The sequence below is a fragment of the Gobio gobio genome (genome assembly GCF_949357685.1).
Source record: "Gobio gobio genome assembly, chromosome: 5".
NCBI classification, from domain to species: Eukaryota; Metazoa; Chordata; class Actinopteri; order Cypriniformes; family Gobionidae; genus Gobio; species Gobio gobio.
This window is the reverse complement of record NC_137101.1, coordinates 8546127-8834484: the sequence shown is the minus strand read 5'-3', so window position 1 is coordinate 8834484 and position 288358 is coordinate 8546127. Positions and strand designations below refer to the sequence as shown.

Genomic DNA, 288358 nt, shown 5'->3' with positions numbered 1-288358 from the left:
ATGATAGAGTCTTAAGCAGAGTTACAGGAAAAGAAAGAAACGAGGGAACGGCTGGTAAGGGTGAATGAATAGCAGAAGAGGGAGTTCGGCGGAAGGAGAGACGGGGCATAAAACATCTGAGAAGCAGGTGTAGGATAAGGAAATAAATGCAAAATGGCAGAAGAGAAGCAAAACAAGCTGCGGGAGAGACTATACGCTGAGTAAAGGAAGCGGAAGGCGAGAGGTGAAGGGCAGAAAGGAGACAGAAAGATTGTGGAACAGGCTAAAGGACAAAGAAGAGGGAAAATGATGGAATTTCAAGAGTGCGCAGTGGGAACGTCAGGAAAATGTCTCGGAGTGAAAGAAAGCAACATGGGGTGGGAGTGACGGAGTTGACAGTAAAAGAGAGCATGAGAGCGGTGAGAGGCATTGTGTGTTTGTGTTTGTGTGTGTGTGTGTGTGTGTTTGTGTGTGTGTGCAGCCCACATGTCTTTGATTTGGGAGTCTGCCTGCTATCTGGGTTAGTCACAGACAGCATTATGGAGAGACGCTGCAGTTTTAATGATATACAGCAGGCTGCTCGCTCAGACACCTCAGCACACAGATCTGTCAGGCTTGCCTCACCATTGATCTCCCAGCGGCTGCCGCAAAGCACCCTGGGAAACACAGCTGGACCAGTTAACCCCACCCCCAGCACGTGTAGAGCCCCTCCCCTTCATTTTCGCCGTACCCTGAACCACATGGCGTTCTGTGTGTGGAAAAGGGGGGCATTTACAGTACGTGTGACTCAACGGGGAAGCAAGGAGTTTTACAGACTTGTGAACACTTTGGTTATTATAAGTGCTGTGAATTCACAGCCAGCAAAGCTGCTTCACATATGACTGTTTGATGCCGTGATTAAGAGCTTTTGCTTTTTGTTCCACGCATTCGTTTTTCTCCGCATGCGGAAACCGAGGCCTTGGGCAGATTGTTTTGATTAGTGGCTGTTTTTATGCTGGATCTTTGGTATGGGTGGCATCTTTTCTCTTTCAGTCGCTCTGTCTCACTCTCTCTCTGGCGCCGGAGCTCTTTGTGCGCCGTTGTGTAACTGGAGGATCATCACAGAGTTCAAGAGCTCTCCTGAGCTTTAGCCAGGTTGTCTTCATCTTCGCTCGCTCACACATTCACACACACACAGGCACAGGCACACACACCGTCTGCTCGGCTCCAGTGTTTTTCTTGTCTTCTCTCACCTCTGTTTCTTTCCTGTTCTGTGTCAGACTCTGAGATGTGGAAGCTGTTTACATAAACACTCAAAGTCAGATCCAAACCATAAAGCAATAGTTTACCCCAAAAATGAAATTTTTTGTCAGCATTTACTCAATCTCATGCCGTTCAAAACCCATATGGTTTTATTTATTCTCTGGAATACACAAAGAGGTGTTGGGCAGAATGCTCACGCTGCTCTTTCTATAAAAGCAAATGGTGCTGTCATGCAGGGGTGCCGCTAGCAATTTTGGGCCCTCTGAAAGAATATGTTGGGCCCCTACCGCACCAACCTAGCTATCCAAAATCTTTGTCTGCAATTTAATAATACTGACCAATTAAGCTCGGCTCACTCAACCCAGAATGCCCCAATTGGCTGATGAAACATTGATTAGAAAATAAGATACAATTTATACAAAACGAAATTTACTTTAAAGAAAGAATTTCTACAAAACAGAACTTAAAGGGTTAGTTCACCCAAAAATGAAAATTCTGTCATTAATTACTTACCCTCATGTCGTTCGACACCTGTAAGACCTCCGTTCGTCTTCAGAACACAAATGAAGATATTTTGGTTGAAATCTGATGGCTCTGAAAGGCCTCCATTGGCACAATGCACGGTTCACTCTCAAGACCCTTAAAAGCTACTAAAGACGTTGTTACAAAGTCCATCTCACTACAGTGGTTCTACAATAACTTTATGGAGTGACGAGAATAGTTTTTGTGCGCAAAAAAAACCCTAAATAACGACTTATATAGTGATGACGATTTCAAAACACAGCATCATGAAGCTTCGAAGCGTTATGAATCAGTGAGTCGAATCATGATTCGGATCGCGTGTCAAACCGCCAAACGCTTTGGCGATCCAAACTGCTGAATCAACTCACTGATTCAAAACGCTTCGAAGCTTCATGATGCCGTGTTTTGAAATCGTCATCACTATATAAGCCGTTATTTAGGGTTTTTTGCGCACAAAAACTATTCTCATCACTCCATAAAGTTATTGTAGAACCACTGTAGTGAGATGGACTTTTTAACGACGTCTTTAGTACCTTTTAAGGGTCTTGAGAGTGAACCGTGCATTGTGCCAATGGAGGCCTTTCAGAGCCATCAGATTTCAACTAAAATATCTTCATTTGTGTTCTGAAGATGAACGGAGGTCTTACGGGTGTCGAACGACATGAGGGTAAGTAATTAATGACAGAATTTTCATTTTTGGGTGAACTAACCCTTTAAAGACGCGGTCACAATCATGTCTGACCCACTCCATGTCTCCTTTCTCACTCATGCTGTTCACTTTTCATAATCAACATTGATTGACAACATAGATAGACATAAAAAAAAAAGATTATAATATTTATATATAAAACTAAATACCTTTTCTAAATGGCTACAACAAGTATAGTAGCCTACAATACAGAGAAATGTCATGTCGGAGTGGGATTTCAGCAAATGTCATTTTACCCGTGAGCGTGAGTGGAGCGTTTTGCTGTATTTTGCAGGAAATGCAGAAATAAGCCATCATTTTGTTATATTTGTAACTCTTTGGTAGATTATACATTTATAAGTTCTATTACATTACCACTAGTACTGTTAAAAAAACCAATCTCTGGGGGCCCTAAAAGTGCGTGGGCCCTTACAATCGTCTTAACTCCCCCCTATAGCACTCAAGTCATGGGTCAAATTTAACAAATCATGTAAAAATGTATCATCTTTTATTGAAAAATTACACAACATTTGATCAAACTTTGATCATGAATCTTTTAAACAACTGAGAAGATAGTGATCAAACTGCATTTTATAAAAATCACCTGTCAAGTCCTCGAATCTTACATCAGCATATGAAAGTAAAATTGAACGACTACAGGGACTCATCTAAAGATCACTCATGTCAGAATCAGAATGCGTAGTTTGTGCATAAAAAAATGAGTGACGTCATTTATTTAAGCCACAAAATAAACTTTATTCCGTGACATAAGCCTAATGAACTACGCAAAAAGCTTTTCAACCGTCTCCAGCACGTTTTATAATTAGACAAAAATCAAACTGACCCCTCATGCACGTTATCACGTTGGAATATTGGAACTAACACACTCATGGGCATCAATCACTTCTGTTTCTTTCCTATTCTGTGTCAGACGCTGAGATGTGGAAGCTGTTTACATAAACACTCAAAATCAGATCCAAACCTTAAAGCAATAGTTTACCCCAAAAATGAACATTTCTGTCAGCATTTACTCAATCTCATGCTGTTCAAAACCCATATGGTTTTATTTCTTCTCTGGAACACACAAGGGGGTGTTAGAATGCTCACGCTGCTCTTTCTATAAAAGTGAATGGTGCTGTCATGCACCAGAAATGACTAAAAAGACACTTTAACTGTAGCAGATGCAATCACGATAGCTTTGGGTGAGGAACTAAAACAAAATGAGCTCTCAAGCAAACATTTTGTCAATATTGGCTTAAAATTTGGTCTTCTCATATGAAGCTATATCTTGGAAAATAGCATTCATGGAAAAATGTATCAGCTTTTATAGAATTTTTTTACATTTTATCAAACTTTGATATTTAATCTTTTAAACAACTGAGAAGATAGTGATCAAACTGCATTTTATAAAATTCACTTGTCAAGTCCCCGAATCTTACATCAGCATATGAAAGTCAAACTGAACGACTACAGGGACTCAGCTCAAGATCCCTCATGTCAGAATCAGAATGCATCGTTCGTGCATAAAAAATGTCCGTCAAAATATAACGTACAACGTGTTGACCGATGTTCACTAACCCGGATTAGTTTTTCAGTTAGATTGCCGTTTATTCTCTTCAGCATGGAGTGTGAAGTATTTCACTGATCATTCCGATTCAGTTTCAGCAAGTGAAGAACAAATTTATACTCACGTGCGTTATGTATTTATGTTATGGTCTCTGACAGACAGCATGTTGAAGCCGTTCCGGCCGGCCTTTTCTGTCTCTCCTCAGAAAGCGATGAGACAGTCAAAACACCCGGTAGTGTGTGGGTTTTGAAATGCGTGAATGCTGGACCTCTGCTTGTTAATACTACAGTGTATTGTGCATGTTATATTTTGACAGACATCAATGTTGTGATATTCAAATAATGTGGATTTGAAAACAGATTAACTGTAAGGTAATAATTATTTATTCAGTGAAGTGATTGATGTCCATGAGTGTGTTATGTCCGTGATTTTAATTCTAATATTCCAACCGACAGCCAGCCTAAGTTTTTGACGGACATGATAATGTGCATGAGGTGTCAGCTATGTTTGATTTTTGTGTAATTATAAAACATGCTGGAGACGTTTGAAATGGTTCTTGCGTAGTTCATTCTACTTAAAGGGATAGTTCACCCAAAAATGAAAATCAGCCCATAATTTACTCACCCTCAAGTCATCCTAGGTGTATATGACATTCTTTTTTCAGACGAAATCAATCTGAGTTATATTACAAAAGTCCAGGCTAATCCAAGCATTAGAATTTGATTAATAGTTGCTCTGTTTTTGAAGTCCATAAAAAGTGCATCTGTCCGTCAAATAACGTGCTCCACGCGGCTCTGGGGTGTTAATAAAGGCCTTCTGAAGTGAATCGACGCGTTTGTGTAAGAAAAATATCCATATTTAAAACTTTATAAAGTAAACTTTCAGCCGACCTCCTTCCCTGTTCAATATATGGAAAAATTGTTGAAAGTTCCCCTGCCGATCGAAAGACTAACGCGACCAGGTCCGCTCATCATGACGTCACGTACGCATCTTGAGTTTCACTTTCAACATTCAACACTTTTCCACAGAAGGCGGAAAAGAAGGCTGAAATTTGAATTGATACATTTTTAAATATGGATATTTAAATGCGTCGATCCACTTCAGAAGGCCTTTATTAACACCCCGGAGCCGCGTGGAGCACGTTATTTGACGGACAGATGCACTTTTTATGGATTTCAAAAACAGAGCAACTATTAATCAAATTCTAATGCTTGGATTAGCCTGGACTTTTGTAATATAATTCCGATTTTATTCGTCTGAAAGAAGAATGTCATATACACCTAGGATGACTTGAGGGTGAGTAAATGATGGGCTAATTTTCATTTTTGGGTGAACTATCCCTTTAAGTTTATTTTGTGGCTTAAATAAAGTACATGTTGCTCAGAGACTGACATGTTTGGCTTGTCACTAATGTGTTGACCTTTGAAAATCAAGTTAAAGGAGTGGTTTTGATGCACAAAGTTGTTTTCATGGTCTCTTATAGCAAAATTATTGTATTTAAACCCAAATGCAGATCCCGTTGTTGCCCGGAATGCATGGTTTTCTACAGCAATTTACTGTTTTAATGGAAAACGGTATGTACTGCCGTTTTTTACAGCTTTTGTTTTACAGTGTAATAGTGAAAAATCTATTTATATAAAAATGTTGTTCCATTATTACCCCTAGCATTTTAACTCACATATAAACTGCTGTTCTGATGCTTTCATGGTCATTTTTGTCATTATTGGAGCTTGAGTCCTTGGTCACCATTCACTTTTATTGTATGAAAAAGAGGAGCATCATCATTCTGCTAAACATCTTGTTTTGTTTTCCATGCAAGCAAAGAAATAAGACGGGTTTGGAGTGACATTAGGGCGAGTAAATACTGACAGAATTATCATTATTTAACAGATCTGCCAGCACCGGCAAACGCTCTGCTAATATAAGTCTGTACAAATCTGCAAAGCCCAAATGAAGGCAGACTCCAGATTCTGAAAACCAGCAGAAGCTGGATGCTCAGATTCTATTCATGCATGCCATTGATGTCATCATTTACCAACCATAGCTGGCAGCGGCACAGATGGCATAGAATAGACCGACAGAGAGAGAGAATGTGTCCATTTAAGGTCACGCTGGAATGTGTATTATTAGAACCGATTTCAGGCAGAATGAATAATGTATAAGCGATGCATATGTGATATATGCGAGCACACTTGACACAACTTCTTGTATAAGTTTTATTGCTCACAGTCAGAGGTGATCTGCTGGAGAGCATCTGTCAGGTCGAAATGACTCTTACCTCGAAAGACCTCAAAGGAGTCAAATAAAATTAGAGGGAGTTGTGTTAACTTAATACACATGAGCTTTGGCAACGCAAAAGACATATTTGAATCTTTTTCTTGTATGCATATTTTTCGTAGCACCTGCAAAGAGCTTAATGCATACTGATCAGCACGAGGCTTCAGTCGTGTGTTACACTCGCATTGCGCTGGGTTGCGCTGCGATTGCATATTCCTCGTGAGAAAATGTGAGAAAAAGTCTCTATTCATTTCTTGCTAAAGTGCGCCACCATGTGATAAGATGCAGTAACACCGTAAGGACATTCAAATGTGAAATGGTCAGTTTTTGCATTTAAAGTTATAGAAGACAAGAGGGTACAGAATATAGAAAATTATTCATGATTGTATTATTTTAATTAATTATTTACATAACAATAATAATAGTTGTTGTTTTGATATCATTATGTACTTTATGAACGACTTGAGAAATGCATTTATTCTAGGCTACTTTATATTGTTAATTAATTGCCATTTAATTTCTTTATTTTTATTTTCAGTTTTTTCTTATTAACAATTAGGGTGGTATAACTTACACAATACATTGTGCATTAGTTTCATAAGAAATGTCTATTGATAATTATACATTTTAGTTTGTAAACGATTAAATTCGATTTTATTCTGCTCTATATTATTTAAGATTCTAATTGTGCTGCAATAACTTAATCAGTACACCAGGTGGAGCACACGCTACTGACTATACTAATAAATGTGAACTCAAATGAACCACTAACATCATGCTTGAAAATTAGAGGTTTATGTGCATTATCAGAGTAGCCCGAAGTCAATCCATTAGACATTCTTTGATTTTTATTTTATTTTATACAAGTTCCCTCTCAGCCAGTGTCCAAAAAAGGCCTGTGTTGCCAAATAACTCCAATGACATTATTAGACATGCCTATTTTGACACTGCATTTACAAACACAGAATAAATCACAAGAGTACGGTAATTATAAGCGCCACACCGTGCATAGCGTAAAGTAAAATAAATCGAGTTTATTGCTCACTGTGCGTAAGTGAGGGAGGGGCATGGAGACGAGCCCAGGTCTGCGATGGGAGGCGTAAAGGTGATGGCTGGGCGTGTGGATTAGAGGAGATGAAAGGGTCCGGAGAGGCGCTTTATCATGCACAGACTGCTCGGAAATTGAGTGGCGTCTCTCACACCAATTCTGACATGTCTGTAGGACGGCACTCAAAAGAGAGGTGTGGGGGTGATGCTGGAATGGCACAGGGCTCTCTATATAACTCCCAAACCTCTCCGAGAGTCTGGAGCTGTAAAACACTCATTGTATTTGCATTCCTTACACCGCACTTCTGAAGGATAGGGTGCAATGTGGCTGTTTATGTCTGCAATGTTGGTTATCAGCTGTAAATTCGTCTGAAACGGGTGCGCTGATAAAATTTCCCCCCACATCATAGCACGGTTTAGTCTTGGTTGCTCACAAGTGTGAGTGGATATCTCATGCCCAAGTGCGTTTAATGCAACTGCGTCTTTTATGTGCGAAGTGATTTAGAGGGTAGCAGGAGTTGAACTGTCAAAGATCACATGCGTGGCTTTTATTCCTCATGTCAAAGTGGGATTTTTTTGTTTCCCCCTTGTTCGGATTTATCGCGGCAAACTATAGAGCTAAAAAGAATGGAGTTTACACGGATTTGAACTTTGATGGAAGAATGATATTTTCCGAGCCGTTAACTCTTTTATCTAGCTATCTCTCTTTCTCTCTCTCTGTGTGAACTTTGCCATTATTACCTTTGTCCGAGGCAGATGTTCATATAAATGGCTTGAGGTGCGCAAGCATATCCTTCTAATAAAGGCATTGTGGCTTAATTTACCATGAGCCCAAAACGCGCTCTTACGCACCGGAGAATCAGAGCTCCTCTGGTGATGAACCGGATTCTCATCTGCTGCCCTCTTGTGTTGTTTGGCCTCCCCAAATTCCTCACCGCGCAGCGGCTCCCCTCGCGCTCCTCCTCCTCTCCATTGTATCCGCGTCAAAACGAAGGGTGTGCGGAGAAGTGCGAGCAGAAGGAGGGAGGGTTAAGTTGTGCCATCGGAGCGCAGAGGTGTTAGTTCATATCGACAGAACCGGCAGGGACGGAGGGGGAGAGGGTTTGGACTATCCCCACCACATTGCACTTATGTCTTTTCTTCGTTCGTTTTAACTTTCATCCATGTTGCTTATATCCATTACACACCGACATCCACTTTCGTTGCGTTTTATGAAGCGGAGTTTAAAAAGAACATTCTCAACAGATGTCAGACTCCGTTAGTGCCTCGGGTCATCTAGGTGTTTTACGCACAGCTGGTGTTTAAAACTGAGCTGGGGCGAGATTCAGGGAATTCAGAGGCACTGCACTTCAAGAGACTTTCTTTTTTTAGTCAAGTTACTAAAGGAAGCAGCTCCTCCGAGTGGAATACTATCATTTCCTAAATGTTTCCCCAGAGGAGGCTCTTCGCATTTCCATTTCTTGGACGAGGAAGGATGGATGTGAGAATGAACCAAGGACACCTACTTCTGGCAGTGACCCTCATCGTCTGCAACTCACAGCTGCTGGTGGTCGCCAACTCATGGTGGTAAGATTGTAATTGCAAACTATTTTAAGTTACATATGTATATTTCTAAAGAACGTCATCTTTAAGTCACGTGTGAAGGATGAAACAATGCATAAGAAAACTATTCACTGGGAACAAATGTGAAGGCTTTGTCACAATATTTACCTTGGGCAACAAATGGTCAAACTGTTTGTAAATAAGGGCATTCAAGGCAGCATGTCCTGAGGACAACAGGTTTTTCCAACAGTTTTCAACTTGATAATAAGTTCCCAAGACACCATTTAAGCTGTGCAATCCTTAACTCACTATCACAAAAAACGAATTTGCTACGAATAAATTCATAATTATTGAAATGAATCACAGATTTTGATTTGGTACAGTAAAAAAAAAAAAAGAAGTTTATTGCCGCATGCACAAGAACTTGCTGCTATCAGTCCAGACTCCAGTATAGTATGCATCAAATTTGACACTATAGATAATAATTTTGTGCCATGCATGCTGCAGGTTAGTTGTACATATTTGATTCTAGGCTGATGGAAGGCGCTTTGGTCTTACTTTCTCAGGTCATTAGCCATGAACCCCATCCAGAGACCGGAGATGTACATCATTGGAGCACAGCCTCTGTGCAGCCAGCTGACAGGCCTGTCTCAGGGTCAGAGGAAGCTCTGCCAGCTATATCAGGACCATATGGTTTATATTGGAGAGGGGGCGAAGACGGGCATCAAGGAGTGTCAGTATCAGTTCAGGCAAAGGCGATGGAACTGTAGCACGGTGGACAACACATCAGTGTTCGGCCGCGTCATGCAGATAGGTGAGTCACTGTGATGATGCCTAAAATGTACATGCAATTTAAAATGAAAATCCCTCTGAACCCACAATGCTCTTGAGTTAGAAAGGTCTGCAAGGAGTTCATTTATTTGGCTAAGAGTCGTCAGCTATAAATAAAAGTCTAGACTTCTTGATTTCATGTGGCTGATGTAAATATCACATGACCAGCTGTTTAATTTCAGTTTTCCCCTTTGAAAGATGATTAAAAAGAATACTAAAAACATGCAGAAATACATTGGTATATTATTTAAAGGGATTATTGTTTCATGTTTTTTTTTTAAAGTCTTATAAATCATAATCACAATGCATGTAAACATATAAGTGGTTACATTTATTATTATAGACTAATTTTACAAGTATTGTTATTTTAAATGAAACACATTTATATAGAAATATGTGTATAGGCTATTATTTGATTATCATAAACAAATATTAATGTATGGTACTTTATTGTTTGCAACTTTTTATTGAACAATTGTGTCCCATTGGTTATATTTGTGAAAAGAGTGAAATTGTGGTTATAAAATGCATTTGTAAAATATAAATATCAAATATAAAAATTGTTACACGTTTTTGATAAATGTATAGTTTTGAATATCTGTTATAAAGTAACGTGTTATTAATGTGCGCGCTCAGCATGCGTCGAATCGCTCCGCGTGATCGTTACGCGTTGGTCTCTTGACATCAGTTTGTTGGTTTTCATATTACGTCGCCTTTTATAAATGTATTATTTTATGCCTGCAAGTTTGCATGCGTGGAGATCTTTTATACAGCATATTTAAATGAAGAAAGTTGCTCTACATACAATCTTCCATGTATGAAGCAGGCTGTAGCCTACTTGTCTTGAATGCATGCTCGTAGGCTATGCGTGTCGTTCAATTGAGTGTTAGTTCCGCTCATCAGTGAAACAAGGTGTAAGACGCGACATGCCCCCCTCTCTTGCCCCACTCAAATAGCACGGGACTTATTTGCAGTCAATCGCGAGGTTTATATTGAGGTGTTAGTCGGGCCATTGTCCAGAGTCGCTTTTGAAATGCAATGACACGATGACACAGAGTCGGGATATCCGGGACTCTATTTGAAGTCCGGGCACCAAAGGCCAATAAAAGTGGCCCTCCAAATTCAATAGGGTCATCGCTGGAATGCAGGTACACACCCGTTTACACGCGACGCTTTGTGTGTTTGATGCCGTGGTGAAACTGGAACCGAGTTTTCATATTATTTTTTAAATTTTGCAATTATTTGTCTTAGTGTAGGCTATAGTGCAAAGTTTTCTGATGCTATCTATCTATCTATCTATCTATCTATCTATCTATCTATCTATCTATCTATCTATCTATCTATCTATCTATCTATCTATCTATCTATCTATCTATCTATCTATCTATCTATCTGTATCACTGTAAAATATTTAAGTACCCTAAAGTTTAGCCCTTAAATGTCTTAATTTATGCATAAAAATATACTTAAATCAGAGTTGGAACTCTAAACCCCCCCCCCACAAAATCAACTATTGTAAAAAACGATAAAATATTGACATGTCATGTGTGTGGTAAATCCCCTAATAATATGAGCTATATGCTCCTGTGCTAAATGTTTTGTTTCTTTTTTTTTTAAATGCACAAAATGGTTACTTGGGGTCCGTCTAGTCAGGGGCGAGTTCACTTTCATTAAGGCATTGAGGAAGGCCGGATCATTGAAAAGGAATTCTCAGGGCCTGCAGTTTAAAAAACGTTTTGTTTGACAAATTTCCTCTCATAATTATGGTGTCGCTGAGCATTGATACAAGCTGCTTATCTCTAAATTTGGTTGTACCAGCACTTTTTAACATGTTTAAACAGCTTTTAAACGTTAAACGCTATTAACTGTATTGCCTGTGCTGTTGAGGTATGTGAAATCTGCATTCCAGATGGCTTATTAGATGGGGGGAAAAAATCAGGTAACACATGCACAACAGATGCGAAAAAGAGCACAAATTTTTATAAACCTAGCGCCTCTTTGGCAGGAAAGCTTTGCGGGTTATCATATGCCTCAAATGAAGTGTACCAAAACTGGAAAATCTGTCAGTTCTCTTTTCGCTCGCGTTTTAATATATTTCCTTTGAGATATAGATACAACAATGGGACAATGAATCAGCGCTGTCTATGTACATGCACACGTTTCTGATAATCTTATCTCTTACTGCAGGGCTTACCAAAAAGATTGTTACCATCTGTGGGGTTCTGGAAATGAGTTGTTTTACTCTCTGCCTTACTTCCTAAGTGAATAATCAAGAAAAATAGTATTCTGAAGAGTTGTGGATGATTTAACAAAGCGATTTGCAGCCGATGGAATGTCGTCCATGTCCTAATGGTGTGTTTTTCTGTGTGTGTGTGTGTGTCTTCCGCAGGCAGCAGAGAAACCGCTTTTACTTACGCCATCAGCGCAGCGGGCGTCGTGAACGCGGTGAGTCGGGCGTGCCGTGAGGGCGAGCTCTCCACCTGTGGCTGCAGCCGAGCGGCACGTCCCAGAGACCTCCCGAGAGACTGGCTATGGGGCGGCTGCGGAGACAACGTCAACTACGGCTACCGTTTCTCCCGGGAGTTTGTGGACGCCCGTGAGCGCGAGAAGAACTACCCCCGTGGATCGGTCGAGCATGCACGCACGCTTATGAATCTACAGAACAATGAAGCCGGGAGAATGGTGAGGAAATGAACACACACAGACGACTGATCGATTGATAGATGGAAATGATTGGATAGTGATTGGAAGTGTCCCGTACCGTGGGCGTTAAATCCCCCATGATCCACCTAATTTCGTTTTGTGCAAGAGTCTACAGTGCATTGGTTTGGTTAAGGTGTGTTTCTTTAATGCGTAGCGAATGAATCACGGCTGTTGCAACCTCTATTGTGATCTTGAGAAATAAGAGGCCAGATGTACACTCGAATGGATAAACACGGCTTTTGATATGTTTGTGCGTGAATAAACCAAAGCCAGCCCTTACGTCTCCTTCAGATCACCACAAACACAATAACAAACAGTTGCTTCACCTCTGTTGTTCAGTCAATGTGTTTACTTAGCTATACTCTGCGACCACAATTGTCTTTAGAAGTTAGCTAAATCTGACAAAAATCTTCCTTTGGAGATGTCCTCAAAGGTTAAAAAAAAAAATCTTTTTTAAGGATTGGGGTCAGTGTGTGGTCTATAGTAATTATATTTCACTTTTGGGGATGTGCAATATCATATTTTCAAAAATTGACTAGCCGGTGAGTCACCAGAACGACTAATAAGTTCATTTGTCTTAAGAAAGCCCTGTATAGTTAAGATTTACCATTGCAAGGAATCCAAGAAATCGGGAATCATGCAGATTTCGGCAGCGTTCAAGTTAGTCACTCATTCACCGCATTGTCCAACAGACAGCTGCTTGGTTTGAAAGTGATTGAGCTGTGCTTCATACATCACTACACTATTGAAATTTCGCTAATGTGACCACTAATTTAGGCTGGTTTAGAGTCACCTGTCCCGGATTGGACATGTTGCCCAGGGGGCATTTACATAAGATAAAATCAGCTACACTGAATGGAAACAAATGCAGGGGTCTGAATGCATGTTTTTATTTGACTCTTGAAATGGGTTGTAAAAATGTTATCTCGCGGTAGGACACATGAGCAACAATGCAAAGACATTCATCTGAACGTGCTTTCAATCTGATATATTTAAAGACAACTTTTCTGAGAGAGTTCTTGTAGTTAGAGCATGGCGTTTACCTGAATGGTTGGTTGTTAGGTGACTAATCAGTCATTGAGACTAGCTTTAAATATAAATAGCAGTGGTCTTCTCATTTAGATTACAGACTAGTTAATGAAAGTGAACAAATGTGCCTGTGCTAGACCAGCGTCCCTTACAGGTCTGCTGGGGGTCAGGAGGTCAAAGCTCCACTGGGGATGTTTCTCATTCGCTCTTACCACATTCAGCATGTATCTCAGATTCCCATCCAATCTCCCTTTTATTCATTTTAATAGAGTACGGAGAACGAATAGTTGTTGCGTTTTTATAAGGTGATGTGTGGCAAATATGTTTAGTCAGGAACGCTCTGACACTGCACATTTTCTTGTTGAATGGCTTCTTGCTGTTTTATAGAACAGCTATATGGTGGAATGATTATTGGAACGTTTCCAACTATGTGAGTGTGTGTGTGTGTGTGTGTCTGGCTCCAGGAAACTGTGGCCCCCCTGCCACGTTCAGGTGGGCATAAAACCTGAGCGGGCCGCCCTCTCTGAGAACGCACTGCAGAATGTCACCACATCCTGCCAAAACACACCATCAAAACTGGAATGCGTTCCCCCGTCCCCTTGCGAGTCCCACGCTTTGTCATACCACACCCCGATCCCATCCTCTTTCCACTTAGTTATTTGAGTGCTTTTAAAACGAAGCAGCCCCATAAAAAGTCCATTTGCCTGCCGATGTGGATGCTTGCCGTGTGCAGAGCTCCGCCACGTATGTTTGTCTTAGGGAAGATGAGTGTATTTAAGGTGTTTACAGAAGAGAGGGCCTCTTTCTGGAGTTATGGCACATCTGAGATCCCTGGCTCTTCTCCTGGAGGTTCCCTGAGGTGAGGAGGTCAAGGTCTGGACGGGTTCTGCACGGGCATGCGGGGGAGATCATATCTTGCGGTGACGCCAAGCAACTCGACCACCCTCAACTTGGTCCTTTTTGTTCTTTTTTGAGTTAATGGCACCTGCTTTTTTTTTTGGTGGAGGTGGATTTGAAGGTGTGGTGTGACCCCCGATACTCCCGACTTCCTGGCGTTCCCTTTTTGCCGGGCCTGTTTGCTGGAGATTTGTCTTGCTTGGAAAGGCTTGGTCTTGGTGGGCTTTTGTGGAGGCGACAGAAGCGTGTCGGATGCCCCTCGGTGTGGAGTCGGGGCGGGGGGATAAGACGGGTGTAGTGAAAGATGGTGCGTGTGGTTCCGGTGCTGTGGGTCACAAAGGCTCGTGACCCAGACTGTACAGAGAGAGGAGGCCTCCACCCTCTATAAAGATCACCTGCTTCTGTGTGTCTTTCATTAGAAATCAACTGCAGCGGAGACAAACACACACACACCTTAATCTAAAGCACTTTATTACTCACTCACACACACTCACACGCAGGCGTAACGTATTTTAATACATTGCTGAGGCTTTCTGTCTCACTCAATTTATCTGCATTACTAATGTTTGAATGCTTTTGTATTCGCAGACACGCATGTTTACTTAGCCATCTAAATGAGGACGTACCGTATACTTCTCTCGTTTTTATCTACGCTACCAGTCAAAAGTGACTGAATCATGTTTTTTTTTACGATCTTATTAAACTTTTGATCTGAAGACAGCTTTGAAACTTAGATTTGTTAACAAATAGAAATGGAATTTCTTTACAAAACGAGTTGGACACTATGGTGAAGGGAAAGCCATAAATGGGAGCTCCTTCAAGACTGTTTTCAAAAGCTGTAATCTAAGAAAATTAAGTAAGATAAAATGTTAAATAATAAACTAGCAACAGCAAACAAACAGCAAACAATCTATGTTTGCATGCAGCATAAGGTTTTGCTTAATGAATGTGAACTAAAGACTATAAAAAAGTAACGAATAAACAGTAAAAAGTTAATTTAAAATAGAAAATAAGAAATTAAAAAGTCAATTGACACATTTAAATAAAATTTGTTTTCATTAATATTTTAATAGTTTTGATATGTATATATATATATATATATATATACACACACACACACACACACACACACACACACACACACACACACACACACATATATATATATATATAAATATGAATTATGCTTTACTATTATTCTAAAGTGTAAAACAGTAATAATAAAGCATAAAAAGTTGTTTCAACTTGTTATTTTTACATGTAATACATTTACATTTTACTTTAAAAAAACAAAAAAAATGATTATTTTTTTTACTGTGAATGGCCCAAACTAAGGTTTTGCCAGATTTAGTCCCCAACGTGTAGCTGAGTAACCTCATGTAAAAAAACTTAAAAAACACTCTAAAAAAAAAAGGCTCGTAATCATAGGGGAACCTTTTTTAGTGCTATATAGCACCAATTTTGGTGCTTCAGTGGTTCTTCAGCGGTTCTTCAGAGGTGCTATATAGCACCTTAGTCAAAGAACCGGTGAAGAACCGCTGAAGAACCTCTGAAGAACCGCTGAAGAACCACTGAAGCACCAAAATTGGTGCTATATAGCACTAAAAAAGGTTCCCCTATGATTACGAGCCAAGAACCATTTTTGGTGCAATATAGAACCTTTTTTTTTTAGAGTGTAGATGTGTTTTATAAAGTCTCGTTACCACAGATGCATGTGCTACATACTTGTGGCCTTGAAAACTGCTACACTTTTCTTAGCATAGCTCAGAGCTACCAGTCAAAAGTGACTGAATCATGTTTTTTTTATGATCTTATTAAACTTTTAATCTGAAGACAGCTTTGAAACTTAGATTTGTTAACAAATAGAAATTGAATTTCTTCATTAAACGAGTTGGACATTATAGTGAAGGGAAAGCCATAAATGGGAGCTCCTTCAAGACTGTTTTCAAAAGCTGTAATCTAACAAGATTAAGTAAGATAAAAAGTTAAATAATAAACTAGCAACAGCAAACAAACTATGTTTGCATGCAGCATAAGGTTTTGCTTAATGAATGTGAACTAAAGACAGGAGAAAAAGTAATAAAATAGAAATTTTAAAAATAGAAAATAAGAAATTAAAAGACAATTGACACATTTAAATAAAATTTGTTTTCTTTAATATGTTAATAGTTTTGATATATATATATACTTTACTATTATTCTAAAGTGTAAAACAGTAATAATAAAGCATAAAAAGTTGTTTCTACTTGTTATTTTTTACATGTAATACATTTACATTTTACTTTAAAAAACAAAAAAACAGATACATTCTTTTTACTGTGAATGGCCCAAACTAAGGTTTTGCCTGATTTAGTCCCCAACGTGTAGCTGGGTAACCTCATGTAAAAAAAAAAGCTTATATATATGTGTTTTTTTTAAAAAGTCTCATTACCACAGATGCATGTGCTACATACTTGTGGCCTTGAAGACTGCTTCACTTTTCTTAGCATAGCTCAGAGAGATCTGTATTTGTTTACTCAGTTTTTCTTTTTCCCGTCCCGCGTCTCTTATCTCTACACCTCCAGGGATAGTAGTTTGCCGTCTCCGCGCTCCGCCCCGACCCCGCCCAGCAGCCGACCCTGACCCCGTCTGAGCGTGCTCCATTGTGCACAGCACCGCATGCGTGTCCTTTCCACGCACCGATGAGCCTGTCTATCCATCACACCTTGGTCACTTGGTCCAAAAAGAGAAAAAAGCGAGACAGAGAGTCAAAAGGAGGGGCGCGAAAAGGAGATAGATGAAAGTGAGGACGAATAAAAGAGCGAAATGGCAGCCTTTATGTGAACACAGTTTCAGTTGGGCGCACATGTTGCATAGAAATGCTCAAAAACCCTTTTGTGTGAGATCATTTAGATGAGGTAGCGGAACTGCAGCTTGACACGCAAGATAGTAATAGCCGAGAATGGCTTGCGTGGTGTGGCCCGCTGCTGTGTGGGAAAGTGTGTGTGTGTGTTGTTTCTGGATTGCAGACAGGTATGCAGGTTGGGCCGGTGATGACAGAGACTTGAAAGGTGTTGGAACACCCCTTAATGTCTGTGTGCGAGCAGGTAAAAGGAAGGGGGCTTAAACAGCTGCCACCGGAGGGGGGTTGAAGAGTCGTGGCAGCACATCCTCAAAGACGACCGTTAAATGTTCTCACGTGAGGTGTTAAAGGGAGGAGCACTGCCGGGTCTTAAATGACAGAGAAACAGAGAGAGAAATGTCTTTAATGTTCCCTCGTTCAGGACACTAAACAGACACAAAAGACACGGCAAACAAGACACGTCACATACTTGCGCTGACCACCCAACCTGGATTGAGCCCAGACACGGTGGAAAACAGATTGTGCTCATTAGCTTGTTTTTGTGTTTGTCGGCGAAACGTATTTGGCCGGTTAATGAAAAGTAATAGTCTGTTAATGTTACATGTTAAATAATTCAAAAGGAAAGGGAAGAACAGCCGTTAGTTTAGTCGGACAATATGTCGAACGTTTCTTTATTGATTCAGCTGGGGGTTTCATTGAATTTAATCAGCAGGAAGTCTGCTGTCAGTGGACGCGGGGCTCTCTGTGTGTTCTAGAACAGAATTACTATTCATCCCATTGTTCTCCAAATGCTCTCACTGCGGCTCTCTGTTTGTAAAGGGACCGTAAACTCAAAGGCCTCTGGAGGCCCCACCAGCTTCAAACAGGCTGGTGCACTGAACTCGTTTGGCCTCTAGAGGGAGCTGTTGTTCCATCGAGGTTCCATTGTTGCAGCTGTTTGTAGTACTAGGCTGTGTTCCCTAATGAAAATTAATTTAAAAAAAACAACTGCAAAAAAAAGGAAATTCTTGCTTTTTGCCAATAATAGGCAAGGCAAGGCAAGTTTATTAAGAATAGCAGTAAAGCTGTGTGTCTGCTAGGGTGTTTTGATTGCTTCCAGTCCCTCAAACACTAGCCATGGGCGTTTAGTAATAGCCAATAGTAATAGCCAATGCTGAGGCTGAGCACGAATTTTAGCAGCAGGACTCGACATCAAGTGCGAGATATGTAGCTAAACTAAACATTTCATGTTTGACAGCTGCTTCTTTAAGTCAGAAATGTTAAACAAATGATAAAATATTCAGGCAAATTAAGAAACTTTTGTCTAATTTCGCCATTTTGATTTGAAATAGGCCTGTGTAATGTCATTTATAATATAATTAACAAACAAGAAATATTAACAAAGCCGTTTTCTTCAGATTAGGCATAAGATTAATAGTAATGAATGTGTGCATATTGTAAATTAATAATTCCATTTGTAGCTCTCAGTAAATAAAAAAGCTTTTTTCAGTTTGTATTGGGCATAAGATTAGTAATGAATGTGTGCGTATTGTGAATTAATTTAATAAATTAAGTTACCTAGCTTACTTGTTAGCCTTCGAAAATTATTCAGTTAAACATGTTTACTTTCTTCACTGACAAAAATGGAAAAACTTTATCAGTCATATCTGCCCACTGACATGGTTTTCAAGCTATTGTTATCTATTTTTTTGCCGTTCAGAACATCTTAAAATGCACATATGTAGATCATAGAAATCCAAATTTTCTCGAGGGGGCCATGCCCCCGAAACAGAAAAATAAACAGCCAATATCCTAATATGCATACTAATAAGCTACTAGTTAATAGTGAGAATTGGACCCTAAACTAAAGTCTTACCAATTTTTTTTTTCATACCCTCACTGGGGACTGAGCCCCCCTAAAATGAAAATCCTAGGATCGCACCTGGTAATAGCACATCTCTATCATTCATGTTAGTAGCACTTACTTCTCTGTAGCACTTAGTTTCATTGGCCAATTTTATTTTTATTTAATATTTATTAATATATATTTTAAAATAATGTTTAAAATATTCATTCTAGGCTATTTTATTTTTCACATACCCACTAATTTTAAATATATAATATTACATGTATTGTTTATTACTTATTACTGTTTTTTTTTTTTTACAAAATAGTATTTATTATTATTACTACTATTATTATTATTCACACATTCTCACATTATTTCCCCCCATATTTTCATATACACTTTTTTTTTTTTTTTTTGTATAAAATAAAATAAAAAGTTGCAATAATAGCTGGAAATTATACCATTTTATACCATTCATTTGACAGGAAACTCCAAGACAGACATCAATTCGTCTTTGAAACACATTGTGGTGGTAAATCATGGCATACATGGCAAATTTTATTATTGATTAGTCTGTAATTTTCAACCCATCTTTCTTACAATTTCAACAAAGATCTATGTTTGATCTAAATTAGATCATTTTACCATGGATTTTATCTTGCAAACAAGTTATTCCTATTCATTTAGTGCTTGTTTGTATAACTAACAACAGTAGATGTCACCAGGTCTGGTGATATTTGACATAAAAATGATTTGTATAAGCATATCTTGACAGGGAAAGTTTTGGTGCTTGAGATGCGTTTGGTTAGATTTTTTTTCCTCCAAGTAATATTGTCGTGAAGTATTCTCACAACACCTCTAATTCGTTCTCCATGTCTCTTTCTCCACTCACAGTCAGTGTACAATCTGGCCAACGTCGCATGCAAGTGTCACGGAGTCTCCGGCTCATGCAGTCTGAAAACCTGTTGGCTCCAGCTGGCCGACTTCCGTCGTGTGGGCGAGTTCCTGAAGGAGAAGTACGACAGCGCGGCCGCCATGCGCATCAGCCGACGAGGCAAGCTGGAGCTGGTTAACAACCGCTTTAACCCGCCGACGAGCGAGGACCTTGTCTACATCGACCCCAGCCCGGACTACTGCCTGCGTAACGAGACCACCGGCTCTCTAGGCACCCAGGGTCGTCTGTGCAACAAGACCTCGGAGGGCATGGATGGCTGCGAGCTCATGTGCTGCGGCCGCGGTTACGACCAGTTCAAGACCTACAAACATGAGCGTTGCCACTGCAAGTTCCACTGGTGCTGCTACGTCAAGTGCAAGCGCTGCACGTCGCTCGTAGACCAGTTTGTGTGCAAGTAGCAGCCTAGGGACGGGACAGACGCCCTGGAGAGGCACTGAGCAATTAGCGGGAGAAGAGCGGGACCCTTAACGGACCCAGAGGGGGAACTTAGAGATAATTAAATGTAAAATGATATATTAAATAGCAACAAATTAAAGTATATAAGTAAGTGTACGTGTGCCGTTGATAGTAATTTAATGACCTTTTCTGACTCAAGAATCAAAAGTTGGACGTCATTGATGAAAAGGAGGCACCGGTGTGATGTATTCTGGCTCAAGCTGTTGTTCTTTGAATTCAGAGAGGCACGAACTCTTTGCTTGTTCTAAAAGGAAGAGCCTACAAACTCTTTAGAGACTCTAGAGGGATCAAGAAACGGTAGAGATGCAGAAAGAGGACGGAGAACAACAGGGCACATCACCCATTGCCTTTTCAAAGACCTGATTCTTGAGCGCACCTCCACAAACACACTCCACCTCGCCCATATTAGAGCTCTTAAGTACCTTGAGTCAGAGAAAGGCGGAGTTATTGGACATTGAGTGACCACATGGTGTCATAATGATCTTTGAGATATGACGAGAACAGAATGCTGCCTGTCACCCTTCGCACGAGCTTCTCCCCTAAGAAACCAGGAGAGGCGTGTGAAAGATGAAACCAGGAATGAGTAGGACTGAATGCTTTTGCCTGGATCAGAGGAGCATCAAGCAACACATGCACACACACAAAACTCCCCTTTATTCTTACAAAATCGCTGTTGTATCCTTCATACAGGCTTTCAAAAGTCTGTCTGATGCATTTCAGGGTCTTCCGTGCGCCATATCTGGGAGTTCCATCTAATCTAGAGCAGAGAATATTGTGTTTGTTCTGTCACTGTCTTTGTTGGTTGAAACGGTTCAAAGCCTCACGGTAATGAATGTGTGTCTGGTAACTGAAAATAGGAAAATAAAATCAAGGCTACATAAGGACTGCAAAAACTATTATTGTAACCAAATACTAGTGGTTCAGATTATATTTTATTAATTGCTTCTCATTTTATACATCATATGTATTGTTCTGATTATTATTTTTTGATAAAGAAGCTGTTTGGGGATTTATATGCTAGCAGGGAAGATATTACTGGCCACTGGATGGAACGGGCCGAACTCTCCCACTGTCAGGCCGTGGAACAAGACAATAAGATCTTTTGTTCATTCCAGAGTGTTTTGGAGGAAAACTACACTTGTAAATAACAATCAGTCATATATGCAAATAACACTTACAATCTCTTTGACATGTCACTCCACAGTTTTTTGCTGCCCTGTGATCATATTCTTGTTGTCTGTATTCCCCCTCATTCAAACCAGTAATATTAAAAATATGAATAGTGATTATTATTACCTACTAAGCTGCTTTATTTCTGATTTACTCTCTGTGTTTGTTCTGTTTGCTTTGAGTAATGACTTAATACATCACATTTATGACCAGAGTTATGTACTGCATGAAGCAGGGGTTCCCAATCCTCGCGCCTGTCTTCCATTCCATGGCTGCATCCGAAATCACATTCTCTCTTGGTACTTATTTTGAATATGAATGTAATCTGAATGTACTACATTTGCCATGTTGCGCTGCGTCACCACCATTCACAAACCCTCTCCCGTGGCCACATGGGATAGTAAAGTGTACATCGTATGCACACTTCAGAATCTCGCCAGAAGTAGTAGGTCGTCCGGGCACTTTTTGCATGAATACTGTGAATTTGGACATATTCTTTTGTCATGTACTGTTTTTCGCCTACTATATAGTAAGGAATTTTGCGAAATGCTGCCTTCGGAGGAAACATTTCAAGGCAGGAAGGCACCAAGGCACATCCGAATCTAATGTTAGCTTCACTTCCTGTCTCCTGAGATACCTTCATCTGATCGATTTTTGAAGGCAGCATTTATGTATCCTTCGCTGCCTTTGATATCCCACAATCCTGTGCTTTCCATTCTGTGAGCTGGGAAAAAAAGATGGCGTCCGAAAGTTGCGTTTGCTGGTCAGTTTCTGAGTAAATGTAAGTTTTTTTTACCAACATTTACTACTTCTGATGTCATTTCTAGCGAGAAATTACTAATGTAGTAGTTAAATATTTGTTTACTTCTCACCAAAGCTCTCTCTATTTAGCTGTAGATCACTAAACGGTTACACTGCCTAAGAAGTCTGTCTGAAATTAGTTTCGTGAGGTGCCTTCATGCACAAACTGCCTTACAAGTCATTGTCTGATAAGGCAGCAAGGCAACAAGTCAGCTGCCTAGGTTTTCGGATGCAGCCCATGTCTCTCTTATCTGACTCACCTGATTCAGATCTTCAGCTCGTTAGAAGAGGGCTCCATGAACTCGGGTCGGGTGCGTTCCAATTAACAGGGTCCGCAGTGTTCACTGCACCCTACTTCCTGACTATCTGTTGAAGTTCACTTCACTTGACAAAATGTGTTAATTCGCAGCTCCCTGCAATGACATCAGACACAGGCAAAACACAACAAATTTGCGCTTTTTAGAGGAGTTTATGGTTTGATGCCATTATATACACTATATTATCAAATGTATTGGAACACCCCTCCAAATCATTGAATTCGGGTGTTCCAATCACTTCCATGGCCACAGGTGTATAAAATCAAGCACCGAGGTATGCAGATGCTTCTACAAACATTTGTAAAAAGAATGGATCGCTCTCAGGAGCTCAGTGAATTCAAGCGTGGTACTGTGAAAGGTTGCCACCTGTGCAATAAGTCCATTCGTGAAATTTCCTCACTACTAAATATCCCACGGTCAACTGTTAGTGGTATTATAATAAAGTGGAAGTAATTGGGAACAACAGCCACGAAGTGTTAGGCCACGTAAAATCCCAGAGCGGGGTCAGCGCATGCTGAGGTGCACAGTGCACAGAAGTCGCCAACTTCTCTGCAGAGTCAATAGCTACAGACCTCCAATGTGTAGAGTAGGGTGAACAAACGTCCGGTTTTCCCAGGACATGTCCTGTTTTCAAGTCCTGTCCTGGCCCTAATATAACAATGTTCTATCCATACAGAGGGGGCATACTTTAAATGTATTGAAATTAATAAGGAATCTTTGAGTAAACTTCGAGTGTCATTTGAGTATCTCATTGCCAGGCCGAGTGTCCTGGTTTTTGGTAATCAAAATATGGTTACCCTAGCGTAGAGAGCTTCATGGAATGGGTTTTCATGGCCGAGCAGCTGCAAAGCACCGGATGCAGTGGTGTAAAACACGCCGTCACTGGACTCTAGAGCAGTGGAAATTGGGCTTCTAGAAGAATGGTCAAAAATTCCCATAAACACACTGCTAAACCTTGTGGGAAGCCTTCCCAGAAGAGTTGCTATGGGTGGGCCAACTCCATATTAAACCCGGATTAAGAATGGGGTGTTATTAAAGTTAATGTGCATGTAAAGGCAGGCGTCCCAAAACTTTTAGCAATATAATGTACTTCTGTAAATAAATATATAAATTACCTCACTTTCATTTAATGTGCATGTGTATAATACATCCATATAGAAATCAATGAATTATAAATTTCACTTAACTGTCAAATTTAAAAGCCCTACACTGAATGATGAATTTATTTTACAATCATTAATATGAAAATGAACATAATTTGGTTAATTTAAATGTCCAAATTGAATTTAAATATATACAAACACACCTGCTTTGGTTTGGAATCTCCCTTAAGAGGACTAAATACTCTTATAAAGCCACTTCGCAGCACACTTAGTGTATCGAATGGACCCCACCCATATAAGAGAGACGTACAAAATGTGCAGAGCGGAAATAAAAAAAAAAAATTATGCTCCTATTATCTATTCAACTGATACGGACTACATCAACAAGCATTTTTGTTATTTTATGTGTATCTATGTGTTGTAAGATAAACTATAATGTAACCTTTACACTCACTCCAATATTCTTCAGAAGGCAGCAACCACAAAATAATGGATGCCAAAGTTGCTCAACTGGTGCTTTTTGGAGAGTCGCTGGGTGGGGCAACACTTGGTTTCTTTAAACCTAACCAAAAACAAACATCTCAATTCAGATTCCAGTTCCTTGGCTCACACCCTCTTTTACACTGGTCTGGATTAGTTTCACTGCTGTTGATGAGTGTGCCCCCCCCCCCCCCCCCCAGGTTTTGTTATGCAATTAGTAGACACTGGCACAAACTACATGTGAATGGTATGCAGTTTGGGAGAGTTTCCAGTGACTTTGGCCCAATACCAGGAACAATAAGTATTGACAGGTGGGCATCTGTCTGCATGCCCTCATGTAACATCTGTTTTGCAGATAGGTGAGTTTTTTTTATATATATATATATATAGTTATTATTATTTGGATGGCTTTCAGCTTCATGTTGGGCTGGAGCACACAGGCGTATGTTCTACTTGTTTGGTATCTCATTGGGTTTGTATGGTATGACAAACCATGACCTGAGCTGGTTAACTTTAGACTGGAAGTTCTCCAGCAAGCTCATGTAGGTCAAAACACCACATGAAACATGTAACCACATACAGCCTGAGACTATTATGGAAATTAGAGCTTACAGTTTGCATTATAATACTATATATATATATATATATATATACTATTCAAAAGGTTTAGATTGTACACATTTCAAAACAATTTTAAAAGAAGTCTCTTCTGCTTACTAAGGCTTATTTGGTGCATCAATATTATACACGTTCAAAGGTTTGGGGTCAGTAAGATTTTTTTTGGGGGAAAGAAATTAAAGAAATGTATACTTTTATTCAGCAAGGACACATTCAATTGATCAAAGGTGACAGTAAGGACATTCATAATGTTATTTAAGCTTTCTATTTCAGATAAATGCTGTTCTCTTGAACTTTCATCAACTGTTTCGATGATAATAATAAATGTTTCTTGAGCAGTAAATCAGAATCATAATGATTTCTCAAGGATTTTGTGAAGACTGGTGCAAAGAAATCCAGCTTTGATGACATGAATAAATTGCGTTTTAAAATATATTCAAATAGAAAACAGTTATTTGAATTGTAAAAACATTTTATTTTAATATTAATATTACTGTTTTTGCTGTATTCTGGATAGAATGAATGCAGCCTTGTGAGTAGATGACAAAAGAGATTTCTTTTAAAAACATTTTAAAATCTTACAATCTAAAACTTTTGAACGGTAGTATATACTATAGCTATATATACAATATAATGGGGGGGAAATCACACTTGATAATCACAAATGGTAACCAACATACAGACATAAGTCTTGATTCACAAATATTTGTTGAAGCCCATAATTTCACAATATGGATCATAGTGCATTTGATTTATAAATTAACCTTTGTAATTGATTTCATCAATATATCAAGTAGGCCTAGCCAAGGCTATCTTCCAACATTGCACAACTGAAGCTGTTAGCACTGATATCATATCTGAATAACTGATAGGGTGGGATGTCACTGCATAGTCCAACTTTATTGCAAATATTTGAATCTGTGCAATTGATTATGAAAAAGGCATTGCCTTCAGTTAATCACAATCACAGGCCCAAGCCAGCAGGATTGTAACTATTATAGATGACATAGGGGGATATGTCTGCCGCGATATTCACATATTCACAATAGTAGTCGATCAACGTGTTTCTGTTTTTAAGGATATATCCGCAAATGACAATATCCAAATGGTTGCGAATTATTTTTAATCATTATTAAAACATAAGATAACATTTCATATAAAACAACAATGTGAGAGTGATCTTAACAAAAGAAACAAAAGACATCAAATAAAGCACGAATCCCCAAAAAAAACAAGTTACCTTCGGACTACAAATCCCATCATACTGAAACTCGTTCTAGAGACCGCATGGGCGCATTCTGATTGGCCTCTCCTCCTCACGCGAGGGACGTCACATTGAAACGCAACGGTACGATATCCAGAAAATCCAGCCAGCTCGAGTCAGTCAGTCAGTCTACTGGAACGGCAGCGCCACTCCGAGAAAAACACTCACTTGAAGGACAACCGCTCGTCGTTTACACAAACAGGTGAGTAAAAACCCGACACCCACATTTAGTCGTTAGAATATATTTTAAGGTGTTTTGACTGTATTTGTGCGTTAATTAAGTTGTTTGTGTCAGTATTGCTAGCTGACTAACGTTAGCTTCCAGTTGCTACGTTGCCTAAAACGGGTCGTCTGTTGTTTTCCAGCTTTTTCTAAACAGGAATTTGAATTTAAATTATTTAACAGCCCGGGATATGACCATATACGCGTCTTAAGCTTACAAAGAGCGTGACGAACGTGAAGAGAGCGAAGTACGTTGTCTAAATCCCGTGTATTGGTCACTTTCAGAGTTGTTTGTGTCAGTCTTTGAGAGGTGAGGTTGAGCACTAATGGGGCTTTTGTTGGGAGTTTTCACCTTTCTGACTTGTATTATCCTCAGTTTGTCTGGTCGTAAAGAGTTTTGGCCGAGTTTCACGTTCTTACTAGAGAGATGACAATACAAGATGTTGTTTTCGTTTGGGTTGTAAACAAAAGCGCTTCAATTTAAAGGGACCGTTCTCCGAAATTAGACATCCTGTCATTGTTGTTTCAAAAATATTTTATGCAGGATAACAATCCCAATCACCATATGTGTTTTTTCCAAAGAAAGTAAATGGTGACTGATACAGTCATACTGCCTAGATCTACGGTTGTGTTTTTGAGGAAGTCATAGGAGTTTGCAACAACATAAGGGTGAGTAATTGATGACAGATTTGTACTTTTTGGGTGAGCTTGCCTTTTAAATAAATATAGAACTGTTAGAGGTCAAATGATGACGATTGACATTAGTGGAGGCATTTACTGGACCAGATGATGTCTATGTTAAGCATCAACGTGTGAAAGTGTTTTGACAGCTCACTGCTGATCTTATCGACTTGTCATCACCACTGGCATTTCTGACCTAGTTTTCTCCTGCCTCCCATGAGAACACAAAGTTCTTCTCATTTTTTGACACGTTTTTTTTAATGAGGATAAATTCCCTCAGTCCACTTCACTATTTCAGATCCTCTTCAATGCTAGAGATATACATTAACAATTATAATAATAAATATTATTATTAATTTCGGGTGTACCGATGCCACTGTTTGGTGAGTCTCTGAACACCATCACACATCATTGTGGTATTGTTGGAATCATTTCTCAATTTTTTTAAATAACAGCGTGTTGTTTTCAAGTGATATAGCAATTGACCGTTCGCAAAGACCCGTCCCCTTTAGTTACTGTTGCTATGTCCGACAAGCCATGACGCTCTCACACCACACACACATGTTCTCATGTAGAGAAAATGCATCACGGAGCAAAGAGGACACTGACAACACGTCGACAGACAGGACAGAGCAAGTTACTTTTGATATGAAACAAAGTCTCAACTTTGAAATTGGAATAAAAAAAAGAAAGAAATTTAAACAATAAATACTGTTTTGTGGCTCTTTAATGTGTTGTGGTGATCGCTGTAGCGCCTCAGTTAAAGCTGCTCGTGAACCGATTATCTCTTCCATGTAGTACATTGATAAGCATGAAAGTAACATGAATGAACACTAAAAGAAATGTTGTTTCAACCGCGTAAAAACATTTGAACCACCAACGTTAATCTACTAACTCTCCTGACTGCTTTGTCAGACAAAACAGCAGATTCTGCGATGTGATTGGTCAGATCGCCCTGTCAAAAAAAAACTTGCGACGAAGGGTGAATTGGTTTACAATTTGACATAAAAGCAAATTAAAGATGACTTTCTCTCAATAAGTTCTTAATGCATATTTTTATTGCTGTAGTAGTCAACAATAGTATCTAGTACTAGTATCAAAAACAGATTAAAATATTTTTGCGGACGCTTAAACATAACATTTTTTATTTCTGTATTGTATTGGTAATAAAAAAGCCAATAATTTGATTTCCACTGTAACCAGTATGTTATTTTAATACATCTCCCTCACTATCAGTGTAGTAAGTTGAGGCCCTGTGTGTCTCACTTTGAATATGTGTTCCAGGACAGCTCGTCATCTTGAACTAAATTGGTTATCATGGGACTGAAGTCCTGCCCCAAGCCATTTGTACTCTCACATAACTGGCAGCTCCTCTCCCAAAGCAAATTTCATGCATGGGACGAATGCTAAATATAATAGTGTAGGGATCTCTACTACTACAAAGTGCATTAACTTTTTTTGGTTGTTAGCAAAGGTCCCCCAAATAGTGTCACATCGGCTATTAATAGAACCTGTGCTTGTCAAAGCTGCCTACTATAAGGTTAGCGTCTTAGACAAACACTTGCCATTTCAAATTGACTTTGCCTATCTGTGCATCAGGCACGTGAAAAGCACTCTTTACTGTCGTCTCATTGCCAATTAGGGATGGGCGATATCTTATCGTTTGCGATATACCGGTAAAAATTCTCCCCACGATAAGAATTTGTCTTCCCGCGATAATAACGATAAAGCCTAGTTGATAGCGCGACCCATCCGCACCGTGCCACCGCTGGCCGTCTCTTGATGCCCTAAGCGTTATTACTTTTGGATGGCCGCGGTGGCTGCGTTCGTCAATTTGTATAGCTGAACGGGGGTTGGAGAGAGAATTTTCTTGTGGTGCCCCCCGCAGCACTCAGTGCCCTAAGCGCCGCGCAATGGGAGCGGCGGCACAGAATCCGCATCTCACGTGCAGAGCGAAAACAACTAGAAGCTGCGGAAGAGTTTATAGCTAAACGAGGGGCACCTGCGGGTAATCTGAACCTGTACATACAGATGTATTTTCACTCGCTGAGCACTTGGACTGAGCGCTTAAGAGATTCGCTCTGTCTCAATCGATCGGTAAAGCATACTATTTCAGTTCATCTCAATGAATGCGCAGTGTATTTGACGCACAATCACATTAAACAGTGTGAGGCGCGCGACTGAGAGCGCTCAGTGTTTCACACACACTCAAAGAGAGAGCGAGAGAGTCTCATATACCACACAGAATTGACGTGCTACATGTAAACAATATCCTTTGTTGTAGTTTCCTGTAAAATAATGGCGTTTATTTGGAATTATTCAGCCTTTCATGAACAGGAAGAAACGAATGCACAGACGGGAATCTCATTGGCTGGCGTGCACCCATTACGGTGCCTGTTTTGATTTCAGTAAATCAGTTAGAATGAGCGCTGACAACGTGATTAATATTCATGAACCCAGAAGCTCATTATTCAGTTTATTTTTATTAGTAGAAGAATTTGTGGTATTATCTTATCAACTCAAATTACTGAAGTTCTATCATTAAATCATTATTAAATCATAACTTTTTTGTAATCTGAAGACATTTTTGGGATTATTACTTTTGCTGTTTCTGCTATTTTTACCACTGCACCATGAGTATGAATAAATACAGAATCAGTTTACATGTAAAACTTGTCATTGATTTGAATTATTATTGTTTGTATTGTGTGATGTTTTTCAGCACAGTTGCACTATTTAAACATTACCTGCACTTTTACAGAAGACAATTATATCTGCAACTTGTCCATTTCTGAAAAGGCTGGTGTGGAATTTTACATAATTTTTTTTTTAATTAATTAATTAATTAAATATATATATATATATATTTTTTTTTTATTTTTTTTTATGTATTATAGGAGCCTATTTGATGACACGTACGTTTTACTTTAGATCATTGTTTGTTTTTCTGAAACTCGCAAGAATGCATGCAGCTTTCACTTGTATCCAAAAACATGGGGAATGATACTACATTTATCGTCATTGATATCGTTATCGCAATAAATACAAGAAAATATCGGGATAAATTTTTAAGTCCATATCGCCCATCCCTATTGCCAATCACTGCATATTACGTCTGTGCACCTTAAAATGAGATATTAACAGAAGAGAACTATGGTTTTGCTCTATTTTCATCAGTGTTTATAAGCTGAACTATACACTTTCATCTCAGTATATTTATTTGATAATTTGAATTTATGTAACACAGAAATAATGATACTGTGTGGTTGAAAAGTCTGTTTGTGAAGCAGTTTCACATCTATACTGCTCTCAGCTGCTCTCTCTGGGTCAGAAAATGCTGATTTGAGTTTTCTGGTGTGTTTTTTTGTCAAAGATTTAATAGGCACAGGCGAATCGTTGTCATTTAAGTATAAGATTGTGATATTTCGAAACTAAAGGAACTCGCAGCCGTCTAGACAGATTATGTGAATATGCACATTTTCACATTTGAAATATTTTATATTTTACACCAGTTGGGATGCACCGATCATGATATTTCATGTCCGATTGACAATTATTTTTTTTACAAGCAAATGGACTGATACATGTTTTTTTTTTTCTTCTATTGTAAAAAGTTTGTTGTTTATTTTTCTGTATTACAGGCCAAACTGGCCTTAAAATAAATAAATATCTGTAGCCATTTGAAATTTAACCACTGAATTTTAATCTTTGAATTTGATCTAAACAAAGATGCTACATGCATGTGACGAGCAGTTGTTTTTTTATTTAAATTGCATTGTATAATTTCAAGATTTAAAGCAAAAACAGCACTGTCTGACTTTAGCTTTGTGAAATTATGCTACATAAAAGATCCCAGCACAAACAAAAAACAACAACAAAAAAACGAAACAAGACGGACTGAATATAAATTCACTCTTTGTAATATTTCCACACGCATGACATTTTTGGAAATTATTGAACTGCAATTTGTGTGCAACAGAGATCGCCAAAATCAAACAAACAAACAAACACATGCTGATCATGTTTGGAGAAAAAACCATCCAGTTCCGTGTACAGACTGACCTATTTATCATAATATTTTTTTTTTTACTTTATTGGTAATTAAAAATAATAATAACTGATGTACTAGTTTAACTTATTTTGTATTTGATTTTTTTCTTCTCTCACTAATAACAAAATAATCATTGTATAAACTGTTATTATTAGTATTATTATGCCATTGTTTTTACTTAATTTTTTGTAGTTTAAATGGTGAGCTATGCAAACAATACATATTTACTTTGCCCTTTAAAACTGTTGTTTATTTTCAGAGTGCAATTTATTGCTATACACCAATAACCTATTAAATAATAGCCTATTAAGGGGACTGTGTTCATGTTGTCGGGTCAAAGCGATTATCAGTCCATCTCTATTATAGTGTCAGCAGTAGTCGTGGTCCTCTGCCGTGTGGAAAGGCACCTTATCAGAGAGGTTGATTGTGTGCCATTGATCGACAAAGCAAACATCTTTTAAATGGCAGGGGAACTGCTCAACTCCTGAAAATCTTCATTGATTTGGATTGCCGTGCTGTAGGTATGAGGCCATAAACAGTGTTTAAAACCAAAATACGATGAGTTGTGCAGCACATCAGCATGTCATTCCTTACTTCCCATAATCTGAACAAGGTGGGATGAAGTTGCCAAGACGACAGTCTCCTCTGGCTCATCCTATTTGTGTAGATAATATACTGGAAAGCTGCTCAGTAATCCATGTCATTTTGCCTTAGTCTATTCATTTTGACACCATCAGTACTTTAGCTCATTATGGTGAATTGGAGGGTTAGGCAAAGTGCGCAGTTAGACCTGGGTCACACTGGTTTGCACATGAGCTGGGCCTGTGTCAAAGCAATGAAGCATTTGACAATATGATATGTCTCTGGCACATGGTGTGGTGCGAAGGACAGGTTAACCTCTTTCTGTGTCACGACTGGTTGTTGTTATTATTATTCAGTGTCGGAAACTGAAAATTCTTGGCTGAAACAAAATATTTTGGTCTGATTTAGCATTGGAGGGGTGGAGGGCTGATGTTTATGTTCTTTTAAACTCGGATGAATATCTTGTGTGTGTGTGTGTGTGTGTGTGCTCCTCTGAAACATGCACACGGCGCATCGCAGATAGCGTGCTGTGTTTTTAATGTAAATCAAACAACAAAGGACAAAGCAATCACTCACTGCTCTTGACTGAATAGCCTTTGTAACTTCAGTAATTATTTATTTAATTTATACAGTGAAGATTGTTATTTTATTGTAGTTATTAATCATTTTATTTGGTTCCTTTATAAAAAAAAATATGCCTAAAAACTACTGTTAGATACCTGAAAAGCACTGTTTATTTTATATGCTTCTTTGCTCTGTTGTATGTATTTGTGTTGTTGCTTGTAGTTTGATTATGTTCTTATTCTCTTTATCTTTATTTGACAGCTGAATATAGCTAATAACTAATTTCCCTCAACATAGCACATACCAAACCATACCGAAACATGACCGGTTGAACCGTAAATTGAACCGTTACACCCCTATAGTGTTTACGAGGATACACAGCATTGCGGGCATTTTTTTTTATTTCAAAATATCTGTCTTGATGAGGTATTCACATAAACACATAGTCAGTTTTGTGAATGTAAACAGTTGTGAAAAAAAATAACATTTATATTAGATTTGTGCATTAGGTCTTAATATAAGAAACCTACTACTGTCTGTGTCATTAATATTAATCAAACAACAAAAGTAAAGAGGGAGTCACTCGCTGTTCTTGACTAAAGAACTTTTGAAGCTTTAATAATAATCAGTTTATTTGTAGGCTTTTAATACACTAAATACTATGCAGTGATTATTAGGGGTGCACCGATCCACATTTTTTCATATTATATCTCTAATCTCTACTATATAATCTCTAATATTATCTCTGTAAATATATTCTCAAGCAATATTCTCATGTGTTCTATCAGCTATGACGCATTTAAATCTAGCATATTTTGTCGAAGAGCCCAAACAGTATCCCAGTGAAATAAAGCATATATTTTGAAATGATTTGACCGTTTATTTGATTAAATATCAAAAATCCAAAAGGTGTGCATCATACCTGACACCTAGATGAACACTTTACAGTCAGTTTTATGACTACAAGTCATTCTCTTCAAATGCTATTGAAGCTAGAAACGTGTATCGGCAATGTTTTATGTAACTTTAGAGACGGTCCCTAAATTCGCGAACATCAAGCCGACTTTATGCCAGTCATATCAGATGTGCTGTGGTTCTGCAGTGTTTGTTTGAAACAATTTTCGCTGCTGAAATGGAACAAAAACAGTCAACCGCGGTATGATGAATGAATCTCCTGCGTACATCGCACGCTCATCTCTGCTTTGAGTGCAGATTTCAGTGAGTAAGAGCGGCGCATGCTCTGAACAAAACACAGCTAATCTTCTGAACACCTCTGATTATTAAGACACTGCATTCATAAACTCAAGAGAAACGCGTGTAATTGGTTATAATGCGCAACACGAGTATAACAAGTGGCTTTTGAGAAGACTATAATAAGGTCAACCGCCAAAAGTGGCTAGTGTGAGTGATCGTGTTACACGCCACAGACGAAATACACCCGCAGATGGCGGTTGTTAATGTCAAGCCCTGATTATTATCTCTTGAATGTCACCCTAGTCTTGTCTGAACTTGTCTGCTTTTTTAAATGTTTGATTGCGTTCGTTGTGTTGTATGACGCGAGGGAGCTTCCACCTCTCATTGTCTTGCTCTGTTTCCAGTGTAAAGTATTTCCTCACAGCGGACATGGCTACTAACACAATGCTGCTCAATGCTATCCTGCTATCTGGCTGCAAACTGCGGAATGGATTTCCTGAACGGGGGCGTGTCTCATAACTCTGTCTCATTGAGCCGCGTCTCCGTTCAGGAAATCCATTCCATAGTTTGCAGCCAGCCTGCAGAGAAGCCGGCGGGAATCACTTTTGGAGTCATTTCAGCAGACAACGTTAAAGCGCAGACATGGCTCATGGATATCGGATATCTCCGCAGGTTGGATCTGGAAAATCCGATACGTGAATTACGCTGGTATCGGTCCCGATACTGGATTGGATCGGCCCCCATCCCTTGTGATTTATTTTTACATTTGATTATTCAATTTCTGTATTGTATTTGTCTACTGTTATTTATTTGCCATTTTGATCTTATTTTTAAGAACTACATTGAGCTTATTAATATAGTAATAATTATTAATAAACAAACTGCAGGAAAAGAGGCATTGTGCAAGAATTGTTTTACAATCAAATCGTATATATTTGAAGTTTTGGCTTTTCCTCTTGACTCCCTCTCAAAGGGCCTCTTCCTCTGACAGAAGTTCAGTGCTGCGCTGGTGGTCAGCTCTGGTCTCATGACCAACAGACGGCACACAAAGGCACCTCTAACCTCGCTCTTACTCGCTCACATGACACACACACACCCAACGACTGGCTCCAACAACTGCTCTTGTTTGGGCTTCTCCATACTCTCACTTGTTTTGGTTTAGACATATTTTTCCTTCGTCTGTAATCCTTAGGAAAATCAGATGTTGCAGCTGTGTTTTTATGCGTCGTGTAGCGACATGTTAGTTAGCTGGTCTGCTTTTTAAATATGTCTACAGAGTGTCATGGAACATAATGTACATTTCTGTTGTGTGGTATTAAAATAATAAAGATGTATGTTCTTTTTTTTATGTGATTTATGTGTTTCTGAAAGTCAGAATCGGGCTTCCGACAGTCATGGAATTATCAGAGAATTTTAAAATTGTGATTTTCAGCCCTGGATCTTTATTTTCGGTTATTATTTTTAAATATTTAGTCATATTTAATATTACCTTTTTATATATTAATCTTATTATTAATATTTACATATGAAACATTGTTTGTAATAAGAATAATAATAATGATGATAGTATATTTATTAATATTTAGTTTTGTATATTAGAAATATATCAAACAAAATATTAATAAATATACAATAATTAAAAATATACAAACATTAATTAGGTATAAATGTTTTTTTTACATAAAATAAAATTTCATATGTGTTTATTATATTAATTGTATTATTATTATATTATATAATATATAATAAAATTAATATATTACATTATTTTAATTTTATTATATAATATTATATTAATTATATTTATGTACGGTTATCAAACAAAATACAATTCTCAGAAGCGTTCACTACGCACAATTACATGCATGTCATCATATATGTGAGTCACATGTTTGGCAACGTTTTGTGGTGTTCCTGAGGTTCATCTGCTACCAAAACATAAAAGCTATGCTACAATTCCATGAAGTACCCCATCTATTTTGAATTTCTGTATGTGCGACCTTCTGTAAACCGAGAGGTGGATCCAGTATAGCTTTTCACAAGTCAAGCGTAATGCAAGCATTTCTCTGTCCAATTTAGTCAGTCATCTTAGTAGCACATGCGATTGGTACATCTAGAGTCAAGTGGACATGGGCACTGCGACACACAACTTACTATTGTAGACCTACAAACTCTGTTTACTTTACTTCTTTCTGCATTTTCCTATAGACCTTATGTAGCTCTGCCCCTTTTTAGTTCTGTGCTTTTTTTGTTATGAATTTATGAATGAACCACTCGTTTTAAACTCTTATGTCTACTGAAATTTATGACATCCACTTAAAAAATTACAATAACAGGATAATCTAATCAGGATAACACTTGTTAACTCTACAATAATTAAATTCTAGTTTCAAAATCATGATTGGATTATGATTATCATGTCTCCGATTCGATGTCACGATGTGTTGCATCCTCAATTTTCAACATTTTATAATAATAATTATTATATTACTATATGTTTATGATATAAGTACAAATATGTCAAAAAGTGCACAGAAAAATACTCTCTAATACAAATCGAAATGGCTTTCCTGAGGTAAATGTAACTTTGTGACATTGTTGTCCAGCTGTTTTATTGACCTCTTTCCGTGGATGAAAAACACTGATTGATCGATTTACGTATAGGAGACGTTTACATTTTGGTAAGTTGCACTGTATCTTTCAACAAATCTTCTAATGTTCAGTCGTGTTCGTTTACTATTAACTAGTAGTAAAGAAAGAGATGATCGGTTCACGGGCAGCTTGAACTGAGGCGCTACAGCGATCTGTCATATCCCATTTATGAGCACATTGTTTATATTTCGTAATAAACTTGACAGAGTTTGAGAGCTGAGAATTTGTTTCATATTAAAAGTAACCTGCTCTGTCTTGTCTATCTGTCTGGCAGGCGTGAGAGTGATGAAAAAGTGTCATTTCCGAGTCTCACGCTGAATGAGTTGGCAGCCCTGCTAGTAACGTTAAATACTAAAAGTAGTGCTAGGCGGTATGACCAAAAAAAATATCACTGTATTTTTCTAAATTATACCAGTTTCATGGTATATGACTGTTATGTTTTTATTTTTATTTTTTTTATGCATGACCGGTGTTAACCACATTTTCTACTGATTAAGAAGGGAAATCCTGCAGTAGATTGACTTAGTATGCCCTATTTTACTGTCATGAGTCATGACGAGTGAATGTTGTAGAAATATTCCACACTAGAGTTAATACAGGTTTGCAAAATGATGCTGTGGGGAGACAACCAATAAAACACAGACCTGCAACACACTCACTACAGACACATGAATATTAAAATATGACCACAAACGTAAGCATTTTAAAAATCTAACCCTATACCAACAAACTGCCAAAAAGACGGATAAACGCAGAAGAACATTTGAAAGTTCTAAGGATATTTTCGGTACATTTAAGAGCACAACAGTCTCTGAACAAACGACACACGTCAGTTTAACGCAGAAAGAATAAAGCAGTTTCTTGTTTTGCCCATTCTTCTTTGAATAGTCAGTCTATTAACTTGCATCAGTCAGTACGTTTACATGGACAACAATACTCCGATATTAATCTGATTAAGACCATACTCTGATTAAGAAACTACCATGTAAACAGCGATTTCTAATTACCTTAATCCGGTTAAAGCCATACTCGAATTAAACAAAAATCGAATTAAGACATGTGGAGTATGCCTGTTTTAGTCGCATTATCTAAGTGCATTGTAGACATGTACACACCTTAATCTAACTATTAACGTCGTGAAGGAGTTTCCGCCGCGTTTTGTGACAGGTCACACACACACACACACACACACACACACACACACCAGGCAAGTGCAGAGGGGAGGGCTTTGGGGGCTCGTATCAAAAGTATATAAAGTGCCCCTCTAAACAATCATCAATAATATTGTGACAAATAAAACAGAATTTGAATTATAATTAATATAACCGCACGTACAAAACAATGCGCTTAAATTCCCGTTTATCTTTTACGTACCTTTCAGTCTGAAATGTCGTTGCCATGACGTGTTGCTATGGTGCGTGACTGCGTGTCTTGCTCATAGACCGTAAAAACTCTGCTCACTCGGACACGGCCTCCTCTATATTTTTTTTCTTTGTGTTGCAATAATGCTCATTTTAAAAGTAAAATACGATCATTTTGTATCTGTAATCCCAGATTCATATTTGTCTGCTTACAACAGCGGTCGGGAACCTCTAGGCTTGCGAGCCATATGCCATTCAGTGAACGCTTTGTGGCTCGATAGCAGAAAAAAAACAATCCAAACAATCACGATTTTGAAACCTTTTCATCACATTTTCATCATTTATCAAAACTATTATTCGAAATGTAGGCTGTCAAGAAGGAGGCAAGATGGGCAGTGTCTCTTAAAAAAACCTGAAAGACAATATTTAATATTACAAAAAATAAAACTATATATATATATATATATATATAATATCATAATATCATAAAAAAAGTATAAAAATCACTCATTTTTATAAAGTCACACTGTCCAACAGCGACACCCGCAGGTAAAGTTACAGTGGGTTGCCTGAGCCCATTGATTTGAACACACCCACGAAAGTCGCGCTATGATTGGACCCCGGACAGCGTAGCGTGGCATGGGGACGTAATGACGTACCATTAATCAAACTATGTTCTGTAACATGTAAAACGGGAACATGAACGTAATATTCTAAAAGCAACTCATGTAAACACCTTAATCAGATTATTGCCTTATTCAGAGTAAGGTCAATAATTAGATTACTGCTGTCCATGTAAACGTAGTCAGTCAGTACGTTTACATGGACAACAATACTCCGATATTAATCTGATTAAGACCATACTCTGATTAAGAAACTTCCATGTAAGCAGCGATTTCTAATTACCTTAATCCGGTTAAAGCCATACTCGAATTAAACAAAAATCGAATTAAGACATGTGGAGTATGCCTATTTTAGTCGCATTATCCAAGTGCATTGTAGACATGTACACACCTTAATCTAACTATTAACGTCGTGTATGAGTTTTCGCCGCATTTTGTGACAGGACACACACACCAGGCAAGTGCAGAGGGGAGGGCTTTGGGGGCTCGTATCAAAAGTATATAAAGTGCCCCTCTAAACATCAATAATATTGTGACAAATGAAACAGAATTTGTATTATAATTAATATAACCTTGCGTACAAAACAGTAACAATGCGCTCAAATTCCCGTTTATCTTTTACGTATCTTTCAGTCTGAAATGTCGTTGACGTGTTGCTATGGTGCGTGACTGCGTCTTGCTTGACTGCTCACTCGGACACAGCCTCCTCTATATATTTTTTCTTTGTGTTGTAATAATTCTGCTCATTGTAAAAGTAAAATACAATACGTTTGTATCTGTAATCCCAGATTCATAATTGTCTGCTTACAACAGCGGTCGGGAACCTCTAGGCTCGCGAGCCATATGGCCATTCAGTGAGCGCTTGTGGCTCGATGGCAGAAAAAAACAATCCAAACAATCACGATTTTGAAACCTTAATTTTCATCATTAATCAAAGCTATTATTCGAAATGTTGGCTGTCAAGAAGGAGGCAAGATGGGCAGTGTCTCTTAAAAAAAACTGAAAGACACAATATATATTACAAAAAAAATAAAACTAATATATATATATATATAAAATTACATTAAAAAGTATAAAAGTCACTCGTTTTTATAAAGTCACTGTCCAACAGCGAAACCCGCAGGTAAAGTTACAGCGGGTTGCCTGAGCCCATTGATTTGAACAGACTTACGAAAGTCGCGCTATGATTGGACGCCGGACAGCGTAGCGTGGCATGGGTACGTAATGACGTACTATTAATCGAGCTATGTTCTGTAACATGTAAAACGGGAACATGAACGTAATATTCTAAAAGCAACTCATGTAAACGCCTTAATCAGATTATTGTCTTATTCAGAGTAAGGTCAATAATTAGATTACTGCTGTCCATGTAAACGTAGTCAATCAGTACGTTTACATGGACAACAATACTCCGATATTAATCTGATTAAGACCATACTCTGATTAAGAAACTACCATGTAAACAGCGATTTCTAATTACCTTAATCCGGTTAAAGCCATACTCGAATTAAACAAAAATCGAATTAAGACATGTGGAGTATGCCTGTTTTAGTCGCATTATCTAAGTGCATTGTAGACATGTACACACCTTAATCTAACTATTAACGTCGTGAAGGAGTTTCCGCCGCGTTTTGTGACAGGTCACACACACACACACACACACACACACACACACACACACACACACACACACACACACACACACCAGGCAAGTGCAGAGGGGAGGGCTTTGGGGGCTCGTATCAAAAGTATATAAAGTGCCCCTCTAAACAATCATCAATAATATTGTGACAAATAAAACAGAATTTGAATTATAATTAATATAACCGCACGTACAAAACAATGCGCTTAAATTCCCGTTTATCTTTTACGTACCTTTCAGTCTGAAATGTCGTTGCCATGACGTGTTGCTATGGTGCGTGACTGCGTGTCTTGCTCATAGACCGTAAAAACTCTGCTCACTCGGACACGGCCTCCTCTATATTTTTTTTCTTTGTGTTGCAATAATGCTCATTTTAAAAGTAAAATACGATCATTTTGTATCTGTAATCCCAGATTCATATTTGTCTGCTTACAACAGCGGTCGGGAACCTCTAGGCTTGCGAGCCATATGCCATTCAGTGAACGCTTTGTGGCTCGATAGCAGAAAAAAAAAAAAATCCAAACAATCACGATTTTGAAACCTTTTCATCACATTTTCATCATTTATCAAAACTATTATTCGAAATGTAGGCTGTCAAGAAGGAGGCAAGATGGGCAGTGTCTCTTAAAAAAACCTGAAAGACAATATTTAATATTACAAAAAATAAAACTATATATATATATATATATATATATATATATATAATATCATAAAAAAAAGTATAAAAATCACTCGTTTTTATAAAGTCACACTGTCCAACAGCGACACCCGCAGGTAAAGTTACAGTGGGTTGCCTGAGCCCATTGATTTGAACACACCCACAAAAGTCGCGCTATGATTGGACCCCGGACAGCGTAGCGTGGCATGGGGACGTAATGACGTACCATTAATCAAACTATGTTCTGTAACATGTAAAACGGGAACATGAACGTAATATTCTAAAAGCAACTCATGTAAACACCTTAATCAGATTATTGCCTTATTCAGAGTAAGGTCAATAATTAGATTACTGCTGTCCATGTAAACGTAGTCAATGTCTTCGGTGTAGCAGAATAATCCATCGTAGTCGTGATCAGATGTACGGCTGTAGTATGAGTGTCCTTGTTTGCTCATATTTCATTTGAAGAAGACGTGATTTAAATATGTGCGCATACACGGTGCTGGTTCATGTTTAGAGTATATGAAATATGTCCATAAAAACTTTACGCGCTCACTCCGGTCTGTATCTTGTATATATGATCCACGTGGTGAGCGTTGTTAAACTCATCGCAGCGCTCCGTGCAGAAACCGCTCTCTTGCTCGCGCCGCATGTTGTTTGAATTCTCCGCTATAATGCGATCACAGCTTTGACCTCACTACAGTGCAACAGGGAAACGGGACCCGTCTCAAACAGTGTTGCGTTGCTGCGCCAAGTTCCCAACGTTGTTTAAGCAATATACCAGTATTGCGGTGTAATCAAAATTCATATCGTAACAAAAAAATAAACACCGGTATTTGGTATGAACCGGTATACCGGCCAGAACTAAAAGTGTATGAAACTGTCAAGTAACTAGTAGGCTAGGCTATAACACTCACACACGCACACCTCCGCCATTTTACGCTAGCACGAGAAGCGTGTATGTGACGAATGATGTCCAAGAAATGTCAGTAGTCTATAATTGATTATGGTCTATTACTGCATTGCTATGCGAATTTCATTTCAACACCCTTTGTAAATTCACTTCACCACTCTTTGAGACCTTAGAAATATACAGAGCTACAGCAGAAACATAAGTTTAAACTCAAAATTATAAAGATGGCTGCGCGCTTGTTTCTCTGCCGCATAAGGTCTATTGACCTGTGCCCTTTTCTAAAGAGCTTTCCAAGAGTCGGTGGGATGGACGCGTGCCTTTTAGGTTCTGTGGAAGTTACACTGCATCTAAGAATTTTAGAAAAAGAGAGATGTAGTTTAAGTTCTGGTGTCATGAATCAGTGACGCTCTCTCAGGTGCATTTTGACAGTTCTTGCCGTGCCCCAGTGTGAAGACTGTCGCCCTTCGAGAATGAAACTTGTCTTTTGCGGATATGGAATTGCTGACATTCTCGAGCTGTGACAATTTAGAGCTGAAAACACAAAGTCAGATGGCAGGTGGTCAGCTGTTTGAGTGGCAAAAGAAAATCAATTTCAAATGTCATTTCCTTTTTTCCTGTTCTCCCTGGTAAGCACTTTTGCTGACTGGGGTCTCAATTGATTGATTTCTTTCTCTATTTTGTTTCTGCGGGAAAAGTCTTAACTACACAATGGAAATTGACTAGCTGCCTCTTTGGAAGTGCCTTTTGCTCATGAATAGTCACCGAATTCTGTGCAAACTTTGTTCCAGGAATACTTCGTTGACTGCATTGCACAAATCCTGTCGGCTTTTTTTATATCCTGTCTTTTAGGATTGAGTGGCTGTAATATGATTTTGCATGTGATGAAATTAGATCTATTTGTTCAGAACACAGACTGCTCTGTTTTTGGACCGTTTTTTCAAAACACTTTTCAAAGTCACTTCAATCTCATTTCAAACCCCTTGTATGCAGGTTTAAATATTAGATATCATGTTTTTGACAGATAACATGATAAATGTGCACTTTCAAGACTCGACAGCTGTAGGATGTCATGCGAATATGACACTCATGTGGGAGTTTAATGAGGCCACAGCCTTTGAACACATTTTTTTAAGTGAACATAATGAATGGGCTGATAATTAACCGATAATGACTTGTCGGCTCCTCTCCACCCTCTGGATGGGTGGATGAATGTATGGAGATATTCAAACTGTTTGTATCAGTTTTCTCCTCTTGGCACAAAACTCCTGCACAGTAGTCCAAGGGAGCAAGAGGGGTCCGTTTCACACTCCTACGGTGTCACATGATACTGGCGCAGTTGATGTGACACCAGAGAATGCTGAACTTGAGAAGGAAAAGTGCATCTTCATGTTTTAGCCAAACTGGACACAGACCACTGTGCAATTAGAGTTTCTAGCTGAATCTGATTTCCTGGCTTGTGAACAGTCAACTGTTGCCACACTTTTCATTTACAAAAGGAGTGAAACACTCTAAGCAGACGGATGCTGTCAGTTTCACAGCTGTGCCTGTGAAGCCTCTTGCTTCTGTGAGCTTGGCAGACTGCTCAAGGCTTGCAGCTGATATCAACTCAAATTAAACGCACTTCAGACTGGCACAGAGCGTTTGAAGGAGTGGGCTGATATCGCTCGTATTCTGTAGATGTGGTGTAATAACCAAGCTAATCTGTATTTCGTTAAAATGTGGATGCAGATTGCTTGGAGATCCTGATTGGCCTTGTTAAAACGTTCCCTTTTATCATATAATGCTTTGGGCACTAAATTTGCTTCCTGGCGTGACTTCGGATATGACACTGAACCTCAGGTGACTGGTTTAAACTTAAGTGCCCTTGTGTGGTGCCTGGCAGTGTGGCAGTCGGATGAAGTATCGCATTTTTTAGCTTGGATTAAGGGTTTATCGGTTCTTGCACAGATGTTTCGACAAACCCCATTATGTACTAATAGGAGAATCGTTGATTTCAAAACGTGTTGTGAAACCGGATTTATGAACTTATTTGTTGTTTCATTGAGTTCTTACTCCATCTATAGAAAGCCTATTGAGTCCTTATCCTTTTATGTAAGTAACCAGATGCATAACTTCTTAATCATTTTAGTTATGCGTCGCTGTTGCAGTCACATGTATTCTGCTGTCATCTGACCCATACTTTTAGCAAGCAGAAATAAATGGGGCTTTAATTGCAGCCATATGTTTATTTGTGGCTGTTTCAGTTTTCTTTTCTTTTTTTATGCTAAACTATAGTTCAAGTAGTGAGCCAATTGTGCCAATTACACAAGCATGATGATAAACATGGGCACACAGTATACAGTACTGTTTAATAGTTTGCGGTCAATGAGAATTTGTTGCCCTAATGTTTTTAAAAGAACTTCCTATATTAGTCCGCCAAACTTTTGAGTGGTCGTGTAAAAATCCCCTAAGCATATCATTTATATAATTAATGTTGTTTATTATGTCTTCACCAGGTCCAGCAGCGAGTCTCGTTTTCTGCTGTGAATCCACGGAGGACCGTTTTGGAGTCGAGCGTCCTCTCGGTCCAGTGGTATTAAGAAAGAGCAGAAGCAACAGGAAGCAAGCTGGACGGGGGGGAGGTGAGGGAGGACAAGGGCGCCGCCTTTGTCCTGAGACACAGAGTCTGCACCAGCAGCGATACCGACCCCACCCACACATCCAACTCCGATGACCGGGACACCATGAGTCCTAGTGCAGATCAGAGATCGGATGACCCCACACAGAACAGGGTAAGCACAGCACACAGAAGCCATTAGTATATATTAATGATAAACTGATATATAAGCCTTTATCAGACTTAATTAGATTTAGCCAACCACCCTGCTCCATAGATATTAACATTGATATAAAAACAAAGACTACTACTAAATATCCTGTTTTTAACGGTTGTATAATGAAACGAAAAACTATAAGCAGCAGTGCATTACTGTTATTTGTACGTCAGTCAGGGTGTGTTGTTGGGCACAATGCAAAGTGGAGTCCATAAAAGTCCCTTAACCTTGGTAAAATCACGAACACACAGATTTGTGTTTTCCAGAAGTATGATCGAATACAATAATGTTCCATAAATCATATATTAATAGTAATAAGCAAATCTTCTGTCAAATAGTGCAGTTCATAAGCCTAACTAATCATTTTAATGGTTTGTAGCAATATGGCGCATTAAGAATTAATTAGGTGTGCATTCACAGGTGTTTGTATGTAGGCTGATTTTAGACCCCAAACTTTCAGTTTTATAAAGGTGTTTAAACCGCAGACTGCACTCATCTATACCAAAGGACATGAAAACCAGAATTTCAGCCACAATAAAGTGCAAGTATAGGATCACAAGTAGCTTATACTGGGTGCTTTATAAATAATTTGCACTCAATAAGATAAGTGCACTCACTTGAGAACTCAATGGACTGTTTATAAAAGCTAATGAACTATTAATGAATGCTTTACAATGACTGCGCACACTCTAATTTGCATCTGCAGTCCATTATAGCCCCAGAGACCAGGGAATTCATCATTTTAAGGTGTGGTTTATAGTAGAACTGTGTTATTTGTTTCTGTGAGGTATAATTACTTATCCACAGTCCAATATAGACAGAGTCTATTACTCTCAGAGGAGTCCGTACGGGCTCAGAAGATTGTCAAGAAGAATATGCTTGGGGAGAAAAAGACGGTTGATCTTTTCCTGTTCATTTATGTGATGTTGCTTGTTTATATTACTTGCTCTGTTTTGAATAATTCTTATCCACATCTTTACATGTTACCCTGATAGTTGCAGATAACAGTGTTTGTAGGTTTAGAGAGGACTCTTTGTATTTGCATGAGCTGTCGCCCTCTGTTATTTGAATGCGTTCAACACACAATGGTTGTGTATTGTGTAATCTGACTCGGGCAACGTTTGTGTCAGTCATTGTGAGCCACGTGGTGGTTCGCTGCCAGGCTGTGGTGTGGTGTGGTCAGACAGGGCAGGTGTAAAACTATCCCATCCCCAGAAGGGAGCAGACGCCCCACTGGGTTTTTGGGTTAAGGTAGATCCACGAAAACAAGGCCAAGCTAATGACATTTTAAACGGGCCTCAGGACAACAGTAATAGACACTGTTCGGTCTTTATTTTGCATCATGTCTTTGGTAGACGAGGTTAAATTTGTGTCTGCGTAGGGCAAACACTATTTAGGATTCCCCTTTTTGTGCATTAAGAGAAATTGGTGTTAAATTTAAAGAGGCTTTGATTGAACTAAACATCCATCTATAGACAGGAGAGACTGTGGCGTGTGAGCATACTTGGAAAATGAGAATCGGCTATATTCCCCTTAGTGTGCCATAATTGTCCAGGTTCACACACTGTAAAAATGGTAAATAAAGCAGATTATTGGAGTTTGTTTTTAACTGGAAAATGTAATGTAAAAATGTGCTAGGCTAGAGGAACATCTTTGGCTTTTACTGGATCAATAAGATGAAACTTCAGCTTGGATAAGTTTATTCACAAATGGGATTGGGTTTAGTTTTAGAATTTTTATGAAAAATGGGACTTGAATATCGTACTTTTGACCTGGAAAACAGCCAGTGAAGCTGGCAGTGTGTTGAAACAAACTAACAATCAAAACAAACAGCAGGGATAGGAGTTCATGTAAATATTCATGCACATGTGTGTGCGGCCCATTACTTCTCTAAAGAAATATTTTGTTCCTTCTATGGTTTATATTTTGACTTCCTGCTGAAAAACATTGGTTCAACACTGAATGCCTTGGACCACACGTTGAGATCTCAATCTCTTTTGCTTACCAAAGCATGCACTGAAGCTCACTGCACTAGTACAAATACACCTGCTAACTTGGTTATAGGTCATAGAACAACTGCCAAACACACCTGCTTTCATGCAGATATATGATTTTCTCATTTAAGTTTGATGTAAAGCTACAGTGCATTATGCTAGAGTTGCATTGAAAATGTAATCTTCAGGTTGTACTGTTCTTAATGAGAGGGGGTTGATGTCTTCTGTTTGCATTAGGCTCTTTGGTTTTCCAAAGGTAACAGGTTGTTTTCCTCCAATCCGCAGCTCTTCATTGGTGCTATGGCAACAGTGTAGTTAGATGATTGGTTTTTGTATGGTAACAGCAGGAAGACTGGAGATCTTTCGGCTCGACAAGGTCAATTTTTAACCAGGAACTACTTAATTCTGTTGATTTGGAAGACTAAGTCAATTTATTTTTTCCATTAATGGAAGTAGGATAAAGTTGAACATTCATCACTGTAATCACTCGTTTGTGATGATGTCATATGTGACTTTGTGCCAGTTTACACTCCGCCATCTGGTGAACCTGAAAATGATTCACTCTTCAGATGACGGACCCTGATAACTCTGTCTCACCATACATTCAGAACTTCCCCTGGTGCTTTCCTGTTTGTGGAATTTCTGTGGTACAGCTTGTTCTTCTTTCTAATCAGAGACACGTAATTAATTTCATCATCAACGTGTAGCCTAATTGCGGTTGTTAATTTCTGACGAAACCAATGTGGAGGATTGCATTAGTATAATGATTCCAATTAAAACCTGAATGTCTGGTAATCCGATGGGCTTGGAAATTTGTAAACCTTCCCAAACTACTGAGTTCCTCAATTATAATTGTATTTGTTTTGGATGTTTTGGTAACCGAAGTAACCAGTGCTATTGTAATGAGTTCGATCATTCCCATGTTTCTCTTTCTGGTACTCAGGAAGGGAGATATTTTTGGATAAAGAGCTTGATTAATTCCAGCTTCCTGTCCCTAAGGATTCGCAAATGTTGAAAAATCTGTTTTTGTGTTCTGTCTTTTTGCATACGAAGCGAGAGTTTGAGTCAGCGTCACGTGCCTGCATCAACACTGGTGCTGGGGTTAGTCTGTATAAAGGTCAGTTCCTGATTGAGCAAGAACATTTGGTTCCACTGTTCCAAACATGTGATGTATAAGGCTGAAGAATGGATGGCCAGGGGTCTGCCGTCTCGAACGTGGTCCTAAGGGTTCGGTAAGGAGTGAAGGCTGGCAGAACAGCACAAACATTACAAAGCGAAGAAGACGGAGGAGGCAAAAAATTAGTCCTGTGGGACATTGTCTCCCTGGACGGGCGGCTGAAAGTTACAATCTTGCTCCCGTAGGGGATTCTTTCTAAGTGGTGGTGGTTACAGTGACCCATAGAGGGCACACAATTTGTTTGTATGCACGCTGACTAGGTGAATTGTTTGCTTGTGAGTATAGGCAGTGTATATCAGTTCAATCTTACTGTGACAGGTCATCCATGTCTAGCATTTAAGAAGGTAAAAGAGGAAAATGTGTTCAATTAATACATTTTAACATAAGCCAATGCTGCATTTAAGCACAAATGTCCTTCCCTGTATACCCAGTCATGTCATATATTTTTGTGCAAGCGTGAAATGATTTTTATCAGTTGCAAATAGTGCTGGCTTAACCGGTTTGACTGGATTGCATCCTGCTCTCAGTGAACCAAGGGCAAATATGTTGTTTTGCAGGACAAATCTGTGTGAGCAGAGGCAATGTGGTTCTGTACAAAGAGGGAAATGAACTAAAGCTGTGGTCTTCAGGAAATTCTCGGTCGGTTGTGCAATCACAAGTCCTTATCAGTAGATTTTGCTCAATGTTAGTTCTGTTGATCATGACTGACCTTCAAACCCTTGACGTGTTGTCAATGCTGAGATATGGGACAACTATATATCAGAAGAACGACTTTCACTTTGAAAAATCATACTAATGTTCAAATCAGGAGTTTAATACGAAATTAATACTTTTATTAAATAAGGACACGTTAAATTGATCTAACGTGACAGTGGAGATATTTTTAACGTTACAAAAGATTCAAATAAATGCTGTCGGTTACATTTTAATTACAATTTAAGATGTATTCAAATGCAATTAAAACGTTTACTTTTAAGTTGTAGTAAAAAATTTAAAAAGAAAAATCTACTGTATTGTTTGATCAATTAAAATTGGTCTTGGTGAGCATAGGAGACTTCCTTCTAAAACATTTTTTGAAAGGTATGTGTCCATGTGTTTAGCATCTGACTATTGCCTTACTTATCAAATATACAAATATATTGATATATCGAGCAAGGGGAAAATGAAATGGCTTACTCGTGTAATAAAATGTTCTGGTTCAGAGATATGTAGGTGTTGTTGCAGAACTGTTGTAGCCTCTGAACTGTACTAAATGAGACTCGTGGCCCTCCCGCTGAGGCTGTCTATTCCAGAGGCCAGCAAAAGGATGTTCCCAGCATTCCAGGAATTGAAATGTACAGGATCATACTGTACTGTGCCATACTTCTGCTGCTGTTATTGGTCACCGAACACGTGCCTCTGTCTCAAAATATCTCATGAGGTCTTTCAAAGTCACCTTTGAGTGCTGTGCATATGTGCTACATTATTTTTATATTCCCCGTGATGAGGTGCCAGCATGCTTGGCATAAATATTTTGACTGTCTTCACACTGCAATAGCCGGTCTATTGATGTTTGAACAGCATTCACCATCATGACTGCTTGCACTGTTGACTTAATGAGGGCATTTAATGATGGAACATATCTTTACATGAACTTTCACACCGTGTCCTCACCAGGCCAGACGTGATAAAGCACCAAAGCTATTAATCACATTCCTTCCATGAGTTTTTATACCAAGCAGCAACAACTATGACCCACAAGACATTTTGATAGGCGATTGGTTTCTGTTTTAGGCTGAGAAGTCCCGTTAATAGTATAGCCTCCATATTGCTAGATTAAACATCAAATGTCTAGATGTGATTTTTGGCAGCATTTTACTTTCAGTGAGGACAGAGTAATTAATAGATGCTGTAAACTTTTGTTGTTTTTAATGAATCTATAATGAAAGGGGTGTTAAAAATCCATCAATAGATTAATGCAAAGCAGTTGTTTTTTAGGCTTCTTTTTCTCGTGTGTTTTTAAGGATTGTTTGAGCTTGGCCTAGCCCTCCTCTGTAGCTCACATAATCGGGCTCTAAGCTGACTTCCAGACGTGGGCTGGAATACTATATGACCTGCCATCCTCTCGCTAATCTCACACGAGACCCAGAGCTGACGGAGAGCCCTGTTGGCCTCCTGCAGTGAGACCGAAAATACACAATCTTGCATTCATAACTGTTCTGTATTTTATATTTTGTCTTATTAAGATTAAGAGTGCTACACACATATACGCTGTCATGCAAAAGTTAATAAATGCAATAAACGCATCAAATGTGACGTATTTTGTATTATAAAATATCTTTACCATTTCAAATAAATGCTGTTCAGTTTAACTTTCTATTCATCACAGGATCCTGAAAAAATATTAAGTTGCACAACATTGATGATAATGATAATAACCAACTTATGATGATTAAGCACCAGATCAGCATATAATAATCATTTCTGAAGGATCATGTGTCTGAATACTGTCATAATATAATTTATCAAATAAATGCAGCATTGGCGAGCATAAGAGACTTCTTTCAAAAACATAACTGAACTTACTGACCACAAGCTTTGGAACTGTAGCGTACTGTGCCATAGTGTTTAAAGGGATAGTTCACCCAAAAATGAGATTTCTGTCATTTACTCACCCGCTCACAAGTTGTTCCAAACCTGTATGAGTGTCTTTGTTCTGCCAAACACAAAAGAAGATATTTAGAAGAATGTTTGTAACCAAGCAGAGTGAGCAACCATTGACTGCCATAGTAGGGAACAAAATACTATGGTAGTCAATGGTTGCTCTCTCTGCTTTGTTACAAACATTCTTCTAAATATCTTCTTTTGTGTTCAGCAGAACAAAGAAACTCATACAGGTTTGGAACAACTTGAGGGTGAGTAAATGATGACAGAATTTTAATTTTTTGGTGAACTATCCCTTTAATCATAACCATGACTGCATTAATATATACAGAGGTTATCATAACAGGTTTTATAAATATAGACATATATTAAAGCTACTGGAGCAATAACAGACTATTTAATTCTAAAGGTGTACTCGCACTAGGCATGGTTGCCTTGTTCACACTATATGCGTACCGTACGCGCCCAAGCCCAACCAAACCGTGCTCTGGCTCACCTCTTCCAAGTGGACCAGGGCCGGCTAAACGACCCGCGCCCAGGCAATGTACGGAGCACTCACACTAGTCAACCGAACCCGGTTTTAGGGGTCAAATGCGCCAGGGCACGGTTCAGATCGCCTAGTGCGAGTACACCCTGAGGGTAAGAGATACCTGGAAAAAGTTAATGTGAAACTAAATTATAATTGTTTTGTTCCAAGAAACCTTACTTAACCTTGACTAATACGGACACTTTTAGTTTGCTACATAAACTTCTCTGTTTGTTTACATTCAGCAAATGTAGTCACTGATTTTCACCATATGTGGTCTCTTGTTTTTGATCAGTGAAGGAAGAACATCACCTAAACAAAGCTTTTAAGATGTTGGCGTGTTGTTAGTAGCAGGTGGTGTGGGTATTACAGCTGAGTCATGCTAAACCCAGCAAATCAGACAGACTGCGTGCCATTTAAGCTTGGGCGAACATACTGAAGCGTTCCAAGTGGACTAGAGTATTTTTTTTAAAAATATTTTCCCATCATGCTCCATAATAAACCTACATGGTTATTTTATGAGGTGTTGAGCCAGTTCTGTTCTGTATTTACTCTACTTTTTCCTTTGCACAGACCCATACAAGTCCCAGCTGTGTCCCCAGCAAACAAGGAAACTGTTTTTCCCCCCTCTCTCTAGCAGGAAAGTGATTATGGTACTTGATGATCTCTAGAGAGGGTCATTACATCCAACCAATCAGTGCACGCAGTGAGCATAACACTGCAAATCTGAATTACTCTAGGATTAAGGCTGGGTGGGATGACCAAAATCTTATATTTTAAATCCCAGTAGCGTTTTATATGTATATATATATATATATATATATATATATATATATATATATCACAACAATATAGATATTTGTATTGAACATTCAGTAGAAAAGTAATTTAAATGTTAAATAGCCATGTGGAAATGCCTATGTTTGGACAATCCAGTGATGGATGGATGTAAACACACACATTGTATTTATTTGACTAAATATATAACAAAATATTATATAATTTAGTTATTCAGTTAAATATGATTCATTAATCTGGTTTTAAAGTGTATATTGTCATAGACCTATCTGGGAAAGTGTTGACTTTTTGTTGAAAGTTGGAAAAGTCACAAAACAACCTCTAAAATTGTGGTAGGATTTGTCATGATGACACATTTTATCTAATGTGAAGGTTTGCCATTTCCTTAATTCTGCTCAAGTCAGAAAGTGCGAGAGACTGGTTGTATCACTCTGTGTGTTCACGCATGCCTTTCTGAGGTGTGCACATCAACGTGCTTATTTGGGATTGTTTTTCTGGGTGTGTTGTAAGTATTCCTTTAATGACTTCACACCCTGCCCTCCCGAACATACTCAAATTGGAGAATCAGCTTCAGCATGTATTTACAACAGCAGCAGCTCACAAAGACGCTCGCACTCTTCCCTTAGCAGTGTGTACAAGACTCATTTGTCTCGTTGGTTTCTTTATAGGCCGTTTAAGCCCAGAGAGAGCTCTATCTCAGGCCTTTTAGGCATAAAGTACCCTAACAGGAACGCTTGCTCTCTGTTCCACACGTTTTCACAGGAAGCAAGAGTGGTATGTTTGTTAGCACAATGAATAGCACCCTTGAATTTGTTCTGGTTTAAAGCTTTAAGGTGAAAAACTGTGGCAGTTTAATATGCACACATACTCTTGTAATGAGCGCGAACCGATCGCTGTCACACTTACAGAACGCCGTCTTGCTGGCAGGCATCAGAAGTAGGTTATTCATGCATTATAGATCCAGTTCTGGTTCTGGTTGGCTCCTCTCATTGACGAAAGACACACTGTTAGCTCGTCTGCCTCTTAACCGTGACCTCTCTGTTCACAGGTTTACATGTCCATTGAAGTGTCCTAGATTTCCAGTGTTAGACGGATAGTTTGTCAAATATATTTAGGACTGTTAAAAGTCTGTTTTACTGTATTGCACCGTGGCCTTTGACCCTTAGATATGGCTAGGTATCTCTTTTATAGCGACTTGGCAGTGGATTTTTTTTTCTTTGGTTAAATTAGATGAAAGGAAATATTTTATCATGTTGATCGTTTAATGCTGATAATTTTGTATGAATTAATAAAACATTAAAAGTCATAATTATATTGTTAATAATGATGATAATAATAATAAAATATTGTATCCAAAATTAAATAAATATATAATTATTAATAATATAAACTATAAAAAAAATTCCATGGTTTTGTTGCAGTTTTTATACTTTTATTGTATAAAATAGTTTTTAAAATTATTTTAATTGGTAGATGTCACATTCAATCCATTCATCAAATCACAATTTCACTTCTTTTTTTTCCCACAAAAAAGTGAAATTGTGATTTGATGAATGGGTTCAATTAAAATATATATATTTTTTTTAAATTACAAATAATAAAAAAACACCATTTTATATTATTTTTGAACCTTGAAGACTTGTGCTGCTGAAATTCCTTGTTTGATGCAAAAATGCAGCTTGTCTTTCTGCTATTCTGGTGATGTTGAATAGCTAAACTCAAGGCTGAATAAGTTTAGAAACCATTGAAGTGTGTCTATTTATGGACCTGCCTTAAAGCACTGCTGGGCTAAAGTTGGTGCAAGAACACAAAGCGTCTGTTTCTGATTTTATTGACTGACTACACCTAATTACAGAGTGATGTGGTTCAGATGCGTTCGCTGTTGAATCTTGTCTTCTGTCATCTGTGTGCGTATACACTGTCAAAATGGCGTTGAACGCACTGCAGCAGGACCCCTGCTGGCTGTCCACTGTAAATGACGCTGACGCTCCAGCCCAGGGCCTTCAAGGTCATCTGTGTCTGTGCCTCTGCTCCAGTCAGACCTTATTCTGTTGAGGACACCCTCCAGCTGTGTGTGTGTTCCAGTATCAGCCGAAGGAAAGGGGATGGGACTGTTCACAAAGCTGCTAGGGAATTAGTACCACGCTAATGCCACGTCAGCGCTGATTACAGAGATGCTGATTGTCCCACTGCCCAAGTCTGATCTGCTTAAGAGAGGCTTGTTAACCTGTGCTACTAAACAACACCTCACACTTTCACCTTCTGCAACCCTTTCCCCTTCTATCTAATCTGTTTGTTCAGCAGTTTGGGACGCATCCTTTTGCTGCAGATTTGCTACAACGCAAAGCCGACTTGCTGTTTATTCAATGCAGGCTGCTTTGGGTTTTTCTGTATTAGTGAGGACATTGCATAGACTTCCATTGATTTTTCTATCAGGGTAATGACATTTTCTCTGGCCTGACCCAACACCTATGTACAAAACAGGTTTTGGCCAATTTATAAGCCTTTTTAACCAGTGTGGACCAGTATAACGTATACAATATATAAGTGAGGACATTTGGTCCTCACAAGTATAGCCAAACCTCTACACAGGTGTGCGTTTGTGTATATCTGAGCAATGGCAGTACCTGAGAGAATGTGTTCCCCCTGATATTGTTAATAGTTTGTGTTGATGTTTGCACACGCACCCTAGTGTGTTCAACATTGAATGTTTGATAGGTGAGCATATATATAACACTCTTGGGGCTTATATATGCGCTGATTGTTGGTATAAGCACACGCTGTGCACTGAACGATAAATTGGAGCGAGTCAGCAGGGCTTTGCTTTTAACACACAAAGCGCTGAGAACATGCCATAAGCAAGGTCGTACCAATCAATGCAGTATTAATTAAATTGAGTGTGTGTGGGTTAGAGAGAGTACTTAAATTACCTTTTTATTTTGGCTCTGAGTGTGATGTCGGGGTTGACTGGGTCTTTGGGTCAGGATAGTTGACTAGTCATCTAACAACCGAGGTTTGAGCAGTGAGTTGAGTATTTTAGTGTAATATGTATAGAGATGCATCTTTACCAAGAGGATTATATGCTAAAATGTAGGGCTGGGTATCGACACAAATTTCACAATTCGATTTCGATTCACAAGCTTTCGATTCGGTTTTCGATTCTTTTCAATTCAATATCAATTATTTTGGATATGTATCAGGTATAATACATGGAAAATTTTCTCAAGGAAAACTAATTTCTGAACTAATGTTGTAAACTATGGGAGTCAGTTGATACTACATTAGCCTACTAATATTGAAGGTAAAAATTAACTGATTTGTATACAAACACTTAAATGACACTAAATGTTTTTTTTTTATATATAATAAAGTTATAATATTAACTTTACAATTACATAATCATAATTCTACTAATATTGAAGGTAAAAATTAACTGATTTGTATACAAACACTTAAATGACACTAAATGTTTTTTTTATATAATAAAGTTATAATATTAACTTTACAATTACATAATCATAATTCTACTCCAATTAGTTTTTTTTAAATATAAACATTTAAAGGGTGGCTGTCATAAAAACTTGCCAGATTTATTAAATATTGAAGAACATTGACAATGAATATCCTATGTAATGTGGTGCATATAATTAGCAAAATGCTCCTCTCTAGAGTAAATTTTTCTAGCTGACTAACGAGTTTATGGACACTGGATATGGTTTTTCTGAGGTAACTGTGACGTTACGTGACATTGTTTACTTGTAAGCCGTTTTACTTACATCTTTCTGTGGTTGAAACACTGATTGAGCTATTCTATGTGACATGATACGGATTTCGGTAAGTTGTCCTGTATCTTTTAACACACTTTCAGAAGCTCATTCGTGTTTTTCACGCTGTTACTGGTATTAAGGCAGAAGATCCGTTCATGTTTGCTTCGCGCTGCTGGTTCTCTTGAGCTGAGTTGCGGCAGAGCGATCTCACGCCACAGCGCCCTATTTATGTTTTTGAATTTCGTAAAAAAAATAGACTAATTGATTCTTGGGATTTAAGAATCGATATTGTTTTGTAAAAGTGAAAATCGATTAAAATCGAGAAATCTATTTTTTTTTTTTACCCAGCCCTACTAAAATGTAACCTAAATGAATTCTCTGTATTATTGACCTCTGCTTAATATGAAAGATAGAAACAAAATAAACTCTGAAACCTGATTTCTTTGCGTTTTCAGTGCCTCTTTGCGAGGAGGGTGATACATGAAAAGGAGGAAACGACAGAAAGAGAAGAGGAAGATGAGGAAGAGGAGAAGAGCTCTGACGAAGGCCTTCTGCTGCAGGCACACCACGCCATGGAGAGGATGGAGGAGTTCGTGCACAAGGTCAGAATCTCTTACGTTCATCTCTCACACACGCACATTATTTCACAGCTGAGACACATCTCACACTCCATAAGCACAGATGTGTGAATTATCATTGAGTTTGTACGTCGAGGGTCATACGCTCTGATTAAACCAATGACATCAACGCACCTGACACGAGCTGAGTGCTCACAGCTGCTTTTGCACGAACATGCCACAGTCCACCAATACGGAAATCATCGCTGCCAAACCAGACGCCCATCTCCTGGCTCCAGCAGCCTCTCATCTCGATCTTTTATTCAGAGTCTGCCATATGCAGAGGAACAGGAACTGAAAGCCGTCCTTTGTAGCATGTGCTGCAATGCTGTGCCCTATAAACCAGTTCAAGTTTAGTTTGCTTTTTGAGCCCCTTCTGCTTTAATGGCTCTTTCCTTCCTGTCTCCCTCCGGGGAAGAAGCCAAAGCTCTCTGTGTCGAAGAGCAAACAGTGCAAGATCCAATCAGTGCCATTCACTATCAGCACTCAGGTACAGTCTTGAAAGGAGCACTTCTAGGAACGCAGACTTTGAGAACCCATCTTGACAGATGACCGAAAGGCTCGTCTTGGAGTGTCAATCAAACAAACTGACCTAGATTCATTTGTTTTGTTTTATTTATTTTAAAGCATCTTGATATGCACAGAGCTAAGAACACTTCTCAGCAGATGTAGACTTAGGCCTTTTTGTTCTCGACGGTAGTCACTGTATGTGCTGCACTTAGGTGTAATCCTGTGGTCACGCCTGTGACTGGTATGATTGCACAGGAGTGGTTTTCGTCAGTCTGGTTTGGCAGAACACTACTTGGAAACTAATGCCACTTCTCAGCAGTGTCACCACAGCCGGTGACAACCTAGTTTTATGGAAACCACACAAAAGAAAAAAAAATCCGGATGCAGTTCACCATTTAAAAAATATATATTTAGATTTTATTATAAATAACAGATTTTATTTTCCTCTTTTGGAAATGCAAAGTGCAGGCTGTGTGAGGAGAGTTAACTAACTTTGTTCAATGTAACAGTCCTTTTTCAGTCTTAGGAAAGAGAGAACTTTTCCTTATGCACACGTGTGTACATCATGGGTGCTCTTTGCGTTACTTTACACAAGCTTGCATACCTAGGTTTGCGCTAACGCACTTCTGTAGAGTATTTCTGGCTCTTTGTAATTTTTGCTTGCCCCTTAACTCATAATTACTGTAATGCTTATCTCTTGCTCTCGTCCTCTCTCGCATACACGCATGGACTGTATAATTACTTTCTGAAGTTAAATGAGGCCTTTTCTCATGCCAACCAGCAATGCTGACCTGAGCTTAGCATAATGATACGTCAAAGCGAGGCCTGATATGTCATCTTTTCAAAACTGCAGGGTTGCTTGAGGGCTTACAGTGACGCTTTTTAATTTTGTGTCTTTAGATGTGGGAGGGCAGATGGCGTGTCATTCCTCATGATGTCCTCCCTGATTGGCTGAAAGATAATGACTTCCTGCTGCATGGGCACCGGCCACCCATGCCATCCTTCAGAGCCTGCTTCAAGAGCATCTTCAGAATCCACACGGAAACGGGCAACATTTGGACACATCTTCTGGGTACATACAAAACATTTATTTACTTGCTATTATGGATAAATAGATAAAATGACATTTAAATTAAATCGAAGTACAACAGCACAGTAAGCACTCCCTTACAGCATAGTCTGACTCTGTGCTGCCACCTAGAGAAATGTAAGCATACTTCACACAGCTTGGGGAAAAGTAGGGGATGGGTGGAAGGTCATTCTAAACATAATAGACTCTTGACCTAGATAATGGTATTGATCATGAGGTAAGATGGTAATGTGCAGCTATTGATCTTCTACACCTTTGGACTCGTGATATGACTGAGCCATAATAGACAAAGGAGATTTTGGTGTTTGATGTTGGTCTACTAGTAACCGCAAAGCTTTCTGATGTGCTTTTGAGTTCAGTTCGATTTTACTCTTTGTACTTTTAATACATTTATTGATTTGTAGTATTGACCTGTAGTGGGGACTCGGGAGGGGCCTCTGTATAACTTTATAAATGATAAATATAACGTCAACATTTATCTGCACATAGATTTTTACACTAACCATTATTTTTCCCTTGTGTCTTTCAGGCTGCCTGTTCTTTCTCTGTCTGGGCATCGTGTACATGTTCAGACCCAATATGTCGTTCGTGGCACCATTCCAAGAGAAGATTGTCATTGGCATGTTCTTCCTGGGGGCCATTCTCTGCCTCTCCTTCTCCTGGCTCTTTCACACAGTCTACTGCCACTCAGAGGGGGTGTCCCGCGTCTTCTCAAAGTAAGAACACTCACTCCAAACTATCCTTATTATAGGGTTCCCACTGTCATGGAAAACCAGAAATTATCAGGGAAAATTCTAGAACTGTGGGTAACACTTAATGATAAGATTCGGTATTTTAATATTAGTTGATGCACTGCGATCATCATTTATTCATTTTGGCCGTTTTATTCCATAATGCACCACTAATGTAAGTATATATGATTTTAATGTAAAAAATAGTATATGTAAGGATTAATCTTAACCAAGATTAATTCTGTAAAAGTATTGAATTGTATGTTTATCAGTATATTTTTCATATATGAATGAATGAATCTCTCAGCCCCCTCTTTCTCATTCACTCCTATCACAGGTTAGACTATTCAGGCATCGCCTTCCTGATCATGGGCAGTTTTGTACCGTGGCTGTATTACTCCTTTTACTGCTCCCCTCAGCCCTGTTTCATATACCTGATAGTGGTGTGTATCCTGGGGGTCGCTGCCATCACAGTCTCACAGTGCGATTTCTTCGCCACGCCACAGTACCGTGGAGTCAGGGCCGGTAAGATGCTGTCTCATTCTGTTGTTTAAGTAAAAAGCAGACTGACTGGTCATCTTCTGATTTTTAATGGGTTTAGCTGCTGTATGATCAGAGTACAGTTTACTTCTAATCCTGCCCTAACACACCCCTATTTAACCCAGGGGTGTCCAATCCTGCTTCTGGAGGGCCACTGTCCTGCAGAGTTTAGCGCCAACCCCAATGAAACAGCTAATCAAGGCATACTAGAAACTTCCAGCAGGTGTGTTGAGGCAAGCTAGAGCTAAACTCTGCAGGACAGCGGCCCTCCAGGACCGGGTTTGGACACCCCTGCCATAACCTCTAGGAGCAGTATAACAGGAATTTCCCAGGCCAAAACATCTAATTGTTATTGTGGAGGTCTAGAAGTCAAGTCACCTTTTATATAGTTGATACAATACAGATAGTTTCAAATCATGAAAATTATGCACTTTGTCTGTTGTTCAGCTGAAGTCAGTGCAGTGTTGATTCAGTTCCGTTGTAAAGATCATCAATTGTTAAATTAGTTAATTTCATCTATAAAGCAGTTCTTCAAAAAATTGTCATCCAGCTCAGTTTTCATACAACAGCGTCAGTACAGTCAGCTTCAGAATCGGTAGCATTCAAATATTCATCCAGTTCCTTTTGCTTGAAGATCGATTCATCACGATGGTACGGAGCCGAAGCTGGCCATAGGTTCTGTGCAGAGGACCTGTCTGGTTCTTGTGGTCTCTGCTGAGGATCTGTGCCGACGGCTGTCGTGTCGACGAGGCCTTCACAGGGGATTGTCTAGTAGACACGGTCTCTCTGACATTCAGGGCTGCGTTTTGGTCGTATCTAGGTGCGGGTCCACCATTTGACCTGGATATGGACTGGATCCGGCTGACTACGGTAACCTCAGGATAAGGATGAGAGACAGACAGACTATTATTAGCATAGATGCCATTCTTCTTATGATGTAACGAGTACATTGGGTGTTATAGGAAGTGTTCCTGGTTCCGATTGACCTCATTTATACAGCCTAAACATCATTTAACCGGGCTAATATGGTCATACTTCCTGGCTCTAGTAAGAACTCGAGCTGCCGCGTTTTGGACCAGATGGAGTTTGTTTATTAAGCGTGCAGGGCAAACACCCAGTACAGCATTACAATAATCTAGCCTTGAGGTCATGAACGCATTAAGTAACTTTTCTGCATTTGTCGTAATTTAGATATATTTTTAAGATGGAAAATGCGGTCTTACAGATGCTAGAAATGTGTGGCTTTAAAATGAAAGATTGGCACATCCAGGTTCCTAACTGACGACGAAGACTTGACAGAGCAGCCAAGTGTCAGACAGTATTCTAGGTTATTACGTGCTGAGGTTTTTGGTCGGATAATTAGAATTTGTTTTTTCGTCAGGGCGTGAAGAAATTTATAGAGCTGTGTGTATTTACATCTAGTAATATTGCATTACTAGAAGTCTCTAGTAATGCAATATAAATAGTTAAATTAATACCTGCTGTCTTGTGTGTCTCAGGTGTGTTTGTGGGTCTGGGTCTCAGTGGAGTCGTTCCCACGCTGCACTTTATGATCTCAGAGGGCTTCCTGAGGGCCACCACCATGGGTCAGATGGGCTGGCTGTTCCTCATGGCCGTCCTGTACATCACCGGAGCCTGCCTGTACGCCGCGCGCATACCCGAGAGATTCTTCCCCGGCAAGTGTGATATCTGGGTGAGTTGATGTCCCTGAAATCCCTGAAACAGAATGCCTTATATTTAAAGTCTAATCCGTCATTATTTTGTTCTTTTTCAGTTCCACTCCCATCAGCTGTTCCATATCCTGGTGGTGGCAGGTGCATTTGTGCACTTCCACGGTGTGTCCAACCTGCAGGAGTTTCGCTACACAGCTGGCGGAGGCTGTACCGAGGAGGGTGGTGTGTGAGCCTTGTGTCCTGCGGTGCTTGAAACGCACCACTAGAGGGAGACAATGTTCCTCTTACCTTTGCCGCCATATAAACAGCTCTGTTCCTCATGCCCATGAGGGCTAAACCTAAGAGGACAGCACTGAATGACGAAGCTACCCACCTTTATTATTATTATTATTATAATATTATTTTTCTCTTTCCGTTTGTTTGTTCTCTATTTTTCCCCCTTAAATAAAATGCATAATGGGATAAGGTGGACACAGGTCGAGGATGGCAATTTGTGATTCCTATGATCAAACATTTAGGAAGAGGAGACTTTTTGGCTTGGTCTGTTGCTGTTCGATGGTCTATTGCGTTTTTTTTCTTGATACAAGAAAAAGCGTTGAACAGACAACTAAAAAAACAAACAAAAAAAAAACTTGTGTGAACGTTTCTTGGGGTGGGCAGTTAGCCATTTTAAACTTTTTCATGTAAATAAGATTTCTAAAATTTGGGTTATATAGATTTGTACGAAAATAAAGTTATAAAATGTTTTTTAAAAAATACATCATTATATCATTATTTTGTTTAACGGAGGGAAAAGAGAAAAGTGTTGTTCTAGGGTAAGAGACCAGATCAGTAAAAGCCACTGTGTTTAAGTGGACCGATGAAGTGTTAGGCGGAAGCGGCTTTCCAGATGCCTCAGTGTGCTGTCATCCTAAGCACGGCTGGTAAAAGCTATTAAAAAAAAAATGCACCTGTAGGACACCCGATGGAGCCGTCCGTGATTCAGCGCTCATGGACTCCGCAGGCCTTCATATCTCTCTGTCAGTGCTGTTTCCTTCAACACTCAGAAGGCCGGTTTTCCCATCTTCAGTTACTTACTCTCTTTCTCTCTCTGTTCTGTCGTTTTATTCATCTTGGTGGATTTTGATTCAACCTGGTTTGGAAAAAATAAAAATAGATGAGAAATTTGCTGTTGCAAAGTACACAAAATCATACTCAAGCAGTGCAAGGATGCATTCGTTGTGTAGTGTTCTGTGTATCACCATCTGTACATGATATAATTTATTAAAGAGGTTTCATGGAAACATTACGAGCTGTAATTTTCCACATTTAAACAAGGGCAATGTTTGTTTTTTCAGAGATTTTTACATTGATATTTATTTTAATTTTAAAATAAATTAAAAAAAATTAAAACACTCATGACAGTTGTGGTTTGTTTTTCTTTCTACTCTGGTTAATTTGTGCAGCACCAAATAAATGATTTCACATTATAATACATTTTACCAGTGCTTTCAAAAGTGTGTATTTTCCCCCTGTCTACTGCGAGGATAGTTGCTGGACTTCAGCACTCCCAATATTGTCATTATAGCAATGTCCTGTCACTAGAGTAATCAGTCACATGACATTTGCAGCTCAGGTGATTGGCTCAAAGCAACCTGGCAGAAGAACTGATACACCTGCGCTCTACTAATGAGTTGAACAGTCATGATTTAAAAATAAAAAGCTCAAGTAGCCCAACCAAATAAGTCAAAAGTGTACCTACATCTCTTTTACACGACCTTTTAAGATTTATACATGCTATTTAACAAGTAGAACTGTTATTAGTTCTGCATGGATTCATTAAATGCTCTGCACTGAAATAAAACAATACACTACAGTCTGGTGGGAAAGCAGACTCATTTTCTGCCATCTTTCATGTTGACGACCCTTACATGTATCACAATAGTTCTGACTGTGTGTAATTAGAGATGGCATCATCATGAGTTGTAATAAACCTATGAGTTGATTATATAGTCTCTGCACATTAAACTGGCATGACATTTTAAAATCAAAGAAAATGACATCCACTATCAGAAACATTGGGTGTGTTCACATTGTTAGATTAAAACTAATTCTGGTGCGATTGCTCTGTCAATGCGGTTCATTTGAATAAGGCCCTGTTTACTCCTGGTATTAAGATGCGCTTTGGTCGATCGGATCACAAGTAGACACCTGGGGCCTGTACCATGATCAGGGGTGTAGCACAAAACCCTGGGCCCTATGCATAGGCAGTCCTGATGGGCCCCCATGTTCCATGTTAAAATATATTCCAGACTTTTCAAAGGGCCCTCTCCCTAGACGGGGCCCTGGGTAGTCAGGTCCACTTTTCCCCCCACTTCCACGCCCATGACCATGATGGTAGTTCAACAAACTCAGGGTAACAGGATTAGTTTTGAGTTGACAAAACCAAACCAATCTATTCAGGCTTTGTTGTTCCCATGATGCTGATCATCAACTTTCTCTGTCAACTCAGGCTTTGATCCTGAGTTTAGCTGTGACATCAGTAGTGAACAGCCAATCACACGCTGTGGATCAGTAAAACTGAGATTCATTTCTCTCTTCTGCAGAATATTACATGATTGAAAAATATTAAGAATTTAAACAAATAGACAGGAAGAAAAGAGCTGTCTATGAAAGAGGATAACTTAAAGAAATATATTATACGTCAATGCAAGTAAAAGTTATGAAGTTAGTTTAGTTGATATATAGAGAGAGAATTGAACATTTAAGATCACATGTAGTCATTTTTATAGCTTTATTTATTGATTTTAAAGCTTATTTGTATGACCTTTATATAGGCTATTAATATTAATTTTAACTAAGTGCCTATTAATGATTGATTAACTAAAATATATAAGGGTATAATTACATTAATGATATCTAAATCATTCAAAAGTATTATTATTATAAATAAGCATTGTTAAAAGCCAGATGCATTAGTCTTTAAAAACCATTTGCTATAGTGACCTTTAATTTGGATAGAAACAGAGGGAGTGGCTTTATTGCATCAGAGGCGTGTCATTTTGCTCACAGCTGATTGGTCCAATTTCAGTTTGAGATGTCTTATCCAGAACATAACCTGCCCTGGAGCAGGTTAGCCATGGAGAGTAAGTTACTATGGAGATGAAAACGGCTTAAAGCCAAACCACTTTAATTGTACCTAAAACCCAGGATTGGCACAAACTAAGCTTAAACATATCTGGCTAGCCAGCTAAACCGGCTTCATGGTACAGGCCCCTGGTGTTTTAATCTGTCTTTGTCCACTTTCAAACACTTCTGTCCTGATTTCTTCAAGGGGAGTGTCTATGGGCGGGTTAATATATGGGCTTTTTCAATTGGATGGATAAGTGTCCGTGACCCATTCAAATACCCAGGGATTACCCTTATTTTAGCCTACACAGCATGCACAAATAACAGCATAAACAAAAGAACACAAGGATTCATCATCATCATCATCATCATCATCATGGGAGAACAACAGGATAAAATCATATAAAAGGAGTAAATAGCCTATGTTTCTATTGAAATTATGAAATTTATTTCACTTAAATAATTAACAAAAGTAATGAAAGAAACTGAGATAAGTTATGCTTTTGCTTATAAGTAAATGCTTAGCTTCGGTTCATTTTTGAGAAGCAAGTTTGGAAAGGAAAGCGGCAGCTGTTTTTGTTTTATTTTTATATAGGCCTACAAGCAAAGTTTGTTATTGTGAGTGTGGACAGATAATATTTACCCTTCACAGATTCGAATGATACTCTTATGACCATAAATGACGTTGTTTCCGCTGTTTTAAGAAAAGTGATCGCGGAGGACAAGCTGTTAACTCGCAGCCTCAGCCATGTTCGTTGTCACAATAAAATAGTCAACTTAATGTATAAAAACAAGTTACACTGCTCAATTTGAAGTAGCAAGCGTGATTTATGGTATTGTAGCTTGTCTATATTGTAGCAAATGTTAGTTTATTTATTATAAGTTGTGTATGCCTATTTGTTTATTATTAGGCTATACATAGGAGGGCGAAATGTTTGAATTTGCATGGTGGTATAACTCAAAGGTTTTTTTTTTTTTTTTTTTTTTTTTTTTACTACCATTTCGTTATTTTGGCTCTGAATTTCGTTTGTTGGAAATATGAACTGAATTTAGAAATGCTTTTGAAATTAAAAACTTTGTGTTTAATAAACATTTTTTCTTTTCTTTTTTTTAAATGAAGACAGCATTTGGAGTGAAGTGCATGCAAAAGAATCTGTTCCCTGAATCCACGGCCTTTGTTGTTATTGTAAGTGTACACAAATAAAAGTAGACAGTTTATAGTTTATATTGCACTTATCTGTATGGTTAAAAATTAGTATTGTGAGTTGTTTCTGCGCTGGTGCCTTCTCGGACAGAGGGTTAAAGTAAACGTAGCCTTTTTAGTTTCATAGTTAGTTCACATAGTTCACATAGGCTATATAAATTCTCTAATGTGGATAATGGCATATTTTGTCCACATCACTATACTATTAGGAGAAAAGATGTCGTTATTATTACATAATTCAGTGGAAAAAATAATGTGTGTGGCAGCAATGCATCACCATACGGGAACACGAAGTAGCAACAAAACTTGGTTTGAAACAAAAATGGTTTAGCTTTTTTTACGCCGGCAAGATGATCAGCGTAAAAAGCGGCGCTTTGCAGGCACACTAAAACGCCGTCAAATACATTGATGTATTTCGCACGATTTTTACGGCGTATTTTGCGGCGAAAATACTGTTTAAAACGCCGTATTTTACGGCGTTTGACTGTAATCGCGATTGATCTATATAGTAATTCTGAGCCTTTTGGCTTGCCATAGCCGCACGCGTGATCAGTTCTCCTTGCGGCTTGCGTCTGAATAGTCGAATACACGCGCACAAAGATGCCAAAATTTCCATCGTGTGGAGTATCTCGCACGAACACAGTCAGTTATGGCTTAAGTGTACGTAAACAGGTGAGTAATAACTGGATATGTGTGTTGTAACGCGCTGTGTACGAATGAAAATAGGGATAGTTCACAACGTGATGCAAACACTGAGGCGATCGACATTAAACAGCTCACACTTTATTCCCTGCAAAACTCTCACAAGAGTGCGTCACAAACTCCATTTCGTCCACAGCATTACTTAATAAAACAAAATAACTAAATGTTGGCAACAGAAAATAATTCGCACACGTGGGTGCTCTAGGGGTGCACACACACAAAACGCAGGCAGTTCAACAGGGAGCGCGCACTCTTAAAGGGGCCACACTGTATTCATACTCGTTACAAAGTCATTCATGTTAATCAAACATCTATAGGTGTTAAATAAATGCATACATATTAAATAAACCTACTGTATCTTTTTTTTTTTTAGAGAATGTACTATTGTTTTTGTAGTTTGCCTCTTTGTTATTTTATATAGCCTAACAAAAATAACTCCTATATAACCCGGCCCACATCCAAGTGTGACGTCAGAGGCCAGGCCAATGCCGCCCTGCAACCGATTTTTAAGATTTTATTTTATTGGTCATATCAATCACAGTAGAGACTGCCTCTACACCAAACACTGATCCCTAAACCTACCGATCACTGTAACAAATTAAGTACTGATTGCCTACACCAAACTCTTTTCCCTAAACCTACCCGTCACTGTAACGAATTAAAGGTCCTGTTCTTCGTGATCCCATTTTTCAAACTTTAGTTAGTGTGTAATGTTGCTGTTAGAGCATTTATAATACCTGTAAAATTATAAAGCTCAAAGTTCAATGCCAAGCGAGATATTTTATTTAACAGAAATTCCCTTTCAAAGCCTACAGCGAACGGCTGGTTAGGACTACATCCTGGTATTTCCTGCTTTAATTACGTCAGTAGAGCAGTTTGTCGACTAACCTCCGCCCACAAGAACACGCAAAAAAGGGGGCGTGGTCTTGTTGCTCCCGCGTGGATAAGAGGAAGTGTTGCGTTCGGTTGCGTTCGTATAGTTTGTTTGTTGCCATGTCGTCGAGACGCTGTTATTTTCATCCCGGAGTCAAGTCACCTTTGTTTGGCTTTCCCAGGGACGCTGTACTTAGAGATCATTGAGCGCATGCATCCCCGTTATGGTAAGAGGCGCGACCTTTCCGGTAACGTGCGCTCTGCGTGCGCTAAGCTGCTGTCGAATCACAACACGGGAACCGCTGGCACAATCAGAACTCGTTACGTATTTCTGAAGGAGGGACTTCATAGAACAGGGAAATCTTTCAAGCCGTTTTGAGGACAGTGAAAACAGCAGTATACAGATAAGTAAATTGTGTGAAAAATACTGTGTTTTTTTACACGCGAAACATGAACACATGTTATATTGCACACTGTAAACACAATCAAAGCTTCAAAAAAACACGAAAAACGGGACCTTTAAGTACTGATTGCCTACACCAAACTCTTTTCCCTAAACCTACCCGTCACTGTAACGAATTAAGTACTGATTGCTTACACCAAACACTGATCTCTAAACCTACCCGTCACTGTAACCAATGAAATTAGCTGCAGGGCGGGATTTCTGACGTCACACTTGGATGTGGGCGGAGTTGGATATCCACTGCAGGCTGCAGCGAGCCCTACCACGCCTTGCCCACCTGCACACCAGCTGATATACACTGTAGTCTTGATTTGGGTGGTAACTCTGCATTGAAAGTTTGAAAGTTTGAAAGTATGATATATATATATATATATATAAAATATTGTATATTTAATATACTGTATATTTTTAAATATTAAAAAACATTTTAATTAAATATATTAAATACTTTATACTTTAAATACTTTAAAATGTGTATATATATATATATATATATATATATATATATATATATATATATATATATATATATATATATATATATATATATATATATATATATATATATATATATATATATATATATATATATATATATATATATATATATATATATTAAAATGTGTATATATATATATATATATTAAAATGTATGATACTTTAAACAAAATATTTATATATACATTTTAAAATAAATAATATAACTTTGTATATGAATTGTTACTTAGTTTATTTAAATAAAATATATATAATTTTTTTAATACTTTAAATATGTAATATAATAATAATAATAATAATGTGTAATGTATATTTACATATTTAATATATTGGTATGTATGTATGTATGTATGTATATATATATATATATATATTAGGGCTGCAACGACGCGTCGACGTCGTCGATGAGTCGTCGTCGTCGACGTGCGTGAAATGCGTCGACGCGTCAGCGGCACATTATTTACGTTCTAGAATGGAACAGAAGATCTAGAATAATGGCAGCTTCTGCTCCCGGGCATAGTGAAAATGATCATTTATCATATAAAGCCAGACCGCGACATTCAAAAGTGTGGGAGTACTTTAAACAGAAGCCGAATAAAACTGTGCTTTGTTCGCTCTGTAACGCCGGTTTATCACTGCGCGCGGTGGCAGAGCAGAAGCTGTGCGCGTGGAGAGCGGGAGATTTCACACTGCCAATCAGTGTTGCCAAGTCCGCTTTTTTTCCCACGGAATTGGGCTACTTCTACACTGTTGCCGCGGGCTGTGTCTCATGTCCACGGGTTGAAGCAAAAAAACACACGTATTAACCCCCCGAACGCGATGTTTACCAGAGAACCTCCCCGAAACGCGATTGGGCTTGTTTTGGGCTAGTTTTGAGTAATGAATGGGTGGGGTTTGTTGTGTAAACCTGGCAACCCTGCTGCCAGTGTTCTCTCGCGCAGCTGAACGCGCCACGCGTGTATTGCAACAGACGGTCACATTTTCCGGGGTTCTTCTCCGACCCCTGTACGTCTGGTGCTTTTATTTATTATGGGCTGCATATATCTCCTGTTAATGCGACCCGGTTCCCCTCTGTCCCAAACACATATGCATAATAACATGCTGTATATAGGTAGTTTGCATGATTAAAGTAACATTAAAGTTAAGATATGCCTCTAGCTTTAATCATTTAAATATGTCTTTGAAGTTTGGGCAAAAACTTCTGGCAGCTTTAGTCGTTGTTTATGCACATGTTGTATCTTCAAAATAGACGACTAGTTATACATTAAAACTATGCTGAAAGCTCCTGTATGTGAACCTTTTGCAGTTAAATACAAGTGCATTTTCGTTTACTATTGACACAAATCAATAAGTAAATCATACTCAACTACTATAGTAAACAACTTTTCCTAATTAGGCCTACTCTGTATACATTTTATGATGAATAGTATCATTATATATTATGTTTAAAAAGCTTCTTGTGTTCATATATTTCATTATAAAATGGCATACTATGTACACTACCCTTCCTGAAATACAATTAATATTGTCATCATTCATTGATTTCATGTTAAAATAATATACAAATTCACTACCCTCTTTGAAATACAATAATCAGTAAAAAAGAATAATAAGACTAATCTGTAAAAATAATCGTTAGATTAGTCGACTAATCGGAAAAATAATCGTTAGATTAGTCGACAGAAAAAATAATCGTTAGTTGCAGCTCTAATATATATATCTATCTATATCTATATCTCTCTTAATTGTTTATCCTAGATGTAAATGAGAGCTCTCTGACGGGTCTCTGGCGGGTCTCAGACGGGTCTCTGACGGATCTCTGATGGTGTTTAGGAGAAAGGACCACAGGTGCTTAGTAGGTTATAGTTCTCGCCTTGGAGCATCGGTCAGAACGCAGGACAGGAGTCAGGATAAGTTTGAACACTTTACTGACATTTCTTCAGCAGCACAGACATACATTAGACCACAACAATAGATTACAGGTGCAGATTTGGATGCAGAGGATGTGGTGGGTTTACAGTATACTTGACTGTATCTGTGTGTGTGTGGCTGCAAATAAACAAAATATATGTTACAGTGCAATGTAAATGTGCTCCAATTGAATTTGAATCGTCATTAGGTAAATCAGGCAGCTTGATTAACTTTACCACAGGTCTGGTGAAGCTCTTGTCCTTGACTTTTACCTCGGCCGCTCTCACGAGTCCATCAGCACATGGAAACACCTTTACAACTTTGCCTACTAACCATAGCGCCCTTGGCAATTGGGGGTCAACCATCATCACAACAGAACCCTCAGTAAGGTCCGCAGTAGTCCCTTTCCATTTTTGCCTCAGCTGAAGACCAGGTAGGTAGTAACTTATGAACTTGGCCAAGAAATGATCCACCAGTATCTGACTTTGTCTCCACCATCTGCGACTGAGCCATTCAGAATCTAGGTAGACAACTTGCGGCAATGAACTACTGGGCCGCCCCATCAAAAGATGATTTGATGTTATGGGATCAACATCTGAGATGCTGGCTGACACATATCCCAACAGTTTTGAATTTAGGATGGCCTCCACTTCAATTAGAACTGTTGAGAGTACTTCTTCAGGAATGCTTTGTGCTCCAATTGTGGTGCTAAGGGCTGTTTTCACAGAGCGAATCTCTCGCTCCCACACTCCTCCAAAGTGTGGAGCTGCTGGAGGATTGAAATGGAAGTTGATCTGATTTTTCGCCAACAACACCCGCAGGTTAGGACTCATGGCCGTGAAAGCCTCTCTCAACTCTCTCTCTCCCCCTCTGAAATTCATCCCCTGATCAGAGTAAAGCTCAGCAGGGGTACCACGGCTCCGGTAAACCTCCGTACGGCCATTAAGAAGGCATCCGTATCAATAGAGGCAATCAAGATGCACTGCTCGTGTGGTCAGACATTTGAATATAATGCCGCATCTTTTTTCTGTACGCCTGCCAATCTTCACCTGGAACGGGCCGAAGCAGTCCATCCCAGTGGAATAGTCCCTTTCCAGAAGAAGGGGCTTATCCTCAGGCAGAAGGCATACTTGGTGAAACATCGCTTTTATGTCCCCACTTATTGCTATGGCATGCTCTAGAAAGCGAAGAAGGACACCCAAGAGTGATGGACCAAGAGTAGGCCCAGGAAGGAGAGATTCGTTGAGGTTGCTGCCCTGATATTGATAAGAACAATTGAAAACTAGGCGGTTCTTCCCATTATGTTGTACCAGATGATGGGGAATGAACCATGATTCGCAGGGGTCGCATAGTGCTGGATGTTGTTATGCTCAACACGGATGGTTTTACTTTCCAGGAGTGAGAGTGCCTCTTGATCCTCTCGTGATCGAGTTTGCCTGTTTCTCGGATTTGTGTCCACCTGCCACAACTTCTCCACATTTCTCAGAAGTTCAACTGTTTCAGGGTTTACTGAGGTCAGGTAGCAGTTCCGAGATCTAGGATGCTGTGGTAGACCTCTGGCTGGGCCTTGTAGAGTCCATCCTTATCTGGTCCTTATAGCGACCGGTCCTCCTGGTGGTCCCAGACGCACTGGTTCTGTTGGAGTGATCAAATGGGCCTGGTCAGCTCCAATGAGTAGAAGAGGGTAAACTTGATCAAAGAGCTCAAGTGGCAAGCCTCTGAGGTGTTTGTACCTCTTCTGTAAGGTGGCTAGTGGGTATGAATGATCAGCCAGTCCCAGATTCTGAGCAGTGAATGCTCCACTAATGTTCCGTTTTGGCTGTGAGGCAGGGGAAACACTGAAAGAGACAGATGTTCCTCGGAGCACTTGGGTTTCTTGCCTGATTGTTCTCAATGCTAGTTCCACAGGAATTCCACACAGGCCAAGCTTATCTGCTGCTTCACACAGAAGAATGGTCCTCTCTGAACCGTCGTCGAGTACAGCATATGTTTCCAGAGCATGTTCACAATACTGCAGACAAACTTTTACCACTTTCAGCAATACCCGGCTGCAGTCTGTAGGCCGATTCAGGTAGGCGGTGCCAACTGCAGAGCTCAACATACATATGCCCTCTTTACTTGCCATAGAATTGACTTCATGCAGTATCTGGAGGTGTTTGTTCTGACAAATGCATGACTTCTTGAGAGTGCAGTCTTTAACAGCATGAAGTCGACCACATGTTATGCACCTCTTATTCTCAGTGATCCACTTACGGATCTGCTCAGGAGTGAAAGTCTGGAAAGTAGCACACTGACTTAAGAAATGTTCAGAGCTTTCACAATATGGACAATACGGTTGCACTTTGCTTCTTTTCTTGCCTGAGATGGAAGCTTTAGGTCCTGGTTCTGAGACCTTCATCAGTGAGGCAGCTTTGGCACCATGAAGTATAGTGGCCGGTCTGGTGAGGCGGGCTGGCTTTGCCCGGCTCTCAGGATTTTGTTTGTTGGACGGTTCGGTATGGCCCTGACACCATGCTTCGTACTGGAGCCACTTTGAAAATTCAGGCAACGTATACACTGAGTCACACAACTCTGGAGGCAGTTTGCCAAGCAGTCTGGCGATATGGGAGCCACATTTTAATTCCACTTCTCCCTCCATGCCAAAGGTTTCCAGCATACCCACAAGAGCTCTGATCTGCAGTGCGAACCTTTGAAATGCCTCCTGATCTCCTCGCTTGATGTCAGGAGCATCCATGAACTGTGCAATTCTTTTGAGGGCTAACTGATGCGGCTGACCAAACCTCTCATTTAAGGCTGTCATTGTGTCAGAGTACGGGGTGGCAGAGTTCAGGTAAGAGTCAGCAATCAAGGAGGCCAACCAATACCTGGTATTTAAAGAGCTCGGTAGAATCCGCTGGCATTAGATTTTCCAATGACAGCTTCAGCCTGGCGAATTCTGCAGGATCTCGATGAATCAACATGGGAATTCTTGGCTTAGGGCCTAAATAGACTTTCTCGGTTGCTGGCAGCGATGTGGGAAAGGTTTCGTAAGGCAATGGGCGTGGCTGACTGTATGGCATTGTTGGGTGTGCAGGCCATGGTTCAGTCTGTTGCACTGATCGTGGAGCATACACAGATGGTTGCGGAGGTGGCGAAGGAACTACCAGCCATGGTGCAGAATGAGGCATTGAATATGGAGCTTGCATTGGAGAGAATGATATAGTGAACTGACCTGACCTTGTGTATCTTGTGGCACGGGATCAGTCCTGATATCCCCTTGGTGAGTTTACACAGACTGGAGTATACTGTCCATAGTAGGACTGTGCTACTGCTCTCTCCGCTGCTAGTTTCACTGGGTTTGAATAACTAATAGAAGTGACTGGAAATTCATGCTCCTCCCTAGCTCTGTAAGGGACATCATCACATACAGGAGGGGGTGGTTCAGGCTATGACTCAACCTGCAGAGGAGGTGGATTCACCTCCACTGTCGTTCCGCATCTCTGTGGTGTTAGACAAGTAACTGAATGGGACTCGACCGAAGACACAGCTGATACTTGGGACCGGAGTGGTGAGACTTGGGATGATGCAGAGAAGGAGGCTGGTGATGATGGGTGAGCAGAGTGTGAAAGTGGCTGACTTGATGCCAGGAAAAAGGCTGCTCGGTCATCTTTGAGTAATAGGTGAGTATCTGCACCTGAGATTTCCCCCAAAGTCCCACAGCGTCTCGTTAATACATGCTGGCGCACTCAATCACGCAAACTCTGTATGAGTTGAGTGTCCTGGCCAATCTGAGCTTGAATGTCCTCTAATTCAGTATAACAGGCTCCCCATTCATCTCTGGCAGAATACCGACTTCCAGGTCCGGACAGCGCTGAACCCGCTGTAGACATCATTCTGCCAGTTCCATCACTCTCTGCTCTGAACTCCTCTTCGAGTCTAAATGTAGTCTGTGCTGCAGTACCTTCTGCATAAGAGGAAGTCAGTTTTCGGTGGCCTGCTACATTCACTTGGTAGTCTGACAAATAGGTTGGCAGTTGGACTTGCCGTTTTGGCCGTACAGATTCTTCACTCTTATCCTTAACAGTAGCCATCCTTAACCAAGGTAAGCACTGATCTCCGGCTCGAAGCGGCGACCTGCTCTCATCTCCCGGCGCGCGCGCGCGGTCACGTGGTTCACGGAGCGCTCAATAGTTATAAACAAACCCGCGCTGTCAATACATTTGAATGGCTTAAGCTGCGGATACACAATGGTTTCACTGTACAGGTGTTTGCAGCAGGTTTTGTACAGTACAGCATAGTGTGCATTGATTATTACGTCAACCACATTTACAGGATCATTTTATTATGGAGAGGGATGATAGACCCAACATTGTTACATTAATGTCAATGTTTTTCTTGTATTTAGCCCTCATTGCTTACTAATTGTTAACATCATACTCATTGGTGGTCAAATGTGACCATACACCTTAACTATTTTTCAATTAAATAGCCTATATGTTCTATATTTTAGTTTAATAATATTTATTGAATATTTTTAGGATATCTTTTGGTACTAAATAGGCCTACTATTTGTGCACCACTTAAAATATTTTGTATTATTTATATTACAATTAGTGTAGTAATTAATGTTAAAATAGAGAATTCCAATGCAAAGAGGCCTGTATGGCTCTTTTAATAAATATACAGTATTAATAAATAATATGTATCTAGTTGCTCAAAGTATTGCAGATAATATCGTCTTACTTATTTTTAGGTTTTGCATTTTAATAAATATTTATACATGATCAAACACTAGATTTCTTTTAATGTGAAATTTAAAAAAAGTTAATAACTTACATCCTAATAATTTGAATAATACTTATATTAGCACAAAAGTGAATATTATTTGAATGTGAGCAAATATAATTTAAGAAAAGTTTAAAATAGTTAAACTTATTTTTCCTTATATGTACAGTAGGCTAAATAAATATGAATTGATACTGAATTAAGATTGAAATCGATATTTGTGGCAATCACTGAACCCACCGTCTCCACCCGCCCGCCACCACAAATTGGTTTCTAATCTATGGGAAACACTGATTTGTGTGTGTGTGGCTGTAAATAAACAAAATAAATGTTACATCAAGCACCATTATTGATGCAATCTTTCAGCTTAGCATCATATCTAGCACAATACAACTACATAACCAGGCGAATAATAACTTATAAGAACCAATTCCTTAACACATTAATCTGTACAGAACACATGATATATCTGTCTAAATATTACCAGAGCAACACTTATATTACTTACAATCAACGTGCATAAGAATTATACAATGGCGTTCATCCTGTGTCAACAACACGGCATGACTCATTTTGTCTCGAGTGGTTTTATGATCCATATACTCGATTATTCTCATACTAGACTAGAAATTCACATATAATCGATCTTAAACAAGTAAGGAATAAAATGAAACTATCTTCGAATGGACGCACACAGTCATTAATAATCAGCACAAACACTGCACCACGACTTCTGGGACGGTCTTCCTGGAGAGATCGCAGCTGTTTATCTGGTGCGCAATCACTTCCGCCACTCCGCCAATGGCCAATAGATGGCGCCAATGGCCAATTGATGCTACCTTTGCAATAGCCAGGTCTCTCTGACGGGTCTCTGACGGGTTTCTGATGGGTCTCTGACGGATCTCTGAAGGATCTCTGAAGGGTCTCTAACGGATCGCTGACGGGTCTCTGACGGGTCTCTGACGGATCTCTGATGGATCTCTGACGGGTCTCTGACGGATCTCTGACGGGTCTCTGACGGATCTCTGATGGATCTCTGACGGATCTCTGACGGGTCTCTGATGGATCTCTGACGGGTCTCTAGGGCTGGTCCGAATAAAATTTTTTGAGCTTCGAAGCTTTGGTAGTAATCAACGTCGAATATTCAAAGCTTCGGAGGGAAGGAGCTGAACATATCTCATAATAAAGGCTGGAATCTGGAGAAGCGGCGCGCCTCACGCGGGTAGAGCTTATATGCTCCGCGAATAGGCAATGGAATAGTGATACAAAACATACAGGTCTGTTACGTCCCAGTTTTGATATATTATAGTAGCTAGTAAAAATAATTCTGTTCAGTTATAGAACAGAATAACTAGAGCCCTGCATTTCTGTCCCTGGGGCCGGGCTTCGGGCCAATTTTCACGTCATACCTCAAACGCTGGCTTTTTCCATCATTTTATATTTTAGACATTCATTAATTAAAAGAAACAATGAGGTGTGCTGGCTGGTGGAAACAACATGAGATCTTGACACCACTACTGTCAAGACGACTCGCACAGTGTTTAGAGTATCGCCGCAAATGAGTAAAGCAAGCCAACACGCAAACCGCCGAACGTCTTAGATGCTCAAAAACACAATCATCTTCATTAAAACGAATGAGACTAATTGCTCTTACAGTGCTTAGGTCACTTGTTCTGATATTGCGGTCTTTGATCTTGAAATGAGCTGATAAATAGCCTATAATGCAGCTCATATCTGTTGCTTTTGTTGACGTGAACTCCGTTAAATGTGCATAGGCTAGCGCAAGAATTGAAGATCGGATTTATATTAATTTTGCGGAGAGGTGTAAGGTAAGACAACCGGCCTGTTTTTTATTTATTTATTTTTGAACACGTTTACTCAAAAAAAGAAAGAAAAAAAGGTTCTATATGGCACTAAAAGTGGTTCAAAAAAGTGATAGTATAGGCTAAACGTTTAAACCAACATTGTGATGCTTAAAGTGTTTTATATCTATGGATTTTATTATAAGCAAGACAAGGTATGTGTTAATTTGAGAGGCTAAATGGATCAAACATGTGTTGTTAACTCACTATCAGCCGCTTGGTCGTTACTTTAAAAAACAAAAACTTTAATTTAACAAACTAAAAAATGCTTTAAACATTTTTCTAAATTAACTTAATAAAGAAACGAAAACAAAATATTTTTGACATTAAAAACAAAACTGAACTATTTTAATGGCTGCAACGATGTGTAGGCCTAATAGGGAGGATAAAAAAATAAAATAAAAAATCATGGGACTCGGCCGATAGTTTTGGTAAGCTGTCGGACACGGCGGGGCTAGGTTCTAGATTTGAGACCCGTGCAGGGCTCTAAGACTAACTACAATTAAAAAACTGAACGTGCCACTTGAGCCAAACTAACGGCCGTCTAAGCACATCTGCAGCAGCAGTCAGATCATATTCTTCACGAGAGCGAGGAGCTAAATTACAAGATGATCGCGGAATATTTGGTTTCAAAGCGATGTAAAAGCGCCTATTTAAGGGAGTTTGTCATTGTACTGTTTTGTTGCTATGTTTTTCATTAAGAATAATAGCTAATGAACTCACAATTCAAGCAATCCGCCCCTGAATTGGCAAACCGAAAGTAAATGCGGCGCACTGCTGCATGCGTTCAGCCGCTCAGTGCACAAGCACAGCAATAAGGGAAACGGTGAGGGGAAAACATTTTCACCGTCACATCCCTAACGTGTAAAAAGGATAATACATTTTTATTCTATTTTCCACAATGTCAAACGAGCGCAGTTTAACCCAAAATGCAAGCTCAGACATGGCTTCTTCGATATAAGCTTGTGCAGTTGTGCACTCTGCTGCAGGGAACATTAAGAAGCAAATATAGTTATTAAAGCTACACTGTGTGATATTTTCCCCCATCTAGTGGTGAAAAGGTATATGACCATCCAGTGAATATTAGTTTCTGTTCCTCTCAATTTCGATTTCGTTTTAACTCCTACGGTGGCCGATTTAGTCCAAGATTAACATGGCTTCCAGTTCGACCTCTTCCACATTCGACACGGTGCCATCGAGTGTTAAAACGCGAAAGGCGAAGCTTGAATTTATGGGTATGTCCCTCTTTGGCTAATGTACTTTCAAGATGGAGGGGCAACATGGCGACCCGCATTCGAACCCCTCACCCGTATGTATTTTCAATGGCATATTATAAACTTACGAGAATACTTTATTACTTGAAAGAAGTAAATATACATTAATGAGCACATATTTTTGAAAGAACTAAGTGTTTTTAGCTAAGAATAAACTAAAAAAGTTACACAGTGTAGCTTTAAGTATAACGAGGCTATTAAAAATGGCTTGGCTATAAGATAATTGAAAAAAAATATTGTATTTTATAGTGTAAACATATGCAAGCGCGAATGAGAGCCGCTTCGAGCGGGATGCCAGGTGTTCGCGGAAAAAAACAACAAGGAATATTCTAATCACAAATTTGAAAATCGAATACCAACCCACCGAACGCATATTCGAATATTCTGGTCCAGCCCTACGGGTCTCTGACGGATCTCTGAAGGGTCTCTGACGGATCTCTGAAGGGTCTCTGATGGATCGCTGACGGATCGCTGACGGATCTCTGACGGATCGCTGACGGATCGCTGACGGATCGCTGACGAATCTCTGACGGATCTCTGACGGATCTCTGACGGATCGCTGACGAATCTCTGAAGGGTCTCTGACGGATCCCTGACGGATCCCTGACGGATCCCTGACGGTGTTTAGTAGAAAGGGCCACAGGTGCTTAGTAGGTTATAGTTCTCGCCTTGGAGCGTCGGTCAGAACGCAGGACAGGAGTCAGGATAAATTTGAACACTTTACTGACATTTCTTCAGCAGCACAGACATACATTAGACCCCAACAATAGATTACAGGTGCAGTTTAGGATGCAGAGGATGTGGTGGGTTTACAGTATACTTGACTGTATCTGTGTGTGTGTGGCTGCAAATAAACAAAATGTTACATCAAGCACCATTATTGATGCAATCTTTCAGCTTAGCATCATATCTAGCACAATACAACTACTTAACCAGGCGAATAATAACTTATAAGTACCAATTCCTTAACACATTAATCTGTACAGAACAAATAATGATATATCTGTCTAAATATTACCAGAGCAACACTTATATTACTTACAATCAACGTGCATAAGAATTATACAATGGCGTTCATCCTGTGTCAACAACACGGCATGACTCATTTTGTCTCGAGTGGTTTTATGATCCATATACTCGATTATTCTTAGAAATTCACATATATAATCGATCTTAAACAAGTAAGAAATAAAATGAAACTCACTTCGAATGGATGCACACAGTCATTAATAATCAGCACAAATACTGCACCACGACTTCTGGAACGGTTTTCCTGGAGAGATCGCAGCTGTTTATCTCGTGCGCAATCACTTCCGCCACTCCGCCAATGGCCACTAGATGGTGCCTTAGCGCTACCTTTGCAACAGCCGCCCCCACATTTGCAATGTAAATGTGCTCCAATTGAATTTTAATCGTCATTAGGTAAATCAGACAGCTTAATTAACTTTACCACAGGTCTGGTGAAGCTCTTGTCCTTGACTTTTACCTCTGCCGCTCTCACGTGTCCATCAGCACTTGGAAACACCTTTACAACTTTGCCGACTAACCATAGCGCCCTTGGCAATTGGGGGTCAACCATCATCACAACAGAACCCTCAGTAAGGTCCGCAGTAGTCCCTTTCCATTTTTGCCTCAGCTGAAGTCCAGGTAGGTAGTAACTTATGAACTTGGCCCAGAAATGATCCACCAGTATCTGACTTTGTCTCCACCGTCTGCGACTGAGCCATTCAGAATCTAGGTAGACAACTTGCGGCAATGAACTACTGGGCCGCCCCATCAAAAAGGATTTGGTGTTATGGAATCAACATCTGAGATGCTGGCTGACACATATCCCAACGGTTTTGAATTTAGGATGGCCTCCACTTCAATTAGAACTGTTGAGAGTACTTCTTCAGGAATGCTTTGTGCTCCAATTGTGGTGCTAAGTGCTGTTTTCACAGAGCGAATCTCTTGCTCCCACACTCCTCCAAAGTGTGGAGCTGCTGGAGGATTGAAATGGAAGTTGATCTGATGTTTCGCCAACAATACTCGCAGGTTAGGGACTCATGGCCATGAAAGCCTCTCTCAACTCTCTCTCTCCCCCTCTGGAATTCATCCCCTGATCAGAGTAAAGCTCAGCACCGTACCTCCGTACGGCCATTAAGAAGGCATCCGTATCAATAGAGGTAAGTACATCAAGATGCACTGCTCGTGTGGTAAGACATTTGAATATAATGCCCCATCTTTTTTCTGTGCGCCTGCCAATCTTCACCTGGAATGGGCTGAAGCAGTCCATCCCAGTGGAATAGAACGCTGGCTTGAACAAACGAAGTCTGGCAGGAGGCAAGTCTGCCATCTTTGATACAACAGGTTTGGATCTGAACTTTCTGCACTCCAGACAAACATATTGATGCTTCCAAACTGCCTCACGCCCTCTCAATATCCAATATGACTGTAGAGGTTTGAAAACTTGAGAAATGCGATGGCTTATGCTGATAACTATATAACCTTGTTCCAAGCAGCTAGTTCCATTGCTAGCACAGCGTCACAGTTCAAAAAATTCACTCCAGAAACGTTGTTGAAATGAAATACGAAATCTCCAGTTTATTCCTTGTTTTTAGGTATACAAAAAAGAATGTGAGCTGACTAATACACTTATTGTAGCAGTTATAAGTTACCATGTAAGAAAACCGTTCGCTTCCACCGTTCTCAAGATCAGACTAACATAATGAAATCAACTTTATGCAGCCGGAGAAGCGCTTTTCTTAAAGCGGCAGTACACTGTTTTACCAATATTAACTAAAACTTACAAACACATGAATTCTAGCATGCTTTTAACATTTTAAGTACTATTTAACATTAATTCTTATTTACATTACCATGAATTGCACTTTGGCCTCTACATACCCGACCCCTAATTGCCTTCTATCCTTGAAGCAATTACAACTTTAAATGTCTTTATTTTGAGTAAATCTCAATGACAGTCTTTTAAACTGCTTCCTGAAGTAAGCAGAGCTTAGTTATCGGCCTCTCAAGCTCATTAGTCTTTGTCTTGACTCGAACCTTGCGGACCACTCCATGCTCGTCCTCCCTAGTCTTAACGATTCTTCCCATCAGCCATGATCCCCTGGGGGCTGATTCGTCGACAATCAAGACTACATCTCCCGGAATGAAGTTCCGTGATGGATGGTTCCATTTCTGTCTTTTCTGAAGTTGAGGCAGATATTCCTTAGTCCAACGTTTCCAGAATAGATCGCTCATATACTGGACTTGACTCCATCTTTTATGCGCATAAGTGTCATCCTTATGGAAGAGTCCTGGTGGTAAGCTGGGGTTAGTCTTGAGTAGGAGTAAGTGCTGTGGGGTAAGAGCTTCCAGATCATTGATATCACTGGAAGGCATGGTGATAGGCCTACTATTCAGAATGGCTTCACATTCACAGAAGAACTGAAGACCTTTCTCATCCAAGTTTTGTTCTCTCAGCATAGAATTCATGATCTCTCTGATGGAACGGATGATTCTCTCCCACACCCCTCCATGGTGGGAACCGGATGGTGGATTGCATAACCATCTGATGTCATGTTGGAGTAAGCTGTTCTCAATTTGTGAAGTATTCCACTCCTTTATTGCCTTTCTGAGCTCATGATCAGCCATTATCAGATCTCATCTCTTTCACCTGCCCTCGTCTTGCAATGAAGCGACGCAGAGCTTGAATAAAGGAGTCTGTTTCCAGTGATGTTGCCATTTCTATGTGGACTGCACGACATGCAAGGCAGGTAAATATCACCCCATATCTTTTTACAGATTATCTTCCACGTTTAACGTAGAATGGCCCAAATAGATCCACTCCAGTTCTGGTGAATGGTGGTTCGTCTGGTACAACTCTGTTTCTTGGCAAGTCCGCCATCACTTGTGTGCCTGCTGCACCATGTTGTCTTCGACATATAGTACACCGTGACGGCATTCTTCTGATTGATGAGGGAGCATCGACAATCCAGTACTTTTGACGTACATGAGACAAAACATGATTATGTCCAGTGTGTCCCAGCCGCTCATGTGAATCCTGGAGAATAAAATCAGCCATATGATGGTTCTTAGGCAGGATCTTAGAATGCTTGGCTTCAGCTGGCATGGATGCTCGACTGAGCCTACCTCCAACACGAAGGATTCCCTCTTCAAGTCGTGGATTCAGTCTGAAGATTTGACTACTTTTCTTGATGGAGTCCTTTCTCTGAAGAGCAGATATCTCCTCCTTGAACATACTTTGCTGACAATGGCTGATGATATCCATCTCAGCTTGTCGCAAATTGTCCACGGTCAGGTAAGTCTGTTTGAGACTCTTTTTGTAGCTTGTCACGGGGTGAAGAATCACACAACAAGGACTGTTTTGCTAAGTGCCCGGAGGGTGTATTTATTGGCATACAAATGATGAAAAGGTGACAAACAGGTGTAGAAGTGCGCTGGTGCAGTCTGTGCTCTCTTCCTTGGTCCTTGTGCAGGGTTTCCGTGCTCGTGCTCGATGCGGCTATCCGGTCACACGCTGCTGTCTACAGGGGTACAGAGAGAGAGAGATTAGCTGCAGTCTTTCTGGAGGTCGAACTCTCTTTGTGGCGAGATCTGCTGGGCTTATAATGCTGCCGGCTGACAAGCTGCAGCTAGGACCGGTAACGAGGAAGTGCAGGTGTTCTGCCTCCATTTCCAGGGCGACGCTGATGAGATACCAGGACGCTCGTCACACTCCCCTCCCCTAAGCGTCGTCCTGGTCCTGTTGGAAGCATGAGACAGTAGGGGATTAATCGGGGGTGGGTGGGGAGTGCAAAACCTGCAACTGACAGACCTGCAAAAGCTGCCCAGATCCGCGAGAGACCGTCAGCGTTGGCGTGCGCAGCCCCTGCGCGGTGACGCAGAACGAAGTGGAAGTCCTGGAGCGCGAGGAACCAACGAGTCACCCTGGCATTGGTGTCTTTTGCACGGGCCATCCACTGGAGGGGTGCGTGGTCGGTGACCAGGGTGAACTTTCGGCCAAGAAGATAGTGGCGCAGCTTCAGGACTGCCCACTTGACGGCTAGAGCTTCCTTTTCCACAGCGGCGTAGTTTCTCTCGGCTGGGGTCAACTTTCTGCTGATATAGAGGACGGGATGCTCCTCCCCTTCTTGCACTTGTGAAAGGACGGCTCCCAGTCCCGTGTCGGAGGCATCCGTCTGCAGCAGGAAGGGGCAGCTAAAATCTGGGGCTCGGAGGACAGGCTCGGATGTGAGGGCTTCCTTGATCCTTTGGAAGGCCTCTTCAGATGCTGATGACCACTGTACCTTCTCCGTCTGCCCCTTCCTGGTCAGATCTGTCAGGGAGGCGGCTAAGGAGGAGAAGTTAGGGATGAAGCCGCGATAGTACCCCGCCAACCCCAAGAAGGCTCGTACCTGGGTCTTCGTTGTCGGTCTCAGCGCAGAGCGTACGGCTTCCACCTTTTTCTCCTGTGGGCGAATCAGTCCCCGGCCCACTTGGAACCCCAGGTACTTTGCCTCTGAGAGCGCAAGATGGCACTTGCGGGGGTTGGCGGTGAGTCCAGCCCTCCGGAGCTCGGAAAGCACCCTCCGCAATCTCTCCAGATGATCCTCCCACGAGACGGAGTGGACCACCACGTCGTCCAGGTAGGCCGCAGCGTATGCTTGGTGGGGCCGTAAGAGGACGTCCATCATACGTCTGGAACGTGGCGGGTGCCCCGTGAAGGCCGAAGGGAAGGGTCCGGTATTGCCAGTGGCCGCTAGGGGTGGAAAAAGCAGTTTTAGGTTTGGCACTTTCTGAAAGGGGAAAGTGCCAAAGGACTTATTCCTGCAATAACCCTTTGTGAGGTCCAGCGTTGAGATGTACCGGGCCCTTCCCAACCGATCCAGAAGCTCATCCACCCGCGGCATGGGGTAGCCGTCAAACTGGGAGACTTCATTCAGGCGGCGATAGTCGTTACAGAAACGGAGGGTGCCGTCCGGTTTCGGGACCAGGACAATCGGACTGGACCACGAGCTGCGTGAAGGCTCGATCACCCCTAACTTCAGCATCTGGTGTATTTCCTCCTCGATAGCTCGCCGACGAGCCTCAGGGACCCGATAGGGCCGTTGCCTGACGATGACTCCGGGAGGCATCTGGATATCATGCTGGATGGCGTTGGTCTGTCCGGGAAGAGGAGAGAACACATTAGAGAACTGACCGACCAGGTGCTGTAGCTCTCCCTTCTGGGCAGCCGAGGGGTGGGGATTGGTGTCTACCACTATGGGTTCTGTAGAGGCGAGGGCGACGAGCTGGTCCCTAGTCCCAACCCATTTTTTCAGCAAGTTGACGTGGTACAGCTGCTCTGTTCTTCGCCGGCCTGGTTGGCGGACCCGATAAGTCACCAGCCCGATCTTCTCCAGCACTGTGTATGGCCCTTGCCAGGTAGCGAGGAATTTGCATGCCGCTGTGGGGACTAGGACCATGACTCGATCGCCGGGACGGAATTCCCGTGGCTGGGTTGCCCGGTTGTAGTGGCGCTGTTGAGCCTGCTGTGCTTTGCTCAGGTGTTCCCGGACTAATGGCATGACCCGGTCGATCCTTTCCCTCATGTCCCTTACGTGTTCGATGACCGAATGATGAACTGCCGGTTGCTGTTCCCAGGCTTCCTTCACCACATCCAGGAGGCCCCGTGGTTGTCGACCAAAGAGGAGCTCGAACGGGGTGAAGCCCGTTGAGGCTTGGGGAACCTCACGGATGCCGAAGAGGATGTAGGGGATCATGAGGTCCCAGTCACGCTTGTCTTCAGCCACGACCCGTCTTAGCATCTGCTTCAAAGTCTGGTTAAAACGCTCGACCAGACCATCCGCTTGTGGGTGGTAGACCGTGGTCCTCAACTGCTTCACCTTCAGCAGAGGTCAGCCATTAGCCGGGACATAAAGGGAGTTCCCTGGTCGGTCAGGATCTCCGCTGGGATGCCAACTAGGCTAGACAGCAGGAAGAGCTCTTGAGCGATGGTTTTTGCTGTGGCCTTCCTCAGGGGGATCGCCTCTGGGTACCGGGTGGCATAGTCGACGATCACCTGGATGTGTTCATGTCCCCGGGCAGACTTAGGCAACGGCCCCACAAGGTCCATCCCGATGCGCTCGAAGGGCACCTCGATGATGGGTAGCGGTATCAGCGGACTGGGGGAGGCTTCCTGGGTGATGTTACCTGACAGGTGGGGCAGGCCTGGCAGAACAATTTCACCTCGGCGTCCATTCCCGGCCAGTGGAACCGGTCCCGAATCCGTTGGACCGCGTTGGCCGGCCCGAGATGTCCCGCCATGGGGTGTGAGTGTGCCAACTCCAGCACTGTCTCCGTCTTCGTACGAGGCACCACCAGCAGTAAAGGACCTAAACGCACCTGGGCGGCCGAGGGGGATCCTTCCAGCAACCAGTGATGCGCGAGCCGTGTGAGCTCGGCAGCTTGAGCACAAGCGGGTAGTCGAGGCTTGTACTCCCACTCGTGAAACTGCTGAGCCGCGCAGATAGAGGATAAGCCCAGCCGGGCTAGAATTTCCCGCTTTACTTCGGCGTACTGGGCAGCGGTAGTGGCGGGGAGAGCGAAGTACGTTTGCTGGGCTTCACCGGTCAGTAGGGGTGCCAGCGCCCGTGCCCAGTCACCCTCCGGCCACCCCTCCATGGTTGCTGTGTTCTCGAACACCTGCAGGAACGCTTCCACGTCGTCATGAGGGGTCAGTTTCGGGAGCAGCTTGGTTGCTTGTGCCTGGGCATCTGGTCGCGGAACGCATGGGGCGGCGGCTCCTGCTCGGTCTGTCCCTGCCGAGAGGCCAGGTGTTCCACTATCTGTTGTTGGTGGATGCTGACCTCTGTGAGATGCTTTAGGAGTTCTTCCATATCGGGGAAAGGGAGGAGCGCACACCTGTGACAGAAGGGGGAAAAAAATCCAGAGAAAGGGATGAGAACAGTCAAAGAAGGTGACGTTGCTTGTCGTGATTCTTCCCTGACTTGCCCGCATTCTCCACCACTTGTCACGGGGTGAAGAATCACACGACAAGGACTATTTTGCTAAGTGCCCGGAGGGTGTATTTATTGGCATACAAATGATGAAAAGGTGACAAACAGGTGTAGAAGTGCGCTGGTGCAGTCTGTGCTCTCTTCCTTGGTCCTTGTGCAGGGTGTCCGTGCTCGTGCTCGATGCGGCTATCCGTTCACACGCTGCTGTCTACAGGGGTACAGAGAGAGAGAGATTAGCTGCAGTCTTTCTGGAGGTCGAACTCTCTTTGTGGCGAGATCTGCTGGGCTTATAATGCTGCCGGCTGACAAGCTGCAGCTGGGACCGATCAGCCGGTAACGAGGAAGTGCAGGTGTTCTGCCTCCATTTCCAGGGCGACGCTGATGAGATACCAGGACGCTCGTCACAAGCTTAACATCCCCCTGTTCACCCGTTGTTGGTCACTATACAACCCCTTCATCTCCTTTCTCTTCCTTGACAGGTTTACCAGGGTTTCTTTAGTCGTGTGAACCACGCCACAGCCTTCTTAAGATGTATCCATGAAGAATAGTACTCAATTAGTTGTTGCATTGCATCAGTGCTTTCTTTTACCGTTGTAGCATTGACAAGTATGCTTTTCTTGACCTCAGGATCTTCAGCCGTGAGCTCTTCCAGGTGATCGTGCTTGTCTGGCCATTCATTTTCAGGTTTACTGAGGAAGACTTTGTTCTTCATGAAGACACTCACCCTTTGTCCCCTGGAGGCACAATCAGCAGGATTCAACTGAGTGTTGATGTAGCTCCATTGTTGCACTTTTGATGCTTGCAAGATTACGGCAATCCTGTTCGCCACAAATGCCTTAAATCTGATGTTCTCATTTGCTAGGTACCGGAGTACTGCAGTACTGTCTGTCCAAAATCAGGAATCTGACAATGGCAATTGTAGTTCTTTCTCCAACATAACATCCACTTTCACTGCTAAGGCAGCCGCCGTCAGCTCCATCCGTGGGATGGTTGGTGGTTTGAGAGGTGCGACCCTTGCTTTTCCCAAGAGAAATGAGCAGAATATTTGGTTGTTAATGTTCTTCTGCACTAAGTAAGTAACAGTACCATAGCCTGTTTCGCACGCGTCATAAAAGTGATGCAACCGAGCTTGCACCGTTTTCCCAAACTCAGGTGGCTTAAAGCACCGATTCACTCCAAAGTCAGTGAGCTGTTGCAGTTCTTCAGTCCATTCTGTCCATTGTTGTGCGAAATGCTCTGGCACAGTATCATCCCAGCTTGTTTTCAGTCTACACAATTCTTGCAGGATGTTTCTAGCAGGCAGTATGACTGGTGACAACATACCCAGTGGGTCATAAACTGAACTCATCGTAGACAGGATACCTCTCCTGGTAAGAGGCTTCTGCTCTATGTGCATGCTGAACTTGAACTGATCCGACCGGATACACCACTGTACTCCCAAAGCTCTCTTGATGGCGAATGAATCCTGATCAAGATCGAGATCTTTGACTTCTGTTGCCCTGTCCTCAGGTGGAATATTTAACAACACATTCCGATTGTTTGTCGTCCATTTTGTCAGTCTAAAACCTTCTGTTTGACAGATAGCTTTCAAGTCTTGAAGTAGTTTAATGGCTTCTTGATCCGTGGCAACTGATCTCAAACAATCATCCACATAGAAATTATTTAAGACTGTATCCACTACTGTTGCATCAAACATGTTCTTGTTGTCTTCTGCACACCTTCTCAATGCATAACTTGCGCAGCTTGGTGATGAGGTGGCTCCAAACAAGTGTACTTCCATTCTGTACTCTTGCAGCTCATTTGAGGTGTCGCCGTCCGGCCACCACAGAAACCTAAGGAGGTCAGCATCTTCTGGTGGGACTTTTTCCGCCATGATTGCTACTTGTTCTTGACGAAATCTATTCAAGACACCAACCAGACTGCTTGTCATGTCAGGCCCTTGCAATAATTGCTCGTTGAGTGTGGTTCCTTGGTACGAAGCGCCACAGTCGAATACCACCCGTATTTTATGCTTCTTAAGGTGGTAGACACCGTGATGTGGAATAAACCACACCTTTCCATCACTCCGTTTTAGTTCTTCATCTGGCACCTTTACAGCGTAGCCCTTCTCTATCACATTATTCATGAAGCTGACAGTCCTCTTTGAATGTCTGATTTCTCTGAAGCTTCTTTTTCATGTTGAGCGCTCGTTGCTCTGTCATTGCTCTATTGTTGGGCATTTTTACATCTTTGTTCTTTAGTGGCAGACCAACAGAATAGTGGCCGTTGACCAGCTTTGTCGATTTGGAAACTCTGTCCAGAAACAATTGGTCTTCCTTAGACATCTCTAACTTTTCTCCATGAGCATTCTCAGGAAAATCGTACTTGAATTGCTGAGTCCACAAATCCTCGAGACGAGCACTGAGATTCGATTCATCTGGATCTGCGGGTATCCATTCTTTGTCCAGCTTCAATTGTTCTCATGCAGCGGCCCGTTTACTGTCCATCCCAAAGCTGTACGTACTGCATACGGCCCATCATTGACACTGCGGATTACCTCTTTTGGCTCCAAAGCTTTTGCCACATCAGTCCCAATCAGAAGACCGATATCCGCGTTGATCGATGGAATTCGCACACCTCGTAGATGTGGCCACCTATCCACATCTTCTTGGGTTGGAATGATTTCTTTACTTGTGGGAATAACTTTTTGTGCGAAAACACCTGTAAGCTCGATAGTCGTCATCTTCTAGGTTACTCACCTCCAGATCTGATGCAGCTTTGCATGAAACTGTCCTTTGGTCTCCCATAGTAGTAAGTAAGATGTTCACATTTTTTCTTTGCAGGTGAAGATCGTTCGCCAGCTTGTTAGTACAGAAGGAGGCGTTACTTCCTAGATCCATAAATGCATAACAAGTCACCACTTTGTTGCCTTTTTTTGCTTTTACTCTCACAGGAACAATGGCGAGGACGATACCTGTACCCCCGACCCCAGTCTGAGAGCATGCTTCTCCTGCATCCACGAATCCACTGACAACGGTTTGCTCTTTGGAAACTCCTCCTTTAGCTCCTCCTGTGAAGCTTCTTCCTTTGGTACATCTTTACATTTATGCTTTATGTGTAAGAGCGTAGGGTGTATCGCTGAACATATCTGACAGCTCTTCTTCTGTTCACAGGCATTGCTCATGTGTCCTCCTATAAGACAACTGAAACAAAGTCTTTTGCTCTTAAGGAATTCAAGCTTTTCTTTGTGCATCTTTTTTTGGAGTTTCTTGCACTGTTCCATTGTATGGTCTCCTTGACAACAGATACAAGGTTTCATGAAGGCTTTGTCCATGTTTGTTCCCTTCTCGTGAGCTTTTTTGTTTCCAAACCCAGCTTCTTCTTTCTTAGCTTTCTGTTCTTTTACTTCAGTTGCTAGTGTTGTGATGTTTTTTCTTCCAATTGACCTTTCACTCTGGCGCTTTGTTTGTCCTGAGATTTCACCAAACACAGGATGTGCTGCTATTTCAGCTTGCGAGTTGACAAATGACACAACATCTTTGAACTTTGTCCGCCGATCTTGCTTTTTCTGAATGTCTATAGCGACACTTCTGAATCTCTCTCTCAGTCTGTATGGTAGCTTTGAGATGATCACGTGCATGTTAGCAGCATTTTCCTTTTCTTCCAAGTACTCCAGATCTGACATTGCGTTGTTGCAGTTTGTCATAAAAAGAGCATTTGCTTCAAGTGCCTTGGTGTCTTCTGCTTTAATGGCAGGCCAGTTTAAAGCTTTGTCAAGGTATGCCATGGATATCTTATACTTATCTCCAAAGCGTTCCTTTAGCAGTCGCTTGGCTTCAGGGTATCCCTGATCTGGATCCATATGAAAACAACTACGCACTAAGTCAGTAGGCTGTCCACTTGTCCACGGCAGAGGTTACCCACACAAACCGAAGAAGGGGCTTATCCTCAGGCAGAAGGCATACTTAGTGAAACATCGCTTTTATGTCCCCACTTATTGCTATGGCATGCTCTCGAAAGCGAAAAAGGACACCCAAGAGCGATGGAACAAGAGTAGGCCCAGGAAGGAGAGATTCGTTTAGGTTGCGGCCCTGATATTGGTAGGAACAATTGATAACTAGGCAGTTCTTCCCATTATGTTGTACCAGATGATGGGGAATGAACCATGATTCCTCAGTCTGTGCAACTTCTTCCTCGGTCAGCCTGCATACTGAACCTGCCAATTCAAGTTTGCTAAATTCCTTGATGTATGCTGAGGCTTTGTCATCATATTTCGCAAGTCGTTTCTCAGTACCTCTGAGGCTTGGCATGACAGCATCTTTGGTTGCATGGAAAGGTCACATAGTGCCGGATGTTATGCTCAACACGGATGGTTTTACTTTCCAGGCGTGAGCGTGCCTCTTGATCCTTTCGTGATCGAGTTGCCTGTTTCTCGGATTTTAATGGTTATGTATCCACCTGCCACAACTTCTCCACATTTCTCAGAAGTTCAACTGTTTCAGGGTTTACTGAGGTCAGGTAACAGTTCCGAGATCTAGGATGCTGTGGTAGACCTCTGGCTGGGCCTTGTAGAGTCCATCCTTATCTGGTCCTTATAGCAACCGGTCCTCCTGGTGGTCCCAGACGCACTGGTTCTGTTGGAGTGATCAAATGGGCCTGGTCAGCTCCAATGAGCAGAAGAGGGTAAACTTGATCAAAGGGCTCAAGTGGCAAGCCTCGATTTGTTTGTACCTCTTCTGTAAGGTGGCTAGTGGGTATGAATGATCAGCCAGTCCCAGATTCTGAGCAGTGAATGCTCCAATAATGTAATTCCGTTTTGGCTGTGAGGCAGGGGAAACACTGAAAGAGACAGATGATCCTCGGCATCTGTTTTTCTTGCCTGATTGTTCTCAATGCTAGTTCCTCAGGAATTCCACACAGGCCAAGCTTATCTGCTGCTTCACACAGAAGAATGGTCCTCTATGAACCGTCGTCGAGTACAGCATATGTTTCCAGAGCATGTTCACAATACTGCACTACCACTGAGCGGTACGTACGTACGTTGCGCATTTATTTGCGTTTCCACTGTCAAAAGTTGTGACTGGTACCAAAATGCCATACCGTACCACTTTTTTCGGTACCCTTCCGTTGGGGTACATAGCACAGTGGTACGGTACTAAAGGGTGGAGCTAGACTCACTGCAGAACGCTAATTGGTTGACAGCGAATCGTCAATTGCGCGTGCGACAGGGGGATCGACAACGCAAGAGGCGCCATTTTTAAATCACAAGATTGCAAAACAATGTCGGCGCGCAGCTTAACGTTACCGTGGTTGACCCAGGAGGTGCAGACCTTGCTGGGTATCCTCGGTGAAGAAAGGGTTCAAAGGGAACTCGATGGCATGGTGAGAAACGAAAAGGTTTTTCAGCATGTTTCTGAGAGAATGGCTACCGAGGGGTTCCAGCGGACGTCCGAGCAGTGCCGCATTAAAAGTAAAAAACTGCGGAGTGGCTACCGTAAGGTGAAAGACCACAACAGCCGGAGTGGTGTTCACAGAAAGAAATGGAAGCGGTTCGATATGATGGACGCCATCTACGGACACAGACCGGCGAGTTTGGGAAGAGAAGGAGGCAGCGATATGGCCACCTCGTTGCTGGAGTCGATGATGGAGTCTGTTGGTAAGTTCGTATAACTAGTTGTGAAATAAAGTATACAACAATCACGGTAAAGCTTACTTTCAATGCACAACTTTTGAGCAAGCCTGTTGTTTGTTTGTTTGTTTGTTTGTTTGCAAGCCAGTGAGGGATCAACCAAGATTTGCAAGCTAGCAAGACGCTAGTTTATTAGCCAGTGGTGGACGGAGTACAAATCTAGAAACGTACTTAGTACAGATACCCTAATATATATTACTATTTACTATTACTACTAAACATATTCTATTAAAGATATATGGGTCTAATGATAGAGCTTAATATAAGAGCTCAGTCTGAAATCATTATGCAATATCAGAGAGATGTGAAAATATGCCCACATTCAATGGGCTTAAACAGTACAGTAATGTTGCAGGGTAAAATGACAATATTGTGCTTTGGAATGTAGTGAAGTAAAGGTTTCTCAAAATAGAAGTACTCTGATAAAAATTATAAAATTATATTTTAAAAATTATTATAAATAATTATTTATAATTATATAAATATTAATTATAATTAAAATAAATAAAAATTATAATTATATAAATTATATAATAATTATAAAAATTATGTACAATAACAAAGTTAAAATGCTTTTTTACTGTCCACCGCTGTAATTGGCTACCCACTCAGTCCTACTATGTTGTATGTTCTCTATTTGTTATCTTAAACTGTATTTTTGCAGTTTGTGTAATTAACATGACTTGTGTAACTTTTCAGTTGAGGATCCTAGCTGTCAGGAGGAAACAGAGGGACTTGATGAGATGTTGTCCACCCCTGAGAGCTCAAGTGCGCCTGCCAGTGTCAGGACATCGACACCGACACCACCAGAAACCACTGATCCATCTACTTCGAGTGAACCCCGGCGTATAACCATCGGTAAGACGTGAATACCAGAGCGAAAAGTCACTCACTGAACATAAATATTAATATTATTATAGTATTATACAGATTTTATACAGTATAATCTGAACATTGCGTTGCAGTACTCCTAGATGCCTCCCCCTTATATTGTTTGGCAAAAAGCAAAGGATAAAAATGTTTAGCTAACCAGCCAACATTCCTGTCTGTTTTGAATTTCTAGGCAAGAGGAAAAGGGGGCAACAGGATGTTGCGGCCCTGGTCGAGATGCAGGCAGCTGATGAGAGGCAGCAGGAGTGGCTGGAGAGGATGGAGGACCGTTGTGACCGGCGCTTTGAAATGATGCTGGAGGATGCTCGTGAGGCAAGGCGGCATGAGGCTGAAATAACTCCGCAACACATGGAGCAGTCTGCAAGCTTTAATCAGGCTTTCCTAGGCACACTCAGTCAGCTGGTGCAGGTGTTGAGTAGTCGCCGTGACCCTGTTCCACCATCCAGTGCTTTTACACTTTTTAATTCAGTATTTTTTTCTGTTGTTGCACAGCACTTTGTATTTAAGCATTTGTTTGACTTTTCAAATGAAAGTACTTTTTTTTTTATTACCTCGTGTGTCTTGTCATGTGTTCAAATGCCGTCTCACAGGTTTCCTATCTTATGTCATTTGATTAACATTCCTGCCATCTGTGTGAATGGACATTTTGTTTACTACCTTGATAAAATGGCCATTTGGGAGATTATGCTTAACTATAACATACAAAATAGTTGTTAATGTGTTTTTTACTCAGTACTCAAATATGATTTTTAAAGTAACCTATTGCAAGTAAAATCTAAATTTCTTTCTACGTGGTATTGCAGAGAGTAAAAAGTCCTCTCTTTTACAAAATATGAAGAGGCAGGGTAAAAGAAAAAACTATTTATTCGTGTCCATAATATCAATCAAAACAGGTAAACAAAACAACCTAGCATTTACACAAGTGTGCCTTTGCTAGGACGCGCGCACAAATATGAAATAATTATTAAAAGTAGAAGCAAACCGCCTTCACGCGCTTCAAGCGTTTAGCACGAGGTTGTGGCAGTGAAAGTTGTGATTTTCCGCGCGGTATTCCAGATGTGTTCGTCTGTATGAAGCGCTCCTGCGGTAGGTGGCCGTACGCGCGCACTGATCCGGCGAAAGAACTGAGCGATCTGCTGGACTTCAGCGCGTTAAGCCACTCCGCGTCTCGAGCTGCAGGTCAATGAGCACACTTTCTCTGCGTTTGTCATGTCGTTGTGTTTCTGCGCGCAGATGTGTGTTCTAACATGACTTTTTGCGCCGCGTAAAATTGCATTTGTGAAATCTGCAAAAAAGTTGCCAAAGCTTTTGATAGATGTGGTGATGTTGCATTAGTAATTCTGCTGTCTTATAGATGCGAAACAGCGATTTGAAAATGTTCCCCACACCATTGTGGCCAGTCGTTAGGCGAGAGGGCTGAAATGTAATTTTCAAGTTTGAAAACTATGATTTTTGTCAGGATCTGAGTCAGATCAGCTCTCATCTGATCATGGGATCAAATGTTCTGCTGAAAGGCAAAATATCTCAAATTGTTTTAGTTTGTGTATGTGTCAAGTTTATTTGTTTTTAAAGTGATGTTTATCGTTCATAGTTAGACAAATTACATGGTACTAAATATTGAATGGTGTTTAACCCTTGTAAGGTGTTCGGGTCTGTTGGACCCGTTTTCATTTTTAATCAAAAGAAAAATGATACGATTAATATTTTTTTCAAACTGAGACTCATTTATGAGGACACAAATGTGTATAATGACATTGGTTTTACAACGTAAACATGGTTTATGACGACATCTGTGTCCTCATACTAAAACATACTAAATGGTGTTTTTTTTTTTATTTAAAAAAATGCCAAAAGTTTTCTGTGATTGGTAGGGGTAGGGTTAGTGTAGGGGGATAGATTATACAGTTTCTACATTAGAAAAACCATATGGAGAGTAACCATACACCACATATGTGAGTGAGTGAGTGAGTGAGTGTGTGTGTGTGCGCGTGAGAGAGAGATTGTGTGTAAGTGTGAGAGAGTGCAAGAGTGAGTTTTGTTTCTACCCCTGCCGTTCCCACACGAGGTTGTAATTCTTAAATGTGATTTAACAAAGGTAAAGAGGAAATATTAACCATATATGCTGTAATGCTTGTAATTTGGGATGAAGTAAACATCTATTGAGTATTTTAACATAACATTTTTGATTGTGTTGAATTAAAAACCCAAAAATGCAGCGGGTCCACCAGACCCACGAACACTGGCTGAATAACAAAAATATGAACACCACACAAGGGTTAAAGGCAGATTTACTCATAAATATAAAAGGTACACACATCATATCAGTGTTTCAGCTCCGCCTTGTGGACGATAAGTGTATCTGCATTAATATATGAAAACAGCAGTGAGAGGAAAGAAAGAAATCAAGGCTGTGTAATCCAGCTCCTGGTGAGCCACTTTCCTGAGCTTAGCTCCAACCTCGTTAAAAACACCTGGAGCGGCTAATCGAGGTCTTTTAGGTTTACTAGAAACGTCCAGGCAGGAGTGTTGGACTCTGTGTTTATAATTCATACAACATCTATTTACTTGAATAAACTAATTATATTTACTGTTATCAGATTGAGTTTGATATGTAGAGTTAATTAAGTTAATGAAAAATCTTATGATTCTGTGTACACTTGGTGTTTTTGGTATTAACTGCTTATGTATGTGAATGTCCTGAGTTCAGATCCTCCTACTGCTTATGTTAAAATAATGCCCCAAGACCAAAACTGACCAAATAAAGCTCAGTGGCTTCAGACATAAAGCCCTGTGATTTAAACAAAGTGTCATGTGTTCAGATCCCTGTTGTTAATGTAATACACCTTAATTAAAGACATAAATGATCTTGAAAACCACATAAAAACCTATCAAGACTCAGTGGCTCAGGTGATAAAAGGTTGTGTTTTAACTTTGGAGACCTGAGTTCAAATCCCTCTATTGCTAACATTAAATTGTTTGCATTATATCCAACAAAGTGGCCCAAACTCCAGCACTCAGTGTGAAAGTCACAGTGGCACAAGTGGATAAACACACACTCTCTTGTGATAAGACTGTGCTTGAGGTTTGGGTTCAAATCCCAACTGAAAGTTTATTGTAAAATCACAGGTCACACACAGGATAACAGTGAAGTATAAGTTCCTGCACATGTTGAGACAAGAGATCTGTGGCTCACAGGGATGAGCGCTGCCTCACGGTTCAGAGGTTGCTGGTTCGATCCCAGTTGGGTCTCTGCGATAGGAGTTCGAATCCCACTATTGCAGACTTTAAACTCTTCTCATTAGACAAGCTGTCCTGAAAACCAGTCACTGGCACAAGATCCATGATGGGCGAGTGGATAAACACACACACTCTGAGGACGAGGCTGTGATGAAGACACGGGTTCAAATCTCACTTTAACTGCTTTATTGGAAACTCTCAGGATAACAGTGAAGTATAAGTTCCTGCACAAGTTGGACAAGAGATCTGTGGCTCACAGGGATGAGCGCTGCCTCACGGGTTCAGAGGTTGCTGGTTCGATCCCAGCCAGATCTCCGCGATAAGAGTGAGTGGTGTGAGTGGAGTGTGTGGTGTGAGTGGGGCGCCCAAACGAGGGGGATACCGGTGCGGTCTCCCCCCGGAGCTTCCGGGACAATCTCCAGCAGGGGTTATACTTTTGGACATGAGGAAAAAAAAAATAAAACAATTATTTATTAAAAAATGTTCAACCGCCGTCCCTTCCCCACCCGTTTGGGTTCCCATCATTTGCTTTATAAAGGGGTGACCCCTCAAAAAGAAAATGATGGGAACCTACATGTTCAGCAGTCAAACAAACAAACAAACAAACAAACAAACAAACACACACACACACACACACACACACACACACACACACACACACACACAATATACATTACCTGTCCATGAGCAGAAGGCCATCATTATAGCCGCTGTCTGTCCACACGACTCTGAGCTCTGCTTCTGCTGGCCGGGTTTACGCTCCACAACACACATCACACATCCTGTAGAGTCACAGACACACACACACACACATCATCACACACACTGAATATCTAGGGGGAAAACAGAATTACCAAAATAGTCTCATATTACATGTTTTACATCAGTAATGCTGAATTAATCGTCTCGTTTTAGTTCTGATGATGATATTAATTCAATGACTGACACAATTATGAAAACACTGAATAAGAAAAACATCAGAACAAGATTATAGAAATGATACACAATGAAAACAAAGGGCATGTCACCGCTCTTTACTTTGTTTCATACTTGTTGTAATATTGAGACATTTTTCATTAAAGTACCATCTAAAGGCTGTGGGTGCGTCTCAATCAGCTCTAGATCAGTAGTCAGGACACTGGTTAGGGGGTCAGCCCATTGCCTTATGTCTGTCCTGATCAGTCCTGACTACTGAACTAGAGCTGATTGAGACGCTCCTGTGTTTCCTCTCATACTCCAGTCATAACAGGAAGTAGAAAAGCCAGAAGCGGCAGGACAACATCAGAGCTCCACAAACTCCTGCTGACTCTCACATCAACCCAGAAACCACTGCAATATCAACCCAGAAACCACTGCAATATCAACCGAGTCCTTCTTATTCCACTTTATAGTGTGAATATCAGAGGCTGAACAGGGAACACTAGCGAGAGATTTGCTCTATAGCGCGTGCAGGTCATTTGACGAGAGAAATTGACTTTATGGGGAAAGTTACTTACAGGTGAGTCGCTTGACACTCGGTCCTTCATCTTATCCGTCTGTGTGTCGGTTTTATTTGCAGCTTGTTCAGGAATATGTGCTGTTAAAGTCACATTAAGAGCTGACATCTCATCTGCAGGATCTGCACGTGTTGTTGTGATTGTCATCGAGCGTCATGTTGTCAAGCAGCCGAAGAGTCAGACTGAAGGAGAAACCGCTTCTGCCGCCTAGAGGAGCGGAGGAGAACTGACCTTTACTGTCGTGTTATAGTGGAGATCACATTTGAGGCTTTGACTCATGAAGCAGAAACATGTTTAAACCCCACAGATGCAGTGGCCATCTGAGTCTCAGTTACTTCATGCAAGAGAAATTAGAATTTGGAAACTCACATTAGACACAAGCTCTGTGGAGCAGAAAATAATTGTTTGCCTTTTAATGTTAAAGTCTGTTCTTCTGTGTATTTTAACAGAAAAATGTGATTTTTCTTCCTCCGTTCAAGTCCATTAGACATTATATGCAGTGGCGTAATTCACTCAAATCACCACAGGAGGGCAAACTTGTAGATCATCTGACTTTTTGGCATATATATATATATTTTTAAAAGGATAGAACAACAAAATCACACAGATCAGTATTTCAGTTGATACAAAAAAATTACTTAAAATGTATTATACTGTATATTTAGCGTATATATCAGTTTGCATATTTCAATGTCAAACTGCTTTTCACACAACACTTATCCAAATAAAAAACATTTCTATAAGAGTAGCGCTGGTTTTCTCATAATTGAATAATAAATCTAAAGAAACACTTTGCAACATGTTGTGTGTGTTTATTTCTGGACAGAGTATCAATGCTCATCCATCAATGATGAGCTTTAAATCTAAAACATCATCATTTCCTCACAGGCTCTGTGGCGCAGCGGATAGTCGTCTCACTCTCAAACCTGACAGTCCTGGTTCAAATCCCACATTTGTTAAAGTTATTCCTCATTTAACACAAAGCTCTTGATAAAACCTGTTCAAACGCTCGTCATCTCCACAGTCTCAGTGGCTCAGGAGAGAAAGAGTTGTGTTTCAATCGCAGCGTCCTGAGTTCAAATCCCACTATTGCAGACTTTAAACTCTTCTCATTAGACAAGATGTCCTGAAAACCAGTCACTGGCACAAGATCCATGATGGGCGAGTGGATAAACACACACTCTCTGAGGACGAGGCTGTGATGAAGACACGGGTTCAAATCTCACTTTAACTGCTTTATTGGAAACTCTCAGGATAACAGTGAAGTATAAGTTCCTGCACATGTTGAGACAAGAGATCTGTGGCTCACAGGGATGAGCGCTGCCTCACGGGTTCAGAGGTTGCTGGTTCAATCCCAGCCAGATCTCCGCGATAAGAGTGACTGGTGTGAGTGGAGTGTGAGTGGAGTGTGAGTGGAGTGTGAGTGGGGCGCCCAAACGAGGGGGATACCGGTGCGGTCTCCCCCCGGAGCTTCCGGCACAATCTCCAGCAGGGGTTATACTTTTGGACACAAGGGAAATAAAATAATTTAAATTATAAAAAACTGTTCAACCGCCGTCCCTTCCCCACCCGTTTAGGTTCCCATCATTTGCTTTATAAAGGGGTGACCCCTCAAAAAGAAAATGATGGGAACCTACATGTTCAGCAGTCAAACACAAACACACACACATTATATACATTACCTGTCCAAGAGCAGAAGGCCATCATTACAGCCGATGTCTGTCCACACGACTCTGAGCTCTGGCCGGGTTTACGCTCCACAACACACATCACTGATCCTGTAGAGTCACAGACACAGACACACAGACACACAGACACAGACACAGACACAGACACAGACACAGACACAGACACAGACACAGACACAGACACACACACACACACACACACACACACACACACACACACACACACACACACACACACACACACACACACACACACACACACACACACACACACACACACACACACACACACACACACACACACTGAATATCTAGAGAACAAATCACATTTAGGTCCATTAGACATTATATGCCGTGGCGTAATTCACATAAATCACCACAGGAGGGCAAACCTTTAGAGTTTTTGGCATATATATTTATTTAAAAAGATAGTCAGTTTGATACTAATAAATACTATTATTACTTGATTATAGCGTATATTTAGCGTATATATCAGTTTGCATATTTCAATGTCAAACTGCTTTTACACGTGACACTTATCCAAATAAAATACATTTCTATAAGAGTAGCTCTGGTTCTCACAATTGAATAATAAATCTAAAGAAACACTTTGCAAGATTGTGTGTGTTTATTTCTGGACAGAGTATCAGTGATCAATGATGAGCATCTTTTACAGCTCAAACATACGTTAAAATGAACTTAGAATAAAACAAAAACTGGTTCTCTAATATATCAATCCAGTAGATTACCTACAGTAACACTACAACAGCACACACAAAAACCACGAGCCCGTATTATTCTACTATATAATATGTATATCAAATGGCCATTCATTCAAAGATTATACCGATTAATTTGTTGTCCTGCAGAAGGGAGTTCAGCAATAGAGCAGGAATGTAAACAAAAATTACCTGACAGTATACACATCAACATGTAGGCCTACTAATTTATCTGAACAAGTAGACAATGACTGTAGTCAATGACCAATTTATAGTACAAAGCATAAAGTAGTTTAAAGACTCATTTTGGCACAAATAGAACAATGCACTTATGAAGGTCAGAGGGATTTCAGCATGTAAACAAAACCTAAATGACCTGACAGAGCTAACGTTACTCGTTTTAACTAAAGAAATGCTCGCTATGTGCAATGTTACTTACCGGTGAATAGTGTTACGCTCCATTCCCACATCTTATCGGACTGCTTGTCGGTTTATTTGCTGAAATATGTACAGTTGTGTGTGATATTAATATCTGCACGTGCTCTAGCGACTGTCATCAAGCGTCGTTGTCGTCGTCAAGGATCCAAAGGTGTTACTCTGACAGTGAAACCCGCTCTCGCCCCCTAGTGGAGCGGATGAAAAACTGCACTACACTTTCGGTCATTCTGCTTCATCTGAGAGGTTGTCGTGGTCCCGTTTTTAATGGACAGGACATGCCATGGGACACCTAAGTTCAAGACTTTTTATTTGTATTTTTCAAAACAAACAAAAAATCACCCAAATAAATAAAAAATCTCCCCCTTGCTCCCTTTTTACACCTGTCTCTCTTCAGGTACCTCACTCCGCCCAGCCTGGTCTGGTTTGCACTCTCACATCCTGGCTGTTCAATTCCAGGTGTGGTCTCCACACATTATACAGCAGGGGAGGCGACATTCAAAATAGGGACACACCCCAAACATTCCTGTCTCATCAGCCGTAATTCAATCAGCATTACAGTGTCATTCAAATGCATAGATGCTAATCCAATCACTCAGGCAGTATTGCTCTAAACTTGTCATGGTAAATAGTCAGGAAGTGCATAAAGACAAAATACTTAATGTCTCAACCACTTACACAGCCTGACGTAATCTCCTTAGAATTTCCTCAAGTTTACTTCAAAATGTAAAACACAAATATAGATAATGTTTTCAGTTATATTCTATAATGTTTTCAGTTATATATTATTACATTGGGACCTAGATACAACAATGTATAAATTTGTAATCCAACAGTATCTATGGTTTAACCTCCCTCGTACGTGTCTTTCACTCTTTTAGTTTCTTTGGTATAGCACCATATCGACTTTCTGTTGGGTGATCGTTACGTTTTAAAATATATTTAATGATGTAATTTATTAATGTAGTGTAGAAAATTGCTTTAAAATATTTTCTAATATTTTTGCACAGTCATTTACCGTTCTTCGTGAATACAGCTGAATAGCTGTAAATGAGGCAGAATTTGACGAGCAAATTAATAACGGCAAGCTACTGTTCAGTTTTACGGGATAATACAGTATTTTTTTATTATAGTCACATGCTTGGGCCAGCTAACACCTCAAAGGAAAATCACGAATCATCAAATCCCATTAACAGGTGTGCAAACGAAAAGGATTAACATTACATTGATCAGTGGACGGCGCTTCACCTGCATGCGGCTTTTCACTTCACCAATTTATTTTGTAATATTTTTTACAGTATTAAACTGTTGTTGCAGATAACAGTAGGTCCACTGTAAAATTACAGCATTCTACAGGTCAATCTAGCTGCCTGTAGTTTACTGCAAATTAACGGGGAAATATTTTACAGTGTGTGATGGCAAATCTGAATTTTCAGCATTATTCTATATGGAGAGGCTGCAGATCTGGAGAAGGCAGGCATATGGCCCAGACAGTTTTACGGCCCTGTTTTTCCTGTTGTTTTTGGAGTTGTGAGATCCAGGTGCTCAGTGCTCATTAACGCCGCCAAGAGCAGCCTTATCTCGGCTAGTCCTTCTGACGTTTGCCACTGGTTCTGATGCTTCTGTAGTGTAGTAGTTAAACATTAGGTACAGTTGTCTTTTTCTTCTCAGATGGCTAAATGGCCCTTGGAATTTTAGGAAAGGGGTGAATTGTGTTTGTCTTCATAAAATGCTATGTAGGACACTGTTCTGTAGCTGTATGACAACCAATAGTGAATACTACAGCAGATAGCTAGAATTCATCGAGGCTCCATATGATTACAGCTGTATGTCTGATGGGCTAAATACGGTTAATATCTGAATGAGGCCTACTACAGTCTCCAGGGTCACTTGGTCCTTTATATTTGCTGATCAAGAAACATTTCTTGTCTATTTTGAAAAAGTTGTGCTTAATATTTTTGTTAGCGATAAATGCTTTTGATTATTTTTTGATGAATATAAAGTTCAATAGAACAGGATTTTTATTTGAAATAGATTTGTAATGTAAGGCACTGTGATGTGTCATCCACAAGATGCCGCTATAACGTTGTTGCGTTATAAGGTTATAACAGATTCAAGTAACTTTAGCGCTATTCGAGCCTCTTGATACGTTCTTCCGTTCATTTTATCAACTCTATAGGTAAGCCATTCTAACAGCAGTGGAAATTGAAATGTAAAATATCTTTGTTTTCTCTCTAAAGTTCAATTCATAGATATAATTTCTGTTTTAAACTGCTTAAAGACCTAAATGCAGAATAAGAGGGAAAGTCAAAATGTTTTATTCTTTCTTTTAAATTTGATTAATTCATGGTGGCTGATGCAAAGTGATGTATGATAATATAAGCAGCGAGAGCTTGCTATTGAATTACATGTGCACTGAAATGGACTTTGCTAGTTTGAAACTTAACTTGAGTTCATTTTATCAGCTCTATAGATGCTGTGGAATAAATTGTCAAGCCACGACCCCGAACCCCTCCTGGTCCGCGTCCTCTCCCTCTACCACCATCCATGAACATACATAACAAGACGCAGAGTGGCAGCGGCAGTGTTAGAGACCAGTAAACGTACTGGAGAGAGAGAGCGAGGGCTACATCGTTGGTGCCGTGACCCGGATGGGAGTGAAGTTTCGGGGCGTGAGTGTAACGGAGGCCAGCTAGTAGTTGCTGTGCAAGTAAACCTCACTCCTCTGAACTCAAAAGACGCTCTAGTGACTGAAGCTAGAGGTTGCAGCCTTTAGCCTCCTTGTTAGAGCGTCTGACTCTCATGCCGGTAGATCTGGGTTCGCGTCCCGATTTGTTCAAACAGGAGGGGTCACATAACATTATAAATGTCTTTACTGTCACTTTTAGACTTTGTACTGAATAAAAATATTAATTTCTTTAATAAAAAGAAAAAAAACTTTTGAAGGGTTGTGTATATCGAAGACTAACATTTTATTGCTTAACGTTATTTTCAGTATTATTATTTGTTTATAATCATTTGTATGATGTATTTTGAGAAGTCAGGCTGTGTCCGCACATGTGTGTGCCAAGAAGAGACATGGATTGAGCTATATTTGGTACAGGAGTGTGTGTTCTTGTTGCATATGTTTTCCGCTGATGCATTTGTTCCATAAAGTAAACGTTCTATTTTAAACATAGGATGCATGTTTCTTTACCTTCTAAGGATATCTCTTCCTATTGAGAGAGAGCGAGAGAGAGAGCGAGAGCGAGACATATAAAAATAATAAATAAGAGATCTGACTGGTGTCCGGTCCTGTGCTTCAACCATAACAGGGACAACGCTTAATTTCCAAATCAACATATATTTGTATAATTCCAAAGTATGGCATTATACCATTGTATCATTCTTCCCAACCTGAATGTGTTGTAAATTAAAAATAAATAAATACATATATTAAATATCATATATATCATTGATGTACAATAAAGTTAAGGAATGAGTAATGTGAACTACTGGTAAATGTTTTAAGACAGAGTTTCTGCAATAACACAAACAAACAATGACACATGAAACATGTAATTTAAGATTTATTAAGTGACACAGCTGCCTTTCCAGTAAATCGTCATGTTTTTCCAAATACAAATGTTATATTTTACACTATGTAACAACATCCAGAAGTACTTAAAATAATTATTAAAAAAAATTCTTATAAAATAACACTGCTTGCAGTCTTTTTTCCCCCAGTCACATATAGTGGAGTATAATACAAAAAATAATGCTCTAGAAAAATAAAGTTGTCTATTTTGCATCCAATAACAATACAAAAAAAACATCCATTACTGTCGTCAACAGAAAACTGTCACACATTTCAGCCACAGCTATAATGTGTAAACATAATAAAAGCAATAATCAACCAACTAGGTCAGCCGCTTAGTGTTTTAGTAAGCTTTTGATGAAAACCAGGTTTTCTAAAGTGATTTATCCTCCTCTCACTACTGGGCAGTAGCTTAGCTCTTTGAGCCAAATGGCTTTTTAATGCACTCATATTTGACTTTAAGGCGTCCTGAGTTTTCTGTGGTTTTTTTTTCTGGGGTGCTCCCTCCTGTGGAGACCTCTTTGTTTTAGGTATAAAGGTGCTGCTCCACTGGTGGTGAACCTTTTGTTTAGCAGAAAGCACATCGCTATAGTCATTGCAAGTATCAGAGACTGTTAAGGAAGAAGGGGCTGAAAAACGCCGCTCTCGAGCATACATTTGTTTTTCTCTGTTGGATCCATACAAGTCAAATCTCACTTTCTTTGGCTCAGTTGTTTTGGTTTTGTTCACTGACAGAATACCATGCAGCTCAAACATTTTTGAGGGTGACGTGTCATTTGAATGACAGGGCACTTCCTCTGTAACTTTCTGTGGGTTTTCTCTATGGTGAGGTGAGGTTCTCTCAGGATAATCTTGTCTTGCTTGCTGGTGTTCTTTGATTTTTTTTACCTTTCTGCAGTCCTGACTCTCATCACTAGGGCGTTTTTTGGAAAGATTCTTCTTTTGTGGCAACTTCTTTTTAACTACAATATCTGGAGTGAAAAGCACAGAATCATCAGAACCTGTACTAGCGCTACCAGATTTTAGCTTAAGCTTTAAAAAAGCAGATTTTTTTGAAGGTGGTTTGTTGCATTGCAAAGGTGGTTGGGGCTTGGCTAATTTGTTTTTCTCTGTTAAATAATTTTTCTGCTTATTTGGTTGAATCTCCTGTTCCTCTGGCCTCTCAATTTCAGGCACTTTCGGTGTCACTGATTTTACCATACTGTCACTTTCACTTTTTTGACTGGTCAGTCCTTCATCTGCAATACATTCCTCTGGAGAAGCAACATTTGGCTCCTTGACTTGCGATTGAAGAGATGCTAAACTACAATTTTGTCTCAGTTCTGATTTGAACAAACTTTTACTTTTTTGTCCTTTCAGTCCTTCATCGATGCATTTCTTTGGTGAAGCAACAGTTGGCTCATCAACTTTCAGGTCAAGAGATGGTCGACCACAATTTGGTCTCAGTTCTGATTTGAACAAACTTTTACTTTTTTGTCCTTTCAGTCCTTCATCAATGCATTTCTTTGGTGAAGCAACAGTTGGCTCATCGACTTTCAGGTCAAGAGATGGTCGACCACAATTATGTCTCAGTTCTGATTTGAACAAACTTTTACTTTGTTGTCCTTTCAGTCCTTCATCAATGCATTTCTTTGGTGAAGCAACAGTTGGCTCATCGACTTTCAGGTCAAGAGATGGTCGACCACAATTATGTCTCAGTTCTGATTTGAACAAACTTTTACTTTGTTGTCCTTTCAGCCCTTCATCAATGCATTTCTTTGGTGAGGCAACAGTTGGCTCATCGACTTTCAGGTCAAGAGATGGTCGACCACAATGTTGTCCCAATTCTGATTTTACCATACCATCTCTTTTATGTCCAGTCACCCTTTCATTTTCAGTGCATTCCTCTGGAGGAGCAACATTTGGCACCTTGACTTGCAGTTTAAGAGATTGTAGACTGCAATATTGTCTTGGTTCTTTGGTGCATTTCTTTGGTGAAGCAACTTTCAGTTCAAGAGATGGTCGACCACAATTTTGTCCCAATTCCGATTTTACCATACCATCTCTTTTTTGTCCTGTCAGCCTTTCATTTTCAGTGCATTCCTCTGGAGAAGCAACATTTGGCACATTGACTTGCAGTTTAAGAGATTGTGGAGTGCAATATGGTCTCGGTTCTGACTTCTGACTCTTTTGTCCTTTCAGTCCTTCATAAATGCATTTCTTTGTTGAAACAACAGTTGGCTCATTGACTTTCAGTTCAAGAGATGGTCGACCACAATTTTGTCCCAATTCTGATTTTACCATAATCTTTCTTTTTTGTCCTTTCAGTCCTTCATCAATGCATTTCTTTGTTGAAGCAACAGTTGGCTCATTGACTTTCAGTTCAAGAGATGGTCGACCACAATTTTGTCCCAATTCTGATTTTACCATAATCTCTCTTTTTTGTCCTGTCAGTCCTTCATCTACAATGGATTTCTTTGTTGAAGTAACAGTCAGCTCCTTGACTTTTAGATCAAGAGACGGTGGACTATGGTTTCGTCCTAGCTCTGATTTGACCATGCCATCACATTTTTGTCTTGTCAGTTTTTCATTCCCAATACTTTCCTTTAGCGAAGCAACAGCTGACTCCTTGACTTTCAAATCAACACATGGTGGACAACAATTTTCTCCCAGTTCTGATTTCACCATACTGTCTCTTTTTTGTCCTGTCAGTCCTTCATCCACAATGCACATCTTTGGTGAAGCAACATTTAGCTCTTTGACTTTCAGTTCAAGAGATGGCGAATTTTGTCCCCGTTCTGATTTTACCATAGGGTCACTTATTTGTCCTGTCAGCCTTTCATCCACAATGTATTCCTTTTTTGAAGCCACATCTGGCTCTGTGACTTCCAGTTTAACACATGGTGGACAACAATTTTCTCCCAGTTCTGATTTTACCATACGGTCTCTTTTTTGTCCTGTCAGGCCTTCATCCACAATGCACATCTTTGGTGAAGCAACATTTAGCTCCCTGTCTTTCAGTTCAAGAGATGGCGAATTTTGTCCCAGTTCTGATGTTACCATAGGGTCACTTGTTTGTCCTGTCAGCCTTTCATCCACAATGTATTCCTTTTTTGATGCCACATCTGGCTCCTGGACTTCCAGTTTAACACATGGCGGACTACAATGTAGACCATGTTTGTTTGATTTAGCAGGGGAGCACAGTACATCAGCCTCATTTGTCATGGGAGAGCATTGCTCCTCTTCTAGCTCCAGCAATGGTGCCTGTTCCCAACACTGGGGGCAGAAAAGATTAGCATCACTGTCCGTCACATTAGTTGAATTGGATATCTTCATTTTTGAACCACAGAGAGAGCAAATATCATAGTAAGGCTGACTAGGTACATCAAAGCAAGCTACAAGATCTGGGCAGTCAAAATTTGATGTAGTTGTTTTGATGCTGCATTCAGGTTTATCTTCCAACTCCTGGAAAAACGTTTTAGCGTCTTCAGATGATAACACTGTGATTTCCATTGACAAGCAATCATCGCCTACACCATCATCTTCCACCAAAAATATGTCTGAGGAGTTACTACAAGTGTCCTCATTGCTTGGATTTTCATCTTCAGAGATGTCTTCCACCTGCCATATGTCTGAGCAGTTAGGAAGAACCTCCTTATTTCCAGTATTTTCATCGTCTGAAATATCTTCTACCAGGCAGATGTCAGAGGAGGTAGGAAGAACCTCATTTCCAGTATTTTCATCGTCTGAAATATCTTCTACCAGACAGATGTCCGAGGAGTTAGGAAGAACCTCGTTATTTCCAGTATTTTCATTGTCTGAAATATCTTCTACCAGCCAGATGTCAGAGGAGGTAGGAAGAACCTCCTTATTTCCAGTATTTTCATCATCGGAAATATCTTCTACCAGGCCGATGTCTGAGGAGTTATTAAGAGCCTCCTTATTGCCTGGATTTTCATCGTCAGAAATATCTTCTATCTGCCATGTATCCCTGGAAATACAAAGAGTCTCAGTAGAAAAAGACACCTCAGAGTTTTTTACACCATCTGAAACATCGTCTCCAGGGCTCTGAGTTAGTAAATCTGACACAGACACACTATGACGTGTTTGCTCAGAATGATCTTGTCTGCATACTTCCATTTTATTGCTGCAGTCTGTAAGTTTCTCTGTAGATCTTTCTGAGAATGGAGAGTTATCTGAAGGTTGGGTGTTAAAATTGCGGTTTTGTTTGATGTCCTCTTGTTTTTTGAATGTCTCTTTCTCACTGGAGACGTTTTTCTCACGGGGGATGCTGCTCAGAAATGTCCCTTTCTCACTGGGGATGCTGCTCAGAAATGTAATTCTAGACAGCCCTGCATATGAATGCCCATTGTTTTCTGCATCCATTTCCTCCGTGTCATTTCCTGACTGGGGTGTTAAAAGAGCTGTTGGACTACACGTGTCTGGATTTACATCTTTCTCCGCGGATGAAACCTCTGGCAGGTCTTTGAGGGAATTCACACCTAAATTGCCCGGAGTGACAACAGCGTTATCAGAAAGTAACTGTGATGGCGCCTCGATCGCAGTTATGTCATCCAACAGCGGTTCTGAAAGCAGCTTTTCAATATCAGCTGGCTGTCCATAAACATTTAACCAAGAAGACCTGAACTCCTCAGACGACGAATACATCTCATTGTTGAGAACTTCGCAATGAGCTAGCTTCTTTAAGTGTTCAGTTTCGATGCTTTCAAATACTACAGACTCATAATCCCTTATGATTTCTACAGATGAGAGCTCCATTAACTCCTTTCTAAATAATAAAAATTTCTCCACAAGATGGACTTGATTCTCATTCCAATAGAGTTTCATGATCGTATTCACAGAGCTCTCAGATTTCTCTGGATATCCGGATGATAATTCCTTCAGCTCTAAAGACTTCACTGAGTCCATTAGATTCCCCAGTGTGTGCTTAACCACTGGCACACTGGACAAGTCAAAAGATGTATTACTTGAATCACAGTCACCTTGCTGAACATTATTTTGACATTCAACTAGTAGAGCAGGATTAGTAGAGCATATATCAGTACTTGTAGGGATAGTAGAGCATATATCCATACTTGTAGGGATAGTAGAGCATTTATCCGTACTTCTAGGGATAGTAGAGCATATATCCTCACTTGTAGGGATAGTAGAGCATATATCCGTACTTGTAGGGATGGTAGAGCCTATATCAGTACTTGTAGGGATAGCAGAGCATATATCAGCATCTGCAATGTTGCTTGTACTCTCAATTTCCAGGCTTTTCTCCTCCTGTTGAGCCGTTGGTGAGGGGGATTCAGGCAACTTGTCATCTGTAATTTTTGGTGCATCAGACTCTTTAAGTGACCAGACAGAATCAATCTTTAACGGTGGACTGTCAGCTCTTTTGGGGCTGGTATCAGCCATCTGTGCAGTGTTTGAGGTCTGCTGGGAAATGGGTGGAACGATGGCTATGGCCTTGTGAACTTGGTAAGAGACTTTCTGTAGTGCAAACACCGCCTCAAGACAGTCCGCTGGGTCCGTACTATACTGTATGATGTGTTGACTGATTCTTTTAGGTCTGTTCTCATTGCCACCTGTCTGATGGGTACCAGGTCGGACAGCTTGCACTCCCAAATCACTTCTGTCTTTGTTCCAATAGTCTCTCTGAACCACAGCACACTTGAATCTTTTATTTGGGGGTTCAGCTGTACACTGTGCACTAGGTTCAGAAAAAGGTTCCTTTGAATGATGGTCAGTCCTGCTGGTTGCACAAACCTCCAACTGTTCCGAACCAGTGTTGTGATGTGCAATTATTTCATCTGATTGCTGCGTATCTGCTTTTTCATTGTTCTTTGTACACAGTAATCTATATATTAGCGAATTAGCAAATCTATTGTGGAAGCCAGCCTGGGCTTCATTGATCTGTGTGATTTGTGAGGTCTCATTAACGTTACATGTCCCACTGTTTGTGCCCTGAGACTGTTGCTCAGTGCTTTGATTATTCTGAGATTGGGTTGTCGATACATCTGGACTTGCATTTGATCTCAGTTCTGGCTGGTTTTGGTTAACAGGATTTTGGTTTAAATTATTGGAAGGCAATGAACTGCCACTCTGTGCACCAGAAGGTGGTGTTGTAGAGTTGCATGAGGTATTACTGGTCTCAGTTTGGCTCGGAGCTTGATTTGTGGAACTTTTCTGGGAATCTTCTTTTTTATGGGCCCGAGAAGTAGATTTTGGGTGGCGTCCTTGAGTCTGGTGGTGCTTATTATGTTGTTTGCCTGAGTGTCGTCTATAGAACTGTTGTTGTTGCTGATGATGATGACGAGGAGCCGTTCTAACAGGTTGAAGTTGCTGGTTGTTCACGGAACAAGAGCTGCCATTGTTGAACATGTGGAATTTCCAACCCCTGTTGTTAACCTCAGAGCTGCTATGGTCTGACTGTGGCGACCAAAACATTTGAGCTTGATTGTGGCCTGTGTTTCTGTAGTTCTGTGGGGAGGAATCGTTTGATTGCGTGTCAAATTGGGGATAATACCCATTTGTGTTTGTGTTTTCAGATGGGTAGTGCTGCTGTGTGTTGGAGCCTGCATACGGGTATTGGGAATGGGCCCGGTTTGTCTGTGTATTATATCCATTAAAGTTTGGTCGAAAATCAGCATCTTGTTGCCCATTTGAATATCTGGCCTGTGATGTGGTATAAGGTTGGGTGTTGTACTGTCCCTGGAACATATTGGATTGTTCATTCCTGACATCTTGGTACTTAGGCGGGAATTGTTCTTGGTAATGAAGTGGAGGTCGTTCTTGGTACCGAGGTGGAGGTCGTTCTTGATACTGAGGTGGAGGTCGTTCTTGGTACTGAGGTGGAGGTCGTTCTTGGTACTGAGGTAACCGCTCTTGGTAATTTGGCTGGGGAAGTTGATTTGAATTCCATGTGTATGCCTGCATGTTAAAGGTTCCTCAATGGCTGCTTCCGCCGTTGCCCTTTTGCTGAGTTACCCAATAAGTGTTCTAAACAAAGAAAAATATGTTAATAAAAGCAAATATGGAAATCAGGTCACATTACATTCAAAAATCAAATGTTTACTTGATATGCATTTGGAAAGGGGTGGGTTCTAGAAACCTGTTTGAAAAGTAATTTGGTGTATTCGACTTGCACAGACCAATCAGTGTATGATTGGCATTGACACTTAAGTACCACGAGATCGATTGGAAAGCAGACGGCTACATAGGCTTTCTAATTGCTCTCGCAGTACTTTAATGTCATACACTGATCGGTCTGCGCAGCGCCGCTTCAACACACCTATTACTTTTGCAATTGTGAACTAGGGGTGTGCGATATATATCATCTGCGATAATATCGTAATTGGTGTTTTAACGATGTGCGATCTGACATTATCGAGTATATCCCTCACACACACAGAGAGAGTGCATGCATACACTACCTGATGAAGTCTACATTAGACTAGTGCGAGTGCACATTTACAACTTAGTTTGAATAAACGAGCAGACACTGATTAGCTACTTGCTATAAGTTTATTTATATTCACAGTAAACAAATCCTTAACATACAAAAAAACCTTTGCAATGAACATGCTTTGTTTTAAATAAATCACACACAGTTAACTAATCCTTTAAAACAATAGGCTACTTAAATTCTATAAGAGCTGCATAAAAATGAATGAGTAGCCTAGGCCTAAATTACAAATGATCAAATCTACATACCTTTATCAAAGAAAAAGAAAAAAGTCGAACAACGACTGTTGTGATAATACCTTAATTAAACTAACTAAATACAGGAAACAAAAAAAGGGCAATGACATTTTAAATTCCTAATCTTTTTCGACTTCCAAGTTCCGTGACAGGAACACCAACACGTTCACTTTACTCGGTTTTAGTGACGATCTGACAGGGGTAGATATGTTACCCGCAGTGCTACTCACTCTGAGGCTGTGCGTGTAGCACAAATACACATGTATTTACGTGCCAATTTTGCTAAGAGCGGATAGCGTGTTTCATTGTCTCTCCACCATGCTAGTGGATTAGCCGTAGAGTCAATTGGTTGTTCTTAGAGATAGCGGGTTAACTCCGTGTCAGCGCGCGCTCTGATCAGTAAAGGGGCAGATATTTCAGACCTCCGTTTATTAAGGAGATCTCCAAGATTTCTCTTCTTGGTAGGGGGTGGTGCCTTTCTCAGCCATCAGCTTTCAACAAAAATATATTTTTTGTGATTTTTTTTTGTGTGTGTTTTTTTTCCGAATATGAACGGAGGACTTACGGGTGTCGAACGACATAAGGGTGAGTAATTAATGACAGAATTTTCATTTTTGGGTGAACTAACCCTTTAAGGTTTCCACTAAACCACAGGGGAACAAATTGTTTTTACTTAAAGTGGTAAAGTACAAATGAATTGCCATGTGTACAGAGAAAATGTCTAGTACAGTAGGACAAAGAGCCCCTTCTCTCGGATACCGTTTTGTGTAAGTATAACGTGTCTGTCTATAATCGACAATGTTCCATCATGTATAGTCTAGAGACATATGATCAACTGTACTTTTACCTCAAGGGTGCCTAAACCCAGGGGCAGACTGGAGCAGAAATGTGGCCCTGTAAATATGTTTATAATCAGTAAATGTTTATTCTGACTAAACGTAACTGTGACCTAATATTTTTTTTAATGCTATTTTCATATTTTTATTCTTAGAATTTGTTTTACCATGTTCTTGTTGTGTTTGTATTGTATATGTGCACTGGAAGCTTCAGCACCAAGAAAAATTCCTTGTGTGCGCGCGCAAGCACACTTGGCAATAAAGCTCTTTCTGATTCTGAGCACTTAAAGAGGAAACAACTAACTAACTAACTAACTAACTAACTAACTAACTAACTAACTAACTAACTAACTAACTAACTAACTAGCGGTAAATCTCTTTGTTAGAGAATGCAATACTACTAATAATTGTAATAATATTAACAATAATAATATAATTACAGTAATGTTATGATTTTTTTTAGCATAGAATAAAGTTTGATCGAGCTTGGAGTCAGGACTGTTTTTATTATTATAACACTATTAGGTATTATAGTCTCATCACTTGCCTGTATATTGTTCCATATGCATGAAGACTTACAAAAGGCGATGTAAGGAAGAATATCATGTCAGTTACTTTTTCATATTGTTAATTAAAAGGTGAATGAGAATCTGTCAGCTCAATTGTCATGTAAGAGATTAATATTGTCATTTTGTCTGCAATGTCATTTGCAGATTAATATTTTACCATTCTTTGTGTCCTGGCCTATTATTGTTTTACAAATGAAGCTCTTAATACTGCTGCCAAGAGATGTTTACATTAAAACATCAGTTTTGTTGTTGTTGTTGTCTGTAATGCAGCTAATTTTTGTTTAATTTTAATTTTTTTTTTCAATTGAAAGAACAGTATATTTAAACAATGCTTAGAGAGCATTTGTGTGTGATTTGACTTCTGAGAACTTGGCTCAAAGTTAATTAAAACAACCATTTCAAAAGCTGAAGTGACTTTCTTTTTTATATATTATAGTCAGAATATGTATTAACTCAATGTTTTAACTAATTGAAAAAGCAAAAAAAAACACGTTCAAAATTGATTGATTGATGTCAATGACAATAAATCGACAATTAGTCGATTAATTGTTCTAATAATCATTAGATTCATCGATTATTAAAATAATCGTTTGTTGCAGCCCTAGTTATAGTATTTGTCCATTCAGGAGCTTGATATCGGTCATTTTATGGAATAGAGCTGTGGAATTGTGGAAAAGAGTGTAAAGATTCGTATGTTTATGAAAAATGCAGCATATTAGAAGGATTTCTGAAGGATCAAGTAACACTTAGGACTGGAGTAACGTGCTGAAAATTTAGCGTTGAATTTGTATTAATATTTCATGTGTTTTTACTATATTTTTTATCAAATAAATTCATCATTCTTCTTTCAAAAACAATTTAAAAAGGTATTTTCCCTTTGATCACCAGTGTGTAAAGTTATGCATCTGAACTAATTAGCAATTTATATTTTGATTTTAGTACATGCCACTTTCCTAACACGGGACATAGGCTACCTTGCATCAGTATCTGACGGGACTGGGAACTAAAGAAATAATCTAACAGTGTACACTGATGTAATGTTGGGTTTTTAAAATCAGTGTTCACTTTACTCCGCTTTACATTTCATGACATTTAATGCTGGAGCAAAGCACTTTTTATTGGAATGTCATGCCTAAAATGTCCCTGCAATCTTACAGATAAAAATAAATGTCCTTTGACAGCTCTAGAGTCAAAAATGTAAAACCGGCCTGCGTTGGAATGCAGTGTTCCTCAAGCACTGGCAGCTGTTGTTCATATTACCGTTGACTTGTGCTGTGACCAGTCATGACCTTAAATGCGGTCTAACTAGTTCAGCGCTCTTTTTAGTGTAATATTACCTAAAAACACCCTCACCTGCATTTTAGCAGTTATTGTAAGATTTGAACGTTACCATTTTTTCTTTTTTAATAACTAGCAATTAAATATGAAGTATTGATGAGTATTTTTTTCACTGGTAACTTCTCATTAGATGCTAGTACCCTTTCCAATAGTGTGACTATTGGACTAACTTGTCACTAATAGTTAATACTTAGTGACAATGTTGTGGAAATTTCAAAATTTCTTGTGTCCTCGCTGCTCAATGGTTGAAGAAAATCGAAGTTCCAGGTCTCAGAAAATCAACTTTATTGCATAGACAAAGTGAGATGCCAGCTGCTCATCTGAAGCTTCAAGGGGTAAAACTTAATCTCTTATACTGTTTTCTTATCACTTTACACCCAATAGGTAACCTAATACTTATCTTTTTCTTTTGGCTCCACCTTGCAATCTGCCACAATTATAATTATCCTAATATTGGTGGAAAATCCCCAGCTGTTCCATTTTTTTAATAGCATTTACATAACAGTGTTTCCAGGACATTTCTTAGTTGCTTTCAAGACATCTCCTTAGATACCTAGGTATTTTCCATACATCTGATGCATTAGGCCTGGCTTTTACCTTAAGTGCACACTTTACTTCTACATGCTTTTCTAGGTTACAACAACAAGTGACTTTTCCGTTGTTACTGGTAACCTACAAGTATTTTTGCAATAGAGACTAACTGAATATATACCAATTACTACTGGAATAAGTATTAGTAGCTGATGAATAAGAGAGCCAAAATTTTAGGGGACAGCCAGTGGTAGTATTAGATCTCAGTATGGTATGCATGCATGTGTGTTCGACTTTGTCTCTATTGGGTAAAAGAGTATTTGGCTGCTCTCTTGATTTAAACGCATACCATACTGACATGACCATGACATGATACAGTATGTGGTCAAGAATTCAGGAACAGTCTCTTAATTCTGTTCATATTGCTCCCATACCATACCACAAACATACTGAATTACTAATAAAATATACTACAATATTTACATGGTACAGTCTCAAAAGAAACTGGTAATGTAGTGGTGTTTTTTGTACTTTCATGAACTATTAATGGTTTGATACTTGGAAATACATAGTCGTTCACAAGCTGCACGTGCACTTTTTTTATTGCCAACAGGATGCATTTCTAGGTTTTGTTTCGAGGAACAGTAGATAGCGCTCTGTTATCTCCGTTACAAAGCTTCCCGTTACATTTACTCCCAAAACTGCAGCGTGTGAATTAGATGTCCGAAATATTGAATTGCGAAGAATTCTGCTTTCTGCATTAGGTGTGTTCGACTTGAAGCTGCGCTGCGCAAACCGATCAGTGTATGACATTGAAGTCCCACGAGAGAGATTAGAGGGCAGATATGCTAGCGCTAACTGAATCGTGAGGAATTCTGCCAACCCTTTCGTCAGACTGAACGAAAGAACTGACTCAAAAGAGTGCTTTGTCGCTTCTGATTCTAAAACGCCAAATAACTTATGGAACATAAGACATAATTGTTTTGTTTCTCAGGTCAGTATAGCCTACATTGGGTTTGGTCGTGTAATTTATAAGCAGTGCTGGGTATAAATGATTACGTTATCTGGATTACGTAATCAGATTTTGCTAAAATGTAGTACTTGTAATCCGATGATATTACGTTTAATAATGTCCAAAAAGATGATGGTTACTTTTGTATGGATTACATGTATAATGTCCAAACAAATTACTGTTACTTTTGTATGGATTACGTTAATAATGTCCAAACAGATTACGGTTACTTTTGTATGGATTACGTTTTATAATGTCCAATCAGATTACAGTTACTTTTATGGATTACATTTACAGGATTACTTATTATTCACACGATGGCAGTAAATTATTAAAAATGTAGTGATTCTCCCTAGCTTTATTTTGGTAGTTTTTATTTTCAAATGATTTATTAATTTTTATAATCTAATCAATCATTAGCGACTCACAATCCCCCTGCAGCTCTTTCATTATTAACCCCAGTTTGGGGAAACCCTGCCAGATATGCTTAATGTTATATCATGTTGTTGATATAAAAATATATTTATCAATATGATACACAATAAGCGAGTTCGCTAGGTAAATGTAATCAAAAATGAGTGCGAATATATTAATCTACATAAGGTAACTAGAATTTCGTCAAAGTAATTTGTAATCAGTAACGGACTACATTTGCAAGTAATCTGCTCAACTACCGCTTAAATCTAATACTAATGTGAAGAAACGACTCTCTATAAGATAACTTACTAGTGACATAAACGTGTATACTAGTTAGTTAGTTATAATGAATACATGTTAAACGACTCGCCAGACTTGTTAAGTGTGTGGGCAATGCATACATGTCAGGGCGATGCAAGAAATGCATGCAGCTCACCAAAACACCCAGCGGATGGATTTAAAAAAGCGAAAACAGTTCCAGAAAACAAACTAGCCGTGTTTAATATATTTACACAGACGCCTCGTTTAAGTTTGAACTTTCCTAACTCCGTGTAGTAGTTAAATACTCACAATTTACAGTGAATCTCCGACATCGACTCCGTGTCCGCTTTGGGTCGCCAAATGTATCCTTTTCGAGACAAAGATTAATCCGCATGAGAATCCCAGAGGCTCTTGTTTTAAAGCGTTGCATCAAACTTGCAATATCACACATCCACAAGTTGAGGTGAGAGCGGGAGGAACCCGCTGCGCGTTCTGAGGTGGGTGCGACCCTTGCACATGTGCAGATGACAAAAGAAGGGGCTGTCTTAAGACATCCTCCGCCCACCACTTATCACCTATGAAAAAAACCACATGCTGCTTATGTAAATTTCCACATGTACCCAAAGTCATTTGTTTCTCACTGTTTTGAATTATTAGCTTCTTTCAACAATGTTAATAAACAGCACTATTATGTGCAAACATGCATGCGTTTGGAGACAATTCCTTATCCTGTGTCACGTGCTGCATTAAACGTGTCATGTTCTCAAACATAAAGCAAAAAACAAATGCGATGCACTTTTGTAACTGCTCCAAATGTATTGCAACGTTTAGACAACAGGTGATCACCTTAATTGATTTATTTCTGTCTTTTTTTGTGGGACATTTCTCCTCGAGCTGCAATCATCACATTTATATATCAGTGTGCGGACACATTTGTCTTTTGCTATAGTTATTTTTGTTGTTTGGGTTTGAGGATGTGCACACCTTTGTATTTTTGACTTTGGATGTTCTCAAACATAGCCTACCTCATAGAACAGAATGTAAACAGATCAGAGTACCATTCAATGTTTGCTAACCCTTACGAAAATAAACCATGGTTTTACTACAAATAAAACCAAAAAACCATGGTTATTGTAGTAAAACCATGGTAACCGCAAATTAACCATGGTTTTGATTCTCTAACCATAGTTTAACCATGGTATTTGTGGTAAAACTGTAGTTATATAAATGGTATTCAATTAGCCAAAAAACCATGGTTACTACATTTTTACTACAATAAAACCATGGTTAATTTTCGTAAGGGAAATGCCATTCTGTGAGGTAAGGTGTTTATTTTTTGAGCTTTTTCATACCATCGTTCCAGTGGCTTGTGCCCTCTATAGTTTTCCTGGCTTACATAACGTCCAGGCTATTCCACAAGTAGCTTTGCTCAATAAAAATATGCTTTAGCGTCACTATGTTGTGCACATAACCAATTGGTTTTGCAAGCATGCATTTGATGGATGTAAATGGCAATACAGCACAGGGGTGTAAAAACCACAACATCCTGCAGATGTGGATGAAGCACTGTGCGCTGACGTAATCGCATCTGCCCAGTCCTCCTCCTCTGAACACAACATCGATCCACAAAGGTTGCAAAATACCAACAGCAAGAATCTCAATGTCCCCAGTCAGTAGGGTGAATTCAGGGTGATTGGGACACTTTTTCCAAGTCATCTCAATGGCAAAAAGTGTCCCAATCACCCTAAATAGAAACGTCTGAGCATTTTAGACGTTTTCTGGACAATTTTACAACCACCAGCCTCACAACATCGAATCTTCTTAGACGTGAAATTAGCATACTATGTGAAATGCATATCTAAAGTGTGATTTTGATTCAACACTCTGTATGACAGGCTAGATACATGTGATACATTTGGAAACAATGTCCTTCACAAGTCTGCTCACACTGTTTAGCATATACTGCTTTCTCTTCAGCCCTGTGCACCAGTTATCTGGCCTACTTGCTCTTGTTTGTAGATTTTTTTTACCCCAACAAAACCTAGAAGTTTCACACGTCAAGGATCATTGATCCAGTCAATAAAGCCAAGGTGCCAGCTGACAATCTCAGCAGCTTTCTCTTTCACACCCCCCGAATGTCCATACATCCTGTTTTTTTTGTCTTTAAGCCCATCCCCATTGCATTTTCCCAGTTATTTATTAACCTTCTTGGCATATTTTTAATGGTGGTGCACTACCAACTAATCTATTTTCAAAAAACACATGTCAAAAGAGCATTTACAACATGTACGCACCCGGCCTAGGGAGAGACTAATATTGTCAACTATGCATACAACTTTTAAATCAAGAGAGCAGCCAAATACCCTTTTACCCTGTAGAGACAAAGTGCTTCACAAAGCCTATACTACAAAAATATAGGCCTATCATGCACTGTAAAAAAAAATATGATTAGAAACTCATAGCAACTTGTGTTTTTACATTTAACATTTAAACTTTGTTTATGAGATTCAACGCGGTACCAACAAGTCAGTTTAATATAGGCCTAATTTAAGTTGAAATGACTTGCACAACCAAGTAAAAATATATGGGTTTAAATGTAATTTAGGTAGAAACATGTTATTCCTAATAAAAATATACTAGGCCTGTAATCCCACCAGAAGTTCCTGCAGGATGATGTCACCCAGGAACTGGCTTTTTGGAGAAATGAAGGAGTAGTGAAGTTATTTCAAATTCACCATATGCATTTGCAGCAGACAATGACCTTTTTTATCCTTTATAGCCTACGTTTTGTTAATAGTAGGCTAACTTTTAATACAAGTAAAAAAAAAAAAAAGTACTGAATTAGCAAAGGATTTGATAACTTCTGAGATGCATGCTTAAATACGTCTTTAACACATGCATTTTCCAGGTTGCAGCAGTGATTAATGTTACTTTACCTCTGTTTTCCCCCTGAAGGTATGCCCTGTGAGACTCAATAGGGGGTTGGGCGCAACATTCTTCAGCCTGGCGATTTGTGATCGTCTAACCATTTGAAGTGTGAACGAGAGGCAATTCTCATTAGTGCTGGCGCCCTTTTGCCGTCAATTGCTCTTTAATATGCTTATGACCCGCATGATTGCACATTGACAGGTATTTCACACGATGGATAGATCAACGCATGATTATTCGTATTCATGAATCGATGCAACCACGCCGCTAATATGTAAATATGTGCTAAATATGCGTTTCTACTTTACTCGAGAAATGTTTATTTTAACCTTCACTTTTTTACTTTTTGATGCAGTGTTTATCCAGTCAGACGAAAAAGCGATTATAGAAAACTAACTTAAGTTATGATTACAAATGAATAATGATCAGAGTAGGCTAAATAAGAATACAACTTTATTTTAATAAATCGAAAGAAGGTAATACTGGAAATTTGCAGATTAAATATAAGTAGGATATCCTCCTTGACATACAAAGAACAACTGTGAAAATTGTCCAACTCAACAAGGAATCATTTGAATCCATTCTTTTCAGTGAATCAGTCGAATCGGCATTACAAGGCATCAATGGATATCAATAATAGATTTTACATGTTATGGCTTTTTTTGCACTACTATTTCTTAATGTAACAAGTCTAATAATTCTGTAGATATAGCAAGTCACTCAAATGGTGGTTTAATGGAGAAAAATGCTCTTTGCAACCAGATGGTATGTATATTCATCTGTTCACACCAGCCCGCAAAACCTTGAGCCTTTGGTCTCATCTAAACTTTTAGAAGTTATTGAGGCAGTTTCTATGATTATTGCAAGAAAATATGCTTTCAGCTTGAGCTTTAACCTCTCTTTCCCATGAATGCATGTACTCTGCATGTATTTAATCTTGGATCCCAGAGGGAATATCCTATTACAGGGCACATCTGTTCTTTTCCATCTAAGGACTTGTAAATAATGTATATTTTTATTGCATGATCCCTACACCAAACCATGGAAACAAATAAAAGCTTTGTAGATTTTCTACTAAGGAGTACGCTATACATGTTGATGCCTAAAAAAGAAGCGTTAGAGAAAGCTTGGCGACAGTATTTCACGGTAAAATAAATGATCTAACAATTATTAACACCCAAAATCTATAATCACACAGTCAAACAAACATTATCATTAACATTTGTACATAGCTTCATTTTCTCATTTAGACACTAAAATCAAAGATAACAGATTCCGGAGTGAAAAATCCATACATCCACACACGTAAGTGATTCACCTGTGTAACTGCTACACAGACCACAGCAACCTGATGACATAAACACTGTGTTAAAGGGGCTTTAGACATCTTTATTCATGGTTAACGTCAAGACGTTATTTTAGTGCTGGAATTCAGGTTGGTCATGAAATCCGAGTGACTGGACACTGTTCTATCTGATCCAGGAACAGTGTTTGGAACATGTGGTCGTAAAATCTGGGATGATAACGGCAGGCCCGCTCGCAGTCTGGGCTAAAATTCACTTCCAGTATCTGAGGCTGCATCACACGTTCTCCTGAAGAAAAACAATGATACAAGTTATGCACATATACGTGGCGTTTATAAGTACGTCCCACTTCTTTTCCCATAACACACGTCCTCGTGTCCTCGCTCAGAATTTATTTAGGCTTGGTCTGGGTCACCATGTTTTGTTTATGTCCATTATGTTCCCACTATTAAAATCTCACTGTGGATTTATTGTCTGCTGATTCCACGTGCACAAGAGGCTAAAAAAACAACATCACCATCATTCCTTTTTTTGTTGAACTTCTCTCCCAAACAAAAATCAAAGTAAAAGGTGTTCTAATCAGATTTGATGACCATTTATATATAGAATAGAATATACCTCCCACTGTCTGGTCCCATTTTAGCATGAGGTCAATGGCGTATATGGCTCTGGAGGAGGGGTACGCACAGATCCCGTATGGAGGAGGACGGCAGGAAGCTGCTTGGAAGAGCTCAGAGAACGCTTTAAAGACATCTGCCTGCAAAAAACAACATTCAAAAGAACAACAAATATTAAAGCTGCTTACATACAGTGAAAGTGCTGGCCATTGTAAGAGAGGATTCTTATATAAATACTGAAAGGTATTGTGAACTTACAAATACACTTCCAGATACATACACAAGCACACACATGAGACAAGACCCTAATCCAAATATGGCAAAGAATGAAGAAACTAGCATCCTCTGTCGGTGGGGTAACACAAGTCAGCGTACAGCCGCTCAGCATTTTCAGTTCCTCTGGAAAAAAAAACTAGTTTTAGTTCCTCTGGAAAAACCCTAAGAAATTGCGTTGAGATCGATGTAAACTATTCTGTATAAATACCCCCGTCTTTTGTTTCTTGGTTGTGCATCTTTTGATTTGTTTGATAGGTGCATCCTCGTGGAGAAATTAGTTTTCTCCGAGTATTTGCTCAAATTGCTCTGCTGTATTATTTTAACTTGAATTGCTCGGATGAGAACAAGTTATTTTTTTACATCTATTGCTTTGAACTGCATACAAGGTAATTAGCCTGTGTATTCGTCCACTCATACAGGACGGCTCTGTTGAGATTGGATAAGCTGAAGTATTATAATCTGCTTTTGATATTTTGCTTACAAATATTAACCATTGTGTAACCAGTATTATTTTATAAAGACAAAATACTGTTCAGTTTTTACTTCAGCTTATAAAGACAGTTCTATAAGAATAGAAAGAGCATTCTAGTACATCTTGAGGCCAAGGTCAACCAACCATCCATGAGAGAATCTGCTGGAGGATAAGGAAGCATGAATTCATTCAAATGGTTATTGACTGATTATTGATTTTGTATTGTTCAATAAAGGGTAAGGGGTCATACACCTAGATTACTGGTATAAGTTAAACAAGCCAGTGAAGGTTTAGACCTAATTCTGACCTGACAAAACAAGACTACTTAGTTGCAGTTATTATTATTGTATTCTAAAGGCCAATTTATACTTCTGCGTCGAGTGCACGCAGAGGGTACGGCGTACCCTACGCATAGACGCGTTGGATACGCCGTACCCTACGCCGTAGCCTGACGCGCACCTCTCCAAAAATGTAACAACGCGTCAATTCTACGCGGACCGCAAGCGCTGTGATTGGTCTGCCAGAACCCTTCCCTCAGGTCAATAAATAAATAAAAAATCTGCGATAGGAGTGTGTGTGTGTCCAGAAATTGGATGATAGTTCCTTACGTCTGCTATAACACACTATTTTGCAGTCCAGCGATTCTTTATGGTAGTAAATAAATACATAGATCCGCTGAATATAGTTTATTTATTTTCTCATTAAAACCAAAGATGTTAATCAGTAATTGTATATCAAGAACAGGGACACATTAGGGTATATTTTGTGAATGAAGTCTCCGCAACAACAATCGCTTGCTGAGCCACCGCTGCTGAAAACAGCGGCCACGAGCTCCGCATGGTTTCACAAATGCATTCCAGCGCCAGATCGCCTTATTTAACTTTACTAATCAACTAGAGATGCTTAATTTGTATTAGATACAACAACTCAAGCTGCAAGAAAAGCCGCTCTCTCACTGCTGCTGATATTCCGACATGAATGTACAGATTCTACACATCAAGCTGCTTCTTCTTCGGCTGTTGTCTTGATTACACCAACATGCCCGAGGACATTGCCTACTAGCGTCTGCATGTGGAAATGCACATTGACGCAGACAACAGCGCAGAAGTATAAATGCTCACAACGGCGTCGGCTACGCGCGTAGCCTACGGCGTACACTACGGCGTACACTCGACGCAGAAGTATAAATGGGCCTTAAGGGTTAATCAGGACCTGAGATAAATACCAGATCTCACCACACCATAGATGTTGTTCTATCTGTATGTGTGTGTCGATCTTGAGTGATAAGCAATAACAAAGAGTGACAACTGACGTGTTTAAGCAATTGGTTACTTTGTTACTATAGTGACACCCGACGCAGTGTGAACCGATGGTGCTCCACCTTTTTATTAAATCCCTTTTGATCCATAATACATCAACAGTTATTAATCAATATGGATCCTTTGTTGAGTGGGTATTGAGAAATGTATAAGTAAATGTGATTTAATCAGTTGTTGCCTCTTCTAAGTGCTATATCAATTTACACACAGGCACACACTCAAGTATGCACATTTTCTCACGTTCACGGATGATCTAAATGCTTACGGTCACATAGGTCAGATGGACCCCTTACAGTCTCTTCCCTGTGGAAGAAATTAATCTCACATTCCATTGAAGAAAGAACTGGGTGAAAGTTCACCAGAATCTTCCGTGTTTTGGGGAAAAGGCAGATAACAGCAACTGTCTGGTGTAGCTTCACCTTGAGAGAGAGAGAGAGGTGTGTGTGTGTTTCTCTTCCTCTCTATTATTTGTCACATTATCCAAACTGACTGAAACTGAAACCACTAGCTACATTTCCATCCAAAATGGAGAATTTAGCTTATGCGCAAAATTGGAATATCACATGAAGCATTTACTTATAAAGCAGCATTTCCATCCTTTGTTTTCAAGGGAACAAAACCGTCACTTCATGGGAAATTGGCGCAAAAATATCTGCAATCGAATTGTGCCAATGCAATATACTTGGGAACACAATCGTAACTTGACGATACTTTTTGACGTTCTACAACAAGGGTGCTCTTGCAATTAAATCAATATTTCCACTTGCCATTGTGTAGCGTTTACTAGAGTACTGAGTGGTTCAGGTAGTCAGAGCTGGTGTGACAGAAAAGTTTTATGAAATTTATGATATGTGACAAATACAAATTTATGACACAAGTCCGGTAAGGCACAGGGAAGAGACAGATGAAATATAAAATCAAATAAATACACAATTATAATCATATATAATTTGCCGGTCTGGTATTTTCCTAGCCTGGATGCCAGCCAAACTTAGCCCCGCCCACAACATTTTTACTTGGGCAGTTCGGTCTGGACTTGATCGGTAGAGAAGTAATTATGCCCGAACAGAAACTGATCGGACCAATGAAATTGTCAGGGCGGGCTTTAGACGATGATGGACAGATGATAAACAGTAACGTAATCATCCACGTCATCAAAGGCGCTTGGGTTGAATTTGTTCTAATCCTAAACAGAGAACTTGTTCGTATATGCAATTCACCTTTACTATTTCTCTCAGAAATGATGATCGTGTTGGTAAGTACTCTGTGTATCCTTAAATTCTTTTTTTTACACCACTGGCAAAGATCGTTTACACTCATCTTTTTCTTCTAACGTTAGGCTACTTTTTCCAAGGTTGCGTGCAGGTACAGGGTTGCCAAGTTTTTACAACAAAACCCGCCCAATTGCTAACGTTCCTCAAAACTAGCCCAATAGCTTTCCGGGGGGGTTCTCCGGGGAAAAAAAGGCATTTGGGGGGTAAAATATGTGTTATTTTGGCAGGGCTGCCTGCTAAAATTCGCATTCCTGGGTCTGTATATCACATAATTGGGGTCGCTTCAACCCGCGGACATGGCAACACAGTGCAGTTGAGTTCTGTTGACATTTGACAACTAACGTTATGCGTCGCTCCGTTGCTCTGATTGGTTGTAGGTCTATCCAATTGAGGTCTTTCCTGGTTCGGTTGAAACACGCCCCATAATCACAGCCCAATGGAGCAGTATCAGACTCATATTCTGACTAGAATTGAGTATGACGACATCAGGCTAGTATTTTCCATAATCATTTGTGCATTTACTATTGCAAGCCTTTAGCATTGCATATGATATAAATATATTTCTGCCTCATACCGTGATCAGAATCCCCAATGGATAGCAATCGGAAGTTACTTAACACACTCGCTGGTGTCTCAAAATACGGAGCTCCTAAAGGGACATGGTGAAGGGTAAAATTTGTTGTCAATGCTTTTGCGTTCTCTCGCAAATGTTTTGCGAAACACAGTTTCACAGGGGAGCACAAAACATTTAGCAAATTAATGCATAGTTTCTCAGGGGGAGGTTTTGTGAGAGAACGCAAAAAGCATTTTTCCTTCCAATTATATTTTCCACCACAATGTCCATCTAGGGGCTCTGTACTGATAAGAAAGCATGGGAAATTCACAGCTGTGTTGAACCTTTCCTGACTCAGACAAACACTGCCTTTGTTCATGACCACTCCTCAAGCCCCAAAGAGCCCACTTTGGGCCAAAAACCCCTGGCCTTTGGCCCCAAGGAGGCCTTGAGAAAGCCCAAACAAGTCCCGGAAGTGACAGTGGAAACAAGACTGGACCTGGGACACACTAGCATGCTTACTTTTGGCCCAACAGTGGAAATGCGGCTAGTGAGTGGAGGCGGGGACTAATTTGCATATTCATTTTCCGCATATCCTAAATGAGGCAAGAGTGTCAAGTTACATCCAAGCTATTTTAAGGCATGAAGAAAATATTTTCACAGGAAAAAAACTTTTAAATATGTCATTGCAATTATCAAAGATAAGTTTTAAGCGATACAATTATTGACAGCAGGGGGACTTTAATACATTCACTTTTACTCGCAAAACTGTAAAGCATAAACAGAAGAATTAGGAAGTAAAACCTGAAGTGAGAACACTGTAGGATATAAATAGAAGTGTAAGAGATATGTGTGTGTAACCAACCTTAAAAAAGAAAAAAAGGGGCAACGTATGGAACATTTTAAGTGCATAAAGCCATACCTCAACCTGTTTCCATGGATACTGTGGATACTGGCTCTCAAACATGGGGATAAATTCATCATAGTGAATCTGATGAGAAACAAACATTGGTCATCTGAGATCAACTCTACAGACCTAAGCATACAGGCCAAGCAGAGTTTTTGTACTTGTTTGAGCTGCACATCTTCGGCGTAGTTCATCACGGTGTAGTGCTTTTGATAGTCATCAAAGTGATCCAGCGAGAACGGTCTAGACAGAAAGACAAGCGATGTAATGCAGTGGTGTATGAAAACATGCGAACATGGTGTTGTACGATTACTGTAAATGCATAGAAACAGGTTTGATGATATCATGACACTGTCAAATATATCACATTCTTATTTCCCAATGCCTTTATTCTTTCATGTTTTCTCATTCATCAAGCTAAATTCCTGTTGGCAATCAGCAACACATGGCAAGTATCGGGATATTCAGTTCTGTCATCTCCCTGTCCTTTAGGTGACCTGGCTTCCTACTGTTTTTGAGCTATTTCAACTGCAATTATATACTTAGCCACATGACTTTTATATGATTTGTTCTGGCCAAAGGGTTTTCAGATATTCCGAAAGGATGTGGAATGTGTGTGTTGAGGTTTACTTGTTAGCAAAACGCAGCCAGAACACGTCATACGCATAAAGACGCAGAGGTTCCACAGAGCGCAGCAACACCATGTAGCGGATGTCAAACTTCACCATGCCCACCTCGTCTCGGTGGAACAACACGGGGTCCTCCAAATACTTGCTCACCACCTGAGAGAGACACACACAGGTTAAGCCCTGATGGGTGTGAAGGAACATATCTAATGTCGTTGCTTTTGCAATTTTCACAAACATGTACATTAAATCACACTTCAGACACATAGGCTTTGTCCACACCATCAGTTTTTGGAATTGACAACCGCATTTACTTACAGGTGAGTCTCGAAATGTTTACTTATAAACGTGCAATGGGAGACAAGCCCTTATTATTTTAACAGTAACCAATGACCAAAGTAATATCAAAGATGGCAACATCCCTAAAACTGAAAAGACTTGTCACTTCTCAAATCTTACAGACAGCAGCTTTCATATGGGTGGAGCGTGGAGTATTTGAGTCGCGTGTAGAAGACCAAACTGACATGAGCAGCTGTGGTGGAGAACAGAGACTGGATCTAAAACCTTCAGATGACACACAGCACATATCTTCTGTCACTGCAAGTTACAGAGCCCACATATGAAAAACCGCAACCCACAGTAGACACACTTTTGTGCAGCGCAGAGCGGCTCTCTCACATTGTATGAGTGACAGACAATTTGATTCTTTTCACACAACGCAGGTTTTTCAAGAAAGAGGTTGTGAGCAGTGTTGGGCACGTTACTTAAAAAAAGTAATTAGTTATAGTTACTTCTTACAAATAGTAACTGAGTTAGTAACTGAGTTACATCATTATAAAAGTAACTAATTACCAGGGAAAGTAACTAGTGTGTTACTTTTTTTTGTTTTGTTTTTTCAAATGTTAAAATATGTCAAATAACTTGGATGCCCCCAATATTAAACATGTTAAATGAATAAAATGGACACTAAATAGAATACATTATTATTATTATAAAACATTGTACATTAATGCACACTATTGTAATGTTGCTGTGGGACAATGTGAGAGACACATATCAAATTCAATACATTATTGTAAATATTATCAGTAGGCCTACTATAGTGTAAATATTATCAGTACTATACTACTCCTTTGGTAGTGGAGCTCACGTTATCACCTGGGTTTTTAGCCACTAATTTTGTGGCGGCATGTGATGATGTGAGGCGCTTCATTAGATTAGAATTACTCTCCACTACTTTACGTGGAGAGACTCTTTCTTCCTGGGCATAAGTTGCACGTTACATAAACATTCTTACCTTTCACCTCAACGAGGGAAAAGTAGCGCTTATACTTCCAGTTTGCGAAAGTTACCTTTGAAGTCGTTGGACTTGGTGTGTGTGACTGTGCATATGCGTGTGCATGTGTGTCATAGGTGTGTGTGTGTGTGTGTGTGTGAACTCAACCAATCAACCTCAACTTTGTCTCCCACCCACTAATCATCATCAGTTATGTGTACCACAACACCCACCCCCCCAACATGCACGGCATGCACGCCCGCACACACACACACACACACACACACACACACACACACACACACACACACACACACACACCAACCAACCAGAGAAAGAAATATGTTGCAGGTCCGACTGACAGAGAGCCTGTTTGGATGAAAACTGCTTCAGTGAACTCAATTATAGTAACGCCACGTTTTTTTTCTCAGTAACGCTAACAGCGTTGTAATGGGAGAAACAGTAATTGGTTTGATTACTCGTTACTGAAAAAAATAATTCCGTTACTAACGCCGTTTATCTATAACGCCGTTATTCCCATCACTGGTTGTGAGTCCTGAAAATTTACAGGTGTGAGTTCGGTTATAGAATGTGGTTTTCACTCCTGTAAATAACCAAAACTGTGTGTGAACGTAACCGGATTATGGACTCAAATACAGGACTGAGAAACGTTCCTGTTGCTGTGTGAACGTGGCCATTTTAATTATTTTAATGTCTAAGGAAGTGTTTTGATATGTTTGATATCAATATTGCTATTTTCCTGTTCAAAGATGTTTTTTACTTGCTTTTCAATGAATGCTATTATATGCTTGCATGAAATGCTTTGTTGTGCAAATGGAAACTGAGAATGACCTTGCATTTTGGGTCAAATGGAAACAGGACGAGATGAGCAGAAAGTTGTAGTTCACTAACTGTTTGAAATCAACCACAAAAGGTTAACGAGAAGACACAGCGATGAAGAGAGCATGCTGCAACCTCAAGCGGAGGTGAGTCAGACGAACACTTCAGTGAAGAAGAGAAAGAGCGTAAGCAACAGAGGACGGACATCCGGCGGATTGAGCACGAGTCACAGAGACTGATACTCCTAACAACAGGAAGAATAGATCATATACAAACTGATCAATTAATGAATCATATGGAATTGGAATAGAGCTGCAACTAACAATTATTTTTTCTGTCGACTAATCTAACGATTATTTTTCCGGATTAATTTTATGATTCTTTTTTACTGATTATTGGATTTCAAAGAGGGTAGTGAATTTGTATATTATTTTAACATGAAATCAATGAATGATGACAATATTAATTGTATTTCAGGAAGGGTAGTGTACATAGTATGCCATTTTATAATGAAATATATGAACACAAGAAGCTTTTTAAACATAATATATAATGATACTATTCATCATAAAATGTATACAGAGTAGGCCTAATTAGGAAAAGTTGTTTACTATAGTAGTTGAGTATGATTTACTTATTGATTTGTGTCAGTAGTAAACGAAAATGCACTTGTATATATCTGCAAAAGGTTCACATACAGGAGCTTTCAGCATAGTGTTAATGTATAACTAGTCGTCTATTTTGAAGATACATGTGCATAAACAACGACTAAAGCTGCCAGAAGTTTTTGCCCAAACTTCAAAGACACATTTAAATGATTAAAGCTAGAGGCATATCTTAACTGTAATGTTACTTTAATCATGTAAACTACCTGTATACAGCATGTTATTATGCATATGTGTTTGGGACAGAGCGGAACCAGGTCGCATTTACAGCAGATATATGCAGCCCATAATAAATAAAAGCACGAGACGTACTGGGGTCGGAGAAGAACCCCGGAAAATGTGACCATCTGTTGCAATACACGCGTGGCGCGTTCAGCTGCGCGAGAGAACACTGGCAGCAGGGTTGCCAGGTTTACACAACAAAACCCACCCATTCGTTACTCAAAACTAGCCCAAAACAAGCCCAATCGCGTTTCGGGGAGGTTCTCTGGTAAACATCGCGTTCGGGGGGTTAAATATGTGTGTTTTTTTGCTTCAACCCGCGGACATGAGACACAGCCCACGGCAACAGTGTAGAAGTAGCCCAATTCCGCGGAAAAAAGCGGACTTGGCAACACTGACTGCAGTGTGAAAGCTCCCGCTCTCCACGTGCACAGCTCCTGCTCTGCCACCGCGTGCAGTGTGAAACCGGCGTTACAGAGCGAACAAAGCACAGTTTTATTCGGCTTCTGTTTAAAGTACTCCCACACTTTTGAATGTCGTGGTCTGGCTTTATATGATAAATGATCATTTTCACTATGCCCGGGAGCAGAAGCTGCCATTATTCTAGATCTTCTGTTCCATTCTAGAACGTAAATAATGTGCCGCCGACGCGTCGACGCATTTCACGCATGTCGACGTATTTTCGTAGTCGACGTCGTCGACGCGTCGTTGCAGCCCTAAATTGGAACATCTCAAAAAGTTGTATAAAAAGTCTGAGGAGTAAAGGCGTGAAGGACACTTGATACCCTATCGCTTAAAGGGATAGTTCACCCAAAAAATTAAAATTGTGTCATCATTTACTCACTCTCAAGTTGTTCCAAACCCGTATGAGTTTCTTTGTTCTGCTGAACACAAAAGAAGGTATTATGAAGAATGTTTGTAACCAAGCAGAGAGAGCAACCATTGACTACCATAGTCGGGGAAAAATATGATATGATAGTCAATGGTTACTCTATCTGCTTGGTTACAAACATTCTGCATTTTCATTTTTGGGTGAACTATCCCTTTAACAGCATCTCCAATATTGCTGCTTAGAGTTTAACTAGTCTCTGGATGTTGTGGGGCTGTCTTCGCTGACGCGCCCTCTGCAGCATCGCATGGCGGTTGGGTACAGTACCTCTGGACTGGCAGACCGGGGTGGTGGTCCCTCTTTCCAAGAAGGGGGACCGGAGAGTGTGTTCCAACTACAGTGGGATCACACTTCTCAGCCTCCCCGAGAAAGTCTATGCCAGGGTACTGGAGAGGAGAATTTGTCCGATGGTGGAACCTTGGATTCAGGAGGAACAGTGTGGTTTTCATCCCGGTCGTGGAACACTGGACCAGCTCTATACCCTTTCCAGGGTGCTAGAGGGTTCATGGGAGTTTGCCCAACCAATCCACATGTGTTTGTTGATTTGGAGAAGGCATTCGACTGTGTTCCTCGTGGCACCCTGTGAAGGGTGCTCTGGGAGTATGGGGTCCGGGGCCCCCTGCTTAGGGTAGTTCCGTCCCTGTACGACCGGAGCAGGAGCTTGGTCCGCATTGCCGGCAGAAAGTCAGACTTGTTCCCGGTGCATGTTGGACTCCGGCAGGGCTGCCCTTTGTCACCGGTTCTGTTCATCATTTTTATGGACAGAATTTCTAGGTGCAGCCAGGGGCCGGAGAGTGTACGGTTTGGGGATCACACGATTTCGTCGCTGCTTTTTGCAGATGATGTTGTCATGTTGGCAACCTCAAACCAGGACCTTCAGCGTGCACTGGGACGGTTTGCAGCCGAGTGTGAAGCGGCTGGTATGAGAATCAGCACCTCCAAGTCCGAGGCCATGGTTCTCAGTCAGAAAAGGGTGGCTTGCCCACTTCAGGTTGGTGGAGAGTTCCTGCCTCAAGTGGAGGAGTTCAAGTATCTTGGGGTTCACGAGTGAGGGAAGGATGGAACGGAAGATTGACAGACGGATCGGTGCAGCTTCTGCAGTAATGCGGTCGATGTACCGATCTTTCGTGGTGAAAAAGGAGCTGAGCTGTAAGGCGAAGCTCTCGGTTTACCAGTCAATCTACGTTCCTACTCTCACCTATGGTCATGAGCTGTGGGTCATGACCGAAAGGACAAGATCCCGGATACAGGCGGCCGAAATGAGCTTTCTCCGCAGGGTGGCTGGGCGCTCCCTTAGAGATGAGAAGCTCAGTCACTCGGGAGGAGCTCAGAGTAGAGCCGTTGCTCCTCCACATCGAGAGGAGCCAGCTGAGGTGGCTCGGGCATCTATTTCGGATGCCTCCTGGGCGCCTTCCCAGGGAGGTGTTCGGGGCACATCCCACCGGGAGGAAGCCCCGGGGAAGACCTAGGACAGGCTGGAGGGATTATGTCTCCCTGCTGGCCTGGGAACGCCTCGGGGTTCCCCTGGAGGAGCTGGATGAAGTAGCTAGGGAGAGGGAAGTCTAGCGTCTCTGCTTAGACTGTTGCCCCCGCGACCGGGCCCCGGATAAACGGAAGATGATGGATGGATGGATGGATGGATGGATGGATGATGGATGGAGTTTAACTATAGAGCTTTCAGCTTAAGCTGATTTAAGTTTTTTTGCATTAACTGCTTTGTATTGTAACCAATAAAATAAGTATTTGTATTGTTACGATTGCCTTCTGTGAGACTTTACTTGTAACTACAAACTACAAAAAAAGGACAACCACAAAATAGTCTTCTACATCATTCCTGAAGGACGGGCGAGAACTTTGTGGTTTAGGCTAGATTTGACTATCCATTACCCTACCTGAATAATCATAGGATTAAAGGTGTAAGATAAAAAGGACACACCGACTAACAAAAGAAATCTCTTTATTCTTACCAAGGACAGAAAAATATTTGATCAAAAACTTCAGTAATATTGTGAAATATTATTACAATTTAAAATAACTGTTTTCTATTTGAATAAATTTTAAAATGTAATTTATTCCTGTGATCAAAGCGGAATTTTCAGCATCATTACTCCAGTCTTCAGTGTCACATCATACTTCAGAAATCATTCAAATATTTTCTCAAGGAACGATTTCTTAAAATCACACCGCCCTGCATATTTGCTGCATGGAATCCAATACTAGATTCTTACTAATTTTGCAGTGCTGCTGGTACCCAAAAATAGTGTCTTTTTGTGCAAGCATATCACATTCTCACTAAATATGATGTGCATTTTGTAGTGTTCTGCCTATTTTAGCACTAATAATTTTATCACCTTATGACATGCACTAGAAGTCATGGTGACGTGCCCAATTGTAGCAGTTTGGGGCAGATAAGCAATTTTTAGCAGTTTGGAGCAGATAAGCAATTGTGGTTTTGACACCTTTACGAGAATTAAGAGAATCCACCTTATCATATGTCAGCAGAGAACACTTGCTACTAAAAACATGTACAATGTAGCCAATTTTACGAAAACAACCGAGAACAGGCTAAACACACGCCCTTGGCTTACAACCCAGAGGAGCACAAAAGATAATACAAATCATGAATATATACATATGAACAATTAATAATATGTTAGAAATTATTGTTAGGGTTTACTCAACATTATGATTAAATGAATAGATAACAAAAAAAACGAGTAAAATAATAGATTCATAAAGAATAAAAGGTTAATACAATTCCTAAAAGTAATGAGACAAAAAAATTATAATAAATTCATAAATAAGTATTCAAACATTATTCCACTCCTCTGCAGATTGCAAGTGGTAATGTAAATTATACCTTTTGAATACTTTCTACATTTGACTGCTTTAGTTTTTTGATAAGTACATTAAATCTGATATACATCTTAATTCTTATTTTTTGATGGGACGTTTTTATTGGAATTTTTGAACTCAGACTAATCAAATTATGTAATATTAGGGCTTTTTTGTGCAAATCAGCTGAAGGGGTCAAAAGGGTAGGCCTATTTCAACATGGAATATGCAGAAAAGTACTAAGTAATATGCTCAGATCAAAGACCATGTATATCTATATACATCACATGATCAAAAACTTGCCCAAAAAGTGCTTAACACATGTTGTGAACAAGATCTCTCCCAAATTATTTAAGTGTAACAAATGTGTCGAATAAAATAGAATTTTTTATGGACGATCTTCTACAACCCCAAATCAGAAAAAGTTGGGACAGTATGGAAAATGCAAATAAAAAACAAAGAAGTGATTTCTAAATTTACTTTGACTTGTATTTCATTGCAGACAATATGAACACAAAATCTTTCATGTTTTGTCTGGTCAACTTCATGTCATTTGTAAATATGCATCCTTTCCTGTCATTCAGACCTGCAACACATTTCAAAAAAAGTTGGGACAGGAGCAATTTAGGGCTAGTAATGAGGTAAAATGGTTAAATAATGATGTGATTTGAAACAGGTGATGTCAACAGGTGATTGTAATTATGATTTGGTACAAAGGCAGCATCCAAGAAAGGTCTATCCTTTAGGAGCAAAGATGGGCCGAGGATCGCCAGTTTGCCAACAAATACGTGAGAAAATTATTGAAATGTTTAAAAACAATGTTCCTCAAAGAAAGATAGGAAGAAATTGGGATATTTCACATTCAACAGTGCATAACATAATTAAAAGATTCAAGGAATCTCGAGGAATTTCAGTGCGTAAAGGACAAGGGCGCAAGCCTAAGCTGAACAACCGTGATCTCCGATCCCTCAGGCGGCACTGCATCAAGAATCGTCATTCATCTATAAGCGATATCACCACATGGGCTCAGGACTACTTTGGCAAACCTTTGTCAAGTACCACAATACGTAGTTACATCCACAAATGCCAGTTAAAACTGTACTGTGCCAAAAGGAAGCCCTATGTTAACAGTGTCCAGAAGCGCCGTCAACTTCTCTGGGCTCGGAGGCATCTGGGATGGACCATCACTCAGTGGAAACGTGTACTATGGTCAGATGAATCAGTATTTGAGGTATTTTTTGGGAGGAATGGACGCCGTGTGCTCCGGACCAAAGAAGAAAAGGATCATCCAGACTGTTACCAGCAACAAGTCCAAAAGCCAGGGTCTGTCATGGTATGGGGTTGTGTCAGTGCCCTTGGCAAAGGTAACTTGCACTTCTGTGAAGGCACCATTAATGCTGAAAAGTACATAGAGATTTTGGAGCATAATATGCTGCCTTCAAGAAGACATCTTTTCCAGGGACGTCCATGCATATTTCAAGAAGAAAATGCAAAACCACATTCTGCACACATTACAAAGTCCTGGCTGCGGAGGAAGAGGGTACGGGAACTTGACTGGCCTGCCTGCAGTCCCGACCTGTCTCCAATAGAGAATGTGTGGCGCAAAATGCGACAACGAAGACCCCGTACTGTTGCCCACCTTAAGACTTGTTTGCAGGAAGATTGGGACAAAATTACACCTGAAACACTTCATCACTTGGTGTCTTCAGTCCCTAAACGTCTTTTAAGTGTTGTGAAAAGGAATGGCAACATTACAAAGTGGTAAATGCTTTACTGTCCCAACTTTTTTAATGTGTTGCAGGTCTGCATGACAGGAAAGGATGCATATTTACAAATGACATGAAGTTGACCAGACAAAACATGAAATATTTTTTGTTCATATTGTCTGCAATGAAATACAAGTCAAAGTAAATTTAGAAATCATTTCTTTTTTTTTTTTTTTGCGCTTTCCATACTGTCCCAACTTTTTCTGATTTGGGGTTGTAGTTGAACGACTCCAGAAAGACCACGCCAGGCAAATCCAAAAAGCTAAGAAGAAGGAGAAAAGAAGGGAGAAACCACGCAAGGATATACCATCCCAGTGGAGGACTGATCTGGCGGGGCAAGCAGATGATAAGAGTCATCAGACAAATGGAGAGATTGAATAAAAAGTTATTAAACGATGTATGTTAGATGAGCTAAGTTCTATGTTTAATGAGCTACGCCTTTTTCGAACTGTTTGCCCTGGTGTTAAACCCAGGGCCATGGGGTCCTTAAAAAAGGGGAAGTTCAAAAAGACTGTCAGCTATATGAAGGGAGGTGTGGTTTTAACAGAGGTCTTGAGCCTTCAACTGTCTGCTGCAAAGAAAGATAAGATATAATTACCCCGAGATACTGTATTGTATTGTATATCTTTATTGTCCACCAGGGTGGAAATATGTCTTTGGTTCACCACCACATAAAATATCTAAACCGGCAATGTTAAGAAAAACAAAAACAAAACATAAATATAAAAGTTTAACAGTTCATGCCACTTTCATTTTTTTTGCCCATCGCTTGTTGAGTTATGGATCTTAATGGCGTTTGGAATTAAATAATTAGAAGACTTTTATTTTGCGAGAGGTTTCTATAGTGCCTTCCTGAATTCAAGGGCTCAAATTGACTAAAGAGAGGATGAGAACTATCTGCAAGATTACTTCTCACCACCTTCTTTGCCCTTTCAGCAAAGAAGGTTATGTTAAAGTTGTGTTAAGGGCTTCTGTGGTCTACTGACTATTTTACTTGCCATTGACACAATTCTGGTAAGTTTGTTCTTAGATCTGCAGTTTAAATGATAGTATTGTATTATATTATATTGACAACTGGAGGTTGTCCGAATTGTCCATGGCGGAGAAGTCAGATTTGTTTTGTATTAAGTAGGTTGTGTTTTCCACATAATTTAAGGGTACATTATGTAAGATATTTGCACTAAAATATCCTTCCTACCCTCAGCAGTTGGTAGAAACCAAGGAAACACATTGAGCTTCCTGAAAACATAAGGAAGAAGAAGTTGTAGCGTCAAAGCTGACAATCTCTGATAGCGTCTAGCAAGCCCGCGTTAATGGTTTTGCACATTCGTGATGGACCACAATTACTCATTATCGTTTGCTGCGGGTTCTGTCGCCAAAGATAACCCCATAAAGCTAAAACCACTGTGGAGGTGAACACGACAACTCCCATCATTCCATGCTTCGTTAGTCACTGCGTCATCAAGCTACTTCTTTGTTATTGTTTTGAATAAGTGACCAGTGAAATGTACATACTGTGCCTTTAATGCATCCTTGCTAAATAAAAGTATTAATTTCCAAATGTCACAGTGCTAATGGCTTAGAAAAATGCTTCATCATTTGCATGGTTTGAAAGTCACTGTCTAGATGACTTCTTTTGTTTATAATATGGATATAAACAAATGAGCAAAAAGTGTGAAATAGTTTATAAATGTTTCCAGCTTTCTACAAAGGTTGCTGAAAGGGCACAAGAAGGTAATTATGAAGTGAGAAAACTACAAGCAAAAACAATATCGTCAAAGATTAGAGAGGGAAAAAAAAGAATGGGAGACCGCAGAGCAGGAAACCAAAGAACACCTGCTGGGTCAGAAAGGAGTTTCAGAGAATGGTGCTATTATGAAAGGAATAGCTTGGAAGTACTTTTGCATAGCTGATTTTATGCTGTGATGTTATTATTTGCAACAAATGTAAAGTAGTTCAGTTTTCCGTGGGTTTGTGTGTAGGTGTTTTATCTCCATGTTTTGTTTCAGTGCAGTAGTATTATTTGAGGTCCTGCATTCCAGCTAGGTCCAAAAGACATTTAACCCTGAAGGGGAAAGATACTGTTCTCTCTCCTGGTCTGCCTTCAGGGACTATTAATTTTTTTGTAATGTATGTAAGGCTACAGGGAGCCTCTTAGCGGGACTCCAGCCACCCCATGGCTGACTACCAGCCTTCTTTTCTCGTCATTTTTGTGCTGCTCTTTCAATGGACCATGGAAAATGTAACTTTTGAGAGTGTGTTCAACAGATTGTTCTGTTGTGTAACAACATGGCAATTGTTCAGCTGATGAAAAATCTAACATCATTCCAAACATCTTCAGAAGACTCCTCTATAAAAGTTTAAAGGTGTGAGTTGTTAGGCTATGTATACATGCCAAAACATCCCCCCAACCTTGTAACAACATGAGGGTGAGCAAATGTTGACCAAAGCCGGGTTTCCACCGAAAATACTAAACAATTTGTCTCAGGAACTTTTTTCCCCCCAGACCTGTTGCTGTCTGCATTTCCATCGTGGTCTAAAGTACCGTGAAGATTTATATTTATGCATTTAGCAGATGCTTTTATCCAAAGCGATAGGGTTTGTACAGGAGGCGATCCGTCATGAGGAGGCAGTGAAACACAGAAAGTGCCTGAAGTACTAAGTTTTAGACATTGCATAGAGCATCACACACTAGGGCAGGGGAGAAGTAGAGGAAAATAGAAGGAAAAAGATTAGGCAAATTAGTCTGGTGACGTCAGACCGCATGCAAATTTTCAGTTCCCGGTGGATTTCGTCCTCCGCATATAAGCTTATATTGGTTGTATTTTTAAACTCCATTGTTGATTTGAATACCAATCAAACCAATCAAAATGCTGTGCAAACTCAACCAATTAGCAAGTCCCACCCGAAAGATTCTAAACTTTGAAAAAGTACTACCTCGCGAGAAGGGACTTTCTGAGGGGGAAATATTTACCCGGAACGTCCTTTGGACCGAACTGTCGAAACACACAGAGTACCACCCCAAAGCCCCTAGTTCTTGGGGAACTCAGCTAAAATGTTCATTGTGACAACTCTCAAGCTATACTTTGTATGTAATTCTATGTAAAGTGCAGACTCAGTACAGAAAGTGTGATAACTAGCAGTCTTGTGTGTGTATGTATACCTTTGGTATGCTCTCTCGCTGTCTGATTATGTAGTTGAGGTTGTTCGTAATGTGTGTGTCCAGACCGCGGGCCAGGTTCCAAGGTTTGCAGATCCAGTGGTTTTCCAGTCCTCTGAAATTATCATTGACAAACATTTATACACTACAAATAATATTAGACAATACGTTTTAGGGTGAAATTAAATTCGTGTAAGAGCGCAATTCCAAAAAACGGTCGATGGGAGTGGAAAGTTCTGCTGATCTACTGATGACGCGCAAATTAAAGAACGCATACACAGCCGGATCATTACCATAATGACCAACACAATCTACCGGTTAGCATCTGGTTTAAAGGGTTAGTTCACCCAAAAATGAAAATTCTGTCATTAATTACTCACCCTCATGTCGTTCGACACCCGTAAGACCTCCGTTCATCTTCGGAACACAAATGAAGATATTTTAGTTGAAAGCTGATGGCTGAGAAAGGCTTCAGATAGGCCTCCATTGGCATTCAGTACATTTACACTCCCAAGACCCATAAAAGGCACTTAAAACGTTGTTACAAAGTCCATCTCACCACAGTGGCTCTACAATAATTTTACGATGCGACGACAATAGTTTTTGTGCGTAAAAAAATAAAAATAAATAACACCTTTATCCAACTTGTTATTGTCTTCCGTGTGTGTCTCCACGACGCATGCGCGAGAATATGACGTAGCGCCAGCGTTCGGGAATCCATGAAATGCACACTTAAGCCCCATTTTGAGAACTACACCGAGACCTAAAGCACGATCAATGTAGAATTCAACAGCTTAGATACGCGCGTCTTCCTCTGCTTGTAAACAAATCGCTTCTGGGTCATGTGTCCATATTCTCCCGCATGCGTCACACACGGAAGACAATAACAAGTTGGATAAAGGTGTTATTTTGATTTTTTTTTGCGCACAAAAACTATTGTCGTCGCATCGTAAAATTATTGTAGAGTCACTGTGGTGAGATGGACTTTGTAACGACGTTTTAAGTGCCTTTTATGGGTCTTGTGAGTGTAAATGTACTGATTGCCAATGGAGGCCTATCTGAAGCCTTTCTCAGCCATCAGCTTTCAACTAAAATATCTTCATTTGTGTTCCGAATATGAACGGAGGTCTTACGGGTGTCGAACGACATGAGGGTGAGTAATTAATGACAGAATTTTCCTTTTTGGGTGAACTAACCCTTTAAGACGTGCTTTTTGGGTGGTAAATAATGGCGCAAACACCAGTAAAATGATGAGTGCTAACCTTAGTAAATCACCTTGCATGATTCATTTAAATACTCTCCTCTAATAAATGTTGCATCTGAGAGGGAAACGCCTACAAATGCATATGCAATAAGATCAGCCGCAAAAATAACCCTGTCCACAGCTATTCAGTGCTAAATGTTTTGTCTTTAGTAAATCCTGACAGTCATTTTTTTTAACACCAAAAGAGGGTTTACGCTGGCACATGCTGTTAGTACATCTGGCCCCAATAGAAGTTTACAGTGTTTATTTGCTTTGTATCCTGTGATGGTAATTCCTTGATGGAGAGTGAAAAGTTATCTTTAAAAACAGTGAGAAGATTGCTGAGGGATCCACCTTCAAAGCTTCTGTCACTCATTACAAAAACATTCTGTTTTAAAGAGGACCTATTACACCATTTTACAAGGTCTTGATTTTGTTTTTAGGGTCTGCATTGTTGCAGCAACTCTCTATCCAGTCTGTTTAGTTCTTGTCTCTATAACGCTTTGTTTAGTTCTTGTCTCTATAAAGCTCCTCGTTCCAAAAAGCACCACATGCTGTGATTGGTCAGCCGAACCAGTGTGTAGTGATTGGTCAACCGCTTCCAGCGCGTTTCGGAAATGTCACGTCCTCTATCATAACGGCGGGTTTCAACACACTTCTAACACAATTCAACCACGTCTCATGCCTTTATTTAGCTTTTTCCATGGGCAGGAATTATTTAAATGAGGGATACTGAGATACATACATTACCAGAAGAAAAATTAAGATTACAATAGAGGCGTTTTTTTGCTTTGTAACTTTGTAGGCCTTTTCATGCTCAAACAGTGAAAATCGAAAGTTGAAGATGTAAAAAAACACAATAGACCCTTTTCAAATGTCCCGGTTTCTCAGAGCGGAAGTTGTCATAGTTGGGTTAATTTTCATAGCGGGGAATGAGAGAATACATTAAATATATATTTTTTGTGTCCCTGTTTGCTCAAATAGCAAAAGAAAAACTCCACAATAGTGATAACACAACTCTCAAAAAGAGGGAAAAAAATAACGGCAGTGATGTTATTTTTTTACCATCACTCCCATAGACGCTGTATTAGAAACACCCTCACAGCAGCGATCACTTGTGTTTTTGTAATTTGATGCAAAAGTAATATAAAAGTATTAGTTTTAGAAATGTACATAAATTAAAAAAAATTAAAATACAAAACAGTTTGCAGGATTTACGATATCGATGACCGTTAAAACGCGTCATAGTCTGTGAAAAGGGTCTATTGGTCCTCTTTAATATAATATTCTAAAATGTTACATTTACTATAGTTAATATTGTATATAATCTACTGTATTATAATTACTATACTGGAAACTTGAAATCCAAGTCAAAGTCACCAAGAAATCCAAATTTTGGTTGGGATTTTTTGGTAGTAATATTTTTATGCAATATTCCGGTGTTTATTATAAATGATTTATCCATGCACGCCATTATTTATTTATTTAATTAACGTGCCCTCATAATCTTTGATCACAACAATAGCTGTCAGAGTGTTTATATATATATAATACTAGCAGTAGTATTATGAAGCTGTGAGAAATAATTATTACATAGGTCAGATGCATCTTAGAAAGTCTTGTGTCCCACTGAGCAGTGAATGTAAAGTCAGGGGATTTCCATCAGACAACAGATGGCTGTGAAAAACTAAAGAAGATAATGAACAATTATTAAGAGCTTTGAAATACATATGTCTCTTGGGGGCATCTTGCCTCTGGAAAAGGGTTGATTGTTCTTGGAAAAGGTTAAAAAAAATTATTTGGGTATCTTATCTCTGGGAACGTGTTGACTCTCCTTGGAAAATAAAGATTATTTGGGCATCTTGCCTCTTGGAAAGGGTTGATTGTCCTTGGAAAAGGTTAAAATAAATATTTTTTTGAAAAAAGATATCAATTGGCAGGATTCCAGAATTAAAGAGAAAGACAAGAGGAGTAAGATTTAATTGTGGGAAACAGGTGGGGTGAATCTTACAACAACAAAAAAAGTTGCAAGGTAATTGGCTAATAGCAGATAAGAACATTTATAATAATAGCGCCCTAGCCAAAGACAAATTCAGATGCTGTGACTGTCATCTTGACTTTGTTCAATAAAGTCTTATTATTATTATTATTATTATGACCTCTGGAGCTCTGCCTCTTGAACTTCATTTGCACGAAAGGGAAGGAAAGACTATCACAACTTCTGTTTCATGCCGATTTTAAGTTGAGTTTTATGCTTATATTGAAATCCAATGTTCTGAAAAGTACTGTGCATGTTTTAGGAAGATCAAAAGTGCATCTATGGACAGCCACAAAAGGAAGTGGAACAAGAGGAACAACTTTAAATAGATCTGTCACAAGACTTAGGAGTCTAGACTTTAGGCGGAGATTAACAATGAGAAACTGTAGAGGTAACCAGTCAAATAGATGAAAAACTATTTTGTGCAACCATGTCATATTTAAATACAAATGTGTGTACATTTTTCTGTTCAGGTAGTCGCTCTGTTTCCACTACCGGCCATCTCTCTTTTACCCTAGCACGTTTATTCAGATGTGACAGTGTGAGAGAATTTGGTAACACTTTATTTTAGTGTCCTTGTTACACATGTTACATGCAATTACTGCAGAAGTAACTATAAATGATGCATAATTACATGCAATTAGCCCTAAACCAAACCCTATTGTAAATGCATGTAGTTAATTATTTATTACTCAGTCATTAAATGTATAATTACATGGACACCTTAAAATAAAGTGTAACCGAGTATTTCTACCACAATCCGTTACAAATGAGTTTTGCAGCACAATGACCAAACAGACGCTCACCTCTCCTGTCTTTGCAGGTAATGTCTGATAAACTGAGGCAGCTCAGTCTGTAGATTAAAGGTCTTGGGGAGCCACGGTGCCCCCTGATCTCCCCTGGCTCTCCGTGCCACAGATGCCAGGCAGTCTTTAGTGGTCAGCACTGTCTCACAGGGGAACTGGTTGAGCAGGACATGAGGCCGTTCCTCACTCAGTTTCCTATGAGTCAGTTAAGCAAAAAAAAAAAAATCACTTTAGTAGAACAAGAAAAGTAAGAACAGATCACCAATTCATAGTTTTCACGTGACGTCACACGCTTATAGGAATGCCTACCTGGAGGGCAAAACAAGGTTTTCCTCCATTGCCCGCCAGTCATTTTTACCAGGTTTGTAGTCAGTATTAATGCAGTAAGACAATGATATTAACCAAATTCAATATACACCTTATTGATGATGCATACTTTGTACAGGAAAGTAGATGAACACAGATTATTAATGCAACACAAGGTTTCTCGTTAAATAGTCTAGGCTCATCTGCTCGCCTGTATATAGAATAGGCTACATCATAAAAAAGGTGTACACTGAATTTAATCTTTTAATATCACAGTTTTAGTACACGGCACTTTAAAGGCCTGTACACACCGGGACGAATATCGCACGCGCTTATCGCCAGCGTTTTTCGTGACGTTTTTCGGCGCGTCTTGAGTGTTCACACCCAAGCGATTTCCACTGGCGATGCGCCGAGTGAACGTGCACATTCAGTAGATGCGCTCCCGGTACACAAGGTGGTGCTGCGGCACTTTACGCTTCTGACACTCGCTTGTCACACAGAAGGAGAAGAGAGACAGTATTTATGTACTTTGCAAAACCACAGATATATTATGTCTATGGCAAAACCATTCACACACTTTTTGCTAACTGGCAAGCGGCATTAGCAGCCCATCTTCTTCTTTGTCTACTTACTACTTCTTCTTCGTATCAATGCGTGCTCGGCAAGACCGTTTTGTGCTTGAGCGCCACCAAGTCGTGTTTTACTGTCACTTCAGCAGCTCCAGGCACGTGAACAAAAGCGCTGATCTCATTGGTCGGCCAGTTTTTAACGCGCCGCGTCAAAATAAAAAAACGAACCCGAGGCGTTTTTTTTTTTATTACGCTTTTACGCCTGGCGTTTTACGCGTCGGTGTGCACACTCACATTGGCGCCCATTGTTTAGTCACGAGGCGTTAAACGTCGGCGATAAACGCGCGCGAAAATCGTCCCGGTGTGAACAGGCCTTAAAGGCCTGTACACACCGGGACGAATATCGCACGCGCTTATCGCCAGCGTTTTTCGTGACGTTTTTCGGCGCGTCTTGAGTGTTCACACCCAAGCGATTTCCACTGGCGATGCGCCGAGTGAACGTGCACATTCAGTCGATGCGCTCCCGGTACACAAGGTGGTGCTGCGGCACTTTACGCTTCTGACACTCGCTTCTCACACAGAAAAAGAAGAGGAGAGACAGTATTTACGTGCTTGCCAAAACCACAGATATATTATGTCTATGGCAAAACCATTCACACACTTTTTGCTAACTGGCAAGCAGCATTAGCAGCCCATCTTCTTCTTTGTCTACTTACTACTTCTTCTTCGTATCAATGTGTGCTCGGCAAGACCGATTTTGTGCTTGAGCGCCACCCAGTCGTGTTTTACTGTCACTTCAGTTTTTAGTGTTTTTAGTGATTGAAATACTGCAGCAGGTGCTGTATATGGATCAAAAGTGCCCAAAACGTGCATCTTGTTCACATATTTTTGTTTAAGATGGAAATTTGAAAGGCTTAGGTGCTGCAGTTCAATGGAGTTCTATGGCGGTTTTGCCCTCCAAGGCTCCACGACAGTCACGTGACTGAAAACTATGAAATGCCAATGGAGACTGACTAAAGAGTGTGGGTTAGGTTTTGGTGGGTTCTTTTTTGTGCACAAAAAGTATTCTCGAAAAATTGCAAAAAAATTGTGTGTGTGTAAACATGCTCACCGATAATCTCGGATATGGGAGAAGGTCCAGATTATATCCGCCTCTTCCTCGTTTTCAGTGAATTGGAAACGTGGATGTTTCAGATGGTCTAAAACCTGCTTCATTTCAGTGTAGACCCTAATTTGTGCATACAGGAAAAGACAAAGTGAATACTGTGGAATATTTCACAACATAAATTAATCAGGTATGATCAATGTGAATATAGCCATTTGTGTTAAAAAAGGTATTCTACTATTATAGTCATGTTTTTGACTGTGTGTGTGCGTGCCTGTAAGAGAATGCAATGTGCTCACATATGGTGAGCTGAGACTCTTGTTCTGCTATTAGAGATAATATGTGATGAGCTCAGGCCTCACGTTCCAAAAACTGGAGTCTCAGTCAAAAAATGGTTAAAGTTGATAAACAAAAGTGTTGTGTACAAAATGTACTGACCCCGCCTTGGGGGAGAGCAAAGACTTATCTTTATTAGCGTTTCTTTTCATGATTTTGCTTCTCAAATACATATATTTCAATGGTGTATCTATATTTTTGACTTTGGTTAACCTTTTCTTTTGAATATGTAGAAACTTTGAAAATTCTGGTATTATTCCTCAATTCAAAGAAACAATGACGTGTTGACTAGCAATAATAAAAGGATGCTTGTCTGTCTTTTTGCCCCAAAGGCTTCTGCCATCTAATTTTACAGCTGTGGCCCCAAGAGGTCTTACTCATTACTCAAAGTCTCAGTTAATCTAGCGCAGTACACATACACTTTTTTTTTTTTTTTTTTTTTAAATAAACAAACAGAAGAACGAACAGAATAGTTAAGTGCTAGTCTTAATTGGTCAGGTGCTGCTGGAAAAGATGTGTCTTTAGATGTTTTTTGAAAATGTCTACAGATTCGGCTGCTCGAATTGAGGTAGGCAGGTTGTTCCACCATGTGGGAACAGTCCAGGAAAAGTGATTTTGTTGACGTGAATGTGCTCACATATGGTGAGCTGAGACTCTTGTTGTTCTGCCATTAGAGATAATATGTGATGAGCTCAGGCCTCATGTTCCAAAAACTGGAGTCTCAGTCAAAAAATGGTTAAAGTTGATAAACAAAAGTGTTGTGTACAAAATGTACTGACCCCGCCTTGGGGGAGAGCAAATAGAAAACGGTTTAAAAGAGTGCGAGGACAAACTGTAGTCTAGAGTTGCTCTGCAGACCAACTCGGTTTTGTATCTCTGGTAATAAAAATCTTGGTGTTTTGTCAAAATACTTTGAAGTGCCATGAACCCCCAATTTCATTATGTTTACAAGAACTACCATCTCTGAAAAAAGGACATCTGTTTAACACAGAAAGAATAAAGGCATAGTTGCTTTTTTTGTCCATTCTTCTTTGAATTGTCGGTCTACATTGTCAAACTCAAGCTCTGACCGCATTGTGGGGGAAATGCAAGCAACACTTTTGTGCTACTGTACTACACTGATCATATCTTCGTGTTTATTTCAGCATCAACCAGACCTATCTTTATTAGTGTTTCTTTTGATGATTTTGCTTCTCAAATACATATATTTCATATAATTTGGTTAACCTTTTCTTTTGAATATGTAGAAACTTTGAAACTTCTGGTTTTATTCCTCAATTCAAAGAAACAATGACGTGTTGTCTAGCAATAATAAAAGGATGCTTGTCTGTCCTTTTGCCCCAAAGGCTTCTGCCATCTAATTTTACAGCTGTGGCCCCAAGAGGTCACATTGGCCTAACTCATCCTAAAAAGAAACGTGCCCTTGCTGTAACAAGTCTCAGTTAATCTAGCGCAGTACACATACACTTTAAAAAATATTTTTTTAATAAACTAACAGAAGAACAAACAGAATAGTTGGTGCTGCTGGAAAAGATGTGTCTTTAGATGTTTTTTGAAAATGGCTACAGATTCGGCTGCTCGAATTGAGGTAGGCAGGTTGTTCCACCATGTGGGAACAGTCCAGGAAAAGTGATTTTGTTGACGTGAATTTGCTCACATATGGTGAGCTGAGACTCTTGTTGTTCTGCCATTAGAGATAATATGTGATGAGCTGAGGCCTCTTGTTCCAAAAACTGGAGTCTCAGTCAAAAAATGGTTAAAGTTGATAAACAAAAGGGTTGTGTACAAAATGTACTGACCCCGCCTTGGGGGAGAGCAAATAGAAAACGTTTTAAAAGAGTGCGAGGACAAACTGTAGTCTAGAGTTGCTCTGCAGACCAACTCGGTTTTGTATCTCTGGTAATAAAAATCTTGGTGTTTTGTCAAAATACTTTGAAATGTCATGAACCCCCAATTTCATTATGGGATGGAAACCTACGAGGCGCTGTTTGTCACAAGAAGACAAGCTTTGTTTGAGCAAAGGCTGCAAAGACAAAAACAGCTGAGAAAACACGTGAAAGTGATCATTCTCTGTCAACCAATCAACGTTCTGCAGTGAGTCTAGCTCCACCCTTTAGTACTGGACTACCGTGCTAGGTACCCCAACAGAAGGGTCCCAAAAAAGTGTTACGGTACAGGTTTTTGGTACCATTCACAACTTCTGACAATCAAAATGGAAATAACCGCGAACCGTACTGCTCGGTGAAAACGAGTCACTCAAAACTCTCGCCAACTTTATTCTTCTTAGGCAAGAATATTTTACTCAGAGATATTGGAAGTGATTTTTAACTGTTATGTTTATATTTCCTTATTAAAATCTGAATTCTATGGAAGCTTTTTTTGATTTGCGTGATATAAAGTCAGAATTGACTCCAGGACCAATCAATTCTGACTTTATATCTAACTCGCAATTCTGACTTCTTTTCTCAGAATTGTGAGATATAAACTCGCAATTGCGAGTTATAAAGTACAATTCTGAGGGGGGGAAAAAAAGATTTTTTCTTACAATTTAAAGTTTATATCTCACAATTCTGACTTCATATCTAGCAATTGCATGTTATAAAGTCTATAAAGATATAAACTTGCAATTGTGACTTTATATCACGCAATTCTGAAAAAAAGCCAGAATTGCGCAAAAAAAAAAGAAGCCGCAATTACCTATTTTATTGTTTTATTCTGTGACGGAAACAAGCTGCTATTTAGAAATAAAATTGATTTCTATCTGCATTCCTTTGTCTGACTGGATCTCCTTGCATCAATGACATTTGAATTCTCGCTGTAATGCGATCTCATGCATAAATACAGCGCAGCAATTTGATTAAAAGTGTTCATTTGCATGAATAAATGCGGAGAAAAGGCTCAGAAACTGATGACTCACTTTCCGTGATGGTTTATGTGGTATTTTTGACATTGGATCAACTTTGGTTTTAACTTAATAAAAAGCATAATGAGTGCAATTGTTGTTTTAATTGATGCACAACCTGTACATGTCTGTCAACATCTCAACAAATTCATGACCCTTTCATCACCTTTTAAAGCCTTGCAGTTTTTTGTAAATCTCCCCAACTTTGAAGGTGAAAGAATGTTTAAATCTAGACAGAGAACACTACTCACTCTGTGACCCAAGATTTATATGGGTTCATTAATGGGCTGTAAATAATTTCATGCAGAGACATGTTTCAGATCCTCATTTACACACACACACACACACACACACACACACACACCATAAAAGAAAGGATGTAGCATTTTTAGAATAAATAAATAAATAAATACATTTTTGCTTTTTTATCTCCAGGTTGACAGACTGAGCTCACTTTTAGGGACAAAATGGTCATCAGCACACATAAGTTGCTTTGTTGTAAACTATTTTCAACCTTTTATACATAGAATATATACATTTATGGAAAATAAATCAAACAACAAACACAATTATACAACACATAACTTAGAATATGAATGAAATGATTAGGAGTGGAAAGTTCTGTGCGTGATCTACTGACCACACGCAAATTAAAGCACACTTCCATAATGAACAACACAATCTACCAAGAGCAGCGCAAATTAGCGTCTGGTTTAAGACGTGCTTATATGGGGCGGTAAATAATGTCAAACACCGTTAAATTGACGAGCGCAAACCTTAGTAAATCACCTTGCATGATTAATTTAACACTCACCTCACATAAATTTTGCGTCTGAAAGGGAAAGTCCAACAAATGCATATGCAATAAAGTCAGCCACAAAAATAACTCTGTCCTTGCCTTTTCAGTGCTAGTTTTTCCACTGTGTGTCTTTAGTAAATCCTGACAGAAGTTTTTTTTAATGCCAAAAGAGGGTTTGTGCTGGAGCAAGCTGTTAGTAAAATTGCCCCTTTGACTTTTGATGCAGAAATAATTTTGACATGGAAATAAGACTTTAGAGTTGCAAGCAGCACAATGAAACAACACTTGACATTCAACACAGACTTACTTCAGAACTTTTCCATCTGGTACACAATAGGGCCGGATGTCTACAGGAAGCTTCTCCTTGTTCTCTTGTAGAATCGTCTAGAAAAGTGAAAATGGTACTTGATTTTTCTGGATCAAAATTATGTCCACAAAAACGCCTAAAAAGTCTGACCTATTACAGGTAGGACAACAACCAAATACGATTCCACAAACACTTCCAAAACAAATAATATTTTAAAGACGATTTAATTTACTCACTTCATAGTAAAGGTCAGACAGTTCCTGGATGTCATCTCTCACGGCCTCAAGGTCATCAGGTAGCCATGGCAACAGGCGGCATCTCCTCACCAAAGCGTCTGCCTCTCCGTACGCAAAATCACGAGTCACCTCACCTGATAAAATGTCAAAACTCTCATCAAATCAAAGGCAGAAATTTAAATAAAACCACTTTATATTGAAGGGAATCCTCCTCTTTTATTATTTAACGGATAGGGAATCCTTCCGAATGGTTTCATTGCATGTATTCTGTTAATAATGTTAAAGGAAATATCTGTATTTTGTATCTGACTTGCTGCATTCCTGGCATGGGTCAGGCTTTCAGTTTTTATTCATTGAGCCTGGCTTCCGGAGAATAAATATGTACTTGTCTTGTAATTATTTAATTTAATCATCTTGCAAATGAATCAAGAGTTTGAGGTTTTGTTCTTATTCATTTTTTATTTTGCTTTTCTCTGCTACAAAGACAACTGTGCCTTTACAATGTTATATTTCTCCAAAGACTTAAGAGGAAACCATGCACATTTGCCAAGTGATAGTGATCACTTGTTCAGAGGTGTCGAAACCACATATGGGGCCATATTTTAATGATCGGAGCACATGGTCTGAAGCGCATTTGGCGCAGGTGCACTGAAGAGCGCGTCGAATCCACTTTTGCTAGTTTAACGACGGAAAAAACTGTAGGCGCGCCAAGCGTACCCACCTATAGGCACATATTACTAACGCGCCTTTTAAATAACACAAAAAATACTGCGCTATTGACTTTAGGCCAGGTTTTTGTTGGTCAATGGTGCAGTCTTTTTCAGTTCCTCAAAATAGCAATGCCAAAAATGCGCCTGAACACAACTGGTTTTCAGACCAGCAAGCCCATGGCCGAACAGATGGACGCGAGTGCATTTTCTATTTAAACAACATGGCGATGGACGTGAGAATGATAACCACATCAGGCTGAAACAACATGTGTTGGGTCTGGCGTCGCATTGCACCGGGTGTATGATAGGGCCCTAGTTCATCAATAAGTTTATCCTGCATCTTGACATGTCACCGTGACCTGCTAGACATTCACATGACCCTTAAAATAAACTATGCTTTTCAACAGGTGCTTCCCCGTCATGTAATCTAGCCTTTCCTGTAGCTCAAACAGTAGAGCATGGCGCTAGCAACGCTAAGGTCATGGGTTTGATTCCCAGGGAAAGCAAGAACTGACAAAATGTAAAATATGTACCTTGAATGCAATGTAAGTCGCTTTGGATAAAAGCATCTGCCAAATGCATAAATGTAAATGTAAATAACGTGTCTAGGTAACTTCATGCAATTCAGACTTCTTAGATTTCCCTTCTTAAGGCATTACTTTAAACGTATTATTTTCTTCTTTTAACTTTATCTATTGAGAAAAAAGCATTTCGTTGCTAGTCGTGCATCAGAGTTATTACCTTTGAGCAATATTGGGCTACATTCACATTGTCAGTTTTTGGGATTGACAACCACATTTAATTACAGTCTCAAAATGTTCGGTTCGGTTATAGAATGTGGTTGTCACTTCTGTAAATAACTGAATTGTGTGTGAACGTAAACATATTAAGGACTCAAATACAGGACTGATAACTGTATTTTTTTGCCGTGTAAAAGAGTATTAGACTAGAGTATTAAAGAGTATTAAAGAGTGTAAAAGATGTGCCATTGAAATTTTAAGTTGTAGCTTATATCAGCTCAAGTTTGCTTTGTGAGGGTTTATTGTTGTGTCCCAGTGATGTGCTGCAATTCAACCTTGAAGGAAAAATATATTCCCTATGTTTTATCTTTTGTTGTGTCTGCAGATAAAACTGCAGACACATAAATAAAACATTTTTTTTAATTAAATTCTTTAGGTGTGAGCTTAATATTCTAATATATGATCCATAACATAATTAGTTTTATACCAGGTTGTACTCGATTAAAGACTTATCAGGATCAAATGAACACACCAACAAGTACATATGTACCCAAGCAGTAAATGACCCAAAATATGGTGTGAAACTCCTTTGTTTCCTGTGGGGCGTGAAAGTCTGAGATACTGCAAAGTGTCGTTCAAGCGTTAGAGGCCCCTTTATCATCTAATCTTAACGTTGGGTTGTCGTTTCTCCCATTCCCACTTGAGTGGTAGAATTGGCCTGTCTTTTATCATGATGGGCAGACATGGTGAAGCATGCTTATCTCCGTGAGAGGTAGCCTAAAGTGGCCTGAGTCCTTCCAGTGTGGTATAATCCCCTTTGTTCCCGGTGGAGAGTTGAGGTCAGAGAGATTGGAATCTGTTTGATCTTGTCATTCAAAAGATAAATAGAATGAGGTGCAGTACCTGGCAGCCAATAAAGAGACATGCTCGTTGAAGATGCAAGACTCAACCAAAGTTACCTGATTTAAAGGAACGGTTTGCCCAAAAATGAAGATTCTGTCTTCATTTATTCACCCTCAAGTTGTTCCTTTTTGTCTATTTTTCATGATGTCTTTGTTACCATGTTCTGAGACATGCTTCTACAAACCCACAAATCGCCAGGTTATATTCACATCATCATCATCTTCAATGTATCGCTTAAAAACAACCAGAATTGATCATTTTTGCATACATTTATAATTTAAAGCCTGTAATGTACATTGCCCTTCAAACGTTTGGGGTCAGTAAGATTATATTCTTTTCTTTTTTGAAAGAAATGAATACGGTTAAAGTGATCAAACGTGCCAGTAAATACATTTATAATGTTCTTGTTAACTTTCTATCCAAAAAATCTCAGTTTCCACAAGAATATTAAGCATCACAACTGTTTTTAACATTGCTAATACTACGAACTGTTTCTTGATCATCAAATCATCACATTAGAATGATTTCTGAAGGATCATGTGACACTGAAGACTGGAGTAATGATGCTGAAAATTCAGCTTTGCATCACAGGAATAAATGATGATTTTAAAACGTATTTAAATAGAAAACAGCTTTTTAAAATTGTAATATTTCACAATGTCATGTCGGTTTTAATGTATTTTTTCAATTCAATTTTTTACTGTATTTTTTATTTTATTTAAATAAATGCAGTCTTGGTGAGCATTATAGACTTCTTTCATAAACAACAACAAAAAAAAACAGTAGTGTGCAGGAAATCAGGAGGTGATGATGAAAAATGAAACGTAGAATTAGAACGCCACAAAAGACATTTATGCACTTTGGCAGATGCTTTTATCCAAAGCGACTTACATTGCATTCAAGGTACACATTTTACATTTTTGTCACTTCTTGCTTTCCCTGGGAATTGAACCCATGACCTTGGTGTTGCTAGCGCCGCGCTCTATTGTTTGAGATACAGGAAAGCATAAAAAGGTCTGAATCAACACTCCAGGACCATAAAATGAGACTGGCGAGCTGACTAGTTACTTCTAGGGATTTTCCGATCAGGATTTTTGCAGCAGATACCGAGTACCGATTTCTTGTTATGGTGATCGGCCGATACCGATTCCAATGCTTCACTAATTTATAAGCTCTCTGATCACTGTTAACCTTTTTTCAGATTAAAAAAAAATACTATAGATGTTGCCTTTATTATATTTGTGTTACATTTTTATGGTAATTATGTAATGTAACTATCGTTTTAACAGGGTGCTAAATAATCACAAAAAGTATTCATTATACAGAGAACATTTTAATATGCCTTTAAAATGGGGTTTCTGCATAACACTATGCATATCAGGATACTTAATAGGGCTGGGCGATATGGCCAAACAAACATATCTCTGTATTTTTTGGTTGAATGGCGATACACGGTAAAGATCCCGGTATTTTCTACGTTTTTCTATTTGGATAAAAAAAAAATATCTGTATTTATTTTAATAATAATTTTATTTCACATCCTGCCCAATGAGGTCCTAAAAACAATGTTGATATTGAAGGTTATAAACAAATACCGTGAATGTAATGTAGGCATGCATTAATAATTTAGTTTTTTAATTCACTAAACTAAAAATGAAAATAAAAACAAAAGCATATTAGCCAATATTTGATTACCCAATTATAATGGTCACTTTCGTAAAAATATACATACTTGTAGGTTTAAAATTCCACATATGGCACATTTATTGTCCAACAACAAATATTTTAGAAATATATATACTTTAGTCAGAATTATTGCGTTCCTATTCTATTGCGCTCCGTCTGTTTGGCGCGTGTGCACGCGGCGGCGCTCATTCACGGAAGCCTGACTTTTAGCGGAGATTCAATTGCAGAAGGCTCGTCGTCTCCTGACAGCAAAATGTACATATTTGCATGACTTTCTAACATTTACAGATGGAGAATATACCTGTGAAATGTAAGTTATGCACTGAGGAAAGCACCACATTTCAAACGCATAAACACCGCAAGTACGTTAGGCTATCTGTCTGTCAGCACAAGTTGCCTATCTCTCAGAGCATCTGACAGGGCAAGCTGCTTTAAACTATACATGTTAACTATCTTACCAGTTATTTTAAAGCCCTTAATATAAAGCATGTGTAATGTTTAGGACAAATTGTATCATGCACTTTCCCAGCATCAGCTCATTCTGCGTACTCCGCTATTTTTCAGATGCGCTCGTACCAATCTACTGTACATCGATACTTCCGAACGGCGTTCGCCCATCCCTTAGGACCGACTGACCCGTGTTCAACTGCTGTTCACATGGAACCCTTCTCCACTTCGGCTTTCAAAGCTCTCGTTTGAATATTTGCTACTACCTACCCCACACGTCATGTACGTTCTCACGCGTACATTATATACGTCCTCATGCGCTGACGTCATCAAACTGCGATCGGTTCGTGAGATCGGCCAAGTTTAGTGAGTACCGATCGAGTCATGAAATATGATTATCGGCCGATACTTATCTCCGGCGATCGATCGGAGCATCCCTAGTTACTTCTCCACTGAATATTGTATAATTTAGAAAAAGCCTCTCCAATGTTGTCAACTTTAGGCAGTGAACTCTAGACAAATAACAGTGCTGGTATGTTTGGTAACCCATACTCAGATTTTGTCCTCTGCATTTAACCCATCCTAGTTAGTGCTCACACATTAGGAGCAGTGGGCAGTCATTTGCTGTGGCTCCCGGGGAGCGATTGGGGGCCTTGCTCAAGGGCACATCAGTCGTGGCTATTTAGGTTTTGAGGGTAGAAGAGAGTGCTAATCATTCACTCCCCCACTTACATTTTTTTAAGACAAGACACAGAGCTAAAACAGACTCCCTTTGAGACCTTTTGACCTCTAAAAGACAGAAATCCTCTTTAAACCACTCTCTAAATCAGTGCTTCTCAACTGGTTTTGCCACGGTAACCACATCTTCCTATGGTCATTAAGTCACAAGAAAATAGCAGTCCTGAACTAATTTTTGTTAATACAGTAAAGCTAGTAAATTGGTATGAGCAACTACAGTCATTTAAAAACATGCAAAATAGCACAGTGAAAATAGCATGGCATTTTGAGGTTACAGAGTGAAGCAGTGAGATCCAGGCAGATGAGCAATGATTATGTCAGAGATCAAATTTGAAAAGGGAATAACAAATTGTTAGATTCATTTTCAGGTAGACTATCTGAAGCCTCAATGCCATCAATCATCAATTGGAAACAGGCGGTGTAATACCAAAACATTCTCCCATTTACTAAGGAAGATGGGTCATATTTATACACACAAGATCAGGCAATAACATCCAGGATGTGCTGGGAATCCAATCACAGTACTCAAAGATCAAACCTTATATGATATATTAAGAAATATAGTAACAAATAAGAGAGGTCAAATGTATGTGCGTGTCTTGAGTTTGTGCGAGTGTCCCAAGGTCTAGTTCTTGTTTTGTCTAGGTGTGTCCACGATGTGCACATAACATAATAGAAAGTAGTTACACAAGGGCAGTCTTACACAAGAACAAGTGCAGCATAAGAAATATAAACATAAATCTTATTAAAATGTAGCAAATAATTTAAGATAAGATAGAAAAATAAGTCTAAGCATTTATATCCAAGTATTGTATCTAACAGATGAAGTTTGTGAAAATCAGAGTATAGAGAAAGGCCCAAACGTATTAAGATATTTGCAGAATACAAGGAGAAGAAAAAGAGAAGTAGCAGCAGAAGAAGAAGAAGCCTAGAGTCTTGTGAAACTACACTTTACATGCTGTGCCAATGTAACAGGAAGAAACTAGGGGAAGTACCTATTGAAGTTATTTGTACTTCTCTTGCAACCATTAATAATGATGCACTCAAGACAAATGTACCCTAGCAGGTCTTATAAAGTCACCATGGTCCTTGTAAAGCACACAGAATAACTTAAAAGTAAAATTTGATTTGAACTCGTTTAAGAGAATATCGCAGACATTGCATTATCTCATGTCTGCAGACATATTTTAATACCAAGGTACATCACGCAATCAATTCTGATGGAAAATACACCCAAAGAAATCAATAACATGCACAGGAAAAATAATTTAACATAAAAAGAAAACAATAATAAAAAAAACATTTGAATAAATTTGAATATGAAAAAATTCACATACACCACAGACACAACAGCTACCATGGTAAATACACAATACTAACATGAACTGCTAATGAAACATACAGAAACGGCTCCTGATGAACAGAATGAACATCATACCTGCATGCAAATCCTTTCCAGCTAACACACCATAAAGAGAATAACAAGTCCATATATATAAGCTTTCTGGAACAAGAGAGATTTTTCTCCATCTTTGTCTTGTGGGCCCACAAATAAACCCACTGACCTTAATCATACACTAGATTTAATTATATCACATGGAATCAATCATACTGATATAGACATCATACCGCAAAGTGATTATGTCACTGATCACTACCTTGTAACGTGCACACTGCGTAATGCTGATATTTTACATAATGCTCCGCGTTATAGACCAGGAAGAACAATTCTCCAAAATACTATTGATAAATTCACAAATAACCTAACAGATTTATCTCAGCTGCTCAGTTGACCCAAACACACAAATGAACTAGAGGAAATGACTAGCAGTATGAGCACCATTTTCTCTAGTACATTAGAAACGGTTGCACCGATCAGATTAAAAAAGGTGAGAGAGAAAAGTACTGCACAGTGGTACAACAATATTACTCACGCTATCAAGACAGAAACTCGTAATCTAGAGCGCAAATGGAAACAAACACGTTTAGAGGTCTTTAGAATCGCGTGGAAAGACAGCACTTCCCGTAGCACTTCCCGAATTTCTTCACTAAAAAAATTGAAAACATCAGAAAAACAATTATAGATGTACAACCGTTGACAGGGTTTTACGATTCATTCTCAATTATCACCCCTGAAGAACAATTGCAGTGCTTTACAACTATAGGACAGGAAGAGCTAAATAAACTAATCATTGCTTCTAAACCAACAACATGTTTATTAGATCCAATACCCACTAAACTACTGAAAGAGCTGTTACCTGTAGCAGAAGAGCCTCTTCTCAATATTATTAATTCATCTTTAACTCTAGGTCATGTCCCAAGACCATTCAAGATGGCAGTTATTAAACCTCTCATTAAGAAACCACAACTAGATCCAAATGAACTGGCAAATTACAGACCCATTTCAAATCTTCCATTTCTGTCAAAAATACTAGAAAAAATTGTGTCAGCTCAATTATGCTCTTACTTACAAGAAAACGATATCTATGAAAAATTTCAGTCTGGATTCAGAGCCCATCATAGCACAGAAACTGCGCTCGTTAAAATCACAAATGACTTACTCTTAGCTGCTGACCAAGGCTGTATCTCAATACTAGTTTTACTGTAATGCACTACTAGCTGGCTGTCCTGCCTCCTCAATAAACAAGTACAATTAGTCCAAAATGCAGGTGCTAAAGTTCTTACTAGGTCAAGAAAATATGATCACATAACACCAATTCTAACATCTCTACACTGGTTACCTGTTAAGTTTCGTATCAATTATAAAGTATTGCTACTGACCTATAAGGCTCTAAATGGTTTAGCTCCTGTGTATTTAACTGATCTTCTATCGTGTTTTAACCCATCACGATCTTTAAGATCACTAAACTCTGGGCTTCTGGTAATACCGAGGATATCCAAGTCCACTAAAGGAGGTAGAACGTTTTCATATTTGGCAACAAAGCTATGGAATAGCCTTCCTAATAATGTTCGGGCCTTAGACTAGTTTAAATCTAGATTAAAGACGCATCTCTTTAGCCAGGCTGTGTTGGAAAATTTCGCAAGCGTGTTTCATGATGTTAATGCTTAAACCTTTACATCACCATGTTTATAATAGAAGCAGGTGAATGGTAGTCTTAAATGCACGAGAGGAAAAAGGTCATCAGATAAGAAGGTCCTTAATGTAAACCACTTGTATGTTTGCATGGAAACCACCTGAAATACGCATGTCTGTATGGAAACCATGTAATGCTGATTAATGATGTTTTTAAAAAAAAATGGAAAGCATGGGATTTTCCACCATTAGAAACATAATGTGTAGGTTAATCATTATAGTGGCGAAACCTGAGGTGGAGCCAGAAGCTAGAGATAAGCTAAAAAATGCCCATTGGATCCATAGCGATAAGAAAAAGGTATATAAAGTGAAGTTTTACCCCAAGAACTTCAGATGTTCAGCTGGCATCTCACTTTGTTGTTCTGAAAATAAAGTTAACCTTCTGAAACCTGGAACTTCGCCTCTGAGAGATTTTCTTCTTTACTGACTGATCTGAGGGGACACTTGAGACTTCGAAATTTTCCACGACAGCATTCACATGATGCATCTCCTAACCTTGTACTCTACATATAAATTGATAAATTTGAATTGAATTGAAATACACAATACTAACATGAACTGCTAATGAAACATACAGAAACGGCTCCTGATGAACAGAATGAACATTATACCTGCATGCAAATCCTTTCCAGCTAACACACCATAAAGAGAATAACAAGTCCATATATATAAGCTTTCTGGAACAAGAGAGATATTTCTCCATCTTTGTCTTGTGGGCCCACAAATAAACCCACTGACCCGTCTTGCTATAACAAAGGAGGAAGGACCCCACTTTCTTTGTCTTTACTGCCTGCATGAGTACATTTTGGAAGCATATATGCAGATAACAAAAACAGATGTGAACATGCAAAGAGAGAGAGAGAGAGAGAGAGAGAGAGAGAGAGAGAGAGAGAGAGAGAGAGAGAGAGAGAGAGAGAGAGAGTCAGTCTGAGAGCTGTATAGTGAAATCAGTTACGCTCACCATTAATGACACTGACATATAGCCTGACCACAGATACTGAATCAGGCAACGTGTTTTTCTCTGGCAACTGAGTCTTACATAAGTATCAACATATTTTATGCACATCTTTTTAAAAATAAAAGTCTCGCTTAGATTTGTTTGTTTTTGTTGATGTTTCTTTGATTGCACACCCCCTTTTTGGTCGTGACCCACCAGTTGAGAAACACTGCTCTAAATGGCACAGAGTATCATTCTGCTACAATAATAAAGCAATAAGCCCCAATAAGCTTTGGTTTACAGTGAATTTCGAAGAGCTACGGGGCGTTGTTAGGCACAACGCAGAGCGGAGTAAACCACGGCTTCACAGGGATCATTGAAATGGTTAGTCAATGAAAATATTTATTTTAAATATTTATGCCCCATTATGCTATTTTAAAGTTTCATAATTTAGTTTTGGAGGTCTCCTACGACCGGTGTTCATGCATCAAAGGTCAAAAAACACTTTCATTTTGTCTTAATATACATTGCAGTCTCTCGAAATCCCTCCTTTCCACGAGCTCCGCTCTGATTGGCCAGACGGTGCAGTCTGTTATGATTGGTCTACCGCTTACAGCATGTGTCGGAAGCTAAACGGCCATTACCATAACTGAATTTCAGCTCTGGAGGATTCCTCAGTCCTCAGCGATTGTACACACTGTAAAGACATTGACGTTGATTTAACCATATCAATCCGAGCGTGAGTCTGATGATGAAACATTGGAAGAACTAGTTATTCAACCCCAACCTCCATCACAAGGATGACTTAAGCAAGACGTTTCTCAGTAATACACTACTACTAATTATGATATGTTATAGCTGTAATTCCTCACCATCAGCATTAACAAGTGTATGTCCTTCAACAAACCCATGTATACATTTCTTGCGGTAAAAATGCAGGAACTGTATCAACAACTGTATCATTAACAGCGCATTATTCATACTTACAGGTTGTGATTCTGAGGAGCAAGCCAGTCCAAATAAACTGGGTACTGACCCATCTTTCAAGAGCAAGCGGTTTGCGAATCCTGCGTTGAACTCAGAGTTTTTGACGTAGTCATCAGTAAAATTAGGCGTTTGAAGGCGGGTCGAGGCCGGCATTATGTACATGTCTTTTCTAGTGATGTAGAATCGGCACACAGTGGGATTACAAACGACTCATTTAGGCGGTTCAGAGTCGATTCTTTCTTTTGGGAGACAATAACTTTATTTATCGTGCACTTTTGAGTTTGCAGAACGTTTAAATTCCCAAACAGCGACAATACACACTGCATGAAAGGGAATATTAAAAGAAAACTATAATAGGGACACTGTAATGAGGTCACAGGTGTATGTTTGTAGAGACATTTACAACGGGTTTGAACGCGGCTCAACCAATCAGAATCAAGGACAGGAACTATGATAATAGTATAATAGAAAAAAATATCCTGGCTCTTTCAAGCTTTATAATAGATAATGAAGCCCAAAAAAAGTGCATCCATCCAACATAAAAGTAATCCACACGACTCCAGGGGGTTGATAAAGTCCTTCTGAAGCAAAGCGATGCGTTTTTGTATGGAAAATAGCCATATTTATAACTTTATAAACTATAACGGGCCTCCAGTAACGGACAATGTCTAATTGGTCAATTGGTCTTCTTTTCCATTGAGAATTTTGTTTTCTAAGTAATGTTAAGTTTAGATTTTCTATAACATAGCTGAAGCCAAAGGACGAGATGGAGAATGAGACTGTGGTTTTAGGAGCTCACAGAACCCTGAAAATCTGGAAAAGATCTAGGCAACTGGAGGGGAGTGAAAGGGGTCCTGACTGGAGATTGGAGGTGCAGGCTAAACTGGAGGAGAGGAAACATAACAATAATGACAAAGCCAGGAAGAGTTGAAGGAATTGAGACATAGAAAAGTTTATGTAATTTGTGTACTGATATGAAAGCTGATTTTTCAGTTGCTTCGTGAACCAACTGTTAAATAAAGTCGATTTTTTTTGACAGAGTGTTTCTTCAATTAGAGAAGACTAGTCTAAGGTGATTACTTTTCCCGCATACATTGATACAATTTCATTCTGCATTTAATTCTTTCTCTTTATTTTCTTTCGTCAACTTGTGTAATTGTGAGTGTATTTGTGCTAGTTTACATGTATTGCAATAATGTCTCATCTGTAGTGTCTTCTGTTGTTCTTACAAGTCAATGGGACCCACTTTATATTAGGTGGCCTTAACTACTATTTACTAACATTTAACAAGCGACTCGTTTAGGCGGTTCAGAGTTGATTCTTTCTTTTGGGAGACAATAACTTTATCGTTCACTTTTGACTTTGCAGAACGTTTACATTCACAAACGGCTACAATACACACTGCATGAAAGGGAATATTCTATAATAAGGACACTGTAATGAGGTCACAGGTGTATGTTTGTAGAGTAACTTACAATGGCTTTGAACGCGGCTCAACCAATCAGAATCAAGGACCGGAACTATGATAGTTTAACAAGTTGAATTAAAATTGAACTGTTCATTGAATTTAGAACAGCTAAAGCCCTATTTAAACAGAACTCATTTTCTAAACGATGTTTGAGTTACAATTCTTAAATCACCCGACATCTGTGATTTCATGTACTGATTGAGATGGGACGAACATCCCAGTGTTTATTACAGAGGTGGGAGTGTGTGTTTTCTAGATGTAGGTGTTACAGAAGGTCATGTGTTGTTCTGTCCTTTAATTGATTATTTTTTGATATAATTTGAACTCATTATGAAAACCCTTTTTAAAGGGTTAGTTCACCCAAAAATGAAATGATCCCCCAATTTACACACCCTCAAGCCATCCTAGGTGTATATGACTTTCTTCTTTCAGCCGAACACAAATTTAACACGGAGTTATATTTAAAAATATCCTGGCTCTTCCAAGCTTTATAATAGTACCTTAGATTATGAAGCACAAAAAAGTGCATCCATCCAACATAAAAGTAATCCACACGACTCCAGGGAGTTAATAAAGTCCTTCTGAAGCAAAGCGATGCGTTTTTGTAAGAAAAATAGCCATATTTATAACTTTATAAACTATAAACAATGGCCTCCAGTAATGGACGTACACGAGTCCAGTTCCAGGTGGAAGAATGACCTCTGACCCAATGCATTAACTATTGAATATTTTAAAGAAAGTATGTTTGGCATGCTAATTCAAATGGATTTTTAATTCAATTTGATAATTCCCAAATGCTGATATTAATCAGTTCTGGGTAAAACATATTCTCATTATAGAAATCATGACTAAAATATATTGCAAAAACATTAGGAACCATGTGACTGAGAAGACAACATATTGATTAAAGTGATGGAAGGAGAACATATTTACACCCCAAAATATAGACAATGACTAATTGGTCTTCTTTTCCATTGAGAATTTTGTTTTGTAAGTTAAGTTTAGTTTAGATTTTCTATAACATAGCTGAAGCCAAAGGACGAGATGGAGAATGAGACTGTGGTGTTATGAGCTCACAGAACCCTGAACATCTGGAAAATATCTAGGCAACTGGAGGGGAGTGAAAGGGGTCCTGACTGGAGATTGGAGGTGCAGGCTAAACTGGAGGAGAGGAAAGCCAGAACAAAGCCAGGAAGAGTTGTGGGGAGACCCTGTCTAGGAATTGAAGTACATTGTACTTATTTTTTGATGCAAGTACACAGTAGTTAAGGCCACCGAAGATAGAGTGGGACCAGTTAACGTCTTAAACTGGCAATCTGGTTATGGTTATAATAATAATAACAAATATTAACATAAATATTATGTCTCTTATTCACTACATTTTCCCTAAAATAACCCAGCACTAAAAAAAAAATAGAGTGAAAAGTACAGTTGCCGTGAAAAGCAAATTAAAAAAGATTTCTGAAGGACCACGTGACACTGAAGAGTAGCTTTGGTCACAGAAAAAAAATACATTTTAAAATATACTCAAATAGAAAACAGTTATTTTAAATTGTAAAAATATTTCAAAATATTACTGTTTTTGCTGTATTTTGGATCAAATAAATGAAGCCTTTGGAGAGCAGAAGAGACTCTTTTAAAAACATTTAAAAATCTTACAGTCCAAATATATATATTGCATTCTACATGATAAAATATAAATATTTCACATTGATCTGATTCTGTAGTTTTTTTTTTTTACTACTACAACAAACCATGTTTTACTACATTACAAGACAAGCAGAGAGAGTATAGAACACTGTAGATAAAAAAATAGCTAGATAACGAATAATGTGTGCATATTAACAGCCTTGAATAATAACCATAATTTTATATTATTACCTTAACACGATTAAATGTTAATAAATCAAGTGTATCATCAGCAATCATGAATCAAAGATATGTTACCTAGGTGACGACGAGGATCACACTAGTCGCTTTCTGTAAGTTCCAGTATGAAACAGCGCGGGGCGAACAAAAAACAAATTATACTACGGGGCCGTTGAATGCTTGAATCTGATTGGCTGATGAACGTTCTGAGGTGTGCAGTTATTTTCTGGGAGACGCACAGCGAACGTAGTTCCAGGCAGCTCTCTTGACCGCATTACAGTTCCATATCACTGCGCATAGTTAACTGTAATAACGGAAATTACAGGACTAAAAAACAACAATATGACAGACGATTTTCCTAAAGTAAATCTTAATATTTACAGTGAATATAAAACGTTCAACAACTGGGCGGCAGCAGTATTAGACAGTCCAGATGAAAAACAACAAAGGCAAGCTTTTCTGTCTCATTACTGAAATCACACATGCTCGCACACGCACTACAGTTTGCACAAAAAGCTGTCAGCGCTGCCCTGACGATTTGATCAGTTCGCCTATATAGTGGAGCAACTTAAAGGCTACACGTGACATTTTTTCACTAGCGAGGTAATAACAGCGCTGTTTAGAGACGCACAGAGGGAGCCTAGTTCACACAAGCGCTCTTTCTTTCTTTCTTTCTTTCTTTCTTTCTTTCTTTCTTTCTTTCTTTCTTTCTTTCTTTCTTTCTTTCTTTCTTTCTCTCTCTCTCTCTCTCTCTCTCTAATAACTTTATTAATAACTGCAGTAGAATGCTATCAACGGCTCAAGCCTTCGTTAACAGCTTTAAAATGACGTTTCGGAACTAGCAAAAGAGCTGTTGGATGAGACGCGGAAGAAATAGTCCTACTCACAATAGCGATTTAAGTACAAAAACCGGACGAATCCCATTAAATATATAATCGGATCGATGTCTTGAGGTGTGGTAACCGTAGTATAAGCGGAATAATTGACGACGGGCCAATTATTCAATTATCAATTATTATTCAATTATTAGAATGATAATGCACACCCGAGGTGGTGAGGTGGTGATGCGGTCACGACGCGAAGCGGAGTACTACTGCTACTGCTTACATAATGGGCAGTTGGGCACTCTGTCTTTCCGGTTGTAAAATAAAATACATTTGGCCAAAATCTAATTTTATAAAAGATGAAATGCTACTATGTATGCAAAGGCTATTTAAGTGTAGGCAAGTCTACATATGTATTGACTAACTTAGCTAGTCTCTACTTTTCAGTCTCAGGTGGTAGGCGGTAACTTAGTGGTTGTCCCACCACGTCTTAGTCAGACTCAAATTCAAATAAATTAAACATGAGCCTATAGACATAGTGTTTGTTTAATACTTATTCAAACAACAATATCTTTATTTACCCTTGCAAAACTTCGTCCAGCTGCGGTCTGCTGTGCAGCTGCTGCGGAACGTCAGTTCGTTCAGTCGAGAATGATAGAGGGGGCGGAGTTATGGTTAACTGACAGTTTGAGGATCGTCGAATAATATTTACTCAAGCTCTTTTTAAGAACTTTCATTGGCTAAATATTTGTAAAACAGACAGACGTGAAGGGTGCATTGATTTATAAAAAAAAAAAAAAAAAAAAAAAACGCCACCAAAAAAAAGGGCACTTAGGCGTGGGCACAAAAAAGGGCATGTGCACTGCACAGGTTGAGCCCTACCTGTGCACGTGCCTGGTACCCGCACCCGTGCAGGACTCTGGTGTAGGGATGCTATTGACCATTTAACCGTTAACCGAAAGTAAGAACTTTGACCAATTAATACAACCAGTTAAACGGTTTAAATGTTTTTAACGCTTTTTTGTTTGTTTGTTTGTTTTTTGATGCATGGTTAAGAAAAATATGCTGTATAGCGTTATTTGTTCACTCACGGAGCGCGTTGACATGTGCAACCACAAACCAGCTATATCTCGCAAAATGAAGCAATGCAAAAGCTTACTGTGTGGGACCATTTCGACAGAAAAATACAGCAGTAGTACAAGCTCCTGACTGGTGGAAAGCAAATGAACGGCGCTTCCCGAGGCTGGCCACTCTAGCAAGGCGTTATCTCTGTATTCCCAGGACATCAGTGCCATCTGAAGCCTTGTTTAAGGCTTTTAATAGTGTGGTTTTGGTCAAGTTTACTAAAGTAAAGATTGTCGCGTATGTTCTTCTCGCCGCGGTCCTGATGGTTTATAGAAAAATTACCCAGAGTCGTCCTCTGTCGTTTCAAAGAACAGCACAATGGAGAGCGCAGGAGGCGCGCGCGCTGTCAGCCGAGGTTTGCACGCTGGCGAGACAAAAGGATTGAGGTTGTTTTCTGCCGCGGGTTTAACTGTCAACAGGCTGCGCTCCAGACTAACCCACATCACTTAGACATGTTACTTAAAAAACAAACAAACAAAAAACATTCAAGGTGTGGATTGAGGTAGCCTAGGCCTTCTATTTTTATTTGACATCTTAATTTGGTATTTATTTAAAGCTACACTGTGTAACTTTTTTAGTTTAGTCTTAGCTAAAAACACTTAGTTCTTTCAAAAATATATGTGCTCATTAATATATATTTACTTCTTTCAAGTAATAAAGTATTCTCGTAAGTTTATAAAATGCCATTGAAAATACATACGTGAGGGGTTCGAATGGGGTTCGCAATGTTGCCCCTCCATCTTGAAAGTACATTAGCCAAAGAGGGACATACATTTTCGCGTTTTAACACTCGATGGCACCGTGTCGAATGTGGACGAGGTCGAACTGGAAGTCATGTTAATCTTGGACTAAATCGGCCACCGTAGGAGTTAAAACGAAATCGGAATTGAGAAGAACAGAAACGAATATCCACTGGATGGTCATATACCTTGTCACCGCTAGATGGGGGAAAATATCACACAGTGTAGCTTTAAGTGAAAAATATTTAGTGTAGGCCTACGTATTTTATTATTTTTATTTATATTTTATCTGATCTATATGCGGCTCTTTGCACGGTAAAATAAAATACATTTTGGCTGCTGTCTGTAGATTCCTTCATGCACAACTCCTATTCTCTCGGATGTTTCATATGCAAATGTTTTAACAGCGGCTGTTGTTTAGAGTCGTTGTCATCACGAAACAAATCAGCATTGCAAATTGAACATGTAGCTCGATTTGAATCGCCTTCTTTTGACTTAAAGTAGCATACTGCCACGTTTTCTGTTCATGAGTTCCATAGTCACTTTCAACTGCGGCATCATTACGTTCGACCAGCGGGGCGCGCATAGTGCAAGCCTAGGGTTTGGGTTCGGTGGAAAAACATTCTGAGGTTCGGCAGAAACCGAACTCCGTCAAAAAGGCCAATATTCGGCCGAATCCGAGCCCGAATCCTGGATTCGGTGCATCCCTACTTCAAATTAAACTTAATTTAAACTAAATGAAAATTAGAACTGTTGCCTCGGCAACTAATTTATTTTATTCTAGCATTACGTATTTCAATGAACAGACAAGTTTTTTAAATAGTTTTAACGATAATAATTAAGGTCTGCACTGGTACAGGTCTGGGTTGCAATGATTTTGTCATGGTCTTTAGATATTTTTATTCTCAAAGAATAAAAATATTAGAAGAAGCAAATGAAAAAGAATTGTGACCATTAGTGAATATATAAACCGTTGACAAAGGGTTAAAATTAAAGGTAAACAGCATTTAACATCAGAAATTCTTGATATATCCAAATGCACATGACAAAACAGTGGTTCTGACTTTAAAACCTAAAAACATCCTTATCAAATCAGATATTAATATAAGTACAACGGATATTGCATTATTTCAGTAAGTGACTAAAAATTCACAAAAACAAATCTTGTCCATTCTAATGTAGATTTTTGATTGTAATGAAAGGAAAGAGCCCTAGCTGTACTGCTTGAACAGAGCACCTGGCACAAAGCTACGAAATCATGAAGACATGGAGATAGAGTCTGCTCTCCCTTAAGAAAACAAGTACCTGAAAGTTTGTTATCAGTTTAGTCAAGGACAGGCCATGCTAGAACTAGATAAAGGCGGTTTCCGAAAGCTTGTGTTGCTGACTTGTTGCCTCGCTGTCCTATCAGGCAATGACTTCGCAGGCAGAGTTTGTGCACAAAGGTACCGAACGGCTTAATGATCTACAGCAAAATAGAGCAAGCTTTGGTGAGAACCACGCAAATATTTAGATTCATATATCAAAAGATATGATGCAATGACATTGAAAACCATATATTAAAGAGTTTTTAATATGTTCTTTTGATGATAAAAAAAGGCCAGTTGGCGGCTTGCCAGTATTAAAAAGAAGCCTGGGGAAGAGATAATTAATTGTGGTCAGCTAAAAAAACATAGTCTAATCTCTTGACACCTGGAACTCCTGACTTGAAAAGTTTCTTTAGAGGCAAAGAAAAAGTCAGTCTTTGCCTCTGAAGAAACTTCTCGAGTCAGGACATCATCCAGGTGTCAAAAGATTGGACTTTGTTTTAGTTAACAAAGCAGAGACGCCAGCTGACCATCTGAGAATCTCGCCCAAAACTCTCATCTTTATACAGTCTCTTACAACTTGTTTAACCAATAAGCATTAATTGGGTTATCTTCAATTTTTATTAGCCTTCTTTGGCCACTGGTCTATTTATTTTTATTTTTTTTAAAAGACACAGAATAACCACAAAATCGTTCAGCCTTTTTATACACTTAGTCAGTTAGTTAGTCATAAGCATTACATTTACATTTACATTTACGCATTTGGCAGACGCTTTTATCCAAAGCGACTTACATTGCAATCAAGGTACACATTTTACATTTTGTCAGTTCTTGCTTTCCCTGGGAATCGAACCCATGACCTTGGCGTTGCTAACGCCATGCTCTACTGTTTGAGCTACAGGAAAGCATAAGCAAGGACAAGTTCCTTTTTGTGAGCCCAGGGGTTTTAGACAGCTGACTACAGTGGTTTCGACATCTTTGGGTAAAAGCACAGTCTCTCATATCACTTTAGACAACACGTGATTGAAAAGCGTTGGTATTATACCTCAATTCACAGAGACACATTGTCATATGCAGATTAGTGTCTATAAGAAGATGCTCTTTTAGACAATTAAGACGTTGTCACTGCAGACATGGCTCTTAAAATGATCTGGTACTTTAACACAGAAAAACAACTTGTTTCACTAGTCAGTGGGAACTTTTAAAAATATATATATTTTTCTTTATCACCACATCTGGTGATTGGTAAGAACAGTCCTTACTAATCACCAGATGTGGTGATAAAGAAAAATATATATACACGCTAAAATATATAGATTAAAATGTATATCTATATTTTTAAATGGGATGAAATGTATCGAATTTACTGAATGTTAAGCCGCGTTTCCACCGGAATTACCCGGAAAAATTTGTACCAGGAACTTTTTTTACAGGAACTTTTTTCCCCCCAGATCTGCTACTGTCTGCGTTTCCACTGCTGTCTAAAGTACCGGGAAGATTAGGCAAATTAGTCCGGTGATGTAGGACAGCGCACGGCTGCTCCTCCCAGTCAGCGACGGACAGTAATCATTTTAGCGCGATATACTGTCTGCAACAATAACGAGGAGATGCAAGCAGCGCTGCTTTTGGTAGTTATGTATTGGTTTAATAAAGAGGTCATTAACAAAACGGCGGAAAAGAGACGAGTACTGATACTAAAGCGTATTCTGAAAGCTCGTAAAGCTAGATTTAAAATAAGACAACGTATGTTATTATCAGCTATTACGGACATTGACCGTGAGATGGCTGAGACGAACGCGTGCCATCAGACATAAAGAGCAAGACTGATATTTACTAGGGCTGTCAAAAGATTAATCGCGATTAATCGCATCCAAAATAAAAGTTTGTGTTTACATAATATATGTGTGTGTACTCTGTTAATTATTATTTATATATAAATACACACACATGTAGATTGTTCCAGACTGTAAACCATGCAAAAATACTCTGGGAGCCAAACGTAAAGCCGAAGGGGATTCTCGGGGGACATTTAAATATTAGAAGTGTCGTGTCAAAGACTGAACAGTTGGAGCATCTGCTAACGGGTTCTAATCTGGATTTTTTGTGTTTGTCAGAGACTTGGCTAAAACCCTCTACTCCACAAACTGTATTTCATGTACCTGGCTACAATGTTTTTAGATGTGACCGGAAACAGGGAAAGGGTGGTGGAGTAATGATCTATGTGAAGGAACATTTGGAATGTAAATTAACTGAAAATCTCACTGACTCGTTGGAATGTGTGGGAGTAACAATCAGACTCTCAGCCGAAATGTCTTTTATGGTTATTGTGCTGTATAGACCACCTACAGCAAAACACATTTTTTTTAACCATTTCACTGAGATACTGAAAAAATGTGACAATAAAGAAACCATTTTGTTAGGTGAATTTAATATAAATTGGTTGGACAAGAGGAACAGGAAAAATTTTAAACAAATTAGTAATAAGTTTCAGATGGCACAAATTATAAAAAATCCAACACGCATAACAAAATCGTCTCAAACCCTAATAGATTTAATTTTTACTAATCAAGCAGAGCGAATTACCAAAACGTATAATTTGATAACAGGCTTGTCCGACCATAACCTCACTTTAATGGTTAGGAAATTATCAAAAATGAGATATAAAAATTTTAATTCAGTTGACTTTAATTCAGTGGCCTCTTATATTCCCAAAAAAGATATGGAACTGTTTCATAATGAAATACAAAAAATTAAATGGAATCAATTAACATCTGGTAAAAATTGTCAGTCAGCATGTAATGATTTTTTAAAAACATTCCATGAACTCTTATCCAAATACTCTAAACAAACCCATTTAAAGAATAAAACCAAAAAATCTCTGCCTTGGATAAATGAGTCCATATGGAATCTAATGAAGTCAAGAGATGCAGCACTTAAAAAGTCCTTGAAAACAGGCCACATGACTGATCGACTTTTATATAAGGAGCTTAGAAATAAGGTTACAATGTTGTTGAGAAGGACTAAAGCAAATTTTTATATTAATTTAATTGAACAAGCAAAAGGTAATACTAAAAAACTTTGGCAAGCCATTGATAAAGTCACTGGACGAAAACATTCTAAACGCCAGAAAATGGAAATTAATATAAACGAAAATATTGAAAACGATCCACAAATAGTTGCAAATTATTTTAATAATTATTTTATAGAATCAGTTAAGGAACTTTGCAAACATTCAAATTGCACCAATCAAACATCTGACCCTATTTTTGAGAATAATCCAAGTTTTATGAAGTTCGAAACGACCAATGAATTTAAAATAAACAAAATTTTGGAATCAATGATGAACTCTAAAAGTAAAGACATTTGGGGATTTAATAGTACAATTCTAAAAAGACAAAGATATTTTTATGACTCCTATTACTCACATGACAAATAAATCAATCGAAGAAAATGTGTTCCCTGCTGCTTTTAAAAATGCAGCTATCACGCCAGTTTTTAAAACCGGCAACAGACATGAAGTATGCAATTATAGACCCATCAGCATACTTCCTGTTGTCTCAAAGGTCATTGAAAAAGTGATTGCAGAACAGTTATTAGAACACCTTAATAAAAATAATCTACTGCATCCCATGCAATTTGGATATAGGAAAAAACACTCCACTGAAACTGCATGCTGCCATTTTATAGAAGGGGTAAAAGCTAAATTGGACAAGGGAGGGGTCGTGGGCACTGTGTTCTTAGATCTACGCAAAGCATTTGACACGGTCAACCACTCAGTGCTGCTAAAGAAATTGACAAACTACAAACTGTCTCACAGTGCACTGCAGTGGATAAAATCATATCTTAGTGACCGTGTACAGTGTGTGCGAGTCAATAATATGCTGTCTACATCAAAGGCTTGTGACACAGGTGTCCCCCAGGGCTCTGTTCTTGGGCCACTGCTGTTTACACTCTATATTAATGATCTCCCTTCAGTGTGTGGTGAGGTGGATGTTCAAATGTATGCGGATGATACAATTATTTATGCACTTGGAAATGATGCCACTAGTGTGGCTAATAAATTAACTGAGGTCATGAATAACATTGCAGATTGGCTCACTTCTGCTTCTCTTACACTTAACGTAAATAAAACGGTGTCAATGTATTTCACTAAAATTAGAAAACCAATGACTTTTCCATGTGTTTTTGTAAAAGGAAAAAAGATTAAAGTAGTAGATGATTTCAAATACTTAGGGGTCATTTTAGAACCAACATTCGGTTTTAAAAAACGTATTAAAAAATTGTCTAATATTTTAAAATACAATATCTCAGTTTTTAAACATATTCGAAATATGCTCCCTTATGATGCAGCAAAAATATATCTGGATGCAATGATTATTTCTCATGTTAACTATTGTATCTCCTGTTGGTCTCAAACAAGTCAAATAACATTAAAACCATTAAAATCACTTTATAATCAGGCTGTAAAAGTATTAGATAAAAAAACATTAAGACATCACCATTGCCAAATTTTTAGGCGGTTAAATATATTAAATTTTGAAAATCTAATTGTATACTCAAATGTTAGGTTAATTTTTAAGATTCTTAATAATAATGCACCTCCACCACTGAGGCGATTTGTACAGCTCTGCTCAGAACAGACTACCAGGACATCTAGGTCCACAAGTCATGACTGTAGTGTAGATTAAAAGATGCTCTGCCTTTGCACAGACAGCCTTCTCATTCAAAGCTGTTAAAGAATGGAACAAGCTTCCAGATAGTCTAAAATTAACCTCTGACCTGAGGGACTTCTCTCAAAATGTTAAAAAGGTATTATTAGAAAACCAACTATGTCAGCACTGATCATGTTAATGTTTAGTAATAATTGACTATAGCAATTTTAAAAGGTTGATTGTAAACAGTATGTACAGGGTTAGCTTAGGCTGAAGTGTAAATGCAAATGAGGTTGTAAATAGATAGTGAGTTATTGATGTTTAGATGTATATATTTTATTGTTTTATCTGCCCAGGGACTGCAGATGGAAATTAGCTGTGGCTAAATCTGGTGTAAAGCATCTTTTCTTTTGTAAGATTAATGTACTTGCACATGGTCCCTGTCAAATAAATAATAAACTTAAACTTCATGTATATATTTAAGAAATATTTGCATGTATATACTGTATATACATTTATATAATCTATTATATATATAAATATAAATGTTATATATATAAAAATGATATTTTTTTCTTAAATATATACATGCTTGTGTGTGTATTTATATATAAATAATAATTAACAGAGTAATTATAGTAGAATAAGAAGATGAGTGTAAACGATCTTTGCCGGTGTTGTAAAAAAGAATCGGATCAACACAGGGCAAATACATTAAAGATAATTAGCAAATATGACTATATGTCCAGGTGGAAACTGTCAAAACGGCAATCCCTCAGAAAAACACATGCATCATTTTCAGTGTCTACAGAAAGAATAAGCCAATTTAAGTGCAAAAAGTGCCCAATATAAGAGATCAGAAGAAGCAATGTAAATAACAGGCATTCACACACGGAGTACTTACCAACACGATCATCATTTTTGAGAGAAATAGTAAAGGGGAATGCATTCTCCGTTTAGGATTAGAACGAATTCAACCCAAGCGTTCTTTGGTGACGTGTTTTGATTACATTACTGTTGATCATCTGTCCATCATCATATAAAGCCCGCCCTGACAATTTGATTGGTCCGAACAGCTCCTGTTCGGCCATAGTTGCTCCACAACGGATCAATTCCAGACAAATTTCCCGAACTCAATTGTTGTGGGCGGGGCTAAATTCGGCTGGCATCCAGGCTAGTTTCACCTGGCACAAAGCTACGAAATCATGCAGACACCTGGAGATACCTGGAGTCTGCTCTCCCTTAAGAAAACAACGGACCCACTTTATATTAGGTGGCCTTAACTACTATGTACTAACATTTTAATTAATAATTTGATACAATGCACTTATTGTGTACATACATGTTTTTACATTGTACTTACATTTAAAAAATACCTGCATGTAATTACATCTGTAATTCATTTCTGTAGTTACATTTGTAATTACATAGTTGACACTTCCCTTACACCTAACCCTACCCTTAAACTTACCCATACCACCACACCTGTCCCTAACTCTACCCGTATCCCACCTCGATAACAGCAAAGGTGTTTTGCAATACAATTTGAACACAGGAAGTACATTGTACTTATTTTTTTTATGTAAGTACCAGAGGTGTCAAGTAACGAAGTACAAATATTTTGAGTATCTATACTTTACTGGAGCAATTATTTTTCAGCCTACTTTATACTTCTACTCCTTACATTTTCAAGCAATTATCTGTACTTTCTACTCCTTACATTTTAATAATAGCCTCGTTACTCCTATTCCATTTCGGCATTTTTTTTATTCCGGCTTGTCTTCAAAAAAAAACTATCCAGATAAATCGTGCCATCCGGATAGAGTGAATTTGATTGTGGTTGGATGAGAAGGATAAACACAAACCGTTCCGACACCCTATTGGGTTGTACGCGATCAATCACGCCTGCACCTGCACAAATCATACACCATGTTGCCAGATAGGGCGGGTTCTCGCCGACGAGCCCGTACTTTCAGCCAATCAGCGATCAGCAGGCAGACGTGCTCATTCATGACTTTAGCCGGGTTTTTAGCGTGATGACTCGTAGCTGTATATTCCAGTGATCGCTATGACAGCGGCATAAATATACAGTAAGTTGTATCTACAGTAAAGAGTGGGAGATTGACTCAACTCTCAAACGTGAATTACACCTGTGACTCGAAGACTCTTTATAAATATAACCGTGACTCCTGTCCATCATCATATACACTTAGGACATCTGCATCTGCAACCCCGACAGCTGCTGAAAGAGGTTAAAATCAACGATTAATCCGTTTTGACTGTGCTAAGTGCGTGTGCCATGTACTTCACCAAAGACATACTGTAGTTTTGTCAAAGCAAAGTGCAACACAATGGTAGGCGCATTGTTGTTATTTTTTGTTGGCAGATTATTGTACAGTATCAATGAATTACGCATTTTGAAAGTGGTGTGAGCATTAACGTGTGAAATGCCTGTTCATTCCATTGCTTTTTCCAATCTCTATATTGGGCACTTTTTGCACGTAAATTGGCTTCTTACTGTTGTGTTTTTTTGAGGGAATGCCGTTTTGACAGTTTCTACATGGACATATAGTCATATTTGATCTGTTTTACTGGGAAATAGATTTTTTTTTATCATCAATGTTATGTTTTAAGGAGATAAAATGGTAACTTATCAACATTGATTGGTATGGCAATAAAATAATAATATCACATTATTTTGGCAGTTAAAGTTTTGGGATTTTTCTTGGAGTGACTAGTTGCTTATAAGTATTGTAAAGGTGCAAAAAGTCAAAATTCAGAGGCATGTTATCAATAACCATTTTTTGCATATAAATGTACATTTGGTGAGTTTTTGGGCTGGAAATCGTTGACCCAATCTGGCCACACTGATCACACATTCAAAAAATGGTTATTGATTACATGTCTCTGAATTTTGACTTTTTGCTCAGTACACATATGGTTTTTTAATGTATTTGCATTGTCCTAAAATGCGTTGATTTTCAATGGGAATATATGCAGCTGAAACAGGTAGCCTATACATCTAAAACATTTCAACATTAACTTTTTAATATAACATTATAGTCATTATGGCCTTTAGAAAAATGTTTTTTTTTTTTTTGAGGAGGTGGGGTATGCACTGTGGCGCGGCCTAATCTTTTGTCCTTAAAGGGATACTTCACCCAAAAATGAAAATTCTGTCATCATTTACTCACCCTCAAGTTGTTCCAAACCTGTATGAGTTTCTTTGTTCTGAATATATTTTGAAGAATGTTTGTAACCAAGCAGATAGAGCAACCATTGACGGCCATAGTATTTTTTTTCCTACTATGGTAGTCAATGGTTGCTCTATCTGCCTGGTTACAAACATTCTTCAAAATATCTTCAGAACAAAGAAAATCATACAGGTTTAGAACAACTTGAGGGTGAGTAAATGATGACAGAATTTTCATTTTTGGGTGAACTACCCCTTTAATGGCATTTTTTTCCCCTTACATTACTTTTACTTTTATACTTTAAGTAGTTTTGAAACCAGTACTTTTACACTTTTACTTGAGTAAAAAGCTTGAGTTGATACTTCAACTTCTACAAAAGCCTTTTTAAACCCTAGTATCTATACTTCTACTTGAGTAATGAATGCGAATACTTTTGACACCTCTGGTAAGTACATAGTACTTAAGGCCACCTAATATAAAGTGGGGCCAAAACAACTTTATGAAAGCTTGTTATCAGTATTGTCAAGTGCTGAATCCGAAATCGCCCCCTATACCCTTAAATAGGTTGCAGTGGTGTCCAAAACCACAGTGGATGTTATTTCTGTCAGGTCCATTAAGTGAAGAACACATAACAATAAAAATTATTTCGAAATTTTTATTGAATAAATTGCAATCAGTTGATGAATCTGAATTAAATTTTGTTTTTGGCGGTATGGCTCTGTTCAGGGAGTCGTCTGACCTCTCATGAGCACCATGAAATAGCAGAGAGTCAGAGGACAGCAGCAGCATTAGGGAACGCTCACACAGTTTAGGACTATTCCCCCTTTGAACAGAGCAGCAACGATGACAAAGCAAATGCCACGTTATACACAACAACAGCAGGTGGGGAGGTGGCGGGCTGCAAAGAAGCGAGCAGCAAGACTGAATCTGCTTTAAATAGGTGCCCTGTTTTTAGCATAGCCATTAGCAGCGAGGGGAGTAGAAACAGCTGATGAAAAGCAGCTGATGAGACCGTGTTGTTACCAATAGCGTTAGCAGCGTCTTGACTACTTGGCCTGCCAGAACTGACGCTGAATTGAGTGCACTCATTCCATCCCACATTGCACCGCAATAATGAGTGTACAGCCGATGTACTCAGAGCGGCTGTCCGAATTCACTCACTTGTTTTCATTCACTCATTCAAGTGAACTGTATTAATGGACTAAAGTAGGGAATAGTGATTGAGGGTTTAGGGGGCGATTTCGGATGCACACTCTAAGATGGTTTCCGAAAGCTAGGGTTGCTGGCTTGTTGCCTCGCTGTCCTATCAGGCAATGACTTCGCAGGCAGGGTTTGTGCACAAAGGTACCTCACGAAACTGATTTCAGACAGACTTGAGGCAGTGGTTTAATGATCTACAGCAAAATAGAGCAAGCTTTGGTGAGAACTAAGCAAATATTTAGATTCATATATCAAGAGTGATGATGCAATGTCATTGAATACATCTCCAACCACATAATTTTGCGACGCCGTTTGTGAATGTTTGTTGGAACTATGGTTTTGAGAAACGCCAAATTGTTCAACCACGTTGGTAACAACAGAACTTGAGACCACAGTTGGCTAACGATGGGAAACAAACACCGGTTTTTGTAAAAACCTGTACTTCTGCCGACACATCTTTACTATACACTAACCTTATAAAGGAATTTTCCTTGATCTAACCCCACACCATTAAAACATCCTGCAAGTTTCATAGCTTAAAACATCCTCCTCATTATAAACAAAGCATTTATTTGACCAAGCCAGTCCAAAAGCGGCTCGTTTTGATATTGTGGGTTTTGACACTGCCTCTAGAGCAAGACATCGGCGAATCGTTTTACATTATTGCACTATAAGCTCCCTCCACTGGAGTTTAGTCGCTTGACAGCTGACACTTGTTTACAAGAAGCAAACAGAGCCCATTATAAATCACTGTGTGAACAATGTGTATTTTGTCTCTGCTCATGTTAATGAATGAGAGGGTCTGCCGTATTTTTTTTAATGTAAGTACAATGTAAAAACATGTATGTACACAATAAGTGCATTGTATCAAATTATTAATTAAAATGTTAGTACAAGGTAGTTAAGGCCACCTAATATAAAATGGGGCCTCACACACACACACACACACACACACACAAAAAAAACTTTTGTGGAAAAAATATTATCTCCAACCCACCTGTTTTTAAAGTGACGCCTCCGTTAAGGCGTGTCTTTAGTAACGAAAACAAACGAAAAAATTTGTTAGTTTTTTTCTTCATAATCGTGGGAAATCGTGATTTTCAATTTATCCAGAATGATGCAGCTCTATTCGGAGCATTTGACTGCAGATCGTTTTGTAAAAGAGGCATGGCGCAATGGAGAATTTGCAAAGAAACTTTTGTTGTAGATCAGCTGCATCGCAAACCGTAAGTAAATCTTTGTCTGCAAATGGTTTTATATGGATGTTTTCACAACACTCACATGCAGAAGCAATGGGGCGTTGATCCTATGCAATGACATTAGCCAATCATAACAGAGGCCGTTTACTGACACGCCTTAACGGAGGCGTCACTTTAAAAACAGGTGGGTTGGAGATAATATTTTTTCCACAAAAGTTTTTTGTGTGTGTGAGGCCCCATTAAACTGCTTTAAACTTGGCTGCAGTCGAGTACACATTACAGAAGTTCAAGGCTCATTCTGAGTCAGACATTGACCAGTTTTTCAGTCAGGCTTGTGCAAAATTCAGAATCCGAATTGGCCTCCCTTCAATTCATGAATTTGAATTGAATCCACCCCACAGGAAGTTGAATTTGAATGACAGGAAGTGGAATTAAATTCATGGCAATTGAAAGAAATTCCACACAGTCACACAACAGAAAGAATGTGTTGAATCTCACATACATTCGGTGTTAGGAAGGTTACTTTAGAAGTGTAATTACTTACTTTTATAAGTTACCCATTATAAATGTGGTTTGGATTACTTTATTTTTATTACATTAATTGTGTAATTTAACAACAATTTCATTACACATAACTAGTCACTCCTCAACCCTGCATACATTTTGTTCTAAAATATAGACAATGATCAAATTCTTGAAATAAATGACCCCCTCAATGTTGTTTAATTGGTTTTGTTCCAATGTTATTTTCATTTCAAAGTAATAAAATAACACAAAGTAGTTGTAAATGCAGTTCTCATTCATTCCAATGCAAAACTCACAGAGCAACACTGTTGCATCGAATTCTCAATAGCTCCTCAAATTTTCCATCATGTTCCACAAAATTACATTTACAATAAATCAAACTTAATTATTTGTTCTGTGACTAGAGCTTTTAACATTCATTGCTGGGGGAAAACATTTCCTGTTAATGTAATCTGTACAAGTAGTTCAAATTAATATTATTTATAGAATATGTAATGCAATCATATCTGACATATACTGTAAAGCTTCATTATTAAACACTTCACTTAAAATCTTCTTTGAATTTAAATTCTGCTTCCTTTCATTCAAATTACAATTCTAGATCCAGATTTTGATTCAGAATAATTAGGCAACTCCTTTGACCGATTTATTAAAGAAAAAGCAACAGTTGAGGGATGCCTTCACATTGTATTTTCGTATGATATATTATGTTGCGGAGGAAATACCACAAAACCATTACTCACTGTGAGAAGAACTTCCTCTCAGTTCTCAGTTAAGTGGAAAAGTACCGGCTGTGTGTATTGTGCATAGAAATTCTCTCCCTCCCTGCTCCTTATCTATACTGGAGACATCCCTTACCTTCCAGCTCATGACCTAGATTATACGTCAAATAATTTAACTCACCACCACATTTTTGGAAAAGACATTTATTTATTCTAGGGAGTGTATTCAGGGAGTATCTGTGTTTGGTATCCGTCATCTGCCATTACATTTATATTAAAGAAAGTTGAGATGCAAAACTATTCTTATTTTGTGTCTTTGCTCTGATTTTGTACTTGTTTTAGTGTTTGCATACCTCCATTCTCCAGGTCTTGCAGTGGCCACAGCACTGAGTAAGCGATCTGCTGCGGAGCGTAGAACAGAGGAGCCATACAGCAAGTCGGTTGGGAAGAGTGCTGAACCCGAGATCCGAATTCATCCATGATGTACCACACGGGCACCTTTTCTTCTGCAGACTGCAACATCATCATCATCAAATCATAATTCAGCAGCAACATCATATCTCAGAACGCACACTGATAGATTAAAGGGACAGTTCCAAACCCGTAAAACTTTGCTCATCTTCAGAAAACAAATGAAGATATTTTTGAACGGAATTGCAACTTTCAAGGTCCAGAAAGGTAGTAAAGAAATTGTTAAAATAGTCCATGTGACTACAATTCAACCTTAATGTTATGAAGCGACGAGAATACTTTTAGCATGCAAAGAACACACAAAAATAACAACTTTATTCAAAAATCCCTGTCACTCTCTTACGCTATTCACTTTGTTGGGCTATTCACACAGTGCAGCGCTTCTGGGTTTTACGGCAAAAACGCCGGCTCACTATTGGCCGAGCACGATCCCGTGAATCACGTAGGAGACTGGCACGGTAGAGAAGAGATTGTTAAATAAAGTCATTATTTTTGTGTTTTTGTATTTTTATCAGTGAGCCGAATCATGATTCGGATCGCGTGTCAAACCGCAAACTGCTGAAATTTGGCGATCCAAACTGCTCATTCGACTCACTGATTCATAACGCTTCGAAGCTTCATGAGGCCGTGTTTTGAAATCGTCATCACTATATAAGTCGTTATTTAGGGGTTTTTTGTGCACAAAAACTATTCATAAAGTTATTGTAGAACCACTGTAGTGAGATGGACTTTGTAACGACGTCTTTAGTACCTTTTAAGGGTCTTGAGAGTGAACTGTGCATTGTGCCAATGGAGGCCTTTCTCAGCCATCAGATTTCAACTAAAATATTTTCATTTGTGTTCCGAAGACGAACGGAGGTCTTACGGGTGTCGAACGACATGAGGGTAAGTCATTAATGACAGAATTTTCATTTTTGGGTGAACTAACCCTTTAATAACATTTTAAATATGGATTTTTTCGCACACAAACGCATCGATTCACTTCAGAAGGCCTTCATTAACCCATTAATTTTAAGTCACGTTACAAGCTGTTCACACGTTGGCAATAAAAAGGCGCTTAATACATAATTATTCTTACATATAGCCCCTTTAATACAATTTTCTCCTTCTCTTACCCCTTGGGAAAGTCTATAGGTTTGGTTGTATTGCCACATGTTGTCCAGCACCAGATCCACGATGTCCGGATCAGGAGCTTCTCCGTGGAAAGGCAGACCCATCAGACTGGCCATACGGATCAGCAGTCCGGGAATCTCCAGCAGCTGCTGACGGGCGCTTTCCACCCTATACGTCCAGGCGTGATCGACGAGAAACACACTACAACCCAAAAGAGAGAAAACATTTTCAAAATCAACAAAACCAAGCATTCTTGCTAATTTTCAAACAGTAGAGCATAGCGCTAGCAATGGCAAGGTTGTGGGCAATGGCAAAGCATGATCAGAAAAAAAAGTTAATAAATGAATGAAATAATAATAATTATTATTATAGCTTTAACACCGTACATGCAAGTCACTTTGCCAAATGCATAAATGTAAATGCATATAAAAGTAAATGTAATAACACCAACAACAACAAAAAATCAAAGCCTTCATGACACAAATCTGCAATAAGCCTGCACACAAAAAACCTCTCAAAAATTTCCACCATGTAATACCATGTTTTTATGGATATGTACCATGTTTTTTACCATTTTTTCTCCCATATATGCCATAGCACATACTATCTTAGACATGTACCAAGGTAATACCCTGTTTTTATATACCATGATAACTCAAAAAATTATATTAACATGTTAATCATTCAGCATCGTGACATCAACGTCCCATCTAGCATATTTTTTGTAAGGGCATATAACATGGTGATTCAAAAAACGTGCTTATTATCACTGTAATTTGTGAAAGTGTTTGTACCTTTTGCCTCCATCCATTGCACATTGTTAAAGGAATCGTTCACCCTTAAAGGAAATCATTGTGGTAAAACTTGACATCCGACACCTGTTACTAACCATATAAATCTTCTCTTTTTTGTGTGCATATTTATCAAATCTAGACTACTAGAAAATTGCTACCAGCCCCTGTGGCAAGAAACTGATCTAGACTGGATAAAGACCCTGTTTCCATCTCTGAGACACCTGCTTCGGATGAACTTTCTCTTTCCTGTGTGGGTGGTGACACTTCTGTTGGACATATGGTGACTAATAATAGTAACTTAATAGCTTACAAAAGAAAGAGTGATAGGGGAGGAGTAGCTGGTTACATAACAACACAAGAAATATACTTAAAATCCTCTCCTAAACTAATGAGCCACTGCTGCCCTCACCTGGTGGGATCAGCAGCATGCAGGCCACTCTCTTTGGTCACAATCACTTTATAAGCCATCTCAGCTCCAGCATTGGCTCTGCGTACATTGTCCTCATCTTCATCTTCCTCTTCTTCCACCTGCATAATCCCAAATACCTCACCTGCATCAAATACCTAAAAGAGAAGGGAAATCTACGAATGTACCTCCCCATACTAGTTCAATCAATATTGGGTACTTGGTTTTATGGGACGGTACAATAAAACTATGTATGAACTATTTACAGTTTCATAAAAATAAAATGACGTCCACTGTCAAACTGGCACGCATACATTCACAGCAGTGATGGTTGTGTGTTTTACCTCATTGGCAAGTTTTAAATGCAAACTCTTCCAGTAAAGCGGAGGGATTCTGGCCGCCTTTAAAGCGGGATTGTGCAGCGAAAGGAAGAGTTGATAATCTTTATCCTCCTCTCCGTTCACATTACCGTTCTGCATTTTGCTAGTTTTGTTTCTGACAACTCACATGTGTGTACTGTGCAGCGGTGCATTGTGGGTAACAAGTTTAAAGGGCCAGAGCGTCGTATTATAAACGAGTCCGAGCAGTCAAAAAAAAAAAAAAAAGAAAAAAAAAAAAAAGAGTGGGACACGTAATATAAAATTACATTTTTATCCTTTCAATTTTACTTTGAATTAACTGTGTTAAGTATAATGTTGAGTCATAATTAGTATAGCTACTTAGAAGATAAATCAATCAACCAATTAATTAATGAAGTTAAAATTATTATTATTTGATCGTACTTGTAGATGATTCCGGTAAGAAAAACAGAATGTAAAAAAATAACATAAAAAAACACACAAAAACAATCGTCCTAGCAACAAGACCAACACCACAATAGCATTACTTTATGTATTATTATTATTTCATATGAATTCCAAATTACTTTTAAGCTACAATTTAACATTAATCTATTTCAAATTATCTCGTTGTGGCTTTTTTACCGGTTTGTTGTTCTTCACAACTCTTTTCTGTTTATCTAAAACGTTTTATGCTCAAAATATCATCAGAGGTCATTTCGTAAAATGGCGCCTGTAAATAAAAAAAGACAACGCAAATGTCTCGATCGACCAGTCAGAACAACTTATTTTACAAATTGATTGTAAAATGACCATATGGTCAAATATTTGCGACACATTTTACATTAAATCGCAACCAAAATGTTTTCACACGCACACACACTATATTAATATAATAATTTCTTTAATACCAACACATTCTCTTTTATCATATTCAGTACCAGTACCAGTACAACCATCACCATTTGCCAAGAAAGTGCTGTGAGGGGTGAGAAAGGAAGATGAACAGGCTGAGGAGCAATAATGCATGCTATATGAAATCAAAAACAAGATTAATTTGCTCAAACTTTTATTTGATAGGCCTACACATTTGTGGGATGGACTTTGGCACATATCAAAGTAAATTGAGGTCTTAGAAAAGTATTAGCACCAATTATAATGTAAACTCTGACATATATACACTGTCCACATCAGTAAAACACAAGGTACACGCTGATACAACAGAACAAACTACAAAACACATCTTTGGTTCTGAATGGAGAACAAAGGCACATTTGGAGAATGCTCAAAATGTCACGGGAGGACTGCTTTCCAGACGCTGAATTCCAGAGCATTTAAATACTCAAACTCATCTCTCCCATTGCCTAAATTTGACGTGTATGACCAAGGCAGTCATGTATATAGTTTCCTAAGCTGAAAAGTTTCTGCATTGGTCCAATTGCTCCTCATGATTACTTTGTGAGCCAACAAGAAAGCACATCTGCCTAGAGGAGGGGCTGGTGTTATTCATAGGACTGTCCGGTGGTTTGACAGAAGAAGCCGCATTAAAGTCTCCCGGAAATGTCCAGTTGTAACTATCAAGGTTGCTGGCAGAATGAGGTATGTGTCCATTGAAGTTCGTGACAGGCATCTGTAAATCCATTGGTGGTTCACTCACACATCTTCTCAAGGGGGCGCCACTGCACAATAAAAAAAGACAAGACATTTAGATCTTGGCTGTTTTGAGGAATAACATTGATCTCTCATTTCTCATTCTAGGTAAAACTTATAGTTCACATATTTATTCCAAATCATGAAGCCAGACCGAGACTGACAGCAGAAAAGTCTGGACTCCATAACATATTTCAAAGAGGCCATCATCTGACTGACATGTAAAGAAAACAATCATAATTTGTTTTGCTCAGCATCACATTTAGGTGTGTGAAAATATAAAGTTGACACGATAACAGGCCGGTGTGCAACCAATAAAACATTCATTCAAAAACATCTTGCAGATGTCCTGCAACAATGGGGCATCAGTCTCCAAAAATGCTGAAGATCCAGCTTTCAGTTGATCCTGATAAGAGCTCATTGTCATAGTTGTACACAAAATGGCTGTCTTCTTCCATGAGGTGTCACAACGGCTTTGTTTCCAGGCAGACTGTTAAAGAACGTGACAAACACGCTTCCTGGAAATGCTTTAGAATGCAATCAGATGATGACTTCGAAACTCCTGAAACTTTTCCCATTTTGTGTGCCTTATGCATCAGACGTCTGAAGCTAAGAATACCTCGAATAACTCCTGAGGGATCTTACCTGCTTGTATCTGACGCTGCACCTTTCCAAGCCAGTTTGTAAACACCGCCTGCTACCTCAGCAAGCCAGCGCACATCTGCAGGGACTTCTGGGATCCACTCCCAAAACCTTTCAAACATGGACAGTACACAGCCGAAGTTAAAAAAATCACCTGGATAAACCACTCTGACATTCACACAGAGCTTGAATTGGAGACATTGGAGTCACTGGGCAACAGAGAGTTCAATGAGTGTAAGTGCTGATCCTGACCTCTGAGCTGCAGAGTATGCTGATTCCACTGGCAGTGTGTATGGCATCAGCATGTAGGAGGCCACGCGCAGAGGCAGCAAACCAGTCACCTGGGACAGTAGACCATGCTTTTCTCTGCAGGCCTCGCAGAACACTGTTAACACAAGCATATAGTATGGACTAAAGTAACATAGTCACAGTTTACAGTCAAAACAGTACATTCTTCAGCTTAAATTGCCCATATTGTGCTATTTTAAAAGTTCCTATTTTTGTTTTGGAGGTTTCCTACAATATTTTTTACATGCATCCAAGGTCAAATATACATTATATACATCTCACTAAACATCTCCTTTCTGAGAGCCTGCTCTGCTTTGATTGGTCAGATGGCCCAGTCTGTTGGAATTGGTCTACTCTGCTTTGATTGGTCAGATGGCCCAGTCTGTTGGGATTGGTCTACACTTCTCTGATTGGTCAGATGGCCCAGTCTGTTGGGATTGGTCTACTCTGCTTTGATTGGTCAGATGGCTGAGTCTGTTGGGATTGGTCTACTCTGCTTTGATTGGTCAGATGGCCCAGTCTGTTGTGATTGGTCTACTCTGCTCTGATTGGTCTGATGGCCCAGTCTGTTGGGATTGGTCTACTCTGCTTTGATTGGTCAGATGGCCCTGTCTGTTGGGATTGGTCTACTCTGCTCTGATTGGTCAGATGGCTCAGTCTGTTGTGATTGGTCTACTCTGCTCTGATTGGTCTGATGGCCCAGTGTGTTGTGATTGGTCTACTCTGCTTTGATTGGTCAGATGGCCCAGTTTGTTGTGATTGGTCAGATGGCCCAGTCTGTTATGATTGGTCTACTCTGCTCTGATTGGTCAGATGGCCCAGTCTGTTATGATTGATTCACTCTGCTCTGATTGGTCAGATGGCCCAGTCTGTTATGATTGATTCACTCTGCTCTGATTGGTCAGATGGCCCAGTCTGTTATGATTGGTCTACTCTGCTCTGATTGGTCAGATGGTCCAGTCTGTTATGATTGATTCACTCTGCTCTGATTGGTCAGATGGCCCAGTCTGTTGTGATTGGTCTACTCTGCTCTGATTGGTCAGATGGCCCAGTCTGTTATGATTGATTCACTCTGCTCTGATTGGTCAGATGGCCCAGTCTGTTATGATTGGTCTACTCTGCTCTGATTGGTCAGATCGCCCAGTCTGTTATGATTGATCTACTCTGCTCTGATTGGTCAGATGGCCCAGTCTGTTATGATTGATCTACTCTGCTCTGATTGGTCAGATGGCCCAGTCTGTTATGATTGGTCTACTCTGCTCTGATTGGTCAGATCGCCCAGTCTGTTGTAATTGATCTACTCTGCTCTGATTGGTCAGATGGCAGTCTTTTGTGATTGATTCACTCTGCTCTGATTGGTCAAATGGCCCAGTCTGTTAGGATTGGTCTACTCTGCTCTGATTGGTCAGTTCGCCCAGTCTGTTATGATTGATCTACTCTGCTCTGATTGGTCAGATGGCACAGTCTGTTGTGATTGGTCTACTCTGCTTTGATTGGTCAGATGGCCCAGTCTGTTGTGATTGTCTACTCTGCACTAATTGGTCAGATGGCTCAGTCTGTTGTGATTGGTCCACTCTGATTGGTTAGCTGGCCCAGTCTGTTGTGATTGGTCTACTTTGCTCTGATTGGTCAGCACTTCAGTGACTGCCTGATCCGGCTACCTTTCTTAATGGGCGTTGGCAGATTATCGACAAGCTGTTCATCCAACCACCAGTGGTGTTTTCTCAAGAGGCGGAGTCTCCGCAGCACCCACTCTTTTGTGGTTTCTACCAAGACTGGATTCTTATTGCCTGGGCAGCAGCAGGTGGGCGAGGTCTGAATCAGAGCCATGTCTGCTCTTGGACATGCCGCTTGTAGCAAATCTATAAAGAGACATCACCGGTTATCTTCTAAACCGCAGCATGTATCATATGTGGCATAATGTATGAATGAACATTTGAGATAAAGAGATACTAAAGATAAAACTCACTGTTTTCCTGGAGAAATCGGAAGGCGTCTTTATACCCACTCTGACACATCTCTGCCAGCACCTGCCAAACACATGCAGAGATATTTCACTGTGTGATAGCCATGATTTAATTGATTATTAAAAATGAAAGCAATTAAAAATTATGCTTAGATAAATATGAACATTGTGACTCCATTGAAATAGCTCATTTGGATTTTCTTACTACACAACTCTGGATTCATGGTTTTTTAACCCTTTAAAACCTAATAGAAATAACAGAAATGATCGTGAAAAGCGGGTGAAAACTAAGATGTTGTTATAAAATAAATGAAATGATCCAAAATATCCATCAAAGTGAGACTGTTAATCTGACAGTAAATAAGTTAAGAGGCTTAATGTCACCATGAAATCAAACATTGATAATTCTTGTTTTTATGGAATATTGTAGTATTTATTATAAATGATTTATTCGTGCACATCTCTTCTTTTCTCTGATGATATGTTTACTGGCGCGAGGGCGGGACAACCTGTCACTAACATGAGATCAACCAATAGCAAACCATAACCATCCAATCAATTCCCGCCCTATATTATTTTCTTGTTGGAGAAGCCGTTTCACTCAGATATGCATCACATTTGGGAAAAAAAGACTATCACAACTTCTGTTCCAAGCCAACTTTAAGTTTTATGCTTATGTTGAAATCTGAAAATGTGAAATGTACTGTGCATGTTCTAGGAAGATCAAAAGTGCATCTATCAGCCACTGTGCATTTAACAGCCACTGAGCACGTTTCTCAAAGGCACATTAAAGACAGTGATTGTGCAATTGCATTGCAGCTCAGGCATGTGAATGTGTGTGTTTGGTGTTCTTACTTTGGGCTCTGGGGGGAACAGGGCTTTGCTCAGTCTGTACATGTTGTCAAGATTGACTTGTATGCTAGTGTTTGTGAAACGCAGTTCATGGAAGCTGGTGGAATTGTCTTTTGGACAGATATCACTCTCTCCTGAGAACGGAGAAACAGTGATGGTGTTTTTCAGTTCTGACTGTGGCAGATTATCACTGATTCCACCATCCACATAACGCTGATGAGAAAGAAAAAGGGAGAAATTTGTTATTTTAGGTCTTATTGATCATTCTTTGATGTAAATATATATATTTTCTCAATATATATGCTGCCACTTGGTAATATTATAAGAAAACATGGAATTAATTTCCACTGTTATGCTGATGACACTCAATTATATATTTCATCACGACCAGATGAAAACGCTAAATTATCTAAACTTACAGCGTGTGTTGATGATATTAAACACTGGATGACGTGTAATTTTCTGCTATTAAATTCAGATAAAACGGAGGTATTACTTATTGGTCCAAAAAACTGCCCACAAAACCTCTCACAATACAACTTTAACTTGGAAGGATGTCCTGTCACTTTATCCACTACAGTAAAAGACCTGGGTGTTATATTAGACCGCAACTTGTCTTTCGAAAATCATATTTCATATGTTACAAGAACGGCATTTTTCCACCTTAGAAACATTGCTAAGCTATGTAGCATGCTATCTATTTCTGATGCAGAAAAGTTAGTTCATGCATTCATGACCTCGAGACTAGATTACTGTAATGCTTTATTAGCTGGTTGTCCTGCATCATCAATAAACAAGCTACAGTTAGTCCAAAACGCAGCTGCTAGAGTTCTTACTAGGTCAAGAAAATATGATCATATAACACCAATTTTATCATCTCTACACTGGTTACCTATTAAGTTCCGTATCAATTACAAAGTATTGCTACTGACCTATAAAGCCCTAAATGGTTTAGCTCCTGTGTATTTAACGGATCTTCTATCGCCCTACAATCCATCGCGCTCTTTAAGATCACTAAACTCGAGGCTTCTGGTCATTCCTAGGATATCTAAGTCCACTAAAGGAGGGAGGGCATTTTCACATTTAGCTCCTAAACTCTGGAATAGTCTTCCTGATATTGTTCGAGGTTCAGACTCGCTGTCCAAGTTTAAAACTAGATTAAAGACGCATCTCTTTAGCCAAGCATTCACATTATAAATACGTTTTATACTACAGTTAAATCGGATCAAAAGCATTAATATTCTGAACAGCAGCTATGCTAATTATTTCCCATCTGCTTCTCTGTTGTTATCTCGGGACACTAGTCCCGAGGTAACTAGTTCGTCAGCTCCAGTTTGTATCCAGCCTCTCATGGAGATGCCCAGATGCCCTGTGATGAGACGACTCGACGCCTGTGAAGAGACGACTAAACGCCAGCGTTGTTATGGCCTAAAATAATAGATGATTGATTAACTTATTCTAACATTTTTCTTTAACATTCTCTTTCTAACATTTTTCAATGTACATTTATGAAATGCACTTTCTGTAAAGCTGCTTTGAAACAATGTGTATTGTGAAAAGCGCTATACAAATAAATTTGAATTGAATTGAATATATATATATATATATATATATATATATATATATATAAATATATAAATATATATATATTTAAAAAATATATACATTCTGTTTTTATACATTTAGTAGTATATATACCTTTTAAATTTTTCCAAATTAAAAGTACAAATAGTACATGCAGCCTCTGACTTAATGTCAACAAGCTGAATATATAATAATTTTAGATTTCTTTTAAAGGTGCACTATGTACATTTTTTGGAGTAAAATATCCAAAAACCTCTAGGCCAGTGTTATATATTTTGTTCAGTTGAGTACTTGCAATATCCCAAATGTTTCCAACTATTTGTAAATTTTGAGAAAATTGCTATTTTAACCAAGGACCCGGGACGTGTGAGGGAGTCGCCTGTCGATGTCGTCATATCTGCGTTCCCCTCGGTTTCCGGTTTTATTTTGCAGAAACGCTTTACTCTCACTGCAGTGTGAACAAGTGTCATAGCAGCCGCCAAGAGAACGCACAGAGTGAAGCCTTGTTTATACTTTCGCCTGGCTCCGCAGCGCGAGCCTCCGCTGACTGCGCGCGCTCCTCCCCAAACGGACGAGGCGTTTATACTTGACGGGCTCGCCGTTGTGCTATTCTTTGAAACGACAGAGGGCGACTCGGAGTAATTGTTTTATAAACCATCAGGAAAGAGCGTCGAGAAGAAGTGGGCTAATGTACACAGGTGATGATATTTATTTTAGTACACTTCACCGAAAACCACACTACAAAAGAATTGTGTAAAACTCAATAAACCTTGATATTACTTGCGACATGATAACAAAATATATGCACACATGTATACAACTAAATTAACAATCTCTTAACTTAATATTTCCTAATTTCACTAAACATTTTCATTTAGTTTTGTGAATCTTTTATTTATTAAACATGGATCTTTATTTAAAAGGGCTTATTTCTACGTTTGTAGGCTCATTTTGTAAATATTAGCACCTAATTTGTATGTGCAAACTGGGTGCCGGACGTCATGCTCGGCTAGATTCGCCTAGAACTCGTTCATCTTCGGATGCGGAGTCGCGCGCGCTGTTACAAAAAATGCGCTGCACACCGCCAGGCGAAATGGGGTCTTGCGCACCCAACGCGCACGACAGCCAACTCCGCATTGACGCCATTTTTGCCGCGCGCACCCTCGCGCTCTTGCAGACGCATCGAGTATAAACAAGGCTTAACGTCATAACATAATTTTCAAGACACTCAGATGTATCGAATATGATAAACAGAGCTGTGTTACCTCATACTCATGTCCGGAAAACCGGAAGTGGCGCCGGCAGCTGTGTCATAATAAAAGTCCCACCGGAGACTGTGTCATAATAAAAGTCCCGCCGCTCTTCTCAATAACAATCGCTCCAGTGGCCTTGCTCAGCTCCACAACACTTGGTCCTGCTCTGCTTCAGACTACAGTAACGTTAATAATCACATCCATGAACATTATTTCTGCCTGAGTCCTATCCCGATTATTTTCCGCCGGCTGTGAGGTGAAGACCACATGTCCCAAGATTCTGCGCTCAAACGTGGCGTCATCAAACTACGCCTTTGTTTTGAACAGGCAACCTCTAGCGGACGGAAAAGTTACATAGTGCACCTTTAAAGATTATAAGTATTCTTTTTTTAATTTATTTAATTAAACAGAAATTCCATATAAAATGTCAAGACCACCCACAAACTTTTACCTTGCCTCTCTTCCACTGTTCTGAAAAAAGAGCTTTACGGTAATTTTTTATTCCATTTATATTACTTAAATATTAAATGTATAATACTTAAAAAATATATAAATAAGCATTCATGGAAACCACCCCACATTCACAAGGTCATAATGACTAAATGATAGCTAGCCAGATAGCAGTACTTTTATTGATCCCTGATGTGAAATGAATTGTTTGTAATGAGCCAAGACACTGGTATTTGCAGGCTACTGCGAGTCCCAGTGTGGCTGAGTTCAGGGTGGGTGGTGTGATCAGACCACAAGACTTACATAAGGGCCTTTATTTGTCCTAACAGGTCAACTTCACTGCTTAAATGAACCACTCAAGCCACATCTTAAGCTACTTAAAAGTTTTGATAGAATCTTTCTTTTAATCTGGTTTTAATGTTTCAATGCAAGTCATGATTAGTAATTGTGTATGAGTAAACTATCATATGTATTGCCTGAATAAAGTCCTAGAACATTATGCCATATAGTTACTAAATAATGAACAGCACTGGGCTGTAACTGTTAAGGCAAACAGAGATGAACCTTTACACAAACAGTTTGACCTCTCAGCTATTTCTATACATTGACGTCTCCTCCCCTTTCTAAAGAACAAGAACACAATGTACAGAGAGGAGGGTGGTTTATTTGCAGACACACTAAGTAACAGTTCTTGATCAAAACAATAAGCACGTTTAATACTCTTATTCATGCCATGTTAGGTCAGTTTGCCCTAGTGACTGAATTCATTCAGTGCAATGAACTCCATGTCCCAATTCTCCCATATGAAATAAATCCAACTTTCTAGCCATGTCACCTCATACAGTGCCTCATGAATTAGGTCAAGTTAAAAATGACATCAATTCTGTTATGAACTTTAATACTTACCACACCACGGAAGGCAGGAGGTATTAAACCACAATATACAGGAATGAAACAGCTACAAATAAGAGCCTGGGAATGGAAAACAGAACGTGAAAATAGAGTGTGAAAAAGAGAAAGTGAAGATTCAATCCTGTTAGAGCAGTGTTATTTATTAGGGCTGGTTGATTTTGAAGACCGATATACATTTTTAAATCCCAATAATAGTCTATGCTGTTTTCAGTTGACGAATAAACAAAGCTTTGTAGCGCGCCTCCCATCCAATAGCTTTGTTACTTGATATGATACTAACCAAAATGTGTCATTTTTATTATGAAAATTAAACAATAAACATCGTTTTGCCGCTCTTTAATGTGGTGTGACAGATTGCTGTTGCGCCTCAGATCAAGCAAAGTGACACATTAACTGATCATCTCTTCTGCTTTACTACTAGTTACAGCACTAAATAAACATGAATGAACATCAGAAGGTGTGTTGAAAGATACAGTACAACTTACTGAAATCCATATCATGTCACCATGGAAAGACGTCAATAAAACGTCTCGGTTACGTATGGTAACCCTCGTTCCCTGAAGGAGGGAACGGAGACGTACGTCGGACGTACCGACGAATTGGGATCACTTCTGGGAGCCCCTATCAGCTTCGAGCTATCTAGAACCGGCCAATGAACAATTGGCGTGCAAGATTTGCATCTCGCGCTCCGCCCCGCGCCACGGGTATAAACAGGAAGCGAGAGCGAATGCACGCTGTTTTTCACTGAGGAGCCACACGTAGTGGCTCGACCTGCAGTGATGGTACAGCAACTGTGGCGACGGGACGTACGTCTCCGTTCCCTCCTTCAGGGAACGAGGGTTACCATACGTAACCGAGACGTTCCCATTCAGTCGGTCACGTTCGACGTACGTCGGACGTACCGACGAATTGGGATCCCCTATGGAAAACGCCATAGTTACTACCACTTCCAGCGCCCAGCGATGAGCCCCACAGACCCCGATCTGATGCGGGCGGGTAGGTTCACGCAGGGAGAGTCAAAGCTGCTGTTCCGCAAGACCCACTCAGCTGACTGTATTGGATAACGCTGGGAAAGCGTGCCTGTGAAGGCAGCTGCGGAAGCCACATCATGCCCAGAGGGAGTTAACATGTGGAGAATACACGTATGGGCTGGCCGTGGGCAGCACAACATACGGAAGTCTCAGGGGTGGCCCCGGCCAATTAGGAGGGAGACAATACGAACCTGAGACGGCAGAGGAGCTCTGCCGAGGGAAGACACGGGCTCGCCGTAGGGAGCCGTACCGTGGAAGAATACACATATGGGACCGCCGTGGGGGTCACTACATACGGAACCCAGCCTAACACAAGTTCCACCAATGCATACGAGTGTTAGACCTGGCGTCGAACGCTCCGCCACGTCCGACTGCCGCGGGTTGCGGAGGACTCAACAGGGTTCGCCGTTCCGGGGAACTCGACTGGAGCAGAAAAGCGCACGCATCCGTACCATAGGGGAGGGAATGGCGCAGCAAGCCGACACTAGAACGGGTACTTCGGTGTTACTGACTATGGGAAGTGAGCACACAGGAAGACACCGGCTCTACACGGAGGCTATAGAACCTAGCGAACGTGTTAGGTGTCGCCCAGCCCGCAGCTCTACAAATGTCTGTCAGCGAGGCGCCACGAGCCAGCGCCCAGGAAGAGGCAACACCCCTAGTGGAGTGGGCTCTTAACCCGAGCGGGTAGGGCACGTCTTGGGACTGATAAGCCAAGACGATGGCATCCACTATCCAGTGGGACATCCTCTGCTTGGAGACAGCCTTTCCCTTCTGCTGTCCTCCGTAACAGACGAAGAGCTGCTCTGAGGTCCTGAAGCTTTGCGTTCTATCCACGTAAGTCCGGAGAGCACGGACGGGACAGAGAAAAGCTAGGGCTGGGTCTGCCTCCTCCGAAGGCAGCGCTTGCAGGCTCACCACTTGGTCCCGGAAGGGAGTAGTGGGAACCTTGGGCACATATCCAGGCCGGGGTCTCATGATCACATGAGAGTTACCGGGCCCGAATTCCAGGCACGATTCGTCGACCGAAAATGCCTGCAGGTCCCCTACCCTCTTGATGGAGGCCAACGCAGTCAGGAGTATTGTCTTTAACGACAGAACTTTCAACTCAGCTGACTGCAGAGGCTCAAAAGGTTCTCTCTGTAGCGCAGTTAGCACCAGAGTTAAGTCCCAAGAGGGTATGGAGGGAGGACGAGGTGGATTTAATCTCCTCGCTCCCCTAAGGAACCTGACGATCAGATCGTGCTTACCTAGAGATTTTGCATCTACGAGCTCATGATTAGCGGCGATAGCGGCGACATAGACTTTGAGGGTGGAGGGAGACAGCCTTCGCTCCAACCCATCCTGTAGAAAGGTAAGCACAGATGCGACCGAACATCTTCGGGGGTCTTCTCGGCGAGAAGAGCACCAGTCGACGAACAGGTTCCACTTCAACGCATAGAGGCGCCTCGTAGAGGGGGCTCTAGCGGAAGTAATGGTGTCAACTACCGCTTGCGGTAGGTCACCTAGAACCTCCGCGTCCCGTCCAGGGACCAAACATGGAGTTTCCAGAGGTCCGGACGCGGGTTCCATAGGGTGCCCCGTCTCTGAGTCAGGAGGTCCTGTCTCAGAGGAATGGGCCAGGGAGGTGCTGTCGCAAGGAGCACTAGTTCCGGGAACCAAGTCCGGTTGGGCCAATACGGAGCGACCAACAGGACCTGCTCCTCGTCCTCCCTGACTTTGCACAGAGTCTGCGCAAGAAGGCTCACTGGGGGAAACGCATACTTGCGTTCTTCCCGGGGCCAGCTGTGGGCCAGGGCATCCGACCCGAGGGTCCCCTCGGTCAAGGAATAAAACCGCTGACAGTGGGTCGTCTCTGGGGAGGCAAACAGGTCTACCTGTGCGGCCCCGAAACGACTCCAGATTAGCTGGACCGCCTGGGGATGGAGTCGCCATTCTCCCGGAAGTACCTGCTGACGTGACAGCTCGTCGGCCGCACGATTGAGCAGGCCCGGAATATGAACGGCACGAAGCGACCTCAGATGCTTCTGACTCCACAAGAGGAGATGGCGGGCGAGTTGCGACATGCGACGGGAGCGTAGACCACCCTGTTTGTTGATGTACGCTACGGCCGCAGTGTTGTCCGTCCGGACCAGAACGTGCTTGCCTCTGAGCGGCACTTTGAAGCGGCTGAGTGCAAGACGAACTGCTAACAACTCGAGGCAATTGATATGCCATTGCAGTTGAGGCCCCGTCCACAGACCCGAAACTGCAAGCCCGTTGTACGTGGCACCCCAACCCGTGGATGAGGCATCCGTGGAGACAACGGAGTGCCTGGACACTTGTTCTAGGGGAACTCCCGCCCGGAGAAACAGAGGGTCCGACCACGGGCCGAAGGTTTGGCGGCACCTCGGAGTCACTTGGACGCGGAGGGAACCGCTGTGCCACGCCCATCTCGGGACTCGATCGTGTAGCCAGCGTTGAAGCGGTCTCATATGAAGCAATCCGAGCGGCGTTACTGCGGCTGCGGATGTCATATGCCCCAGGAGCCTCTGAAAATGTTTCAGTGGAACCGCTGTCCTGCCTCTGAACGAATTCAGGCAGTTCAACACCGACTGGACGCGCTCCTCGGTGAGGCGCGCAGTCATGGCGACCGAGTCTATCTCCATACCGAGAAAAGAGATCCTCTGCGTGGGGCAGAGTTTGCTCTTCTCCCAGTTGACCCGAAGTCCCAACTGGCTGAGGTGACTGAGCACCTTGTCCCTGTGTTCGCACAACTGCTCTCGCGACTGGGCAAGAATCAGCCAGTCGTCGAGGTAGTTGAGGATGCGAACGCCATGCTCTCTCATGGGAGCAATGGCCGCCTCCGCAACCTTCGTAAAGACGCGGGGCGACAGGGACAGGCCGAAGGGTAAGACGCGGTACTGATATGCCCGTCCCTCGAACGCGAAGCGCAGAAAGGGCCGGTGTTGAGGGAGAATCGAGACATGAAAGTACGCGTCCTTCAGGTCGATCGCTGCAAACCAATCTCGGGGACGGATGCACCTGAAGATGCGCTTCTGCGTTAACATCGTGAACGGCAGCCTGTGAAGGGACCGGTTCAGGAATCGCAGGTCCAAGATCGGTCGTAACCCGCCGCCTTTCTTGGGTACAATGAAGTACGGGCTGTAGAACCCGGACCTCATATCGGCTTGAGGGACCGGCTCTATCGCGTCCTTCGCCAGTAGGACAGCGATTTCCGCCCTGAGCACGGGGGCGTTCGCCACCACTACAGTCGTGAAGTGAACGCCCCTGAACTTGGGGGGACGCCGGGCGAACTGAATCGCATAGCCGAGTCTGATGGTACGGATGAGCCACCGAGACGGGCTGGGAAGCGCTAGCCAGGCTCCCAGACTCCGAGCAAGGGGGACCATCGGCACCACGGACGTACCCGCAGCAGGGCAGCGAGGCGGAACGCAGGGATCCGGCTCGGACGGCATGGGAGCGGCCCGAAGCGGGATCTGAGTGTGCTGTGCAACACTTACCTGCATCCGCGGAGGGGACGTGCGAGTGTGGGGAGGCCGCTTGTGTGCGTCCCGACAGCCGGCGTCCCCTGCTGGCGAAGGGAGAGGTACTTGAGGGTGGCGAGGCATGGGAGCGTCGACCACCGCCAAGCGCGCTCTCTTGGCACCCAGAGATATTGGAAACTGCTCTTTTATTGATGTTTTGGGTGCCGCTGGCACTGGGACCAGCGGCGGAACAGACAAACAAAAGATTTTCCCCCGGCCCTCCTCCGGGGGAAGGAGTGGTGCTGCAGCCATCTCCCTCAGAGCAGTTTCCTCCATCTCTGGGCGGCCCGTCTCAGGGTCGCTTGCGACGGCGCTTGCCACCTGGCTTGGCAGCGGCCTGAGCGGGCTGGACATCCTTCCCACGGCCGGCCCCACGTCGTCGGCTGGTGGAAGGCTGCTGCGGTGCCTTGGCGGGGGCGGAGGCGGCGGCGGGTGGACGTCCTCGGCGACGAGTAGTTGGAGGCGCTGCCGCCGGCGGCGGGGTGGAGGCAGCAGCGGGCCGCCGGGGCAGGATGTGCTTGATCGCCTCCGTCTGCTTCTGGGCGGCCGAGAACTGTTGGGCGAAGCTCTCGACCGCGTCGCCGAATAACCCAGCTGACGAGATGGGGGAGTCCAGGAACCGATATTTATCGGTCTCCCTCATGTCAGCCAGGTTAAGCCAGAGATGACGCTCCTGGACCACAAGCGTGGACATCGCCTGACCGATGGCACGGGCGGTGACTTTCGTCGCCCGGAGGGCGAGGTCCGTCGCCGTCCGGAGCTCCCGGAGGAGCTCTGGGTCAGGCCTACCCTCGTGCATGTCAAGGAGTGCCTGGGCCTGGTGGACCTGAAGCAACGCCATGCCATGCAAAGCGGACGCAGCCTGCCCGCAGGCCTTGTAAGCCTTCCCAGTCAGACTGGAAGAGAACTTACAGGCCCGGGACGGGAGACGCGGGTCACTGCGCCAGTTAGAGGCGGTCGCCGGACACAGTTGCATCGCGACGGCACGCTCCACTGGCGGGATTCCCACGTAACCCTTGGCTGGCCCGCCGTCGAGGGTAGTGAGGGGGGAGGAGTCACTCGGCCGGTTTCTGGCAGAAAAAGGTGCCGTCCACGACCTCGTGAGCTCCTCATGCACCTCCGGGAAGAAAGGTGTCGGGGCGGGACGCTGAAAACCAGCGCGACCCACCCCGAGGAACCAATCGTCCAACCTAGAGGGTTCGGGACACGGTGGAGGGTTCCACTCGAGCCCAACCCTTTCGGCGGCCCGGGAAAGCATAGCAGCCATCTCAGGGTCTGGTGCAGCCGTTGCCACTCTCCCAGAGGGAGGCAGTACGACTGAACCTTCATCCCCCGAGGACTGAAACTCCTCCTCCGATGCAGCGATTGACATCTGTTCATCTGCTGGAGCTCCAAAAGTCACCACTGGTCTCCCGTGGGAGGGTCCAGCGGGTTCTCCTGGAGGCTCTACCGGCTGCGAAGCAGAGGGAATAGGGGCCTGCGAAGATTGACTCGGCGGGTTTGCCCTAAACGTGATCCTCAGATCACCCTGGCCATCCAAAGAAGCAGGTCCACCCGGGTTAGGGGCAGCCCTGGTTCGTGGGATGGGTAAGGGGACTCCCCCAGCCCGGAGGTAGGAGAGTCTCGATCTTAGCTCCGCGATAGTCATGTTCCCGCAGTGGGAACATGAACTATCCACAAACGCCGCCTCAGCGTGCTGTGTGCCCAAACACGTGAGACAGCGATTGTGACCGTCAGCAGGGGACAGGGAACGACCGCATCCAGAAACGCACGGGTGGTAAGACATCCTGAAAAGGACGGCACGTCACCCGTGAACTCTTTTTGTGAGGAAACGCTCTGTGCTGAAGCACTCAGGGGGAAACGCGACAGCGCACGGGATTGTTGTGCAGCCCGTGCCTGTACTCAAAACAGGAAAAACGCCCAACCAGACCAACAGTTTGCCCGTTGCTGTGAAAACAGCAGTTTTTCTCTGTTTGCAGAGGCAGCCGATGAGTCAGCGCGGATCCCGCTGAAATGTGCCGTTCCTCCAACACTCGTCTCCTCTGGATTCTCCGGTCTAAATAAAGCTTGCTGATAGCAGCGATAAACTCAAGCAGTCTTGCGTTGAGAGTCCTCTTCATCTGCCGTGTGGCTCCGAAGTGAATGACAGCGTGCATTCGCTCTCGCTTCCTGTTTATACCCGCGGCGCGGGGCGGAGCGCGAGATGCAAATCTTGCACGCCAATTGTTCATTGGCCGGTTCTAGATAGCTCGAAGCTGATAGGGGCTCCCAGAAGTGATCCCAATTCGTCGGTACGTCCGACGTACGTCGAACGTGACCGACTGAATGGGAACAGCTTGTAAATGTAATGCAATGTTACATTTAACTCAAGAAAGCTATTCACTGAACATAAACTTGTTGGTCAGCTAGAAAAATTAACTCTAGAGGAGCTTTTTGCTAAATATATGCACTATATTGCATATTCATTAACCTTTTTTAATAAATACATCATGTTTTTATGACATCCACCATTTAAATGTTTGGTAACACTTTATTTTACAGTGTCCTTGTTACATATCGTCGCTGTCCGGTGAAAACCACGCATGTCCATTTTGCCGATTTTGAGATTTTTCGACGGATTGAATGTCCAGGTTCATTTCCGTATACAGTATGCTTCACATATCTAAATGGCCAATGAAAAGTTGTGAAATCATGTCATCTGATTTTCACGTATATCCATTTGGTGTCAAAGCTGTCAATCACGCCTCGTATCTCCCGCCCTGTGGAAGCATCTCGCCGGTCTCGCGAAGTTTCATCGAAGCTCAGTACTGGATAGCCGAAAGTACGACATTGAAGCTCTCCACAGTTAAGTTCTAATCTAGTTCTTCACAGATTAGTTTGCTTGCTAGTATGTAAATAAACTCGGTCTCATTGATAAGATTCAAACTTTTTTTTTCTTAGTCAAACTGATCAAATTATAGCCTGTAATGCTACTGTCATGATTGTCACTAGAACATGCCTCACTCATACTGCTATCACCGCTTGCCAGAGGCTGAGAATGTCCAGCACGTGTTCCTCTGTCAATATGAAACGTGACTTTCTTATTAATGATCGGAAGAACGCGTATCGACCACCGTTACTGTAAAATATGCACGTATGTCCATTTAAACTCAATTTTGGTCAAATGTTGATTATATCATTACACTGGCAAGAATATGGTTACATGTAAAGATGCCGTACCAAGTATGACAACGCTACATTCAACTACTTTTGAAATACAGTGAATTTTTTCACTTTCTGAAAAGTAACCGTTTTGGACATACGTGAGTTTCATCGGGCAGCGACGATATGTTACATGCACTTACCATAGTAATAACAGTAAATTGTGTATAATTACATGCAACTAACCCTCAACCAAACCCTAATCCTACCATAAACCTATAGTAAGTACATGTTGATAATTAATATTACTCAGTACTTAAATACATAATTACACTGTAACAATGACACCTTAAAATAAAGTGTAACCAAATGTTTATATAAAAAAAACAAGTATATATATATATATATTAAAAATTTATTATTATAACATTATTATAAAAGGTTCCTTATGTGTAATTTAAATGCAAGTAGCCTACAAATCAGTTAATTTTAACCTTTAATATTATAAAAATTAGCATTAGTTAAGAAATTAGTTAAGAAATATTTTTTTCCTTGACTGAATTTGCCATGTTCTGTACCTGATAGGCCCCAATTAATCGATATTGAATCTTATCGCAAGCTTGTGAATTGAAATCGAATCGCAAAATATGTCAATAACCAGCATTTAAATGCTATTATAGTATGATTTTGAATGAGCTTATATGTTCTGTTTTTATTTAAATTTTAATTGAGGTTTTAGTAATATTGTGCTTTTTTTTATATATATATTTCTATTTCGCTTTAATTTATTTTTATTTCAGTTCTAGTTTCAGCCATTTTAGTACTTCAACTATGACTTATTTCATTTCCTTTTCAAATTAAATAAATGAACAAACACTTGGATTTGCCTAATGATTCTTGGGAACTCCTCCAATAAAATTTAATGACATCATTTCAAGAGCATTTATCATCATGAGATGTAGAATTTGTGTGATTTCATGTCATGTTATGGCCCCATGAAATCATTTCCATGTAGATAAAGGTATATAAAAGGGGTAATTAAAGTGTTGACACATAATCAAACCCTCAGCTGTTTCTATGTAAAAGTGATGCCCTAACCTGGATGAGTTCATCTTTGGAGCTGAAGTCCGACACTAGAACATTTTGTCCATCCATGACCCGTGTAAGTGACACACACAGTCGCCCAGAGGCATGTGTGTGCGCATTGGACGGCAGGTCGCGATACAGGCCTCCACGTAGCACCTTTACTATGTTGAATGTTGGGTGCAAAGGGCCCAGATTACGCTTCCGTGCCTCCTTGGCAACATTGATGACATCTTCACAACACTTCTCTACAGCAATAAAATGAAACGGACACAAACAGTGATTTAAGCAATATGAAAAGGACAAGTCAAAAACATAAGATGAACAAAAATTGATTGTAATACAGATATTGCAAATTATTGGAGTGGGGGTTCAATCTTCAGCAGGTCACGTGACCTGTCAGTGGCTGGTGGCAGCTGGCAGTCTGATTCTAGCAGGTCACATGACCTGCCAGTGGCTGGCAGTCAGGCAACCATTGATTTAGGGCTGCAACTAACGATTACTTTAATAATCGATTAATCTGTCGATTATTTTTTCGATTGATCGATGAATCAGATTTTTTTAAAAGCATTAATTTCTAATCCTTTATTCAAAAACAGAACTGACAGTACAAATTCACAGTGCAAAAAATCTTCAGAAAGTGCACAGGTTGCTACATTAAATCTATAAATATATATATATATATATATATATATATATATATATATATATATATATATATATATATATATATATATATATATATATATATATATATATATATTTTTTTTTTTTTTTTAATAAAGAAAAATACTAATCAGAAAACTTAACAGGATGTTAGAACTTGTTCTCTACACTACACTCAGACGCACACACTCACAAACTAAATTTAATGGGTTTAGTTCAATTGTAATGCATTAAAACATTCTCTAAAATGTCCAAACCCATTATATACTCCTGGAGAAAACATCTACTGTATTAACCTATTAATATGAATGATATTAAAGTTTAAACATGCAATACAGACACAGATTTAACTGCTGTAACATAAACAAATATTATGTAACAATTAAATGATTCTTTATAACAACTTGTATACAACAGTCCTTATAGATTAAATAATTAATGTATAATAAATATAATGAATCCTTATTCAAACTAAAGAGGTGATTTTCTCTGTCTTTTGTTGTTTGATTAATATTAAGAGCACAAATGGAAGCAGGTTAATGGACTGCTGTCACTTTAAGACCGAATGCTGACCGAAAATGACAATAGATATTAGTCATAGTTTTTGCATTCAAAGCTGGCTTTGATTTTCGTCTCGTATTTGTCTGTGAAAAATTTTGTTGATTAAAATATTGACAAATTATTTGTCAACGAAATTAACATCAGATCGAAAATGAATGGGCCAAAAAAGGCAAGTGATTAAAAACGTGTCTTTAGTCTTGCAAACTATACCACCCCTGCTTTACAACTATTATTAACAAGCTAACGCTAACTTGTCATGCTTGTCAAGTTGGATAACGAGTAAACAAGCACCAGAAGAGCTACTGGTGGGACGTCACGCTCCTCACTTCCAAACGGAACAGAAGTGGGATGTTGTAGTGACTTTACAGTGACGCTGCAGACGTAAGACGCTGTGACGTGTTATCTGGTGCGACAGAGCTTTGTTTGTAGTCTGAGGGAGACGCACGCTGTACTGAGTCTCCCTCAGACTACAAACGAAGCTCTGTTGCACCAGATAACACGTCACAGCGTCTTACGTCTGCAGCGTCACTGTGGCCTCGTGAACGCGGATTCCAAGATAACCGGAAGAGAAGACAATGCTTCATAAAGTCTTAGTTTTTGTTATTTTTGGACCAAAATGTATTGTCGACGCTTCAAAAGAGTCTAACTATCCAAATGAGGTCACATATGGACTACTTTGATGATGTTTTCATTACCTTTCTGGACATGGACAGCAAAGTGTGCACAGACTTACATTCACAGGACTGAAAGCCCTCGGACTAAATCTAAAATATTTTAAACTAGGGCTGTACGATTAATCGAAAAATAACCGAAACCGACATTCAGAACCTCTAACCGACATATTTTTCCCATGTCGGTTATTTCGGTTTTCACGTGACTCCGCCCCGTCAGTCACATCAAGTGCAGTTTGCGGGCACACAGAGAGATGCAGGAGCGGTTATCTGTGTTTATAGATGCCCAGAATCACTATAGTAGCTGCATGTTTTACACAGTTTATACAGGTCAGTTAATTGCTGTTCTTATAGCCTATACGCGCTGCCACCGACACACACACACACACACACACACACACAGAGACGGCGCGCGCAAGCCCCGAAGCCACTTTCACTTTCGTGCTCATAAAGTTTGTCAAGTATGCGTTTAAGGCTTGCCAGTTTCAACATTTAAAGTGATTGTGCACTATTCAAAAACAACAATACGTATCCGTTCAGTGCTCAGCTTCTTTCTGTGACACAGAGAGCCGAGCCGTGTCTCTGACAACACGCGCGCGCGCCCTGAAGGCAGACCTTTCACCTGGGTCGCGTGAAGATCGCGCGCAGAGGAGCATGAGAAACGCAGTGTAAACGCTGTCCTGTGACTAAAGTAAAGTCAATAAAATAGCTTAGAAACTCAATCGTTATAGGCATACATTTTAATACCTTTGCAGTAAGTACACACCACAGCTTAATAATGAATAGAGACGGTATGAGTAATTCACACACACACCATCACTCTCTCATTGATGCATTCAAATAAATGTAATGTAGGCCTACAGTGTTAATTTATCTGTATCTGATGTTCAACAAACAGAAATCTGCCCTATAGACAATAACTGCTGAAAGTGAACCGTTTCCTTCAAGTATTTTAAAATCACAAAGAAATGCACTTTTTCATTAGGAAAAAAAAAATCCACCTTTAATAGTAGAAAATATTTACAGCACCAACCTTATCAGGAACTTACTCAAAAACCTTATGAGGGCAAAAAAAAAAAAAAAAAAAGTAATAAAAAAATAATCGTTCATTAATCGTAATCGAGGTCAGATGTTCAATTAATCAAGGTTTTTATTTTTGGTCAAATCGTTACAGCCCTATCTTAAACTGTGTTCCGAGGATCAACGGAGGTCTTACGGGTGTGGAACAACATTGGGGTGAGTCATTAATGGAAGAAATTTACTTTTTGGGTGAACTAACCCTTTAACGTTACCCTGCTATTGAACTCCCTTCCTCCTCATCAAGGACTCCAAGATGTTTTCGTTTTAGGTACTGAATCACCACTGTGGTGCTATCGATTTATTAATGGCGCTTTTCAACTGGTACGGCTCAGCTCGGTTTGCTTTTCCGCTGCGTGGTACGACGGGTACAGCACGGCTCGCCCGCTTCCACTCTGCTTTGCGCTCAACCGTGCTTTTTTTATACTCAAACATCTCTATGGAAGGCCAACAGGGACAAAACGTGTTTCACACGTTTTGGCCCTGTTGGCCTTCCATACATCTCCGCGTCTTATTGAGGGGCATTATAGTCGCGTGACACAACGAATCGATAATGAAATTCGTTGCCAACTCTTTTAATTATCGAATTTTATCGATTCGTTGTTGCAGCCCTACATCGATTTTTAACAGATTTTGTGTTTTGTGTTCGGCTTCGGCCCTGTCTATCTGTTGATATGATAATGTTCTTTTACATGATATTTTAGAGGATTTCACGACCAGTCACGTGACCTGTCAGTGGCGGCTCCTGCCAGCCAGCTGAAGATTGAACCCCTTCTGCATTAATTTTCATCTTTGCTCTTAGCAATACACACAATCTCTGATCCTGTAATAAACCAAAGGTTGCTTAGCGCCTGAATCAGCTTTCTAGTTCAGATACAACACGAAAGTGAAAGAATGCAGTCATGCAGATGATATCACACACACTTCCACCTTTGAGTTTTACCAAAGATTATATAATGGTTTCAGAATCATTAACTGTATTTGATTATGCTTGCTTAAATGAAATAATTTGCCTTCTAAACTACTGCATAAATCAAGAGTACAATTATTTGATCAGACTTCTTGGACACTGCAACAAGAAAACTCCAATATTTAAGGTTGTCACATAACTGACACTTCAATGCAACGTGACCCACTGGCTCTTGTTTAAATAATACCCAATAGAAAAAGCTTCTGGATTACATTCTCAGAACAGAAGCTCATTTTATTGCTCTCACATTGCTCTGGAGAGCTTAGTCATGCTTCAAATGACACAGCCCAGGAAGCAATAGTCGTCATTTCACCATCTCGCTTAACTATAGACCCGATAGAGTCCGGCTGTGAGTAACCCACTTCTAGCCAAAATAACCTTGAATTTGGTTGCATGTCGTTTTTGCCAAAATAACGTATGAGATGTTCGATATTCCATCTTGTAAGCAAAGTCAACAGTGATAAGGTGTTTGGTTTGGGGAGTAAAATAAATATAGAGCTATAAAATGAATGCAGATAGCATTGCTCAAAATTTTTTGTCTTGGAATGAGATGTGATGACAAATTAGGTCCTGTCTCTTCGTCCATTAGAAAATGAGTGACTAAGTTGAAGTTTAAAATTTGCTAAAACTAAAAAACAAAGATAAAAATGACTTCAACTGAAATTAAAATGAAAACTTTAATAAATACTATAATAGTTTATAAATAATACGTAAATAACAGTTTCAGAAAAAATATATATTAAATGTTGTGTCATCTAATAATCATCCATTTATCATTATAATAAAAAATGCATTCTGGTCATGATGAGCCACTTAAACATAAAAACAACTGGTAATAAAAAATATGGGTATCTTAACCACCACCCTAGTATAGTTACTTTCAGATAGTGACTTTAAGGCAGCAAAATGCAGAAGAATGCTACAGAAGAATGACTCTAAAGCCTAGTAAGCTGCCTACTACAAAGACAGCACTTTCGAACGGGGCAAGTTGATGTTCTGCATACCTAAACATGCCTCGGTAGCGAGCACGGAAGCGGTGAGAGCCCCCGCGGAGGCTCCGTAGATCTTAGTAGCCCCGCGGATCAGATACGGCGCCTGCTCCAGAAGGCAGCTCGCCACACCAATGTGATAGATCCCTAAAAACCCGCATCCAGCGAACGACAGATTCCATCCTCCCTTTAAATCAAACATGACTGCTGCAAAATCTCAGGCTGTCCTTGCTCGCGTTGTAACGAATACCATGTCTTTTGTAAAGAAGCCTGTCTCTGCGCAGAAAGAGTTGCTGTTAGGAGTTTTGCTCTCGAGTTGTTATTGCATCTGTCAGCATTTGAGCCACGTGACAACTTTGTGCAGTATATGTGCAGTCTGGAACCTGAAGAAACAAGCCCCGCCCATCCAGGAACTTGCTACATGCATAGAAAGAGCAAAAGCAGTCAGCGAAGTCCTGGGTGGGCGGGGCTTGTTTCTTTAGGTTCTTCAGTCTCTCTCTATGGCTCTGGACTGCACATATGCTGCACAAAGTTGTCACGTGGTTGGTGTTACATTCGCCGAGCCAGACCAATCACAATAGTTTAAAATTATGACATTAAGCAATTTTATTGCTCATCATTTATATATAAAATATCAATACTTCTAGACCTAAACGATTATAATTCTTAGAGTACAAATGTCTCCAGTGAGGCAAAAGTCACTTGAATGAATTGAATGCATCTCAATAAATGCATTTTGCAGCATAAATAAACACTCTTTAGTAATTTGATATTCATTTTTATCATTAAACATTGGTAGTATGCATTATATAATGCTAAAAATTGCAATCAAATAGCCTAGATTGTAATAATAGCCTAGTATATACATTCGTATTCAAAGTCCCCATGAAATCACAAATGTAGTTTTTGGCGTTTAGTATGAATGTGTTAGTCTCACTGTTATCAATAAGCTGTGTTTCAAAACAATGACAAAATGCGCATTTAGAAGATATAAGCCTTCAAAACACAGTCTCTCACTTCCGCCAATATGGATCAGTGATTTTGATGACATCACACTGCACTTCAGCTTCTCATCAGATTTTCTGTCCAATCAAATGCTCTCTAGAATCTGAAGCCCCGCCCCTACATTATAAACAGACTCTAAAGCTATGGCTAAAATCGGTCACTTGTTCACACATTTACTATTTTCTACACTGTGAATTTGCACACAGTGCACTATATAGGGGATAGGGAACGATTCAGACAGTGTAAGGGTGCTTTCACACCTGCCTCATTTAGTTCGGTTGAATCGTACTAGAATTCATTTTCCCCTTTGGTGCGGTTTGTTTGGTCAGGTGTGAAAGCAGCAATCGCACTCGAGTGCGCACCAAAAGCGGACCAAACAAGCATTTCAAACTAACTCTGGAGCGGTTTGTTTGTGGTGAGAACGTGATACGACCTCGAACAGAACCAACTGCAAAAAGTACTGATCATTTTTGGACTAAACCAGCTGCCGTAGTCAGCTGCGCTGTGCATTATGTGATGAGGAAGTGTCTGTTGACAGTTTGGACTTTAGCATGGCAGATCGCAGACAAACTTGGAGTAGTGAGGAGGGGCGGAGCCTCATAGAAATTTGGTCTGATGACCATATTAGGTCCCAACTTTCAAAAACTCACAAGAACAACGCAATCTTCGCTTGAAGTGGAGAGCGATGCGCGCTCGCCGTTTGCAGTGCATTAGAACGTTTATAAGCCACATCCGCGCTTCATTATATAAATGTATTGTTTGCATATTGTGGTGTATACAAACAATGTAATAGATTATGGCCAGGGACAAAACCAGCCCGCGCAGTCGCAGTTTAGGAAATACGCCATGGCCAATGAGTGATGTGGATGTTGTCATGTGACGGCATTTTGGTTCGTTTCAGCTGGTTCGGACCAAAGCAATCAGTGTGGTTTGAAAAGGAACCAAAAAAGCTGAAAAAATGCTACAATGTATAATTGTTTGCCCTTGGTTCGGACCAAATGAACCGAACTAGAGATGTGAAAGCACCCTAAATATGCTTTCCATTGGGGCGAATGAAGTCTCCGCTCCAGAGACACGATAGCACAGAGCGGATCATATGCGTGAGTTGGCGCATGACAGAAAACGCATCAGACCTATTTGAATTCTAGAAGATATATGAAGGCGAAACGGTTAGAGATTAGGAGGAACTGCTTTACCGAGCTCTAAATGTAAACTAAATGCTATTGGCTATTTTAAACAAGGGGAGGAGCAGTTTGATATGTCCCGCCCTGTCTTCCTGTTTCAGTGGAAATTACAATACATTGAATAATGCTTCAGTGGGCCTTTAAGTGTGCATGCATTCACAATAAAATGTGTGCTAATTACTTGGCAGGTAAAATGATTATGGTCATGATAAAAAGATGACTGTATTATTGTATCAACGCATGAATGCATTCAGCTTTCTCCCTCAGCGGCCGCGTTTAAGTTGTACTTTCAGAAACGTGTTGTTTATTTACACAACTGATGAAGAACGGGCATGCTCGAGGATCCGCCCCGGACGACTGGTGCTGATGCTGAGCATCACTGAGAGAATCCCATTACATCATCTCTGCTCCACCTGATTGGCTGAAGGTCAAGGCGCAAGCAAAGCGGCACGTCTCTGCCAAACAATCAAGGGCTGGCGGATATCAAATGCGTACTCTTCTCCCCGAGTCTTTTTACAAATCAATCCCTACGAGATTTTCTGCGTTGTAATCGCTCGAAAGCATGGCGGAAAGCGAGGTGGACACGCCGAGCACCCCGATTGAATACGAGAGCAAATACTTCGAATATCATGGAGTTCGACTCCCTCCTTTCTGCAGGGGCAAGATGGACGAGATCGCCAACTTTTCGTTAAGAAGTAGCGACATATGGATCGTTACATACCCCAAATCAGGTATGAAATCATATGCTGTTTACATGCGCGTGCTTTTCCTCCATAGAGGACGCAGAGGTGTTTTTTTTAAAACCAAAATAGACGGTCCTCTGAGGTTAGCATCGCTGCACGTCACTTTCTTGCATATTTATTGTTAGACAATATGATTCAGATTGTATCAGAGCTCGTTTCAGATAGCTTGTGAATATAATAAAATCATAAACACACTAATATGCATATAGTAGCCTATGTTTGTTTTGTAAAAATAGCACTTCAAGACGAATACAAATGTGTTTACGTAAGTGTGTGTCATCAATAGCCTTGATGGCATTGGCAATAGTATCAGTTTCAAATAAGAATCATTTTCAAAATATTATAAAACCAGCCTGGCCCACCTAATCATATCCGGTCCACCCTGAGAGTCTGATGGCCACCTTACATCTTAAAAATATGGTGTAAAGTTGCTTATTTTAGAGATTGTGTGATGTTTAGTTAATAAGAATGATAAATCAGAATGGTGTGTTTTTGTATTGTGTTGATGTGAAATAAAAACAGCAACATTTGCCATGCCCACACGTGTTCATTCACTGCAGAGGCGCTGTTTCCTATAAGGATGTATCGCTCCCTCTCCCACGCATGCTTGTTGCTATGTTGATTTACTTGAAAACAAATGCATTTTTACACAACTTTTTTTTTGTTGCCCTGCATTGAAAAAAAACCCAAGTTAGACTGTAATGTGCATGACTGTCAAACCTGCTTGCTCTTGAGAAGCCAATGAGAAAAGCATCCTTGGCATGTAAACAACATTAGAACAGTCTAAATGATATCTAAATGAATGCTGCTGTTTATATACCATGATTGTGCAGAATAATTGAGAGACAGACAGAGCAGTGAGAGAGTAAGAATGATAGTGTGTGGGTCTGAAATGGTTTGGCCTTGTGGAGGATGTTGTGTCGCACCAGCATCTGTGTAATTGAGTCCGGAGTGGCGAGGGAAGGCCGAGCTCTGCTGCGTTACACACTGAAATGTGTGTCTCCAGCGGGCCGTGATAGATGACAGGTCAATAGAGTCACCCGTTGCACTGCCAGTCGAATCTGCAGAGTAAACAGACATTGCCTTGTCAAGAGTCAAAACATTACAAGCTTCTTGATACTTCTCAGGCTTTTAATAATTCGATTAAGCTCAGCGTTGTCCACATTCAATATTTTCATGAGGTCTACTTTCATGTAGGATTTTTAATCATTTAAACATTTTCCCAAATACAATAATAAAGGCTGTACCTTTATAAAATGATAGCGTAAAAAAACCCAAAATCAATCAAGGAAGTATGATAGTGCATAAAGTGAGTTTGCAGGATCAATTTTTTTTTGGTTTGTTTTCCAGTCCAGTGGGAGGAAGTGGCCAGAGGGTCATGTGACCTTGCTGGTGTTTTTTCTTGGAACGGATTGATTTGGTACACCAACATCTGTTGCAAAGCAAACACATTCTCCTTTTTTTCCATGTTTGAGTGTCAGGAAAGGAGTACATTTGATTTAAAATTGATTTATAAACCATAAGTCATTGTTGTACTGACAGATAGATCCTCCTTATGTTTGTTATGCTCTTAAAGGCACAATATGTAAGATTTTTGGGTAACACTTTACAATAAGGTTTATTAATGAACATTAGTTAACTGCATTAGTTAAAATGAACTAATAATGAACTGCACTTATAAAGCATTTATTTATCTTTGTTAATGTTAATTTCGACATTTACTAATGCATTATTAAAATCTTGTTAACATTAGTCAATGCACTGTGAACTAACATGAACAAACCATGAATAGCTGTATTTTTATGAACTAACGTTAACAAAGATTAATTAATGCTGAACAGAGTTGTTGTTCATGGTTAGTTCATGTTAATTAATGCATTAACTAATGTTAACTAATTCAACCTTATTGTAAAGTGTTACCGATTTTTGGATTAAAATATCCAAACCACTAGAACAGTGTTATATATTTAGCTGACTTGTGTACTTACATTATCCCAAATGTTTCCAAGAATGTTTAAATCCACAGAAATAAGCCATTTTAACCAGGACACGGACCGTGCAATGACATCATCATACCCGTGTTACCCTCGATTTATTTTGTTGAAACCATGGAAACACCAAAGACGCTTAAATATATTGTGTTTTATTTCAGGTGAGCAACTGTTTGGATACCTTCATCGATAGAAAACGAATCAGTGTTATAAAGCTCAACACAGTTAGTCTTATTGTTTAAATATAATTTTCTTGATTTACCGCGAGTACCATGTTTTACCATGCCTAATATCCATCTAGCTTACTGTCGTGTGTGTGAACAAGTGTCTCATAGACAAGCGAGCAAACGCACAGAGAAGCATTATAACATAACTTTTAACACACTCAAATAATGTATCTAATATGATAAAACACTGCTGCATGAAAAATCAGAAGCGGTCGCCTGCGGCATAATAAAAGCTCTGCATAATCCTAGCGGCGGAAAATTTGTTCCAGATATTTAAAGTAGCTAACACAAGACTGTTTACATAACATTATTCTAGGAATCTGTGCAGCAAAACAAGTCGTTTTTTTCTGACCGTATTAAATATAACATTTAGTCATTTATTTAGTCATTTAGCAGACGTTTTTATCCAAAGCGACTTACAAATGAGAGCAAAAAGAAGCAACTAGAATGGTCAAGGGCAACAGTATGCAAGTGCTGTAACACTTGCATACTAACACAAAGTTATATTGTAAATATAACTTTGAGGGAGAGACCTGGTGGGGTTGTATTTATTTCTGTGTGTTTCTGTGTATGTTGTTCCTAATGTTCTCTAATCGTCATTAATGATGTACTGAATCCAATCAATGAGAGCTCAATGGACAGTGATGGCCAAAACTGATGTCCAGAGGGGGGATTTGTTTTTAATGAGCCTACAAGTTCCGTTCAACCATCAAAATATAAGGAACATATTTTTTTTTGTTCAATATTTTTAATATGAGGGAAGAACAAAACATTAAACTAGGTATTTATCTGACAAAACTACAGCTACAGGTTTTAATTTTACTATGCAAAAACAGAATGTATAGATTAGAAAAACTTAACGCTCACAGGAAAAGCATACATTGACTACAGCATGATCAGTTATTGATATTTTGTTGGTTCTCTCTTGTTTTTGCATGTGTTCATAATTTATTTGTATGGCAGCCTGGCCAAAAATTATGTCTGCAAAATTTGGCATGTTTCATTGCGTTATCACAAACAATTGCACACCTGTGCAATATGATTACAAAATCTTTAATAACATTTTAATAAAGGGTAAAGATCTCAATTTTCCTAGGCCGGACATCACTTTTGGCCACTACTGTATATGATTTCCCTCCAAAAAAACAAGCAAAACACACACACACACACACACACACACACACACACACACACACACACACACACACACACACACACACACACACACACACACACACACACACACACACACACACACACACACACACACACACACACACACACACACAAACACACAAACACACAAACACACAAACACACACACACACATATAAAGCATTTAGCTAATTCTGACATTGCTATATACACAAAATTGTACACTAATTGTGAAACCATACCAATAGTTGTATATATATCAAATTAATGGTAATAAGACCATTAATAAGTTTAATGGAGAACCTCGACTAGCTATATGTCATTTGAGGTTAATACCTCTGTTGTTGGATATTAGGCTTATACGTTATATGGTTAAATGATAAAATTACAATAAAATTATATTTTTAATTAGTTCACAGTGATATGTGACTATATAATCAGAGTAGTTGCTCAAGGGCCAAAAGTGGTGACGCCTCTAGGGGCTTCCGGGGCCCCCCATGATTGAAACCTTAGCTATGTCCCAGTGATTACACACATTATAGAATAACTTGATTGTCCTTTAAAGAGGAAGGGCCTGTCAGAAGGCATTATGTGTTTCTTCTGTTATTTAATGAAGTTAATTTATTCTCTTCTGCTCTCAAATCAGCCAAGAGTAAACAAACTGCTCAATGAGAGCGAAAGAGACACATTAAGATAATTTCAAGGTCATGTTTGCATTATGCCTTTTGTTTGGTCCTCCCATAAGGCCAGAAAACTTCTAAAGAAATATGAGTTCTGCTGAATTGGCATCTCTTTCTACTAAACAACCTCGACTAAACGGAAGGTGATCACATGCAGGCCTGCTCTTTTCATTTAAAATGGGTGAAAATAAGAAGTGAAAGAGGACACTGATATGCCCTCACAGACACACGCACACGCACAAAAAGAGTGAGAAAATAAAATTAACACGATTATATAAACTTAATGCGATCAGCCCACAAACTTGCATTTTTCAAGCTTTTTAGAGGATCCAAATAAAACTTGTCAGGGTTTAAAGGCTCTTTTGTCTGATGCTTGTCATGTGTTTAAAACAGATCTGTCCATTTCAGAATTACTCTTACAATTCATTTGTTAAGGCTTATAAATATTATTTTGTACATGTTTTCTTGGAATGTGCCATCTTCCTGTTGGTCAGGAAATTAAACAAAACATCCTTTTTTAACGTCAAAGCTAGATGTCAGAACAAACCTAGATAATAAATAGATAATTATTTGAAAAAAAAATTAAATTCAATATCTTCACGTGCTGTCAAAATAAATTCTTTAGGACATCCTTTAGATGTTTCAGTCCATACCACCATATATTCCTGCATCTAAGGGTAAAGTTGACCTCTTGGATTTACATATTTCAAAGGAACAATGGGAAGAAGGTGGACTATACAAAGATCAGGGTGTTTTACCTAAAACATTTGACACCGCAGGGAAAAATGTCATTAACAAAAGTGCATACATCAGCATAGTAATAATAACATTTAAAGCAAGTAGTGCAATCAAGACATAAACCATTTTTAAAATGCCAAAGAGAATAGATACATTTTTAACTTAGACTTAAAAATGGCCAAAGTTTTGGGAGCTTATTCACCGTATCCCCAAGAGTTGGATAAGTCCACACACACCATTCTCATCTCCGTGCGTGCCATAACTCCGTCTGACGCACCCACCACTAGCCTAGCTTAGCACAAAGACTAGAGGTAAATGGCTCCAGCTAGCCTACTGCTCAATAAGAGACAAAATAACGCCAACATTTTCCTATTTACATGTTGTGATGTGTGTAGTTACATCGTGTACTAAGACCGATGGAAAATGAAAAGTTGTGATTTTCTAGACCGATATGGCTAGGAACTATACTCTCATTCCTGCGTAATGATCAAGAGCTTTGCTGCCGTATCATGGGTGCAGAGGCGCAATGATATTACGCAGCGCCTAAAAATAGGCCAACATCCGTCAACATAACCAACGTGACAACCTGCTTGCACAGAGAGTGTGCTGGTGACTATTTTTAGGCGCTGTGTAATATCATTGCGCCGCTGCACCCATGGTACGGCAGCGAAGCTCTTGATTATTACTCAGGAATGAGAGTATAGTTCCTAGCCATATCGGTCTAGAAGATCGCAACTTTTCATTTTCCGTCGGTCTTAGTACACGATAACTATACACATCACAACATGTAAATAGGAAAATGTTGGCATTATTTTGTCTCTTATTGAGCAGTAGGCTAGCTGGAGCCGTTTACCTCCAGTCTTTGTGCTAAGCTAGGCTAGCAGTGGGTGCGTCAGACAGAGTTATGGCCCGTACGGAGATGAGAATGATATGTGTGGACTGTGGACTTCTCTAACTCTGGGGGATACGGTGAATAAGCTAAAGTCCCAAAAAGTCAGCGTGTTCCTTTAAAAGTGGTGTTGATAACTGGCTCCCCGTATAATCAAACCATAACAGCACTTTTGAAAATAAAGGTTCCAAAAGGTTCTCTTTTTTTTAGTAATGCCATAAAAGATACATTTTTGGTTCCACAGTGATCAGTTTTTAACCCTTTCCTCGCCAGCGTTTAAAAAAAAAAGTTTTTGATCATTTTCACAAAAATGTAATGGCCCATAGAATACTTTGTTGAATGAATATCTGAACATGCAATATATCAAAAGAAAGAGCAGACCCTCTAAGTATTCTACCTTCATGCATTCCTTTTTTATCAACACTTAAATAAGGGTAAGTTTCATAAAAAAAAGCAACATTTTGGACAAAAAGCTGAGAAAATCACGTTTTTGTCAAAGACTAGATCCATATCAGATTCAGAACGATGATCAAACACAGATAGAGTTGATCGAGTCCATCAACACCCCTAATGCTTGCACAGTCCTAGAGCTCGTCCTGGGTTGACATTTCATTCAGTAACATTAGGCAGTTTTGATTTATATGATGTTTAATGTTGATGATCACATTATTTTACATATACATCTGCTTACATATGATCGCATGTTTTATTGCGTCTTCTTCGTCTGTGTTTCAATCAGGAGATTCTGAACTCATTCAGAAGATGCGTAATAGCGGAAACCCGGAAATTCTGTGTTTGGCAGGGAAAGAGTTAAAATAAATACTTTTCCTTAGTGTGAAGATTTTAATAATCTAAAGAAACTGCTTCCCACTTGTGACAAGCAGGGCGGGTGAAATCATGAGAGAGCGACACGCAACTCACACTCATTATCTCTCACGCAACCAGCCTCGCCCCGTTCTCACAGTCACTCGGCCTCGACTGCTTGTCACACCACTATAAAGAACCTTTGTGCAATGGAAAGGTTACATGGATGTTAAAAGTTCTTCATGGACCCATTGATGCCAATAAAGAGGCATTATTTTTGGGCAGATTGGCAAAGCGGAAGCCTGACAAAACAATTAACACATAAAAAAATGGCATGGCTTTTATAAAACGAATAGTCCAAAAATGTAATTTCAGCTCCTCACCCATTGAAAGCAACACTTTCTGTGAAGCATGATGGAAAGTGATTTAAACGGAGGGGCTGCTCCTCATCAGATAGGCTGTGCAAAACTGAAAAAAAGAAAATAATTATTAGAGATATCTAAAAAAACTCAAACAAACAATGGTTTTAAACCATTGAGGTTGCAGTTCAGGCTATATTCAGTCAAATGCATGCGTTTACAAATGCACAATTCAGTTAAGTGCAGCAGGCATAGTCGTCTTTTTACCATCAATAATACATACATATGACTCTCCTTCCTTCCTCTCACACACATAGGTACGAGTTTGTTACAGGAGGTGGTGTATCTGGTGAGCCAGGGTGCGGACCCGGATGAAATCGGGCTCATGAATATTGATGAGCAGCTTCCTGTGTTGGAATATCCACAGCCGGGTTTGGAGATTATTCAGGTAAACTCACATGCACACATACACTATATTGCCAAAAGTATTGAGACACCCCTCCAAATCATTGAATCAGGTGTTTGTATTATTTCCATGGCCACAGGTGTATAAAAATCAAGCACTGAGGCATGCAGACGCTTCTACAAAAATTTGTGAAAGAATGGGTCGCTCTCAGGAGCTCAGTGAATTCAAGCGAGCACTGTGAAAGGTTGCCACCTGTGCAATAAGTCCACTTCTGAAATTTCCTCACTACTAAATATTCCACAGTCAACTGTTGGTGGTTTTATAACAAAGTGGAAGCAATTGCGAACAACAGCAATTCAGCCACGATGTGTTAGGCCACGTAAAATCACAGAGCGGGGTCAGCACATGCTGAGGCGCACAGTGCACAGAAGTCGCCAACTTTCTGCAGAGTCAATAACTACAGACCTCCAAACTTTGTGTGGCCTTCAGATTAGCTCAAGAACAGTGCATAGAGAGCTCCATAGAATGGGTTTCCATGGACGAGCAGCTCATCCAAGCCTTACATCACTAAGTGCAATGCAAAGCGTTGGATGCAGTGGGGTAAAGCACACCGCCACTGGACTCTAGAGCAGTGGAGACATGTTCTCTGGAGTGACCAATCACACTTCTCTGTCTGGCAATCTGATGGACGAGTCTGGGTTTGGCAGTTGCCAGGAGAACGGGACTTGCCTGACTTCATTGTGCCAAGTGTAAAGTTTGGTGGAGGGGGGATTATGGTGTGGGGGTTGTTTTTCAGGGGTTGGGCTTGGCCCCTTAGTTCCAGAGAAAGGAACTCTTAATGCTTCAGCATACCAAGACATTTTGGACAATTTCATGCTCCCAACTTTGAGGGAACAGTTTGGGGATGATCCCTTCCTGTTCCAACATGACTGCGCACCAGTGCACAAAGCAAGGTCCATAAAGACATGGATGAGCGAGTTTGGTGTGGAGAAACTTGACTGTTCTGACCTCAACCCGATAGAACACCTTTGGGATGAATTAGAGCGGGGACTGCGAGCCAGGCCTTCTCGTCCAACATCAGTGCCTGACCTCACAAATGCTCTTCTAGAAGAATGGTCAAAAAATCACAAACCCATAAACACACTCCTAAACCTTGTGGAAAGCCTTCCCAGAAGAGTTGAAGCTGTTACAGCTGTAAAGGGTGGGCCACCTCCATATTAAACCCTATGGATTTAGAATGGGATGTCATTAAAGTTCATGTGCATGTAAAGGCAGGCGTCCCAAAACTTTTGGCAATATAATGTATTTACCAAAACTTCAGCATGAGAACGCTGACCTCTGACCTCTTTGACTGATTAACCACAGTTTTATTTTGTGTTTCCTTAGGAACTGACGTCGCCCCGTCTGATCAAAAGCCACCTGCCGTATCGTTTCCTGCCCACAGCGATGCACAATGGAGAAGGCAAGGTCAGCTGTAACACACAATGCAACATATTAATCATGACTTCAAGTTTGACTTGACTTCCTATTGTCCATTCACACAAAACCTTCTCTATTCAGCAATAAATTGATCAGAAGTGACATTTAAGAGTAAAGATGTGTATAATGTTACAAAAGATTTCAGTTTCAAATAAATGAGTTCATTTGACATTTCTATTCATCAAAGAATCCTGAAAAATGTAATGTTTCATGAGCAGCCAATCAGCATATTTGAATGATTTCTGAAAGATCATGTGACACTGAAGACTGGAGAAATGATGCTGAAAATTCAACTTTGATCACAGAAATAAATTACATTTTTAAAATATATTAAACATAGAAAAGGGTAAAAATATTTTACAATGTTACTTTTTAACTGTAATTCTGATCAAATAAATGCAACCTTGGTGAGCATAAGAGTAGTACAGTAGTGTATTTTACCTTTTATTTTACTTAGCTTATGGTGTGAACAGGTATTTCATCAGTGACTACATTTTTGTAAGCTTTTTGGTATTAATATGCCTTTACACAAACATATCAATGTATGTCCTCTAGGTGATATATATGGCCAGGAACCCTAAAGATCTGGTGGTGTCCTACTACCAGTTTCATCGCTCTTTACGAACCATGAGCTACCGGGGAACGTTCCAGGAGTTCTGCAGGCGATTCATGAACGACAAATGTGAGTAAGAGACATGACACAAAAGTGACAGATTTACTCAAAAGGAAAGTGAACGAGAATGTACTTTTTGTCTCTTCATTCGTGTGTCTCTGTAGTAGGATACGGTTCCTGGTTTGAGCATGTTCAGGAGTTCTGGGAGCATCGCATGGACTCTAATGTTCTCTTTTTGAAATATGAGGACATGTACAAGGTACCGACTCCATTAAGACATTACGTTTTTATACTGTACAAACCCTACATTAACCCTACCCCTAAACCAATCCATCACACAAAACGTTCTGCATTTTTACATAAAAATAAACTCATTCTGTATGATTTATGAGCTGGTTTCCTCATGGAGCCCGACCAAATGGCCCCACAATGTCAAAATTTGCACATTTTACTATCTTATTTGGGACATTTGGTCCTCTCAGTGTAGGTTACTTAAACAAGGACACACACACACACACACACACACACACACACACACCGTTTCTCCTATCACTCACTTTCTGTCTACGTTTGAATTATTATACAACCATAACACACTACACTATATCTGTAGAGTCCAGTGTTTTTATTATTCCCAGTATGCAGTTTTTCCATTTTGTTATTGCAAATTATAATGAAAATTGTGCATTTATTGCTTGATGGTATTTGCTTGTATACATATCAGTGTTTTAGTAATTCTGGTATGTGATATATATATATATATATATATATATATATATATATATATATATATATATATATATATATATATATATATATATATATATATATATATATATATATATATATATATATATATATATATATATATATATATATTTATGTATAGCTTTTAGTCATTCTTATTTTAGTTTTAGAAATTTTAGTACTTCTACTTAAACTTATTTATTTCAGGTACTTTTTAAGTTTTTAAGTTTATGTTTTTGCATCTATTATTAAAATTGTATTTCATTTCAGCTTTATTTCAATTATCGACAACAATTTTTAATACTTTTAGTCAACAATAACAACACTGATATGTATTACTTTCCGCTTTTCTGCGGTTTGTTAGTATTGTATTTTGAACATGCCTCATTTTAACCTCCACACTATTTGTCTATGAAGTGTCAGTAGGAAGAGGCCTCAAATCAGCCATTATCACACTTGGTACATTTCATGCTTAACAGTTCCTGGAAATGTGTGTTTTGTATGCATAGGAGGGATTCACTGATAGTCTGCTTGAATATGTTGTGTCCATATCTTTATGGGGGGATGCGATTAAGAGAGTTCAGAGTCCAGCAGGAAAGCACAAACAGACAAACAGAGATACACATGCAACAGAGGCAACAGACGAATGTATAGAAACATACAGATTGGACACCATGTTCCAGTAGTCTGTGATTCATTAAGCAGTTAGAGGTCAGAGAGGCTATATGCTGAACATAAAGGATATTACATAAGTTAATGTCAAATATGGTAACACAATAAGGCATAATTTGTTAAAGCATTAATTAGCATTAACTAAAAATAAGCAATATATATATTACAGCATTTAACCTTTGTTAATAATGTTCATGTAAGTTAACAGATACAACATTTGATTTTAATAATGCATTAGTAAATGTTAAGATTAATATGAACTAACATTAATAAATGCTGTATAAGTATTGTTCATTGTTAGTTTATGTTATACTTAACTAATGTTCACAAATAAAACCTTATTGTAAAGTGTTAAAACGGTTGTTTTCATTGTTTCAACACTTCATAAATGCAATATAATACAGTAAAAGTATAACTTTAAATATGAGAAAGAATGAAGAATTATTATTGAATAAATTGCTATTATTGATTAAAAGTTGATACGTAGTAAACTAAAATATATGAAATATATCTTAAAATATATACTATTGGCCTGATAAACTAAAATAATAATAATGATTAAACTGTGAATTGTGTTCTTAATTTTGTTTGAATTAACTGTACTTTTATTTGTACAATTATTATTTTAACCAACTGTAAAATCAAGTATTAAATAACTTCATTTATTTGACTTTAATTAATTGAATTGAAATGATTGATTATTGGAAGAATTATCATTTAAATAGTGCAACTAATTTGACAGAAAATAAAGTTGCACATACATGAATTGGTCGCTTTGCTTATTATACTTTTAGCAATTTTGATTTTCTGGACACAGAACAGCTGGTAGACAAAAAGTCAGCTGCCCGTCGAGGTCCCTGAAATCATTTGAAAACACAAGTTAATTATGTAAGCTATTATGTGTTCATGTAGGCTATTCATCTGTGTAAGACCAAGGTGTGAGTCATAATTACATAACAGAAAGACTGTCATTCTCTCTTTCTCTCCACCTTTCCTGCTGCCTGTAATTGTTCCCTCTGGAGGATCTGGGGACCCTGGTGGAGCAGCTGGCTCGATTTCTGGGTATCGCGTGTGATAAAGCCCAGCGGGAGAGCATGGTGGAGAGCTGCAACCAACTCATTGAGCAGTGCTGCAACTCTGAGGCCCTGTCCATCTATCGGGGTAAGAGACAGATGACTGGAGAAAAAGGGGGCGCTCCAAGGTATAAAAGGGGGGAGCGGCAAGGCTAAGTTGTAGCGGTTGTTATCGTTCAATTACAGACCAGTAGATGGCGTAATTGAAGAAACAGAAATGAGTATTGCAGGTAACCGTATGAAAGGACTGCCAGTGCCAGGTAATGTAAAGCAGGCGATGAATCTACTTCAAACATCACAACTACCAAAACAACATGCCATGAACGGAGAAAAAAACAAATAGACCCCATTATAATCAGTGATGCTGTCTACACTGGATATGGCGTGACACGACAAATCCTGGACAGTAAACTGATGCCCCGTTCTGTTTCTAATGCAGGCCTACTCCAAGTGCTCACATAACTTCTGAAATACAAATGGATTTGCAATGTTCACTTTGTCATATCCAATACAGAGAGCCTCATCAAGCTGTTGATGCGCGACGCAATGTAGACACTGGCTGTGTCCGAAATCGCCCTCATACCCTTACAAGGATAGTTCACCCAAAAATGAAAATTCTGTCATCATTTACTCACCCTCAAGTTGTTCCAAACCTGTATGAGTTTCTTTGTTCTGCTGAACACAAAAGAAGATATTTTGAAGAATGTTTGTAACCCAGCAGATAGAGCGACCATTGACTACCATAGTAGGGTAAAAAATACTATGGTAGTCAATGGTTGCTCTCTCTGCTTTGTTACAAACATTCTTCTAAATATCTTCTTTTGTGTTGAGCAGAACAAAGAAACTCATACAGGTTTGGAACAATGTGAGGGTGAGTAAATGATGACAGAATTTTCATTTTTGGGTGAACTATCCCTTTAAATAGGGCCCTATTTGAGGGGACAGCCATTTGTAGTGGTGTCCGAAACCATAGTGGACATTACAGAGTGCACTCATTCAATCCCACAATGCAACGCATTGAGTGTACAACTGATATATGCTCAATGGCTAGAGAATACCCATAATGCACGGTGAGAGTCACGTGCTGAATGAATTCCTGTGTCTCGCTAGGAGATGGCGGCCGCAGCTGAATCAATCATCCATCCATTTTCCAAACTGCACTGGTCCAGCATAATATCATATAGGTATAAATGAATTTTTAATTTATTAGTACATTTTTATCACGGTTTATACATGCTAGTTTCCATGGCAGAGTTCAAAATAAATCTTTCCATTACTACTGGAGCTGCCAGTTTTCTACATTTCAAATAATTATTAAACAGCAAGCAGAAACTATGCAAAAGCGCACTGTGCACTCAGTGTCCGAATTTACTCCTTCAAGTGGACTACATTAGTGGAGTAATGTAGGGAATAGTGCAAGTTATAGGGGGCGATTTCGAGCACGGCAACTGTGTTTTAAAGACAAGAAAATATGTTGAGACATATCTCGCCCTTGGATTCATCAGTACAACAGTGGGTAATGAAGAGAGACCACAGTGTGTTGTGTTCTGTGCCTCGAATTATTAGCTTCTGCAAGTATTAAGCCAAACAAGTTAATGAACCGACATGAAGACTCGGACGAAAAACCGCAGACGCCGTCTGAACAGAGCCAACAGTATAGAACACATTGAAAAAAAACACGGCCGATATTGCCTGACGGCTTAGTGTGTCCCATGCTTAAGAGACTTCACATCACAAACACAAAGAGAAGCTTGTTGAAGTCGCAGTACTGCATTTATTACAATGTTTCAAATAAATCCTATAGGATTTTGCTAGAAAGGTCATCAAAATATATTTCTCTGTTTCCAGACCATAATAGTCTAGTGACTCCATAACGGCAATTTATGATAGCCGAATTCAGCATGCACTTCCTTGATGAAGTCACTAGTATTTTTAATCTCAAGTTTTTAGACAGTTTTAGTGCAGAGAATGTCATTAATAAGGGACTCGTGTTTGCCAGCTTCATTAGGAAAGCTCACTCCTCTATTTTTACCGCGGTAAAACTCTTTGTGTTGGCCTGTCAGATAGTTCAGAGAAGGGTTCGACTCTGTCAGACTAACCCTAACCCCCCCATGTAAAAAGGGGGTCCGGCGTAAAAAGTTTGGGAACCACTGGTGTAGCCTATTGGTTATACAAGCGAAGACAGCGCCATCATGTGGTGAATATGTATGGTGCATCTTTATTTCTATGGAAATTTCTGTTGCTATCTGTTGTCTTTGTCCTATTATTTTGTTATTATTCACTCAACTTTATGTACAATTTGTACATAAAAGAGAGGATTTGCTATTTATTTGAGATTATTTTATCATTTGCACTTTAGTTCTGTTTTGTTGTTTTCTTGTGTCTTGTTCATTTTCTTTTAGTGCATGGATTCTTGGCTTGGCATGATGCTGAAAAATCTCACTACATACAGTAGGGACTTATTATATAAACAGTGAACATGAAGATGGGAAATGTGTGAGAGAGAGGTACAGAAGGTGAGTCTGGGTGATGTCAAGTCTTTGTTATGGATTCGATTTTGGATTACCATACAAAAAATGTAAAACATTTTGTATGGTAATTCCAATTAAAATTCCAATACAAACTATTTTGAATTGTCAAAAAAATTTAATAAAAAATTAATAAATACAATTAAATAAAATAACATAATAAAATAAATTAAAATAACATAATACAATAAAATAAAAAAAATAAAGTAAGTAAAATAAAATATATAAAATAATTACATAATAATAATAAAAAAAAAAAAAAAAAAAAAACACTACAATGCAATTAAACCAAGCCAGCATTCCAGAAGGCATGAAGCAGAAATGTGAAGCTTGTATTTTTGTTGACACACTTAAATTAAAGCAAATTATTGCATAAAAACATGTATTATTTGAGGTGTATAGTCATCTTAGTTCTTCTTAAAATGGATGGATTACCTTACCCGTCTTCACGATTCTTTATTGTCACTATACAGGTACAGCGAAATTAGAGCAATCCTTCCAGTGCAGTCACATATACTTAGTGCAGCTAAATCTATATGCCATAAACAATATAACACAAATAATACACACAAAACCAGTGCAGCCAGGCGAATAGTCAAAATTGCACAGAAATATTGCACAGTAAGCAGTCAGAACTGCATGATATTACACACAATAAAATGGAGGTAGGCGCAACAGAATGTAAACAGAACGTAATAAAGTGAAGTGTAGACGTATACTAAATAGTTACCCTGAGGTATACGAGAGATGTTGTTAGGCGGTCTATAAAAGTTAGCGGCATCATATGCATGATATTTAAGTTGAAAGATTTCACACTCAGTGCTTTTTGAAAACGCAACTGAGGGATGAATAATTCTCAAATGCTGCCAATAGAGTTGATCAAGTGTTGAAAGCAGAACCAGGCTGCTCAAGTGAAATCAAGTGCTCCTCTAACTGTGTTTTCATCTGCTTCAGGTCGTTTTGGGCTTTGGAAGGATGTTTTCACTGTGTCCATGAACGAAAAGTTTGATGCCGTTTACCGACAGAAGATGGCAAAGTCTGACCTGACCTTTGACTTTAACCTGTGAGGAAGCGACACTGGACGTTCTGTTTACCGCTCAAACAACAAACCAACCAACCAACCAGTTCACCTGCTGTGCTTAATGTCACCTGATGGACGTTCCCCATCCAGATTTTATCTTTCCATCCCCACCATCTCTTGCTCATCAATGCTTACATTAGTTACTCGAAAGTTACTTCTTAGTACAGATACACGGTCAGTACTAAGAGGCTTTTTCTTCTCTTGTGTATTTGTTAAACATTGCATCAGCAGTGCTAGTGCGAAGTGTGCGCACAGTGCTCGCTGCGTTTGCACATTGTACAGAGCTATCCCATATCCCAAAGGCGCTTACGAAATGTGTATTTATTAAGAATTAGAAATGAAAATGATTTAGACTATATTCTATATGCTAAAGCCCTTATGACAAACTCTCAGGAGAATTCTTGAAACCATTGGCTAATAGATGCACCAAATATGCAGTCATCCAATCACAACTCAGGTCGTGAAAACCTGAGCCTCATGATGAATGCTGATTGGCTCCTGGCCAGATATCCTAAAGTATGTGTGGAATGTCATTTCGCTTCTTCTTGTGCACCTCTCTTGTGGCTTCTAGACGGCTTTTACTTATATTCCAGTGTGGCTATTCATTGATGCCGTAATGAAAGCTAATTCACATTTTTGTCACGTTCACTTGATTACATATATATTTACATTTTTGAGTGTGTCACATCTACATATTTGCATCATTCACACGACAACATACACTCTGTGTCGAAGGGGATCTTTTTAGAACATTTTACATCAAACACATGCATATCGTAATGTAATGCATCAGAAGTGTCGTTATGAGCAGATATGAGTTAGTATTTCATCATTATGTCTTGGTCAAAAGTATAAAAGATGCGAAAGGTGAACTCAGATACCAGCACTCATAAAGTGACTTATTGGATACGACCTCACATATCCAACAATTGCTGTGTTCAGAATGGAATACTAGCATACTATGTACTATACTGTACAGTATGCTATATGTGCAACAGTGTGCATTATGCCACTAAATAGTTAGCATCACATTGTCACATGACCTCATTAAAGGGATAGTTCACCCAAAAATGAAAATGAGGCCATGATTTACTCAACCTCAAGTCATTCTAGGTGTCTTCTTTCAGACGAATAAATTCGGAGTTATATTTAAAAAGTCCTGGCTCTTCTAAGGTTTATAACGGCAGTGAATTGTTGTTTCGTTTTTGAAGTCGATAAAAGTGCATCTATCCGTCATATAACTGCTCCACACGGCTCCGGGGGGTTAATAAAGGCCTTCTGAAGCGAAGTGGCGCATTGGTGCAAGAAAAATATCCATAATTTAAAACTTTATAAAGTAAAATATCTAGCTTCCGCCAGATCGCCTTCCGTATTCAACTTACGGAAAAAGTGTAGTGCCTCTCGCAGTTCAAAACGCTTATGACACGTCTGACGACATTCCACACCAGTTACGTTTTTTTCCGATCTGGCGGAAGCTAGATATTTTACTTTATAAAGTTTTATCGATATTTTTCTTACACAAACGCATGGCTTCGCTTCAGAAGGCCTTTATTAAAACGCCCCGGAGCCGCGTGGAGCAGTTATATGATGGATAGATGCACTTTTATGGACAATCGGAGATATATTAAAAAGTCCTGGCTCTTCCAAGCTTTATAACGGCAGTGGCTTGTTGGGTCATTTTTGAAGTCCATAAAAGTGCATCTATCCTTCATATAACTGCTCCACACGGCTCCGGGGGGTTAATAAAGGCCTTCTGAAGCGAAAAATATCCATATTTAAAACTTTATAGACTAAAATAACTAGCTTCCGGCGGTCAGCGGTACGCAAGTCGATTTACATTAAAAGAGTGACCCCTGTCACGATGTACAAGAGCATCGCAAGCTTTGACGCCTCTTGTGGATAGGTCTGGGCAACAAACTCAAGCCCCTCTTCTCTTATATCGAAATCCTCTGCCATTTTTCTTTAAAAATTCTCGTTTTAGACTCTAATTCATGACCGGTGTTTTGTTTTGCTCTATCCTCTGCACTTCTGCGTTCGTCAATACGCATGCGGCAAGGGTTCAAGGGTCACGGGTTACTCTTTCACTGTAAATCGACTTGCGTACTGCTGACCGCCGGAAGTTATTTTAGTCTATAAAGTTTTAAATATGGATATTTTTCTTACACAAATGTGCCAGTTCACTTCAGATGCCCTTAATTAACCCCTCAGAGCCGTGTGGAGCAGTTATATGATGGATAGATGCACTTTTATGGACATAAAAAATGACCCAACAACCATTCACTGCCATTATAAAGCTTGGAAGAGCCAGGACTTTTTAAATATAACTCCGAATTTGAGGGTGAGTAAATCATGGGCTCGTTTTCATTTTTGGGTGAACTATCCCTTTAAGAGCATGTTTAATTCAGAGAGCGATGGTTGAACTGGTGTCAGAAAATAAAATGACTATTTTGCATTTTTGATTCTAAAAATCTCTTGGAAGTCTGATCATATAATGAGACGAATATAGATATTACATCTTGCATTTGCAATACGTTTAGAATTGAAGGTTGAGTGCATTGCAATGTGGGATTCTGTTTTCCATTTTTTCCACCATGAAATAAAAAACGCAATTGCGACTTCTTATCTCACAATTCTGACTTTTTTTCCCCTCAAAATTGTAAGTTTATCTCTTACAATTCTGAGTTTATATCTCACAATTCTGAGTTTATATCTCACAATTTTCCCTTGGAATTGTGGGTTTATATCCCGCAGTTCTGACTGTTTTTCCCAGAGTTGCGAGCTATTAAGTCCAAATTGTAAAATATAAACACAATTCTGAGAAAAAAGACTGAATTGTGAGATAAAAAGTTACCATTTTTATTTGTTATTCAATGGCGGAAACAAGCTTCCATTGTTTTCTGTGCAGTGTGCGCTAATGCACATTTGGAAAAGCGAGTAGGCAATCTGATAACCTATTTAATGCATACATGAAATTTGCATACTGCGCACAGTATACATATACTGTACTGTGTACTATAGAGATAGTAAGAGTAGTATTTTAGGAAATAGCACATGGCTGAAGCTGAAGCATACTACTCTTACTATTTCTCCCTGTATGAGTATGAGTCGTATGCTATTCTGAATTCAGCCAATCACTTAATTCAGGAAGAGAACTTCTTTTCAGACAGGAGAGAGGCTGTGATGTCATAAAGCACTGAAACCTCACGTCCAATCAGAAGGCTGCCTCATCACAGTCACTGAATCTATTCCTCTACACCATTTTCTCTTTCTGTACGCTCACTATCATACCCCCTTTCCAGTGCTTACTGTCTCTGGCATTAGCCTGATTCACCACATCTTTACTGTGGGACTGGACAGAAACTCATTGGCTACTACCAACATGTATTATTACTGCTCATACTGCACAGATTTCGTCCTGCTATGCTGTTTTATGTACCGTAACTCAACACATTGTTTTATTTTTCTCAGCCTTGCTTGCTGGTTTATTAATAAAGTGACATCTTCAGGCCTTGAAGTTCAGTTTGCCTACTGTTTGTTCTTGCCAAGAGCATAAATACAAGGTATCAAAATGAAAAAGACGACTAACACAGCGGCTTAAATCTAAGATGCCGGATTAACAACAGTTGGAAACTGAAGCATGCTGAGTACAAAGAGGTTTCTGAACAATCACAGATGGCACCAAAGGACAAGTTCCTATGGCAACAAATCAGTGCCTCTGATATACATGTGTCTTTTAATCTGCCAATCAGGTAAGAAAAAGAAAGAAGCGTGAGTGCTACAGCTTTGTATTTTAATGTTAGACCACACGAATGAACGAATAATCATTAGGGTGAACTCCATTTAATATATACAAGAGTCAAAAGTTACAAGCTTTAAAAATTGTTTACCTGTTGCATTCCTGGGTCTGTTTGGAACATAAGCTTATAAAACAGTCATAGCTTAACATTTTTCAACTAAAACCATATTGTATTTAATCAGTAACTTCTCATTAATGAGTGAATGCAAAAAGGTTTTGGATGTTACCATGTTTTTACCATGCTATTACTTAAAGGGATAGTTCACCCAAAAATGAAAATTCTGTCATCATTTACTCACCCTCAAGTTGTTCCAAACCTGTATGAGATTTTTTGTTCTGCTGAACACAAAAGAAGAAAGAGTGAACAAACAAGAGTTTGTAACAAAGCAGAGAGAGCAACCATTGACTACCATAGTATTTTTTTCCCTACTATGGTAGTCAATAGTCGCTCTATCTGCTTGGTTACAAACATTCTTCTAAATATCTTCTTTTGTTTTCAGCAGAACAAAGAAACTCATACAGGTTTGGAACAACTTGAGGGTGAGTAAATGATGACAGAATTTTCATTTTTGGGTGAACTATCCCTTTAATTTCCCCCTTTTTATTAATTAAACAAATTGAGAAATTCTAAATTTAAAAAAAATTCAAGAACTACAGCAAAAACTACAGTCATGCAAGAAAATATATATTTTTATCAATATTCATGAGAAATGTTATTTTAAAATATCATTAGATTCAATTTATATGAACATATAATATGAGAATTACCAGTTAAATTCATTTGAAACTAATAACTAATGACTGCTCAAAACAGTCTAAATTTATGAAACCTACATATTCTTTTCCCAACAAAACAACACCAAAACGACATTAATATTACTCTGAAAATGACAAACAAACTATATTATTTTTACTTGTATAAACATATCATGCCTAGCCACAGCTCAATTTCGGGTCAAAACGGACCCGAACACAAAAGATGTAACATTTTAGCTTAAATGGTTATATAGTTCTTACATTTTTTTGTAAAAAAAAGAAAAAAAAGAAAAAGAGGTGTATATGACAGTCTTAACAAACTTCATACTAAAAACTATGGATTAAAACAAAAACAAAAAAATGTATGTATGCACCTCTACCAGGTCAAGACGGACCGAATGCAATAGAAAGTCCAAGAGGAAAAAAGAACTGACTTAAAGGGATAGCCAAAAATGAAAATTATCCCATGATTTACTCACCCTCAAGTCAGCCTAGGTGTATATGACATTCTTCTTTCAGACGAAATCAGAGTTATATTTAAAAAGTCCTGGCTCTTCTAAGCTTTATAATGGCAGTGAATTGTTGTTTGGTCATTTTTGAAGTACATAAAAGTGCATCTATCCGTCATATAACTGCTCCACGCGGCTCCGGGGTTTAATAAAGGCCTTCTGAAGCGAAAAATATCCATATTTAAAACTTTATAGACTAAAATAAGTTCCGGCGGTCAGCCGTAGCAAGTCGATTTACGGCGAAAGAGTAACCCGTGACCCTTGCCGCATGCGTATTGACGAATGTAGAAGCGCAGATGATAGAGCAAAACAAAACACCGGTCATGAATTAGAGTCTAAAATGAGAATTTTTAAAGAGAAATGGCGGAGGATTTCGATATAAGAGGGGCTTGAGTTTGTTGCCCAGGCCTATTGTGATGCTCCTGTACATCGCGTCAGGGGTTACTCTTTTAACTGCTGACCGCCGGAAGTTATTTTAGTCTATAAAGTTTTAAATATGGATATTTTTCTTACACAAATGCGCCACTTCGCTTCAGAAGGCCTTTATTAACCCCCCAGAGCCGTGTGGAGCAGTTATATGAAGGATAGATGCACTTTTATGGACTTCAAAAATGACCCAACAAGCCACTGCCATTATAAAGCTTAGAAGAGCCAGGACTTTTTAAATATAACTCTGATTTCGTCTGAAAGAAGAATGTCATATACACCTAGGATGACTTGAGGGTGAGTAAATCATGGGATAATTTTCATTTTTGGGTGAACTAACCTTTTAACATAGAAATGTGACAAAATGAAACCGGATGATTTGAGTATAAATAAATTAATAATTCCCTCGTCACGTCATTGATCTTTTAAAAACAATGTTTACATTTTATTTCTATAATAAACTCCCTAAAGTGACTTTGAAATTCATAATTGCTCAAACATCATCTTCTCATTTAGACTACATACCACGAGCGTACAAATAATATAAAGAAGGCTCCATTCTGCATCTTAAAATATATTAATAAATCACACAGCATTTACTTGCGAAGGAGCAAAGTGCACTCCCATTAGTGACTAATAATTCATGATCAAAAGTAAGTCACAAACTGTCAGAGCCACTAGAGGGCAGTGCAGTCTAAAGGCAGAAATACTTGCAGAACTATATGCATACTTTAATTTAAAATGGACTTATTCTAGGAAACAGCAGTTTTTCATTGTTGGTAAGATTGTTAAAGTGCATTTTAAACACATAATTAATAAACTGCATTGTGCCATCCCAAGATAAATTAATAACAAACATTGTAATCTTTGATGGGATGTAATTATGCCTTCAAAAAGTGTTTCAGAGTTTAATTTGACTTGCTCAAGATGGTGAAAGGACAAATCATTTTAGAGAATTTGAAATATCTCCTTTTTAATTTTCACTTTTAAAGTAGATATTTTACAAAATCATGAGGATTGACAGGATTGACATTTTAAGATCGACGTCTACTGGAAAAACCAACAAAAACAGATAAAGTTATAAAAAAAGACTAACTTGTCCTCTGGGCGTTATTGAAAGGTTGATTATGTCACTATGACATTTTTTTAATGGATCAGTTATTTATTTATTATTTGGAGTGCAGTGGTGTTCTGAAATGAGGAGGCAAATTCCTCACTTTTTTTTTTTACTTTTTTTTTTAACTTTTTTTTTTTATAAATCAAATGTAAATTCATGTCCCAGTTACACTTAATGTAATGTCTTAAGTTGTCACATTTTCCTGGTTAAATGGGTTAAATAAACATTACATCAAAAATATTTTTTATTTGTGAACTTGATGTTCAGCTGTTCTTTTAAATAGTCAACTTATTTTCCTCATTCATCATGCTCAGTAAACACTGGTCACACACTCGAAGATGTACCTTTACTTTGACCAATCTCACTAAAACCCCCCAAAGTCATCATGTTTTCAGGCCATTTTAATTTTGACGTGACATAAAGCGGTGATATGTAATTGCGTTATATATGAGTTGTTGTTCAATTACTTTTTAATTAGTTCTTCCATTAACACCATCATTTAGTTAATTCCAATCATAGCGCGATGGAGGCATTGCCTCCTCTCATGTGATTTTTTTTTAAAAACGTCACATTTTGTAATATTTCCTCATCCAATTTTTTGAGGCACTGCCTTCCTTTCCTCCTCCTCGGAAACACCCCTGACTTCTAGATCAGCTCAACCCTTTAAAAAGCGAATACAAAAATAAAAAAGTAAAATAATACAATTAAATAATCAAATAAAATAAACCACTGACACAATCACACGGAGAGCCACTCTAGCTTGTCCTACTCATTTTTACACTGCATTGATTGCTTTGTTTTTTTAGCTTTGTTTTACCGGTTCTCCCGCTAGAGCCATGCAGAATAACAGAGAATACGTGGGATCCAGGACTTCTTTCCCGATGGAATGTGCACATGTCTGTATAACTGTCAGTATGTCTTTCTGCATCTGTATGTAACTCAGAAAGACACGCTTATTGAATGAAGAATTCAAAGGCGTTGACAGCCCTGGGCTTTTGGGATTAAAATTGTGAATACTTTTTTTCTGAAGGAGATGCTTTACAGACTTTTCTGCAAGTTCCACTGCAGCTGAAAGTGCAACTAAGGAAGTTGGTGAGAGAGAGAGAGAGAGAGAGAGAGAGAGAGAGAGAGAGAGAGAGAGAGAGAGAGAGAGAGAGAGAGATGTAACACAGCTGTGATATTCTGTTTGCTGTGTCAGTCTGTGTAAGCGCCCCTGGCTGCCCACTCCTCTCTCCCCATCTCTCGCTTCAGTCATCAAACACTAGTTGAGTTATGACTGTCAGAAAGCTGCTTGCTGCAATATTGTTCTCTTGTGTCCTGGTCATAAAAACTGCACTGTATTTACAGGGCTCAACAGGACGGATGCCCTGATGGCATGGGCCTGGGATGGAACCGTCACTTGCTGTCTATTGCAAACTTTTCTGTGGTATCTTGAACATTGTTGTTTTTGTGAATTCTGCTGATGTAATAATGGCACCACATTAGATAGTTTTAAAGGATTAGTTCACTTACAAATAAACTTTTACTTATAATTTACTCACCCCCTTGTCATCCAAGATATCCATGTCTTTCTGTCTTCAGTCGAAAAGAAATGAAGATTTTTGATGAAAACATTTCAGGATCTTTCTCCATTTAATGGAAGTCAATGGCCTCCAAACGGTTCAAGGTCCAAATTAAAGGTTCAGTACAGCTTCAAAAGGGCTTTAAACCACATCAAACGGTACCAGACGATCAATAAGGGTCTTATCTAGCGAAACGATCGGCCATTTTTAAAAAAATAAATAAAGTTAAAGTTTTATAAGCACAAATGCTCGCCTTGCTCTGTTCAGTGAAGCGCGCTCGTGACGTCACGTTAAACGCAATTACGTTGAAAAGGTCACGCTAGACGCAGGCGGAAGTACCGAGTCAGTGTTTACAAATGAGCGGAAGGAGGACCGTATCCACATATTCAAAGGTCTTTGCGCCTGTACCGTTTGATGTGGTTTAAAGCCCTTTTGAAGCTGTACTGAACCTTTCATTTGGACCTTGAACCGTTTGGAGGCCATTGACTTCCATTATATGGAGAAAGATCCTGAAATGTTTTCATCAAAAATCTTCATTTCTTTTCGACTGAAGACAGAAAGACATGGATATCTTGGATGACAAGGAGGTGAGTAAATTATAAGCAAACATTTATTTGAAAGTGAGTTAATCCTTTAAGTTAAAATGGGTTGGAAAAGTACAAACAAATATCTGTTTATGAAGTTCATAGCTTTCAGCAAGTTACAATATTTCAGCTATTATTGCAACTTACAAATATAATAAACTATCTGATGTAACTTAATGGTTAATAAAAAATATAAATAGCTGTTTTGCACCGCTTGCAATTTCTAGCAAAAGTTCATAGCTTTCTGGGAGTTACAATATCAAAAAGTCCAGCTATTATTGCAAATTGCAGATATGAATAAATTAAATAAAATACATCCTAATAATAAATGATAACTAAAAAATATTTGAAAATACATAAATTTTGCTTTGATTTTTTCTTTCAGGTTTTCATTCATAACAGGCTCTTTTGTGGAAAACTATGTCCTTAAAGGATTAGTTCACTTTTAAATACATTTTTGCTGATTATTTACTCACCCCCATGTCATCCAAGATGTCCATGTCTTTCTTTCTGCAGTCGAAAAGAAATTAAGGTTTTGAAAGAAAACAGTCCAGGGGTTTCCTCCATATAATGGACTTCAATGGGCCCCAAACGGTTCAAGGTCCAAATGACAGTTTCAGTACAGCTTCAAAGGGCTTTAAACGATACCAGATGATGAATAAGGGTCTTATCTAGAGAAACGATCAGTTTCTGCGAGAAACCGAGCAGTATTTATGCTATTATTTTACCTCTTTTCAGACGAACGTGACCATCTCTGAGCTCAGCCATAACTTCCGCCAAGTGAGGTCAAATACGATCGTGGTCATAGATATATCGATAGTAGATGCCTCATTCTACTGATCCATCTATGTATACATCTATGACCACGATCGTATTTGACCTCACTTGGCGGAAGTTATGGTGGAGCTCAGAGATGGTCACGCTCGTCTGAAAAGAGGTAAAATAATAGCATAAATACTGCTCGGTTTCTCGCAGAAACTGATCGTTTCTCTAGATAAGACCCTTATTCATCGTTTGGTATCGTTTAAAGGCCTTTGAAGCTGCACTGAAACTGTCATTTGGACCTTGAACCGTTTGGGGCCCATTGAAGTCCATTATATGGAGGAAACCCCAGGAATGTTTTCATCCAAAACCTTAATTTCTTTTCGACTTTAGAAAGAAAGACATGGACATCTTGGATGACATGGGGGGAGTAAATTATCAGCAAAAGTTTATTTAAAAGTGAACTAATCCTTTAAGAGCACTGTTGCTTTAAATAATATGGTGAAGCAGATATTAATCAATTCATTGCGCCAGCCAATCAGAATAAAGAGTGCAATAATGACGTAAAAGCTTACTTAATACACAACTGTCTTCTCCCTGTCCCCAGAAACCATCACCAATCCTAAACACACACACACACACACACACACACACACACACACACACACACACACACACACACACACACACACACACACACACACACACACACACACACACACACACACACACACACACACACACACACACACACACACACACACACACACACACACACACACACACACACACACACACACACACACACACACACACACACACACACACACACACACACACACACACACACACACACACACCCTACTTCTCTTAAGTGGCCTTCTTTTTGTTGATTAATGTCCATTTGATTTGTTTCCCGTTATATAAGATCTGGCTCATGCAGCTCTGGCTGCCTCATTCTGACTCAAACCGGAGTCCTTTTTAATCTCTGTATTAAAACGGGGCTACTAGCACACCTACACACACACATGCATAATCGCTCCATTCATTCCCTATAAAAACTGGAAACACACAAAAGGGCTTCTCCCCAAGAGAAACTCAAAATGAGAACGATCAGACAGGCCCAAAGTTATATGCAAACATGGCATCAACCCTTGTAATATCTGTTGGCACAGTTGCTGCATAGATAAAATAAGTTAAAACAGATATTATTATAGGACATACATATCATCTTCAATTACAATGGATGGCTCAGCTAGAAACCAGACTGAGCAACAATGAACTAACCCACTCAGTTATATCTGATAATAAATCATGTTACATTAACAATATGAAGCACATTACATGAGACAAGAGCACATGTACATGTAGATCAAGATCAAAAAGAGTTAACTAACATGTGAGAAAAGATGTGCTGACATTGAAAGCCGACACATTTTGTTATATAAAGTGAAAAAAACAGCAGACATTATTCTTAAATATGACTGTAAAATTGTGTACCGACTAATTTATGAAGGCCTACTACTGACTACTATTAAGGATGAGAATGACTACAATTCGAGGTTATGGACATATGTAGCTTTTTATATTAAAAAATATTATTTGCAAACATTGCCACATATTATTTATAGCCTACAGAATATAAACCCACTTTAACTGCAGGCCTTATTAAATAGACAATAGATTAAGTAGACTATTAAATGGTCCTTTACTTGAATTGTCCCTACAAGATAAACAATTAATTTTTTTCCTCCTTAAACTGATCTTAAAAATACCGTGGCAGACGGAAGGAAGATTACCAAGTTAATTGTTCGTTTAAGAACAATCTGGCCTGGTTATAAGTCCTCCACTTATGCTGAACACATGCACACGCTTTCCTCTTTGAGGGTGACTTTTCCTTCCGATAAATTACAACTGGGCTAAAACATATTGCAGAACATCTTATTTGCTCCCCCTTAAGGTGTCAAAGACAGAGAAGAAATATTTCCAATTATGCAGGTTCAGGTGCGCAATAATTTCCCTCATCCAACTGCACTAGGCAAAATGTAAGTGCAAGAAGAGAGCGTGTGTTTAAGCGGTGCGCATCAGTGTCACGTCAAGTGTGCGTCTGTGTGATTCCACCGCGGCTCTGCTGCACGGTCATAATTGTCTTTCTGTACGTCTTTGTTCCGTCTGGCCGCCTCCATCTGACAGTTTGACTGCTCGCTTCAGTCTGCCTCTCCATACTGATGTCCTCCATAATATCAGCCCTCCTCCCTCATCTGAGGGAAGTTGGGGAAAGTTTACTTTACGGGCCCATATCCTCCTCGCTAACGTTAACAGCTGCTGTGCTCCTGACATTTTGATGCGTCTTATTGGAGTCGCTTTGCGCTTCGGGGAATGACATGCCATTGGCATCTTGTTTCAGCCTTTATTATTATTATTTCTTTGATTTTTATAGCTCTCTCTCATGCTGTCGGGCACTCTATAAAGAGAGCTGGGCGCACTTCTCCACTGATCAATTATTTAACATGCAAGTCATTGCTACAGATAAGAAAAGAACACGTGCGAATAAGCGCGGGGGGGCGGTGGAAGAAAAAGAAAGGGAGCAAGAAGGAGAAAAAGGGTGATTGGGTGTCCAAAGTAAAGGCACTTTGTGGATCTCATTCAGTGGATCGCAGGACAGCAGGGAAAAGCAATGCAAAGTAAAAAGAATAAAACACAAATAAAAATATAGGCATGCATAGTTAAGACAGAAAAATAAATAGGAGAAGAAAATGTTTTTTTATTAGCCTGCTATAAGCGACAAGGTCATGGGTTCGGTTCCCAGGGAATGCATTCAAATTTGTTTTATAAAAGTATGCCAGACACATAAGTGTAAAATGTTTTATTTTGCACAAGTAGTTTGGCACAAATTATTCCAGCAGTTCAAACAGTAGAGCTAGCAACGCCAAAGTCATGGGTTCGATTCCCATTGAAAGCATAAACCAATTAAACTAATAAAAAATGTATGCCAAATGCATATATGTACATCTGTTGTTGAGGTTATAGGTTGTGCAAGTAGTTTGGCACAAATTATTTCAGTAGCTCAAACAGTAGAGCTAGCAACACCAAAGTCATGGGTTCGATTCCCAGGGAATGCATGAACTGATAAAACAGATTTTTAAAAAGTATGCCAAATGCATAAATGTAAATCTTTCGGGGTTGAGGTCCTATGTCGTGCAAGTAATTTGGCACATTAGTCCAGTAGCTCAAACAGTATAGAGCTAACAACGCTCAAGTCATGGGCTCGATTCCCAGGGAATGCATGAACCGATTAAACTAATAAAAATGCATGCCACATGCATTAAAAGGTAAATCTTTTGTTGTTGAGGTCATAGGTTGTGCAAGTAATTTGGTACAAATGATTCCAGTAGCTCAAAGAGTAGACCTAACAATGCCAAAGTCATGGGTTCAATACCCAGGGAATGCATGAACTGATACAACTGATAAAAAAGCATGCCAAATGCATAAATGTAAATCTTTTGCTGTTGAGGTCATATGACGTGCAAGTAGTTTGACACAAATTATAGCAGTAGCTCGAACAGTAGAGCTAGCAACGCAAAGTCATGGGTTCGATTCCCAGGGAATGCATGAACTGGTAAAACTGATTTTAAAAAAGTATGCCAAATGCATAAATGTAAATCTTTTGTTACTGAGGTTGTCTGTCGTGCAAGTAATTTGGCACATTAGTCCAGTAGCTCGAACAGTAGAGCTAACAATGATAAAGTCATGGGCTCTATTCCCTTTGAAAGCATGAGCCGATGAAACTAATAAAAAAAACATGCCATGTGCATAAATGTAAATCTTTTGCTGTTGAGGTTGTGCAAGTAGTTTGGCACAAATCTTTCCTGTAGCTCAAACAGTAGAGCTAGCAACGCAAAGTCATGGGTTCGATTCCCAGGGAATGCAGGAACTGATAAAACTTTTTTTTTTTTTTAAGTATGCCAAATGCATAAATGTAAATCTTTTGTTCTTGAGGTCATATGTCGTGCAAGTAATTTGCCACATTATTCCAGTAGCTCAAACAGTAGAGCTAACAACGGCAAAGTCATGGGTTCGATTCCCATTGAAAGCATGAACCAATGAAACTAATAAAAGATGTATGCCAAATGCATAAATGAAAATCTTTTGTTGTTGAGGTTACAGGTCGTGCAAATAATTTGTCACAAATGATTCCAGTAGTTCAAACAGTAGAGCTAACAACGCCAAAGTCATGAGATTTTGATTCCCAGGGAATGCATAAGCCGATGAAACTAACATAAAAACCTGCCATATGCATAAGTGTAAATCTTTTGCTGTTGAGGTTGTGCAAGTAGTTTGGCCACATATTAAATGTTAAACAGTAGAGCTAGCAACAGCAAGGTCATGGGTTTCCATATTCGTAATTATTTTTTAAAATCCTGTAAGACAGATGCCATTATGGACAGGTTGCATGATGTCTGCATCCTTGAAAAGGATCAAAACTTCACACGGTAAAGAGAAATGTGACCCGAAATACAATACAGGTTCACACTTGCACCGAGAATAAACATGGTTTGCACGGATCGTGCAAAATCAAAACATTCAAATGTGTTATTTAAGGATGATTTTGTTTACTTTTGTACAATAATTTTGGCTTGTCACTTGATGTCCAATCTGGGTCCTGAAGCAAATCCAGTAGAGAAGCATTGTACTAGAGTAAAATGAGTGTTAATGCATTGTCTTGTCAGCCCTGGTGCATCACTGAATGGGAGAGTGGCTTCAGTCAGTGCCAGAACTGCCATCTGCCGAAGTCCTCTGTGAATGCGCTAGTGTTAAGAGCCCAGCCCGGGCTCCATTAGCCACACACACACACACACACACACACACACACACACACAGTGGATACGTGTTAATGAAAAACTATGCGCTCTATTATAGGGACCCACTCTGACTGACTCTTCAGGGACTTCGTGCGGTGGATTAGAGCATTTTCAGGATGTAGGGCGCTTCATAGGAGACTGTGCTTTGATTATATGTGACTGAAATAGGTGTCTGCTTGCGTGTGGCATGCTTTGCTTACTGTGCAGCGTGTGTGTTTTGAGGTTGAAAGTCCTGTCCCTGGAGTGACCCTGCAAAAACAAGAATTCCCATGCGAGGCTATACTTTTAGTGTTACTCTAACTTCCTACTTTTTACTTCCGCTCTAGGATCGCACAATATACACAGCTTTAAACCAAGACATGCTTTTAAAAAGAAGTCAGTTAGGAAGTTAAATGTGCACTCGTCTCGGATCCAGCGTCACGTAAAGACAAACAACATTGTAGAAAAGCGATATTTGCAGTCAGTCATGACTAATTTATTCTGTTAGGCGAAAGTGTCCAATAATAAAGGGTTAATTGAAATAAAGTGAATATTTAGATGGTCACATGATCTCGTCATGTCAGCCCCCATGAGCCGACTCACTCCAACACCGTTTATTAGGCAACTGTTCATCTCATGTGAGTGTATGTGATTATTACTGATGAAAAGTACTATTCAAAACATTTAATGAGAAAAAACGGCCGCTTTAAGAAAAACAGTTTCCACCGTTACCATCAGTATCAAATTCAAAAAGACATTGAGGGAAAAAAAATCAATCATACTGGCTGATACTAGTCAAATTGGTTGACCTCTGACCTGTTCCTGGACCAAAAACCGTTTATAAACATATAATTATGATTTTATGTGACAATACAACCTCGCTTTGAAGCACACCGTTTAATCTCCATGGAACAAGTTCAATTGTACAGTTGGGAAAATAATTTCCTGCAAATTACAAATTAATTTTAGAATAAAAATAGGAGCGTGACTCGATTATCAAATAGCATTTTTGTGTCTCGGTTATTTTTATTCAAGGGCTAAATGCATTAATTTGCATCAGGCAGAGTGAGCCAGGAAGTGTAGGTGGTTTAAAATAATGCATTCCTACTTTTGTGTGTGTGTGTGTGTGCTTTGCTTTGTTCATGTTCCCGATATTAAGTAGGTTGTTTGTTTTCCGCATAATGAAATTGAGAAATTTACTAAATTAAATCAGAGAAGGCAAATTAGACCTACAGAGACACTCTTTCATTCTCCCTTTTACCACCTTCCACTCGTTCTGTCTCTGTTTATCCATTTTGCATTCTTTTTTCCCAGTCCCTCTTTGAACCCCTTGTTCATTCTCTTTCTTTGTTCTTTTTCATTTCTTTCCAAACAGCCTCCTCCCTCTTCTTCAGAGAACACCTTCCTCCTCTCCACCACCATCACATTTGGATTATGAACAATAAAACAGACATTTGCATATACGTTTACCTAAATATATACATGTTATTAAACATTAAAATTATAATATATAATGTTATATATTATAGTGTTTTTATCTATTGAGTCCATGTGCACAAAGTAAGCTTAAACCAAAAATCCCAAACGACAACAGATCTTTCCAGTATATGTGGCGGCGATTATTGTCAGAAGCAGCGGTGTGATGCTTAGAACAGCTGTTCAGGCTAATGACTGATGAGCTTAAACACATACACACACACTCAAGAGACGAAGCATTTTGTCACATGTTTCCTCCCTAACGCTGGCGTCAGTTATCAATATTCTATTGGACTGCAGTCCTCCACCTCAGAGACTGCGTAACGTCAGCACAGCACACTATAGTCGCTTGATACCAATACTGTCAAACACTCACTTTAGTCCCCTCTCTCTCATGCTCTGATTTCACATCTCTGTCTCATATGGGTGCAAATTTAACATGAAATTGACTGCATTTACTTTCTTAACACACAGTCTTGGTCTTATGGCGAAGAACTTTTTGTTTACAATGCTTCTGAAATGAGTTTTCTTTTCCTCTAATGTCACAAAGTCCTCTTTTTTTCAACCTCTCCCGTTCATATAAAGACCACTTTTTACTCTCCAATCAAATCAAGAGAGTCAACATCAAGCCCCGCCCTTCTCCCCGTCACTGACTATTTCGTTTCACTCAGGAAATTTGTCACATTAAAAACATTTAATTGGGTTGTGAATGCAGTTTCATTTTGGCCTTTATTCACAGTCAGTCATTCTTAACCCAGACTTAAATGTAATTTATCCGTTTGGGTTTCAAACTTTTCCTATTTTCCCATGGGCAAGTGTGAAATATATTGGTTAAAAAAAAAAGACATACGAACAGGGTTATGCATAGTGTGAAAAGCCTATTAGAGTCACAGGTGGCAATATGCATAAAACGCTAACTTCCATTCATCTCCTGTAACATAACATAAAACATATTATAAGACAAAAACATATAATAATATCATAAGACAAAATATAACATAAGATAACATAAACATAAAAAAATATCATAAGACAAAAAACATATAATACACTCTAAAAAAATGCTGGGTTAAAAATAACCCAGTTGCTGGGTTAATCCATTTTCAACCCAACTCTGGTTATTTTTAAACCAGCATTTTTTAGAGAGAACATCATTAGACAAAATATAACATAACATCACAAGATAATAACATTGCATTTATCATTGCATAACATCATAAGACAACATATCATAAAATAACAACATGCACCCTAGAAAATGCTGGGTTAAAAACAACCCAAGTTGGGTTGAAAATGGACTAACCCAGCGATTGGGTTGTTTTAAGCAAACATTTAACCCAACCGCTGTGTTAAAATGTCCCATTCACTGGGTTAAAACAACTCAATTGCTGGGTTAAAACGTCCCATTCACTGGGTTAGTCCATTTTCAACCCAACTTGGGTTGTTTTTAACCTAGCATTTTTTAGAGTGTAAGATAACGTAACATGACATACCACAACATAACATAACATAACATAACATAACATAACATAACATAACATAACATAACATAACATAACATAACATAACATAACATAACATAACATAACATAACATAACATAACATAACACACATGGCATAACATAATACAATATATAACATTGCAAAATAACATAAAACGTAACAGCACACAACATAACATAAAACATAACACAACACTTCAACTAACAGACCGATCAACAGTCATAAAACATAACATATCACATAGCATAACAGCACAGCACATAACATAACATAACATAAAACATAACACACATGGCATAACACAATACAATATATAACATAGCAACATAACATAAAACGTAACAGCACACAACATAAAACATAACAACACTTCAACTAACAGACATAAAACATAACATAGCATAACAGCACATAGCATAACATAAAACATAACACAACACTTCAACTAACAGACATAAAACATAAAACATAACATAGCATAACAGCACATAACATAAAACATAACACACATGGCATAACACAATACAATATATAACATAGCAACATAACATAAAACATAACAGCACACAACATAAAACATAACAACACTTCAACTAACAGACATAAAGCATAAAACATAACATATCACATAGCATAACAGCACATAACATAAAACATAACACACATGGCATAACACAATACAATACAATATATAACATAGCAACATAACATAAAACGTAACAGCACACAACATAACATAAAACATAACAACACTTCAACTAACAGACATAAAACATTACATATCACATAGCATAACAGCACAGAACATGACATATATACATAGCAACATAACATAATAAACACTTCAACAAACAGACCGATTAGTCGTCATAAAACATAACAAAACATAACACATATCACAACATAAAAAACAAACTAACTGTCATTAAACATAAGCCATACCATAAAACATAGTTAATAGATATAACATAACAGCAACATTACAAAAACAGACCAATTAGTTGTCATTAAACATAAAACATATCACAACATAAAAAACAAACCAACTGTCATTAAACATAAACATAAACATAACATAACATAACATATAACATAGCAACATTACAAAAACAGACCAATTAGCTGTCATAAAACATAACAAAACATAACATAACATAACAAACAGACTGATCAGCCGAGCATCATTGCCTGTATAATTTATTGTGACGGTAGAGGTTATCTAGTGTCTCTTCAGCTCTCTGTTGCATTGTGGGACTCGGTGTTTACAGATAACACAACAAGCCTTTTCTTTTGTGTCTTAGATGTTCATAGACAAAAAAAAAAACGTGGCAGATTTTAGAAGAAAAAAGGCAAGGAAAAAAAGAAAGCGAAGATCTATTAGAGGCTGTTAAAGCTGCAAATCCACACATTTTGTCACAGATGCCCTGTACCCTTGGTCTCCTTTAATTACGGACGTCTAATTGGCACATGGTGACACTGGCGATAACACTCATGAAAATGTTTTGAGGTCTGGTGGTCCTCTGGCCATTCACACACGCACACGCACACGCACACACACGAATACACACACATGCTGTAAGTATGGCGGGATGCCAAGCTCAAAATGAAGCCAGTCAGCGGACGAACGCTTAATGGAAAGCTGGCTCTGATGAGAGAGAACAAGAGAGAGGGAGAAAGCTAAAGGGAACACACGCAACGGGAACGACAAGGGGATAAAATAAGATAGATGAATAGAAATGAGATGAGATCTCTATCTTTCAGCTCATTAATTGTTCAAGATATCCGCTCCTTTCTCCTTTGTGATTTTAACACACTTCTAATTAGCTCCTAATTCAGGAAGTTTAAGCCTTGTGAACTTATTTAAATATATATAGTAAAGAAACTCCCCTTCATTTGATCTTTTTTATCTCTATTTCCAAACCAACTGCAGTCTCATGTTTCCTCACCCCAGACTCAATCGTAAACGCAGCTGTTATTTGGCCTGCTTGTAGGAAATGGAAAGTTTTCACCCATTTCCATGCTGCTTTGGTACTAATTACAGAAATTTGTATTCAAAAAGGCACAGTGAAAACAAAAGACAGACCAGACGATAAAAAAAGAGAGCTTCTTCCTCGGGCAACGTCTGCGATAGAGGTGAAACCGAGCGATAATTCAGTCATTCGATCGCACAATCTGAGAAGGAACGAGCCCTCGTTTTGTCTCCTCCGAGCCGCTAACCAGAAGTTTGGGCGGCTGGTGGCAGCTGAAAGCACATCTGGGAGGAGACTCTCGTTTTCAGAGCTTGATTTGGCAGCGGAACTAATAAGAGTTCAATTAAAGCAGAAGTTCTTTGGGCGACAGCAGGATGTGATTACCCAGGAGTCAGTGGGGTATATATAGTAGCTGTTCCTCTTTCCGTGTATGGCTGCCGTTCTCGTGCCAGGACCTGAGGGATGATGAGGGAGGTCCATTTGCATGAGGCATTATGACTGACTCCTTTCTAAAAATCTGCCAAGTTTCGCAGTCCAACTGCAGGTGCCTAGCTAATGCGCATCCCTGCCCGCAGAAACGTACCATCGCACTGTGGAATTCACTAAGAATGAACAGATGACTCTCGCTAGCGTCAATTTATTTAATTGTTTTAGAACAATTCACTAGAGTTGGGGGTTTCAAACTCTGTTCTGGTGGGCTACAAGGGGTTACAGAGGCTATGTCTACATTAATCTGGATACATAAAAAAAAAAGTTTTCATTTCAAAACGTTCTCAATCCACACTAGCATTTTTGAGCATATTTCAAAGTTTCTGAAACGTCGGAAGATGCTTAAATGATGTGTAAAACATAAAGGCTCACTGAGATGATACAGGGAGACCAGACATAATAAAGTGTTCATGCTATTCTTCTAGCACGATCATCACTTTATAAGCAAAATATCTGGTCAATCGCCACTCCATGTCTGGTCTGCTTTCAAGTTTTGCCACAGGACAGCAATTGCGAGTAAATTCTCGGTCATCTTTGCAGGAATGTAATATGAAGACTGTACAAAGTAACATGCATCTTTAACAACATTGTGAAAAGCACATACTGGTATAAACATAGACATCGATCGGTACAATATGGCCCCATTTACACGGCATGGTTCAAATGACCCAATTCCGATTTTTCCCTCTCATGTGGCACATATCGGATATGACATGTGAACGTGTAAGCAGGAAAAAAACGCATGAATTTCCGATATCCTCCGATCGGATTCAGGCCTCACTCATATGTGATAATAAATCTGATATGATTCGGATACGTGCATTTGTGTCTGCCATGCAAGCGGTCAAATCGGATATTCCCCAGTAAATGCGTCATTGAAAAAACTTGAACATGAACTGCGATCACATGACACTAATGGCGCGACAAGGGCTCTCCTCTTTTTTCTCCGCCGTATGACAGCAATATTTTGCTGACCTTAGAAGATAGTGCGGAAAGCAAAACATTAGGTGTTTCTCAATGTCAAGGATCCTTCCTCTGCAGGACTGGTCCTTCCAAGTCACTTCCTTCAGAGGCTAGGCGAGGCTCCTCTTTAGCATTCGGAGAACACGTAAATGGAACAGGCTAGCAAGTGCACGTCATTGCCTCATTACGTCAGTGAAAAGGTCCGTTAGCCATCAATAACATAATTTGTATAATATCAATACGGTTGTAATTTGTACTGGCATTTAAAAGTTCAACTTTACTTATATTTACTACGGTTATAACAAATGTTTGGTAACGTAAATACTTACACTTGAAAGCATATTGCCCCGTTAACGCTCCGACTCCGCCAACGTCCGATATTTTGTATTTTTTGAACAAGATAGCAAAGCTGCGCGCATAGGATTGTGGGTGATTTGAGAACGCTAAGAGCGCGAAGTCTACTCGTATGCATCCTTTCCTGTATATGGCATATTTTTCGAACGAAGGACTCAGAGCTTGGTTGAAATTCCGAGGATCCTCGACATTGGAACAGCCCTTCGACGGACTTCTGGCTTCCGAGGATCCTTCCTTGACATTGAGAAACGCCTATTGAATAATCATTTCGTCTGCATCCATTGCGTCCATTGTTTTACTTCCTTTTCCGGGTCAGAACTACTTGGGCTGTTTCGCCAGTGTATAGTGTAAATGCAAATATCAGATACGGGTCACTTTTAAAGGGTAACTAAACCCCAGCTCAGAGCTTAACTCCACCCACTGGCAATATTGGAAAAATGCTGGAAAAGTGGGCAGAGCCCAGCGGAGACAGAGGGGACGAACCGAGGGCGGGACTGAGCGGAGGGCGTGCACCTGAGACCCGCAGTGACGGATTGATTGACAGCTGTCAGACTCGTGAGTCGCAAAGATGGAGAATGACTGGAGTGACGCCAGCTTTGCAACAGAGCAGTCATTCTCCCCCACCTTCACCTGAAGTAGAGGAGGGTGAATTGTCTGTAGACACAGACCCAGAGCCTTATCAATGCGAGCCGCTGGCTCAAACTGCGTTAACTCCCAATGCCGACGATGCTAGTGAAGCAGCAACGCAAGAGAGAATGAGACACCTGACCTAATCTATGAACAGTCAAATCCTTATACTGAATGCCACTAAAAATAGATCAGATACATACAATGTATTTTCATTCAAATTAATTGAATCAATAAGCAGCGCAGGACCAATAAGTTAAAACCTAATAGCCTATTATAAACAGATTTCCTCAAATAAAAGTTAGACTATATACGCCAGCATGTTACGGCTTTGTTGTTCATTACCACGGCAACCACTTTCAGTCAGGGTTTGAAAGTGCGTTATGAAACTTATCTGTACACATGACGGGCAGCAATAATATTGCAAGAAAATCCTGACGTGTACTGACAGCTGCATTATTTAACCGCATTTTCTTCATTACAATGTTAAAGCAAGTGTCAAGTAAGTTTCATTCATAATGTTTCTACTTCATGTAACATGACAGTTCATACTGGAGTGAAGCCGTTCTCATCATGTGATTGGGGAAAACATTTCTGAGGGCGTGGTGAGCTCGTGCCAGGGGCGCGGATAGTGAGCCCTTGGAAGTCCCATCCTCCGTCACGATGACCCACAACGTCCAATAGGAAAATTCAACTGCAGTAGCCACCGTTCAACCTTAAGAGGGCAGCACTTAGACGTTTTTTCACCATATATTATAGAATTAAAACACTTTATACCCAAATGTCAAAACATTTTCTCGAATCAATGAACAGCATTAATGAAGCCCCAGTATTACAGATCATTAATTAAAAAAAGTTGGTTTAGGGTTTAGTTACCCTTTAAAAGATGATGTAAGCTGGTCGTCAAAAAAATACTCACCAAATTGGAATTGTGCATCAAGACCTGCAGTGTAAAGGCGGCCTATGTTTCACATGACTATAAACATGCGTCATCGTATTCAAATACATAACTTATTCGTTTGGAGAGCAACTTGCAGGACAAAAACACGTCCCAATTCGCATACTATCCGTCCTAAATAGTATTCAAATATGGAATTAGTACATCCCAAATCGTAGTATGTTGAAAAGAGTATTTCAAAAGATACCCCGCTGATCTACTACTTCCGATTAGAATATGAGGTGCAGATCCATGCACACTTTAACAATATTGCCCACAACTTATTGCGAGTTGGACTAGGATTCGATTAGAACGAATAAAAAGTGTTAAAAAAAACCGAGGACGTGCAAGCCCAATGGTTAAGTAGAGATGTTTAGATAAAGGGGTTTGAGTGATTAATAATCAGTATCTAATCTGATGAAAAGATATTTATTCAATGTTATCCACATTTTATTTCATCCTGTGAACTTTTATATTGACATATTTGGTCATTAACTTTTAAATGCATCATTATATTTAAATTGCAAACACATGTGGAGAGTCTCCGCATGAAAGACCCATGACTGGCAGATCAACGTGCTACATTTGTATCCGAAACGGTAAATTAAAATAAATTCAATGTGGATGATTTTAACTGTGACAAGATGATTGACAGGGCAAGTTTACGGTGACAGGATGCCTGTTCTAAGCAACAGAAATGTCCGTTAATGATGACGAAGTATTACATCCCAAAGTTTGCCTACTCTTCTGCTATACACTCAAAAGTATGTCAATTTTCTGCACAAAAAGAGTACATACTTTTAGGGTGTAGTATAAGTAAGCGAATTGGGACGAGTGTGGAGGAAAATTAGGGTGAATTCAGGGTGATTGGGACACTTTTTTGCCATTGAGATGACTTGGAAAAAGTGTCCCAATCACCCTGAATTCCCCCCTATAGAAAAAGATGCGTGTTTGAATGTATCTGGATTAATGCAGACGTAACCTGAGAAAATTCTACCATGGTAACTTAAGATGTTAATTAAAAATGTTTAATGTAATCCTTTTAAACATATTAAAAATACATAAATACATAATTTATGCAGTAAAATATATATTTTGGTCACTTGTCATTATAATGTTTGAAAACCTCTGTACTACAGGAATCATGTAAAAAGGTAATGCTGCAAAAAAATCTATTGTTTTTTTTATTATTTACATTCTATCCATCCATCCATCCATCCATCCATCCATCCATCCATCCATCCATCCATAGCATTAGGTTGAGCATAGTCTGCCGTACTTAACTGGGACTGTATGAGATCACTTCACCACTGTAATCCAGAAACCAATCAGGTCTTTTAAAATAACATAGATCTGTGCGTCTGTATATAGTCCCTTATATTGTTCTTCTCCTTTAAATTATCTTTTAGATTAACTACTGCTGCCACAATCACTAGAAAACGCATCTAAATGACTCTTTCAAAAACCTCCAGTGTATCGTCCCTCTATCCACCTCTCCACAGTAGCAAGTATTTCTCTGATAGAGTTCTACTCATGTCCGAGATTACCCCTGCTCGTCCACGGTGCTTTAGGGAGTGAACTCGGCGCAGTAAGATCAAGGCGTACACATCAATTGCGGCATATATTTGTGAGATGAAAGGCAGGGTAAGGGTGCAGAAGTTCAGCAGGCCCGAGGCAGTTTCACGAGCTTTCCGCCCATGTGGCTTTTTAACTTTGCAGATTGGAGCAAACCTAAAGGCAGTGACCGGGGCTTTCTGCCTGCTCACCTAGAACAAATATGGACAAGTCCTTCAGCTCGAGCTGCTGAGGAGAATTGGGAATCGCTGTTTAACGAGAACAGCGGCAGGTTACAGAGGTACATGGGAGGGAGAGATAGAGATGGAGTGGGAAATGTGAGGATTTAGGCTAATGAATCCAACAGCTCTTATTCTTTGGTTCTGCGGGTCCAGGCATTAGGACACGATCACAACTGGATCAGAGATCAGACACCAGGGTGATTATGGCAGCAAATGGGAAGTGACATAAAATCCCTCCTTTCCATCAAGGACTTTTTTCTCCCAAACTTTGTGCCTGGCAGTCAAATTTCCTCATCAGGATTTTGATGAGACTCATGGGCATACGCAGTGACAGGTTCATTTCTACAGCGTCTAATTGCTTTCAGCTTTCACTCAGCCAGGTCCCTCATTAGTGTGCATTTAGCACACATACAGTAAACCCAGGCAAACAGCTTTACACCCTATACGACTTGTAAAAATTATACTGTGCCAATCACATTTTGAACTCCTTTAGCTCAAACACTGAGATTTACAGCAAAACACTATTGTAGTAAAACTTGTTTGTACGGGAAGAAGGAGGCGGGAACCGGCGAACAATCAAAACATTTAATCAAAATAAAATGGCGGCGGCAGCCCCTCACGGTCGACTGCCGCCTACATACAAACAAACACAAAATGAAAATAAAAAGCTGCAGCCCCTCACGGACGACTGCAGCGAACACAAAATAAAACATAACACAAAATCCAGGCCTGGTCCTCTCTCGTCCCTCACTGTCGTCACTCCTCCTTTATAGTCCCTCACTCCTCCGCGAGGGCAGAGATCGCTGCGGCGCGCAGCTGGCGCTCATCCTCCCTGATGAGCGCCGCCTCGTCCCGCCCTCACGGTCCCTCGGCCTCGCTGCTCGCCACATACCCCCAACGCCCTTCGTAGGCCGGGGGGTACTCGAGTCCGAGTCCCCGTCCCGCGCTCCCTGCTCCTCCCCAACCTGGCGGACGGCAGCGCTCCGGCTCCTCCCCAATATGGCGGACGGCAGCAGGCTTCGGCTCCGGGCAAGCGCTGGGGACTCCTTCGCCCCCTTGCGGACGGCAGCCACCCCACCTCGACCCAGGGGCGCGGCAGCGAGCTCTCCGTCCCACCGACCTTCATCCGCTCAAGCACCACCGCTTCGGGCAGCCGCTCGCGGACTTCTCTCCTCCGCGCTGCCCGAACTCCGCGGCACCGCGATCCCCCTCAGCTGCGAGGGCTCTTCGACAGCGTGTCCCTCCTTCCTCCCGGGCTTCGGCACCACTGTAGTAAAACGTTGTTTGTACGGGAAGAAGGAGGCGGGAACCGGCGGACATTCAAAATATTTAATCAAAAATAAAGACAAAATAAATATGGCGGCGGCAGCCCCTCACGGCCGACTGCCGCCTACACATAAACACAAATAAACACAAAGTGAAAATAAAAAGCTGCAGCCCCTCACGGACGACTGCAGCGAACACAAAATAAAACATAACACAAAATCCAGGCCTGGTCCTCTCTCGTCCCTCACTGTCGTCGCTCCTCCTTTATAGTCCCTCACTCCTCCGCGAGGGCCGAGATCGCTGCGGCGCGCAGCTGGCGCTCATCCTCCCTGATGAGCGCCGCCTCGTCCCGCCCTCACGGTCCCTCTGCCTCGCTGCTCGCCACATCTATCTTGTGATCGCATTATAATCTATGCCAGTGGTAATAATTTGCTTAAGGGATGGGTTACACAAAAATGACAATCCTGTCATCATTTACTCACCCTCATGTTTGTTCCAAACCCTTATGACTTTTGTTCTTCTGTGGAAGACGAAAGGAGAAATTTTGAACGATGTACTGGTTATTCTGTCCTGTGCAATTACAATGAAATACAATGGATGCTCGAACTTCAAATTCACTTTCATTATACTGAAAAATAGTAAGCAATGACAGAATTTTTATTTGGGGTCATTTTAAGAATCCAGATTTTACATTGAACAAACTAAACTATGTAAAAGAGTGGATCAAATTTCCCCACCCCTGCTTTAAGTCCTGTAAGTTGCGAGGTGGGCCCTCCATGGATCAGACTTGTTTGTTCAGCACATCCCACAGATGCTCGATTGGATTGAGATCTGGTGAATTTGGAGGTCAGGTCAACACCTCAAACTCGTTGTTGTGCTCCTCAAACCATTCCTGAACCATTTTTGCTTTGTGGCGGCGCATTATCTGCTGAAAGAGCCACATCAAACAAGGAATACCGTTTCCATGAAAGGGTGTACATGGTCTGCAACAATGCTTAGGTAGGTGGAACGTGTCAGAGTAACATCCACATGGATGGCAGGACCCAAGGTTTCCCAGAACATTGCCCAAAGCATCACTGCCTCCGCCGGCTTGATCATCAGACCATTCATCAGACCATGCCACCTTCTTCCAGTGCTCCGTGGTCCAGTTATGATGCTCACGTGCCCATGCTCGGCAGTGGACAGGGGTCAGCATGGGCACCAGCATTAACTTCTTGAGCAATTTGAGCTACAGTAGCTCATCTGTTTGATCGGACCACACGGGCCAGCCTTCGCTCCCCACGTGCATCATTGAGCCTTGGCCGCTCATGACCCTGTCGCCGGTTCACCACTGTTCCTTCCTTGGTCCACTTTTGATAGATACTGACCACTGCAGACCGGGAACACCCCACAAGAGCTGCAGTTTTGGAGATGCTCTGACCCAGTTGTCTAGCCATCACAATTTGGCCCTTGTCAAACTCACTCAAATCCTTACGCTTGCCCATTTTTCCAGCTTCTAACACCAACTTTGAGGACAAAATGTTCACTTTCTACCTAATATATCCCACCCACTAACAGGTGTCGTGATGAAGAGATAATCAGTGTTATTCACTTCACCTGTCAGTGTCATAATGTTATGCCTGATCGGTGTATACTGTAGTTTCATTGCACACACATCCTTTGATATAAACAAAATATACAGGAAGTGCTATTCTCTTTTAAAAGTTGACTAGCTTACTGATCCATTTAGCATATTTGTTTTTTCTCTCTACTAAATGTGACCCATTTCCCCCTTACCATGACCTCTTTGCAGCAGGCTTTCATTATTCTAACTAAACCTTCAGACTGAACTGAATTTGAGACAGTGGGAGATTCTGCAGTGAATAGCAGCAGTGAAATAAAAAGATATGTCAGCGATAAGAGCAGAAAGAAGGCAAAGCTTTTGCTTGAGTGACGGTTGATATAATGCAGCGAGATGAACCTGAACATGACTAACAGAGAGGAAAGACTCCAAGATGGGAAGTCAGATAATGTCTTCACCCAGATACAAGACTAACACACACACACTAAAAATGCTGGGTTGTTTCAACCAATGTTTGGGTCAAATATGGGCAAACCCTACTGCTAGTTTAAAATGTTATATTAAAATAAATATTTTCACCCAAACATGAAACAACCATGCAGCATTTATTAGAGTGTACTCATGTTGGATTTCCATGCTTAATGTGGAATTTCCATAGACAAAATGACTTTTATACCGTACAAACTGTATATTCTGTCCCCTAAACCTCTCCATCACAGAAAACTTTCAGCAATCACGTTGTGATTTATAGGCGGTTTTCCTCATGGGGACCAAAAATATCCATTTTGTGACTGTTTGCCCTCACAACGTAGGGTTTACCAGGACAACACACAAACGCGCACACATACACAAACACTGTGTGAGTTATATCATGTAGACTTCAGTCACAAAAATTATGAAAAATGGGGTTTAAAACTAAATTCAGCTCAATCATTCCTTTTCAAAAAAGCAGATTGTTTGCATTAATAAATAATGTCATGGATCTGTGGTTTATGGCTTTTTGGCTTTATGGCAAACTAAGGTTTTTACATTTAAACAATCATAATCGTCTGTCTTTGCATCTGCACTCTAAAGTTATTATGAAATCAAAATCGACCCTATTTACTCAGTGGACACTTCTGGTCTTCTAAATAATAAAATAATAATTACAATTTATGTTCTTTTTGTGGAACATCACAAAAAGCTTATATTTTCAACCATTCCCCCTACAAGCACCTGTCATACAGAGAACAATATTCACCATCCAATCAATTACTAACAAATAAATCAGTTTTCCCATTGAATATTCAGTTTTGACCAGAAATATGTCGGATTATGTAAATAGGTTGTGAATTAAGTTTAAATCTGAGCGCAATGCCTTCAGGTGCTCACTCCAACTCCGCAAACATTATCCAGGGAGGCGGCAGAGCCCTTTAGGGAACTTGGAGTTGTCCGAGGGCAATTGAGTTGATTGTTTGGGCCAGGAGAGAATCTCATTAGAACAAACACACTGTTTATTTATTTCCCTGTTTTTTTTTTACCCCACTCGATCACTCTGTTCCCGCTGTTAGCCTCCATCTGGGGTCCCCCCTCGCCGCGGTCCCTGCTTTTAGAGGACAGAGGGGTGGAAATTGGCACTAAGTGAAGAGATGGCATGCAGGCAACAGAGGGAACAATTTTAATTAAAATGTTTGCCCAGAAAATAATCTCCTGAGTAGCCTTGTTAATTATGACTAATGCCTGCAAAGGTAGCACACGCAAAACGCACGGCGTGTGGGGGTGTTCACCATGGAAACGCGCACGGACGGCGTTTTATCCCCCTCAAACGGAAGTGGGGCGGCTCTTCTCCTTTTGTTCCTCACTGAAGCAGCTTGTTTGGCCACCCGGTGATGTGACTTTGTTGTTAATTGGGTCATTGCCTTTACTGCAGCGCGCTGACTCTTCAACCCTGATGTGAAATCCCATGTGGGCTGTTGCGCAACACAAACATACACTCATATACACACGCCGTCCATATGTGCGCTTGCCTGTTTGCACACGTACACATCAGCACATTATCAAAGGAGAAACTAACAGAGGAGAATTAGAGGAGTTAAATGCTGATTAGAAGTTGAAATATGAATTCACGCTTGCTGAACTGAGACGTCTGCGGGTGAATCTGTTATGTGGTTTATGGAGTCTTGTGCTGCATCCCGCAGCGACGCGCAGAACACAGCGGATCTTTAATGGCTGTAGTTTATGTGGAAGGCACACAATCTAGTTAAACAAGTTAACATTTTCCCTCATGAACCCCCAGAGGACAGTTGAACTCATACTCTCTAATGCACCTTTTGATTGTGTGTGTCCTGTACATAGGGAATGTTTGGGATCTAATGGGCCAGCGATTCATAAGAAGGAAACTGAAAGTCAATCAGAGTTGGCATCACCTGATATAACCAGAAACAGATACAGTTGAGTAGGTTTACTCATCCCCATGTCATCCAAGATGTCCATGTCTTTCTTTCTTCAGTCAAAAAGAAATGAAAGTTTTTGATGAAAACATTCCAGGATTTTTCTTCATATAATGGACTTCAATGGGCACCAAACGGTTCAAGGTCCAAATGACAGTTTCAGTGCAGCTTCAAAGGGCTTTAAACTATAACAGACGATGAATAAGGGTCTTATCTAGCGAAACGATCGGTCATTTTAAGCACAAATGCTCGCCTTGCTCTGTTATGTGATGCACGTTCGTGACGTCATCCAAGTGCAGTGCGAGTAACCACAGTTTCAATCGCTCAGGATTGTCTATAGGAAATCTATGAAAAGTCACAAATTTCTGTCCTGACGAAAATTTTCTTTTAGGCTTTCTAATATTAAAACACCCAGGATACGCACACGAAATGGGCATTTTAAACGATAAACTGACACAAAGACATTTGAATATGTGTATATGGTCCTCCTAGCCTGACAAGCCAGACCCACATCAAGATGTTGGGTCTGGAAACTCACCATTGGCAGGGCTCAATCCGAGGGGCGGGATAAACGGTTGTCTTTCAAATTCCCTCTGCATGCAATTGGATAGCGCTTCAACCAACCAGAGCAAAGAAGAAGGTGAAGCCGAGCTAACGTTAGTTGATAGACTTTCGCCGTATCCGGTCGGCAAAACTTCGAACATCTTCTTTTCTTAAGAATGACTTCAGTGCCGTTCTTTGTTCTTTTCTCAAATAAAAGCTTAACTCCAAGTCTTCCAGAGTCGCGGCCAAAGCCGATTCTGAAGACCGTACCGTCATTATGTTAAGCCCGCCCACCGACTTTACACACGCTGTGATTGGCCTGACCAGAGTTTGGTTTTTCCAGCTCTCAGGTCTACCGAGATTTGCTAGACTACACTCGCGGCAAAATACATTTTCTGCTGCTAGGGTGCGTCTAGATTTCTAGGCTATGGTCCTCCTTCTGCACATTTGTAAACACTGACTTCCGCCTATGTAAAGCATGACCGTTTCAACGTAATTGCGTATTACGTGACGTCACGAACGCGCATTACAGAACAGAGCAAGGCGCGCATTTGTGCTTATAAAACGTAAACTTTTTAAAAAAAAATTATGACCGATTGTTTCGCTAGATAAGACCTTTATTCTTCGTCTGGTATCGTTTAAAGCCCTTTGAAGCTGTACTTGAGCTGTTTGGTGCCCATTGAAGTCCATTATATGGAGAAAAATGAATATAAATGAATGAAATATTTTCATAAAAAACCTTAATTTCTTTTCGACTGAAGAAAGAAAGACATGGACATCTTGGATGACATGGGGGTGAGTAAATTATCAGCAAAAGTGTATTTAAAAGTGAACTAATCCTTTAAGTTTACACCTTGTTTTTAAATTGCGTTTTGGTCGATTGGATCCCAAGTGGATGACACAAAATTTTTGGACACCTTTTGAGCTTATCCACTTTTGTCCACTTCCAGAGGTAGTCGAAGGTCGAATGCGTTCGAACAGGCACACAAGACCAGCTACTCTCCACCTAATGCGTAAACATTATGGGAAGCGCGCTAGCCAGAAGGTATTTAAACTTTGCCGACTGAAGACCCAAGTTTGGTTTGAATACGAAAAGCGAGTACCAAGCACAATGTTATCTCACCATTCCTGTTTTCTAACACACACTCAAAGCGTTTGGCGTGATCTTGTGGCTATCAGAGCAGAAACGAATGCTGTATGGAGAGCATATTTTTCTGATCTGAAAGATCAGAAAAAGTCCAAACATTTACCCTCCCATAGACCCTCCCCTCGAATAAATCAGGACAGAAGTGGGTGAAAATGGACAAAAGAGACAGATTAAAACATCAGGTGTAAACGGGAATGTGTCTTCCTCGTCTACTTGTGATCCGATCGACCAAAACACATCTTAATACCAGGTGTAAACAGAGCCTTAGTCATGTTAGTGTCATAATAAAACCTGAATTTTAATAAGTCATGCTGAATAATTGTAATTTACCTCATTATTTGCCTCTCCTTCACATTTTTTGGATGGGAGCGATAGATTTAGCCACAGAGTAAAACAGTTAATTGTGATATAAAAATTTAAATAATAAATAAAAATCACATTTTATTAGAAATTAAACTACTAGATACAGTGCTTCAACTAAAACATTCTGTAAAGTTGCAATGTTGAGAACATAAAGTCAAAAAAATGCCGATTGACTTTAGATATGAAATCTTAGAAAGAAAGAGGAAAAACCAACAACAACCAAAACATAAGATTTTGGAATGATGTTCATTTATCTCATTTGGATGGGAGTGGTAGATTCAGGTTCAGAGTAAAAAATACAAATGAATTAATGATTAGTCACATTGCTAGATATAAAATTGCAATTATGAGACATGCTGTAAAGTTGCAACCGTGAGAAAAAAAGGAATTATGAGAAATAAAATTGCATAATTATGAGATAGAACTGTAAGATTTCAAATTGCAGTCACATTGTAGGACAGAAGTCATAATTGTGAGAATAAAGTGCAATTGTTAAAAGACAAAGTCAAAATAATTTCACTCTCAGGCGGATACGTGTATCTGATGTGAGATATGAGAGTAGATGACAGATCTTATTCAATTTCTGTGCCACACAAACAAGAAAAAAACAACCAAAATGTGAGACTTTCCATCTTCTTCTACATGAGTGACATTTAGAGGTCAAATTTCTTGCAAAACACGACTAGAAGCCATTTCACTGAAAACTAAAGCATCTAAAAAGTCTAAAATGATAAATACGAGATCTGTTTGTCTGTTGTCTTCGGTACGTCGACTCTGAGCCTTTCTGCTAATCTTTAATCTCTCCGTCTCAAAAGCACAAATCCTACCGGAAATCCACAACCCCTTTCTCCAAAGCACCTCAAATATTTATTCAACGGTTTGATGTTCCTTCGCTTTTATGAAATAATCAAAAATGTTTTAAAACGCACGCACCGCCTTTCTCAGAGTGGGCAGGCGCTCCTTCTGTTTTTATGGTCTGTAAAGGGGGGGAATAAGTGTCTTGTGTCTTGTCTTAATAATAAAGCCAGTGAGCCGCAGATCAAACAGCGGTTTGGTGTTACAGCGGATCGTAATGAACCTCAGCAGGTCTGGAGTCAGACAGAGCCGCATGCAAACACTGGGGAGAAGAACGCAGGGCGCTGGGACGTGCTCCGATTCCTGATACTCCTGCCTATGTGTGTGTGTGTGTGTGTGTGTGTGAAAACTTACAAGCCATTTCTATCGGTGGTGCAGGAGAGATCTGCATAGTTATGAGTTAAAGACAGAGCACTTTGCCTTATTCATCATATAGATACAGACAAAGGGGTCATCAGAGAAACACAAGTGTTCTCAGGGATATTTAGTAGGTGTCAGCAACTTTCTGGCATTATTTTTCTCCTTAAAATATATGCATACACTCAAACAAATGGTGCTATATAGCACTAAAAGTGGTTCTTTGGCTCGTAATCATGCTGTATAGCAGCAAATCTTGGTGCTTCAGTGGTTCTTCAGCGGTTCTTTGGGATGACTGAGGTGTTATATAGCACAGCTACCATATACAGAACATGTTAAGATATGGTGATATGATATATAGCACCAAAAGTGGTTCCCCTATGATTATGAGCCAATAACCACTTTTAGTGCCATATAGCACCATTTTTTAGAGTGTTTTTAGGGTGTGTTTGATGCCACTTCCTTCTCTGCTGAAAAGACTAGCATACACACTATAAAACACTTCACACAACTTCAAAATGTCTTTGATTTTGATTTAATATATTACTTGCTGTTTCTTTGTAATTGTAAAATTTACTAGCAATTCTTAAGTGAAAATAGTTTTTACACCAAATGAATTTTCAGTGAGAAAAACACAAGAAAAGTTCAAAATAAAGTAACACTGCCACATATAAAGGTCACATTGTGTGATTTAAAAACATTTTGTGATATACAAAGATGTATTTATGAAAAATAAAGTAATAAATATAAGACAAATTGTCAATATTGTCGATGATATAAATCATATGGTCACATGCCAGTTTGGTAATGGTCAAGTTGGTAAATCTGCAAAGCCATGCTGGTTGATTTTATGAACAACTTGACCATCACCAAACCAGCAAAAACTACAAAATGTGACTTTTTCTGGCCAATCAACATGTTTTTTTCTGATTAAAGGGTTAGTTCACCCAAAAATGAAACTTCTGTCATTAATTACTCACCCTCATGTCGTTCGACACCCGTAAGACCTCCGTTCATATTCGGAACACAAATGAAGATATTTTTGTTGAAAGCTGATGGCTGAGAAAGGCTTCAGATAGGCCTCCATTGGCATTCAGTACATTTACACTCCCAAGACGCATAAAAGGCACTTAAAACGTCGTTACAAAGTCCATCTCACCACAGTGACTCTCCAATAATTTTAGGATGCGACGACAATAGTTTTTGTGCGAAAAAAAAAATCTAAATAACACCTTTATCCAACTTGTTCTTGTCTTCCGTGTGTGCCTCCACGACGCATGCGCGAGAATATGACGCAGATCCGGCGCTCGGACACATGACCCAGAAGCGATTTGTTTACAAGCAGAGGAAGACGCGCGTGTCTAAGCTGTTGGATTCTACATTGATCGTGCTTTAGGTCTCGGTGTAGTTCTCAAAATGGGGCTAAAGTGTGCATTTCATGGATTCCCGAACGCTGGCGCTACGTCATATTCTCGCGCATGCGTCGTGGAGGCACACACGGAAGACAAGAACAAGTTGGATAAAGGTGTTATTTAGATTTCTTTTGCGCACAAAAACTATTGTCGTTGCATTGTAAAATTATTGTAGAGCCACTGTGGTGAGATGGACTTTGTAACAACGTTTTAAGTGCCTTTTATGGGTCTTGTGAGTGTAAATGTACTGAATGCCAATGGAGGCCTATCTGAAGCCTTTCTCAGCCATCAGCTTTCAACTAAAATATCTTCATTTGTGTTCCGAATATGAACGACGTCTTCCGAGGTCTTACGGGTGATGAACGACATGAGGGTGAGTAATTAATGACAGAATTTTCATTTTTGGGTGAACTAACCCTTTAAGCTGGTTGACCATGTTGGTCTGGATGGGCTAGTTTTATATCACACGTCAAACATCTCTCCACCTATTCACTATGATTAAAAAAGTATCAGTTTGTGTACTCACATCAGCAACAGTGGGTTTTCTTCACTTACTGATGAAGTCACTGGGCAACATGGAAAAGCTCAGAGACTAAAATGAAGGGTGGAGTCCTCCGGAGAGATTTGTCCTCCAGACAATCACCATCTGAAAGTGTCTCTCAACCACAGGGAGATACATCATGGAAGCTTTAAAAAGGTGAATTGAGTTTGGATTTATAGGTAGATTTTTTTTTCTTTTTAAGTGCATCAATAATGCACAGAAAATGTCTGGATTTTGAAATGCCTGTTATTAGCTTTTATAGGCCGTGTCTCTGGGAAATCATAAACGCAAGAGAATGTGTGGCTAATGGATAATTTTGATTTCTAAAGTAGTGCATTATTGGCTTAAGAAGCATTTTGCCATTTGCAAGATTACATTTCTGGACATCTCTAGGGGGAAAAAAACTTTACTTTTATCAGCAGGAATATCTAAATTAGATAAATATACATAAAAAAGCTAAATTGCCCCGAAAAAAATTTATTCTATCATTATTTATCAATGCCACCAATCCAAACCTGTATGGATTTTTCTTCCGTCAAAAAACAAAACCAAATATTTCCAAAAATGCTTCTCTTTTCCATATAATAAAAGCATTGGATGTCAAGCTTGAGGGTGAGTAACCGCTTCTAGGATATTGGGGGGGGGGGGGGGGGGGCAGTTATTCCTTTGAGACAGAAAATGCATCTTAAATATAATTTTCAAATTATCTACAAAAGTGCATTTTGAGTGTCTATTTACACCAAGTAGCCCACCTTGATGGCAGAGGCTATTTACACTAACTCCGCCCACAATTGTCTGATTGTCTGATATTTTTGATAACAGGAGCAAGGGGGTTGATATTTGACACAACTGACCCAATTTTCAATCCACTTTTTTCCAAACGCTCCCTTTTCACATCGCATATAGAGGCGTTTATTTTAAATAAAATGAAGAAAACGTTCAAAAAGTGGAAATAAAGTGTCTTACGGGTATTTAATAGAGTGTTTAAGAGTTAGGGGTAGGATTAGGGGAGGGGTTTAGGGATAGGGACAAGTAATGTCCCAATAAAGCAGCACCAATTTCTGATTTTAATAAATATAATTATATGCATGAATATGTTATCTTTGCAAACTGTTTTATACTACTACTAGGTACAAACAGTATCTGCCACTATTTGCACTAAGTATAAAAAGCATCTAAAGCAAAGAAAATACTCATTATTGCTATTTACACAGTGTAAATAGCATCTCTCTGCCTTTTTTGTTGGTTTCACTGGGAGATTTTTTCATTTGAAGCGTAAACTGCAGTAAATGTATTATTTCATTCCCAGCCATTTTCCTTTGCACATTTGTCAAAATTTGGAAAGAGATGCTGATCAAAATCCAACGGCAATGATGCCAATGCTACTTCCACAGAAAAAGCTAAGCGCAAAGTTAATGTTGCATAATCTGCACAACACCCAATCGGATGCAGTTTAAATGAAAGTATACAGAAGTTATCCACATATTCAAAAGGATAACTGCAGGATCAGTAAAGAAGCCGTGCCTAACTTGCGCACTGGAATCCAGAGGTGGCTAAACCTCCCGCAGAGCTATGCAGGTTTGAATAGCCTAGTATCAACATTCAGGGCACTCATTTTGCCTCTATAATGTGCAAGGATCTCTGGAGAGCACACACACACTTCCTGAAAAGCATCCCATTTCTTGCTTCATGAGTCATTGGAGAAATTATTCGCTGCACAAATATAGCTTACATGTTCTTCGTATCTCATTAGAGCAAACAAAAGAACAGAAACACTGAATAATTTTGATTTCTAGATGTTCCAGCTAATTATATTCTTTGGAGGCTGCCTGCAAGCAGCAGGACATCGTTTTAATTTGTATCCTCTAAAAACCCTATTAAAAGGAAGCCAGCCAAAAAGTTTGCTATGTTCACAGCACTTGTTTTTTTTTTGTTTTCCAGATTGGAAAAGTGAAGCAAGGTAATTAAATGTAAAGTGGGCAGCAGTACTAGTTTTATATCATCTGTTGTATTCAAAAGGCAAACACAAACAGAACTCCCCTTTAGAAGTGCAATCCTTAAATTTGAAGCTCTTGCTTTGTAAACAAACCAATTACAGCAATACACAAAGTAAATATTGGTTATATTTTAAATGTAATATATGAGATATTCAGAGATAATATATTCAGAGGAATCACTGTAGGCATTACTGTGCGTGGGCTACAATACTGACTTACAAACATGAACTCTTGGAGCAATTCATAAAAGGCTTTTTAAGCTTTCGATTAACAAAAATACTACAACGCTAGGTCATGACCCAAAAATGAAACTCGGGTCTGTTCTGACATGCCCTGCCTCATCACTGAAAACATGGATGGATGGAACGACAGAGAGAGAGAGAGCGAGAGAGAGAGAGAGAGAGAGAGAGAGAGAGAGAGAGAGAGAGAGAGAGAGAGAGAGAGAGAGAGAGAGATTAATAGATGGATGGATGGAACAACAGAGAGATAGATGGATGGAACGACAGATAGATAGATAGATAGATAGATAGATAGATAGATAGATAGATAGATAGATAGATAGATAGATAGATAGATAGATAGATAGATAGATAGATAGATAGATAGATAGATAGATAGATAGATAGATAGATAGATAGATAGATAGATGGATGGAACGACAGATAAGTAGAATGACAGACAGACAGACGGACAGACAGACAGACAGACAGACAGACAGACAGACAGACAGACAGACAGACAGACAGACAGATAGATAGATAGATAGATAGACAGACAGACAGACAGACAGACAGACAGACAGACAGACAGACAGACAGACAGACAGACAGACAGACAGACAGACAGACAGATCGATAGAGAGATGACGGACGGATGGAACGGCAGATAGATAAAACGACAGAGAGGCAGAGAGACAGACAGATAGATAGATAGATAGATAGATAGACAGACAGACAGACAGACAGACAGACAGACAGACAGACAGAAAATAGACAGACGGATGGATGGATGGAACGACAGACAGAGAGATATATAGATGGATAGATGGATGGAACGACAGATAAGTAGAATGAAAGACAGACGGAAGGACGAAACGGCAGATAAATAAAATGACAGATAGATAGACGGATAGATAGACAGACAGACGATAGACAGACGGATGGATGGATGGAACAACAGACAGAGAGATAGCTATATGGATAGATGGATGGATGGAACGACAGATAAGTAGAATCACAGACAGATAGATGGATAGAGAGATGACGGACGGACAGAACGGCAGATAGGTAAAATGACAGGCAGATAGATGGATAGATAGACGGACGGACGGAACGGCAGATAGATAAAACGACAAACAGGCAGACAGACGGATGGATGGATGGAACGGCAGACAGAGAGATAGATAGAGGGATAGATGGAACAACAGATAAGTAGAATAACAAACGACAGACAGACAGACAGACAGATAGATGGATAGATAGACAGATGGATGGATGGATAGATGGATGGAATGACAGATAAGTAGAATGACAGACAGATAGATGGATAGAGAGATGACGGACAGACGGACGGAGGGAACAGCAGATAGATAAAATTACAAACAGACAGATGGATAGAGATGACGGATGGACGGATAGATAGATAGACAGACAGACAGACAGAGAGATGACGGACAGACGGATGGAACGGCAGATAGATAAAACGACAGACAGCTAGATAGACAGACGGAACGGCAGATAGATAAAACGACAGACAGGCAGACAGACAGATGGATGGAACGGCAGACAGAGAGATAGATAGAGGGATAGATGGAACGACAGATAAGTAGAATGACAGACAGACAGACAGACGGATGGAACGGCAAATAGATAAAACGGCAGACAGATAGATGGATAGAGATGACGGACGGACGGAACAGCAGATAGATAAAACGACAGACATACAGATGGATAGAGATGACGGATGGACGGATAGATAGACAGACAGACAGATAGAGAGATGACGGACGGACGGAACGGCAGATAGATCCAATGACAGACAGATGGATGGATGGATGGATGGATAGATAGATGATAGATATATAAACAGACAGTTAGAGTCTGATGTCCAAAGTAACAACTCGGTCCTGAAGCAAAATCAGTTGATAACAAATTATCAAACCAAATATCAAAAATATTTTATCATTTTTGGGATCATTCCAAGTTCTTCTTTTAAGATGAATATTTCTTTCATCTTATAAAACTGGACTTATCAGCCTTTTTAAAATCCCCATGAAATGTAGTATAACGTTCTTGACACAGAGCTGGAGATATCTTTGATATGCAGAGCCATAAAAATATGCAAAGAAATGCATCTTCCACGCAAATATTCATATTAATGTTCATCTGTGCAACTGGAAGCTGTTTTTCTGGTGATGGTGAGAGATCAGTCCTCTTATTCAAAGTGAAGAACCAAATTGAAGACCAGACAAAGACCAAGCGTACACACACACACACACACACACACACACACACACACACACACTACTCCTCCCAGAACGTGTTTAGAGGAGTCATGCATTTTGTCAATCTCTCTGCATGCTAATCCGATGATGGATTACATGTTGGAGGATGTGATGGATTTTGGCAGACCGTCTTCAACTGCTTTCCACTTCACGGACAGAGAATCCGGACAAGACTTGTAAGACAGTTTGAAGTTTGTCGCCAAGGAAACCAATGCAAAGCACCTGCTGGAATTCAAACCTGGCACCAGCCCCAACAACTCAACAAATCACTAGCATCGGCCAATCCTATGGCACGACAGGAATATATATAGCATCTAAAATGTACATGTGTGTACATGTTTAGAAAAGCAACAGCGAATAAGTGTGAGAATAAAGTGTAAATGTCAAATACACTCATTCGGATTTGATTCAATAAGTTTTCCCTGAGCGTGCATCAAACCTGTTACATCAATATCTCATTTCAGAATCTCAGAACAGATGGCTTGACATGTCCAAGGTCTGTCTGCTTTCCTGATGATATTCTGTCATCAGCGCGCCTGTAGTAGCACTTTTCAGAATATGCGAATATGCAAATGACTCTATAACCGTCCTTTCATTGCTATTTAGACTCTCTGTCTCTGACTCTCAATTTATTACATCATAATCATGACATCATACTGCTTTTGATGTCATTTTGATGAATGACATCAAAATTTCATTTCATGGCTTATTGATCATCACCAGATGCATCATGTTCATTGAATCTTCAAGTGGATTTTACGTTCAACATACAAAAAAGTATTTGCATCTTTGAAGTCATCTTTGGTAACACTATTTCGATGGTCCACTTTAGACATTCTACTAACTATAACTTTGCAACTACATAACAACTAGCAATCATTAGAGTATTAGTAGACTGTCTGCTTAATATCTTCTAACGCTTTATTTTTATGGTCCGCCAACAGACATTCTACTGACTATAAGTCACTTTGCAAGTACATGTCAACTTATTCTACTAATACTAACCTAACGGTCTAATTAGGCTGAATCTAAAATCACCCCTTAAACCCTTATTCACTATTCCCTATGTTAGTCCACTAATAAAGTTCACTTTAAGGAGTGAATGAAAACAAGTCAGTGAATTCGAACAGCCGTTAAGTGTACATTGGCTATTCACTCGTTATTGCGGTGCATTGTGGGATAGAATGAGCGTAACGTCCACTATGGTTTCGAACACCACTACAAATAGTGCCCTATTTGAGGGTATACACTCTAAAAAATAATGTGTTGGCTCAACAAAAAAAAACAAAAAAAGAGTTTGCATCATTTTTTTTTGTTACAACAGCTTGAATTTACGTTCAACCAACCAACCAACACTATAAAAAATTTAAAATAACCCAAGTTGGGTTGAAAATGGACTAACCCAGCAATTGGGTGGTTTTAACCCAGCAATTGGGTTGTTTTAAGCAAACATTTTACCCAACCGCTGGGTTAAACAATCTCCAGGTTTTTAGAGTGTAGCATAAACACACATTTTTAAGTTGATTATCGTATTTTCCGGACTATAAGTCGCTCCAAATGGACTAACCCAGCAATTGGGTTGTTTTAACCCAGCGATTTCTCAGTATTTCTCAGTTGTCTTTAAGTTAATATTTCAGTTAAAGGTGAACTATGTAGGATTTTTGCAGTAAAACATCCAGAAACCACTAGGCCAGTGTTATATATTTTGTTCAGTTGAGTACTTAGAATATCCCAAATGTTTTCAACTATTTGTAAATCGTGAAAAAATTGCTATTTTAACCAAGGAGCCGGGACGTGTGAGCTATGCGTGTGAGGGAGTCGCCTGTCGATTGCGTCATTTCTGCGTCACCCTCGGTCTCCGGTTTTATTCAGTGAAACACTTTACTCTCACTGCATTGTGAACAAGTGTCATAGCAGCCGCCGAGCGAACGTCATAACTTCCTTTTCAACACTCTCAGATATATCTAATACGATAAACAGAGCTGCGTTACCTCACACTCTGCACTGGAGAAGAGGAAGTGCCGCCGGCAACCGTGTCATAATAAAAGTCCCGCCAGCGACTATGCCATAATAACAGTCCCGCTCTTCAATCGCTCCGGCGGCCTTGCTCAGCTCCACAACACTCGCTCCTGCTCTGCTTCAGACTACAGTAATGTTAATAATCGCATCCATGAACATGATTTCTGCCCGAGTCCTATCCTGACTGTTTCCCACCGGCTGTGAGGTGAAGACCACATGTCCCGAGATTCTGCGCTCAAACGTGGCGTCATCAAACTACGCCTTTGTTTTGAACAGGCGACCTCTAGTGGACGGAAAAGTTACATAGTGTAGCTTTAACAGTTTTTTCAGTTGTTTTCAGTAAATTTTTTCAGGGGTAGGCTACAGGAGCAGTACTTCTTGTCAGTAAGTATGAATTAATTTTGATATATAAGTCGCAGGACCAGCCAAACTATGAAAAAAAGTGCCACTTATAGTCCGGAAAATACGGTACTCAAAAAAATTAAGTCGCTCCAACTACCAGAGTTGTAGCCCTGGAACCAATTAATCTTATCTATTTCAGTTCAAATCAACAGCTATCATAGTACATGCGAACATAACTTATTTAAAGGTGCTGCATGTAAGTATTTTGACTGTACTAAAGCATAAAAATACCATAATATGTTTGCAGATATTTAGGAAACATGCTAAATTCACCTACTTGTTTCTCAGAAAAACAATGCTACAGCCAGTTATTCTATGCTATAATGTGCGCTCCGTGTTGGAATGTCTGTTTTTGTTTTGGTCAGTGCGATAACGCACATTGTCAGTTTACCAGATAGTATTCCGACATCCCAGTTTGCAAGTTGGTGGAATATACAGCGCATTGCAGCAATGGAAGCCAGTGAACAAACTGGGTCAGAGATCACAGATTCTACCTAAGAAGCCTTGGTGTGGCGAGCAACGAGGCTGAGGGACCGTGAGAGCAGGACGAGGCCGCGTCATTATGGATGATGAGCGCCAGCTGCGTGCCGCATCGGCCTCGTGTCTCACGGAGGAGTGACGGGAGTATAAAGGAGGAGCGACGGCAGTGAAGGACGAGAGAAGACCAGGCCTGGATTTTAAGTTGTGTTTTGTTTTACGTTTGGTGGGGTGTATGCGGCAGTCGTCCGTGAGGGGCTGCCGCTTTTACTTTCTGTTTGTTGATTTATTTTGGAATTAAAGTTGTTAAACGTTCGTCGGTTCCCGCCTCCTTCTTCCCTGAACATACAAACATTACTACACTCGGCATTCATCTAAAAATCTCAATGAACAGAAGCACTTTAAATGTGGAAAAATGAACTCCTCAACTTTCAGTGTGCAAGTCTCCTCACCTTCCATTGTCAATTGCGCTTGTTCCTGTTGCATGTCCTCAAACTAGCAACCCGAGTGAGCATGGAGTCTGAGGAGGAGGGGGCGGGGCAAACAACATTTTGAATTCGGACTGCAGTACCCATTCCAAACACTAGCTGTCATTCTTACATACAGCACCTTTAACATGTATATTTAATGAACAAGTAAGATATCACCTGTCCCTGGCGTAATTTACCTTCATGTATCTACTCTTCAGCACAATGGTAATCACAAAAACTTCAACATTACAGATTTGTACAACATTACTCCATGTCAAACATAAGCATTAAACACTTACAGGTAGGGCTGTACGATTAATCGAAAAATAACCGAAACCGACATTCAGAACCTCTAACCGACGTATTTTTCCCATGTCTGTTATTTTGGTTTTCACGTGACTCCGCCCCGTCAGTCACATCAAGTGCAGTTTGCAGGCACACAGAGATGCAGGAGCAGTTATCGGTGTTTATAGATGCCCAGAATCACTATAGTAACTGCATGTTTTACACAGTTTATATACAGGTCAGTCAATCACCGTTCTTATAACCTATACGCGCTGCCACCGACACACACACACACACACACACACACACACACACACACGGCGCGCGCAAGCCGCGAAGCCAGATTGCTTTCACTTTCGTGCTCATAAAGTTTGTCAAGTACATGCGTTTAAAGGCTTGCCAGTTTCAACATTTAAAGCGATTGTGCACTATTCAAAAACAATCTTTCTGTGACAGAGAGCCGAGCTGTGTCGCGTCTCTGACAACGCGCGCGCCCTGAAGGCAGACCTCTTTCACCTGCGTCCTCACAAAGCTTTGTCATTTTTATGTGTTTTAAGCCCTGCCAGTTTGAACATTAAAGCGAGTTTCGACCATCAGATGTGTATTATGTTGAACTAATGCCTGATATATTGTGACAAACGAACACTCATACAGTAGCTTGCACATCACGTAAAGATCGCGCGCAGCGACGAGCGCAGAAACTCAGTGTCAACGCTGTCCTGTGACTAAAGCAAAGTCACTAAAGTAGCTTAGAAACTCAACCGTTATAGCATATATTTTAATACCTTTGAAGTAAGTAGGCTACAAACCACAGCTTCATAATGAATAGAGACGGTATGAGTAATTCACACACACAATCACTCTCTCATTAATGCATTCAAATAAATGTAATGTAGGCCTACTGTGTTAATTTATCTGTAGCTATCTGATGTACAACAAACAGAAATCTGCCCCATAGACAATAACTGCTGAAAGAGAACCGTTTCCTTCAAGTGTTTTATAATCACAAAGAAATGCACTTTTTCATTAGAAAAAAAAAAATTCCACCTTTAATAGTAGAACATATTTACAGTACAAACCTTATCAGGAACTTACTCAAAAACCTTACGAGGGCAAAAAAAAAAAAAAAAATTAATAAAAGCAAAATAATCGTTCATTAATCGTAATCGAGGTAAAATGTTCAATTAATCGAGGTTTTTATTTTTGGACAAATCGTTACAGCCCTACTTACAGGTCTTTCCCCTTACTAAAAACCAATAAATGAACACTTAGGCCCAATCCCAATTCTATTTTATACCCCTGCCCCTACCCCTACCCGTTCCCCTTGCCCCTTGAAAGAGAGTTATACGTCAAGTCAGTCGTTGCCTTGGTAACGCAAGAGTTTACAGACGATACGTGATGTAAATATCAACTGCGTTATGAAGGATGACCAGATATATATTTTTAACTATTATTAATTTGTGTTCACAACACTCAGAGTGCATTTAGCAAGCTACGGAGAAACTTGCAGCCAGGCGGCACACAAGTGATCGATTCCGAGTGGTAACATACACACATTCTAGCAGCACGGTAGCAGGTGGAGGGAAACTCCTCATACCCCTTCGTTTGAAGTGTGGTCCTGAAAAATCTTTGTTTGAAGGGCTATCTGGCCCTTCCCCTTACCCCTACCACTCCAGCCAAAATAGAATAGAGACACCCCGACCCCTTCACATGAACACGCAAAACGAAGGGGTAGGGGAAAGGGAATGGCTAAGGGGTAGAAATGGGATTGGGCCTTAATATCAACATTTATTCTCCTTATCCAGACCTATGCAAAGAATGTGGGTAAATAGAATGGGTAACTATGTAACACTGCCTAATTTCTGAAGTTATCAAGACACAAGTTATAAGTTACTACAACCAAAAAAAACAATTAACACAGAAATTTGAGTTTAAAGTACTGATGATATTAAGTTGATGTAATAATCAACATTATTATGTCAACAGAACTCTACAAAATAATGTTTGCAAATTAAAAGGTTTAATTAAAACAATACATGTTTGTTTTTTTAACTTGCAACCATGCATTTCTTTAAGTTGTGGTAATAGGTCCCCTGAATTACTTTTTAGAGTGGGCGATTTCGGATTCAGCCTTAGTTGACATGATGTAGTTGCAAATGAATGAGAGTTAGCTGACATGTAGTTGCAAAGTTACAGTTAGAATGTCTAAAGCAAACTATCGGAGTAAAGTGTAACCAAATGTTTTTGTCTAAAAGGTCTAAAATGCTCATCTGTCCAATCAAGTCTGCTCAAAAGTGACGATTATATTAATCTAAAGAGTATCAGTTGATAGAATCAGATTTTCTCCTTTATGACTAGAAAGCATAAACCTTAGCCGAATCTTTAACGAGAGCCATGTGTTCATTTTCATAACATTACAGAGCTCTAATTAAATTATATTGGCTATTGCTGCATCGTGAGCGATAGAAGTTGGAGAAAGTAATTATTTGTGCATATGTTTTTGAATAATTATCACTCACAGCACTATTTGTGCATATTGCAGAGCCCTTCCAGATGTTGAGAATGGATCTCGCTATAAACAGTGGTTGTGCTACATCAAATGAGATGGGGAGAAACCTGGCCACTTCCTAAAGTATCCGGGATTCAGTCCATTTACCTGCACTTTAGAGAGACTTTTAGAAAGTAAATAATGCATGTGTAGTGACATTTTTACTTATTAATTGTCATTGTTCAAGGTGTTTTTGTAACAGGTATTCATGAATTATTCAATCAATGTTGTAAGATTATGTCATACTAAATAATGATTGTTATGACATTGTCCCACAGCACATGATTTAGCAGTTAAGGCACGGAATATGATGAATCAATTATGAACAAATCACTGTTTCTTAGTAGTTCAAAGAGGATAATGTAGTACTTTTTTTGAATAGACTAGATATATATTCATTCTTTTCATCCTAGAAAAGACCTGGGAGAGAAAGCCAAACTGTCTCCCACTTTACATCCATTGCAAAAGCATTATAAAGAGACAGTGAGTCATTGAAAACAAAGTTTGAGGAGAGGAACGGATCTTCTGGACTTTGTTCTTGCTATATAGGCCAGTCCAGCAAAAACGGTCAGTACATTAAGTGAATTTAAATTAGTTGGATTCAAAGCGGTCCTATTATGCCCCTTTTTACAAGATTTAAAATAAGTCTCTGATGTTCCCAGAGTGTGTTTGTGAAGTTTCCGCTCAAAATACCCCACAGATCATTTTAATAGCATATTATTAAATTGTCACTTTTTTTTGAGGGCGAGCAAAAATGCACCGTTTTTGTATGTGTCCCTTTATATGCAAATGAGCTGCTGCTTACGGCCCCTTTCTAGAAGAGGGTGGAGCTTCAAGAGCTCGTGTTAGCAGCTCCGATTACCTCATGCAGACACGCACTGAAAATGTCCGAAACGGTTCAGCCTTTTATGTTCAAACCGGAGTCGGACAATGATGGAGAGACTCACGAAGAAGTGACAACATGTAGAAAGCAACAGGGCATTTCTGAATGATTAGTTGATGAATTTATGTAGCTGATGTGGAGTTACTATCTTCAAGTCATCGATTAGCATATTCTGTCAATATAATCTATAAATCACTCTGTGGCAGGTTTTATGTAAATTTTAGGGTTAGTGATGTCACTAAACCGTGAAGAAGCTTATTGTAGTCCCTACCAGCTTAGGTTAACTAGCAATAAAAAATGTGATAGATTCCTAAAACAATATGAACAATTCTTTTGTAATGAATCTGATGTTCAAGTTTAACCAGCTTTCTCATGTATTAACCCCCCCCCCCCTCCTTTTTTATTTTATTTAAATTTTATTTATTTATTTAATTTACTTATATTGTCCCTTGTCTTTATATGTCCTTTTCATATGTATGTAAAGTTTTTTTTTTTATACTTCCTTTAGATATTTGACTCTACATACAAATGTCTTTTATGTCTTAACTCTAATGTTCTCCTGAAGGTATTTGTATATTTGTACGGTTCTTGAATAAAAAGATAAAATAAATAAATAAAAAGTAGTCCCTACCAGCCGTTTGTATAGTCTTTAAAGGGGTGGTAAACCACAATTTCACTATTCTAACTTTAGCTAGCGTGTAATGTTGCTGCTTGAGCATAAACAACATCTGCAAAGTTACAACGTTCAAAGTTTAAAGCAAAGGGAAATATTTGCTTTTAAAGAAATCCATTTCTAAGAACTACAGCAAATGGCCAGTAGGCGACTACACACATTCCTCCAGGGTTGGTGACATCACCAGGCTCAATATTTACATAAACCCCTCCTCCGAGAATATTAAATAGGGGGGGCCGGGGCGCCATTTTGTATCGCGGCGCTGTTGTGGTATAGTTAGGCTGGAGTGTTGTTGCCGCGATGCCGAGGAAACGGTGTTATATTCATCCGGATTGCAGGTCTGGGGTACTTGCTTTGTTCAGCCTTCATAGGGACAGGGGTGCGTTGCAGAGCGTTTAACATACAACATGTTATATGCACGTGTGTATGAGACAGAATGGAACAGGCGCGTGCGGGGCTCCCGCAGCACATCTCACGGAGGAAAACTTCCACCATCTTCGCGAGTTCAATGCCGGATTTGCACAACGTCAGCTGCGTGAGACAAACGCGGCCAGTGTGTGAATGCACGACGCGCGCGGGGCTCGCTCCCGCAGCACATTTCACGGAGGAAAACTTCCACAATGTTCCCGTGTTCAATACAGGATATGCACAACGGCTTGTCCTGGAAGCTGGATTTACAAACAGAAGCTGTTTACGGGCCACAACCTGTAAGTCTGATTTATATTTCATCGATGTGTTTTCCTGTAATAGGTTGTAGCAAGGAAGTAAACAGATGACAACGCTGTTCTGCAAACCAGTCTGTTAAATGCTCATTTATACTTCACGTTATCCGACGAACACCTATCGTTACAAACACCTAACGTTAAAATCTCAACAGCGAACTTGGCATTAGTGTAAATGATTCTTTGATTAGAGCTTTTATGTATTATTTATCTACAGGCTTGCTAAACATGGTTCTGTGTGTGATTTGGCTAACTTACTAGTAAAGCCAGTGTTTAGTGTTTTGGGTTAATAGTTCTTGCGACAGATATTTGGCTATAATCGTTCTAAAAATACAAAAGTAACAGTGCCATTCAGTAGCGATCATTATAGATCCGCAGTCTTTACTCTTGAGGACTGAACAGTTTCTGCTCGATCATCTTCACTAAAATGTTCTGGGTCTGATTCGGGCTCAGATTGGTGTGGTTTTATTGACGCCATCGTTTCTAATACTGACCAAAGCACAGTCTACCGGTAAAGGTAAAGGCCAATTTATACTTCTGTGTCGAGTGCACGCAGAGGGTACGGCGTACCCTACGCATAGACGCGTTGGATACGCCGTACCCTACGCCGTAGCCTGACGCGCACCTCTCCAAAAATGTAACAACACGTCAATTCTACGCGGACCGCAAGCGCTGTGATTGGTCTGCCAGAACCCTTCCCTCAGGTCAATAAATAAATAAAAAATCTGCGATAGGAGTGTGTGTGTGTGTGTCCAGAAATTGGATGATAGTTCCTTACGTCTGCTATAACACACTATTTTGCAGTCCAGCGATTCTTTATGGTAGTAAATAAATACATAGATCCGCTGAATATAGTTTATTTATTTTCTCATTAAAACCAAAGATGTTAATCAGTAATTGTATATCAAGAACCGGGACACATTAGGGTATATTTCGTGAATGAAGTCTCCGCAACAACAATCGCTTGCTGAGCCACCGCTGCTGAAAACAGCGGCCACGAGCTCCGCATGGTTTCACAAATGCATTCTAGCGCCAGATCGCCTTATTTAACTTTACTTATCAACTAGAGATGCTTAATTTGTATTAGATACAACAACTCAAGCTGCAAGAAAAGCCGCTCTCTCACTGCTGCTGATATTCCGACATGAATGTACAGATTCTACACATCAAACTGCTTCTTCTTCGGCTGTTGTCTTGATTACACCAACATGCCCGAGGACACTGCCTTCCAGTGTCTGCATGTGGAATTGCACATTGACGCAGACAACAGCGCAGAAGTATAAATGCTCACGACGGCGTCGGCTACGCGCGTAGCCTACGGCGTACACTCGACGCAGAAGTATAAATGGGCCTTGGGACGTGACGTTTCCGACAAACGTGCACTGCGGTTAGCGAATCACAACACACTGGGCCAGCTAACCAATCTGAGCCCATCGCGGATTTTTGAGGGACTGGCTTCATACAACCCGGAAAGCATCAGACCGTTTTACAAGGAGGGACAGAGCAGTGTAGAATAAAGGTCAAATATATGAAAAATAATGAATTTTTTTTTTAAACGAAGCATGAACACATGTTACAGTGCACCCCACAAACACAATCAAGCCTTCAAAACAATGTTTTACCACCCCTTTAAAAATCGATTCCTGTAAAAGAAAAGATCTCCCTTTGCATTGAACTTTGAGAGTCGTAACTTTGCAGATGTTGTTTATGCTCAAACAGCAACATAACACACTAACTAAAGTTAAAAAAGTGAAATCCTAATCATGGATTCCTTTAAAAGAAAGTATTTAAACATGAAACTATCTATCTTCATTATATTCTGCTTGGTTTCTTATTGGGGTCCTAAATAAAGAGAATGTAAATATATATAAAAAGTAATGCCACAGACTCAAACAGAGACCTTGATAAGACAAGCATCCAACATCAAGAGGTGAAGAGATGGCTTTGGTACAGGACACTTTGGACATCATCAAAACAGCATTAGTGTAATGGTGTATTCTGTCTGCTGATAATGGTGCAAATGCCCTGTATGTTGGTAAGAAAGGAGCGGGCACCAGATTGGGTAAGAACTCAGCAGGGACCTCCCACCCCGAGGCTCTGTTCAGACACTTTGCCGTTGACAGAATTGGGAGTTTTCGTCATTTTTGGCATGGAGAAAGAACCATCGCAGAACAAAAGAGTGAGGGGGTGTGCTGGTTTCGCATGACTCCCCACGGAGTAAGTCCTCGACGCCCTAAGCCATGCTAAAAGTGGGAGGGAGAGGCTAAACCTGGCAACCCAAGCTAAATCTGGCATCTTAACATTTCTTAGACTATTTGTGCTGCATTATGACCAAGTGACTTAAGATAAATAAGGCTTATTTATATCAAGAATAAGGCCATTTGTATTCTGCATGCAACTATTGTTCTTTGTTCGTATCAATTCCCCCCTGAGGCGTTTGTGCTGATGATTGTTTCATATGTTAATGAAGCCAGCTAGGACAATGCATCTTGACCTTGCAAATAATAAATACCACTTCCTGACTTATAGTTCTTTATGAAGGTTACAGTAAAAAAAAAAATGTATACGGTAACATTCAAAAGTTCGGGGTTGGCAAGATTTTTAAAAGAAGTGTGTTTTGCTAAAAACAGTAATAATGTGAAGAATTATTATAATTTAAAATAACTGTTTCTATTTGAATATATTTTAAAATGTAAATAAAAATTCCTGTTCTAATACGCTGATTTGATGCTCAATCATTTCTTCTTATTATCAATGTTATTTCTTCTTATTATCAATTATTACCCCCCAAGATTCTCTGATCAACAGAAAGTTCAAAACGACATTTTAAATAAATTCTGTTTTTATTCTCACTTAATTTTGATCAATTTAATGCATCCTTGCTGAATAAAAGTACTCCTTTCAGAAGGAAAAAATCTTACTTAATGATCATGATAAAAACGTTATAAGCCTGTGCAGAGATTTCTTTAATGTTTAACCCAATCCAGCTGAGCTCAAAGCAGTAGTTTTTCATCTCTCTATAATTTTGGAAAGAGTGTGATTCAAGTGTAATGGAATCCATAACTTCAGAAAAGTGCTGCATACTTCATATTCCATTACATTTACGATCCATCGTAGTGATGGATCTAAATATTAAATATACATATATAAATATTCATTACACAACGGATAGCCTCCTACAGTCAGTCTTACTTCAAGGGAAAGACTGTAGCATTTGTTTGAAGCAATAAGAATATGTAGTGCTGATTGATAATTATATAGCCTAAAAAAAAAAGAAGCATAACGCGTACATATTGATATGAATGTATAAGGACAAAAAGTATATATTTTAACCCATGTAACAACAGTATTTGAACAATAATCCTAAAAGTTTTGACCATATGCAGTAAACAGTATAAAAGCCCCTATAAAGCACATTCTCCTGCATATACTCAACTGTAATAAGTAGAGAAAATTATTCAGGGCTAAAGATATTCCCCCCGGAGGACATTTGTAGTCATTAAGGCTGACACCGTAGCAAATAACAGCATTCAGTTTCCACATTTTAAAAGGTTTCTACCATCGTCATAGAATAAGTCAACCAACTTCTGCTTCAGGACATGGGTAATTCAAAGATGATGAAAATTAAACATCTTTGTCACAACAAACATTGTTCATAAATAAGCAGCATATGACAGTAATCAGCATGCATTGTTGCGGCTAATTGTTTTGTGTTTTCATTTCTCCAGCGGCAATCGCATACGCATTTGTTCCACCCGTATTCCTTCGACTGGCATCGAGTAGTTTCAGAGAGAGCCAGACGGCACACCCCGGGATGTTTAACAGCGCTAAAATGCAGTACACCAGGCCTTTTATTCAGCTTTAAGAGCCTGAAACGACTGACAAGAAGATGCCGGAGATGTGTTTGTGAGTTTATAAGAGACGCAGAGAGAGAGAGAGAGAGAGAGAGAGAGAGAGAGAGAGAGAGAGAGAGAGAGAGAGAGAGAGAGAGAGAGAGAGGACATTGTTGTGTAAAGCACACAAGTCGACAGAGAGACAGATGTTGATGGTGCGTGCTAAAGAGGATTCAGTGGATGGCACATGAGTAGATGGCACAAAAAGATCTAAGAAAATGGAGGTGGATGCATAAGGAGAGTAATAGGGAACATGTAGGTAAAAAGTGGCCAGAGACGGGAAGGATAACAGAGAACAGTCTTTAATGGCGTAGTAAAAGCCAGCCTGGAATAAATTACCTTCCATCCCGCAGGATTACTCGTGTAATTATTTGAATGAGGGATTTCATTAGGATGTGCAGAGGTGTGGAAGAAGGAAGGGCAGAATGATACAAGAGTGAGGACAATTTTTACCTACATAAATTAAGTTTTGGCCACGTGCAGATAATTGATATGGAATTCAGAGTCCTTTGATTAGGACTACTCGTCTCGCACACGGAGAGAGAGATGAAACAAAAGAGAGATTGAAGAAGAATGAGGACATACCCAATTGATGGGGATGAGTTTTAATTTAAGCGGCACAACACGAGATTGATGGAGAAATGGGATATATCTTGGTGGTAGCCTGAATTTCATTTGTGTAAATGATCTTTGAAGAAATTGAAAATGTGATGAAAAATGTGAAAAATGTGCGCACATCCAATCAGTTTCACAATTCAGAAAACTGATAAAATAGCATTATATGTTACATTAATATATATATATATATATATATATATATATATATATATATATATATATATATATATATATATATATATATATATATATATATATATATATATATATATATATATATATATATATATATATATATATATATATATATATATATATATATATATATAATCTATTTACATTAATGCTCCAACTTAAAACACTGCAAACTGCGACCTCCAGATCATCAGGCAAAACCATCTATAAAGTGTCATCATCAGATTACCTGCCACAGGAAGTCACATGATTGTTGTGTACACAACCCTTTGTTATTAATTTTGTGTAGTAATGTACCATATTGATTAACAACTGATTTTAGAGATATTTTTATTGATCTGTACCAGTAGATATTGGATATTTAATTATGGATGGTCCTTTCTCATATTTTGACATTTTTATTAAGTGTCAGATGTCAGCAAAGGTGAAGTTAATGTTTAAAAACAATTAATCTTAAAATGAATATACATTTTTCATACTGTACATTACAATATTGTGGTGCAATATTTGCTTTTAAAATGATTTTAAGTCTTTTATTTTAATTTATATAGACAAAAGAGTATAGGATTGTAACATTTGACATTTAATATTAGCCATTGGTGTGACACACAATAAGTGGATTTTAAAGGTTTGAAATAATGTTGATGTAAAATGAACCCATTGTCTTTATATACACTATATTGCCAAAAGTTTTGGGACGTCTGCCTTTACATGCACATGAAGATCCCATTCCCATTCTTAATCCGTATGGTTTAATATGGAGTTGGCCCACCCTTTACAGCTATAACAGCTTCAACTCTTCTGGGAAGGCCTTCCACCAGATATAGGAGTGTGTTTATGGGAATTTTTGACCGTTCTTCTAGAAGTGCGTTTGTGAGGTCAGGCACTGATGATGGGCGAGAAGGCCTGGCTCACAGTCTCCGCTCCAATTCATCCCAAAGGTGTTCTATCGGGTTGAGGCTAGTCAAGTTCCTCCACACCAAACTCGCTCATCCATGTCTTTATGGGCCTTGCTTTGTGCACTGGTGCGCAGTCATGTTGGAACAGGAAGGGGTCATTCCCAAACTACTCCCACAAAGTTGGGAGCATGAAATTGTCCAAATTGTCTTGGTATGCTGAAGCATTAAGAGTTCCTTTCACTGGAACTAAGGGGCCAAGCCCAACCCCTGAAAACAACCCCACATCGTAATCCCCCCTCCACCAAACAATATAGTCAAGTGGTAGCGTGCTTTACCCCACTGCATCCCACGCTTTGCATTGCACTTGGTGATGTAAGGCTAGGATGAGCTGCTCGGCCACGGAAACCCATTCCATGAAGTTCTACACACTGTTCTTGAGCTAATCTGAAGGCCACATGAAGTTTGGAGGTCTGTAGATATTGACTCTGCAGAAAGTTGTCGACTTCTGAGCACTGTGCGCCTCAGCATGTGCTGACCCCGCTCTGTGATTTTACGTGGCCTAACACTTCATGGCTGAGTTGCTGTTGTTCCCAATTGCTTCCACTTTGTTATAATACCACTAACAGTTGACCGTGGAATATTTAGTAGTGAGGAAATTTCACAAGTGAGACTTATTGCACAGGTGGCAACCTTTCACAGTACCACGCTTGAATTCACTGAGCTCCTGAGAGCGACCCATTCTATCACAAATGTGTGTAGAAGCGTCTGCATGCCTCGGTGCTTGATTTTATACACCTGTGGCCATGATGGAAGTGATTGGAACACCTGATTCAATGATTTGGAGGGGTGTCCCAATACATTTGCCAATATAGTGTGTGTTTATAAATCATGTAACTTCCTGTGCTGGTACCCTGATGATGTTATGACGTTATTATATTAGGTTCGAAACGTTGAGGTTTAGGTTCAATACAATTTTGGAATGTTAATATCAGTGTGCAGATATTTACTTTTGTTCCTCCGGTAAATGATAGTTTCCAGAACAAAAAGCAGTTTCAACAGAGCATTCCTCTCTGCTAGAATGTATTCAACACCATAACACTTTAGATGGTAGATAAAATTAACTGACGAAAAAAAATCTCTAAAATAAAGAAAAATTCTATCTTTAGCACGGAAGTTTCACAACACAATTAAACAATCCACAAAATCTGTTTGGAAATCCAGAACAGCATGCTGGGAAAAAAATAACTGGAGCACAGCAGTAAACCTGATGACGTCTTCAAAGAAAAGGCCCACATATGGGCACAAATGAATGGAGTGAAAACTCCAAAAAGCCACATGATAGTGCGAGGCACCTCTGACCGAATGCAAACAAGTGTACAAACAACAAGAAACCCTCAAAAATAAATAAAGATGAGACAGAAATCCATCTCCCAGACATCAGCTCATCTTTCCTTTCCTAGTCCAATATTTTTCTTTTTATCTCTTCGATCTCTCCGTCCTCTGATGCTTTCTTTTCCTTGGGCTATGAAAGAGGAGCAATTGATCGTGCATGAACACACAGGAGCCCACAAACGCACGCACACACACGCAGAGTGATAATTTGTTCGATTTGTTCATTTTTATTCATCCATTTATATGGAAGAGATGAAAACCCTCTGCACATCTAACAGAACCGTCATATTAGGCCTAATGCCACACACAGTTAATGCTGAAGAGCTGTAAAACACATGGCGATATAAAATTATCGCCAGGGGGAATGTTAATAAATTATAGTGGGGAGCATGTGGATCAAAGTGCAACGTATTCTTGTTATGCACAAGCGCACTTTGCGTGCATGACGGGTCTTTGATATTCAGAGGGGGGACATTAACGGCACGCTTTAGAAGAACTTTTAAATATTTGACCTTAAACACTTCATACTACTGTAAAAGTCCACACTGCTTTAGCAAAGGACCGTTTGCTTGAAAACACACTCACAGTTTTACATGTTTACAGTAAATCGTACAATAAAGAAGGCATGGAAAAAGTGGAGAACACAGGAAAATATTCTTTTTTTGTTTTCATCACTATTTTAAACATTACATTCCTTTTTAGGGCCAATTTATTTCTCCCAGTGTATAATCCGACATGGCCACAAGTTCAAAAGAGAAACATATAACAACAGAGCAGTTAGGAAAAAGTAGGATGACAGACTGAGAGAAAGAGAGAGAGAAAGAAGGAAATGGTAAAGACCCTGAACAAACTTGTTTGCACCATAGCACTGTTTCCTCTGGGCACGTCCTGTAACTTTCAAGAGTGGATCCAGAGCAAAAGAAAAAAATAGATTTTTTCCCGAGTCAGAGGTCCATTGAGGCTACAAGGTTACAAAGTTCCTTAAATAAGTGCCAGCCAATGAGGAGAAAGCTTGGCTTCCATGATCATAAGTACACGCGATTGTCACGCCGATTCAAGTGCAACACAAGAGTCAAGTTCAGAAAAATAGTTCAAACGTCTGTGTCAGTGAGGGAGAACGCCACTATTTTGTGTCTGAGGGTGGCACACGACACAAAAATGGATGGAAATATCCTTGGGAATATCCAAATTAGCCTCTCTCGCTCGCTCTATATACACTACGCAGCATCCGTATACGCTCAAGGGACCCTGATTGAAAGAAGGCGGCGGCGGCGGCCGGGTCTCAGCTCAATCATGAGCTCCTGGGATTGGGCAAGTCGAAAACGATGGGCGCGTTCATAGGCTGGAAGTTCACCGTGCACGCCGAAGCGTTAACAAACGTGGAGGTTCCATCGGTCATCATACCGTAACCTAGCTCACACAAACATAAAGGACAGAGATATTACCATTGTTTAAGTTAAAAAACGGCATTTAAGTGATGTTTTAGAGAAAATATGTGTTCAAATACAGGTAAAAAGTTATTTTAATGAGATCAAAAATCAGGTTGAAAGTGTTAAATGCTAAATAGTACGTACAAATAACCAGGCAGTGTGTGTGAGGGATGAATACTTTTAAGATTGTATCTACGAAGACATTGCAAACAGCAAAAAATGACACGTAACAGTAAACGGCTGCAATTTTTGTGTTATGGCACAGAAAATATGCAAAAATATGGCAAACACAGACATGCAAAGCACAACACACAAGCTTACACAAATGTATATTTGCCCTCTATGAGCAAGCTTTATTAAAGTCACCATGAAATCAAATACTAAATAATTTCTTTTAGTATTTATTATAAATGATTTATCCGTGCACATAATAGTTTTTTTTTTATTCATATGCCCTCCTATCTTCCCCTCCCTCATGCAGGGACATCTCTTCTCTGATGATGTGTTTACTGGCACGAGGGCGGGACAACCTGTCACTCACATGACATCACGGGACAATGATCCAAACAATTCCCGATGGACAAAATCAAAAAATGTTCTTATTCGAGAAGCCGTTTCATTTGGATATACGTCACAATAGGAAAGAAAAGACTACCGTAACTTCTGTTTCATGGCGACTTTTGAGTGTGCATGCTAAATTAATTGTGAATATGAATTAGTTCTTGCTATTGAGCTGTCAGAAGGCAAAGAAGCATGGGACACACTCTGCCTTGCTAACCCCAGAACAGGGCGGATTGACGTGGTAGCATGAACAAGATCACAGGGCTGTGTGGATTTTCATGCACGTGATTTATAGAAAGTTGGGAACATTATCGTCTGATGTGATTACCTTCATGGATGTGTCCAAATACATGTAGTTTGGGTTGAACTCTCCTCTGGACGGTGTTCAATAGCTCCATACAGCCAACACGTTGCATCTTCCTAGGCACCCAGTCCAAGAAACCTACAAAAAAAAGGACTATAATTACTAATATGAATATCACAAGGCAAAGAAAAACACAGAGATATACAGATGACAGAATTTGTTTAACAAATGCCAGATGTATCCTGTTCCCAAGTTAGGAAAGGGAATCATAATGAATAACTGTGGTTCTGATTCCACTTAGTGGTTTGAGTTCCTTAATAATGTTTTATTAATTTTGCAGAAAGTTTGTAGAAAGAAATAATGGACTTGTTTTTTGTATAACACAACATCTTGCATGTCCGAGGTGCAAATTTAAGAACTCTACCAGGGTGAAGTCTTGACTCACTGAATTTGAATTAGTTGATGTGACTGGGCGCTTGTGTGAGTAACTTGTGTGAGAACTTATTCATATTCATGAGCTAAGCCTTAGCCATAGTAGAATTAGTAAATACACATCCTGGATTCCCTTTCACAATTAATTGGGTGAGTCCAAGAATGTTTACACATCCAGAGCCAATAAAAAAAACAAACATCATGAAGTTTGGGTCCAGACTGCAAACTACGCTAAATATTGAGCTCGTACAATGATTTCTTCAAGCTTTCGTTCACACAGGACACATTCTTATATCCATCTGTAATGTTTTTATTTGTAAACGAAAATTAATTTTTGTGGAGAATTGTGTTGAGGCCGAAATGATAATACTTTCCTACTATATAGTATGCGAAAAACAGTACGCCAACAGTGTGGTATGACAGAATTCATAGTATTCGCAAAAACAGAAGGTGATGACCTACTACTTCTGCCAAGATTCTGAAGTGCACATTTGGACACTTTGGGCCCTATACACTCTAAAAAATGCTGGGTTAAAAATAACCCAAGTTGGGTTGAAAATGGACTAACACAGCAATTGGGTTGTTTTAACCCAGCAATTGGGTTGTTTTAAGCAAACATTTAATCCAACCGCTGGGTTAAAACAACCCAAATGCTGGGTTAGTCCATTTTCAACCCAACTTGGGTTATTTTTTAACCCAGCATTTTTTAGAGTGTATTAATGATCTAAGTGCATGGTCTAAAGTGCACGACGCAAGTGCACTTAGGTGGTGTCCAAATCCGCTTTTGCTAGTTTAACGAAAACGGAAAAATGGTCGGCACGCCCGGCGCATGGTCTAAAAGGGTTGTCCCTATTCTCTTAATGAGTAATGGGTGTGTTTTGGGCGTAATGTGCAATAAACCAATCAGAGTCTCATTTCCCATTCCCTTTAAAAGCCAGTAGCGCTTGCGCCATGGCGGATTCGCTATTTACATGGCGGAATACAGACACCCTCAACCTGACAAGTCAGTTTAAATACATGTGTATTGCCACGATTGGTCAAATAATTATCCAATTTAATTTGTCATTACTGCAAATAGGTCATTCTGAAACATGCATTGACTATCCATTGACATGTAGGCATTTTTATATTTATCATTTTTATATTTATGTACACAATAATGATCTCATCTATAGGCGCATGTTAGTAATGCGCTCTTTAAATAACACAAAAAATATCACACTATTGACTTTACACCAGGTTTCAGTTGGTCAATGGCGCAGTCTATTTCAGTTGTCTCAAAATTGCAACGTGCCAACAACGCATCTGAACACACCTGGTTTTCAGACCAGCATGCCCATGGGCACACAAATGGGCGCAAATGCATTTGCTATTCAAACAACGTGGCACAGGACATGAAAATGATAACTGTGTCGGGCTGAAACTAGCAAAAAACACTTGCATTGCGGCAGGTGTATGATAGGGCCCTTTAAGTATCCCATAAGGCCACAGGAGAGGATTTGTTTAAGCAGCTGACGCCGTATGTCACATAACAGTGACAACATGGCAGATGTAGTATTCATACTACACACATTCATACTATATACACAACATACTTTTTTGACGGTCATGAAGTAAGTTTCAAACCAAATGTAGTACCTACTATATAGTATGCTATTTCGGACACAGCTTTAGTGTATATATTGACTGAATACAAAGTGGTTCTTAAAGACTACAGATGTGATTTTACACTTGTAGTCTGATGTCTAAACACACATAATGCACAGACTTACTGTGAATCTTCAGAGACGTCATTTGAGGCTAAATTGCAACACTATGATAAATACCCGCATTCGCACGAATGTATAGTGAGACACGTATTTACCATGAGAATTACACATTGTCACATTCTCAAAGCCCAAAAGCTTAGTGTTTTAAACCGCAGCTGTCTTTATGCACAAACTTCCCGTCTCCGTACATATGACTGCGTGTGTGAGGGTTTTATTATGTGCGAAGGGATTTGCTGCACTGCGAACAGCGTCTCAGTATTGCATGCTTTAGCAGCCTGCTGTAGCAACTCCATCTGCCAAAGCCTCAAAGCAAAAGACTGTGTGTGCGCAAGGATGAAGACAACATAATGGGAAATAACCATTACCGCATGCTTTGTGTGTGTGTGTATTTGTGTGTGATTTAGGTCTTACCCAGAGGAGGGCAGTGTGTGAGAAGAATATCCGTGGAATCTGGGATCTGATTCCACTTGTCCAGCAGAGCTTGTCCTCGTGGTAGATTAAAACCCCAGCCGTAGTACCATGGCTGCCTGGAAACATACATGAAGAAGGAAAAAACACAGTTAAGGCCTGCTGATGTGACCATGACCATTACTTCCAATATCTTCCCCTTTGCTTCACTGATCTTTCATCCAGACTGCCCAGCCACTTGATGAAGTTACGATGACATTTCCATTAGGATCTGTATATGATGAGTGTATCTGTGAGATATTTTAGGTTCCGAAATCATAAATACAAAATGTAATAGAGAAAAATAGAAGTGAAAAGGAAAACAAAACAGGAGAAAGATTTAGGCCCTCATGTGGGAGTTACAGGTATGAAACGGGATAAGATTGTGTCCTCATCTTTTCTTCCCCCCACCTTCCATCACTTCCTGTCATCTCTCTGCCTTTGAATGTCCAAAAAAGCAGGGGCGTAAGAGCGATTTAAAAAGCTTTGCTTATGAATATTAATTCGGTGATGTAATGCTTCTTCCCAAACTGATCGAAAAGGCTGGTAAGTGGGCGCTACACATATAGGATTACCATTCGCGCATTTGTTCAGTCCACTGCCAATGCGCTTGATTGAAAGAAGCTTCTCCATGGTCTTAAAGTCAATTAAACAAAACAATGAAAATGCTTAAAATTAGGGGCTGTCAACAATGTTTTAGATTAATTCGATTAATTAATTTAATTAAAATTTTTAAATTATTAAACAGCTCATTCAAATATAAAATTAATTCAAATAATTTAATATTGAAGAGTGATTAATATTGTTTTGACCATCTGCATTATACACTGCCCGACTAAAAAAAAAAGTCACTGTTTGGATTTAAATATGCAAATGGTTAAGAGTCTATGACTGGATCCTTATTGCAGTGATTACTGTTAGCTTGTTATATGTTTGGCAACAGTTCTTCTAACCCTAATTGATGGAGTGTGTAGCTTTTCATTTCTTAAACAACCATGTAAGAAGACACATCATGGCCGTATTCCGGGATGATAATGTCAAGATTCATCAGCTCAAACTGTGAAAGAATGGTTGGGAGGGAGCATGATGGATCATTTTCACACATGAATAGTCCAGGCCTTAAAGTCTTTGGGATGTGCTGGAGGAGACTTTACAGAGTGCTGGACTCTTGCATTGTCAATACAAGATCTGGACCAAAAAATGATGCACCTCTTGATGGAAATAAATGTTGTGATATTTCCATCAAGAGGTGCATACATTTTTGGTCAAGATTTAGTAAAGTTTAAAATAGTGATGGAAAAAATATTTTTTTTGTCTGGGCAGTGTGTGTGTGTGTATGTGTGTGTGTGTGTGTGAGATAGAGAGAGCGAGAGAAGAATAAGATCAGAAAGAGAGAAATGGGGGAAGAACAGAAAAACAGGAAGAAAGCGAAAGAGAAAACAGGTAGAGAGAGACAAGTGAGTAAGGACAGAGAGGGGGGTTGATGGTTTTGCCTATGCCCCATCACTTTGATTGCAGATGCACCAAGCTTGAGTGACGGTATAGAAATTAACATGTCACTAACAATCTGTCCCCAGATCCATCTTCCTCTGCTGTGGCGGATTTGCACATTTATGTGTGCGAATATGTTGAAAGAATCTGAGTGTGTGTGTGTGTGTGAGTGTCAGTTTACACATGAAGGTTCCCTTGCCTCTACGTGGATTTTGTAATTTATAGAGAGCAGTCACTTGAAACATTTACTTTTATAGCTGGCTGACGCATCAGTGTCCTGCCACTGCAAACAAACACACACATGCACACACAGACCCTTTGAGGAGCGATCTAGATCAGCCCTGGGTTCCATCATCTTAAGAAGGTCAAGAGGAAAGAGGGGGCTCAAGGGAAAGCAAATGTTATTTTCATTTGATTTCAACTGATTAATATTCAAATCACTTCTATCATCAGTCTAAACATTTATGATCAAACATCCGAAGGCCCACGGACGCAGTCTGATTAATTCACATCTCTAATCTTAAAACATTTAAAATGGCCTGTGCATATCGATGGTGCTATTTAAATATTCATTTCCATCTTAACACGGGCGTCTCAATTACACTGGATCGAGAAAGGACTCATTATTGGTGTCCCAAACAGCTTTTCTAACTAAGTAGAGGGAGATTAATAAACAGAAGGAAAATGAGAGAGCGAGAGAGAGGATTGCATGTGAACACAGAAAGGGAAACACTCTGAAAACTGCTTTAAAAATACAAGCATGATTCAATCATGTAATTCAAAAACTCTTTAATGAAGATTATTTCAAGCCAGAAGATCAGACTAACACGTGTAATTCCTTCAAATGCAACACGGCACAGCCAGTGTACTTGATGTACCAAATCATCTGTGCATTTATCAGTTCAAGTGTTTTTTCATTCGTCAAGGTGAGTAAAAAGAAGAGACAGCTGTTTGCTTTCATGCCTTTACTCCCATGATGCCACACCAGCGCAAAAGTGAAAAAAAAGGGGGAAAAAAACCTTGCAAACTAGATTTTACCATTTTCTAAAGGTAATTTAAGGGGCGTTTGTCCATGCAAAACTCATAACACAATACTACGGTGTTGCTATTTAATTGCTAAGGTGTTCTTGCTAGTGTATCGCTAGGGTGTTGCCAAGTCAAAAGGGTGATTTTGCACCGGTCGGTACAGGAACTTAGGGGCGGAGAACTAAATTTCTCCCTAGGGCCATTTTCTCATTTTCTGCCAACTCTGAAGTGACATAAGCCGGCCGAATGCGATGTCATTTAAGCACGGGATTCAACAACATCAACAACTATAGGATGAAGGATGCCGTGATCGGTTGAGAAGTGCCTGGGCGTCAGTTCATGTGTGTTTACTGTTTACACAGATTTTTTAAAATTGCGGGTCCAGGTGTTTTGAATGGCATGTGTTCGGCCAATCAGCGTACACTTACCTCACTGGTAGCTCCTATTGTGTTGGGTTAGACCCTACTAGAAGTAGAGCTAATTTAGCCCCCACACAAAAGGACTTCCTATAACTAAAATCCTTCCCAGTCCTGTGGAGTGAACACTCCAAAAAGCAGTTTTTCACCAACTATGGAACTATGGAAACGGTTCTCTGGTGCGAAAGCCTAAGGTAGTTTAATAACTCATCTTGTTTTAGCAGAAATCAGAACTAACCAGATAGTTGGACTAGAACTGCCATGTTGTTAATGTCTGTTGGTCACTGCAGTCCTTAAAACAATCTATTTAAAGTAGGAGTAAGGTCTGGGTCAAATCTGTGTGTCTATGAGCATGCAAACCTCTCTTGGCCAAATGATATCGGTGCAGTTTTGCCATAAATCTTTAAACGCATGGCTGGGGGGGAAAGGCTGTGGGGCGACTGTGCTTCAATATTTCATCCCATTGGATAACTTCAAGGATTTTAAAGGAATAGAAGAGGAGAATCTCACTTTTTAAAAAGAAACCCGAATGCATTAATGACTCACTGAAATGTGAATTCCAAATCAATTTTCGCTGATAGTGAGGTGGTGCACTTTGAGTGGAAAGATGAAAAGCAAAAATTGGGGAGAAATAAATGGAGAATGCGAAGCAGAAATATGAAGTGTCATTCACAGGTCAGTAAAGTTTCCACTAACAGCCGTTTACATCAAGTGCATACACAAGCACTCTATTCCAAAACCTTTCTGACTAGAGCCTACAAGGCAGCTGCCTACTAAGGCAACATCCTGTCATGGAACCTCATAAGTGAACATTTTAAAATGCTCTACTGTTCTCAAACTTTCTGACTAATGAATTTTCACTTTTCTAGTCATTTGACTTTTCGAAAATATATTTATAGAGATTTCTTTGAGCCAACAAATACTTTTAAACTGAGTATAACTAGAAACAAAATTATATAGACAATAGACATTTTACCCATTTCCATGACTTTTCCAGGCCTGGAAAACACAACCTTGAAAGGTTTTCTAGAAAGGTAGGAGCTCCACAGGCAGTAACTTCGTAAGCTGCACAAATATCACTTTGCATGGGAGTTTAAACGCATGTTCATAAGCCAATACAAATATTTTGACCAATAACGTATTAAATATGTTTTAATAATCAACATTTCTCATACTCATACTTCATCCACTTAGCTTGTCAAAAAACATTCTGGGATTGTCCTTTGCACAAAGAATACATGATTCTGCCTTAGAATTAGGCAAAAATTAGGTATATATAGAGACAGCTTAATTAAGTTGCCTACTTTGTGAAACAAACTTCAAGATGGAAGCGCTCATATGCCTTACATGCCATAGGCAGCTCACTAGATTTCGGAACATACACTATAGCTGTGTCCCAAAGTGAAGGGTGCGCACTTCAAAGGCTGTGCACTTCGAAGGCCAGGCCAGGCCACGCCTTCGAAGTGCACGAAGGGCGAACCGAGGGACAGGGTTGCCAGGTCTGCACAACAAAACCCCTCCAATTGCGAATCAAAAGTAGCGGAATCACGGCCAAAATGTGGCAAAATATGCCAAAATGCGGCGGGGGCCCGGTAGAAATATTGCTGAAGTAAAGACAACTTAAACCTGTGGACAAGGCTTATAGGCTACAAACAACCCACATCAACAGTAAATGCAGCCCAATTCCAGACTTGGCAACACTGAACCGAGCGTTGTTGAATGGGCTAGCAGGTGTGTGACAACTGACAGCGGACGTTCGCAAGGAGATTTTAAAAAGAGAAATGGAGCAGAAAAGTTTTTTATTTTAGTTTTTTTTATACGTTTTATTGGATTTTGACATGCTTCAAAGCCTGCAACGATGGAAGACCGGACCCCAGGCACGTACATCGGTAGCCTATGGTTAAATATTTAATCGTTAAATTGCAACTATTGTTTATTATGTTTAATGTAACTGTTACAATATAATTTAAACATTTATACATTTACATCCAAGTCTTTATTTAAGTACTTATTTTTATTCAACTCACATCATCTCAGATGCATTGTACTTTTTATGACATGGCACTGATGGCAGCCGTCGACCGATTCAGGCCCACAAACCTGCGGACAGTGGAAATATGAACTCATCCCAGATGAAGATGATATTCCGCTGGCACAGGCCTGGTCTCTATTGTGCATTATTCCCCATCCCGGTCCAGCTCCACCAACGTCTCCCGCTCAGCTCAATTAAAATGTACATACAAATGTTTTCTTCTGTTTTAGCTGTTAGTTTAAACTTCTGTTGTTTCTGATGTTAAACTTAAGATATAATGTATGAATAGTTATAAAAAGCCTTATTTAAGTAATGTATAGACCAATTTATTTTCATTTACACATTTTAATTTACATGACAAGAAAATATCTGTATGAACATATATGAATTTGTTTAATGTACAAATTATAACTTGCATTACAAAAATAAACAATGTAAAGAACAACCACTTCTCTTTTATTTAGCCTATACACATTTCAAGTTAACGAAAATGAACAATAGACAGCAATTACTTTGTTTCATTTACAAATAACTTGCATAAAAAAATAATAATAATAATATAGAGAAATTGTTTGGTGCATCACGGCCACGACTTTACATTAAGCCTTTGGAGGAGACTTAGCAGTTTTCGTTTATTTGCATTTTGACTTATGGTTTTGAGTGACGTCACATTTGATTTAGCCTATTTTTGTCTGTGATACGTTGTTGACAGTATGATAAGAAAAATAAAGAAATTATTACATGGCCAACATAGCCTATTACTTTTGTTATCCCCAGTCTCTCTTTCTGTAGGGGAAATTTAAAAGAGAGATCCTGGAAACGAAATCTAAATTTAGCTGGATCGGTCGGGTCGGGAATAAAATAATTTATAGCGCGTGAGCGCGGATCGAGTGAATTTGAAGCACGAGCGGGAGGGTGTGGAATAGATCCTATTGCGGGAGTTGGACAAAAAAACAGTCCCGCGCAGATATAATTTGTAGGCTATTTAAAGAAAGTGCAGAAAAAAGAATGATAAAAGAAAAAATAAAGAAAGAGCGAAAAGGGAGAAAATGGACTGATTCCTCTTCTTGAGAGAATGGTTGAGAAATAAATACCATTTATGCAAGTTAAAATTGGGAAATTAAAGTTTTGCCAGGTTGCTCAGGGCAGGGAACTGGGGACTGTGCGAATGCACTAAACGTTTTGTTTACTTCCAAGTTCAAGCGGTTGCGCTGTTGTGTTCAATAATATGCAGGCTAGACTTGCCGACCGCTACCGTCTTTCACTGGGAAATTTAATCCCGCGCCGCAAGAAATCTGATCGAGTGCCGCGGGAATGCGGACCAGTCAAATCCTGAAGTCACCAGTGTGCTATGAATTCTGGGATAGGGTAGGCTGCGAAGTTGTGGTAAGCTTCCATCTGCTGTACCCTTCCTTTGCCTGAGAAACGGAGGGCGCATTTTGAAGTCGCTTAGACTTGCGGCAGCCTTCGTCGCGCCGCTGTGACGCAATCGCACTTCAAATGCGGCCTTCAGAAGTGCAGCTTTCACATTGGGACACCCTTCGTAGTGCCGCTGTGACGCAATCGCACTTCAAATGTGGCCTTCAGAGGGTGCAGCCTTCACATTGGGACACCCTTCGTAGTGCCGCAATGACGCAATCGCACTTCAAATACGGCCTTCGAAGTGCGCGCCCTTCACTTTGGGACACAGCTTATATTACCAAAAGTATTGGGACACCCCTCCAAATCATTGAATTCAGGTGTTCCAATCACTTCCATGGCCACAGGTGTATAAAATCAAGCACCGAGGCATGCAGACATCATAAAGGCTGCAACATACTCCGCAAGAACAGAGAAAAAAAGTTCTCGCTCCCAGGGCTGCGAGAACAAAATGACGTAATTTTGTTCTCAGAGCCCT

At 39.7% G+C, this 288358-nt stretch overlaps 7 protein-coding genes across 17 annotated transcripts in view; 3 read left to right on the top strand and 4 right to left on the bottom strand.

Annotated features, from left to right (window-relative positions):
* The window catches only part of wnt5b (wingless-type MMTV integration site family, member 5b), a 102393-nt gene extending 80688 nt beyond the window's left edge, over positions 1-21705 (top strand). The window contains exons 1-5 of one of the 2 annotated variants that reach the window (XM_079817693.1): positions 6-398; positions 8758-8888; positions 9431-9678; positions 12085-12377; positions 19889-21705. In XM_079817693.1, the coding sequence (XP_079673819.1) occupies positions 327-398; positions 8758-8888; positions 9431-9678; positions 12085-12377; positions 19889-20347 (1203 nt within the window). In that variant the 5' untranslated portion in view covers positions 6-326 and the 3' untranslated portion in view covers positions 20348-21705. Of the gene's footprint in view, positions 1-5; positions 399-8757; positions 8889-9430; positions 9679-12084; positions 12378-19888 lie in introns of those variants that run through there. The other variant, XM_079817694.1, reaches the window with a different exon arrangement.
* Positions 21706-26249: 4544 nt separating this feature from the next.
* On the top strand, positions 26250-61656 carry adipor2 (adiponectin receptor 2). 2 transcript variants are annotated; one of them, XM_079818149.1, is made up of 8 exons: positions 26250-26360; positions 43797-44072; positions 55475-55621; positions 57047-57218; positions 57766-57952; positions 58305-58492; positions 60007-60200; positions 60282-61656. In XM_079818149.1, exons 2-8 carry the CDS (start codon positions 44025-44027, stop codon positions 60408-60410), a joined length of 1065 nt encoding a protein of 354 aa, XP_079674275.1. In that variant the 5' UTR covers positions 26250-26360; positions 43797-44024; the 3' UTR covers positions 60411-61656. The 2 variants fall into 2 exon arrangements, with proteins under 2 accessions (XP_079674275.1, XP_079674276.1); XM_079818150.1 differs by lacking the exon at positions 26250-26360 and adding an exon at positions 26963-27049.
* Positions 61657-102508: 40852 nt separating this feature from the next.
* LOC307127060 (uncharacterized protein) lies at positions 102509-116395 on the bottom strand. Its single transcript, XM_079818023.1, has 2 exons — positions 115492-116395; positions 102509-109516 (listed from the first exon to the last, which is right to left on the bottom strand). The coding sequence occupies exon 2, from the start codon at positions 109451-109453 to the stop codon at positions 102857-102859; it is 6597 nt and encodes a 2198-aa protein (XP_079674149.1). The 5' UTR covers positions 109454-109516; positions 115492-116395; the 3' UTR covers positions 102509-102856.
* A 2063-nt stretch (positions 116396-118458) lies between these two features.
* ttll12 (tubulin tyrosine ligase-like family, member 12) lies at positions 118459-180129 on the bottom strand. Of its 9 annotated transcripts, XR_013816593.1 has the most exons (16): positions 179954-180129; positions 179613-179767; positions 178412-178610; positions 177179-177338; positions 147759-147892; positions 147523-147599; positions 143185-143301; positions 141199-141393; positions 137115-137226; positions 125463-125614; positions 124994-125075; positions 124848-124916; positions 124448-124521; positions 120033-120171; positions 119475-119702; positions 118548-119342 (listed from the first exon to the last, which is right to left on the bottom strand). XR_013816593.1 is itself a non-coding variant. In XM_079818017.1 (15 exons), exons 1-14 carry the CDS (start codon positions 180086-180088, stop codon positions 120054-120056), a joined length of 1779 nt encoding a protein of 592 aa, XP_079674143.1. In that variant the 5' UTR covers positions 180089-180129; the 3' UTR covers positions 118544-119702; positions 120033-120053. The 9 variants fall into 9 exon arrangements, 4 of the variants coding, with proteins under 4 accessions (XP_079674143.1, XP_079674142.1, XP_079674145.1 ...); XR_013816591.1 differs by lacking the exon at positions 124448-124521 and having other exon boundaries at positions 118459-119342; XR_013816592.1 differs by lacking the exon at positions 124448-124521 and having other exon boundaries at positions 118459-119342; positions 179613-179731.
* A 707-nt stretch (positions 180130-180836) lies between these two features.
* pnpla3 (patatin-like phospholipase domain containing 3) lies at positions 180837-203653 on the bottom strand. Its single transcript, XM_079816356.1, has 9 exons — positions 203276-203653; positions 198342-198574; positions 189539-189604; positions 185349-185558; positions 184497-184557; positions 184189-184389; positions 182492-182624; positions 182243-182350; positions 180837-181626 (listed from the first exon to the last, which is right to left on the bottom strand). The coding sequence occupies exons 1-9, from the start codon at positions 203460-203462 to the stop codon at positions 181356-181358; spliced, it is 1470 nt and encodes a 489-aa protein (XP_079672482.1). The 5' UTR covers positions 203463-203653; the 3' UTR covers positions 180837-181355.
* Positions 203654-205864: 2211 nt separating this feature from the next.
* Positions 205865-222866, top strand: sult4a1 (sulfotransferase family 4A, member 1). Its single transcript, XM_079817647.1, has 7 exons — positions 205865-206180; positions 213353-213483; positions 214828-214908; positions 215476-215602; positions 215698-215792; positions 217975-218113; positions 221508-222866. Exons 1-7 carry the CDS (start codon positions 206012-206014, stop codon positions 221618-221620), a joined length of 855 nt encoding a protein of 284 aa, XP_079673773.1. The 5' UTR covers positions 205865-206011; the 3' UTR covers positions 221621-222866.
* A 53889-nt stretch (positions 222867-276755) lies between these two features.
* mpped1 (metallophosphoesterase domain containing 1) overlaps positions 276756-288358 on the bottom strand; it is a 46413-nt gene continuing 34810 nt past the window's right edge. The window contains exons 5-7 of the mRNA XM_079818015.1: positions 281461-281576; positions 278873-278986; positions 276756-277963 (exon numbers count right to left, since the gene is read on the bottom strand). Coding sequence (XP_079674141.1) covers positions 277845-277963; positions 278873-278986; positions 281461-281576 — 349 coding nt within the window. The 3' untranslated portion in view covers positions 276756-277844. The remainder of the gene's footprint in view (positions 277964-278872; positions 278987-281460; positions 281577-288358) is intronic.

What these genes read in the sequence shown, in the direction of transcription:
- pnpla3 (XM_079816356.1), bottom strand. Translation starts at nt 203,462, where the DNA reads ATGTTTGATTTAAAGGGAGGATGGAATCTGTCGTTCGCTGGATGCGGG. An exon ending in CCAAAGATGAACTCATCCAG is followed by an intron (nt 189,605 to 198,341) that starts GTTAGGGCATCA and finishes TTCCATTCCCAG; the next exon opens with GCTCTTATTTGTAGCTGTTT. An exon ending in TGTTCCCCCCAGAGCCCAAA is followed by an intron (nt 184,558 to 185,348) that starts GTAAGAACACCA and finishes TGTGTTTGGCAG; the next exon opens with GTGCTGGCAGAGATGTGTCA.
- LOC307127060 (XM_079818023.1), bottom strand. Translation starts at nt 109,453, where the DNA reads ATGCAGGCATACACATGGAATTCAAATCAACTTCCCCAGCCAAATTAC.
- adipor2 (XM_079818149.1), top strand. Translation starts at nt 44,025, where the DNA reads ATGAGTCCTAGTGCAGATCAGAGATCGGATGACCCCACACAGAACAGG. An exon ending in ATGACCCCACACAGAACAGG is followed by an intron (nt 44,073 to 55,474) that starts GTAAGCACAGCA and finishes TTGCGTTTTCAG; the next exon opens with TGCCTCTTTGCGAGGAGGGT. An exon ending in GTACCGTGGAGTCAGGGCCG is followed by an intron (nt 58,493 to 60,006) that starts GTAAGATGCTGT and finishes TGTGTGTCTCAG; the next exon opens with GTGTGTTTGTGGGTCTGGGT.
- sult4a1 (XM_079817647.1), top strand. Translation starts at nt 206,012, where the DNA reads ATGGCGGAAAGCGAGGTGGACACGCCGAGCACCCCGATTGAATACGAG. An exon ending in GCGATTCATGAACGACAAAT is followed by an intron (nt 215,603 to 215,697) that starts GTGAGTAAGAGA and finishes GTGTCTCTGTAG; the next exon opens with TAGGATACGGTTCCTGGTTT. An exon ending in AATATGAGGACATGTACAAG is followed by an intron (nt 215,793 to 217,974) that starts GTACCGACTCCA and finishes TTCCCTCTGGAG; the next exon opens with GATCTGGGGACCCTGGTGGA.
- ttll12 (XM_079818016.1), bottom strand. Translation starts at nt 180,088, where the DNA reads ATGCAGAACGGTAATGTGAACGGAGAGGAGGATAAAGATTATCAACTC. An exon ending in AAGATGTGCAGCTCAAACAA is followed by an intron (nt 124,917 to 124,993) that starts GTACAAAAACTC and finishes GTTTCTCATCAG; the next exon opens with ATTCACTATGATGAATTTAT. An exon ending in ATGGGACCAGACAGTGGGAG is followed by an intron (nt 119,703 to 120,032) that starts GTATATTCTATT and finishes GTTTTTCTTCAG; the next exon opens with GAGAACGTGTGATGCAGCCT.